At 39.8% G+C, this 288,358-nt stretch overlaps 1 protein-coding gene across 1 annotated transcript; it reads left to right on the top strand.

The window, feature by feature from the left end:
* Nucleotides 1-135,497: 135,497 nt before the first annotated feature.
* Nucleotides 135,498-284,558, top strand: DLGAP2 (DLG associated protein 2). The gene is made up of 11 exons (XM_023550382.2): nt 135,498-136,707; nt 149,314-149,525; nt 208,144-208,291; nt 219,150-219,369; nt 251,153-251,502; nt 252,856-252,897; nt 260,273-260,358; nt 262,226-262,641; nt 275,965-276,056; nt 281,706-281,858; nt 284,340-284,558. Exons 1-11 carry the CDS (start codon nt 135,706-135,708, stop codon nt 284,556-284,558), a joined length of 2,940 nt encoding a protein of 979 aa, XP_023406150.2. The 5' UTR covers nt 135,498-135,705.
* The last annotated feature ends 3,800 nt before the right edge of the window (nt 284,559-288,358 follow it).

Genomic DNA, 288,358 nt, shown 5'->3' with positions numbered 1-288,358 from the left:
TGGATAGTGATTAATAAGCCAAGCCAGTCGCCCTGGAGTCAGTTCCGACTCAGGCCAGCCCCCTATGTGTCACACTACAACTGTCCTCCAAATGGTTTTCAGTGGCTGGCTTTTTGAAAATAAATTGCCACACCTTTCTTCTGAGGCACCTCAGGGTGGACTGGAACTGCCAACCGTTCAGATAGCGGCAGAGCATGTTAACCGTTTGTACCACCCAGGGACTCCATAGCAATGAATTGTTCTCTTTATATTTTTCTAACTGAGGAATTCATCGGTGTACTCAGGATTTTTTTCTAACATACGTTTTGGTAACCATTCATTTAATTACTCGTTTTAAAGCATTACTTTTGTGCCCAGTTTAGAGGAGCCACTTTTGAAATAGCTTTTACAAAGCAAATATAATGTAAAAGTGCCTGAGTCTCTGGTAGAAATCTCCCAACACTGGGGTTATATGGAAGAATGAAATATTCAGGGGTTAGAGTTTTAATATGGAAAAGCCACAGGAAGAAAAATTTTATATCAGAAATGTAATCCAAGGGTAAAAAGCAAGCTTAAAGAAATGTAATTTTGAGGCAGTACATATGAGTGAAGAGATGTGTTAATATAATTGATATGTAATACTTATTTAGCATTAATCTCTTCTTTAAAACACATTCTCAGTTCCCATAAATTCTAGAAGATTTAATTATATGTACACTGTTTATAACTGTATTAGAAAATTACATACACTTAATCACATTACGTATGTCAATACTTGTTAAATAGTAGAAATTTCTTCAAACCCCTAGTTTTGTTTAACATGTCAGTTATTTCAGAGATTTATTAATTTATACCTTCACTTAAATTAAAACTCTTATGCAGGGTCACTCATCTTTCTAATTGAAATTTGCTTTCCAAGTTTGTAACATAGCAAAATTGGATTTTCACTAATTTGACCAGTTTTTGTGGGAAACTGTCCATGTGCCAAATAGGTACTTGCTTAAATACAGGGTGGAGTTATGATTCTCTCTCAGTCTAGCCAAAGAGATGACTTATCAATACATAGATCCAACATGCTATTGATTGGCTTGGCCATTAAGATTGTTCTAGTAACCCAAGTTACCCCATATCTAGTTATTTTTATCATATGATATACTTAAGTATTTTTCAGTGAATAAGAGCTTTGAAAGTAAGCATATACATCAATGGAAGTAGTTGTTCTAATTGTTAATTCAGTTAACTTCATCTGTCATTCATTTCATATTTGGTGCATGTCTCTTTACCAGACAACTAATTATATTATTATTTTAATACTACAAACAATGTGGGTGACACCAAAGTAAAGTTAAAGAATAAAAATTTTTATGTTGCAGAAGTAATTCATAACTGTTATTGAACATCTAGGAAATGTAAACACCAAAGATATTAACACATACTCCCACCACCCAGAGATAATTATAATTAACATTTTGTTGTTTGTATTTCCCATCTTCCTTCCCTCCCCAACGTATATTTAATCATTATATTGAACATCAGTCTTTATTTCTACTGTTATCACTTAATGGTTTATGAATATCTTTTGGTGCCACTAAGTCTTTTTCTGTAGCATAGGGGTAAAACCAAATGAAACCTATTGCCGTGGAGTCAATTCGAACTCATAACGACCCTATGGGACAGAGTAAAACTGCCCCATAGGGTTTCCAAGGAGGGGCTTGTGGATTCAAAATGCCAAACTTTTGTTTAGCAGCTGAGGGGTAAGCATGACTAAAATGTTCAGGGTCAGATTACTTGGAAATGGTACTGATAAAAAAAATAAAAAGCTGTCTTCATAAAATATATATGTGTATATATATATGCAATTTTAGCTCTGTAACAAAACAAATAGAGCTGTAACTTAAGCTTTGTAATGGACACACTTCTGACAACTCTGTTACTTTTCCAACATTTACGATTACGACCCTTTTGCCGACACTGGGAATTTGTGGGTGGAGGGAAAAAAATATATATGATTCCCTCTCTGCTCTTCCTCTATCCTGAGCCACAAGGTCATTTCCAGCATCTGTGTAATTTTCAGTTGTATGGCTGAAATACAGTTCACTGTATCAAGCCTGTGTTAATGGGCATTTGTACCCTTTGAAAGTTTTTCACTATTGACCACAGCACCATCGAATCCTCAAATGGCTGTATCAAAGGCAAATTGTGATTCTCCTATTTCCTGAGATCAATGTATCAAAAATTTCCATATTTAGTGCCTTCTTTTTTTTTTTTTTCTAGTCTTGTTTGATTTAGCAGCTGTCGTCTGACCTCATTTCTACAGTAGCACTTTTACATTATGTACTGAACTTTCTTTTCCCTTTTTTAAAGATCTCTTGAGGAACACGTTGCAAATGTCCTCCCCCATAATTAGCAGAGCCCCCCCCCCCGCCGACATTTCTCTGACATCAATGTGTTAGGGTCTTCTTCCCTCCTTTTTCAGGCTATGATCCCATAATTCTAATTAGAGTCTGACTAATTAGTTTCTTCTTTTCTGACATCCTTACTCCCAGTTATTCTTTGGTCATTTCATTATCACATCCTAAGCCAGTAGGTACTTAAATCAATGCTGTAACTCAAAAAAAAACAAAAAGACTAAATAAACTTAACGTTACTGTAATCTACCCTGAAAACTTTTATTTTTGCTATTTTTTAAAACTATTTTTTACATAAACCAAACACCAAACCCGTTGCCATCGAGTCAATTCTGATTCATAGCGACCCTATAGGACAGAGTTGAACTGCCCTATAGGGTTTCCAAGAAGCATCTGGTGGATTCGAACTGCTGATCTTTTGGTTAGCAGCTGAATGCTTAACTACTGCTCCACCAGGGCTCCGTTTTTTGCACAGAGATTTAAATTTTTCATTTAGCATACTGCATTCATTTCTGTTTTTAAAAATCAGTGCATCAGGGTGTTGATAACCCTGATATAGTAATGGAAAGAAAGTAGAAGAAAGCAGAAATCCTGGCTTTTAATCTTGACCTTGACTCTTAATAGTATATCACCATTTGTGCACTTTTTAAATATCTCCCCAGTGTCGACTAAATATCAAATGTTTTGGTAGGTTCTGGGCACATGTTGTTGTTGTTAGTTGCCCTCGAGTCATTCTGATGCTTGGCGACCCTATGTGTGCAGAGTAGAACTGTTCCGTGGGGTTTTCAAGGCTGTGGCCTTTCGGAAGCTGATCACCAGGCCTGTCTTCCAAGGTGCCTCTGGGTGGGTTCAAACCACCAACGTTTCAGCTAATAGTCGGTCACTTAACCATTTCTGCTACCCAGGGACTTTGCGGGGTATATAAGGATCACTAAAACAGTGTCTGTGCCCTTAAGCTCGTACTCTGCTTAAGAAACATACATAGACTGATAACTGTAAGATAATGCATGAGTCTTAGCATAGGTAGGCGACAGAACATCCCAGTTTTCCCAAGAAAGTTCTAGATTATCCCTCTTGTCCTGGCAGAATTATTACTTCTTCCTCGCCCATTCAAAATTACCCTGATTTGGAAAATAAATTACATGGTAACGCTAGCCCTGGAGCATAGTTCTCAGCCCAGCCTGCATGGGAGAATCACCGGGGGAGATTTTGAACACCCTCAGTGGTTCTAATTTAATTGGTCTGAGATAGGGTCAGGCCATTGAGTTTTTAAAATCTCCCCTGGTGATTCTAATGTGCAGCCAGGGTTGAAAACCACTGCTAGCAGGTAATGAGAAAAGTATGATGGAGGCACTTAGGTAGGCATGATTAGTTCAGCCTGAGCAGATCAAAGAAGTCTTCACAAAGGTGACATACAAGCCGGACTCTATAGGGTGAATAGAAGCTGACAAGCTGAGTGTATAGTTGATGGTGTCAGGAAGAGCGGGCTGGAAAGGCGGCCAGGAAGAACAGCGCACCGTGTGCGGGGAGCTGGGGACCGCAGAATGTGTTCAGAGCAGTGTTTTCAGACTTGCCTCTGCATGCAGAAAGCTGGGGAGCTTGCTAACAGGCAGACTCTGATTCAGTAGATTGGGGTGGGGCCTGAGATGCTGCGTTTCTAACAAGCTCCCAGGGGCTCTGGATGCTGCTGGCCCCTGAAGCACGCCTTGAAAGGTAAAGTTTTCACCCTAAGATGGAAGCAGGGAGTGCCCAGATGTGCAACCAGAAACCGGGCCCAGGCCTCAGTGAAACTAACTTGAAACCTAAGGTAAGAAGCACTAAGCCTCGTCTTCCTCATCTGGAGTGCACACGTGAATGCCTTCTTAAAGCGGTTGTCATGAAGATCAAATGCGGTCGCAGATTTGAAGGATGTGCTCAGACTGTAAAGGCCCGCTCATCAGGAAGGGACTGTTCGGCCATTGTTGCTATCTTTTTGTATTAACCGAGGCCATCTGGGAGTACTTCCTTCTGTCCACCTTCATCCCAGTGACTTACTTTCTGTTCCAAACTTCACCCTTACTCCTGATAGTTCTAAATGTAATTATCTGACACCGCAGTTCTAAATAATAGATGTGCCCAGTGCTCTGGGCCGAGAAGATGCTACAGAATAGAGTTGTGTGATGGCACCAGCTGTCATTGCGGCTGAATGGCAAAAAAGAATTTTCCCCGTCTCATGTTTGTGCCTCTTTGTGCTCACATGTTCACAAGTCTAGGAGACAGAAAAATGCTATTTGGGTCAATATCTAGAAGAGAAGAAGGGTGAGAGAAAGAGAACTAGAAGAGTAAAAATAATAATAATTTTTACATTAAAAGAAACACTAATAAACTCCTTTTTAAAATGCTGGAAACCTTGGTGGTGTAGTGGTTAAGAGCTATGGCTGCTAACCAAAAGGTCGGCAGTTCAGATCTGCCAGGCGCTCCTTGGAAACTGTATGGGGCAGTTCTACTCTGTCCTATAGGGTTGCTATAAGTCAGAATTTCTTTTTTTTTTTTTAATGCTTAGTAGAACATTTTCTTACAGTTTTTAAGTTAAAGCACTAACTTATTTGTATAATAACGTTCTATATTTGAAAAGCCATCATATCTTTAAAATTTAAACTTGAACTAAAGGTGCAGTTATCACGAATTCCGGAGTGTTTAGCTAGCATGCTTGTCCAGGGAACTTTTCATTGGTCTCCATGGCGTTTTTTAAAGTGAAATGAGTAACACATGTCCTATTTAGTGGAAAGAAGGAAAAAACTCGCACAGACTCCCATCACCCAGAAATAGCCACTGTTAGTATTTTGCTAAGTCTTCATCTAAATCTTTTGATACGCATCAATGTTTTATTCTATCCATCACTTATTCAGTAAATACATGTTGGTTTGCAAAAAAATAAAATTCCTGTCTTACGAGTATTGTAATACCCAACATTTTTAAAACATAATGTTTTACTTGATTATCTCACTTAATCTTTTTCATTCACCCAGTAAAATAAGTATAATGGCTATCTTCATTTTATATGCAAAGAAACTAAAGCTCAGAGAGGTCACATAGCTAGTTAATGAGTGAGCTAAAATTTGAACTCGTGTCTGACTCAGAAGTCATGCTCCTGATCATTGCATCATTTAAGCCTTTTCTACTATATTAGCTATTTTGTCCCTGACAGTTTACTAATTCATCTGGGTAGGGAACAGTGACTGAGTGTCAAATTCGCATAGGTCTGATTGTTCAGACTTGTAAAGAGTAGGAGCTGGTGTTTTGGAGATCCTGTTTGAGGTGCTGAATCCATTAGTCATAAAGAAGGCAATTTCTTCATTCTTTCCGTTGTATACATAGAGCTGGCATCATTTTCCTCTCTATCCTTCTCTCACATCTAAGCTTATTTAGGTAGGAATAGTCCACAGACATTGGTCCCTCCGTTTGGTTTTACATTTTACTTAGAACTTGGCTGACTTTAGACTTAAGAGCATATGGTAAGTACAATACAAAAGCCAAATGGGTATAGAAATTTTTCCCTGCTCCCTCCACCACTGGTAGATTACAGAAAATATTTGCAAATATGGAAATAGGCATATTTTTAAAAAAAATAAGTTCCAGTAGTGGATCTTCAGACAATAATATGCTCTTGTACTTTTCTTTCTTCGATGGCCAGATACAGGTGGGAGGAACAGAATTAGTATAAGAATTTAGTGAGCTCAGCATTATCTCTGAACCTGTTTGTGCTATATCGTGCATGGTCACAGCATGTCTGTCTTCAGGTGTTGCTCTCAGTTGGATTGGGTTCTATCACCACATTGTAAAAGTCAGCCAGTTAAAGCTAGGCACCTCAACACAAGGTCCATACAGTTGACTTCCATGGCTGGGCTCAAGAAGGTCTATGAGTCCGTGCATTTTCCCGGAGGGTCAAGAACCAGCCTGCCAAGTGAATGATACCGTGTCCTGGGTTTCTGTCTTAATTTTATTTTAGGAAGCACCTACATTGTTGGGAACAGTTGTTAGGTATTACATTTTAAGGCAGCGAAAAAAAAAAAAAAAAGAAACTGTACATTGAGAGAACAGAGGCCGTAGGTCTTCAGAGCAAAACACAAGAGAACACGTGAAAGAGAAAGCCAAGTGTCTTAGGTTAGGTTTTCTGGAGAAGCAAAACCAGTGAAACAGGTATTTGTGTGTGTGTGTGTGTATGTGTGTGTGCATGCGTGTGCAAAGAGAGAGATTTATCTCAAGGAAAGGGCTCACGCAATCGTAGAGACTGGCGAGTCCCAAGTCCATGAGTCAGGGGTCAGACTGGAGGCTTCTCCTGACTCCTGTAGCAGTAGATGCTGATAAACTCAAGATTGGCAAGTCAGATGGCAAGCCTCTGGCTCAAGTCCCAAGAACTGGAGGTCAGATGATGACAAGCCAGATGCAGGATTCAGAGCAAGCAAGCAAGCTTTGCCAGAATATCCATATATATATTGGATGCAGGGTACACCCCTGAGGAAACTCCCCTTATAAGCAATTGGCTGATCACATCAGATCGTATCATGGAGGATGACTACATCATTACAAAACCACCAAATTACATCATTACATAAGTGCCAAACCACTAAGAATTATAGCCCAGCCAAGGTGACACACAACCTTAACCATTGTACCAAGTAAAATTAAGAGAATGAAATGTGTAGAACTTGTACCTGAATAGTACAGGCTTTGTCCTTTATACAAATGCCTGAGGCCCTTTAACACCACCAAACGGGGCTGGTATAGGGGAGCGGGTTTCTAGATGGGTAGGTACCCAGAGTGCCTGGGATCTAATATTAGCAGGTACAAGGTTTTGATGTAAAACTTTGCTCCACTAAGTCAGCATGATCTAAGTCAAGTGATTAGGTGCCCTCTTCTTCATTTAGAACCCTGATCTTCAGTGGTAGCACGATTGCTTCATGTCATTTCAACTGGAAATGGGCTCTTCCTTCTCTGCACGAACGAGGACAGGCAAGAGCACAGCAAACATACACTTTTCTTCAACATCTGCACGTTGTCTTACCATTACTACCTCCCTTGGTATCCCTCCCCACCAAAACACACACACACACACATTATATGAATGAAAAGAGAGAATTTATGGCTTTTTCTTGGATGCTTTGAAATGTGGAATCATTTCAGAAGACAGAATGTTTCATTTACAAAGAGAATTGTAAGCCAGGGATTTATGGCAGTGCTAATTATTTTAAGTGTGTTGTTTACTCAAATTTAGGTAAACAAAACTGTTAGATGTCCTCTTAGTCTTAGATTAAGTGTTGTTAAATTCTTTTCTTTTTTGTAATCCATCGCAGACAAATTAGCAGGGTTTGGCTTCAACAGAATAGGAGTGATTTCTATGAAGATCTCTTGAACAAGTGGTAGATTATCCTTCTTTCAAAAATCCGGTATCAGAAATAATTGAATGACGCTGGGAAATCATTGACTTAGTAGTGAAAGGATTAGTTTGCTTCCTTGAAACATTGGCAGAAGTCTGCATACCCACACCCCAAACTCTACCGGAAGAGCCTGTTCAGATCCGGTTCTCGTAGTCCCTGCTATATCCATGTTATCCTTGACTTTCAGGTCACACTAGAGTTTTATTCGGTTCCATCACCCGCTACAGAGTGAGTGTATGAACATTTCATAAACTGTTAAGTCCTAAATTTAGAGAAATAGGAATAAAAATAAACGATAACCCGCAGGATTACTCCTAGGATTAAAAGAGATAAAGAAGTACATCCTTAGCACATTGCCTGGCACATAAAAATAAATTAAAAAAAAAAAAAAGCTCAGTATAGTCCAGTTATTGTTTGGAGGTCTGGATTATTATTATTTGGAGGTCTGAGGGAAGGATATTGAAATGAGATTTTTATTTAAAAGTTCGAGCCTGTTCTAGATTAGATGATTTCAGATTGGTAATACAGAGACTTCCTTAATCCTACCAAGGAGAAAGTCAAGATTTTAGTATTAACTCCAAAACTGTTCTACTTTTCTAGGTCAGCATGACCTAAGCCATTTAAGACCTCCAGGGACTCTTCCTGACTAGAGTCACCAAGACACATCATCTGTCTTTGGTCATCCTCCATGACAGCTGCTTAGGTCTGAGATATTAATTCCAGCCACCCTGGTATAGTGCATCCATCTGCTGTCAGATCCCTGAAATGGGTGTTGGGGGATGGGGAGAGAATTCTTCACATTTGCATGTTTTAGAAGAGTACAGACCAGCATATCCTATAATCAGTCTTATTTATGTTGCTTGATGGTAGAGACATTAAATGACAGACAGCTGAAACCCACTGCAATATTGGCGTTAATGGTGATGAAAAGGATCTGAGTTATACACTTGCCTTGGTCTAGTTGTATAAAGGCTCTTAACCTTGCAGAGTTCAAAGAAGCTACAGGTAAACCCGTACCCATATCAGTTAGACTCTCGTGGAGGCATGCAAGCTCATGCAAGCTAACCACACAAGCTCAGCCCCACTTGAGGATGAGTCAGTCTCTCAGGACCAGGAAGCATTAGCAGCTTCAGCATTACATGGACAGTAAAAGGATACACTTTGAAATCAGACAAACAGGGATTTCATCCACACTATGCCTTTAAATAGCATGTTAGTTACTTCAACACTGTCAGCCTCAGTTTCCTTAGGTGCAAAATGGGGATAATAGCATCTGTTGCATAGGGCTGCTATTAAGGCTAAAGGAAAGAAGGTAGGCAAGCATCAAGCATGTCTTCTGGGCTCACAGGAAGCCTAAGTAGGTGGCTTTATTCACATTTTCTCTATTATGAGTCAGCCAGAAGCTGCTATAGACCCTGCATCTGATGTGTCTTGAGAGAATGGGAGGCACTCGTGTGCCCACAGATTCATGGCTGGTTACGATTTGCTTTATAATTGGGTTTTTGCATCTGGCTCTGGCTCAATGCCTCTCAACATTTATTGTACATTCAAATTGCCTGGGAAACTTGGAAAATGAAGGTTCTGCTTTACATTGGCAGAGGAGCAAAATGGTTACACGTCTGCAGCGTGCAGTCTGGATACTGGGTTCACCTCTCAAGTCCATTATTCATTAGTCGTGTGATTTCTGATCTCAGTTTCTTATTTGTCAAATGTGGCTAACACTCCCTACCTCATAGAGGCTTTGTGAAGATAAATGATTAAATGAGTTGTAGAGAGGTCAGGGAAGTACCTGGAATATTGTAGTACTCAGTCAGTTTTAGCTCTTATTACTTAAAAACCTTTTGATAGCGCCTCATGTCCTATCATATAAAGACCCTCCACAGTTTGGCTAAAAACCTAACTCTCCGAACCTTCCTCTCAGGCAACTTTCTTTCATGTGTCTAAACTTTCAGCCATGTTGCCGTTTCTGAACACTGGTATTTTCATGCTTCTTTCAAGTACGACTTTATCCATGGTGTTTCCTCTTCGTAAGATAATCTTTTTCCACACCCATAGTTCCTGCCAGGCACAGGACAGCTCATTCTTCCAAGCCACCCTCCACCTTCTCCTCTCGCTCCTGGATGCTATCTAGCCCCTAGGAGATTCGACTGCTTCCTCCTGTGCTCATATGCTCAGCTCACTTTTGCAACAGAGTACCTTCCAAGCTGTGGTTAAAACAAAAAGAAAACAGTTATCGTAGAGTCAGTTCTGACTCGTGGTGATCCCATGTGTGTCAGAGTAGAACTGTGCTCGACAGGATTTTCAGGGACTGATTTTTCAGAAGTAGATCTCCAAGGTGCCTCTGGGTGGACTGGAACCTCCAACCTTTCAGTTAGCAGCCAGGCACGTTAACCGTTTACACTACCCAGGGACTTTTACTAAAAACAAAACCAACCTGTTGCAATGGAGTCAATTCCAACTCATAGCGACCCTGCAGGACAGGGTAGAACTGCCCCATAGGGTTTCCAAGGAGCACCTAGTGGATTCAAACTGCAGACCTTTTGGTTAGCAGCCGAGCTCTTAACCACTGCGCCACCAGGGCTTCATATTGCAGTTACTTGTGTGCTTCTCCCACCGCCCCCGCCACAGGTTTTCTTAGAGGGAAAAGGATTCAACTAGCTTTGTAGTGGGTGTGAGTTTAGGAGGAAATTCAGTATATGCCTTTACAAAGTCAACCATTTTCTCTTTCCGATATATTTCAAACTAATGAAAAAGACAAACATTAACAATTGAATATATAGGCTTCTGTAAAGTGAAAAATAGGCAAAGAAAATTGCCAAAAGAGGTAAGGAAGCCAAAGAAAAAGGAAGTGAGACACAGTAACACAAAGGACTGCAGAAGTAAGAAAGACAATCTCCTCTAGGTGTTACATCTGGGTGGCTTTCTAGGCTCCACAGCGTAAGGGACATGTGGTTGGCCTCACCAAGAGAGGGGCAGTGGCAGCTGTGGGGCACTTCAGTGGGGAAATGGTTTACCCCAGCTAATTTATGAAGCAGTTTATTTGTTTTTGTTTTTCTCTGTGTGGGTAGTAGCAGCCTTGGCTTGGCAATGGTCATTACTGAGTTTATAATAAATTTTGGATAGTTCTCTACAGAGCTCTTACAAGACTTAGCTCTTTAAGTCTCACAATAAGTCTTTGCATCAGGTATTCTCACGGTCATTTTACAAAGAAGGAAACTTGATGCTTATCTGGACAAAGGGATTTGTTCAGGACAGACACCCAATAAGTGAAGAACCTTGAAGCCAATGATGACTGAACTTCTAGCCCTTTCTCTCCTACCCTGCTTCCTGTCAGCATTCTGTATCCATGCAGTGGTACATTTAATACCACTACAACTATGCCATTCATTGAATTTGCTGCTGGACATAATTTTCGCAAATACAAGTTCACCAGGACCATATTTTGAAGCTGTCTTGTCAGGAAACCCTATCTTATCCTTTAGTGGATCCCGGTTGCTATGGGGGTATAGTAAGAAGACATAGGGCCACATGCCCTCTGCAGAAAGTGGGACCCATAAGACAAAGTTCATCAGAAATAGGACAAAAAGTTGGCATGGAATTTAGGCTACTGTGTGATCGATTCATTAACCTCAAATGGGAAAAGTAGATGATAGCAAGTTGTTTGCCCTTTAGGCTTTAGGCTTTAGCAGACATGAAATAAGGTATCATTCTCAGGGCCAGTTCTAGAAACACATATGAAGGCATAATGCAGACACTCGTTAGAAGGGATGGAAGCCAGGTTTCCTGTCCCGAATCATCAAAGGGGCAGAGGCAGGAAACAGAAGAGAATGATGGCAAATTCTAAAGGAAGGCAGACCAGTCTAGCATGCAGGAAATGGGTAACGTTCTGAGCAAAGGCGTTTGGCAGATCCTGAGCCTGGGGAGAGATCTGTATGCCATGATGACAGCTGGTCCAGGGGGTGTCGTAGGTCATTGGTTCTCAGAGTTAGCTCCTTGGACCTGCAACTCTGTGGAGCTTCTTAGAAATGCAAATTCACGGCCCTATTCCAACCTACTGAATCATATTCTCTGGCCATAGGGACCAGGAAAATGTTTTCACAAGCTCTCTGCATGACTCTTATGCACACTGAAGTTTGAGAACCAGTTTTAGGTAAAATAGGGATGGTGGACTATATTTATCAATGGATGCATGAATCCATATAGACAGCAGATTCTAGGGATTCAATATCTGTTAGGCATTGTGCTTACGCACTGGTTACAAAGGGGCGAATGAGGCACAGGAAATGCCTAATTTATAAAAAGAAGACAAAGTCATTGCCATAAGTCTGTAAGGTGTTAGCAGTATGTGCCAGGCGCAGAAGGACACCAGTGAGAGAAAGGAAAAAGTCCTCACATGAAAGATAACACTTGAGCTGAGTCAAGAAGGATGGATAGCTGCTCTCAGGTGTTTGAAGTGAGAACAGCCTGGGCAGGGACTGTGACACGGCCTGATAAGCTCAGGAAACTGAAGGTAGTCATTAGTTAAGTAGGGCTGGAGCTTAGAACACTGTGTAGAAGGAAAGAGCTCTAGATAAATAAGTAAGACTGGAGAGAAGAGAGAGACAACCCAAGTCATGGAGAAATTATATGAATGACTATATAATAATAATATGTATGTATAATATATACTATATGTTTATATATTTTAGCCATGTGTAAGAAAATCTTTTTCCTCCATTATACTTATCTTTGAGTATGAAAAATAATCTTTCTTGCATTTCCCACAAATATCCCAGAGAGCAACATAGACTAATAAAATTTACCTTCCTAACTAGGTTATTGGCAGGGTCAATTTAATTCCTGTAAACATGAGTGAAACAATTGAGTGTTTGCCAGTGTGTACGTGTGATTGCTTTGGAAATCATTACACATTCTGAAAGAAAGACACAGAAATTAAGTGGATTATTCTTGAGTACAGTCATTTGCAAACTGAATTTGGTGACATCTTACAAAACGTCTCCAGGGGCCTCGGAAAGAAGCAAACATAATTTAATCTGTGCCTGTTGTCACCACTGCTGTGTCTAGGCCTGAGAAGTAGCAGAGAAAGCTCCTGCAGAGCTCCAAAAGTTTTAAAACCACTACCTGACTGTGTAATCGAACCATTTGTAAAGGTCAGTGGGGGGGCACAGCAATGAAAATTAGCTGTCATCAACAATTCTCATTAGAATGTGCCGTTGCATATTAACAAGACGGGTTTGGGATAATAACAGCCTCCCAGGCATTTCAGTGTACTCCAAACTGTAAAGCATCAGGCTGGAATTTAAGAAGAAAAAAAAAAATCTCATTAGACAGCTCACTTTTATTTCAGTCTCCATAGAAACTGAATATTCAGATGTGTGAAGTTATTTTTGTCTTTGGGGTTTTTGTGTATCTTGGAATTTGGGCATGTGGATAGACAAAAAGCCAGATGCAATGTATGGTAATGCTGAGATGTGGACGAGAGCGCCATCACACCAGGCGATAAAATGCATCAGAAAAACAGAACTCAAAGCTGCCACTGTTGAGTGGCAAATTCGGAAGTTGAATCTGAGAAATGATAAAGCCATGGAAACTTCCTGAAAACAGATAGAACTACCACTTATTGTGCTGGTAGATGATAGGCTTTTTCACAAGCCAAGGGGTAACGTGTGTATAGGCGTGAAAATTTCGTCAACAAAAGTTCTCACATTGGGATGTCTTGTTGCGGCCCTCAGGCTCCCCGGGTTTGGAGAACTGGAGACCCCAGTAGCTTGGTTTCTTGCCTACTGAAGAGCATGATCTATGGCAAGTCTGACTTTAGTGGGTCTTTATTTTCCATGTAAAATTTTATTTTTGTGTTTAGAACAATAATGAAACCCACTCTTACGTACATTTGAAGGAAGGGATTTTCCTTGCCTTCAAAACACGACTTCCTGTAATTGATGACTGAAGACAGTTGCTGGTTAATTCACAAACAGGAGGGAAGGTCTTGCTATTATATCACTGCTAGTTGTAAAGCGAACAAAAAACACCACCCTGTGGAAGACAGGCAGCCCGAACGCAGTACTTTGTAGTTGGCGGATAGAGATATACTGAGATAAATATTTATTTCAAGGAAAACTGAGAATTTTTTTTTTTTCAAATAAAATGACTGTACATTGCTGAGTTACATTCCAAACGATGCAAAGCAAATCAACGAAACATTTCCAAATACGGAATGTACTACTTTTACTTCACTGTTTCTCTGTTAAGTGTGTTCTGTTGGAGAGTTGATGAGTTACCTCTTTTCTACACTCCAGAGTTATAAATAACCCCCCTAATTACAGACAGAGCCTTGATGGCACAGAGGTTAAGAGCTCAGCTGCTAACCAAAAGGTCAGCTGTTCGAATCCCCCAGCCGTGCCTTGGAAGCCCTATGGGGCAGTTTTACTCTGTCCCATAGGGTCACTGTGAGTCAGAACCAACTCGACAGCAGTGGGTTTGTTAGTGATGGAACAGGCAGGGTAGAATAACAGGAAAAGAGCCATAGATGAGCACAGAGGCAAAAAGCCTGAGTTTGTTGCTCTCTTCTACCACTGAATGCCAGCTGTGTGACCCCAGGCCTCAGCTTTCCCATCTGTAAAATGGAGAGATTGGGCCAAATGATTTCAAAGACCTTTCCCAGCCCTGGACATTCATGAACACCAGAAAGCCATAGGTTTGCCTGATTACACCAAAGCCACAACATGGCAAGGACAGCAGCATGTTCACCACCAAACAACTTCGGTGCCTTCAGGCTTCCATAGTGACCCACCCAATGCTGTTGAGTCAATTCCAACTCATAGTGACCCTATAGGACAGAGTAGAACTACCTCATAGGGTTTCCAAGGCTGTCAACCTTTACGGAAGCAAACTGCCACGTCTTTCTCCTACAGGACAGCTGGAGGAAACACCAACCTTTCAGTTAGCAGCCTAGCGCTTTAACCACTGCACCAGCAGGGCTCCTTTTCCACACTGAAGAACCTGTAATTTATCACACATTTGCCCATTCTGCAAAGCCAAGCCATGAATGAATACTTTTAAGCTGAATCTTGTGGGTGTGGGAAGAGCTGAATCTTGTGGGTGTGGGAAGAGGTATAATTCCCAGAAAATTCTAAAAGCAGCCATCAGAGAATTGAGACGCAGTTTGGATGTGTGTAATGTACACACATATCAACACCCGTAAAGACCTTGCACTTTGATTTTCCAGTCAAGGATGGGTACTGACCTGAGAAGTTCTGTGGCTGTTTTTTAAGCAGTGAGGTCCTGGGGGTTCATCTTTGTTCACACTGACTATCCTTGCTGTTCACATCCCTCCCTGGCAGCTAGCCCTGTTAGAAGCAGATGGGCCATTTTCCATCCTGGTGGGTCTGATTTTACTGCTGTGGAGGCAGAGTGGCGGTGGGTGAGTAGCTGCTCTTACAGCTAGCTGCCTAGCAACAGGGCCCAGGATTTTGAGGGCTGGTTTTCTGCAGCCTGAATGAGTAAAACCCAGGATATGACAGAGATACTGCAGACCAACCATCAAATGTATCCTGATGACCCACTGAAGTGCCCAAACCAGTCCTTGCCTGCTGGGACTCTAGATTTAGGGAACAGAGATGAAAAAAGATGTATGGAGGTGGAATGAACCAGAAATGCCTTTGTTTCCCAGTCCTATCGTAGGCCCGATTTAGGGGTGAGAAAAGGAATTAATTATGTGAATAGTACGGCTTAAGTCCTTCTCTACAGCAGACGTTTTTCCCGCTCGTTGGCTTTATTGAGTCAGCGTGAACTTGTTTGTTCTTAGATTATACCCTGCCCTTTCTTCCTCAGGGTCATCCCATAAGCTCTGTCCAGTGAGATCCCCACATCCTAGAAACATTGGTACCCATTTCTTCTTGGATCGAATGTCACTTCCATAGGGAAGCAATTCCTGACCCTCTGGCCCAGGCTAAAGTGTTCAAAATACACCATATTCTCTTGTTAGTAAAATTCATCTTACTTTTCATTTCTTATTCAGTGTAAGTGTTCCCAACTAGACCAGAAACGCCATGATGGCAGACTGTAGGTCTATCTTGTTCACTTTATGGAGCCCTAGTGGTGCAGCGGTTAAGAGTTGTAGCTGCTAACCAAACGGTTTGAATCCACCAGCTACTCCCTGGAAACCCTATAGGGCAGCTCTACTCTGTTCTATCAGGTTGTTGTGAGTCGGAATTGACTCAACAGCAATGGGTTTGGTTTTTTGTTCCTGTCATAGCCTCAGCACAGCCTGGGATCAATATGTATGTATGACTGAGAGTTTCAATCAGAGGCTGGCAGTTCAGGTTTGTATCTGTTACAGGTCACCTCACTTTAAAAAAGCACCAATTCGCTGTGTCAAATAGTAATCAAAGAGTTGCTTATTATTTTATTCAGGGGAATCTATTGGTTGCCTGACTTGTAGTGTTGTCTTTCAATGGAAGTAGAAAGTTCCTACTACCATTTGCAATTAATTCATAAGCGATATTCTTGGTGGCTTTTTAAACAACTTATTTCAGAAGAAAGCTGTATATTCTGCAGTATTGCAAACAGGAAGCTTTCTAGCTCCTGGTAGAAACACCATGTGCAGTGCGCTCTATTTACCCTGAAGAAGGTGTCTTTTAATCATAGTGTTGCAGGTTTTACTGAAGCATTTCCATATGCATGCCTCTCTAGCTGCCAAAGTGCTAATGTTCGCTTTGCCCTTTCAAATATGACGGAAAGTCTGTCAGTCTTAGTAAAGGAATAACGTAATGTTGGTGTTGCACCAGAGTGTTTTCAAGACAATCACATAACTGCTCAAAACTGACTTTGGTATATATTTTGTTTCTTGCAAATAGAGGACTCTTGGGATGGTTGCAGTGTAATTCCAGAAATGGCCAGTTTAATCTCAAAAACAGGTTTTTAAAAATTATTACCAGAAGCGTTACCTTTTTGGGTCAAACTAAGCTTTTTAATTAAAAAAAAAAAAAAAAAGTGCTGCCAAAGAAGCACAAACTGCATTTATTAAAAAACGAAAATCAGATAGATTGTTGATGAATTGTCTAGAAGGCTTCTGTGCTTAGTAATTGCCAAATATTGAATGCCTTTGTGATTGAACTTTGGCAGTCTGTGCATTAACGAAATCGGTTTTGAAAAGAAAATCTGTGTAATGCTGACGAGTCTGGTGGTCTGCAGTTAGGGTCAGGGAAGTCCAGGTGACATATTGCATTGTATTAACAAGTCCTTATGCTCAGGCCTGCAACAAGCCTTTTTGAGTTTGGTGGTTCTTGTTACTCTGAGTTGCTACAGATCATGGAGCTTTATTTAAACTGTTATCATCTTTGTTCTGTCGGAGTCTCTGATGGTTTGATAAGACTCCTATTTTATTCGCACTACAAGATTTTTTTTTAAGGCATCCTATATATTTTTTTTATATCCAAGTAGAGCCCTGGTGGTGCAGTGGTTAAGAGCTTAGCTGCTAATCAAAAGGTTGGTGGTTCAAGTCCATCAGCCACTCCTTGGAAACCCTATGGAACAGTTCAACTGTGTCCTATAGGGTTGTTATGAGTTAGAATTGACTCACCAGCAATGGGTTCGGGTTTCTTGGTATGTCCAAGCAGATTAAATATGCTAGATTAGCCAGTGAAAACCTTATGAATAGCAGCGGAACATTGTCTGATATAGTACTGGAAGATGAGCCCCCCAGGTTGGAAGGCACTCAGAAGATGACTGGGGAAGAGCTGCTTGGCAGAGTAGAGGGTTAGTGGAAAAGAGGAAGACCTTCAGCGAGGTGGATTGACACAGTGGCTGCAACGATGAGCTCAAGCATAACAACAATTTGTAAGGATGGCACAGGACCGGGCAGTGTTTTATTCTGTTGTGCGTAGGGTCGCTGTGAGTCAGAACCAACTCGACGGCACCTAACAACAACAACCACAATTTTAGATGACATGTACGTTTTTATAACTTGTAAAAATTACTTTCAACTATTAGGGAAGTTATAAAAAGTGACCACGCCTGTAAATTGCATCCCCTTCTCTGGTTTTAAGGAAGTCTTTACACACTGTCTTCTCAATAGTCTGTAACGGTGTGTTTGAAAATATACTAAAATTATTGAATTTTCAATGACCGAGTCATTTGGGTTAGTATAGTTTCCCAATAACTGAGCATTTTCCCAAGTGAGAATAAAAATGTTTACTGTATTTTATGATTCCAGGTGAAATTTATTCTAATATATATTGTGCCTTTTCTTTTATTATGTTGAACCAGTTGAAATTTCTGGTATTTCACTGTTTTTGACCTTAAAAAATGACAGTTTCCTAAGATTCAACACAATATCTTTGAGCAAGGCATTGTTATCTGGCATCTGTGAATAATGGTTGGGCTTCAGGAAGTTTATGAACCTAAAATTTCTGCAAAATTGTGTATAAATATTCATGAATTTTTACCAGTTTCAAAGCAATATCTGGCTCTACAAAAGAATATACCTGAATGACTGTATTGTATGCAGATGCTCAAGATCACAGATGTATTTCCATGGGAAGACAGTATTTACTTAGCTTTAAGTGATGGCTGTGTTTGAGTAGGTTTACAAACAGGACATGGAAAGTTATATCCAACCTTCGGAGTTGCAAAGAGGAATAGGAGAAGGGGAGCTGGGCAGGGAATCCAGGGGACAAAGAAAAGGGCCAGGGAACTTGTTCAGTTATGAAGTTCTGGAGCCCTGGTTGGTGCAGTGGTTAAGAGCTCAGCTGCTAACCAAAAGGTGGGCACTTCAAATCTACCAGCTACTCATTGGAAACACTATGGGGTGGTTCTACTCTTTCCTGTGGAGTTGTTCTGAGTTGGAATTGAGTCGTCAGCAAAGGGTTTGGGTTTATATATACATATACGTGTATATATATATAGCCTCTAGAGTCCCTGGCTGGTGCAAATTCTTGACTGCTAACCAAAAGGTTGGAGGTTTGAGTTCACCAAGAGACATCTTGGAAGAAAGGCCTGACAGCCTACTTCCAGAAGAATCAGCCACTGCAAACCTTGTGGAACACAGTTCTACTCTGACACACACGGGATTGCCATGAGTTGAAATTGACTTGACAGCAACTGGTTTTCATATAGACTCTTTGATATCCCAGAGATCTTTTCAGCGTACTTCCCAGACCGAAGTGTATTCTGGACTGGAGAAACAGCCAAATAGTTTAGGTACAAATACATGAGGGGTAATTCTATCCTTCTAAGCATTTTGATATTTTAAGTGCTGTGCTGAGAGACAGTAGCTTGTCAAGTATATCTTGTTCCTCTTTTGCAGTCATGATATCATTATCCACAATTAATATTGCAACTGAGGAATACTCTAAAGATGTTCTATTCTGGGTAGGCTTGTTTGTCACTGACAAGAAAACTTTAAATGGGCTTGGTCTCACTTCCTCCTCAAATTAAATGCAATACCAAGCATGTGTTATTTGTGGAATTGATTAATTGCATGTACATATAAAATGGAAACCCTGGTGGCATACTGGTTAAGTGCTACAGCTGCTAACCAAAGGTTCGTCAGTTTAAATCTACCAGACACTCCTTGGAAACTCTGTGGGGTAGTTCTACTCTGTCCTATAGGGTCGCTATGAGTTGGAATCAACTCGACGGCACTGGGTTTGGTTTGGTTTTGGTTTACATATAAAATACGAGCAGACCTATCACACTGATAAAATCTGTCGACTTCATTCAAGACCTCTCTTTGCATTTTAAATTCTACTGGTAATGCGGAGTAGACAGGGCTGAGAAAGGTTCTGTATCTTGAGACCTGTTTATATTTAATGGGATGAAGTTAGTAAATACTCTCATTTCCAGGTATTGATAGAAATGACTCTGACAGCAACTGAAGAATGGCAAAAATATGTGCAGTGCTAGTAACAACAATTTTAACACAGTATCTGTAATGGTTAAGATTGTGTGTCAACTTGGCTGGGCCATGATTCTCAGTGTTTACATGTGATCACTCCTATAATGGAATCTGCTGTGAGTAGCCAATCAGCTGAAGGGGAGTTTCCTTGAGGGCATGGCCTGCATCCAAATATAAGCAGACATTTTGGCTTTCTGCTCGCTCTGAATCCTGCGGCTGCCTCCTGTTAGTCTGACCTCCGGTTCTTGGGACTTAAGATATCAGCTTATCTGCCGATTTTGGGATTCGTCGATCTCCACAGCCTGTGAGCGGGAACCCTGCCCTCCGACCTGCCAATCTTGGGTTCACCAGCCCCTGCAGCTACATGAATCAGGAGAAGCCTTGTGGCCTTGCCTGCCAGTCTTGGGATTTGTAGATCTTCACAGCCAGTGAGCAAGAGCCCTGCTCGCTGACCTGCCAATCTTGGGTTCACCAGGGCCTGCGGCTATGTGAATTGAGAGAAGCCTCTATCTTGATCCACGGACTTGGGATGTTCCAGTCTCTAAAGTAGCGTGAGCCATTTCCTTGATAAAAATCTCTCTCTATATATATATTTATACACTTTCCTGGTGTTGCTTCTCTAGAGAACCCACCCTAAGACATTATGTAAATAGTTCCTTAAGTTCTGGGTTTCTGTTCTCAGTCACTTTTCCGTTGAAACATGATGTGACATAGGCTTAAGAACTGTATCAGCCAATTTAAAATTATGTTATATTTGAGATCACTTACCCAAATAGACCATAACTATTTTTCTTATATCTAAATGGTTTGTAATTGAACTTGTGTCTTATAACTAATTGTTTTGATTAGCTGTGAAGTAACCAAACTATTACCTCTGATTTTTTAAACAAATCTTTATGGAATAAATGTGACGTATCAGACACTTGCAAGGACATTTTTAATCTTGTTTCATATAATTCTCACAACGACCCATTGATGATTACGATAGTATCATTTTACTGATGAGAAAAATAAGGTCCAGAAATGTTAATTAAGTTTCCTCAACTTGAGAGCTCTAAAGAGCCTTTCAGGTACATTATGCTAGAAGCAGAGATTTCTTTGAGATTGATGAACAACCAAGACTCCAAACTGGGATGTAAATATATTTCTCTTTCCACTGCAAAATGGCTGCCTCTCTTGAAAATATTGATGAATCACATCACAACCACCAGGATTTGAAAGTCACTGTGTTTATGTTTTTCGTGATATGTTTTTAATTTGTAGGAATGTTATATTTTACTTTTTCTGTGTTTCTGTACACATTTTTCTAAACATTGGATTAGGACAACATTTTCTCTCACTTTGCAGAGATGAGATCTCATAGTTTATGTTGTGGTTCAGTCTCTTTGGAGAATTTGAAGCGGAACCAACTGTAAGGATTTATTTTTTTAATCGAGAATACAGTTTCTGGGTTAAAAAAAAAAAAAAAGTTGCCATAGAGTTGATTCTGACCCAATAGAACAGAGTAGAACTGCCCCACAGGGTTTTCAAGGAGCAGCAAGTAGATTTGAACTGCTGACCTTTTGGTTAGCAGCCATAGATCTTCACCACTCTACCACCAGGGCACCATAGTTTCTGGGTAAGGACTACAACATTGTAACATAAAAACTGGTCCTATTCTTCTGTAACACCAGTGTATTTTTTTATTCAGTATATTTTCCACACAAAGTCTTTGAGTTGATAGGAATGTAAAAAACACACTCTACAAAACATAAACAACAGAAGAAAAATTGGAAATAATTGAATTTGGAAAACCTGGTGTTATAGATTAAATTTTGTCCCCTAAAAATGTGTGTCAACTTGGCTAGGCCATGATTCCCAGTATTGTGTGGTTGTCCTCCATTTTGTGATCTGATGTAATTATCCTATGTGTTGTAAATCTGACCTCTATGATGTTAATGGGAAACCCTGGTGGTATAGTGGTTAAGAGCTACATCCGCTAAACAAGAGGTTGGCAGTTCAAATCCACTAGGCACTCCTTGGAAACTCTATGGGGCAGTTCTACTCTGTCTTATAGGGTCGTGATGAGTTGGAATCAACTCGACAACAGCGGGGTTTTATGATGTTAATGAGGCAGGATTAGATGTACTTATGTTAATGAGGCAGGACTCAATCTACAGAGTAAGGTTATATCTTGAGTCAATCTCTTTTGAGATATAAAAGAGAATTGAGCAGGGAGGAGAAGGACCTCATACCACCAAGAAAGAAGCACCGGGAGCCAAATGCGTCCTTTGTTCCCGGGGTCCCTGTGCCGAGAAGCTCCTAGACCGGGGAAGATTGATGACAAGGACCTTCCCCCAGAACCAACAGAGAAAGAAAGCCTTCCCCTGGAGCTATCACCCTCAATTCGGACTTCTAGCCTCCTAGACTGTAAGAGAATAAATTTCTGTTTGTTAAAACCATCTACTTGAGGTATTTCTGTTATAGCAGCACTAGATAACTAAGACACCTGGTCTAGGTTTTCCATCTACATATATCAAAACAAGTGAGCAACTCTGTGAACTTGGTAAAATAACTGATGCAGTTGAAGCAGGAGGAAGGAGGAAGACTGGTTGCCTTCATGTTGAAAAGAACATACTGTTTTTCACTTGATTTTGTTGTTGTATCAGACAGATATACATTAATTTTATTCTTTTTCTGATCAGTCAGTCTGTTGTAATGAGCTTTCAAGACTCAAGACTAAACAGTGTGGGTTGCTTGGCAACAAGTGCCAGTGGCAGAAAGAGTGAGCATCCCCAGGGCGAAGGAAACTCATCCAATTTTTAGAAGCTGCTGCCACTTTCTGAAGAAGCATTATCTCTGTAAAACATGCCAGACCCCCACACACGGACTGACATGTGCAATAGCAGTGTATGATTTATAGGATCAATTTTACTTTCAAAGGATTTATTCAAGAAGAAAGCACTACTTGCCAGCAGATAACTTAAAAATTGCCCCTCATTCCATTACTCAAGAAATTTTAAGCAACAATAAAAATCAAACGGGGCAATGACCGGATGAGGGGCCTCTGCTCGTCGATTTATTAATGATAAACACATAGTACTGAACTATGTTATGTAATGAGGCGTTATTGGTTCAGTGGTAGAATTCTCAGCCTCCGTGCTGGATGGTCGGATCCTGTTGTTCAAATGGTTGCCATGAGTCGGGGCTGGCTCCACAGCAGCTAACAACTCAACATCATGCTGGAGACCTGGGTTCGATTCCCAACCAGTGCACTCCATGCATTGTCATGCCTCCAATGACACATCTGTCATTGGAGGCCTGCATGTTGCTATGATGCTGAACGGGTTGCAGGAGAACTCTAGATCAAGACAGACTAGGAAGAAAGTCCTGGAAATCTACTTCTAAAAATCAGTCAGTGAAAGCTCTGTGGATCATGATGGTCCCACCACAACCAATCACGGGGATGGTGCAGGAGCAGGCAGCTGACGGCAACAACATTATGTTCCGTATTTTATAAACTACACATAAGTAGCTGATGAGATGAAAAGAGAATATATAAAGAAAAGTTTGAACATTTTTCTTCAATATTCCAATGACTCATCTCTGATCCGCCGGGGATTCCTTTTGGAGACCACTGTGCTTGTTACCATCCAAGCAATAGGGCCAAGCAGTCTCACCCATGACGTTTACTTATGAATCACGTGTCTGATTGTAAAATTTGAGAATTTCAGTTTTTGTGATTTTGTTACCTAGGCATTCTAGGTTGAACTGCTGTGACTCCTGGATCACATGGGTACTTTTAATAGTCATTGTGAGGGAATATAGGAAAAAAAAAATTTCAGACTGCAACCAGAAAATGCACAATAATTGGAAAATGAGCCAAAACCGAGAGGAAAAAGACAACACCCAAAGTGTCATATAGAAAAACAGTCAATCAACATAGATGAAATTGAGTATCTCTTCGGTCATACTTCTTAGAGCAACAATTGAACTCCCATTACATGTAAGAAACTGTCCAGAAGACTGAGGGGTAGAGAGTTAAAGGAATGATTGGTGCCAGGAAGTGCTAAATGGATGGTTTCCAGAAAGCTCTTTCCACCATTTCTTCTTCCTCTTAATATGGTCAAGCCATGACTTAAACTTTTGAACCTGAAACCGGAGCTCACCATTATAAGCCATGCTTTCTTGGCCTTTAGCAGGAGCAGAAAAGCACATTTAAAGAAATATCAAATAGCAGCAAAATGCTGATTGCAGTATCAAAATCTTATCCCTCTTAAATAAGAATTTCAGAGAAGGAAATTGAATCATTTAAAAAAAAACTTTTAGAATGCTTATGCTTTCTGGTTTAAGTAGCATTTCCAGTAATAAGTTAACTTCAGACATTTTAGAGTTTTAGGTTTAAAGTACAGTGCATTTTTTAGGCATATAAAAATAGGGGAATCAAACCAGACAGTAAAAAAAAAAAAAAATTAGAATCTTTACTAATTCACAGAATGGCCTTTGTTTCCCAGAAAAGGAGGTTTTATCATTTTGACTTGAAGAGTTTTAAATGTCATCCTGGTGCCACACAATTCAAACAAAACTAAAGTAGTGGAGGAAAAAAAAAAAAATCAGCTAGCATATCCTACGTGTGACTAGTAAGGAAACACTTTTGGCTTCCTTTTTTCCTCTTTTGGGTTGGAAATCTGCCTGTTGGAATTAAGTGTGCAGTGATAGTTTGAATGTATCAAACACAAAAACCAAACTCATTACCATTGAGTCAATTCTGATTCATAGGGACCCTACAGGACAGAGTAGAACTGCCCTGTACGGTTTCCAAGGAGAAGATAGTGGATCTGAACTGCTGACCTTTTGGTTAGCAGCCGTAGCTCACCATAGCTCTTAACTACTGTGCCACCAGGGCTAAGCTGGTGACATTGGGGGAAGTAAAAGCCAATTTTGTTTTATTTAAATAGAGACTTGAAAAAATAGTTTAAAATAAAGATAATTAGGGAATTGATTTTTAAACTTTCTTTTTATAAGTTTTCTAAAAGGGCAAACATTTTACAGCTTAAAATGATCTGGGGAAAATTTGGGCTAATCAAATACTCTGAAGAGTGATGAAAAAGAATGACTAATGGACCCACCTTTTCAAACTGAAAGAGTCATGAAATATAGTCACACTGACAGAGAAGAGGAATCTAGAAGCAAGGCACACGATATAGATCTGTCAGCTGTGGGGTGACATTTTCTGTGAAGGTCTCCCTTGCTCCCTGCTGGGGGCAAAGGCAGGAACCGAGGAGGCCTTATAATATGTAGCTGGTCTTTCTCCTTTCATTTGTGATGAAGTTAGCACCGCTGTAAGGCATATTCTCAGAGTTGTTTCCTATCTTAGCTGACCCCACCCTGGCTTTGTAGCCGCATTTCCCACTGATACCAGACATACTTTATTTGCTAGTCACTCAGAATTATTCACCATCCTCCAAGCAGTTAGTGCTCTTTCATATGTCTATATCTGGATGGGTATGTCTGTGCTTCCTGACTAGAGTGCTGTCCCACAACTCGTCTCTGCCTCAGAAACCCAGGGCAACTGTCACCTCTTTGGGGACACCTTCTCTGATGCTCCATCCGGACTTGGCGTCTTCCTCCTTTTTATTCCATTTGTTCACGAGGGCCAGTGCTCACAAGTAAGCCTCCCTCTGGTGCAGAGATGCATCTCATTTGTCGTTGGATTCCACCTCCTCACATACAGCCTGGAACAAGGCAGTGTTCTCCGATGTTTGCTGAATATATCAAAGAATGGTAGTGTTTGAAATAAACCGTCAAAAATACTAGCAGGCATCTATACTAAGTAGAAAATGCTTCTTTGGGTCCTCATTATAAAATGCCTACACATTTTAGCCCTCTAGCATCAAAATAAAAACTCCCTTCTAATAACTAAGTTATTTTTTTTTTAATAACTAAAGGTACCATAGCTGCTTGTTTGATGTAGCTCACCACTGCCAATAAAAGAGGCAGAGAAGAGGAAACCCATCCAAAAAAAAAAAAAAAAACAGTTGCCGATAATTTGGTATGAGTTGATTTTGACTCATAGGAATCTTCTAGGGCAGAGTAGAACTGCCCCAGAGGATTTCCAGGGAGCAGCTAGTGGATTGGAACTGCCAGCTTTTGGTTAGCAGCCAAGGTCTTAACCACTGTGCACCAGGGCTCCAGGAAACCCACAGTGCTTCTCAAACTGTGTTCCACAGAGCCTGAGGCTTCCATGCTGAACAGCAGGGGTAACGCTGTGGTGAGAAGTAGGCCAGGGCTCTGAGCCCCACTGCCTTCAGAGAAGCACCTCATTTATATGTCATCATACGATTCGATTTTACCAAAAAAAAAAAAAAAAAAAAATTCCTCTTCTAAAATTTGTTAAAATAATTTTCCAACTAGAGGAATGCTAGTTTTCTAAATCCCCTATTCTAAGAAAAAATATATGACCTATATGCTTCTTAACATTTCTAAAAAGTGAGGATGTTGGCCTGCATCTTGACCCCTCTATGGAGCCACCTTTGGGAATAATTTGCCTAAGACACTGAGACCCAGGGTCAGAGTAACAGATAAATCCAGGTTGGTTCCAAGTGTCTCTGGGAACCTCAGTTAGTTCTGAGAACAACTGTGTCTGTTCCAGTGATGTGGAGTTTGAAGCATTAGGCATCTGCTCACACTAGGTCAGTAACCTTAGTTTTGGCTCCATCCTGGAAAGGATCCCAAGAAGAACTGTGTTTTGGGGCCAATGCCACCGTTGCCCGCATTCATTCTATGAAAAAAATACTTCTGAGCACTTACTGCATGCCAGGCTCTGGGGTGTGAAGAATAATTAGAGTCCTGTCATCAAGAAGTTTTAGAGAATGGTCCTCCTGGGTCCAGTGCTTCCTCTCTGGCAGATGTTCTCCTCGCTCCAGCTCCTGAGTAGGAAGACTGTGGCCAGTGGGCAGCTGCCCGCTGCCACCCAGCCGCTTCCCTAGCTCCTCTAAAAAAACTTACTAGGCATTCAGTTCTGTGCTGTGCTGTGCTGTGCTGTGCTGTGCCCAGAGAGAGAGCTCTGTCCAAGAATGAGGGATGTTTTATTCTGGTGCACTACCACCATATCCACAGGAGACTCGTAGAAAGGTTGACCACCCAAATGCAGGAAAATGTTTTAAAATTTACTTTAACATTTTCTATTCAGGAGATTTTTTTTTTCCAGGAGCTATGGAAGATGGAGCCCTGGTGGCACAGTGGTTAAGAGCTTAGCAGCTAACCAAAAGTTCAGCTGTTCGAATCCGCCAGCTGCTCCTTGAAAACCTTTATAGGCCAGTTCTGTTCTTTCCTACAGAGTGACTGTGACTCAGAGTAGACTTGATGGCAATGGGTCTTTTTTGTTTAAGCCTCAGATACCTGATCTGTAAAATGGGGATAAGCATAGTACATCCATTATAGGGTAATCGCGTGAGTTAAAGGAGCCCTGGTGACACAGTGGCTAAAGCACTCAGCTGCTAGGCAACAGGTTGGAGGTTCAAACCTACCAGCAGCTTTATGGGAGAAAGATGTAGCAGTCTGCTTCTACAAAGATTTACAGCCTTGGAAACCCTGTGAGGCAGCTCTGTCCTGTCCTGTGAGATCACTATGAATGGACATTGACTCAACGGCTGTGTTTCGTTTTGGTATGGGTGAAATGAGATAATGTATATGAAGCTCTCAGTTTATTACTTAGGACATATTACAGACGCTATAAATGTTTGTTATTACACCTTCTTCTCACTTACTGACTGTCTCATTATCCAGCAGTTCATATTTACGGTAGTAAAAATCCACTATCTGACTATTTTGCACATTGACGTACATCTGACAGTAACAAATGCTGAGGTGTGAGATAAGAATAATGCTGATTTTGACGGTTAAGGTTATGTGCCAACTTGGCTGGGCCATGATTCTTAGTGGTTTGGCAGTTATGTAATGATGTAACTTGGCAGTTATGTAATGATGTAATTGGCCATTGTGTAATGATGTAGTCATCCTCCATTTTGTGATCTGGTGTGGTCATCCTCCATTTTCACATAACAACAATATCACATAATCACCTGATCTTTGAGACCTAAACATGTTGGTAAGTGATGAGAGGGTGTTTTGTTATTGCCATGTGGAGTTGACTATGGTAGGAAAAGGTGGGATATTAGAGGAAATACAGAGCTAGAATTTTAGGAATTCTCCTGGGGCCACCTTGAGCTCTTTCTTAAAGGTTGGCCACCTATGAGTCCCTTGCTAAAGGAAGCATGGAAGCTGGTTTTTTAAATCATGGGCAGAGCTAGCACTGAATTAGGTGAAATTCCTTTGTGGCCTTCTGCTACATCACCTGTCAGTGACCCTTTTTTCTTCTTCTAGTGCTTAGGTTTTTAAACCTTAATTAGCAGCCTGCCAAAGTATGTACATTTTTTTCTTGGCAGAGGATTCTTAGATTTTATCAGATTCTCAAAGGGCTCTGTGATCCCCCAAAAATATAAGAACCATTTTACTAGACCAACAGCTTTTGAACTTTTTTGACTGCAGCCCACCGTAAGAAATACGTTCTGCGTGGGGACTCAGCATACAAACACATACATATACATGTATACAACTACGCATTTAAAAACAGAAAAGAAAGTCTCACAAAACAATACTTACTTTAACTACATGGGATACATATGCTGATATTTTCTATTCTGTCCTATTCTACTCTAACATATACTTTAAAAGAAAATTTGGCCATGAACCACAAAATTGTTTGAACAATCCATTAGTAGGTCACTTAAAAAAAATCACATTAGACAATATTTTGGATTTCAAATCTGTATCTGAGGTCCCAGAGGAGGAATTTTTTGTATGGTCTTTTGACTGAGAAACCCTGGTGGCATAGTGGTTAAGAACTGTGGCTGAGTTTGGGGCTCTATCTACACAAAATCCAAAGAATCTGGTCATTTTTGTCAGTTCAGTCAAAAATCCTGTTAGTTTCACGAGGTCAGTCAAAACTATTCCTTTGGTAACAGACCCATTGCCCATGCAGTTGTTTCCTTCTTTGTAACAGTACACAATTCTCTGTATAATTCTCTTTTAGCAGTTATTGTATATTGGCTTAAATTATACTTAATAGTTTGCCAGTTTGCTCTCCTCTACTGAATTATAAACTGCTCAAATACAAGATTGGTCTGTTCATCTCCTAGTACCCACCGTCCTTGTATTCATTTACTTTTTAATAAATGTTAGTTTAATGGTGGATGGATAAATTTAAGTACGTTTGAGGTATAATAATTCTAATGCCATCTTTTGAGAAATCATGCAGAGAAGTCTAATGTCGTCCTCCGTAAGTGCCCTGTCTATCACTGGTGACCACAGGTCAAAATGAGAAGAAAACGTTCTACCCCAGCGTTTTATTTGTGAGGAGCCCCACTGATGTGTCACTGGGTAGTTTATGAGAATCAGTGAAGGACTGGGTTAATTACCTCGAGTTCTGCCTCAGGTCACCGCCTCCAAGCTCTTTGCCATCATTAATCCACATAAATCATCGGAGCGGCCCTTGTTGTCTCTGAGCCACCACTGCAAGGTCAAGAAGACGAGTCCAGGGCAGTCCCATTGCCTTATGGTAGAACAAATAAGCGTCCTTCTGATGTTAGGAAGTCAAGGAAATGTTTGTGTACTAGAATTTTTTTCATCAACAATTATCTAATGATATTTCCAGAGTGTGGTTTATAGGTGACCTTTTACTCTTTCTAACTAAACGCAAAGGTTCTCCTCCCACCTCCCGCCCGATCTCAGAAATACCTTTCCTTCACTGAAAAGAAAAATGTTTTCTATAATTATTCTTCCAAAGTTTGATGTGGCAATAGGCAGAGCTGGCCAATATTTCTTTAGGATAAGAGAATATTAGGGAACAAAGTCATTCTTCAAAAGGAGGCATCACTGCTCTGTTGGGATTATGAAAGGAGGGAAACAGTAAGTAGTAGCTGAAGAACCAGATAAAAAAGTTCATCCATTATGTGAAATCAAGATATATCATGATTTTACTAACTTTATGTTTAAAGATGCTCTTATGAAAGCATAGCTTGCCTTTGTGTGTATCTTAGCAGAAAATGTTTTTGTTCAGTTTTTGAAGAGACACTTGAATGCTTTTTATAGATCTTCCTAAAGTTTCATCTATGTATATATCTATGTGAGAAAAACAATGTAATCCTAATAATATTCCTACAAAAAAAAAAAAGCACATTTAAAGACATATTAAAAAATAAATCTATTCCTATAATGCTGAGGAAACCCTGGTGGCATAGTGGTTAAGTGCTACGGCTCCTAACCAAGAGGTCGGCAGTTTGAATCCACCAGGTGCTCCTTGGAAACTCCATGGGGCAGTTCTACTCTGTCCTATAGGGTTGCTATGAGTCGGAACCAACTCGACGGCAGTGGGTTTGGTTTGGTTTTTGTTTTTATAATGCTGATAATTTTCTTTCTTGCCTCTGTGTTCCTAGGGCTGTCATTTGATCTACCCTCCTATGTTCTTTCTAATTTTTTATAGTTCAGCTGAGCACAGCATGTGTATTTTAAGCTGAGTAAAGTGAATTTCCGCTGAGACCAGCTTGGATATTTTGATCATACGCTTCCTCTTGGTTTCTCCCCAAATGCAAATTTTAGTATTCTTACCATCTGAGTGACATTCCAAAGTAATCAGTCTCTTCCCTTTAGTGTCTTGCCTTTGAATAGGACGCTATGATGGCTGTATATTCTAGTCCAACTTATTAGCTCATTTTCCTCAGTAAAACAATGTGTTGTCATCCATTTTCTTCATGGGACACTTCAGGGACCTAAGTGTATGTAAAGACAGGCTTAGTCTTCGGTAATTCTCAGAAAGAGGATCCACTCCGTGAAGGATTTATCGTTTTACTCCAACACACACTAGGTGTATATTTTCCTGTTTCAAGAGGGTTTGATTTGTCTGTTTGGGAATATTACATGATAGATGTTTGGTGGAGTTGTGCAGTGAACTGAAGAGAAAGGGGTTACTAGATGTCCCTGTCCTCTTGGTAGGAAAAGATACATAGTTGCCCTCACAGATAGCTAAGATCTGAGACCCTACCCTATTTGCCTCGTTCATACCAATCCTCATGGTCTTTGGATAAGGGCAAAAAGGTACAAACCATAACACAGAATACCAGTTTAGGCTTAGTAGAATACCATCCAAATGATCCATATTTGTGTTGAAATACTACATAAGGTAGGTAGTCCTGGTCTATGCTGGCTGCCCTTCCCCTAAAATTTCCAGTTTCTATATCTTTGCATACACTATTCTTCCCTTTTAGAATCCTCTTTCCTCCCCATCTCTGGAAATCTCTAGTGACCCGTCCCTGATGGCCCAGTTCAAGTGAACTTCCTCCATCAAGCTGTAACAATGAGGAGTCATGCTCTTTTATTGAAATTCTGGCTCAGAAATGTGACATTAAAGCGTTAGATAAGCCTGAGACGTCAATCATCTTTAGAGTGTCTGTCTGATATGCTACCTAATTTCTCACAATTCACCTGTCTATGATAATGATAAATAGCATTCTTCTACCCATCTGCTCAGAGGAATGTGAATCCAAAACAGCTAGCTTATTTACTTCCCTGACATTTATTTTCTCATGTTTAAACATATGGATTATTATGGGTTCAGAGACTCCGAGCTGACAAGACATTAGATTATGTGGCCCAGAATAATTCAAAAGGTGGGAAACAAAAAACGATGCCAAGTGAAATTATAATCCAAACCAATCCAATATGCCATTTCAGGATGTGGACATCTGAATGACAGAGTAAGTCCTAGCTAAGTTTGCATTGGTAGCCAGGACAAATGGTGTCAGGTCAGTTTAAAAAAACAGTTATAGCGATGGAGGTTAGAGGTTGCTGTTTTGTTTTTTGGTTTTGTTTATTATCCTCCATAAGTACGGTTTAATTTTTTTTCATTTTTTCTATACCAGGGGTTAAAGTGACCTTCAGAAATCATCCACTTTCCTTTTCCCTAATTGTGATCTTTTACTATAGTCAACATGTTTTCATCCATCAATTAAAATTGCAGTGGCCATTTGAATTTGACCCAAGTTGGTAGTAACTAAGACTGTCACCATCTGACAGCTGTTGGGTAGCCTATAAGAATTGAGCTGATGGTTTCCATCCAGTTTCTAATTGAAATCTGTTTGTGTTATTATGCACATTTGACCAAATAAGCTGTTGTTGCATAAGTAATTTGGTATCAAGTTTTCAAGAAACAATTTTTGCTAACAATATCTGCGCTGTTGCTCGTAAGACCTTAAATGCTGTTAATTAAATATTCTCTTTTTTGTAGCTTCAACTATCTACTTATTTTCTTGCATTTATCTTACAGAATAGCCTGTTTATTTCTCCTTCAGGTCAGGGCATCAGGTGGCTGCCTGTGAGCTGTTTCCAGGCCACATGTTTCCCTCTGTTTATATCAGGAACTTTGTCCAGGAGGACATGAACGGGTGTTAGGGAATATGAAAACCTCCTCAACTCATGGATATCGTTTTGTGTGCCTCTGTTTTTCCAGGGAGTCTGTCCATGGTTTCCATAAGATTTCCACAAGAGTCCCCCAAAATATTAAGGACCACTAATTTAAATTCTGTCTTACCTCAATTAGCCTATGTTGTTGGTGGTCACCATGGTGTTGCAGAGTAGAATTTCTCCATGGAGTTTTTCAAGGCTATGACTTTTCAGAAGCAGATCACCAGGCCTGTCTTCTGAGGTGGGTTCCAACTGGCAACGTTTCAGCTAGTAGTCGAGCACTTACCCATTTATGCCAAACCACTCTTCCTCCTCAGGGTTTGCTTATTACATTTAGCTCTCCATTTATGCTTGTCTTCTTCAGTTAAATTAGTTATTACGAGTGGTGGGTAATTTTGTTGGTAATCCAAGCAGGCTTTGTGGAGGGGTTATTATTTGATTTTACTCTTTAATGAAGGTTAGCCATTAGCCAGGTACAAATGAGGAGAGAGTTTAAGAAAAGATATGAAATTAAGAGAGATTATAGCCCATTCAGAACACAGAAGGTTGGAATCCACTGTTTGCAACCTGCAATTCTCAGAAAATAGTCTCTGGAGAAAATATGGATTTATTAATATTGCATAAATGATAATGAAACAATTAATCTTGGCAACAACTTCAGGTCCCATTATATCAAGTGATAGCAAAAAGAACTCTGGGGGCAGCCAAACTAATGGTTTTCATGATGAGGAAGGACAACCCTAGGGGACAAAGGGTATGCATCAGAATTTTTATCCAGTGACCTTGAGAGGAGAAAGGTCACTATAGACTTCTGAGTAAATCAAGTCTAAAATGATACTCCATTTCCAAAACAGAAGTGACTGCTTAAACTTGGCTCAGCCACCAAAAATAAAAGCAGGAATTGTAAGGAGGCAAACATAAGAAGAAACTGATTGAAGTGGCAGTTAGCATCTGCTCGGAGCATGTGTCTCCTGTTTGTTTTTAAGAGGAAAATGACCTCTCTGTATTTTTGCATGAGGAAGCTTTGTCCTGGGAAGCGTTGGTAGAGTTTTACTGCTGAGGTGCTAAAACACAGAGGTATATTTAACTGCTGATTAGTGGTAAATAGCTATCTGAAAATTGGATCCATTCTTAAAGGGGTGGGAATAGAGGAGTTTACTTGACTGAGAACCTAATTAATAAAGAAAAATTAATTAAAAAAAAACAGTACATATCATTTCCTCTTGAGTGTGGACTTTTGAAAGCAATAAACAGTATAGTTATCTGTCTTATTTTGGTGAGTCATTTGATTTCTGTCTCCCATGTCACTCCTATTATTCAGAGCAGTTGGCCAACCCTAAAATGGAAAAACAGTAGTTGATTTTGAAATAGCCTTTTCGTCTTCTCTCATAAAAAGTGCCCTGTAGTCTAAGCTGGAGTTAATATTTTGAACACTATGCTTCATTGTGCTTGGCAATAAAGTAATAGAAATAACAAACTGCATTTTGGCATGGAAACCTTTGTTTGGTTGGAAAACTTGGATACTATGATACTATAATTATTTGGAAACCCTGGCAGCATAGTGGTGAAGAGCTACGGCTGCTAACCAAAAGGTCAGCGTTCAAATTCACCAGGTACTCCTCGGAAACTATGGAGCAGTTCTACTCCATCCTATATGGTCACTGTGAGTCGGTATCGACTAGACGGCAACAGGTTTGGTTTAGGTTTTATGCTTATTTACCCTGATAGGATTTATTGTGACAGAAGTTCAGTTGTGTATTTAAACTGGGTTGTGCTGGTATGACTTTTTTTCTTTTCTTTTTTTTTTTTTTTTACTAAGAGATCCAGGCCTTATTCTGAGTGTTCTGTTTCTATTAAGTCATGTAATCCTCACAAGAACCCTATAAGATGGATACAATTATTATCTCCATTTACAAGGGAAGAACTGATGCCCTGAGAGGACAAGTAATTTTCCCAAACATACTTAGTTGTGCCAACATTTGAATCCAGGAGGTGAGGCTACAGGACCACAACTTTAACCGCTACTATACTGCCTGGAGGCGAAGTGGTTAAGAATTCAGGCTTCTAACCAAAAGATCAGCAGTTTAAGTCCTCCAGCCACTCCTTGGAAACCCTATGGGGCAGTTCTGCTCTGTCCTGTAGGGTTACCATGAGTCAGAATCGACTCAACAGCAATGGGTTTGGTTTTGGTTTTTATACTGCCTCGAGTCCCTGGGTGGTGCAAATTGTTAAGCACTACACTACATAACCAAAAATTGAAGATTTGAAGCCACCCAGAGACACCTCGGAAGGTCACAGCCTTGAAAACTCCATGGAGCACAGTTCTACTCTGCACACATGGGGTTATCATGAATCGAAACAGCTCGATGGCAATGGGTATACTGCCTAAGGAGTCCCTGGCTTGGCTGCTAACTAAAAAGTTACCTCTTCGAGTCCACCCAGGGGTGCCTCAGAAGAAAGGCTTCGCAATTTACTTCAAAAAAATCAGCCATTAAAAACCCTATGGTTCGAGGAGGCGGAGCCAAGATGGCAGAATAGACAGACGCTTCCAGCGAGCCCTCTTTACAACAGAGACCTGAAGAACAAGTGAAATTAGTATATATGTGACAAGCTGGGAGCCCTGAGCTTCAAAGGCAAGCTTTGAAAACAAACTGAGGGGCAGGGGGAGGAAGAGACCGTTCAGAAGGGGAGAAGAGTTACCAGACCTGAATCCCGGGGAGCCCGCAGGCACCATTCCAGGAGCTGCGGCAGCGGGCTGGTACTAGCATTTGGCCACAGTTTCCTCAGGGAGAAGCAGCAGCCACTCAGCCCACTCACACCTCCGGAACAGCGCTCACAGCAAGAGCTGAGTACTTGCGTATATGTTAACGACGCCCCCACCTGTAAACCGGCTTCAGCAGCTGAATTCCCTGGGCCTGAGATAGCCACTGTTGAGCACCTAGAGACATCCTCCTGGCCTTGGGGAAGGAAAAAATTTGCATTTGGGGGAAAAGATAATTCGCGAGCTCCACTAACCGGGGGAGCTCAGGACAGAAGCAGCTCCTCTCCAGGCATAAACCAGCCATGGACTTTGAGCACCTGTCCCTTCTGCATGGACTTGTGTGGGCCTATTTCGGGAGAATAGGCCCTTGTTGGCAGACTCCAACCATTTCAGCTGTGTGGTGGAGAGGTGGGTGTTTGATGTTTGACATTGCTTTGCCTATTCAACAAGGTCCTCACTTACCCACATCAGTGACCTAAGGACTGGTAGCTCCACTCAGGTCACCCAGCCATCTGCGACGGGGGTCCAAAGATAACTGCTACCTCCCAGTCTTTACTACCAAAAACTTTGGGTCCCCATGGTCCGTCTGCAGAACCCACCTACCTGCACTCTCTAGGGAACAGGGACACGCTTTCCTCAGAGACACTCGGGGGTCAGTTCACAGCTCCCTGCCTTGTTCAGAGCATGACCCCTACTGCAATCAGATACCGGTATATACGCCAATCACCCCTGCCCCTCTAAGACTGTAGGACAGAGCCTGTACCACACACTTGATGATCAGCTACCTGGAAACCTGAGCTGAATTCATACAAGAAAACGGAATGGACTCCTAGACTGATATACCTGATAACAGCTCTAGCCAGCTGGAGACAGGATGTCAGAGCTCCAAAGGCAAAAATAATCAAGCTAGCTCACTCAAGCAACCCATAGGGGTATACCAAAACAAAACAAAGCAAGAAGCTTCGACAAAGTAGACAAGCATAAACTAATAAAATAACTTATAGATGGCTTGGAGACAATAGTCAATATCAAGACACATAAACAGACCGTGATCACCTCAACAGGCTCTCAAAACAAAGAATCCAGGGATCTTCTAGATGGAAGTGCATTCCTTGAATTACCAGATGCAGAATACAAAAGTTTAATATATAGAACCCTTCGAGACATCAGGAAGGAAATGAGACAATATGCAGAATAAGCCAAGGAACACACAGATAAAGCAACTGAAGATATCAGAAAGATTATTCAGGAACATAATGAAAAGCCGGAAAAATCCATAGACAGACAACAATCAGAAACTCAGAAGATTAACAATAAAATTACAGAAGTAGACAGCTCAATAGAAAGTCAGAGGAGCAGAATTGAGCAAGTAGAAGCTAGAATTTCTGAACTCGAAGATAAATCACTTGGCGCTAATATATTTGAAGAAAAATTAGATAAAAGAATTTAAAAAATGAAGAAACCTTAAGAATCATGTGGCACTCTATCAAGAGAAATAACCTATGAGTGATTGGAGTACCAGAACAGGGAGGGATAACAGAAAATACAAAGAACATTGTTGAAGATTTGTTCACAGAAAACTTCCCTGATATTGTGAAAGATGAGAAGATATCTATCCAAGATGCTCATCAAACTCCACATAAAGTAGACCTTAAAAGAAAGTCACCAAGACATATTATAATCGAACTTGGTAAAACCAAAGATAAAGAGAGAATTATAAGAGTAAAAAAGTAGTTAGGGATAAATGAAAAGTCACCTACAAAGGAGAGCCAATAGTAATAAGCTTGGACTACTCAGCAGAAACCATGCAGGCAAGAAGGCAATGGGATGACATATTTAAAAAATTGAAGGAAAAAAATTGCCTGCCAAGAATCATATATCCAACAAAACTCTCTCTTAAATATGAGGGTGAAACTAAGACATTTCCAGATAAACACAAGTTTAGGGAATTCGTAAAAACCAAACCAAAACTACAAGAAATACTAAAGGGAGTTCTTTGGCTAGAAAATCAATAATATCAGGTATCAACCCAAGACTAGAACACCGGGCAGAGCAACCAGAAGTCAACCCAGACAGGGAAATCCAGAAAAAAAAAAAAAAACAAGATTATAAAAATAAAAATAAAGAAAAGCTCAAAACTGGGTAACAGTGATGTTATTATATAAAAGAAGACAACATTAAAATAATAAAGAGGGACTAACAAATATAATTATACACCTTCCATATGGAGAGGAAGATACGGCAATAAAAAGAAATAAAAGTTAGGTTTAAATTTAGAAAAATAGGGGTAGATAATAAGGTAACCACAAAGGAGACAAACTATCCTACTCATCAAAATAAAATACAAGAAAAGAGACTCAGCAGACACAAAATCAACAACAACAAATATGAGGAAAGGACAATACATAAAGATAATCTACTCAGCACATAAAATTAAGTGGGAAGAAAAAACTCTCAACAACACACAAAAAAAGACATCAAAATGATAGCACTAAATTCATACCTATCCATAATTACCCTGAATGTAAATGGACTAAATGCACCAATACAGAGACAGAGAGTGGCAGAATGGATTAAAAACCAAGATCCGTCTATATGCTGCCTACAAGAGACACACTTAGAGACACAAACAAACTAAAACTCAAAGGATGGAAAAAAAAATACATCAAGCAAACAACAATCAAAAAAGAACAGGAGGGGCAATATTAATTTCTGACAAAATAGACTTTAAAGTTAAATCCATCGTAAAGGATAAGGAAGGACAGTATATAATGATTAAAGGGACAATACACCAAGAAGATAGAACCATATTAAATATTTATGCACCCAGTGACAGGGCTGCAAGATACATAAAACAAACTCTATCAGCATTGAAAAGTGAGATAGACAGCTCCACAACTGTAGTAGGAGACTTCAACACACCACTTTCGGTGAAGGACAGGACATCCAGAAAGAAGCTCAATAAAGACACGGAAGATCTAAATGCCACAATAAACCAAATTGACCTCATAGACATACAGAACACTCCAACCAACAGCAACCAACTATGCTTTATTTTCTAGTGCATTTTTTTTTTATGGAGCATTCTCTAGAATAGACCACGTATTAGGTCATAAAGCAAGCCTTAGCAGAATCCAAAACACTGAAATGTTACAAAGCATCTCCTCTAACAATAAGGCCATAAAAGTGGAAATCAATAACAGGAAAAGCAGAGAAAAGAAATCAAACACTTGGAAACTGAACAATGCCCTGCTCAAAAAGACTGGATTATAGAAGACATTAAGGATGGAATAAAGAAATTCCTAGAATCCAATGAAAATGAAAACACTTCCTATCAGAACCCTTGGGACACAGCAAAAGCAGTGCTCAGAGGCCTATTTATATCAATAAATGCACACATCCAAAAAGAAGAAAGGGCCAAAATCAAAGAATTATCCCTACAACTTGAACAAATAGAAAGAGAGCAACAAAAGAAACCCACAGGCGCCAGGAGAAAAAAAATAATAAGAATTAGAGCTGAACTAAATGAGATAGAAAACAGGAAAACAATTAAAGAATTAACAAGACCAAAAGCTGGCTTTTTGAAAAAAATCAACAAAATTGATAAACCACTGGCCAAACTGACAAAAGAAAAACAGGAGAGGAAGCAAATAACCGGAATAAGAAATGAGATGGGCGTTATTACAACAGACCCAACTGAAATTAAAAGAATCATATCAGATTACTATGAAAAATTGTACTCTAACAAATTTGAAAACATGGAAGAAATGAATGAATTCCTAGAAACACACTATCTACCTAAACTAACACAAACATTGGCAGAACAACTAAACAGACCCATAACAAAAGACGAGATTGAAAAGGTAATCAAAAAACTCCCAAAAAAAAAGCCCTGCTCCGCATGGCTTCACTGCAGAGTTCTACCAAACTTTCAGAGAAGAGTTAACACCACTACTACTAAAGATATTTCAGAGTATAGAAAAGGACGGAATACTACCAAACTCATTCTATGAAGCCAACATATCCCTGACACCAAAACCAGGTAAAGACTCCACAAGAAAAGAAAAATTATAGACCTATATCCCTCATGAACGTAGATGTAAAAATCTTCAACAAAATTCTAGCCAATAGAATTCAACAACATATCAAAAAAATAATTCACCATGACCAAGTGGGATTCATACCAGCTATGCAGGGATGGTTCAACATCAGAAAAACAATTAAGGTAATCCACCACATAAATAAAGAATCACATGATTTTATCAATTGATGCAGAAAAGGCATTTGACAAAGTTCAACACTCATTCGTAATAAAAACTCTCAGCAAAATAGGAATAGAAGGAAAATTCCTCAGCAGAATAAAGGGCATTTATACAAAGCCAACAGCCAACATCACCCTAAATGGAGAGAGGCTGAAAGCATTCCCACTGAGATCGGCAACCAGACAAGGATGCCCTTTATCACCAATCTTATTCAACATTGTGTTGGAGGTCTTAGCCAGAGCAATTAGGCTAGATAAAGAAATAAAGGGCATCCAGATTGGCGAGGAAGAAGTAAAAGTATCTCTATTTGCAGATGACATGATCTTATACACAGAAAACCCTAAGGAATCCTCCAGAAAACTACTGAAACTAATAGAAGAGTTCAGCGGAGTGTTGGGATACAAGATAAACATACAAAAATCACTTGGGTTCCTCTACATCAACAAAAAGAACATCAAAGAGTGAATCACCAAATCGATGCCATTTACAGTAGCCCCCAAGAAGATAAAATACTTAGGAATAAATCTTACCAGAGATGTAAAAGACTTATACAAAGAAAACTACAGTACACTTCTGCAAGAAACCAAAAGAGACTTACATAAGTGGAAAAACCTACCTTGCTCATGGATAGGAAGACTTAACATTATAAAAATGTCTATTCTACCAAAAGCGATCTATACATTTAATGCAATTCTGATCCAAATCCCAAGGACATTCTTTAATGAGATGGAGAAACAAATCACCAATTTCATATGGAAGGGAAAGAGGCCCCAGATAAATAAGACGTTACTGAAAAAGAAGAACAAAGTGGGAGGCCTTACTTTACCTGATTTTAGAACCTACTATACCGACACAGTAGTCAAAACAGCCTGGTACTGGTACAACAACAGATACATGGACCAATGGAACAGAATTGAGAATCCAGACATAAATCCATCCACATATGAGCAGCTGATATTTGACAAAGGCTCCAAAACAGTGAAATGGGGAAAAGACAGTCTTTTTAACAAATGGTGCTGGCATAACTTGATACCCATCTGCAAAAAAATGAAACAAGACCCATACCTCACTCCATGCACAAAAACTAACTCAAAACAGATCAAAGACCTAAATATAAAATCTAAAACGATAAAGATCATGGAGGAAAAAATAGGGACAACATTAGAAGCCCTAATACATGGCATAAACATTATACAAAACATAAAGAATGCAGAAAACTAGATAACTGGGAGCTCCTAAAAATAAAACACCTATGCTCATCTAAAGACTTCACCAAAAGAGTAAAAAGACTACCTACAGACTGGGAAAAAGTTTTTAGCTATGACATTTCTGATCAGCGCCTGATCCCTAAAATCTACATGATACTGCAAAAACTCAAGTACAAAAAGACAAATAACCTTACTAAAAAATGGGCAAAATATGGGAATAGACAGTTCACTAAAGAAGACATTCAGGTAGCTAACAGATACATGAGGAAATGTTCACGATCATTAGCCATTAGAGAAATGCAGATCAAAACTACAATGAGATTTCATCTCACTCCAACAAGGCTGGCATTAATCCAAAAAACACAAAATAATAAATGTTGGAGAGGCTGTGGAGAGATTGGGACACTTCTACACTGCTGGTGGGAATGTCAAATGGTACAACCACTTTGGAAATCGATTTGGCACTTCCTTAAAAAGCTGGAAATAGAACTACCATATGATCCAGCAATCCCACTCCTTGGAATATATCCTAGAGAAATAAGAGCCTTTACATGAACAGATATATGCACACCCATGTTTATTGCAGCACTGTTTACAATAGCAAAAAGATGGAAGTAACCAAGGTGCCCATTGACCGATGAATGCATAAATAAATTATGGTATATTCATACAATGGAATACTATGCATCAATAAAGAACAGTGAGGAATCTGTGAAACATTTCATAACATGGAGGAACCTGGAAGGCATTATGCTGAGTGAAATTAGTCAGTTGCAAAAGGACAAATATTGTATAAGACCACTATTATAAGATATTGAGAAATAGCTTAAACTGAGAAGAAAATATTCTTTTGTGGTTATGAGAGGAGGGAGGGAGGGAGGGTGGGAGAGGGGTATTCACTAATTACATGATAGATAAGAACTACTTTAGGTGAAGGGAAAGACAACACACAATACAGGGGAGGTCAGCTGGACTAAACCAAAAGCAAAGAATTTTCCTGAATAAACTGAATGCTTCAAAGGCCAGTGTAGCAGGGGCAAAGGTTTGGAGACCATGATTTCAGGGGACATCTAAGTCAATGGCCATAATAAAATCTATTAAGAAAACATTCTGCATCCCACTTTGAAGAGTGGCATCTGGGGTCTTAAATGCTAGCAAGCAGCCATCTAAGATGCATCAGTTGGTCTCAACCCACCTGGATCTAAGGAAAATGAAGAACACCAAGGACACAAGGTAATTACGAGCCCAAGAGACAGAGGGCCACATGAACCAGAGACTACATCATCCTGAGACCAGAAGAACTAGATGGTGCCCGGCTACAACTGATGACTGCCCTGACAGGGAACACAACAGAGAACCCCTGAGGGAACAGGAGAGCAGTGGGATGCAGACCCTAAATTCTCATAAAAAGACGAGACTTAATGGTCTGACTGAGACTAGAAGGACCCCGGTGGTCATGGCCCCCAGACCTTCGGTTGCCCCAGGACAGGAACCATTCCCAAAGCCAACTCTTCAGACATGGATTGGACTGGACAATGGGTTAGAGAGGGATGCTGGTGAGGAGTGAGTTTCTTCGTTCAGGTGGACACTTGAGACTATTTTGGCATCTCCTGCCTGGAGGGGAGATGAGAGGGTAGAGGGGTTAGAAGCTGGCAAAATGGACACAAAAAGAGAGAGAGGAGGGAGAGAGCGGGCTGTCTCATTAGGGGGAGAGTAATTGTGAGTATGTAGCCAGGTGTATATAAGTTTTTATGTGAGATACTGACTTGATTTGTAAACTTTCACTTAAAGCACAATAAAAATTTAAAAAGAAAACCCTATGGTTCTATTCTGACACACATTGGGTAGCCATGAATCAGAATTAATGGCAACTGGTCTCGTCTGGACATGCTGCCTTGAAAGAGAAGACTCTCTCTTCCTGCTCTTATTTGATAATACAATAAGCAATATGGGTCCAAAGAAGAGTTTTGGAGTCTCCAAACGTCTGTTTTTGCTTTTGTGTCGCTTTGGATCCCACAAATGGCTTAAGTGAATTTGCCTCTGTATTTCCTCGAAAGACAAAGAATGAGAGATGGGGAACCTATGAGGGCTGATTCAGTCTTTCTTCCACTGTGTTCATTGTCATGTTTTTACTAAGCAACAACTCTGTTGACAGGGTGTGCATGCACACACATGTTTTGCTTTAAAACAACAACTTCTACCAGGAAAGAAAGATAATATTTAAGCAAATACACGGAAAATTTGATCATCTCATTGGCCCATTAAATCATTTAAAGACGGTTTGCCAAATAAGCACAGTTTATCCTAACAAAAGAAAAGAACAATAAAAAAAGAAAAACCAAAGGGTCTCATTTTTGTTTGTTTCCTAATGGATGGTGTACAATTACTTTAAAACAAACAAAATAGTTTGGTAAGGGATTAATTAATGCAACAGTTCATAGACCAGTCTTAAGTAGTGATGGGAAATATTTATACTTTTCATTCCAGTGGAAAATCTTCCACAAAAAAAATCTTTGGATGAGAAAGTCAAAATTAGAATATATTTTATTTTCCTGAAGATGAATCAAAAATTTCTGACTTTTTAACTGGCTCAGAAAATTTAACTCATATTGTTAGGTGCCATGTAGTCGGTTTTCAACTCATCATGACCCCATGTGATAGAGTAGAACTGCCTCATAGGGTTTTCTAGGCTGTGGCTAAAGTGCTTAGCTGCTAACCTAAAGGTCCCTCGTTCAAACCCACTAGCCATTTCTCGGGAAAAAAGACCTAGCAATCCACTCCCTTAAAGAGCCAAGAAAACCCTGTGGGGCAGTTCTACTCTGTCCTATAGTGTAGCTATGAGTTGCAATTGACTCGAAGGCTACAGGTTTGGTTTTGGTAATCTTTATAGAGCAGATGACCAAGTTTCTCTCCTGCAGAGCAACTGGATGGGTTCAAACTGCCAACCTTTGGTTAGCAGCTGAGTGCTTAACTGTTGCACCACCAGGGCTCTTTTAACTCATGTTAAAAAAAACAAACCCATTGGCATCAAGTCGATTCCGACTCACAGTGACCCTATAGGACAGAGTAGAACTGCCTCATAGGGTTTCCAAGGGGTGGCTCGTGGATTGGAATTGCCGACCTGTTGGTTAGCAGCTGTAGCTCTTAGCCAGTGCACCACCAGGGTTCCACGTGTTAGGGTGCCACAATTGGTTGATTATTACGTGTCCTATTCATGCTTCTAATCTTAGCTGACTGATTGCTGGGCTACTTGCCGTAGTCACGTACACGTCCCTACCACAGTTCGTTAGAAATAGAAGCAGGAAGGAAACTTCACTTGCTGGTCACCTAAAACATGTATTTCCTTACCAAGACTCAACACTTGTTGGAATCAAGCCTGTCTTCATCAGGAAGAAGATGTCAGTGTCTACATGGCAGGACACTAAATAACCCTGCTTTCAGAAAACAGAGACATCTTCACGATTATGTGGATATTTTGTCTCCTTAGTTTGGCACTGGGGCTACATGACAGTTTGAGGAGAAGTTACATTAATTATATAAAATCTTATATGAGTGAAGGTATGTGGGATTTGAAGATATTTTTAAATTCAGAACAATTTCTTTTGCTCCAGAATCCAATATTTCTGATTGAAAAGGAAACTTCAATAGTGATTATTTTAAGACACTAAAAATGAGTTTTCCTAAATCCTCATTGCCCAGAGATGCTTAACAAAGGTAAAAGATAAATTCTAAACCTGGTAGGTTAGACCTACAGGTAGAAGTTTCTGCCCCAAAGAAATATTAGATGACCTCAAGAGCACTTCATGGGTCCATAAGTTTTTGACCATGAGAGATGAATCATTTGGTGAGAGTCCAAAACACTCATCCAGAACACTCCAAGGAGATTCAGATCAGTTTGGAATAATCAGAAGTTTGTCCTGCAGATCCAGCTGGGCAAAACTAATTGAGACGGGAGCGGGGAGCCTGAGTTAGGAGCTGGATGGGAATTTCTGTTTAAAATGGCAATGGCATTTGATACACATATATGCATGTTGATAGTTCATAAAGTCTTATGGGTGGTAAATGAAAAATTAAACCCACCCCAACTGACCATAATGGATGAGGAATGGGGGTGGTAATAGATCATTATATGGCTTCTGAGATCCTTTCACTTCCTCTCATACTGAGTCATCAAAATGGATCAAAATGTCTCCTGGCAACAGAAAACAGATGTGGTCTCTTAGCAATTCATCATAATATCCTCTCTGACTTCTGCTCTGTTTTCCTCACTCCTGTCTGCCCTGGTGGAACTTTATTTTGCCACAGTAGCTGCAATGTCAGTAATGAGATGTTTTCTTAAATTTTGATGAGAATGAATAAATGGAGAGTGAAAATTATACATTAACATCGGACCTTTCCGGGGTCCCTTTTACAGAACTGTAGAGAATTATGTGGACATTTTAAGAATATGCCTTGAAAGGAAGCTTCAGAAATGAGCTTGGAAATTGGGATGATTGTAATGAAGTTGCCCTGTCATTTTTCAGCAAAATTATTTTTGCCTTCCTCTTCTCTTGTCTTGCCAGATAATTTTGATAAGCTTTTTAGTATAATTTAGATTAGGTTGATTAGCCAGACCTGCTCTATGCTATAAATGCAGTTAATGAATTGCAGATTTGGGTTTTTTTTTTTTTTTTTCCTATAGTTTTTCAACCTTAGAGCACGTTCAGGACTTATTATTCAAATACAGAAAATGTTTTAAAAGGAAATCATGTATATTCAAAATTTATATAAATCAGTTTAGAGGTCTAATTGCCATGAAAACCCAAAAACAAACCCATTGCCTTCTGGTAGATTCCAGTTCATAGCAACCCTATAGGACAGAGTAGAACGGCCCTGTAGAGTTTTCAAGGAGCACCTGGTGGATTCGAACTGCCTACCTTTTGGTTAGCAGCTGTAGCACTTAACCACTACGCCACCAGGTTTCCAGTTGTCACGATATGCTCTTTATATGACAGAGAAGGATGGAAAGGATGTATTTAAGTGATATGTTCAATTAAGAAATATTTCTTAGAGTACAGACAGTTAATGAAATTTAACTGCAAGAAAAGGCTGCATGTCCCAACTTAAACATGTCTTAAAATAATTCAGCAGAGTTGTCATATCCCTGTCTCTTCTTAAATTAAAATGCTGAAAGATGGATGTGGTAAGACTATGGAGGCATTTTACAGATGAAATACAAAATAAGCATACCCTCTCGTTACCATTGGCCTGAACAGTATGATCAGAGGTAAGGCGTTATTCAAGTTCTAATGCGTTTAGCATCAAGGTGGGTCCCTTTTCAAATGTGTGATTTTCAGCAGATGGGAGCTGGAGCTTCATTGTTTTGTTGGTTGAGCATTCTGTTAGGTGATGCTTCCTGGATTTGTTAGTTTTGTAAACTTTGCCTTTTTTTCTTTATTTCTGTAAGATAAGGTTTGCAAGCATAAATTATGGCTTGCCTGTGTGATATTTAGGGAACCCTGATGAGTTTGTTTTGGTTTTTTGCTACCATATTTAGAAAACCAGAGTTTCCTCGTGTAACCTAATGGAAGGCGTCAGCAATCCTCTATCTTCCTAGTTCTTAGTGGCATAATACCATACCACAGATCGGTGTCACCGAAGTGCCACTTGCCTCATTGGCAGGTTGTATTGCCAGATCATATTTCTCAAAATATGTATTAAACCAAAAAAAAAAAAAAAAAAAACCCATTGCTGTCAAGTAGATCCCGACTCATAGCGACCCTATAGGACAGAGAAGAACTGCCCCATAGGGTTTCCAAGGAGCAGCTGGTGGATTCGAACTGCTGACCTTTTGATTAGCAGCCAACACTTATGCATTGTGCCACCAGGGGAAACACCTAATTATTAAGCATGCATTCCAATACTGAAAACACATCATCGAAAAAAAAAATTTTTTTAATTACCTTTCGGGGACAAAAGAATTAAAGGCGCTCCATAGAAAATTAAGAAAAATAAGTAGCCATTATCTTCATGATTTTTACTCCCCTTTTCATGTTCTTCTCCAGCTTTCATGCTTCTCCTGACCCTCGTTAGATACCCCATGTACTCTGGCAAACACCCTCATATCTTGCATAGCTTTCAAGTTAGAGAGAAATTAATAAAGCAGTAGCCTGTGAGAGATGCAAGATGCTGTTGTTCTTCCAAGAGCTATTTTAATGAATTTTAATGGAAAAATAAGGAAGAGGAGAAAGGAAACTCAGGTCGAATGTGTATTAAATGCCAGGTACCCTGCCAAGATATTTTATATATGTTTTTCTCACTTAATCTTTTAAAACAACCCTTTGAAATTAATGTTACTGTGCCCATTTTACAGATAGGGGAACTGAGGCTTAAGTTACTTGCCCACAATCACACAAGCTAGAAAGTGCATCCATCTAGATTTGAGCAAGATAGCCTTCGAATTATTGCAGATGGGAAGCCATGCATTTCCTGTGCTCAAATAACATTTGTAAAAGACAGCCAAGACAGGTGGAGCCAGGAAGTCTGTTTAGGAGAAAATTTAAAATGTAAGCTCCTGGAGGTTATTCAGTGATGTATAATCTTTGGATCCCTCTTATTTAGAAAGGACTAGCCTACATCTTGAAGTATATTAAATCTGTCATGTTTTAAAGGGTTCTGAAAGTGGTTTGCCTTAGAGAAAGAAAAAGATCCTCTATTAAAGCATTGCCTATTCGGCACATTCCGAGACTAGGGAAGGGAATGTGCTAGATTCCCTTAGTAACAAATCAGTATCAGTGCAGGTACAGCTTGCAAACATGTGGGGAGGGCAGCATCATTAATACAGTACTATTTATCTTGCTTTTCCAACTCTGAATAGTATCTAAGAGCTTATGCCAAATGCAGTGGAATTGCCAGGACTTTTCATTATAGAAAACATAAATTGCTGAAGGCAAATACACTGCGAGCGAGCTTGGCAATGTAAGAATCACGCGTTTGTGTCGCTAAAATTGCATTAAAATGTATGCAGTTGCTAATCTTGGGAAACATTAACAGATGGGAAAACTAGAACAGTCTCTGTTTTGAATTTTTGTCTCCCCTATCCTAATGTCGCTGAGTAACCCCCAGATCTCAGCCAGGCTGATAGCTTGAAACCATATTGGGGCAGACCAAGCTGCCACGGTCTGACACCATCATTTTTTGGTTAAGATTCAGGTCAAAGACGACATCATTTGTTGAACCAAAATCAATCTGCAATTTGAGGGCTTTAAAAATGAATTGCAATTTAGGTGCAGCCTTAAAACCTTGTACTGATTTGGTTTCCTGCAAGTAAACGTGATGTGTGTGATGTATTTAACGACGACAAGAAAAGAATGATGCCTTAGGCATGACTTGTCAATGAATAGTAGGTAACCAGGTTAATCTGTCATTTTCTAACAAATGTTACTCATTTTTATTAATATCCCAAGTGAAATAAATGAATAATGGCTAGGCCTGAGGATATATATCAAAAATTCGTTTTTATGGCTAAGTAGTGCTGATTTTTTTTAGTGCTGAAGTGAGGATTTACAGAGAGACAGGCTGTGAGACAACAAACCACAAATCAATTTTTTGAAGTTGCTTTCTTTTGGAAAACAATAATAAACATGATATTTTGACTATGAAATATTTTAATGCATATATTTAGGTAATCAATTGATTAACCTTATTCATTTATGTATAACAACTAAAACCAATAAATTTTAAATAGTGCTATTACAGTTAAAAAATGTATTTTGAAAGTAGTTTTCCCTGCACGGTCAGTGAATTCATCCATACCACAGCATGATCACCTCTCACTGATGCGCATGTCTGTGAGAGAACTTATTTCATTGCACAGAACTCATCTGTTTATATGTAAATTTCCCTGCAGGACTGCAGGCTACTTGAGGGCCTGGATCCTTTCTTATGCACCACTGTGCCTCATAGTGCCTGATAACTGTTGCCACCAAGTCAGTTCTGACTCATGGCACCCCCACGTGTGACAGACTAGAATTGCTCCACAGAGTTTTCTTGGCTCTAATCTTTTAGGAAAGTGGATTGCCAGGCCTTCCTTCTGCAGTGCTGCTGAATGAGTTTGAACTACCAACCTTTAGGTGATTGTTCTTGTTGTTGTTAGGTGCCATCGAGTCGGCTCCGACTCCTAGCGACCCTATGTGCCACAGAAGGGAACACTGCCTGGTCCTGCGCCATGCTCACAATCGTTGTTATGCTTGAGCCTGTTGTTACAGCCACTGTGTCAACCCATCTCGTTGAGGGTCTTCTGCTTTTCTGCTGATGCTGTACTTTACCAAGCATGATGTCCTTCTCCAGGGACTGACCTGTCCTGACAATATGTACAAAGTATGTAAGATGCAGTCTCACCATCCTTGCTTTTAAGGAGCATTCTGGTTGTACTTCTTTCAAGACAGATTTGTTCATTCTTTTGGCAGTCCATGGTATAGTCAATATTCTTTGCCAACACCACAATTCAAAGGCTTCAGTTCTTCTTCGAGCTTCCTTATTCATTGTCCAGCTTTCACATGAATATGATGCGATTGAAAACACCATGGCTTCAGCCAGGCGCACCTTAGTCTTCAAGGTGACGTCTTTGCTTTTCAACACTTTAAAGAGGTCCTTTGTAGCAGATTTGCCCAATGCAATGCGTCTTTTGATTTCTTGACTGCTGCTTCCATGGGTGTTGATTGTGTATCCAAGTAAAATGAAATCCTTAACAACTTCAATCTTTTCTCTGTTTATCATGATGTTGCTTATCGGTCCAGTTGCGAGGATTTTTGTTTTCTTTATATTGAGATGTAATCCCTAGTGAGGCGGTAGTCTTTGATCTTCATCAGTAAGTGCTTCAAGTCCTCCTCACTTTCAGCAAGGAAGGTTGTGTCATCTGTATAACACAGGTGATTAGTGAGTCTTACTCCAATCTTGATGCCCCGTTCTTCTTCCTACAGTCCAGTTTTAGGTTATTAGTCCAGTGTAAACTGTTTGTGCCACCCAGGGAACTGACGAATCAACCAATACTTGTTGAATTAGTGAAATTGTGTGTATTAAAGCCAGCAGGTATTCAACAATAGCATTTATACATAGATTGACCTATTTGTAAAAGGAATTTCCATAATTGCTAAGAATATTCCATGATGATGTCACAGTTATTTAGTTCCACAGGTAGTTTCAAGCTACAAAGTATTCCTCAGGACAGAAATTGGTGCACAGTACGTTTTCAGTAAAAGCTTTTTGGGATTCATTTGCCCTTTAGTATGAATAAGTTTGGTAGATCTCTTTTCTGAGCTCAGATTTTGATGCTGAAAGTTGATTAAAGAGGAGAATGAGCAGATGAAAGCCTAAGAAAGATGCTCAAAGCCAAATAAACATAGAGCCAGGTATTCATTTTATCACCTCATTATTTTTCCAAGAACTGATCCTAATCAGCTACCCAGCATAAGCCAGATTGGGTACAACAATTCAGGCAAACAGATGAGCAGCTAATGACAAAATGCAGCACTAGAGGAAAAAAAAAAGTATGTATATCCATTGAGTCCATTCCGACTCATAGCGACCCTATAGAACACTGTAGAACTGTCCCATAGGGTTTCCAAGGAGTGCCTGCTGGATTCAAACTGCTGACCTTTTGGTTAGCAGCCATAGCTCTAACCCCACCAGGGTTTCATATATATGTACACACATATGTATAGATATATGAACCCTGGACTCAGGCTTAGGACCCTGGTTCTAATCTTAGTACTTGCACTGTGTAGCTGTGGGATGTTAGGTTAATTGCTTAACATCTCTGATGTTCAGTGTTCTCATTTGTAAAACGAACATGCATATAGCGTCTTATTTTATGTATTCAGACAACGTGAGTTCCCTTCTCTGAGATTAAGTAATTGCAGTGAGTGAAGAAAATGTCCAGAGATAGCGAATGGATGACTCTTGTATTTAAGAATAACAGAAGGAGAAGGGTATGGTAAGGTTTTTTTGTTTTGTTTTGGTTTGGTTTTTTTATATATAATTTTTTTTTTTTACTTATAAAAGACATACGGGCTGATTGAATAAAATTTGAAAACACAGAAAATTTAAAGAGGAAAATAAAAACTAGCCATATTTCTCCAATCAGAGACATCCTGGTAAGCTGCCTCCAGCCTTTTTTTCAAAGCAAAACTTGGATCATGAAGTAAATACAGTTAGATCATGAAGTAAACACAGTTTGCATACTACTTTTCTCACTTGACGTTATATTAGAAATTCTAAAACATTTAAAAGCTCTCTAACATTCTATGCTATGATTATACCATAATTTACTTAACCATTCTGCTTTAATTGGATATTTGAAATCCAAGTATTGTCAATTTTTTTAAAGAAAATAATAGAACATCACTATTTATCCTAAAGCCATTGCACGAAATCTAGGAAAAGGCACGGTGATGACTGGAGCCATGGTTATTCCTGCCAAGTCAAGGCACCTTAAGCTTTGGGTTGAAGTCCTCTCTATGGAGAATGAGGAAGCAAATTAAATGGCAGTAATTCATCAAGTGTAGAATACGAAGACAATACTCCAAATAAAGAATTAAAGAGTGTTTGAAAGTGAACATATTTTTAAGTTGAAATGTCTGAGAAAAGTTTCTATCCAGAAAGCATGAGGTATAACAGAGAAATTGGGAAAGAGTGGTAAGTAGAATTTCATTCCCTGTTTTCATCTAAAGTTCGTAGTTCCGAAGAGTGTCTGCAAAATGTAGGATAACGCTTGCCTTTGCTATAGACTGAGAAATACTGGCCATGGATTGCTTGGGTGGGTTGGTTGTATGGCCATGACTGTTGTTTTTAGTTGGAGGGAGAATAGGCCAAATGGGGGGCTCTGATAAATTGCTTGTTCCTCTAAATTGTTGGCTCTCAGTCCTAGCTGCATAATATACTCACCTTACTAGCTTTACGGGTGAGTCTATTAATGCAGGTAGGGTTGAGAACCACCAATTTAGCTGTAGAGCTAGTAAGGAGCCCTGGTGGCGCAGTGGTTAAGAGCACAGCTGCTAACTGGAAGGTAGACAGTTCAAATCTACCAGCTGCACCAGGTCTGCCCTGCCCTATAGGGTTGTAATGAGTGGAAATTGAATGAATGGCAATGTTTTTTGTTTGTTTGTTTAGAGCTAGTAAATAAACTGACCCTGGGCCCCACCCTAAACCAATGGAATTGGAATCTGGGCATAGGCTATGAGCATCTCCATTCTTCTAAAAGGTCCCCAAGGGCAGGGCTGCAAGATTTAGCAAATGAAAATATTGGACACTCAGTCGAATTTGAATTTCAGATAAACAATGAATATTGCATAGGGTTTACTTATACTAAAAAAAAGTATTCATTGTTCATTTGAAATTCAGATTTAACTGGGCACCCTCTATTTTATTTGGTAAGCTTACCCAGGGGCTCCTAATAGAGTGAGGGTTAGAAGCACGCCTGACAGAACACATTCGATTTCAGCGTTGATTACTCTGATCTGTGAGCAGCAGTAACTTGAGTGATGAAGGCCAGATTTTCCTAGGCTTTGTAAAATTCCTTTCCTCTCTCTTTAAGTATTTTTAGTGTAAACATGATGAACTTATCATCAAGGAAACTTTGGTATAAAACCTAATTAAATACAGATGGGAGTGCAAAGGATTTAGCAATATATTCAGATGGAATTTAAATGTAAAAGATTATTTAAAATATAATTAATGTCACTTTTGAAGTGAATACTGTTCCAGTTTAACAGCAGACAGATACAATTTTGTCCTGAAGCTTTCAGATATAAATAAGAAATAGTCTGTTTTTTCACTTTAGCAGTTTTTAATTTTTCTTCTCAGTTCAGAGAAATTCAAAATTAAGCCTATACTGCTTTTAGTCATAACTGAATTCCTCTGAAAGATGACTTTATAATTTATTTGAATGCACCAAACCAAGAAAATCCATTGCTGTTGGTAGACTCCCACTCTTAGTGACCACATAGGGCAGAGTAGAACTGCCCCATAGCTTTTCCAAGGAGAGGCTGGTGGATTCCAACTGCTGACCTTTTGGTTAGCAGCCAAGCTCTTAACCACTGCACCACAGTTAGCTCTAAGTTGATGAGACACTCAAAGCTTGGAAACAAGACTTGTGGAAGGAACTCACACACGGTGCTGAGTTGAAAGCTGATGCTCTACTTTAATGAGTTTGTGCTCCCACCTGTGTTGAGAGAGAACCATTTATTGTCATTCTTAGTTGAGTGAGGTGGTTTCATTGGTGATTTTGAGTTTTTCTCTTAGCCCAATTTAAGTGACATTAAGTGTTAGTGAAAATTCTGCAGACTTAAGGGGCAACTTCTGCTGAGACTTTATCCTTGGTCCAAAATAAAACGATGAGCATTTCTATCGCTCTCAAAGAAAAGCCATTAGCAATCATTACAACAGTGGCTGAATGCAGGCTGGTGGCACAGCTGTGAATGAAATGGAAGCGGAAGCTAACATTAAAACCAATCAATGTCTTTGTCCTAACAGAGCAGAAATGAATCCTTAATTTAAGCAAGCTTCAAATCCTGTCATTAGGAAAACGACTAAAATTTAGACTTGAATGTGCTTTCTTTAAAAGTAAACTTTTAATGGAAAGAATCTAGAAACTGGGTAAACTGTCAGATCACCAAACTTTGTCAATTGCTCTTTCCAGTGAACTGAGTTCATTGATTGTCTATACCAAAAATAGCTTCCATTCGTCATACCTAGTGCCTGGGATTGGCACCTGGTGCCTGGGACTGTGCTAAGCAGTCTCTAGATGGTTTTTGTACCTTCGGAATGACTCAGTGAAGTGGCCGTTCCATGGTATTTCTATCGGTAAGGAAGAGACCATTGAGAGCAGCTGAGCTGCGTGATCGGGGTCACGCTGTCGGGAAACATAGGGACCGGTGTGAACCTTTGTCTCGCTGACGTCCAGTCAGGTGGTCGTCTTCCAGTTAAAACAGGGGCATTGAGACAAAGCCCAGACCCTCGGGTTCACTCTATTCTACTTGAAGACCTACCTGCTACGCAGAAAATACGATGGAAAAATACAATGGAAAATAAAGGAGAGCGAGCTGATACAGTAATACAAGAAGGTTCCAGAGGCATAAATTTTATGCATATTTCACAGATAAAAATGTTTAGCTTCATGACCACCCTCCCCCCCCATCTCCTGCAAATAGGTCATAGGTAGAGTTCCTTGAGAAACAACAAAAAGTTTTCATCCAGAAAGGGACACGCTAAGCCAGAAACCACGGCTTAGCAGAGATTCAGCCGTCAGGTAAGGTTGAACAGGATCTGAGCAGGGCCTGAGGGAACTTGAAGTGGGAAAGTAGAACTAGGTAGATTAAATAAAGCAACAACTGGTGGGTAAGAGAGGAAGTGGGAACCAGCCACGGTGACTGCCTCACATCTCGGCAGGGACATCAAGGAAACGGAGTGGAACAGATGGAATTGACTGGACAGTGACAGGTGGTGGTGGTCCCAAGGGAAGACCCAGAGATGCTGCTGAGCACAGGGTGGGAAAGCCATTGGTCATGTTAGACAAGTTTTGAAATGTTGATTGAGCAGTAAAAGCTTGAGATTCTGCTCTCATTGTGAGGAAAAACATACATCAGATGAGAAAATACTGTACCAGCAGTCAGTGATGTGAATGTCCACTTCAGAAACCAAAGGGAAGTGACCCTCCCATCTTACTCAGGTATTCCCCAGGGAAGTCTTCAGATAGTGTTTGCAAACTGTTCCATGCAGCACTGGGGTTCTGCAACGCTGCTGTGGGGGGACCAAGGGAGATGCCACCGGAGGGGATGGAAAGCTGGACACCCCCACCTCATTCGCCTTTTTATCTCAATTCTTCCAGAGCAGCTCTGCCATTATCTGTTGTTTATTTTAGTGTTCTGCATAGATTTTACTTGATAAAAAAGATTCTGCTACTTACAAATGCAGTATGGAAATCACTATTCCAGTGAGGACTGTCAACAATTCACTTAACCTCTGTGGGCCTTGGCCCTTTATGTCAAACCGGAGAAATGGTATCTGCCCTCCCGTTCCCCACAGGGAAGCAGTGGGGAGAAACTGAATCAGCACATAAATAATGCTGCACGGAGCAGGACATGCTACCAAGTCGCGAACACAGTCAAGAAAAGCCTGTCATTTCATTTTCTTGGTTTTTTATGAAGTAATGATAATATTGCATTCTCTTACACAAAGAAATCCAATGTTTTCCTATGAGCAATTTCCTGTTTCATTTATAAATACTGCTTTTTCCTTTTACCTAGTCCTTTGAAATCATAGCTGTTTATTATTACTGCTTCCAAGTTAACATGGCTTAAAAACTTCTTCCCCCTCAAAACATATAAATTATACTTGTACCTAAAAGAATTTAAAAGCCCACAGATGGAACATGTGCATAGCCTCTGCTTCCTTCCTGGGCATATTCTTAAAGATACAAAGTCACTAAATGCAGACTCCTCAAATAAATGCTGAAACCCAACGGAGTGCAGAGAGCACTGGACTTACAAGTCAGAGGCTTGGCTCTCAGCAGAATCTCTGTACTTATCAGCCATGTTTCCTGCATCGATCAAACAAGAGATGATAATTCTTTGCATAACTGCAGGGTGGTTGGGGAAATACAATGAGGTAATGGAGGCATGAATATTTGCAAATATACACAAATTATTATACACATCACTTTCCTTCGCTGATTCTCCAAAACGATGCACGTACAGGAACCATCAAACCCAAACCTGTTGTCGTCCAGTCGATTCCTACTCATAGCCACCCTGTAGGACAGAGTAGAACTGCCCCATAGGGTTTCCAAGGAGCAGCTGGTAGATTTGAACTGCCAACCTTTTGGTTAGCAGCTGAGCTCTTAACCAAAGGGCCACCAGGGCTCCCACAGTAGGAGGTAAATAAGTAGAAAATATCTTTTAGCTTTGGTGAAAAACTTCACTTTTCAAGATTAAAAAAGGAACCCAATTTGACACCAGTAAAGTTCTGTAAATTATATCCAGTAAGAGAAAGAGGAAAGCAAGATGAGTGGAGCAATATGTTGAATACCTGTGATATGCCAGAGACCGTATGAGATGGTCAGTATCTACACTTTGAAGATGAGAAAGTTGGAGCTGAGAAGTTCAGTAACTCTCCCATGTTACATGGCAGAAATACCAGACCAAGCTCTTTCTCTTTCCATTCCACAATACTGCCTCAGAATCATGGACTTGAAAAATCTCAGCCATCCTGGGTCACAGGAACTAGCCAAGGTAGTTGAAATGACTAATGATGTCACCTGTCTTATAGATACAGTTGGTTAGCAGTGGTAGCTCTTAACTACTGCGCCACCAGGGCTCCTGAGAAAGTCACTGAAGAACAATTCTAAATGAAGTTTAAAAACCTGTTTCCATGAGTTAGTAGTAAGTTGGCCATGTGAGACCAGTGTAGTAAAACCAAACCTTTTTCCAGCCACTGTGCTAACATCAAATCTTTGGCTCTGTGCACTCTTGAGGACACTCCTTTATGGAAGGCTCCACCTTTGGTCTGCAGCCACAGTGAAGTAGGTGTCTGCTGCTTCTCAGAACAACAGATCACACATCTTCTCATCTTCTAGTCCCAGCTGCTCGCTTTTGTATCCACAGGTTCTCATTTCCGTCCCAGCAGGGCTGCTTGCTTGGCATGTTAAATGTCTCTAGTGTCCTCAGATGAGTGCTGTGATTCACCAGTTATCCAAATTCAGCTCTGTTAATTCAGTTAATCTCTGATGTTAAATAGCTTACATCTACATCTGCAAAGCACATGACAGGGCCTGCAGCAACTGAAAGTCCTTGTGGGATCCTGCGAGTATGTTTGAAGCGCCCTCTAGCAGCAAAGGGGTGAGCCTGATGCTCTGTCAACACAGAAAAATGTTGCAGATTCTCACACCTAGGACCATTTACAGAATGCAGGCTCACAGCCATCTAGCAGCACCTTTCTCAGAGATATCCTGAAATGCAAGCCTTCTTTATAAATAAAAAGACAAGAAAAAAAAAAAGCTGCCGAGGAGTCAATTCTGAGTCATGGTGACCCCATGTGAGTCAAACTGTGCTCCGTACTATTTTCAGTGGCTGATTTTCTGGAAATAGATTGCCAGGACTTCCTTCCAAGGTGCCTCTGAGAAGACTCAAACTGCCAATCTTTTTCTATAGCAGCCAAGTGTGTTAACTGTTTTCACCACACAGAGGTTCCTCTTTACAAATATAAAAAGTAAAAATTCCACAGGCGTCCATGAAAATTTCATCTCTTCTTGGAAGTTAGTCTACCTGGTGGGTCATATGGCCCATCTGCCACTCACCTGCCTGAAATCATCTCTATCATCTCTTCTGCCTCTTTGATGTTGTTGTTAGGTGCCTTCGAGTCGTTTCCGACTCATAGCGACCCTATGCACAACAGAACGAAACACTGCCCCGTCCTGAGCCATCCTTACAATCATTGTTATGCTTGAGCCCATTGTTGCAGCCACTGTGTCAGTCCACCTCATTGAGGGTCTTCCTCTTTTCTGCTGACCCTGTACTTTGCCAAGAATTTTTCCAGAGACTGATCCCTCCTGACAACATGTCCAAAGTATGTACGATGCAGCCTCGCCATCCTTGCTTCTAAGGAGCATTCAGGTTGTACTTCTTCTAAGACAGATTTGTTCGTTCTTTTGGCAGTTGGTAGTATATTCAATATTCTTTGCCAACACCACAATTCAAAGGCCTCAATTCTTCAGTCTTACTCATTGTCCAGCTTTCACATGCATGTGATATGATTGAAAATACTTGGCTTGAGTCAGGCGCACCTTAGTCTTCAAGGTGATATCTTTGCTTTTCAGCACTTTAAAGAGGTCCTTTGCAGCAGATTTACCCAATGCACTGCATTGTTTGATTTCTTGACTGCTGCTTCCATGTGTGTTGATTGTGGATCCAAGTAAAATGAAATCCTTGACAATTTCAATCTCTTCTCCATTTATCATGGTGTTGCTCATTGGTCCAGCTGTGAGGATTTTTGTTTTCTTTGTGTTGAGGTATAATCCATACTGAAGGCTGTGGTCTTTGATCTTCATCAGTAAGTACTCCAAGTCCTCTTCACTTTCAGCAAGCAAGGTTGTGTCATCTGCATAACGTAGGTTGCTAATGAGTCTTTCTCCAATCCTGATGCCCTTCTTCTATATGGAGAAGAATGGGGCATCTACCTCTTTAGTCAGGGATTTTTAACGCATTTCATCATCGGTCCAAGAAAGCTCCGTGAAGGAACATCAAGGTAGAACCTTCTCTATGTTACACATTTATAGCTCCCACGGAAGCATCACAGAGACGATAAAGAATAAAGCATGGGTTTTGGAGCCAGATGGACTTGCCCTGTGACTGTGCGACCTTAGATAACACACTTAGCCTTTGTGAGCCTCATTTCCCGCATTGGAAGGTGACAAAGTAGCAACTGCTTGGGATGGTGTTTGTGAGGATTGGTTGTAAAAAAGCATCCTGTTGTTTTTCTAACCCTAGAATGCCCTGTCTTCAGTCTCCCTCCTAGGGAATTTGAGCTAACTTACAAAAGTTGAAACAATTCATAACACAGCAAGTAAAGGCAAAAAAATATATATTCCTATGGAATGGTTAATAATGCCCTATATTTTAATTAGTGGTGGCAAGGATTATCTCAGATGTCTTCATAAACTTCTGGGATCAGGGGAGTGCAGAATGATTGTTTATTTGAAGCTTTCAGGTAAATCCAGAGACATTAGAAAATCTTCCCCATATTACATGTTTTGTTATTGCCGGGCCAGTACTCTTCTGGTTACACCAAAAGGAGTTTGATGCTCCTTATACCTATGACAGTGCTACTGCTGTATCTCCGAGAAGCCCTTTGCATGCAAAGAATTAGGGATTGGCTCCTGGAAGAAGCCCCACGGCACACAACTGCAAAAAGGCCTGATTACAATTCACCCGAGAGGTGGCTTCCAGCACCGTTGGGTCACACGTTAGGAAGCAGAGCTATCATTAATCTCCAGTATATAAGAAAAATAATTCATAAAGTGAATTCAGCCGGAAAATATTAAAAGTGAGCAGTCTGAAGTAAGGAAAATCCCATCAAAAGCCGCAACAGTTAAAGACTGTGTTTCTCTAGTGGAGACAGAAACTCATTAGATGCATTCAAATGTGTAAGTGGCTGATTTCCAGAGTTTTTCAGTCTAAGGCACATTTCTATTTTTTTTTTGGCCAAGAAAACATGATGGAAATGTGAACATGATGTCAGATGTAGGTGCTATTAATTTTACAGCACTGATTGATCTCACACATACAATCTCTCCAGTCGCTATCTCTCCAGTCGCTGGCCTCTCCTGGCTGTGATGTATTTAGTTTGGAGAGTGGAAAATAAAGAGGCTAAGTAAAGGAAGCTTCTGTTCATCCAATTTTAAAATGTCTAAGAGCCTCGTTAATATAGCTATTGTTCCACTACAGCAGCCAAATTCTACTTTTTAGGTTAGGCTGCTTGTCTTTCGTAAGATTGGTGGAGCAAAATAGTTTCTTTCCTTAATATGAGTTGGGCAGAAGAGGGAACTATACGGAAATAATGAGTTTTCATGTATAAGCTTAGATAGGGACAGATTTTATTCACATTATTTCAGACCTTTATGAACAGATCATTCATAAAGCGTTTAAGTACTTTTTCTTTAATCTCTATTTCTGTTGTAGAATATGTAAAGGACGTAAAATACTGTATTAGGATATTTTTGAATTCTCTTCTTTTTCAGTTTCCTCTCTGACCCATTACATTTCAGGAGGCACCTATTGAGCTTAGAAAAGCTGATACTAATATTGGGAAATTGCAGTAGAGCTACCAAGTCTGGCCCCTGCCATCGCTGAGATAGTAATTTAACCTGTGAGATGTCAGACAAACAAGATGGGCTTATGCAGCCATTGTTTCATTCATTCAGTTCATTCCACAAAGATTTCTTAGCATTAATTGTACTAGGCACTAAGGATGCAAAGAAGATGAAGGCATACACACTGCCTGTAAGTTTGAACAGCCTGGATACATATTTTGGACTATGGGTAGGTGTATGATGGAAGTACAAAATTTAACCTAAAAATAAAAAGTCTTGTTGGGTACAGAAGGATTATAGCTATTAATTATACCAGTAAACACTCTGAATGAAGCTTTGTCTGTGAAGAGGGAAAACAAAAAATGGTATCTTTCAGTGTATTTACCCTCAACCCATTTTGTATTATTTAACTTTGAAAGGTTGTACCTAGGCTTCACCTTAACTTGATCTGATAAACTACAAGAACATGGGTAAGCTACGCAGTTAATCATGTCTACTCATAAAATTCAGCACTGACCTTCAAACCTACCTACTCATCATCCTTGGAGTATTGTTCTCAGAATAATTATATGTGTTCCTCTCTTAAAGCTGTGGGCTTATTGTACTAAGTGTATGCTATATGTGAAATGGGCAGTTTTTTTAAGCTCCATGTGTGTATTCCGTTTTCTTTGTGTCTTGGCATTTTTGTTGGCTGAGCTCTCACACCTGTAATTCTAATTCATCGTTCGAATTCACCTGTTAAAGCTGGTATTCTTTCCTGTGTATACATGTGTTTAAACCAAGGAGAACAAATGAGATCTGAGATTAAGGATGTGTTGTTTTGGTTTATCCCTTTAATGCCATTCTAACACAACTAATGTAGACTCTGCTTTCCAGTTAATAACATTGGCCATATGACTTTAGTCTCCATGGAAACTAACCAATAAGAGACTGTATTTAATTAGAACTGCCTATTATATTTCAAAACAAATGAAAACATATCCCTCTTTCATTTCCTATTATTCTTAATGTGGTCATTTGATGGACCGGCTTTAGTGGGAGATCACTGGGGAGAGAAACACATCCTAAAGGTGCTGTTACCCATGCAAAAATGGGGAGCTGTTGGATTATAGTAAATAAATAGTCTTGTAAAATACTTAATTTAGATAAATATTATATATATACTGTATTATATTTGTATTTAGTATATATATTAAAAAGCAGTGACTGGGAGACTCAGATTTACATGAGACAAGACCATCACTGCCATAGCACCCTCCACCACCAAATCTGCCATCTTCATTTCTTTACTTTTCCAAACTTACTGAAGATGGCAGCTCTTCTTTGTAAGCAATAGGATGCCAACTTGCAGAATTGAAGACGGTGATAGTAATGTTTAAGTAGGTTTGATCATAATGTGCTCAAATGAATCTTTTTGCATGGTTAATGATATTTCGTACAAGAAGTTTGTAGATGTAGGATGTTACCTCAAAGCCTATTCTTCCATATTAGAAGCCTGCATAAATGCATAAAGACATGATTAGAGTCTAAATATATAATTGGATCTAGGGGATATGTGCCAAAAGCTGAAATATGTATTAAACGTATCTCCAAAAGATTCCTTCTCTAAAACTCAGTATGTACGTATTCAGACTAGATCTCAACACCCTCTGCTATAGAGGCTGTGTGGGACAGAAACGTCCCTGTAGTGCAGAGTGTGCATAAAACGCCATCTGGAGCACGTGTGGAAATCACCAGGCCTCGAGAGTGAAGCTCTCCAAGACTGAGAGCCTGTAGACCACTCTCCAGGGGCTAGCTGGATAAAAACGCCAGTTGGGTCGTCCCTCTGGCCTCTCTTGCCCCGTTTGTACAGGGAGAGACAGTGTTTTGACAGCCACCCGTTGATGTCGCTCTAAGAAACTGGTGTCTGCTTTTGCATGATAAGCAGGTTGAACTACTGCGAATCAGTGGCAGTCGTCTGACATGTTCTCCCAATAGAAGGAAATGAAATTGGTGTTTTGGATAAAGTTGACCTAGTATGAACTAATGTTAAGCATTAAAACAGTAACTGCAGGCTTTGAATATTGCTGAATGAGGCATCGAGTAGTCTAAAATTTCTAGACAATAAAGAAAGTCTTTTTCATGGCTGCTGCAGTGCTTTTGTGGGATTCAGCTAGCTGGAAGTAGCCAGGGGAAATAGCAGTGGGACTAAATTTACAGAACGGTTCTAATGCAGACAAAGGCTAATACATCTGAAGCTGAACTAAATGTGAAACTAAGCACCGTTTGGAGGCGCTGTGTAAATCATTACCTCGGTACCCGCATGGTGAACCTGCCATTACACTGCTGTTTTCCTCTAAAACCCATAGTCATTCCAGAGGTTATCAGCACATGATGCCAGGCTCTGGGCAGGGACCTCTGAAGAACTATGGAAGTGTTCCTCCTGTTTCAGAGTTTATGGTGAAGAGTTTTGAAGATACACTTGGGATGACTGCAGCCTTCACCAGAAAGATATTAAAGAGTCGCTTTGTTTCTGTCTTTGCAGAGGAAGAGGGCGGAGATCTGGCCCAGCCGGGCATCAGTTTTCCAGGGCCGGCAGAGGAGGAACTAGGTAGAGTACAGCTACGGCACTGGTTATTGAAGAGATTAGATGTAACCAGACGCTCTCCTGGTTTGAGTGACAGTCTGCACACCCAGTAACTGGTGAACGTCCCACAAAAAAATGTTTTAAGCAAATGTTTGATTTTAGGGAATGTCCCAATAAAGACTAAATAAAATATGGTAAAGGGTTTTTTTTTTTGTTTTTTAGTAGTAGCTCATCAACACTATGGGAACGGTAGATGAGGAAAGGATTACTGCAGGTCACCCTGGTATTAGTGCGGATGATACATGTCTACAAATGTCATACCATCCCTCTGTTCTTTTCTCCTTCACATATAAACTGTACTAAGTAAATCTAAGGATGGGAAAGTCACCTTTATTTGCACTTTTTTCATAAAACTCTGTTTCTTGCCATAAAATGGCTGATTTCTCTATGCAAACCCAGCATATACTCTGGGTTGGCCGCTGAGTGCAAATTACGTGCTTCCTTCCAAGGGAGCTCCGAATTACTGTCATATTATATTTTCCCCAGTGCTAGTTAAAAATCATGTGGAAATCTTATTTTTATGCTGCCACAGACACAATATAGTGATGTCATATTTGGCCATTAGTCACTTGACATGGAGTTAAGCTTCCATAAAAAGGGGCTAGTGCTTCTTTTAGAAACGTGAAATGTTGAATAAACTCAACGTCAAATGGTTGAATAAAATCAATGTCAAACTGTAACTGGAAAAAGAAAACCTATCAGTGGTTCCAGGTTCTTTCCCTTCAGTCTAACATGGTGATTATCTAGCCTAAAATATTTTCAGCCTACTTCTCAAGTTGCTAACACTCATATGCTGTTATAGCTCTTTGAACTGTGTTATGGATCGTAAGTTTGTTTTAAATTAAATTTGAATTCTTCTTAACTTATTTCAGACCTTTAGCCTATGAACCTTTTGCTCACTTGATTAGGTAAAAGAATAATACTGAAAATTGAAGCGGTCTAGAAAGCTGTGATTTCTTTTAAAAAGAATTACAGCCAATAAGAGTTTGCTTTTCAATTTAAAAGTATGAAGACTGTTAGGAAAGAAATGACATTCTCCAATGTGGTCGAGCTCTAAATTTGTTTCTAGCTTGTCATTCTAAACATGCCTTTCTTCTCTTGGAAATACACAAATTAAATTTTTTTTTATTTATTTCTCATTAGAAAGGAGTAATGACAGTTCCATTTGAATAATGATACATTATTTTATTTTTTCTCCCTGGTAAAACTCTGCGTCACTGCAAATATTCACTACTAGGTGTGTCTAAAGAGGCTTCCACATGAATATAATGACGTATTTGACTTTGTTTCGTTGAGACGTTGGAAGTTGCTCACCTCCCTTTTGTACTGTCTCTGAAAATTCTTCGTATCACAATTGTGATTATAATGCCACTTCCTCTTTGTACCGATTTTATTCTTTTGTTTTTTTTTGTTTTTTTTTTTAGAGTTAGGTGAAAATGCCGAAATAAATAAGAAATGTTCATCTTTAAGCCATGTTTTTGTGTCAGGAATTTGGGGCTTGAAACATTCCTGCTCTTAAAGGGATATCTTAGATGCCATCTCACCTGGTGGCAATCCTCATGGGTTGATATTGCTGTGGTGCTCCAGACTATCAATAGTGTTGGAATCAGTGACCAATCACTCTACTTAGATAGGCTTTTCTATTGCAAAAGTATAGATTTGCCTTATTTAATCCCTATTATATAAATAAGGACCAGCGATAGTCACTTTATACCTCAGAATTCCTTTTTCACAGGCTGTATCGAAAATACTTGCCTAAATGAAATCAGTGGTGTTCCCAACTATCTGTTTGACCTAAGCAAAGTTATTATTCACTGGTGGTAATAACTGTTCATGTAGAAACAGACATTCTTTCAGAGGATGTGAACAATGAAGGAATGGAAAGTTGCTGGCCTTCTGCAGAGCACGTACTTTAATGGCTACCTAATATAGTCACTTTATATTTAAGTCTGGTAAGTTCTAAGAGTAGAACATTTGCCCAGTGAGCTAATGGGTAAGTGCTGTGTTTCCTATACCCTGATACTGTATGCCTGTCACTGTCCTTTACCCAAGTTTAAACGGAGAGCCACAGATTTTAAGAGCTAGAAGTCACCTTGGAAATCTCCAACTCTGAGCCCCTTCTTTACTGATGAGGAAACTAGTGGGAGGAGTCCCTTCCAAGAGGAGGAACAGGACTTCAGGCTATAATGTCAACACTATATTGAGCCAAGATGCCTATAATTCAGCATTAATTTTTTTTCTTTTAATGTGGAGGAAAGCACAGATACATATAAAAACTACTCATGTAAACAGATGAAAACTATTTAAAATTGATGGAGATAGTTTATTTTCTGAACGAATGTTTAAACTAGAACATAGCATTTAAATTAAATTTAGTGATTTCATTTGACATTAAATTGAAAACAAAAGTAAGTAAATATAAATTATGACAATCTGTATACAGCTAAAAGATTCTGTATGTTACCACTAATTTTGTGTTTGAGAGGCCAGAATGCCTGGGCATTGATTCTGACATTTCCATTACAACTTCTGTGACTTTTCACAAGTTACTTAAAGTCTCTAAGATTTTGTTTACTCATCTGTGAAAATGGAGATAATAATTGCCTCTACCTCACAAACTGATATAAGAATGAAATTAGATAATAATACTATGTTTGGCACATGATAAGTCATGTGCAAAATTAAGTCAGTTTTTGTCATATAGATGAAAAACACTGGGTTTTTTTTTTCTTCAGTGTTAAGCAACTAATGAAATATTCAATCGTTATTGAAGACATGCATTGTTCATAGTAAACAGTGCCTGGATGAAACAATGCCCCTGGTTTTGGTGAGTGTAGACAGTGTGAGTGCCTTCTTGGGAGTGTTAAGAAAGATTTCAGGAATGAGTCAGATTTTAGCCAAGTCCTGAAGAACAAGTCAAATTTCGAGAGGTGAAGGAATGAGGAGGAACCTGGGTAGCACAAGTGGTTTGTATTTGACTACTAACCTAAAGGTTGACAGTTCACAACCAGCCAGTAGCTACATGGAAGAAAGGCCTAGTGAACTATTTCCATAAAGATGACAACAGAACCCTGTGGGGCAGTTCTACTCTGTAACACACGGGGTCACATTGAGTTGGGAGCTGACTCTACATTAGCTAATGACAACAACCATAAAGTATGAGGAGAGGGCCGAGCACGTTTAGAAAAATGACAAACACAAAGCCTTGAAGGCTCAATGGGGGGCTTGTTTGGGATGGAAGCCCAAAGACGTAACTGAAATAAGATAATGGGAGTACCTTTGGAATGGTAGGTTTATCCCAAGTTCTTGGATTCCAAGATTAGGAGCTTAAACTTGTCCGATTCTCACATAAACCAAGTGTCGAGGGGCGAGGAGAGGGAATTGAAGAAGTGACAGCATCGCCCTGGTAGCATTATGCAGACTAAATCTTGGGAAGGAAACTATTGACCAAGCTGTCTCCACAGTATGCCCATGAGGTGATAACAGCTTGACCTGGATTTCTGGTTCTGAGAATGAGAAAGAACAGCTAGATTTTAGAGGCATTGGAAAGAAGGGAACAAGAGGACTTGGTGACTGTTACCTAGTTTTCCCATTTGAACTGGTGATGAATTGGGATGGTGAGGAGGAGGATGGTACGGAAGAGAGAACTCCATGTTACCTAGCATATGATTCAGGAGACAGTGAAATACTCAACTGCAAATATTCAGCAAATTCTTTTTGTAGGACTGGAGTTCAAAAGGGAACCCCGTCAAGAAAATGAACATTCTGGTTCTGGTGATATTTTTTAGCCCACTCGTTGAAACTTTGTGTGTCAACCCTGGGTCTGCATTAGTTAGTATCACTTGGAGGGTGTTTTTAAAAAAACACTGATGCCTGGTCCCCGTGCCTAGACACTCTGATTTTGTCCAGCTGAGGTGGAGCTTGGGCACTGTTATCTTTCAAAGGCTCCCAGTGTGATTCTAATGAGCACCTAGTGGTAAGAACACTGATATAGAGTATGAAAGGGTAATTAATTGAAAAGGTAACAGATAAATAAAAAGGAAAGGAAAGGAAGTCTTGAAGAAAAAAAGGAAGAAAGGAGAAAAGTATGAGTTATAGTCCTAATGTTATATTAATGTTAATATAATAACTAAGCAGGAGCAAATACTGTAATTATAGACATTTTATTTTTCCAAATTGAGCTTTCTAGTTGCCCCATCTCTAAGTTGAGGGGATTGAACTCGATGGCTTTTAAAGACTCAACCAAGTCTCAAATTTATGGTTCTGTAGTTCTACTGGGCCAAATTAAAAACATTTTATAGTGATCTTACTGGTGTTGTAGTGGAATAAGTAATTATCATTTCCAAACTACTGTGGGACATTTTGCAGCATAGTGTAGGTTAAACTTATAAAGCAATGAAGGAACATTTGCTTCTGGGCCCAAGCAAAATATCAGTCTATTTTTATTTTCAACTGTTCTCAGTCTCTAAAAGCCCAAATGAAGGATGAATGACATTCGTTGGAAACAAATCATGATTCTCTTTAGTGAGAGGCAAGTTAGTGAAGTCATCTTTTTAGAAATGAGAGTATCACATCTCATGCCCATACGATTATCCATTGTATTTTAATAAGGGCATGTGAATTCTCTGAAGAGTACATAATATAATGTATGAAAAGTAATTTTATAATGAGGAAAATGGCTGTGGAATATAGGAAGATAAAGAAGCTTTCTGTGAAATGACTCCGAAGTCAGTGATATAAGCAGATTAGTGTGTGTGTGTGTAGCACACTCAAAATGACTACAATGGGAGAAAACCCCACTTTCTCTAGAAGAAATGTTTTGAGGGAAGACCTTCAGACACACTAAAATTAAACTGCCCGATCAGTAATTTTTGCAATATTCACTCACTATACCCAGAACCCAGTGCCGTCGAGTCGATTCCGACTCATACCTGGGTTCTGGGTATAATGAGTGAATATCACTATTTCTAAAAATGGCATTTCCTAGTTCTCTTGAATTTTATATTTAAATGGGTTATAAAGACATAGTGATTTATTAACTTGTATGAAACCTATTATATAAACCCAAATTTTATACTTTAAGTTAATCACAAAATGATTTAAAAAAAAAAAAGGCAAGTTAAATAATCAAAGAATACTAAGCATGTACTATAAGTGAGCATAACACTGAGAAAATGGGCACGTTATGTAATTCTAAAATGTGTGAATATTGAGACTCAAAGAACTAGGTGGTGCCCGGCTACCATTACCTATGCAATAGAAGGTCCCAGGGAGAATGGGAAAAAAATATAGAACAAAATTCAAATTCCTATGAAAGGCCAGACTTACTGGACACATAGAGAGTAGAGTAACGCCCAAGGTTAGTTAGCACCCTAAGATACCCTTTGAACTTGGAATTGAGGATACTTGTGGGAGTAACCTTTCAGCCAAATAGTAGATTGGCTCATAAAATACACAATGTCACCCATGAGTAATTTGCTCTCTTAAACCATCAGCTATGGAAGAGGGAAGCTAGATCATGGAAACAGAACAAACAGAATGGAAGTAACGAGAATGCTGACACATGGAACGATTTGTATAAAATTTGTTAAAGGGGACCCTAATTTTCTGAGTAAACTTTCACCTAAAAGACAATAATATATTTAAAAAAATAAATACCTGAATATTAAAATATCTACCAATATTAGGAAACCCTGGTGGCGTAGTGGTTAAGTGCTACGGCTGTGCCTTCTATGCTGAAGGCATATATATTGTGAAAGTATTTCTAAATATTAAAACACTCACCAAACCCAGTGCCGTCGAGTCGATTCTGACTCATAGCGACCCTATAGGACAGAGTAGAACTGCCCCATAGAGTTTCCAAGGAGCGCCTGGCGGATTTGAACTGCTGACCCTTTGGTTAGCAGCTGTAGCACTTAACCACTATGCCACCAGGGTTTCCATCATTAAAACACTAGATAGCGTCATTTTATTATCTGCGTAGAACTTAACTGCATGAATGTCTCAGTAATTATGATGTATAACTTATTTGGCAAGAAGTTTCCTTTTAGATACTATTTTTTTACATCCCTTTATAAACCCTAGGTATACATATACTTGTAACATTGTAACTTTATGGATATCCATAATTATTTCCTTAAGGTAAATTTTTAGAAATTTCTGGAATAGTTAAACAGTGCTTTGTGAAATTTCTGTCTTATAAAGATAGTGACAGTTTATACTCATATTATGTTTTTCCCTTACATTTCTCCTGCGTCCTTTACCTTTTCCTCCTTTGCCTCAAAATTCTTAGGACATTTAGTGATCTCTTTATTGAATTTCCAGATGGGGATTCAGCTATCATTACACAAACCATGTTAGAGAACATTGCTTCACCATGTGTGGCATCAAAAAACTTATACATCAGAGAAAAGAAGGGAAGAGCTGATGTATAGGAAGGTTAAATGGCAATTAACCAAGAGAATATTCTAAAGAATATATTTTATTATTGTTGTTGTTGTTGTTAGGTACCATCAAGTTGGTTTCAACTCATAGCGACCCTCGTAAACAGAATGAAACACTGCCCAGTCCTGCGCCATCCTCACAATCTTTGCTATATTTGAGCCTGTTGTTGCAGCCACAGTGTCAATCCAATTTATTGAGGGTTTCCCTCTTTTTTCACTGACCCTCTACTTCACCAAGCACGATGTCCTTCTCCAGGGACTGGACCCTCCTGATAACATGTCCAAAGTACACAATGCAAGCCTCACCATCCTCACTTCTAAGAAACATTCTGGCTATACTTCTTCCAAGACAGAATTGTTCATTCTTTGGGCAACCCATGGTATATTCAGTATTCTTTGGCAACGCCATAATTCAAAGGCGTCAACTCTTCTTCGGTCTTCCTTGTTCATTGTCCAGCTTTCACATGCATATGAGGTGATTGAAAACACCATGGCTTAGATCAGGAGCACCTTAGTCTTCAAGGTGACATCTTTGCTTTTCGACACTTTAAAGAAGTCCTTTGCAGCCGATTTGCCCAATGCAATGCGTCATTTGATTTCTTGACTGCTGCTTCCATGGGCATTGATTGTGGATCCAAGTAAAGTGAAATCTTTTACAATTTCAATATTTTCTCCATTACTTTATTATAGCAATTTTTATCTCTATACAAATTAAAATCAGTTTTAAAGCTACTAATATTTAATATTTATAAAAATTAGGATATTGGATATTTTTTACATCTAAATTTTAGAATACATACCCTAACTCCTCTCCCTAACATCCAATTTTTAACTTGTACAATTTTGAAATGTGGTCACTGCCAAATGAATTATAGCCCCTTTTCCCTGGATTGATTCCCTTTCTAGAAGACTTAACCTTTCCTGACTGATTCGTGCCTCCATACTTGCATACCTTCATTCACTCAAACAACAATTATAGAATACTTTCGCTTTGCAGGATCTAGCGGTGTGAATGATACACAAGCTTCCTAACTTGGAACCTCAGTGTAGTGGAACAGCTATAAAAGAAAACAAAACAAACAAACAAAAACTACTTTATGTATAAGAGAAAATGAATTTACTGCAGTCAGAGAAGCACTGGCAATATTTTCTGAAAATTTAGCTAAGAGTAAAACTAGCGCTAAGGAACCAGGGAAAGAAGGTAGCATAAACAAGGGCCATAAGCATGGATTCACAAGGAAGTGTGGGACTTCCAGAGGTGGGGGATAAAAAGCGAGGACATTCGTGGCTGCGCAAACAACCTGGGCTCGAGTAGGGAGACCTGTGGGTGCCTGGCACACTTCAGGATGGGGTGGGCTGGGAAGTGATGGCAATGGGAGCCAGCAGGACAAACTATGAGCAAGAGAGGATAATTTGGAAAAGGGTTACATGAACATTGCTTTGCCCTTGAGCTCCACTTAGAAATCTTGACAGCAGCTCTCAGTGCATAAATCATTACAGTGTTTAAATTTGGAACATTAAAGAACGAATTTAGAAAAAAAAATGCACTCATTATCAGAACAAATTCTGACTCACCATAGTTTCTGGAAGTTAAGAGTTGATAAAACAGCTGTATGTAGTTCATGGACTCACCTCCGGAAGTTTGTTATGAGAGTGTTATGGATTGAATTGTGTCCACCAAAAATATGTGTTGTAAATCCTAACTAACCTCTGTGCTGGTGGTTATAATCCCATTCGGGAATGGTTGTCTTTGTTCTGTTAATTAGGCAGGAGTATTGTAGGGCATGTTTTGAGTCAGTCCCTTTTGAAATATAAAAGAGGTTAAACAAGCAAGCAAGAGAAGCAAAGGTGAGGGGAGAGGGATACCAAGCCACATGAAGATCTCCCAGAAACAGAAGCTCAAAAGAGACAAGGACCTTTCTCCAAAGCTGAGAGAGAGAGAAAGCCTTCTCTTAGAGCTGGCACCCTGGATTTGGACTTCTAGCCTCCTAAACTATGAGAAAATGAATTTGTGTTTCTTAAAGTGATGTATCTTTTATAGCAGCACTAGATAACTAACAGAGGTTGTGTGTATGTGGAGCAGGGTTGCTGATGTTCTCCTTTTGCCCTACAAGAGACAGATTAGACTGGACTAGGTTCAGGATTTACATAACACATCATACATATGAGTTAAACATTGTTCCCTGCCCTCAAGGCTCTTAAAAAACTAATAGGGAAAAACAAATTTGTATATAAAAATCACACAAGCCTTTCAGAAGATACGGAAATAAAGCATATCAACAGGGTTAGAAGCTAAGTGCTCTGTGAGTGCAGGAGGAGGAATTAATAGATTTAATTATCTGAATTCAGAAGGCTTCAAAGAAGACACAACATCTAATTTAGATCCTAAAGGGAAAATAAGAGCCAAGGAGAATATTGGAGAAGTTCTGTTAGTTCTAGTTCTGGGTTTCTCATCTTTAGCGCTATTGACATTTAGGGCAGGATAATTTTTTGTTTGGCGGAGGGAGGGTTGTTCTGTGTTCAGCAGCTTCCCAAGATTCCACCCACTAGGTGCAAGAAGCATAGCCTCTGCTCCCCGCCATGGCAACCAGAAATGTCTCCAGATGTTAACACTAACGACTGTCCCCTGGGAAGTACAACTGCCCTCAGCTGAGAACCAGCGCCCTAGACTCTACCCCAGAACTGCACTAGAACTTCGGGGTTTCAATGTACATAAAGGAGCCCCTGATGGCATAAATGGTTAAGCACTGGACTGCTAACCAAAAGGTTAGAAGTTCAAACCCACTCAGAGGCACTTTGAAAGTAAGGCCTGTCAATCGGCTTCCAAAAGACCAAACCTTTGAAAACCCTGTGGAGTGCTGTTCTACTCCGCACACCTGGGGCCATCACAAGTTGGAGCCAACAACAATAACAATTTATGTAAACCAAAAAGAGACAAATTATCCCGCAAGATTCTATTCCAGCCTTGAAATCATAAAATTAAAAAAAAAAGCATAACAGAGCTCCAAGCAGTAGACAAAAAGAAACTGTAAGAACTCCTTCTTAACAAGATTTTAAAAATGGCACTGCATGGGCCGGGGGGATGATAATAATAACAGTAACGTTGTTAGGGAGCACTGAGTTACGTGAATGGTGGCGGGATAATTTGGAAAAGGATGGTGGTGGTGGTTGCCCAACTTCATGAGCGTAATCAGTGTCATTGAATTGTACATGTAAGAAATTGTCGAACTGGCAAATGTCTTGTTATATATATTTGTACCACAATAAAAAAATGTTGGAATGGCAAAACAAAATAAAAATAAAAAATGAATGAAAATGTCACTGTAAATGGGACACATGGCAAAATAAGATTCGTTTTGGCTTTGGGGCTTGTTTGAGAGCTCATTGAAGTTAGGCTTAGGATCTAAAGGAAGATGTGTGGTTGTCACAGGGGAACAGTGACATGAGTGATGGAAAGATGCCGAATGACACAGTTTAAGGATGTCGAGTTGGTCTAATGGCAGATGATAAAGTTACTGTCATACTAGTGGAAGAAAACACAGCTGATTCCCAGAGGCTGTGTAGCCTCCCCAGGCCCCCCACGTTCCCTGCAGCGACTGTTGCTGCTGGGGACACAGCCAGACAGAACGAGGGTCCCATCGGCCTCTACATGAGGAGTAAAGCTTCCTGCTTTGCCACCCACCACCAGCTATCCCTGCATCTCTGGTAAAGCCTGTCTGCATTCCAGGTGCAAGGGTGAACGCAGAACAAGCAAGTACATTCTTGAGTGTTTAGCCCAAGGCTGGATGTACTGAAGTCAGCTTCCCCTACACGGCACGCCTTAGCAGCCCCAGCTTCTGCTCAGCCTAAGATCAGTTCCTGCAGAAAATGCCTCTGTCTTAAATGAAACAAGATATGGAAAGGTCTAATATGTATATAAAGAGCCCTGGTGATGCAACATTTAAGCTGTCCCTGCTGCTAACTGAAAGGTCAGCGGTTTGCACTCACCCAGTGGCTCTGGGAGAGAATGACCTGGTAGTCTCCTCCTGTAGAAATTTCATCCTAGAAAACCCTATGCGGCAGTTCTACTTGGCCACATGGTGTCGCAAATTGACTCGATGGCACCCAAGAACAACCAATACATACATGTATATGTATACATATGCGTGTAGAAATTTGAATAACAACGCGTAAAGCTTTTCATTTCACTACATTTCAAAAACTATTCCTCCTTAAATGATACTTCTACTGTATATTGAAGGAGCCCTGGTGGCGCAGTGGTTAAGAGCTCAGCTGCTAACCGAAAAGTCAGCAGTTTGAACCCACCAGCTGCTCCCCAGGAAAATGGTGCTTCTGTAAAATTTACAGCCTTGAAAACCCTGTGAGGCAGTTCTACTATGTCCTGCAAGTTTGCTAAGAGTCAAAATCAACTGAACGGCACACAACAACAACAGCACCTGTATATTGATTCAAACCAGCAACTTCTAAGTTAAGTTCGTGGTTTTTAACTAGGTAAAATGGTCTTGGATGGGAGTAAATAAGGAAGGAAGGAAACAAAGTGATAGACATTTTGACCTTTTCCTAATTCATTAAGTGATTTTAATTTTAAGTATTTTATATCTAATAGTAGGTCATGATTCGAGTTACTGGGTCACTGCTAGCAATTTGTTAAGTAAAAAAAAAAAAAAATAGACCAGGACTGTATAGAATAGAGAATATCAAAGTGTATCACATATAATAATGTCAGCTATTGTTTAATGAAACTCTTTTTACTTGTGTGTATGTATTTGATTCCAGTGTAAAATGTATATAACATCGTGGAACATAATCATAATCGAAAGCCACTGACAGCAATCCATGCAGAAATCAGGACAGCACAGTGAGAGGAAATTAATTTTGTGTTGTTCACAGCATTTGGGAACGGGAAAGTGTGTCTAGGGGGTACCGAGGCAGGCGATAAAGTCAGATGCCGATGCATGCTTTGTGAACTTGGACAATTCGCCTAACTTCCCTGTTTATTCACTTATTATTGCCTTGTCTTCCTTGTTTATTTAAACACAAGAGGGGTTGAAATATATATATATATATATATATATATATATATAGCCATCGAGTCAATTCCAAATTGTAGGAGTACTAATAAGACTATTTCCTTCCATGTGATATTGTTAAGATAATTAAGTCTAATAATATTAGTAAAGGCTTTTGTACAGTATGTGGCCATAGTAAGTGTTCAGTAATGTTAGCTTCTGTTATTGGCATTGTCATCATCACCATTACTTTCACACCGTCCGCTGATAACTTGGCATTCACTAATCCAAGTGTAAAAGAGTGTGTTTCAGGGCTTGTAGGGGTGTGAACATGGAGAAAGCAGCTATAGGAGGAAGATGGGCGTAATGTCCCCCGACAGACAGCTAGCTTTAGTTAGTGTCATTCTAGAACATGATTTCCATTACTACTAAAGTTATTTGCAAATTGGAATAGCTGAAAACACGGACTTCCGCGGTTAGATTAGATTCTGAGGCTGTTTTTTGTGTAAGGGTTTGCCTCTGCCATTGCATATGAGTTATAACATGCTCATGTGCACAGGAGCCTTCAAAAATGGATCAAAATTAATTCACAGGGGATATTTGTCATATAGCTGGAGAATTAAGTAGCAACAGGGCTGGCTTGCTCTGGAGAACAATGAAATACTGGCAGATTTATTTGGATTTTAGGCTGTGGCTGGTGAAGCATGGCTTACGGGTACATAGTAAAATGAAAGGTCAGCTGTCCGGGGATGAAGCAAGGATTATCAGACCAGATGTTAGAAGAACTCTGGAGTTTGTGAAAAATGAAAAGTAGCACAGTGTATCTGGTACTTTCTCTAAAGTTTTGAGAGTTACCATTTTTCAGCAGTTTTCTTTGGGTGGTATCAAGTATGAGAATGCGCCAGTGCCTTGGTGATAAAATGTGCCGAATAAAATTAAGGCAGAATAGGAAAAGGAATTAACTGTCGCTGAGCACCTACTTTGTGATTCCTGTACTCTTCTGGGGACCTTAGTCCAGTATGCGAAATCCCACAACAAACCCATGAGGTAGATGTTATCATCATTCTCACCTCACAGGTGAGGACACTGAAGCTCAAAGAGGTGAAATGATTTGCCCCAGGTCACATGATGAATTAGCAGCCCCCGAGGTCTAAACTGCAGCCCTGATGGCACAGTGGTTAAGAGCTATGTCTGCTAACCAAAAGGTCGGCAGTTCAAATCCACCAGCTGCTTCTTGGAAACCCTGTTGGGCAGTTCTACTCTGTCCTGTAGGGTCACTATGAGTCGGAATCAATTCAAGGGCAACAGGTTTTGCAGAGGTCTAAACTAAAGCAAAGCCCAGTTGTCATCTTTCTACTACTCATGCTGCTTCTCAAGAAAACCAAAATATCATATATCTGGGACCAGTATTTCTAATGTATACAAGAAGAACACAGAAAAAAAAGAAAAGAAAACCATCGTATTTGAAACATGAAAGTGAAGTGTTAAGGGATTGATAAGCAGTTTTATTTAGAATATAAAACTACCATGCATATATGCATTAAATATGCTTTTTGCTTAATAAATTTGGCACGCCTTTCTCATGTGATGAATTAGAGTTCTCTGTATAAATCTGTCAGAATATATTTGCATATCTGTCTCGTTTTCTCAAGCAGCAATCGTTTTCACCAGGGCCATTAGTTAGCTCAGCTGAAAGCCTTTTTTTATAATTACAAGCATCCCCATTTTCACTGTAATATGTAGCTAAAACGTAAGTTTCTACAGTGAGTGAAGGTCTTACACAGGAATGATGACTGTGTATTCTGTGACCTTCAATATGTCCAGTGAGAAAAAAATAAAGCCAAAAATCTGCTTAGCAATCTAAGAGAAAAATTATGCTCCAAGTATTATCAAAGTATGATAAAAGCATGCATATTTTATGTATATTTCAACTCTACCAAATCATAAATTTGATATAAATGAATACTAGCTGTAAAAAGCATCAAACATTTAGCAAATAATATTTTAATAGGTTTCCTTAGATCAGTGCCTCTCAAGCTTTTTAAACATCAGCCCACGTAAGCAGGGCAAAAGGCCTGAAGGCCCGCTTACCCTGTTTCCAGGTTTCAGTAGGAAAACACTGGGTAAGAAAGAAGTGGTGTAGAACTCAGGTGAACATGTTACAAAAAGCTTGTAGTTACTAGTAAACATACTTCAAGCTCTTAGTTACATTAGAGGAGAAGAACGGGCTTATACACATTTAAATAAAATAATGCTGTGTCATTTTAAAAAAACCCAGGAATTTCACCTTCCTTTACAATATGATAAAAACTATTTATTTAACACAGCATCATAAATGGATTAAAAAAAAATGGATACCACTCCTTAAATATCACTGTTCGCTCAAATTGTGTATAAATTACCATATGCATAAAGGGTGGGAGTTGAAGCATACGTGCATGTCTGAATGCTTCCTGCTTCAACCTTGATGCAGCTGTACTTTCAAATCTAGTATTGAAAATCGATAGTCCGAGGAATCTCAGAGTCGCATGTATGGATCTCTTGAGTGAACCCAACAACTCGCAGCAACCTAGCAGCGCAGTGAAAACTCTGCACTAACAGTCATTAATACTTAAAAACAAATCACGTAGCAATTGACCCAGTCAAGGAACTCCTTCTGCTGAGAATTCTGGAAATTCCAATTAACTGCAAACTCTTGTGGATCCTAGCTCGCTCCTGTACACATTGGGTAGAATACCTGTTTAGAGACTGCAACAAGCTCTAATGTCTTTTACTTGTTAATCTGAAGATTAATTAGACAAACCGCTTAAACATTATGAAAAATTTCTAAAGAAAAATCACAACCCAAGTTACAATATGGCTCCCCAGTTACCCTGATTCTGGAAAGTACATTCAGTCATACTGTAGTCTCTAAATGTATATATTGACATTCTTAGGGACACAGTAAAGAGGGACAGAATGGTCCATATTCCCCAGGCTCTGATCTACAGTCCTTGATCTATGAAAGCATCACAAAGATACAGGTCTGTGCATTTTCCAGTGTAACAGTGATAGTACAAGAGAGATACAAACATTACATTGTCACGGGTGCCATGTGCCCTCACCCACACCCAGGCACTCTGTCTATACACTGTTGTTGTCATGTGCCGTAGGGTTCGGACTCAAAGTGACTCTGCAGGATAGGTTTCCTAGGCTGTCCCATAGGGTTTCCTAGGCTGTAATCTTTATGGAAGCAGATCATCAGGTCTTTTGTCCCAGGAGAAGCCGGTGGGTTCAAACCACTGACCTTTTGGTTAGCAGCCAACTGCTTTAATAATTGGACCACCAGGGTTCCTTGTCTATGCACTAAAAAAAATATAAAGCAAACCCGTTGCTATTGAGTCGAGTCTGACTCATAGGGATCCTACAGGACAAAGTGAATTGCCCCATACGGTTTCCAAGGAGCGGCTGGTGGATTCGAACTGTCAGGCTTTTGATTAGCAGCTGAACACTTAACCACTGTGCCCCAGGGCTCTAGTCTCTCATTTAGGATATGCTAGTTTCCAAGAGATGGACTTTTGCTGGTAACTGACAAGATGAATTTCTGAACCTAGAAATTGAAGTAAGACTTCACTAAGCTCTTCTTGCCATATAAGCCCTCTTGGAACTACAGGCTTCCTCCGTAGAAACTCCCTAATTATACTCCAATTCCCCAAAACCAAAAGGAGCACCTTAAATGGAGATAGATTCATGATAACTTGCAAAAACATTATAGAGAATTCTTGTGTACCCTTCACCCAGTTTCCCCCAAGGTTACACCTTACCTAAGTGTAGTACAATATGTAACACTACAAAAATTCTTCTGTACCTGTAGTATTCAAAGATCCATCTATTTGTTCATTCCTTCAGTCAAGTATTCATGGAAACTCTACTATGTACAAACAGACTTCCTGTGTGGTGCAAACTGTTAACATACTTGGCTGCTAACCTAAAGGTTGGTTAAGTCCACCCAGAGCTTTCTCAGAAGAGAGGCCTGATGATCTGCTTCTGAAAATTCAGCCACTGAAAACCCTGTGGAGTCCAGCTCTACTTTGACACACGGGGTTGCCACCACTCAGGTTTCACAGCAACAGGTTAATATGTACAAAACGCTATTTACCACATTTTTATGTAAATAACGCGTGCCTTCTACATGTCTTTGCCAAGCACGCCCTCCCATCCGGAGGTATTTTCGTAAATGCTGTTACGCCAATTTTTTTAAATGCCAATATTTTTACAGCAATATGTAAAAAAGAATTGCCGTAGCTGCGCTTACAAAAATACTTCCCACGGGGAGGGAGCTGCTGGCAAAGAAACGAACAAGAGGCACAGTATTTGCATAAAAATATGGTAGATGTTGAACTGAAAGATACAAATAACTCACATGTCCTTTCAAGATTCCTAGTTCTTTCAGGATACGCTGGGCATTTGGGTTTACCAAATACGCTTTAGAACATTTCCCGCTGGAGAGAAGACCTACGACAGGCGTGAGACAGCATCCTACTGCACACACTGTTCCCTGTGCCTGTGTGGACGCTGCTAAATGAACAGTCAGGGAGAAGTGAAGCCTGGCTCTCAATTGGACAGCACTGAGAGATGGTGAAATTGGAAGTGACGAAAGGTGGAGACTGGCAGTAATTAGTCAGAAATGGGATTCTCTATCCAGCACAAAATGTTCTCCCAGCCTGATTTGAAATTCAACTGTCTGCTTATGCCAATCTCCCCAGAAAGCCTCCTACATCCTACAAACTGAAGATTAATTCTAAACGTCCTAGATATTTTTAATTATCATAAGCAAATTTTTCACTTTCTATTATACATAGTACAGCCTGACAGTGCATATTAAACTTTATTCTTAAAATGCAATGAAATTTTATAAAGTTCAGTTTTGTTACAACTCTAGAGAAAACAGCATAAAAATTATTCTGGCTAGGAGAATAAAAAAAGGAAATAGTATTAGCAACATTAATATTTAACTAAATACTAGAAGCATGGGTCAGATGAGAGTACGTATGAACTTGTATCTAACCTTTATGGAGCATTTTCTATGTTCCAGACGCTATTCAAAGCACTTTACTGTATTAAGTGATTTAATTTATCCTGTCAACAACAATGTGAGGTAACTGCTATTGTTATCAACTTCATTTTAAAGGAGAGGAAGTTGAAGCGTAAAGAAATTAAGGTTATTGACCTGAGTTCACATGGCTAGCAAATATAAGAACAAGGATTTGTAGTTAGCCTGTCCACCTGCAGGGCCCAAGCTCTTAAGCTTTACAGGCTCCTAGATTACTGAACAGGATAATAAGGGTGACCAGACCCAAGGTATGTATGCTAGTGCTGAGAATGATGTAGCCTAGAAATAATCTGATAAAGGAGAGTAACAGAGTAGAGTCATAAAGTCGGAACGATAAAGAATGGAGATCACATACGCATGACACAGCCAGTGGTCTGGAATCAGGTAGGAAAAATGATGTGTAGAAATTGCAAACATGGTCTTGAATGCAATGAATGAAACCAGCAAAAGAGAAAAGTAGGAAAGAATTAGGCATTAAAAGCATAAGAAATAATGTATATATTTTTTTAATATATGATTTAACTCACCTGAGGCACTTAAGTCTTTGTGATTGAGGGTGTTTTCTTTCATTTAATGTAAAAAATAAAAACAAAAAAAATAAACATCTGTGCAAGAGTAACACCACAGATGGCTTCCTAAGAGAAGTAGGAAGAAAGAAGATTAATGTCCACTCGTGGGAACGCAGGCCTGTCAATCAAAACACAGACACACCTACACAGACAGGCACACACACCCCCGCATGTCCCACAACAGAAGGTTTATATTCATGTAGATATGCCAAATGTTTTTCCTGGAAGCAACACATACACTGAAGGACTGTCAGCTTTTCCTTCTTTACCCCGGGTTGAAGTTCTGTGCTGTCTTCATGATAGTGGTTTCTCTCTATGCCTACTACCCTGACCTTAGGGAAAACAATTTTTTTTTCACTTGAGTTTTAGCAAAGTGCCTCCTAAATGTCCTGACACCAGACTCACCGCTTCCAATCCATTCCTGCAGCCAGAATCACTCCTCTCAAATGTCAATCAGATCAAGTCCTACTAGGAACATCACGATGGCAGTCTCCTGTTCCACCTACAGCCATAGAAGCTTCTTTCAGTTCCACAATTGTGTCTAAGCCTTCTTGTCCACGTTTCCTGTTCATGGAACACTCTCCTCCTTGTTTTTGCCCAGCTAACTCTTACTCCCCAGATCTCAATTTGAGGGATGCTGCCACTGGGAAGCCTGCTGTGACACCCCAAGTTTCAGTTACTGGGCTCAGCACTGATCCTTTTCATTCCTCTGCTGCTAGCACTCACCACCTATCAGCCCTATTGCCGTGGAGTCACTTCAAACTCACAGCAACCGTGTAGGACAGAGTAGAACTGCCCCATAGAGTTTCCAAGGCTGTGATCATTACAGAAGCAGACTACCATTACCATACCTTTCTTCGATGGAGCAGCTGGTGGGTTTGAACAGCCGACCTCTCAATTAGCAGCCGAGCACTTAAGCACTCACCACACTGCACTGTACTCGCTTCTGTCCATGTCTGCCTTTCCCCATAGACCCTGAGCTCAGAGAGTGCAGAGATGCCTGACTTCCTTACTCCTTTATCCCCAGCACCTAGCGCTGACCTGTAAGAGGCAGTCACTGAGTATTGGCTGAACTGATCTGACTAAAACGATTTGAAGTAAGTGATAAAATTTTATTAGAAATTGTGTAAAAGGAATTGAATGAACGTGTGAATACACTACTTAACTTTTCATCCCACAAGTTAAAATAACCCCTCCTTAGTAACCATTTATCTTCGAGTTTGTGAGGCAACCCACTATAATGTAACTTTATTGGTTGCTAGGATCTTAATTTATTACATTACAGTTAAATATTTATTTTATGACTATCATATTTTAACATAAATAAATTCATTATTTTGAAAATGCTGTGTGAAATCAGGGAAACCCTGGTGGCATAGTGGCTAAGTGCTACAGCTGCTAACCAAGAGGTCGGCAGTTCGAATCCGCCAGATGCTTCTTGGAAACTCTATCAGGCTGTTCTACTCTGTCCTATAGGGTCGCTATGAGTCAGAATCGACTCAACAGCAGTGGGTGTGATTTGGTTTTTGGTACGTGAAATCAGATTCTTAAGTTTTTTATTTAAAAATTATTACTGTGCCCACCGGACTCCATAAATTCTTTAGAACACCAGGAAGTGATAGCATTAACTCCATCATTATTGTTTTCATTCATGTCCCCCAGACACTTGTACCTGGCTCAAAAAGTTTTCTTCCTGGTTAGATATTAGCTGGAGAAAGGTGTTGACCCAATGACTATGAGTGAGAAAGTCTGAGTAGAAAAGTTGCCAAGAGGTCCTTCTGAGAGAAAAGCTCCCACAATGACCCAGATTGACGTGTTCTCTGTGAATTGTGAAGTTACGTCAAGAACTGCTGAAACGGGAGCAAGGAGAAGTAATTTAGGGCTATAAGACAATCTCAGAGCTGAGCGTCCTCTAAGGCTGTTTAACGAATCCCTCCCAATGACCAACTCCACCCCATCATCTTCCTCTCCTCTCCCACCAAGTGCCTCTCTTTGAGATTCTCTAGCTCACTTTACTTTTCTCCCTATGTTTCTTTTCCCTTTGTGCACCTTGGACCCATCAGCAGATCAAGGCCTCCATGCCTCAGCTGAAATTGCTGGAAACCCTATGGGGCAGTTCTACTCTGTCCTATACGGTCGCTGTCAGTTGGAATCAAGTCGACAGCAATTTTTTTTGGAGGGTGGTACTAGGTATTTTATTTTACTAGGTATTTTATTTTATTATCATTAAAAACGCATAAGGTAGGCATTAGTATTATCTCTATTTTACTCAGGAGAAAACTGAGGCTCAGTTCTGACTCCTAAACTCTTGTTTCTAACTATTTGTCACTGTCTTTTTAATCTGGCTGCTTTTTTTAAGATTTAGCTCATGCATCAGCTTACTCAAGAGAATTTTGCCTGACTACGCTCCAGCTGCTAGTATCTACTGTCATTTACTTCTACTAAGTATTGGACTTTTAGGTTTATCTCCTCTTGTCCCCAGTATCTACCAGAGGACAGGAAAGGCACAGAGGAGGAATAGAGATGGAAAGATGCCATTACCACATGGTATGGTAAGTGCTAGGTTAGGGGCAAACAGGTGGTATATGAGTGAGAGGAAGAAAAAGCAAGGACAGGAATACGGCAAAGACTAAGCTGAGTACTGAAGGATGATGAAGAGTTACTCAAGAAGAGAAGGCACACCAGAGAATAAAAATACCTATAGAAGGATTTTTTGAGGGCCTGTATTAGGGGGCTATAAAATATGAGTTGTGCACCAGTAGTCACATTACTAAAAGGAAGAGCCATTTCAGACATACAGGAGTGAAGGGGTACAGGGTATTTGAGGCCGATCCTTTGTGGCTGGAGCAGTGCTTCCAAACTGTCTCAGAGAGTGAGAATCTGGACATGTATGTAGTTGACCTGTGAGAAAAAAGGATCCATGATAAAAATGTTTAAGAATTATTTGTCTAGAAGAGAGCTACAAAGTGGCAGCTTGATGGCTGTATTGGATCTCTGGTACAATTTTCTTTTTCTGGCCTACAATATTGCTGTTGTTAGGTGCCATCAAGTCGGTTCCAACTCACAGTGTCCCTACATACAACAGAACGAGACACTGCCTGGTTCTACACGATCCTCACAATCTTTGCTTATGCTTGAGCCCATCATTGCAGCTACTATGTCAATCCATCTTGTTGAGGGTCTTCCTCCTTTTCATTGACCCTCTACTTTACCAAGCATGGTTCCCTTCTCCAGGGACTGGTCCCTCCTGATAACATGTCCAAAGTCTCACCATCCTTGCTTCTAATAAGCATTCTGGCTATACTTCTTCCAAGATAGATTTGTTCATTCTTCTGGCAGTCCCTAATATGTTCAATATTCTTCGCAACACCATAATTCAAAGGCAAAGACTCTTCAGTCTTCTTTATTGATTGTTCAGCTTTCACGTGCATATGAAGCAATTGAAAACACCATGGCTTGGATCAGGTGCACCTTAGTCCTTAAAGTGACATCTTTGCTTTTTAACACTTTGAAGAGATCTTTTGCAGCAGATTTGCCCAATGCAATGCATCGTTTGATTTCTTGACTGCTGCTTCCATGGGGGTTTTTTGTGGTTCCAAGTAAAATGAAATACTTTGCAACTTTAATCTTTTCTCTGTTTATCATGATGTTGCTTTTTGGTCCATTTGTGAGGGTTTTTGTTTTCTTTATGTCAAGGTATAATTCATACTGAAGGCTGTGCTCTTTGATCTTCATCAGTAAGTGCTTCAAGTCCTCTTCACTTTCAGCAAGCAAGATGGTGTCATCTGCATAATGCAGGTTGTTAATGAGTCTTCCTCCAATCCTGATGCCACATTCTTCTTCATATAGTCCAGCTTCTGGGATTATTTGCTCAGCATACAGATTGAATAAGTACAGTGAAAGGACACAACCCTGATGCACACCTTTATTAACTTTAAACCACGCAGTATCTTCTTGCTCTGTTTGAATGACTGCCTCTTGGTCTAAGTACAGGTTCATCATGAGCACAATTAAGTGTTCTGGAATACCCATTCTTCCACACAGTTGAATGCCTTTGCATAGTCAATAAAACACAGGTAAACATCTTTCTGATATTCTCTGCTTTCAGCCAGGATCCATCTGACATCAGCAATGATGTCCCTTGTTCCATGTCCTCTTCTGAATCCACCTTGAATTTCTGGCAGTTCCCTGGCAATGTACTGCTGCAATCACTTTTGAATGATCTTCAGCAAAAATTTACTTGCATGTGATATTAATGATTTGTTCAATAATTTTCACATTCTGTTGGATCTCCTCTCTTTGGAATGTGTACGAGTATGGATCTCTTCCAGTTGGTTGGCCAGGTAGCTGTCTTCCAAATTTCTTGGCATAGACCAGTGAGCACTTCTAGCACTGTATCTGTTTGATGAAACATCTCAATTGGTATTTCATCAATTCCTGGAGCCTTGTTTTTTGACAGTGCTTTCATTGTAGCTTGGATCTCTTCCTTCACTCTCATCAGCTCTTCGTCATATGCTACCTCTTAAAATGGTTGAAGGTTGACCAATTCTTTTTGGTACAGTGAGTCTTTGTATTCCTTCCATCTTCCTTTTGATGCTTTCTGAATTGTTTAATATTTTCCTTGTAGAATCCATCAGTATTGCAACTCAAAGCTTGAGTTTTTTCTTCAGTTCTTTCAGCTTGAGAAATGCCAAGTGTGTTCTTCCTTTTTGATTTTCTGTCTCCAGGTCTTTTCACATTTCATTATAATACTTTGTGTTCTCAAGCCGCCCTTTGAAGTCTTCTGTTCAGCTCTTTTACTTCATCATTTCTTCCTTTTGCTTTAGCTACTTGAAATTAAGAGCAAGTTTCAGAGTCTCTTCTGACATCCATTTTGGTATTTTTTTTCTCCCCTGTCTTTTTAATGACCTTTTGCTTTCGTCGTGTATGATGTCCTTGATGTTATTCCAGAACTCATCTCATCTTTGGTCATTAGCGTTCAGTGCATCAAGTCTATTTTTGAGATGGTCTCTAAATTCAGGTGGGATATACTCACGTGTTCATACTTTGGTTCTCATGGACTTGTTCTGATTTTCTTCAACTTCACCTTGAATTTGCATATGAGCAATTGATGGTCTGTTCCGCAGTCGACCCTGGTGTTTTTCTGACTGATGATATTGAGTTTTTCCATCGCCTCTTTGCACAGATGTAGTCGATTTGATTCCTGTGTATTCCATCTGGTGAGGTCCACATGTATAGTCACTGTTTATGTTGGTGAAAAAGTTATTTGCAATGAAGTCTTTGGTCGTAAACAAAATTCTATCATGCAATCTCCAGCGTCATTTCTAACACCAAGGCCTATTTTCCAACTACCATTCCTTCTTCTTTGTTTCCAGTTTTCACATTCCAGTCACCGGTAATTATCAGTGTATCTTGATGGCATGTTTGATCAATTTCAGAGTGCAGAAGTTAGTAAAAATCTTCAATTTCTTCATCTTTGGCCTCAGTGGTTGGTGGATAAATTTTCATAATAGCTATATTAACTGGTTTTCCTTGTAGGTTATCACTGACTGCATTGTACTTCAGGACAGATCTTGAAATGTTCTTTTTGACGATGAACAAGATGCCATTCTTCAGTTTGTCATTCTTGGCATAACAGACCATCTAATTGTCTATTCAAAATGGCCAGCTCAGCTCACTAATGCCTAGGATATTGATGTTTATGCATTCCATTTCATTTTTGATGACTTTCAGTTTTCCCAGTTTCATACTTTGTACATTCCATATTCTGATAATTAATGGATGTTTATAGCTGTTTCTTCTCATTTTGAGTCGTGCCACATCATTGTATGAAGATCCTGAAAGCTTGACTCCATCCATGTCATTAAGGTCAACTCTACTTTGAGGAGGCAGCTGTTCCGCATCCGTCTTTTGAGTGCCTTCCAGCCTGAGGGACTCATCATCTGGCACTATATCAGACAATGTTCCACTGCCATTCATAAGGCTTTCACTGGTCATTTTTTTCAGAAGTAGAATGCCAGGTCCTTCTTCCTAGTCTGTCTTAGTTTGGAAACTGCTTCTCTTGAAAGATGAGAAAATATGCAACCACTAGAATGCATTTCCACATACCAACATCCACTTCCCAGGAGACACCACCAAACTTAGGATAGATGGAATCAACACTCTTCACTTATAAACATTCCTTGTCTAGAGTACAGGATGTGTGAGGAAAAGAGTGAGGTGTGAAAGTTGCCTGGGGACAGGTTGTGAAAGAAACCATAACACAGTGAAAATTCTGGCAGTAGTGAAGAGGAAGGAAGAATGGTAGTAGGCAAAGCAGAATTTGAGGCATCTGTGGAACCTGGAGCTTGGAAAAGGAAGCAGGAATGGGTAGATTTGGGGTGGTTAGCATCTAAGTAGTAATTAAAGAGAGAGGATGAAAATACTCAGAGCAAGCGTGGAGGAAATTGTGATGGGGAAAGGAGCCCCAAAGAAGAGAATGTATCCTATCCTTGTTCCCAATGCACAGGTCACCCAAGGTAAATTTACGCAATATGGTTTTTGTTACCATGCACCTAGTGTTTCAAAATATTTCCACAACCCACTCTCCACTAATGTCTTCACTGCATTCAGCACTGCCAGCATTCTCCTTCTTTCACTGACCCTGTGTAATCTCAAGAAAATAGAAAATGAAAGAGTAGCTTCCATATGGAAAAATATTAAGGAGCTCTTCTATAAGTACCCAGTCCACTCACAAAGGACGTTCCTAGATCCAAATGCAAATACACACCTGTCAAAATGAGCCATGTACTAAAATAGGTAATTGTGTGTTTCTGAATATCGTTTTGTGGTAGAAGGCAGCATTTACAATAATCTCTATAATTATACTTGCATTTTTGATACTGTTAAGGTATACGGCAAGTCAATATCTAGTAACTTGTTGGGTTAAGAGTCACAACTATGTTTTTATTTAAAAAAAAAAAAAAAAGATCAGCATTGACATGGAGCCCTTGGGAGAACTTGGGGCCAAGATGGCAGAATAGACAGACACTTCCGGCGAACCCTCTTACAACAAAGACCCGGAAAAACACATGAAACGAGTATATTTATGACAAACTAGGAGTCCTGAACATCAAAGGCAAAGTTAGAAAATGAACTGAGGGGCAGGGGGAGGAAGAGATGGTTCAGAAGCAGAGAGGAGTTACCGGGCCAGAATCACTGGGAGCCCTCAGGCACCATTCCCAGGAGCAGCTGTGGTGGGCTGGTACTAGCATTCTGCAGCAGTTTCCTCAGGGAGAAGCAGCCAGCCACACAGCCTACTCACACTTCCGGAACCAGAGAAGAATGGCACTCTTGGCAAAAGCTAAGTACTTGCGTATATTTTACCACACCCCCGACGCCCAAGCCAGCTTCCAAGGCTGTTGATTTCCCTGGGCCTGAGATAGGCCCTGTTGAGCACCTAGAGCCATCCTCCCAGCCTTGGAGAAGGAATAAATTCACAATTGGAGGAAAAGATAATTTGCCAGCTCCACTAACCGGGGCAGCTCAGAACAGAAGTGGCTTCTGTCCAGGCATAAATGGTCCGTGGACTTTGAGTACCTTTTCCCCCTCCATGGACCTGTGTGGGCCTATTTCAGGAGAACAGGCCCTTGTTGGCAGACTACAACTGTTTCAGTTGTGTGATGGAGAGGTGGGTGTTTGATGTTTCACACCACTTTGCTTATTAAACAGGGTCCTCACCTACCCACATCAGGGGCCTAAGGACTAGTGGCTCCACTCAGGTCACCCAGCCACCTGTGACAGGGGTCCAAGGACAACTGGTACCTCCCAGTCCCTACAAGCAAAAGCAGTGGGCGCCCGTGGTCCATCTGCAGGACCCACCCACCTGTATGTTCTAGGGAACAGGGACATGCTTTCCTCAGAGACACTTGGGGGACGATTCTCAGCCCCCTGCCTTGTTCAGGGCATGACCCCCTGCTGCAAGCAGATACCGGTACCTACACCAATCACCCCTGCCCCTCTAAGACTGTAGGACAGAGCCTGTACCACATACTTGATGATCAGCTACCTGGACACCTGAGCTGAATTCATACAAGAAAACTGATTGGACTCCTAGACTGATATACCTAATAACAGCTCTAACCATGTGGGGACAGGACATCAGAGCTCCAAAGGTGAAAATAATCAAGCTAGCTCACTCAAGCAACCCATTTGGGCATATCAAAATAAAACAAAGCAAGAAGCTAAGATACAGTAAGTAAACATAAAATTAACTAATACAATAACCTATTGATGGCTTGGAGACAACAGTCAATATCAAGTCACATAAAGAAACAGACCATGATCACCTCAACAAGCTCTCAAAACAAAGACTCAAGGGATCTTCTAGATGAAAGTGCCTTCCTGGAATTACCAGATGCAGAATACCAAAGATTAATATACAGAACCCATCAAGACATCAGGAAGGACATCAGGCAATATGTAGAACAAGCCAAGGAACACACAGATAAAGTAGCTGAAGAAATTAAAAAGGTTATTCAGGAACATAATGAAAACTTTAATAAGCTGAAAAAATCCATGGACAGACAGCAATTAGAAATACAGAAGATTAACAATAAAATTACAGAATTAGACAACTCAATAGAAAGTCAGAGGAGCAGAATTGAGCAAGTGGAAGGCAGAATTTGTGAACTTGAAGGTAAAGCACTTGCCACCAATATGTTTGAAGAAAAATCAGATAAAAGAATTTTAAAAAATGAAGAAACCTTAAGAATCATGTGACACTCTATCAAGAGAAGTAACCTACAAGTGATTGGAGTACCAGAACAGGGAGGGATAGCAGAAGATACAGAGAAAATTGTAGAAGATTTGTTTGCAGAAAACTTCCCTGATATCCTGAAAGATGAGAAGATATCTATCCAAGATACCCATCGAACTCCACATAAGGTAGATCTTAAAAGAAAGTCACCAAGACATAATCAAACTTGCAAAAACCAAAGATAAAGAGAGAATTTTAACAGCAGCTAGGGATAAACGAAAAGTCACCTACAAAGGAGAGCTGATAAGAATAAACTCAGACTACTCGGCAGAAACCATGCAGGCAAGAAGGCAATGGAATGACTTATACAAAACATTGATAGAAAAAAATTGCCCTCCAAGGATCATACATCCAGCAAAACTGTCTCTCAAATATGAAGGTGAAATTAAGACATTGCCAGATAAACAGAAGTTTAGGGAATTCATAAAAACCAAACCAAAACTACAAGAAATACTAAAGGGAGTTATTTGGTTAGAAAATCAGTGATATCAGGTATCAACCCAAGACTAGAACACTGGACAGAGCAATCAGATGTCAACCTAGACAGGGAAATCACAAAAATAAATCAAGATAAAAAAACGGTCAAAACTGGGAAACAGTGATGTTATTGTGTAAAAGAAGACAACATGGAAATGTGGCCTTTGGGTAGTAATGGAATATAGATGAAGAATTAGCACTGCATAAAAGGACAGTTTCATGGCATGTCGTTTTGCACCTGGGAAGTTGCCTGAGAGAGTGCCCATCGTGAGTAACAATACACTAACTGAAGTTCACTCTAGGCAGATTTGTAGACCATTTTGTGGAAATGACATCTGTAGAAAAATTTTAAGGTGATTAAAACTGATAGCCATTGCGAGAATATTGAGTCTGGTATATCTCAAACAGTGCTTGTTTGGAGTAATACCATGGATATGTCTAGGTTATTGAGTGTTACATTCTTGTGTGATGTGACTTGCCCATACCACTTAGTTTTCAAATTGGGCACAAAATCGAGTTTGCTAATGTTCAGCCCTAGCTGGAATGGCCACTGTTTCCAAATTGCATTTTGGTCATAATGAGATCTCTCTGCTTCATCCTCATTTACAAGGACATAGTGTATGAGCTCTTGTATTTTGTTTGTTTTTGTCTTCAAATTGTCTATTCTCTGTGCCTGTGGCAAACCGAGCATAAGCTGAAAATGGACTTTCGAATACAAGTTATGAGGGAAAAAAGCCAGTTACACAATACATGTTGTGATGGTCTATATAAGGTGCATAGAATACAACTATCGTTTATATAACATGTGAGCTTTACAACACTAGTGGTTATTATCCTGCTTTTAGATAAAGAACCTGAATCTCGGAAGGTCAAACCACTCGCCAGAGATTGACAGGTTAATAAACAACTGAGCTGTGATCTGGACCCAGGTCTTCTGGCACCTTTAGTGTTGCCAGTGGATTTTGGGGTCAAATAATGTAACCTTGATTTCTCTCTGCCATTTACCATGGATATTAATGAGATGTTGAATCTTCGAACCTTACGTTCTACATATTATCATAATAAGACATAAATTATATAGTGGTTCTGAAAATTAAAAGGTCAGTGTTAGACGTTTCTATTCCAGTCACCTTTTTTCAAAGTTGAAAAATAATTTTCTACTAAAATATTAATATACATTTAATTACAAGTAATTAATGATTAATATATGTATAATCATGTATAAACATACATGCACACGAATGCTTGTGTGTGCGGTGGGTGGATATGTGTATGTGTGTGTATACATATGCCTAGCTGTACTAATCACTAAATATTTATTAAAATGAGTTCCCACTTCAATACCCATGGTCTTCCCACTGCACCACTAAGACAAAACTAAAAGTGACAGAAAGGTTTGTGATAAATTAGTAATGGCTTCCCATAAATTAAGAAATACAGAAATTACCTCAGCTTTACACTCTGCTATGTTCCATCCTACACCTAAAAACCAAAAAATTTATAAATGGAGTCCTTGTATGTATTAAAATCTTTAAAAAATCAAAGCATATTCTTTGTAAACCAAACAGTAGTCCCAGGTTTACCTACAGCCTAAATTTAAATATTTCTGCATAACAAGGTTTATTAACCTAATTTCTGGAGCAGGCTAGGTGGGCCTGAAATTTTGGAATGAAGAAAGCATTCCTGAAATTTGAGATAGAACCATTAGAAAATTTGTTGACGCCTGTCTTTCCAGTCTTCATTCTTAGTAGGTTTAGCTCATCGTCAATACTAGCCTTTGTTTAGAAAGACACAACCTAAATCCCCTGATGTCAAAGAATAAGAGACCCTACAGTTTCCTCATTTACCCTTTTTTATGTCTCTGAATCTTTGTTTCTCTCCTCAGTTATTCTTTTCTTCACACCTTCCTGCTCCTCCATACCCCACCTCTAGCCTAATTTAATGTTTCAGGCCCCCCAAAAGAAAAATCAAGAAGTTCCATGTGGGTTTGTGTTCTAAAATGCATTTGGTTACCTATGTAACAGCACAGACAAATAGGGTTGTGGGGGCCATATGGGTTATTAGCATTTCACATTCCACAGTCTTCCTTGTCAGGCTGCATTAGTTTGTTTTATGAGTTTTATATTTGTTTTTTGGTGAAGCTAATATTGTTCATTTGGGAATCACTTAAGCTTCGTACAACTACTGCTATGAGCAACTATCTTAAAAAATGGAGGAAAAGTGTTCAATACATTTGAGTGAATTATTACCATTTTTTTCATTTGATGAGCTTGTTATACTCAAAGTATACCAGAAACAGGAGCAAAAATATTCTGTAAAAGAATTCATTTTTGTTGGCCATGAGTCTCAAAGGGTTATGTAATCAAAGTTAAAGCCGAAAGGTATGACAAAGCATTTGAAAATAACTGGTCCCCAGGTGGTACTTAAACACATGTGCAGGTGGGTCTCCAGAAAAGGCTAGTGAGGTTATTTCATGTATTTAAACCGGAGGCTAAGTTGATAAAACAGCTGTAGAGATCTGCTTAGATCGCTTGTATCTTCTATCTTTGCTTCTGGAGATACTGCAGGAGGCATTAGGAGAGGTATAAGGAGGCTGAGTTACTTACACCCTTAGTGAGCAGGATTGTATGCATAGGGATTAACATCCCAGCTTCTGGGATTCAAGTGCTTGGGTTTGAATCTGTCCCCACCACTTCATGCCTGTATGGCCTTGGACAAGTGGCATCAATATTCTAAGCCTTAGTTTTCCAATCTTTTAAAAGAAGATAAAATGCTCTCTACCTCAGGAAGCAACGGTGAGGTGTCAACGGTGGACACATAACCCTCAATAACTACTAGTTATTTTCAAAGGAAAAGGCCCTTCTTCAGAGTGAGCCCTCTTCTGTCCCTGGAGCTGTGGAATACACTTATCCTTGTTGTCTCTGCTTTCTGCCAGTATTACTTCTGCTATTCATTTGTTCATCCATCATGATATACAGGAAAATGTACCTGATTTCCTCAGACACCAGTGGAGCCTGGCTATGACATTTTTACAACATGTGTAATAATTATAAAAGGAAATCCATTGGCCAAGGCTGTATACATTAATTATTCATCATATATTGACTAGACATCTAATATGGCCAGGCTGCAAAAGACTTCTTTAAAGTGTTAAAAAAAAAAAAGTCACTTTGAAGACTAAGTTGTACCTGACCCAAGCCATGATGTTTTCAGTCACCTCATATGCGTGCAAAAGCTGGACAGTGAATAAGGAAGACCAAAGAAGAATTGATGCCTTTGAATTGTGATGTTGGCGAAGAATACTGAATATACCATGGACTGCCAACAGAACAAACAAATCTGTCTTAGAAGAAGTACAATCAGAACGCTCCCTAGAAACAAGGATGGCGAGACTACGTCTCACATACTTTGGACATGTAATCAGGAGGGATCAGTCCCTGGAGAAGGACCTCATGCTTCGTAAAGTAGAGGGTGAACAAAAAGAAGAAGAACCTCAACGAGATGGACTGACAAGTGGCTGCAACAACAGGCTTAAGCATAACAGTAATTGTGAAGATCGTGCAGGACCAGGCAGGATTTTGTTCTGTTGTACATAGGGTCGCTATGAGTTGGAACTGACTTGACAGCATCTAATAACAACAACATGACTAAGCACAGTAAATAAATTGCAGACCCTGACCTTCAAGCTTACAATTTAGGGAGGGAAATAAACATGTAAACAGATGAATCATAATACAAGGTGGTGGGTTCTATGATGAAGGAATGCAGAAAGAGTTTAGGGAACAAGAAGAGGAAGTTAATAGCATGAAGAGTGGTGTGGTAGGCAGAATAGTAACCCTCCAAAAAGTCTATGTCCTAATCCCCCAAACCTGTGAGTACGTTAGGTTACATGGTAAGGGGAATCAAGGTAGCAGTTGGAATTCAGGTTGCTAATCAGCTGACCCTACAATAAGGAGATTATCAGTGAGTCCGATGTGTTCCCAACGGTTCTTTAGGACGACAGAAGAATAAGAGTGACACAGTGTGAAAAAGACTCTACCAGCCGTTTCTGGCTTTGAGATGAAGGGGGCCGTGATGCAAGGAATGTGATCACCCTTTATAATCTGGAAAAGGCAAGGAAACAGATTCTCCCCTAGAGCCTCCAGGAAGGAGGCTCTTGATTTAAAGACACCTTGATTTAAGCCGAGTGAGATGCATTTCAGACTTCTGATTTCCAGAACTGTAAGATAATAATAAATTTATGCTGTTTTAAGTGACCAAGTTGGTGGCAATTTGTTACAGCAGCAATTAGGAAGCTAATACAGATGGGAAAGACCTGGACATAGAGATTTGGTGGAATCAGAAGGAAGAGTGCAGGCAAAACCAGAGATAGGACATGGTGGGTCAAGTCTGCAGAAGAGCTGACGGGTTAAACTGAAGCGGATGTATGGGCGATAGCATACAAGGGGAAGACCGGGGAAACAGAATGTTTCTTTTGAGGACCTATTATGCAGGACCTTGACTGTTGGGAGAGATTAGATTTTATACTGAAGCAAATTCAGAGATCTTGAGGTAAGTTTGTTTTTTTTAAAGGAATAACAAAATTTGAGCTCTACTTAGGAAGAAAAAACTGGCAGTGACGTACACACTGAATTAGAGGGAACATAGGCGAGGCTGAGAGTGGAAACATCCCCTAGGAACTACTGGGGGGAGGGAGGACCATTGTGAGGGGAATGAGGGCCTGCGCTGAGACAGAGCAGTGGTGATTGGGAGAAGATGCAGATGAGGACACAGGAGAAGACCACAGAGAGAATCCACAAGGCTTCTGGATCCATCCATATGCTTTAGAATTCACAGTGGTAGTTCAGGTAGCATTTACCAAATGTATGTGAACACCCAACATTTTTTAAGGGAACGTTGTTAATAGCTTGTGAAATGCCATTTTTCACAAGCTAGAATTAAGAGCCCTTTGCGTCCCTTTGTTTCTTCTTTCATATCATAAAGAATCATGCTAGCTTGGATTCTTCAGGGATGGCTATCCTTCCTCTTTTCCATGAGACTGTGTGTTCTGAAATCGCAATCCTTTAATGTTTTCACATCTCACCAGAGTGACTTAGATCAACTAACCATGTGAGAACACTGGCCACATTTTGTCAGTGGGCTCTGAGGTAGATCAGAAGGCAATTGACATAATGGAAATAATGGCTTTAGAACCTTCAGTTGGTTCCATTAATAAATATTTATTAAGCTTGTGTTGTATATCAAGTGCATATACCAAAACAGTAAATATAACAAAGTCCCACCTCACTGGTCCTCAGTTCAGATATGATCTCTCTCTGATCTGCCAGCCATGTGGCCTTCACCAAATTGCCGTTCCCCTTTATGCCTTAGTTTTTGCATCAATAAAGTGAGGCTATGAATGCCTTCCTGGCGTGGTTGTTGTACGGATTAAAGGTAATGTTTGTAAAGTAGCTGGCAAAATATAGGGACTTAATACAGAAGCTCCTATTTGGGCAGAAAGAAGAAAAATGAGTATGCAGGACTAGATGAGGTACAGTACTTGTTATACATGATAGTTTGAAAATTTTTCAAGTTAAATGACACGAAATGCTTCCTAAACAAATAAATCAGGTTAATTAAAAAACAATGGGTATTCTTTTTATTAGTCATGTGTAAAAAAAAAAAGCCACGAATTTTGAAATGAAAATTAGAAAATAGAGCTACAGTAAGAAAGGATAAGACTTTATGATTAGATAGAAAATTCAAAGTTTTAAAAGTACTTTAAATACATTTTCTCTCTTTTTCTTCACAACAACCCTATAACCCAAAGATGGGGTGGGGCGGGGGCTGGCAGGAAGACCAGTGATCTAGGCATGATCAGCATCGCTGTCCTTTGTCGGCTAGGCCAGAACTGGTAGGGTGTCCTTTCAGACTTGACTAAACCTTGCTGGACCTTAGCGGTTTCATGTATAAGGTAAGTTGGGGAGGGCGCAGTGAGTAAGATGGCATCTGGTCCCTCCCTTTAGCACTCAGATTCTATGCTTCTATCAGGGAGCCTCAGAACATCAAGCCATAACGATTTAATAAAAAATTTAAAGTTGAATTTACTTCTCCTTTTGCCTTACACATAAGGAGAAAGCAATGAACCAGTGTAGTGATGAACTCAGGAGTCCCTGGGTGGTGCAAACAGTTAAGCACTCAACTGCTAGCTGAAGGATTGGGAGTTCAAACCCACCCAGCAGCGCCTTGGAAGACAGGCCTGAAGATCTTACTAAGGTCATAGCCTTGAAAACCATGTTGTTGTTGTTGTTGTTGTGTGAAATAGACCCAAAAGTCTGATATATATTGGCAAGTCTTTGGGGAAATATGCACTCTCTTATATTCCTGCCTATCAAGAGGGAACTGGTTAAATAAACTGAGTTAAAAATCACCCAATGATACAATATGTACTGTAAAAAGGAAAGAGATATTTACTCATTTATATGGAAACAGCTCCAAGATCTATTGTTAGGTTAAAAAAAAAAAAAAAGCAAATGGCAGGGAAGTGTATGTAGTGTTTCCATAAAGAAACACTGGAAAGATAAGCAGGAAGGAAATTAAGGTCGTAACTTACAGGGGGCCGGTGGCATTGGAAAGGAGTTTTTAGGGCTAGAGTTGGAGGGAGACGTCTCAATGTAAATCTTTTAGTACATTTTGGATTATTTAAACACACTACCTATTGAAAATAAGTAAAAATAAAATGAGTTTGCTTTCTATTCTACAGCATGAGCCTTTTATGATCAGGGGTTCCATCCCCTGCAAAAACAGGGGCCTTGCTTTTCTCCTGTGACCTCCCAGAATCCCAGGCCAGTGAACCCCTGTCAGGCCTGCCTGTTAGATCTCTGCAACCCGTGGACAAATCTGCACGGTCGTGCTAGCAGAGAACAGACAAGGGCTGTGTCTGCTGTCGGGGTTGGGACTCAGGACAGGACTCTAGGACAAAGAGAAGGAGGAGCCCCAGCCAGAGCAGAGGCTCATTCAGGGCACCCCGCATTTCAGAATTTGGACAACTGGCTAATTATAAGGTTATGTATCTCCTACCAGGCCTGGTTTGCAGAAGCTCAGGGTCTGGCAGAACAGGCCCTGTGGCTGAACATTTGTACCTCAGTAGCTGGGCCAGGCCACACCTGCAAACCTGCAGTCATCATACTATGACATCCTTGTGTTCAATATTCTGTACTTAACAAAGGAAGGCAAAGGAAGTCGTAGGATTTTAAGAAAGAATTCAATAACCAGAGCCAAGAGGATAGTGTTTTGTGTTCGGCCCTTTCTTAAGTAATGTGAGTTCTCCTATTCTGCAGCATGAGCAATTCAGTTGGGCAAATAACAAAACCTGTCTCCTAACAATTGAAAGTATAACTTTGGGACAAGCTGGCCTCCTTCCTCCTTGTATGCAACAGCATGAATCAAGCAACACATTCTTGCTCGACTCCGCTGGTCGTACTGCCTTGTAAAGAGACTAGTCAACAGCAAACATTGATTGATTATTCACTGCATGGCAGGCTTTGTGATCGGCTTTGGGAATATGAGGTTGAATAAGACCCCACAGATGTTCTTTAAAGCTCACGCTCATCTCTTTGCTTCTCTTTACTTGAAAGAGAATGGTCAGCACAATTGTTGGTAAAGTTTTATTGTCCAGAATATAAACACTACCTAAATATTAAATTGAGTGAACATTCCTAGAGATTACAAATCATTTTCTAAAGCATACACAGCTCACCTTCTGTTATTTTAAAGCTTGAACATTTGGCAGTCTTTCAAACCACAGTGTCCTATGGGAGGCAAAATTCTTATGCTCGTGCATTTATTTACTTATTCTTTCAACCACATAATGGCTAAAGATGTTCATCGCTCCCAAATGAAGATGTGAATGGGGGACAAGGGTAAATATAAGAGGCCTTCTGAACCCTAACCAAACTTGTGGAAATGGAAGGAAGCAGAGAGAGAGGATTCTGTCTGATTCACCAATAAAATTCAATTCAGTTACCGAATTTGTTAACCTGAATTACTCAGTTGAATTAATTCATTCGGTAACTTTCTTTTAAATAACCTATTCTGTGCAAGACACTGCTGAGGGATACTACGATGAATGTGTCTTCGAGGCGCTTACATTTTAAATGACATAACACAGGAAAGAGGAAGTATACACTAGGCCTCCATTAAGAGCACATTATTAGTGTCATAATTGATAAGAATACAATAAATAGCAATTGTTCCAGGATGTATTTATTGACTACCTAAGTCAATTTAAGCCCTGTGCTTGAAGATCTGGTCACCCCCAAAATTTGGAGTCACTGTAGTCTGAACAAAGTTGGACCTTCCTTGGGTTTTCTACCAAGGGATTATGTAGCACTAGTGTGGTGTTCAGGAGTGCTTCCCCATTTTCTGAACTATGGACTCCACAACCCTACCTCAACTCTGAGGTGGAATCATGAGGATGGCCCCAGACCCCAGAACCACCCGAGGATCACGTGTGCATGGAGGGCAGAATTATGGCCAGGTGAGGGGCAGGGGGTCAGTAAACCTCCATGCTTCTGTACTGTGAAACAAGGAGCGCTGAGGCAGGAGGCTGGAAACTTGGATTCCAATCCCAGTGATGCCATTAATAATCTGGATAACCTAGAGTTCGTCGTTGTGGTTGTTCTTAGTTGCCACCTAGTCGATTCCAATTCTTGGCAATACCACGTCTGCAGAATATAACTGCTCCCTCTTGATAGATATGTAAGGGCGTGCACATTTCTCCCGTGGTCTTGCCAATACATATCAGAGTTTTGGGTCTCTTTCAAAATCTCATTGTCATTTAATTTGCATTTCTCTGATTATTCATGAAGTTTAACGTATTTCCATATGTTTAAGAGACATTCATATTTCATTTTCTGTGAAATCTCTGCCAAATCCTTTTCTTATTTTTTTCCGTTTTAGTTGTAGATCTTTTTCTTCTTGATTTTTAAGAGATTTTTACATATGTATTTGGGAAGTTGGCACTTTGTGAGTGATTTAAGTAGCAAACACTTTCCCTAGTTTGTCATTTTTCCTTTACTTTGTTATATGTTATTTTTTTCCATGCAGAAGAGTTTTTAATGTAATCAAATTTATCAATCTTTTATATGTGGCTTTTGGATTTTGAGCCATTTTTTAAAAAGCCTTCCCTACTTGACAATTTTAAAGAAATTTGCCAATGTTTTCTTCTAATACTCTTATGCTTTCCTTTTTTTACATTAAATCTTTGAGCCTTATTTTAAAGTTATATGCTCAGAATTCAAACCTAAGTTCTGACAATTTACTGTGTCTCTTATGTAATGCTTAGTGGTTGGTTAATTGCTTTTTATTTTAATCGAACTTTTCAGAATTGCTTTTCTAGATTGCTATTAGCTGAGAGAATTATAAGAATTTTAAGAGGCAAATAATGATTAATATGTAGTAGAATGTTTCTTTTAAAACGGGAAAATTATTGCATTTCCATTTCACTCCCTCCAAGGGACTTGTGTATCTCAACAAACTGAGATTTACATAGAATAGCTTCATATTTTTTGTTCAGCAGTGCAATTAGTAGTGATTACAATCACTGTTCTGCTCACTGTTAAATGTGACAGACCTGGGAAGCCAGGTGGACATCAAAGCCATGGTTATGGGGAGAAGGAAGAACTTGTAGTACTTATAAATAAAGTAGAAGCTTCACTTTTCTGTGAATCTCCAAACACAACCATGTGCTTATTCCAGAAAGAATAGCAGATTTTAAGTCACATTGGGATGTTGATGCTGGAAGATTTTTTGTTTTGTTTTTTAATTTAATCACTACTTAAGCAACTCTTTTCCAACCAACCTCTTTGCAAGATATTCAATTACCTAGGTGGCTTTGGACAAGTTATTTAACCTCTTTATGCCTTGCTCTCTTCATCTCTAAAATGAAGTTTATAATAGCATATCTTTCTTTTTCCTTTTTTTTTTTTAATAATCGCTAATCCTTGTCTTCCCTTTTTCCAAATGCTGACAAGTGTCTGTTGTATTGTTGTTAGGTGCCATCAAGTCATTTTCAACTCATAGCGACCCCATGTGACAGAACAGAACTGTTCCATAGGGTTTTCTAGGCAGTAATCTTTACAGAAACAGATTGCCAGGTCTTTCTCCCATGGAGCTGCTAGGTGAGTTCGAACCAACAGCCTTTTGGTTAGCAGCCGAGTGTTTAACCACCGTGCCCAAGCCTCTTGACCAGCATCCAAATATAATATGGCACCAGTGCTCAATACTTGCATATTCCTCAGAAGAGGATCAGAGCTCTGCTTTAAAATGAAAAGCATGTTAAATTATATTGGGACTCCCAGTACCAGTTGCCATCGAGTTGATTCTGACTCATGGTGACCTCATGTGTGTCAGAGTAGGACTCTTCTTCATAGGAATTTCAGTGACTGATTATTCAACATGTTTTTACCGTGCAGGGACTCCATATTGGCACTAAATATGGAGAAAAGGGGATCAGAGGCTAATAATCCTTGATTCCTGTGCCAAAGATCAAGAAGCATGACCAAAAGAATATAAGCTCCATGGGCCCCCACCCCAGTGGGAGCAGGGCAATTTGTCTGTTTTGCTTGCGATCATATCTCCATTGGCTGTAACAGTGCCTAGTACGTAGGAAATGCTCAGTACTACTTACTGAAAGAATCAGGAGTATAAACCAGTCCCTCCCCAGCATGGTGCTATAAAAGAAAGCAAGCCTAAACAAACCCATGAACTGGAAACTAAGGGGAAAACTTCACTGAGTATTACCATTTAGCAGAGCTTATCTGACTTTTTTATAAATATTTAAATAATTTTAATGCCTCAAAGATTTACCCTCACATAAGTATGCAATTTTTACATTTATCTCATTTGCAAACATGAAAAGAAAAATACCACACTGGAAAGCTGAAAGACAGATAAGGGTTTTGCTCAATTAAAATATTCAATAAGATTCCAACACCAGCCTCTCTCAATATTATCACAATGGGTATTTACTCTTGAAAATACTATAAACATATTTTTTTTAATTCCCTGACATTTTCAATAATAGTTATTGAAGTTTTTTTTATTACTATGTTGGAATCGCTTCTATTTATTCTCTTCAGGTCAATGTTTCAATGATGATTGCATTCTTAAACTACACACATGTAGCCTTACTCTATGACAGGCATTGTTCTAAGCATCTTACCTACATTAACATACTAGTTTCTTACATCCACATCTGTTCCATGTAAGTGCTATAATTATCCCCATTTTATAGATGAGAAAATGGAGACACACACAGGGTCAGTTAACTTGCCCAGGGACATAGGACTAATTAGTGGCAGTGGCTGAGTTTGGGCTCACATGTATCTGGTTCCCGTGCCCATGATTCTACCCAGTGGACAGTACTGCCTCTCTATTTTGGATGCAAATAATACAATACCTGTATTAGAATAGTTTAAACAATTAAGCGTTTGTTTTATTCTCCTAACAAGAATTCCAGAGGTAGATGTTGCCGTAATTGGTTCAACTGCTCAATCACGGCATCCGGGACCCAAGCTCTATGTTTTCACCCTGCTGTCTTTATTGGGTTGGCTCTGGTTTCATGATTGCAAGGTGGTTGCCAGATACTCGGCATCAAATCCACGTGAAGGAAGGAAGAATAGGCCAACAATGATATGAGCTAAAACTAGCCACATTATCAGAAAAACAAAAAATTTCCCAGAGGCCCTCATGAGACTTCCATTTACATTTCATTGTCCAGTATCATATCTCATATCCAATCCTATGTGCAGGAGAGTCTGGAGAAATGAGCCATTATGGAGGAAGAGAGCAAGGACTAGGAGAAAGAGGCAGAGTGTAGGCCTTGAGTTAATCAATGAACAGTGAGTGCTGCCATGAGCCCATCTATTCCTATGACTTCAAATATCATCTATGCTGAAGGCTCATATTTATATATCCTATCCGATCCTTTACTCTGCATTCATAAATCCAGTTACTTATATGATATGTCCATTAGGCTATCTTTCAGGTTTCTCATAAAATGTCTGAAAAAAAAAAACTTTTGATATTCTTCTCACCGTAACCTTTACTATTTTGTTACTAGATGAGTTTCCTCAGACCAGAGGCTCTATTCCTTTTCCCAGTATCTATTCCTTTCCCCCATATCTACTCTGCTAGCCCACCCTGAGGTTTCTACCCCAGATATATCACCAAACCATCCCCTTCTCTCTTCCATCACTCACTGTTCCAGGCCATTGCCATCTCTAGCCTGAGCTAGTACTCTTTTTCCAGTCTTGCTCCTCTCCATGAGTAACTGTCAAAAAAAAAAGCTAGTAAAGTAATAGCATGAGCATTTATCACAGAGATCAGACACTAATCAGTCAGAACAAACAGAAGGCCATAGCCAGCTGACCAGGCCGACCTGGCACGATTGAGTTGAATATGGACCACTCCTCCCTAACCTACTGTCCACCATCTGGCAGAATCATCTTTCTACAAAGGAAAAGTGATTTCCTATTGCACTTGAATGAAGTCCAACAAAGGCCTGATGTGGCCCCTGCCACGTTCTCTGGCCACACGAGCCTCCTCTCATTTCCTAAATACTCCTGTGTCTGAGCCTGACCCGGTGTTCTTTTCTCTGTGTGGAATATTCTTGCATCACCTCTATATGACTTGTGCTTTGTGTTAAGACGCTTCTTTTTTATAACACAGTCCTTTTCTGATCACTGAATGGAAGTGGTCTCTCTCCTCTGTTGTTTTCTATCAACACACCCAATTTATTCCCTTCATAGAATTTGTCACAGTTCTAACTATATGTTCATTTATTTGCTTTCTTGTTTATTGTCTGTATCTCCGAGCAGGTCACATGTCCCCTGAGCAGGCAGCATGTCTGATATAGTCACTTGTGTATCCCCTGTGCCAAGCACAGTGTCCAGTCCTTGTTGGATGAGTGAATAGGTCAACCTGATAGTTTAACGATCTTATCGTCATATCAGAGGAACCTTGATGGTGCAGTGGTTAAAGTTCTTGGTTACTAATCCAAAGTCAGCGGTTAGAACCCACCAGCTGCTCTGTAGGAGAAAGATGTGGCAGTCTGCTTCCGTAAAGATTTGCAGCCTTGGAAACCCTATGGGGCAGTTCTACTCTGTCCTACAGGGTCACTATGAGTTGGAATCGACTTAACTGCAACGGGTTTGGTTTGAGTTTATTGTCAGGTCCTTTTTCTATTTAATTTGCCTGTGTGGTGTCTCAAACTTAGACCTGGAATGGATAAATAGCTTTCTAAAGCATTTTATAAAATGAAGCTCGCTCAAGCTTATGCTAATACAGTAGCTAATGCTAACACACCGTATTTTTTTGTGCTTCCATCAAAATATGTGTTCTCCTGTATCTATTCCTATGCACCAGTGAAAGTTATATTAATATCATCCAGCCCATTTTGTGAATTAATAAAAGGCTGTTGTCACCCTGGCATGCCCTCGGCTTGGGGATAAGAAGGTACATCTGGCCCTGCTGCTGTGTGGGGTGCCTTGTCCAGCTCAGAGAATCTTCCTTGAAACACACTTGTGGGAGAAGAAAGCAGAAGGTGCCCAAGAAGAAGAAGTCAGTAGAAAGGAATGATAAATTCAAACATAAAATTACTTTCTTGCAGTAGCTCTGGTATCAATCAAAATTTAATTGGGATCAGAGCAGATTTATGAGCCTGGTAAAGGTAGTAAAACGGGCAAATTATAGGGCATTCCTAAGAATGAGATAGGCTCTGTTTTACTAAGGAAAGAAGAGAAATAAGTTTGTTATCATAACACACCCATGCAGGAGTGGAAGAAATACGTTCAGAATTAAAACACACTCCTGACTGTGATATCGAGCATCCACAGCATGAATGCCTTTGTGGGGTTATTTTGTGTGAAGTTTCGGGGAGGACATAAGATAGCAAGACAGGACTCATTTTGTCATGAAGCGTTTGGCTTAGAATCTACTGGCCAAAACTATAACTTACTGTTTAAATACTTTGTGTGTCTGTGTGTGTGTGTGTGTGTACGTGTGTGTATACATATACATATTTATGTTAGGTGCCCTCAGGTCAGTTCTGACTCACAGTGACCCTCTGTACAACAGAATGAAACACTGCCTGGTCCTGCACCTTTCTCACAATCATTGTTATGTTTCAGCCCACTGTTGTGGCCCTTGTGTCAGTCCATCTTGTTAAGGGTCCTCCTCTTTTTCCCTGACCCTCTACTTTACCAAGCAGGATGTTCTTCTCCAGGGATTGGTTCCTCCCGATAACATGTCCAAAGTACATTATACGAAGTCTCACCATCCTCGCTCCTAAGGAACATTCTGGCTATACTTCTTCCTACACAGATTTGTTCATTCTTCCAGAAGTCCATGGTATATTCAATATTCTTCACCAACACCATAATTCAAATGCATCAATTCTTCATTGCCCAACTTTTGCATGCGTGCACGGTAGTTGAAAATACTATGGCTTGGGTCAGGTATGCCTTAGTCCTCAAAGTGACATCTTTGCTTTTCAACACTTGAAAGAGTTGTTTTGCAGCAGATTTTCCCAATGCAATAAGGTCTTTGATTTTTTTACTGCTGGTTCTGTATTATACAGGTAACTGTACTATAGTTTAAAAACATTGCAAGTAAGATAATTACTGTATTAACAAGTTAACTCCTTAGGCTTATGCGTTTCCAGATATGAAATGGTTGGTTCTAACTGGTCTACGGGGGAGGGGGAGGAGTGATTGGATTGAAGCACATGGGGAATAATTGTTTGCTTTGTTTTGTTTTTCATATGCCACCCCTCTCCCACCCACCCCAAGCCTTATCCTAGGGATCTTAAGTCTGTAGAACTTGGGCAGAGCCTAGGAATGTGTGTTTTTAACAACATCCTATTGGGTTTCTCATAGACAGCATTGATAGACAGCACTAGACATTCCTGTGGCAGCCTCCTGGTGTATAGCTTTTCTTCTCTTTCTTTTGCCAGGTAACAGGGTATGAGGAGAGGAGGAAACAGAACAGGAGGGAGATGAGCTGAGAGGGTGATGCCAGTTGACCAGTTGCCATAGCGTCAGTTCTGACTCATGACCACCCCACGTGTCAGAGTAGAACTGTGCTCCATAGGGTTTTCAGGATTTCCCAGAAGTAGATCGCCAGCCTTTCTTCTGAGGGGACTTGAACCACCAGTCTCTTGGTTAGCAGCAAAGCACATCAACCGTTTGTACCACCCAGGGACTCCAGAAAGTGATAGAATCTGAGAAAATAGAAGCCACCGGCACCCTAGGGAGATGGGCAAGGAAAGTAGTTCTGCCAGGTTGGCTACAAATAGGGAACTAGCACATTCTAGGTCTTCACCTGGGTTAGGTAAGCAGGGGGCCTTGGGAGAGGACTGCCAGAGACCAGAGATTGCCTCTAGAACAACCTCTACCATGGCAGGATAGTTGGGAAACTCCCTGAAGAAGATCCGTGAGTCACTGTGGCCTGACTGTCGGCTAGAAGGAAGTTGGCTAACAGACTGTCTTCCTAGATTCTCTCCACCAACTGTTACCTCAGTGGTTGCTGACTCAGAAGCTTATCCATAAACTTGGATGTTTGCCCACCTTAACCCTGGGTGTATATATGATCCTGAATTTGCCAATTGGTTTCAGATCTGCCCAGGATTTTGCCTTGGCTTTCTCTGTAAGATTTTAAAATTGCCCCTTCTCTGATACTGACTCTAATTTTAACCCTAACTCTGTGGCCAGTTTATGGCAAAACTATTCTAACTAAGGCCTATATATGAGATTATATTGAAATAAGTGAATTGGGTAATAATTTAGGGTTATTGCCAGTGTATCTTGGACTTTATTCGTGATACAAATTGTTCTTAGTCATCATCTTTTGTATTTGTTTACTGGGACGTTCATTACATTGACTGAGCTACATGCTCATGAAATAAACTTATGGCTTTCATTCCATTGCCTGGTCCGTCATTCAGAATCAGGATATCACTGCCATTAGTAATCACACACAACACCTCCAGCCTGCAATCTTTAGAAAGGTCTGCACACTGCTTCTAGAAGCGAAAGCTAAAAGCATAAATAATTATCAATTGAACCCAGAGTGTTTGTGCCTCGAGGGCTTGCGCTAGATGGAATGTAAGGACTTCTCAGATATGTCCACAGGTACTGAGATTGAAGAGCCCCTAATTAGGGCAAACCAGATGGAGTGGATGTCCTGACTGAGCTAACTTTAATGTTTCTTCTGAGCTGCAGCCCAGCAGACAAAGTAAGGATCTAAGAGCCTAACCAGAAAAAGAGTGAACCCAAGTGAGCTAACGTACTAATGCAGTGATTTATGAATTGCTTTGATCTTAAGCTCCTATCACTAGAAAGATATCTACACACAAACCATTGATATACCTGTACTGATTCATTTACAAATTACATTATACATATCGCTTTACTAATATTATTTGAATGACTAGTCAAATAGAACTGACCAGACAGCACTTAACAACAAAAACAGACAAATAGAATGTTGTAAAAGGTGTGGTAAAGCTAAGATTAATTTTTAAGTAATTTACATTATTTTAAAATTTTCATTTGTTGGTGATACAGACATAATTGCTTTCATTATAAAATATTATTGTATATTTTAAAATGAGAATAATGTAATTATGTGGTTCTAGTTATGTTTGACTATCATGATTTTAACTCTTTGACATAGCAAGCCAAAGGTCTATTCTTAATTTATTTACATAGTTTCTTTTAAATGGCTGTAATAACTCAAAAAGGTACATCACAAAGGTACATGAATTCAAAACAAAAGAAGTGGATCATACTAAACCTTAATTCATATTTTTTCATCCATATACCAAAGGATGTTATAATTTGGTTCATACCTTACGCGCTCCTTGGAAACTCTATGGGGCAGTTCTACTCTCTCCTATAGGGTTGCTGTGAGTCGGAATAGACTCGATGGCAATGGTTTTTTTTTTTTTTTTTTTTTTAATATAAATCAGAGCCCTGGTACAGTGGTTTAGAGCTTGGCTGCTAACCAAAAGGTCAGCAGTCCAAATCTACCAGCCACTTCTTGGAAACCCTAGGTGGTAGTTCTACTCTGTCCTATAGGATCGCTGTGAGTCGGAATAGACTCGATGGCACTAGGGTTTTTTTTTTAATATAAATCAGAGCCCTGGTACAGTGGTTTAGAGCTTGGCTGCTAACCAAAAGGTCAGCAGTCCAAATCTACCAGCCACTTCTTGGAAACCCTAGGGGGTAGTTCTACTCTGTCCTATAGGATCGCTGTGAGTCGGAATAGACTCGATGGCACTAGGGTTTTTTTTTTTAATATAAATCAGAGCCCTGGTACAGTGTTTTAGAGCTTGGCTGCTAACCAAAAGGTCAGCAGTCCAAATCTACCAGCCACTTCTTGGAAACCCTAGGGGGTAGTTCTACTCTGTCCTATAGGATTGCTGTGAGTCAGCATTGACTCAGCCACAGGTATGGATAGGTTCGATAATATAAATCAGTAATTCTTACAAACAAATGTGTAGGCTTTTCATTTTGATATTTGATATTTTTTATTTGCTGAAACTCTTCCTTTGGAAGACTTTTAAACAGATTAGAAAATTACATTTACAATTGTGTAGATATAATAATTTTTTGTTTTTTACTTTTTTAAGTAAAACAAGTATATTTTTTGGTAACAGTATCACATAACAATGGCAACATTTGGAAATTTCCCTTTTGAAAGTGCTCTTTACAATGCATGAGTATGTTTTTGTTTTTGAATGGCAATTACTCGTTAATAAGTTGTCCTTTTACATTTGATGGTATAGGATGAATGTGTGTGTGTGTTTAATATCTGCTAGAATGCATACTTCTGGTAGCCCTAGAAAAATTCAGCAAATTATTAATGCTTGCCATTTATAAAAGAAAAATGCATGACTCATCTTTAAAGGTTTAACAATGCTTGTAAGTATTTGCTATAAAATAGTCAGTAAACTGCTTATATTCCAGAAGTTTCGCATGGGCTTTTTCTGTATAGTGATGACTCTTCAGCTGAAAAAAAATTTTTTCCTTACTAAAAGAGGCTTACAATATAAAGTGTATTGTCTCACACGAAAAGAGTCCAGAGAGAGTGCAGATCCAGATAGCATTAGGGACCTAGTCCTTGCCCACTTACCTCTCCAGTATCCTCTGCGTGTCAGTGATATCTTCCATCGTGAGCCCAGCAGAAGTTCCAGGTTGTCACATTCAGACAGATCCCCAATAATGCAGGGGCATTTCCCCCCATGTTCCATTTTATCAACAGGACAGTCGTTTGAAGAGACATTCCAACTGACCCCTGGCAATCTCCTCCTCAGGTCTAATGGTCAGGTTTGGGTCTCAGGCCTAAGCCCATCACTGCTGAGGGAATGAGACCAACCTAGATTTGCTTCCTGAGACACTGGGCATGGGTGTGGGTTGTGTTGTCTGAGCACATTGGAAGAATGCTCTGAGCAAAAGGAAGAAAGTGGCTGTTCACCTCCACCAGATGAGTCCAGCACAGCTAGATGATGCCCTGCTACTACTACCGACTGCTCTGACAGGGATCACGATAGAGGGTCCCAGACAGAGCCGGAGAAAAACGCAGAACAAAATTCTAACTCAAAAAAAAAAACCCAAACTTACTGGTCTGACAGACAGAGACTGAAGAAACTCTGAGAGTATGAACCCAGGACACCCTTATAGCTCAGTAATGAAGTCACTCCTGAGGTTCACCCTTCAGCCAAAGATTCAACAGGCCCCAAAACAAAATGACACTAAGCAGGCACACCAGCCTAGCGGCAAGGACTAGAAGGCAGGAGGGGACAGGAAAGCTGGTAATGGCGAACCCAAGGTCAAGAAGGGGAGATTGCTGACTTGTCATGGGGTTGGCAACCAATGTCACAAAACAACATGTGTATTGTTGAATGAGAAACTAGTTTGTTTTGTTAACCTTCATCTAAAATATAATTTAAAGAAAGTGACTGTTCATAGGCAATAAATGGCATCTGTACACTCCCAAAGGGAACCCTGGAGGCAAAGTGGTCAAAACACTGGGCTACTAACCAAAGGTTGGCGGTTCAAACACACCAGCTGTTCTGCAAGAGAAAGATATGGCAGTCTGCTTCCTTAAAGATTTACAGCCTCACATACGCTATGGGGCATTTCTACTCTGTCCTATAGGGTCGGTATGAGTCGGAACCGACTGCGTAGCAATGGGTTTGGTTTGGTTTTTTGGGCGCACTCCCAATACCATTACAAAGGATTGTAAAGATTCTATCCAGCCAACCCAACACATAGAACTGCCCCATGGGATTTTCAAGGCTGTAATCTTTATGTTTTATGGATGAGACAAGAGACTCTGAAACTTGCTCTTGAACAATGAGTAGCTAAAGCTAACAGAAGAAATGATGAAGTAAAAGAGCTGAACAGAAGATTTAAAAGGGCAGCACGAGAAGACAAAGTAAAATATTATAATGACATGTACAAAGACCCAGAGTTAGAAAACCAAGGTAAGAACATTACCATTTCTCAAGCTGAAAGAACTGAAGAAAAAATTCAGGCCTTGAGTTGCAATAGTGAAGGATTCTATGGGGAAAATACTGAACGACGCAGGAAGCATCAAAAGAAGATGGAAGGAATGCACAGAGTCTCTATACCAAAAAGAATTGGTCAGTGTTCATTCATTTCAGGAGGCAGCAAATGATCAAGAACCTATGGTATTGAAGGAAGAAATCCAAGCTGCATTGAAGACATTGGTGAAAAACAAGGCTCCAGGAATCGACAGAATACCAATTGAGATGTTTCAACAAACAGATGCCACACTGGAAGTGGTCACTCGTCTATGTCAGGAAATTTGGAAGACAGCTACGTGGCCAACCAACTGGAGGAGATCCATATTTATGCGTATTCCAAAGAAAGATAATCCAACTGAATGCAGAAACTGCCAAACAATCTCATTAATATCATGTACAAGTAAAATTTTCTTGAAGATCATTTAAAAGCAGCTGCTGCAGTACATTGACAGGGAACTGGCAGAAATTTAAGCCATATTCAGAAAAGGACATGAAAGCAGGGATATTATTGCTGATGTCAGATGGATCCTGGCTGAAAGCAGAGAATACCAGAAGGATGTTTACCTGTTTTATTGACTGTGCAAAAGCATTCAACTGTGTGGATCATAACAAATTATGGATAACATTGTGAAGAATGGGAATCCCAGAACACTTACTTGTGCTCATGAGGAACCTGTATGTAGATCAAAAGGCAGTCATTCAAACAGAACAAGGGGATACTGCATGGTTTAAAGTGGGAAAGGTATGCATCAGCGTTGTATCCTTTCACCATACTTATTCAGCCTCTGTGCTGAGCAAATAATCTGAGAAACTGACTCTATGGAAATGAACGGGGCATCAGGATTGGAGGAAGACTCATTAACAACCTGTGTTACGCAGATGACACAACCTTGCTTGCTGTATTGTATTATGTCAACCATTTTTATCATAGCAGGAAGAAAGATTTATCGCTTTTTGTCTCCTGATACCAGGTAAGAAAGCTTAACAAAGGTTACTATTCACTTCTCACTGAGATTAGTGAAAATACATATCCCATGATTTTAAACACTACTTTAAAAAATTATAGACACTTGCGTTTGCATTCGGAATCCCTGGCTTTTAGAAGGTTTTATTAACCCTAGTTACTGCATGTTATAATTTGCCAATCTATCAAAGCACAATATATACTTAGGGTGAGATTTACTCACTCCCCTTGCTGGTGTGGGCACTGGGTATATAGCATTGAGCAAAACAAGGTCCCTGCCTCACTCAGCTTGCATTCTAGTTGGGTAGGTTGATAATTAACCAAATGTGAAATATTTGCTGCTGCTGCTGCTGCTGCTGTTACTGTTGTTGTTGAGTCAGCCCCAATTCATGGCAACCCGATGTGTGCAGAGTAGAACTGCTCCACAGTGTTTTCAAGGCTATGACCTTTCAGAAGCAGATAGCTAGGCCTTACTTCTGAGATGCCTCTGGGTGGAATTGACCCACCAAACTTTGAGTTAGTAGTCCAGTGCTTAGCCAGTTGTGTTGCCCAGGGACCCCTCAAGTAAAACATGCAGCATATAATGTGTATACATTTTACAGAGAAAAATACACCAGTTAAAGGGAACAGGGAGGGTGAGGAGTCACTGTTTTATGTAGGGTGGTCAGGGAAGATTTCTCCGATGTGTGATATTCGAGCGGAGGACTGAAAGAAGAGAGGAAGTGAGTGCCCCAGTGCAGGGAGCTACAAGGGCATAGGAGAAACCCTAGTGAGTTTGGGGGCCAGTGTGGTCACAGCAGAATTTGTAAGTGGTACAAGTGAAGTCAAACCAAGAGACCAGTCAACTAGGGACCTAAAGAATAATTGTGAGACTCTGGCTTTTACTCTGAATGACACGGGCAGCCACTGGAGGATTTTGAGCAGGAGAGTGGCACGGTCTTATTTATGTTTTAAAAATATCGCTCTGGCTGTAGTGCTCGGAAGAGTGGAACAAAAGTAGGAATGGAAACCTCTTGAGAAGCTCTTGTATGAGTCTAGATGAGAGATGATGGCAGCTAGGCCCAGTAGGGAAGGTGGTGGTAAGTGGTCAGACTGTGGATATATTTGAAGGCAGAACCAATAGCATTTACTAACAGATCGAATATGGGGGCAAGCGGGTAAGTGAAAGAGAGGTACATGCTGCACATAGACTGAGCAATGCAAAGGCTCTCCTGACCTTTTACTAAATTGGGGGAGACTACAGAAATGCTTTTTTCATCAGGCTCTGAACAAGTTCTTTGACAGAATGAGTTTTCATAACAAAAATTAGACTGCTGGATTGAGCAGAACAAAATTATAAGTGAATGAGCTTTGGGAGAAGACTAAAATTTGAGTCTGGCTTTTATCACATTAAGAGATGCTTATTAGACATCCAAGTGGAGAATTCAAGACAGCAGTCAAATATACATGTGTGGGAGCCTTAGGCATAAAGAAGGGTGTTAAAGCTACAAGACCGAATGAAATCAACAAGGGAGTGTGTGCAGATAGAGAAAGGCGAAGACTGAGAGCTTTGTCTTGGACCACTCCACCATTCAGTTGAAAAGGAACTATCAAAGGAGGCTAAGAAGTAGCCATGAGTGTGTTAGGAGGATAATCAAGATGGACCAGCATCTAGAAAGCCAAGTAGATCCTGAGCTTCAAGAGGGAAGGTGGGATCAGCTCATTTAGATGTTACTGAGGGATTAAGTAAGATCTGAGAAAGGATCAGTGGATTTGGCAATATGAAGGTCATTGTTACTCTGCAGGTAGAGTTTCAAAGAAGTGGAGATCAAAGTCTGATTATTGTAAGATAAAGAGAGAATAGAAAGAGATGAAGTGGAGGTGGAAAAAATAAGCAACCTTTGAGAAGTTTTGCTATAAAATGGAGAGGAGAAGCAGATTGAGCCAAGGGAATGTTTTTTTCTTAATCGAATAAAATGGTAAACACATGACAAAAGAGAGAGAAGTAACTGGAGGATGCAGGTCATGGAGAAGGTGATGGGATTCGCGGCACAGTGGAGGAAGAACAGCTCATTCACTGTAATGAGGGCAGGTGGAGTAAATAGCAAGTTCCACACCAGTGGTTCAGATGACCAGTCTCCATGGATTTATAAGAAGATGCATTTTAAAGACCATGTCATATGGGGATCTATAGATATAATAAAAATAAAAAAAATAGAGGGTTGTTAATGACTCCCTCTATATCTCTCTATTATATGGTCAGCATGGTTGATGGTGAAAAGATTAGGGAAAATAATAAAAGCTGAAGGGAGTTATAATGAGAGAGACTAATGCATTGTGTAGCCCATTTCCCCTGCATTTTCCCTCTAGGTATAGATTTCTAGAAGGCTGATTTTTACATGCAGTGTAGCCCAGATAATTGATGCCATCAACTCCATCTATGTCTTGGATCAGGAATCCACACAGCTGTAGCCTCTGGGCAGCTCCTCCTCCCCGTTACCTTTCTTTCTTCCTGATGTAGTCCTTCTTGAAGGGGAAGAAGAAAAAGGCAGTGAAGGAGCCACAATGGCATGACTTGTCTCCTTATTATTCCAGTCTTAATCATAGATCACTTCTCTGTGAATGGAGAGGATTTCCTTGATTTGGCATTCAGTTCCCTTTCAGCTTTTTCTAGCTCCCCCTTCTCTGTAATTCTGTAATACCTTCTGTCTCGTATGTCATTTTTATAAAGTTTTGCTTCTCAATCCAGCAGTCCAGGCTTTTGTTATGAAAACTCATTCTGTCAAAGCAGAGCCTGTTCAAAGACAAAAAACGCGTCATCACCATCCTCAAATTAATTTAAGAGGTGGCAAGGTGGAGGGAACACAGAAGTGGGCACAAAAATGCAAGTAAAAAAGAGCAAGTGTAGGATGGACTGAGGGTAAGTGCAAATACTGCCTGTTGCCATCAAGTTGATTTCAACTCATAGTGGCCCTTTAGGACACAGTAGAACTGCCCCATTGGATTTCCAAGGAGCAGCTGGTAGATTTGAACTGCTGACCTTTGGGTTAGCACACAAGCTCTTAACCTCTGTCCCACCGAAGGACCACCAGTACTGCCTGCCACACTAGACTAAGATGTCACTGTGGCAGAACCACTCTTGCAGCGATCTCAAGTACATGTGCTTGGGCTGAAGCCTGACACGTTTGCAATTTGATTTTATGAATGATTTATTTTCTCTCTACTTCTAAAAGGCTGGAGGGGCCAGGAAACATAAATATAAATTTATTTCACGAAATAAAGTAGAAGCTGTAATTCATATTGAGTGTCAGAGGGTACTGTTTGCCAAGGCCTGGTGTAGAAGATACAGAGGAGATGCAGCTCCCACCCTCGTGAAGCCTAGAGTCTTATTAGGGAGACTGGTATTAATTCAATAATCACCTAAATAAATGAGAAATTACTGGTGCTGGGTGGTACTGGTAGTGATAGACAGGGTACCTGCCTTCTTAATGTTTTGTTTCAGAAAGTTTGAAATAAATATGGCAAACTTCAAACAAACAAAATCGGAAATGGTACATGCTAAGAAGAGATGTGTAGAGATCTGAGTGCTTTACAGTCAAGTCAGAGAGAGGTGACATAGGGGGGTCAGGAAAGGCTATCCTGAGGGAGTGACATATTTTATGAGAGATTAGAGGATGATAGGAGTTGATTGATCAGCAAGGGCAATAAACATCTTCTGGACAACAGGGAAGCCTGTGCAAAGATTTGTTTGTGGAAGGAAGGAAGCATGGCAAGGACAAGGTCCTGAAAGAAGGCCCATGAGGCTGAAGCAGAGAATACTGTGTGTGAGGGGAGAGAAAGTTAGACAGGGAGGAAGGGCTAGACCACGGAGGCCCTCCGCCATGTTTTGCTTTTATCCTCAGAGCAATGGGAAACATGATAAGATTTTAAGCAGGCGAACAAGATGGTCAGATTAGCATTCTGGAAAGATTGCCCTGGCAGTGATGAACTCTGACATGAGGGTTCAGATGTGGGAGGGTGAGCCAGCCAACGAGACACTGAAATGAGACAAAATTAAAGTGGAATACCCAGCGATATTAAGAGTGTTTCAAGAAGGCCGGAGAGATCATTTAAGAAAGCCGTTAAGCAAACAGAAATTTGAAGTTCCTAGGTGACTCCCAGGCAAATACTGATGTTAGGGAAAACAGCACCTTTACAATTTTTTTAATTAAATTCTGTTTATTTTATTGTTCAGGATATACACAGCAAAACATACATTCAACGGTCTCTACATGCACCATTTAGTGAATCTGATTACATTCTTCAAGTTACACAACTGTTCTCACCCTCCTTTTCTGAGTTGTTCCTCCCTCATTAACATAAATTCACTGCCCCCTAAGGGCAGTTCCTATCTGAGCTTTCCAGTTTCTCTTGTCAATTTGATCTCATATAGATAATTCTTAGAAGAACATAATGCTCAAGGCAGACATTTTTACTAGTGAAGCTAAACTATTGTCTGCTTTTAAGAAGACTTCAGGGGGTATTTTCAGTTTAAGGTTTAAAGATTATCTCAGGGCAATAGGGTTCATCCAACCTTCATGGCTCCAGGAAGTCTGGAGTCCATGGAATTTTGAAATTCTGTTCCACATTTTTCCCCTTTCTGTTAGGATTCTTCTATAGAATCTTTTATCAAAATGTTAATTAACGGTAACCTGGCACCATCCAGTTCTGGTCCCATGGCACAGGAGGCAGTTGTTCATGGAGACAATTAGCCACACATCCCATATCCTCCTCATATTCCTGACTCTCCTGCTCCCTCTGTTGTTCCAGGTGAATGTTGTTATGTTGTTAGGTGCCATCGAGTTGCTTCCAACTCATAGCGACCCTATGCGCAATAAAACGAAATACTGCCCAGTCCTTCGCCATCCTCACAATCTTATGCTTGAGCCCATTGTTGCAGCCATTGTTGCAGCCACTTCGTCAATCCATCTTGTTGAGAGTCTTCCTCTTTATTTTTGTTTACTCTCTACCCTCCAGGTGAATAGAGACTAATTGTTGTGCCTTGGGTGGCCACTTGCAAGCTTTTAAGACTCCAGGTAGCAAACTAGGAGAAACAACGGAAGCACTAAATATGTTGTTAGGCCAATTAACCAGGATATCCCATGAAACCATGACTCCTATACCTCCAAACCAAGGAACCAAATCCCATGATATTTTTGGTTGTATATGAGCAGCCTCAGGAGCTACTCTTTTTTACAGATTTTTTTTTTAAAACCTCGCTTTCTCCATATATTGATTCCCAATATTTCTTAAGATGTTCATGTGATATTTAACTTTTTTTTTCTGATCTTTGTAAAATCATAATGGCAGAAAATGAGCTTTGTTATTTCTTCCACTGAATGAGTTTTCTCAGCGCTCAGTAAAGTGGATCACAGGCTTTGGAAGAAATGGCTTAGAGGTCAGAGTGCTGGTCATCAAGTACTGAGATAAATTTGCATTTATAAATAGCACCGAATCAAAAAATATATCATTACCAAAAAAAACACTTGTTTCCGTCGAGTCGATTCTGACTTATAGCAACCCTGTAAGACAGAGAAGAGCTGCCCCCATAGGGTTTCCAAGGAATAGCTGTTAGATTCGAACCTTTTGGTTAACAGCCATAGCTCTTAACCACTATTACTAAAGAGTACTACTGTTCAACAAGTGTCTTCAAATAGACAGCAGTGGACTCGTGTTGCTATAAATTCTAGAGAAGTGCTGGTGTGGCAAACATTTAAAAATAACAAAAGATGGGCTCGTACAACAGGAAAAAAAATACCTAATAATAAATGCACTTGAACAGACACTAAACACTTCCAATGATCGCTTTTCTAGCATAAAAACTGTTTTGTCTTTTGTAACAATTATCTCTTCAATGTGCACATCTGTCTGCCTAGAATAAAAGCGTGTGAATATTCAGGGTAGGAAGAGAGTTGCCTCTTATGTGTGAATATCATCCAATAGTGTGATCTGGTCAATTAGGAATTCAGTAGAAACAGTCCAAGATTGAACTTTTTTGGATTCTAAATATAATTGTTTAGGTACAAAAATTCTATGTTTTTCTAATACCCTTCAACTTGAAAGTTTATTCCAATTTTTGTGTGTGTGTATTTACTGAATGTCGAGAAACCCCAAAGTCCCAAAGTTTATTTTGTAACTTTGCCCCCAGAAATGTTTTTTTTAGTAGCTGTTTTAAAGTTTATTTTGGGGAATAAATGTTTTTCTCCAAAAAAGTAGGGGATTGGTTAAGTACAGAGTATCCACTAAATACTATGTGATCATTAGAGAGACTGGTGTGTGTGTGTGTGCACGCACGTGTGAGTGCACCCACATATGCACACATGCACACACGCACACACACACGCTTCTTCACATTCTTAACCTGGGACACATTTCACAAAAGATGATGCAATAAGAACATCCTTCTTTGTTCATTCAATTATTTTTCTAGGAAAAATTTCCAGGTGAAAACGCTTGATAAATGACTCTATACTTTTGAGAGAGATTTTATCCATGTAGTTTGGCGGTCTTTGATTATTAGTGAGGTTATTTTTTTCACATAATTTTTGGTATTATGGACGGAATTGTGTCTCCCAAAATGTGTGTCTACTTGGCTAGGCCATGACTCCCAGTAATGATTGATTGTCCACCATTTGGTCATCTGATGTGGTTTTCCTCTGTGTTGTAAATCCCACCTCTATGTTAATGAGATGGGATATTAATGAGGCAGGACTCAGTCTACAAAGTTAGGTTGTATCTAAAGTCAATCTCTTTTGAGATATAAAAGAGAAAACTCTTAGACCTGGGAAGATTGATGACAAGGACCTTCCCCCGGAGATGACAGAGAGAACGCCTTCCCCTGGAGCTGGCACTCTGAATTTGGACTTAGCCTCCTAGACTGTGAGAGAATAAATTTCTCTTTGTTAAAGCCACCCACTTGTGGTATTTCTGTTACAGCAGCACTAGATAACGAAGACAGTTGGCAATTTGTATTTATATTTCTACAAAATTATTTCCATTTTATTAGCTAATTTTTTCAAGGAAATATTTTTTTTATTTCCATGAATTCTTTAAATGTTAAATATATTAGTATTTAGGATGCGTCTTTTTTTTATATTTTAAAAGAGGGCTCAGAGGAGAAAATTCTATTTGATTTCAGTATTTTGAACCTGTATTTTTCTGAATAACTCTGTTTTTGATATAAAAACCAAAACCAAACCCGTTGCCCTCCAGTTGATTCTGACTCATAGCGACCCTACAGGACAGAGTAGAACTGTCCCACAGGTTTTCCTAGGAGCACCTGTTGGATTCAAGCTGCCAGCCTTTTGATTAGCAGCTGAGCTCTTAACGACTGCACCATCAGGGTTTTTATGCTGCTGTCCTTGGCTTGGGTTGCAGAAAGACTAGAGCCACTTGTGACTCAAACCTGTAGCATGAAGTTCTTGGTATGCATGCTGTACAAAAATGACTTCTGGCTCCATTGTCAGTCCCATTCTTATTTCTCTAGCTTCATATTTTATTTATTTATTTATTTTTCTAATTTTACCTTACTTTCTGGTTTGTATTTGCAAAATCAAATTAAATCCTTTTTGGATCAGTGTATAAATAAATAAGCAAATGCTATGTTGGTCTTCTAATACTACCAGAAACATCTTTGTGCAAAAGTGTTTTCTTCATTTAAAATTATTCCTCATATAGAGCAGCAGAACCATGACTGCTTGGCCAAAGGGTATAAACATTTTTATGGCCTCTCAGATTTTTTCCAATTTATTTTCCAGACAGTCGCACTAATTTACAAATGCCTTCAAGTAGTAAGGAATTCATGCTTTACAACATCTTAAGCATAACAGCATATTTTAATTTTTAATATGCCTATTTGAGTCTCGAAAATGTGCAGAAATACTTTTACTTCTATTGACAGCAGATTTTTTTTAAGAGTGGAAAAGAGAGACTGATTTGGGGAAACACCCTGTTTCCCTGGTTTGTACTAAATTGGTTAAAGGAAGATGCAGTTTTGAAACATTTTCAAGGAATCTTACTCCAAAACAGGATCTTTTAATGAGAAAACACAAGTCACACTTAAAAAATGTAACTTTTTATGAGTGTTGACTGTAATTGCTTTTCTACCCATCCAATATCATTGATACCCTACAGTAAGAAATATCTTCATTGAGATACTCCTGCATATTCAGATGTGTCTCTCTCTACCGTTCTTGTACATAAATTATTAAGGATGAGTCATTCAAATTCACAGGCCCAATTTATAGACTCCCAAATGAGACATTCTCCCCCAAACAAATTTTCCTTATTAAAAGTTTTCAGTGATTAGTCATTGATACCAATAAAAAATTAGATTAATGGTATAAATCCACATAGATATTGCCCTGTTTATCATTTGCTATAGTGAAAGAGCAGGTTGCTCCTAGAATTTTGCCATACACCAATTGGCAGTGAACGAATGAGTGCTGGCTGACTACGTTCTGGTGGAGAGCATGAATTTAAATTACAGTGTTTATACCAGGGGTTGTAATATGAGTTTCCATCATCTTAAACTTAATTTTTATAAAGCTTCAAGTCTATAAAATGAGAATATATCATCAACGCTACCTTAAAAAAATTACTATGCATTCCTGTTTTAAAATTATATCTTATGAAATAATTCTCAAAACGGGAAGTTTTCTGAACAAGCCTTCTCCTTTTTCTGGATTCTGTTATATATTCTTGAGAATTATCAGCAGACATTTCTGACCACTTATACATTTTTTGTCAAAACACAAGTATAAGATAATCACCAAAAAGAACATAAACAGTAAGGGGAAAAGTTTTATTTATTCATTTACTTTAATTAAGGAACCTCTCTGGATTTATCAAAGGGAATTCATGAAGAAAGATTTGGAAAACAATTAAAATTGAGAAGCTGAACGTGTATTTCACAAGGCAAAGATTCTCATATAGAAAGTCAGTTGTGACCTTTTGGCCCTAAGAATAATGGGATTAGGTTTATACTCATAGCAGTTTTCCTCTGGGCCTTGGTAGCCATTGTTTTTAAATGATAGAATAAAGATCTGTTTAAAAGCTATTTAGCCCATCAATAAGATGTCATTTGGTAATTAAGTGCAATTAAATTACAAATATGCTCACCGTAATGCTTACAGTATTTTTACACAAATAAGGCATGTTTCATAACAAAATACCTCTTTGGGGGGAGAGCATGTTTGGCAGACAAATCTAGAAGGGGGCCTTATCTGCCTAAAAATAAAAATACAGTAATGGAAAAATAATGAAACTCTGAAAAATAGTTGGAGAGTTAAACACCTGAGTTTAGATTCTCAAAACTTCTTATGTTCACGTTATAGTATCAAGAGACATCTATGTGCAATTTTTCTTTTAAATTATAACTTTGGTGAAATACGTGGATTCAACAGAGGTTAAAAATCTACTTGTATATCTTTTGCATTATCTATCATGGTGGCTGAACCTGGTGGTCAGGAACCAACAGAAAACACTCACTATCTTTTGTGTAAAATCCGACAGTATGCACAACACACTATGGAAAAAAGTTATAAGAATTAACGAAATGCTAAATATTAGCTGAGATTGTGGTTTGAATGCATGAAATGGTCCTTTTGGTCAATTCGATTTCCATGTTGGCCATTGGATTCCCCATGTGTTCACTGTATTAAACTCTTTCTGGTACAAGAAGCAGAGACCTTGAGTTATCTTCATTAAGTTAGTTTATTGTAGAGCAATACGAGGAATTAAGGGAGACAGGATGGTGTCTCAGCATTTGCACAGCTTCTCCTTATACCCAAAACCAAAAACCAAACCCAATGCCATCAAGTCAATTCTGACTCATAGCGACCCTGCAGGACAGAATAGAACTGCCCCGTAGAGTTTCCAAGGAGCTCCCAGTGGATTTGAACTGCTGACCTTTGGGTTAGCAGCCATAGCACTTAACCACTACACCACTAGGGTTTCCGTTCTCTTTATAGGGAACCATAATATGCTTGCAGGTATTGTGGTGGCCTCAATAATGATAAAAGCAGGTCTCCTGGTTGCACTGGAGCTCTAGTTCTCACCCTCTCAGAAATGGGCATCCTACATGGCAATGGAGCTGTTCCCTGCATTGCTGCTATTGCACTAGTTCTTTCTCTGAATGCCTGGATTTCAGATTTTCTGAGAAAGAGGATTTAATTTGTTCTCTGTGCCACCAATGAAAATAGAGTATGCTTGCTTGGCACAGCTTAGTGCCAGATCACCCCAGGATGGATCAGGAACTTTTCCCTCATCCACTGAACTGTGGCCAGGATAGCAGAGTTTCATGGTAGAGGACATGGTGGCATATGCATAGGTCATCATTCTGTTGTGTTGTGCCTGGCACTCGAGTGTCTTGGACTCTTGTCAAAAATATGGAAGGATATGTGATGGATTTGGGTTTAGTAAAAATAGGGAGTTTGGGATTTATTTCGAAGGCATGTTTCATACAGTGTTCCTTGATACATGATTTTAAGAAAGAGAGTTGTTTTCATCCACCTCAACCAGACAGTCATAGTGTTCTAGGAAAAAATGAAATCCGAGTAGAATTCTCCTGCAGTTCTACTTAGTCCACAGTGTTTGAGCACTGACACTTGCAAAGGCACCCACAAAGTACTAGAGATAGAAAAATGACTGACCGAGTCCCTAACTTCAGGGTACTCACAGGATGGAGCTTGGTTGAGAAATGAGAAATTTCACCTAAAACCAAAAAAACTCACTGCCATCCAGTCCATTACACTCAGAGTGACCCTCCCTGTAGGACAGAGTAGAACTGTCCTATAGGATTTCCAAGGCTGTAATCTTCATGGAAACAGAGCCTGTGGAGCAGCTGGTGGGTTCGAACCACCAACCTTTCGGTTAGAAGCCAAGTGCTTAAACACTGCACCACAAGGGCTCCTTGGAAGTTCATCTAGGAAATGAAAGAGAACAAAAACTTGACTGTAGAAGAAAAAAATCGTTGTAATTGTTTCCCTTTTGTTCTGGACATGTAGCATCACCCATATTCTAAACCCGAGAAGACAGTTGTCTGCTAGAATATGAAGATATCATTGACACATGGATGATCTCAGCCCCAGTTTATCCATTAAATGAATGACACCTTTTGTGAGCATCAATTCAGTGTAGTAGGAAGAAGCACTTCTTTGTCCCTAGCACCTAGACCATATTAAAACTGTAGCCATCGAGTCAATTCCTATTCATAGCTACTCTCAAGGGTGGAGTAGAACTGCCCCATACGGCTTCCAAAGAGGGTCTGGTGGATTTGAACTGCTGACCTTTTGGTTAGCAGCCGTAACTCTTAACCACTAAGCCACCAGGGGGACCTAATAATTTTTCAATAAACATATTGATCGATTGAATTAGAAATTCATTCCTCTGGCTTTGGATTCTAGTACAAATTCAGACTCTTCTGAGCTCTTTAATCTTGGGAAAGTCACCTTCTCGAAGCAATAATTCTGCCATCTATAAATGTGGATGATAACTCTGATTACTTCATGAGATTGTCAGAATCAAATGAAATAAGAGCTACGTGGATGGGAAGGAAAAGGACACTGTGTCATCCAAAACCACATCTCATTTTGTAACTAAGAACCAATGTCTTATTCTTAAAAATATTCTTTACCATCCTTGGGGTCATATTAGCCCTACAGAGGTAAATGTATGAAGCAATCTGAATATTTAAGGGAATCAAGGGACCTCTTCATTTTTAATGATGTGAATTCCCAGTGCTACCTTTCTAATGGAACATTGTAAGCCTAACATAATGACCATTGAATTTCTAGCAACCATTGAAATTCTAGTATGAATTCCTGAGTTCGTCAGTCCTAGCTTTCTGACCGTCTTCTGGGAGTGCTCTCCAGAGAAATTGTGCCAAGAACAACACTATGCTTCGTTGCACTTAGTAGTTTTCAATGTGACTATGATTTAGGTTTGTATTTATTCACTGTTCTCTTTTGCCCAAATCTTCTCATTCTTTCTCTACAACTTCTTCCTTTTCCAAGTTTTTCCTACCTCTTTCCTTTCATCTCAGTTTGGATATGAAATACCAATTCAAGACATTGGACTACTTTCTCCCTGTCAGTGAGGCACTGGCTAGTGGGAGTGGGATATAGAAGGACAAGTTAATCATAATGATGGCTAACATTTGCTACACTCTTCCTGTGAGCCCATACTAGCTTATTTAATGCTCACGATGATTCTGTAAGACAGTCACATTGGTTATCTACATTTTGCTGGTAGAATTCTGAGGCACAGCAAAGTTCAGTAACTTGCCTAAGGTGGCATAGTTAGTGGTGAAGCCTGGGTCCCAACTCTGCAGTCTGGCCCCTGAGGTGCCTCCTGTCTTAACCAAGAGTCTAGGGCTTCTGATGGAGCTGACAAGCTAATATGTGTGCGTGTGTGTGACTGTGTGTGGTGTATGTGCACGCGTGTGTGCACGTGCTTGCTTGCATTGGAGCGGAAGTGGACAAAGCAGGAGGAAGAGAAGGAGGAGGCTAAAACGTTTTTAATATAATTAAAATGATTGCTCATCCCTTCAAGTTTACATCAATTATTACTGAAAACTTCCCTGATTCTTCCTGCCTGCCACTGGCCCCTCTCGGCCCACTCCCAATAGGGCCTCTTCCCAGGACTGACTTACGCTACACCAAAAAATGGTAAACCCATTGCTGTTGAGTTGATTCCGACTCATAGCAACCCTATAGGACAGAGTAGAACTGTCCTGCAGGGTTTCTGAGGAGCGGCTGATGAATTCGAACTGCTTACCTTTTGGTTAGCAGCCCAGCTCTTAACCACTGCTTCACCATGTAATGCACTACATTGCAATGATATGCGTACATGCCCGTTTCTACTGTTAGACTGTGAGCTCCATAGGTAGTCTCTTCAGAATAGGGACGATCTTATTCATCTTTCCATCTCCAACACCTTTCAGAAACCATGGCACACTGTTACAGCTGAATATGTGGGTTTTTGAATGCAAGGCAAATGAATGAACGTGATAAATGTCATAGGAAAGGTACAGCTAAAAAAATACACTCAGAGAAATGTTTAGAAAACATTCAGAGAAGGGAGAGGTTGGCTTTAGGCGGAAGAGTTTAGGGAATATCCATGAGAGAAGAAAGCACTTACAAAGGGGTGTTAACGAAGGGCTAGGTTTTCAGTGAGCGAGGAGGTCATTACAGAGGAAAAATGTGCGAAGACAGTTTGGTGGGGCACAGGGAGATTTGTTTGGGGAGCAGAGAGAGGTTTGCCTTGGTTAGAGCACAGGGGGACAATGAATTCAGATAATCGTATCTTATTGTGGAGCGCCTCAAATTCAAGGTCGAGGAATGGACTCATGGTGGTGGGCCGTGCGTGGAGCCAAGTTAAGGCTCCTGAGGACAGTAATGACACCACTGGAGCTGAAAGATTCATTTGATTGCCTCTCAATTGGCCTTGCAAGTATGCCTCTCCCCACCTTACTCTTCCACTCAATTCCCCATCCCTTTCATCCTTTTTCTTCTCTTTTTCCTTGCCTTTTACCTTCAATTCTGTCTTCTTTTTATCACCTATATGTAAATGCAACCAAAATATACTTCTTAGCTAACGAAAACCTCTGTAGTGCTTTCAAAAGTTATTTTATATCTGCAATATTTTCTTGACCTCCAGTCTTTTCTTTTCCCTGTCCAGCTCTGCCTCAAAAAGATTGAATCCTCATTTCCACAACCAAATATGCTGTCTCCACAAACACAAAATTCCCTGAAAACCTAACCAGAATTGAATAGAGAGGAAATGAAAAGCATATTAAATTCCTTTTAGATTCCCTGGTTGATTTCTTTAAGGCTCAGAGCACTGGCTGTATTATAAGATAAAACATTTTGTAAAAAGATGAAAGGTTTTCCTGGGCAGTCACTCTTACTTTGCAGGTACAGTATAAGCTATAGAGATGATTTGATTTCCTTTCCTCTTCCTGAATGATGAGAGATGGTTCATAGCTCATTTTCTGTTGATACTGTCCAGAATTCTGTGAACCTTTTCTGGGAATTGGATATTACCATCATAATTTAAACCTCTGTCATCTGAGACAGATTCCCACAATATATTCCCCTTGGGAGTATGATTGACAACCACTCAGAACTTTTTAAAGGACCAAACTTTATGATAAGGGTGGACAGCTCTGTATACTGTATTTTTACGCAAATAATGCGCATCTTCTACATTTGTTTGCCAATCACTCCCTCTCCTACAAGGCATTTTTGTAAGTGCGCTATGCTAATTTTTTTACAGCAACATGTAAAAATAAATTGACATAGCCGTGCTTCTGAAAATAAGCATGTGTAGAACACACACGTTATTTGTGTAAGAATATGGTGAATATATTCAGTAGGACAATGATCCTAGATTTCCCATCTCTGCAGCACAATTCCTAATATTATGGGAGGGATTACTTTTCTTTTTAAGTACCCTAAAATGTGGTCTGAACCTCGAGTATTTTTTATTTCAGTACCAAACAGCGTATTTGTCCAATTAGACCCCCAAGAAAGCTAAAACAATACAGGTTCCCTAGAGCACTTCACTAATATAAGGCAAATAAACGTGGGTTGCATAAAATGGATTTCTAGACTGTATTGATGAGTATTCATATCTCCAGACAAGTTTTCAAGTTCACCTAGGGGATGACTCATGAGAGACAAGAAACATACTAGATAGTGACATGATTAACCATACAATTAAAGCACTGGCAATTACCCAGTATTATGAAGAGCATTAATTTTGGTGGGCTTGAACATAATCAATCCATCAACAAGGGTTGAGCGAGAATTTAATATGTGCCTAGAACCAAAGTAAACATTGACTAGTGGCCGGAGCATAATATGAGTCCTGCTGGAGTCTAGCTCTATTATTAGGAGCTGTTTGACCTTGGGCATATCATTTACCCTCTCTGAACCCCATTTTCTTTATTTATAAAATATTGATAATGAGAACTACACAGATAGGATTGTTTTTAAGGGTCAAATTATGTATAATATATAAGACACTTTGAATTATATGATGTGCCATGTAAGAAGTGGTCACTATTGTCTTTCAGAACTTTATAGCATTGTGGTTTGAATGTTGGACAAGGGCTGTATATATTGACTTGAGGTTATTCGACTTCAAAAACATGTTACTCACTGGGTTTTACATTGCCCCTGCTTTTACCTAATAATTTTCCTTTCTTTCTGGTCTAGATATTAGAGATTGATAGGGAAAAATAGATGCTACCCCTGGCTCTATGAGTTAGAATTGACTCAGTGGCAAAGGGTTTAGGTTTTTAATCCCTGGCTCACATATTTCTCAGCTGGAGAGCAAAGCCAGTTCCATTATTTTTGCCATTAATTCTTATTTAGCTCTGAATCCAGAAATGTAAAGCCAGAAAGTCATAGGGACTTCATTTATGTGGCTACTAAGGAGTGATGGAACCTTGTTGGTGCAGTGGTTAAGAGCTTGGCTGCTAACCAGAAGGTCAGCAGTTCAAATCCACCAGCAGCTCATTGGAAACCCTATGGGGCAGTTCTACTCTGTTCTATAGGGGCACTATGAGTTGGAATCAACTCGACGGCAATGAGTTTGGTGTTTCTTTCTTTTGGTTAAGAGATAGTAACCCACCCCAGAGGTCTCCTCAGGCCCATGGGAAGTAGAGGAAGCAAAATAATCAGGATGTGGAAATCAGAACTCCAGAGTTCCCATCTCAACTCCCCTAATTTACTTAAATGGTCTGGAAAAATCTACTAACCTCACTGGGCCTCAGTTTCATCTTTAAAATTAAAGAGCAGTACTAGAATGATGGTTTTCAACCATGATCGCTGGAGCCTAGCGGTTCTGTAAATATCTTAGAGTCTACCGCAGGAAAGGGGAGAGAGAGACATGTGAATAACAGCTGTCTTTTTAACGTTTTTGCCTATTAAGTTCTAGTAAATTTTTTGAAGAAGAAGGCAATACCATTCTCCCAAATGCGCCAACCAAAAACCATGGGCTTATCCTTGAATCTCTGCCCCCACTCCCAGCATTCCAACATTTCCACCAACAATCCCGCTGGATATATTGTCAAAATACATCCAGAATCTGCTCATCCACATGGCCTCAGTTAAGACGTGGTCAGTGCCTGGGCACCCATCGCCTGGATCCTTGTGATGACCTCTTACTAGTTTCCCTGCTTCTTGCTTTCACACCCCACTCCCCGTAGCCCTCAGTCTGTACTCAACAGCTAGAGAGATCTCTTTAGATGTTCATCTCTTCCAGTCCCTTCTCTGCTCCAGTGGGCTCCCGTCCTACTCAAACCAAAGTCCTTACAATTGACTACAGTTCTCTACATGATCCTGCTTCCTCTCTTCTCATCTCCTCCAGTGCTCCCCCACTTGCTCAGCCCCAGCTCCTGGCTTTTTTCCAGGTCTTTGAACAATCAAAGCATGACTCTAACTCAGAGCCTTTGTACTTGCTCTGCCTGGAACAATCTTCACCCAGATAGATCATTCCTACCTCATTCAGGTCTCTGCCCAAATGTCACCTTCTTAGTAAGACCTTCCCTGACAATCCTGTATAAAAAGGTAAAACCTCAAACACACATTATTAGCCCCCTCACCCTGATTTGTTTTTCTTCATTGTATGTATCACCATCTGACATGTACTTGGTCTATTTGTTTGTTTATTGTCAGTCTCTCCCAACTCGTTCGAAGTAAAGATTTAGTTTTGTTTACCATGATATCCCCATTGCTTGTAGCAGTGCCTAGTTCAGAGCAGGTGCTGCATAGATTTTGTTTGAATGACTGAAAATCAAAAACTCATTTCCATCAAGTGGGTTCCAACTCATAGCAACCCTATAGGAGAAAGTAGAACTGCCCCATAGGAGCTGCTGGTGCGTTCGAACTGCCGACCTTTTAGGTTAGCTGCGAACTCTAAACCACTGTGCCGCCAGGGCTCCTGAATGACTGAACTGATTAATAAAAGAGAGAGGAAGGAAAGAAGGAAGGGAGGGTGGGGGGAGGAAGGGAGGAAGGGAGGCATTTTAAAAAACTGTTTGGATATCCCTGGACTAGAAGCTCTGTCTAAAACCTTTTTTGGTTCTCTGATTCTATGACCTTATGAGGGAAAAAAAAAAAACGAAGCCAAAAACACTTAATATCATAATCCAAGTGCATTTTCTTCCAGGCTGGGTTCGAAAGTCAAAAGAACAGCCTTTTATTGCTTTTATAGACAGCTCTAGGGAGCAACCAAGGGAGTTGGACGCACATTAGTGTATAAAACTACAGAGAGGAGTCTCTGAGCAGCACTTCTATAGGCGAAGAGCCACAGCAGGGCTTGGGAGACTCTCTGAACTGCTGCTCTTTCTCTCAGAAGCTTCTGTGGAGTTTTCAGAGATAGGAAATACAACAGCTTTAGAACCATTTGTAGATAATACAGTTCTACCTTTGAAAATTGTTTGAAATGACACAAATTCCGGGGTCTTGTCCATTTGGAGCTGCGATTTTATAACAGCAGGAAAAAAAAAAAAAACTTTTAAAGAAGTACAGAGTAGTGATCGAAAACATACTAGCAGAGTCGTTTCAAATGAATTTATCTTAGTGGTTCACAGTTCGGAAACTGATGGTGGGTTTTATTGAGAACCTTTTACTTCTAAAAGGTTCAGAATACTTGAAGATATTAACTATTTATTATCCTGAGAAATTCCAGCTTAGACTTAGGTTGTTGTTGTTACGTGCTGTCGAGTCAGTTCCAAGTCATACCGCCCTTATGTACAACAGAACAGACTTTGACAGAGGACATAATTTTTTACTAATAGCCTTAAACACATCTTCAAGTGGGTCTTTACCCCTAGTAAACCTTAATGCATACATCTTTGTATTGTTTTATTTGCTTATTTATTCATTCATTCACCAAACATTAATTGAGACCTATCATGGCAGTTCAAGAAATTCTGCTAAATGTAGAGGGTGACTCAAAGAGATTATGGAGAGGTTAGTCGGGAGATACAATATCACATTTTTAAAAAATCGATATAAGACAATAATGCAGGGGATGAAACTGAACGTAGCCCCTGATACAGACTCCTGAGCTCCATCTCCAGAGATCTAGTCTCACTAGATCCTGCTGCGGATAATGTCAAAAATTTACCCTTTAAAAGCTTCCCGGGTAATTCCGATGGATAGCCTAGGTTTAAAGACCCTTGAATCAAAGAATAAGTAAAAGAAAAATCTAAAATAGATGAAGAAATGGAGGATAGTAGTGAGCTGTCATAGAAGCAAATCTTGGGTACCATCAGTGAGAAATGCTGCCTAGCTCATGGGATTCAGTTTAACATTCTTAAAGCTGTCCTCGACGATTACCTCTGTGACTGATTAAACAGCTATCAGCCATTAACTACATAGCTTGAATTGGTATTATCTGATCAGTTACAGTTAATTCATTTACATATTTATACCTCGCCTCATTTCATGTGGATGTGAAGCAGTGAATTAAAAAAAAAGTGTAAAATATAATGATGAAATATAAATCAGAATACAAAATCATGATCAAGGAACTTTAACAATAAAGGTCAAAGACAAGGAAAAAAGGGAAGACACATAAAAGACAAGAAAAAAAGAAAGGCAGATGAATGACCTAAAGACCATTATTATGTTGAGCCTCAAATTTGCCTCTGAACCATACAGCAATCAAAGCAAAACCTAGAACAGCTCCAACCACACATGTGCTAGTAAGAGAGGGCAGGGTGGGGGAAAGACTTAAAAGCAAATTGCCTTCCTAAATTTTACTAAGCAATGCCTTTACTGAGTTCTAAAGGAAATGAGGAATCCTTTGTGTAAATGAAATTTGTATTTCATTTTTGTTTATGTCTTCTTCCATCGCACATTCGCATGTTGCTATAAAAAATTAGCACACTTACGAAAATACCTAGAGGGGAGACCCGATTGGCAAATAAAAAAGGGGAATATGTGTGTTCTTGTGGAAAAATATGGTGTATTTATTTATTTTATAACAGCTTCATAGAGATATAATTCACATACGATACAACTTACATACTTGAAGTATACAATTCCATTTTTTTACTATATTCACAGCTATGTGCCATCATCACAAATTTAGAACATTTTCATCACCCCACAATGATACCCAGTACCCACTAGCAGTCACTCCCCATTTCCCCCAAATACTCCCCACCAGCACTAGGCAAACAACAATCTACATTCCCTTTCCACGAATTTGCTGATTCTAGACATTTCATATAAATAGACCCATACCGTATGGGATCCTTTGCAACTGCCTTTTTCACATAGCATCATGTGATGAAGGTCCATTCACGTGGCATGTTTCATTAATTCGTTTTTATTGTCAAATAATATTCCATTGTATGAATATAACATCCTGTAGTTCCATGTATATGTTGATGAGCGTTTGGATTATTTCCACTTTTTGGCTATTGTGAACAGTGCTGCTATGAACATTCATGTTCAAGTTTTTGTATGGATATATGCTATCATTTCTCCTGAGTATATACGTAGGAGTTGAAATGCTGGGTCATATGGCAGCTCGGTGTTTAACCATCTGAAGAAATGCCAGACTCTTTTCTAAAGCAGCTGTACCATTTTACACTCTTACTCTAAGTGTATGAGGGTTCTAAGTTCTCCATATTCTCTCTGATTCTCGTTGTTATCTGTTCTTTTTATTACAGCCATCCTAGTGAGTATGACGCAGTATCTCATTATGGTTTGGTTTGCATTTCCCTGATTCCTAATGATGTTGAGCATCTTTTCTTATGCTTGTAGCTCATTTACATACCTTCTTTGGAGAATTGTCTTTTCAGCTCCTTTGTCCATTTTTAATTGGATTTTTTTTTTTAATAATTGAGTTGTAAGAGTTCTTTGTATAGTCTAGATACAGATTCCTTATGTATAATTAGCAAAAATTTGCTCGCATTCTGGGTGCTGTATTTTCAATATAATGATATTTTCTTTGCAGCACCCAAGTTTTTCATTTTGAGGAGATCCATTTTGTCTTTTTGTGGCTGTTTTTTTGGGTGTAGATCACCAGATCTCTCTTCCAAGGTGCCCCTGGGTGGACTAGAACAGCCAACCTTTCAGTGAGCAGCCAAGCTCATCGACCACTCACACCACCCAGGGACTCCTATGCTAACATTACCAAAACCAACACCAAACCTGTTGCCATGGAGTCAGTTCTGCCCACGGAGACCTCTTCTGTTACAGAGCAGAACTGCCCCATAGGGTTTTCTTGGCTTTAATCTTTACAGAAGCAGATCTGTGTGTGTGTTTGGTGTCATATCTTAGAAACCATTGCCTAATCCATGGTCACAAAGAAATATGCCTTTGTTTTCTCCTAAGAGCTTTATAGTGTTAGACCTTACTTTTAGATCTGTGATCTATTTTGAGTTAACCTTTGCATATGGTGTGAGGTATGTAGCTGCATGTGGCTAGATCCGGTTGTCCCAACATCATTTGTTGAAAAGACTGTTCTTTCGCCATTGAATGGTCTTGGCACCCCCTTTGAAAATCGACTGGGTATAAATGTGAGGGCTTATTTCTGAACATTCAGTCCTATTCCACTTATCTAAATGTTTATCGTGATACGAGTATTACACTATCTTTATTACTATCATTATGCTGCAAGTTTTGAAACTGGAAAGTATGGCTGTTCCTCCATTGTTCCTCTTTTTCAAGATTGTTCTTGCTATTCTGGGTCCCTTGAATTTCAATATGAATTTTAATATCAGCTTTTCAGTTTCTACAAAGAAACCAGGTGGAATTTTGATAAGGATTGCATTGAGTTGGTAAATCAATTTGGGGAGTTTTGCCATCTTAAAAATGTTAACTCTTCTGACTCATGAATGTGGGCTCATGAATGTGGGCTATCTTTCCATCTATATAGATCTTCGCTAATTTCTTGCACCAATGTTTTGCAGTTGTCAGCACACAAATCTTGCATGTCTTTTGTTAAATTTTTGAGGAACCTTTTTTATGGGGCTTCAAATAGAGTTCTTCGTACCTTCAAACAATAAATACAGGAATAGGTTCACAAGGCTATTTCTTCTTGTGTTCTCTGACCTGCATGTGTAGAGCAGGGTCCTGATAAAATGGCAGGTGGGCTAGAGAGCATGGGGAGTTATAAGAAAAGGCAAGCAGAGCAGGTGCTACCCTGGGGAAGAGTGTGAAGGGAAAGGAGCGTAGGTGGAAGGAAGGAGTTGATCAGAGAAGGGAGTCAGAGTGATCCCAGTGACCCAGCCAGGACTGGCGTACAATGTTGCACAAGGCTGAACTAAAATTTCAAAAAAAAAAAAAAGATTGTTGAGTTTAATTATTTTGTAAAAAGTACATTAAGACACATCATTTTTTATTTAGTAAAAGATTCCATGAACTACTTTATAAATTTGTTGTTGTTTTGTTAGTTCAAGGGGTTATTCTTTCCAGGAAGAAAACAGCAATAATAAATTACAGAGGATGAGGGCATGTCCCTCCCCTGCATCAACAGATAAAATCAAATTGAAATGCATGTAGATAGGAAATCAGATTAAATGAAATTCAAGCAAAGGGAGAAAAAGCCAATTTTCTCAACAGGGAAGTGAATGCCAAGTTGCCCTACAGCCAAGGAGGAGGGCTAGGGCAGGTGCATAGCTGAGGTCAGTTGGCTTCCCATAGTTCTGAAATCCAGGCTTCCCGGACTTCATGTCTCCCTAAGCCCTGGGTCCTGGGACCATCAGTGTAGTATCAGCCAGCCTGGCTGACTCAAGTTAGTGCTTCCTGTCGAACAATTAGCTTGGTTTAACCAGAAATGGAAAATGGAGCCCCCAAGCTCTACCCTTCTCCCACCATCGGCTACGGTGTAGAAATAAAATTACTCCTTTTTTTTTTTTTTAAGTAGACCTGGTGTTAGCAGAAGGTCCCTATGGCACAAACGGTTTGTGTTTGACTACACTTTTACACACCAAAGGTTGGTGGTTTAAACCCACCCAGTGGTGCCCCGAGAAAACCCTATGGGGCAGTTCTGCTCTGTAACAGAAGGGGTCTCCGTGGGCGGAACTGACTCCATGGCAACAGGTTTGGTGTTGGTTTTGGTAATGTTAGCATAGGAGTCCCTGGGCGGTGCAAGTGGTTGATGAGCTTGGCTGCTCACTGAAAGGTTGGCTGTTCTAGTCCACCCAGGGGCACCTTGGAAGAAAGACCTGGGATCTACTCCCAAAAAACAGCCGTTAGAAACACTTCGAGCAGTTCTACTCTGACACACCTAAACCAAAAAACCAAACCCGTCACCAGCAAGTAGATTCCAACTCCGAGCAACCCTATAGGACCGAGTAGAACTGCCCCACAGAGTTTCCACGGAGCAACTGGTGGATTTGAACTGCTGGCCTTTTGGTAAGCAGCCATAGCTCTTAACCACTTCACCACCAGGGCTCCTTGACACACACAGGATCCCCATAATAGGAATTGACTTGACGGCAACTAGTGTTAGGAACAGGCAACCTGTGACTGGACTTCTGGGTTTAAATCCAGCTCTGCTACTAACGGTGTGTGTGTCTGTGTGTCTGTGTGTCTGTGTGTCTGTGTGTGTGTGTGTGTGTGTGTGTGTGTAAGAAGAGAGAGAGGGTTTGGGAACATGTCCTACATGCTCCTTCTACCCTCACTGTCCCTCAGCCAGAATTGATTAAAGGAGACCACCCAGGTATAGCATCTGGTAGTGCCCAGCATGCAGTAAGCACTCCATAAATGATAGCTCTTTTTCTTAAGTTTTTGTTTCTACCCTTAAAATTTACTTTTTAAAAGGAGTAGACCAAGAATATCACGAAATCCTACAGTAAAATGTGCATTTACGTTCTAGTTTGAATTTGGGGAGACAGTTGTTTATTAATAAATAGTGCCTGTAATTGTTGTTTTCTCTTGCTTAATAACAAAAATAGTATAGTGAATAGCTAGAAATTAGAAAGCTAAGATGCTTCCCACACTTCTTGTTGTTACTTCATTTTGCACAAACAGAAATTACCAGCCTTTAAGTATTTATCAGAGCCCTAGTGGTGCAGCGGTTAAGAGCTCGGCCGCTAACCAAATGCCCGTCAGCAGTTTGAATCCACCAGCTGCTTCTTGGAAATCCTATGGGGCAATTCTACTGTGTCCTGTGGGGTTGCCATGAGTCTGCAGTGGGTTTGGGCTTTTTCAGTATTTATTACATATTATGTAGACTTACAAAAAAACTATAGTACAAGATCTTACTAGACTGTTTAGTAGCGTTATTTACAGTATGTTGTTACCTTGTTACCTTGTTTGTTGTGATTGTAACATTATTTTTAAGAGGTGATGTATAAGCTTCAAGTGCGCAGCACATCGGGGAATGCAATCCTGTATAATGAAAATGAGAATGTGTTATCATATTGCATAATCAAATTTAATTCATTTCAGTTGAATTTTTATCTCTTATACTGTTCTTTTATGCAGCCATATTCATAATGTAGCTCCTAGGCTAAACATTAGACAGAAATAGAATACATGAGTGGAACAATAATGGGCTTGCTTTTTAATATTAAGGAAGATTAGAATTGTATTAAATTACATATTAATGGAAAAATAAAGCAAAAGATAATAGGATGACAACTTTATGCTGCTGTGAAGTCTAGATTACAGAACATAGTTTTGCCACTTATCAGCCTAATATTGAATTTCCTTTGAAAACTTGCTTTTAATTACATTAAAATATAATAGAATCTTAATATTCCCTCCTAATAAAGTGCTCTAGGTATAATTTGGCTGTTGAGAAAGAAGGGCACTGAGTAGCTATTATAGTATAGACACTCCCATGAGAGAGTGTAAGCACCTTAAAATATAATAAACTAAAGCCCTCTTTGGAAATAAAGGATCTATTTATCCTTGACCTGGACACTGTTTATTGTGAGAAGAAGCAGGAGAGATGCGCTTGCTGCCCATAGCACAAGAAACAACCCAAAACCTTTCTCTGAGTTTGCTGAAATTCCTCAAAAAATATTTACATTCTCTTCTATATCAGTGACTCCTAGGTGTGATAAGTCTTGCCTCTAACTTCTCAGGGATCAGTGAAACTATGTCCTTTTCCATATAATGCATTTGGATATCTGATGTGACCTGGACAAGTGAGCCTGAAAAACAGGGCATTTAAAGCTTCATAAGCTCCTTGGTGGTGCAGTGGTTAAGAGCTTGGCTGCTAAGCAAAAGGTCAGCAGTTCGAATCCACCAGCCGCTCCTTGGAAACACTATGGGGCAGTTCTACTCCATCCTATAGGGTCGCTGTGAGTTGGAATTGACTCAGTGGCCATGGGTTTTGTTTTTGGTTTTAAGCTCCAAGTACCTTGGACTAGACATCTGGTGAATGTTCCTAGCAGGTGATGAGGTTTTCCTTACATTAATTACCTAGACAGTTGGGGTTGGAAATAATAGGGGGAAACCCTAGTACCTCTTAGCTTTCTTTCCCATTCACGGTTGCCCTAGGTGTTCATTTGTATGCGCCTTTGAGGGGTCATGGGTGGCTCTATGCGTTCTAAGTGTGATCAACCCCAGGGTTGGTTGTGCTATACCTAGGTAAAGACACACACTTCATTTTTCAGTTGTCATAAAAAAGGATACTATGTCAATAACAAGGAGCCCTGGTGGCACAGTGGTTAAAGCGCTCAGCCGCCCACCAAAAGGTTGGTGGTTCAAACCCAGCAGCTGGTCCGAGGGAGAAAGATGTGGCAGCCTGCTTCTGTAAAGATTACAGCCTTGGAATCCCTATGGGGCAGTTCTACTCTGTCCTGTAGGGTTGCTATGAGTCAGAAGCAATTGGATGGCAGTGGGTTAGGTTTGGTTCGGCATGTCAACAACCACAGCCTTAGCCTCCCACTGCAAGTCATAGAAAGTTGGTCATTCAGCTAACAGCAGGAGCTTCTTAAGGAAAGTGGGTGATGAGGGAGGGAGGGAGGGAGGGAGAGAGGCAGGAGTGGAGGAAATACAGGGAACAGAAGAGACCAAGAGGGGACCCTGGTCAGGGGACCAAACTTGTCTCTGCTTTCCCCAAGCAGAGGTGTTTTTCAGGGTTAGAATGTCACACCTCGTGAAGCTCGAGTGAGAATGAAGTAAGGGGTGAGGACCATAGAACCCTCCCTAGTGTCAACCCCATGGGCTATTGCCTTGGTATTCTGCTGTGCAGGTTTCTTTTCCGCCTGTTCCCTTACTGGAATCAGCTTCGCGAGTTGATGTTTCCTGCACCTGCTTGGCCACTAGGCAGAAGCAAGATCTAACTTGGGACTGAAACTGAAACGCTTGAACGGCAGGAATCAGAGGTGAAGCCAGGGGCTTCTCGAGTGAATCCTGGAATCCAATCACGTAAATTTAATAAACCCAAACTTTATAAATACAGAGCCAAGAGAATTTAAAACAACTATAATAACCCAGCTAGTGAATATTGAGAGTTTTACTTGTACTTGGAACTGTTGATTTACCCCGGTGTCTCGTATCCTTGTCACACGGTTGAGGAAATGGAAGCTTAGTGGGGCTGAGTAACTTGCCTAGACTCACACGCTTAGTCACGGCAGAGCTGAGACCCCAACACAAGCCAGTCTCTTTCCAGAGGCCACCGTTTTAATGTTATACTCAACTGTCTCTCTCACAAGAAATCCAGGAAGGGATTCAGCAGCCAGAAACAGCAAGCACCACATCTCCTGAAAGGTCGATTCTTAACTATGTGATTATCTGTGTATAATATAGCGTAGCATCTAAGGAGCCCTGGTGGTGCAACAGTTACGTGCTTGGCTGCTAACCAAAAGGTTTGCAGTTCGAACCCACCCAGCAGCTCCATGGGATAAAGACCTGGCAACCTGCTCCCCATAAAGATTACAACCTAGAAAAGCCTAAGCGGCAGTTCTACTCTGTCACATGAGGTCACCGTGAGTCAAAATTGACTTGATGGCACCCAACAACAACAACAATGTAGCAGCTACCATAATCAAAGGCTTTTTTCTTTTTTTTACTGAATAAAATTGTGTACTTGAGAAAAAAACGTGAAATAGAAAGTCAGGATACCTGGGTTTAGTCCTCATTTTGACACAGAAACATGGCCTTGAGAAAGCCACTTCAATTCCTTTACCTGCACACTGAGAATGTGGAGTTAAACAGACTACTGTATTTTTTTTTTTTACAAATAATGTGCGTGCGTACATAACACACCCACACACATGTAATGATGTAACACACAGAGCACGCAGAGGAAAATATTGAACAAGGGGGTTGCGTGGTTGGCAAAAAGCATATAGCATGTGTTTTATTTGCATAAAATATGGTATCTCGTGATTAATACGTTAGTGAGTAAAGTATTAGCTTGCCAGACAATATTACTAATTAAATATCAGATGTCATTCTTCAGACTTGCTAAACTGAACCACAGTACTCAAATCTAATTGAAATAAAACCAGTATTTTTTTAATCAAATTGCTTGTTTTTTTTTAATATCGCAAAATTGCTGCCAAAAGACCTGATGAATTTACTGGACATTAAATATTATTAGTTGGAGAATATCATTTGGAAATTTCAAACTTTACCCTTGTTAATATTATCATTCTTTAGAGCTATCAAAGAATGTGGTATAAAAATGATTTGTCTATTTGAATGCCCCAGACAAAAATGAACACTGACTATTGGACAAAAAGTTTATGTATTGGGTGTCAAGTAGTTTACTTTTCTAACACAGAAGGGTTTGTATCACTATTTCTACAAAGTATTAAATGACATTTCTGTGTTTTATCCACAGACCAGAGGTACTCATGGTCGCCAACTCAGCACTTCAATGAAGAAAGATACTCTCCTGCTCCTAGGAATATGAAAGGATTATCCGGGAGTCGAAATCAACCACAGTTATGTTCTGGTCATACTTGTGGCTTAACACCCCCTGAAGACTGTGAGCATACTCATGATCACATTCATCATGGGCAGGAAACGAGGCAATCCTACTTGCTCAGCCCAACTGACAGCTGCCCCATGGACCACCATCGTTGTTCACCCAGAAGTTCCATCCATTCCGAATGTATGATGATGCCCGTGATGATGGGTGACCATATGTCTAGTAGCACTTTTCCCAGAATGCACTATAGCTCGCATTACGATACAAGAGACGATTGTGCCATGTCTCACGCTAGTACTAAAATTAATCGAATTCCAGCCAATCTTTTGGACCAGTTTGAGAAACAACTCCCTCTCCATAGAGATGGATTCCATACTTTACAATACCAGAGGACTTCAACTGCCGCGGAACAACGCAGTGAGAGTCCAGGGAGAATACGACACCTTGTCCATTCTGTCCAGAAGCTCTTCACTAAGTCTCATTCTTTAGAAGGCTCTTCCAAAAGTAATGTGAATGGGACCAAAGGTGACAGTAGAGTGGATGATCACCACCACGGCCACCATTCGAAACATAGTAAAAGGAGTAAAAGCAAGGAGCGGAAACCTGAAAGCAAGCATAAATCTGGCATGAGCAGTTGGTGGAGCTCTGATGACAATCTGGACAGTGATAGCACCTACCGAACGCCCAGTGTGATTAATCGGCACCATGTAGATCACATCTCCCACTGCTACCCGGAAACGCTCCAGGGCCCCTTTGGGGATCTTTCACTGAAAACTTCCAAAAGTAACAATGACGTCAAGTGTTCTGCCTGTGAAGGCTTATCTATGACCCCCGATACAAAGTACATGAAAAGGAGTTCCTGGTCCACCCTTACAGTAAGCCAGGCAAAAGAAGCTTATCGCAAGAGTTCCCTTAACTTAGATAAGCCTCTGGTCCATCAGGAAATCAAGCCTTCCTTGAGGCCATGCCATTACCTGCAGGTAAGGAGTCTCAGTATTACAACTGCAATTTCATATAACAATGTTAATAGGAAAATATCACAGGTGATATTAACAGGCCTGATCTGGGAGAGCCTTTGAGATATTCTTAATTCTTCTTTTGAACCATAACCCTACACCCGATGGGCCCATTCCTTTAAAGCTTCAAATGCTGAAGGATTTAGCAGCACATATAAAATATATTAGCCCACATTAATGTGTTTTCATTTGAAATTTGATCATTGGGCCTAATGTAAATTGGCCTTCAACTTCCGTGAGTTCATTTGCCACACCTGACAATAGCATCGTGTCAGTCTTCACAGCACCAGGGAGTCTGACTATGGAGAGTGCATCAGATTCTCTGGGATGTAGACTAACTGAACGTGCCAAAGGCAGCTGATCTCTTAACCACTGCACCACCAGGGCTCCAATAAATAATGTAGCAAAGACAGTGAATTGCTAGAGGCATCATATTGTGGAATTCTCTATTTTATATCATTTCCTTCTCATCTCTGTCTTCTAAATCACGCTATCACTGAATTGCCGGGGGAGGGGGAGAATGTCAGACCCCCTGGGGCCCATCCACCTCTTTCAGGGATGCCTCTACAGTTACTGCTAACAGCAAACAGTGCTAATAACAAAATTTGAAAGTCTGAGATCTTTTCTTCTGTATATATTTTTTGTTGTAGTTGTTCCAATTCACAAATCACTTCTACTTCCCTGAGAGCAGTTGCTATAAGCTGTGCATTGATTTAGAGAAATCTTCATAGAATAATGACTAATAGCGCTAAATGCTAGCTGAGTCATCAGGCAGTCAATTAATGGAACGAATAAACAACTGTGAATCTTTGCATGAGTCAGAGAATGCCAAATCATTTCAGCAACATCTATTGCCATCCTGGTACACCATCCAAAACTCAGTGGTTGTGTTTTAAAAGGAAATGCTAACCAAATTACTTTCAGAAATTTATTCAAAGACACAAATTGGTAGTTAGGCAAAATAGTATTTTTATAGCAGTGGCAAAGGATTAGATTTTGCTTGCGATTAGCAAACTCTAATAAATATCAAAATATAAAAATGTATCTGTACGTATATAAAGGAACAAGACAAGTAGAGCCAGATTTTACTCTTTGATATATTATCATTAAAGAAGCAAAACTCTCTTGTTTTTCTCTGTGTTTGTACCTGGAAAATCTCTAGTTCAAAGTCTCCTAAACAGTTTAGGATTAGGCTACAGTTGTGATGTTTTCTCCCCTAGGTCATCCTGATTCCAAAGCTACTTCTTTTTTTTCTTTTTTTTTAACACCTATCCTGGCCTGGAGCCCTGGTGGCACAGTGGTTAAGAATTTGGCTGCTAACTAAAAGGTTGGCAGCCTAAATCCACCAGCCGCTCCTAGAAAGTCCTCTGGAAAAGTTCTACTTTGTCCTAAAGGGTCACTATAAGTTGGAATCAGCTCAACGGCACTGAGTTTGGTTTGGTTTTTATCCTGGCGTATCCTCCACCCACACCTCAACTCTGCAATATCTCAGATCCCTCAGATCCTATTTTTGCTCATAAAATTTTTTTTTTAGTTCAGAAACTTCTCCTTTTACTGAACATTCTTTTCTCTGCCTTCTAGTAGCTCTTTTAACAAAAAATTATTATGAAAAATATGAATTACATGGAGAGGTAAACATGTAATAAAGTGAACCTCAATAAACCCATAGCCCAGCTTTAAAAACTCTCAATTAATGGCTGATCTTGTTTTATTTATACCCCGCCTACTCACACAGGAAAACCCTGGTGGCGTAGTGGTTAAGAGCTACGGCTGCTAACCAAAGGGTCGGCAGTTCAAATCCACCAGGCACTCCTTGGAAACTCTGTGGGGCAGCTGTACTGTGTCCTATAGGGTCGCTATGAGTTAGAATCGACTCGACGGCACTGCGTTTGGTTTATTTTCTTTTTAGTCACCCAGATTATATTGACACATGCATCAAATAATTTCAACTGTAAGTATTTCTGCATTTATCTCGAAAAGATACCAACTGAAAGACAAGGACTCTTTCTTTTGAAGCATACCCACAATATCATTCTGAAAAAAATACAATAATTCTGCATCATTTTCAAAGAACTACTCAATATTCAAATTTCCTAGACGTCACACACCTTTTTTTAAACAGTTTCTTTGACTCAGGATCCAAAGAAGGGGCTTACAGAGCAGTTGGTTGATTTGTCTTGTAAATGTTTTACTCTATAGATTTTTCCTCTCCTCTTTTCTCTCTTCTTCTTCCTCCTTGAAATTTTTTGTTTGTTTGCTTTAGGAACGAGTTCATTGGTCTCATGGGTTCCCGCAATCTAGATTTTGTGGTCACCTTCCTTCTGTGTCATTTAAAATGTTTCTCTGGTTCCCATGTTCCTGTAAGTTGGTAGTTAGGCTTACCAGTTCGTGAACTTATCTGTCCTGTGATGTCTCACTGTAAGCTAGTGTTGTTCACTGGGCATTTTAAGGTCATTAATCGTATTTCTCAGTTATTCTGTAAGCAGGATATCCGTTTTTGCTTCTTCCTGAGGCTCCACACTGTTCCGCGTACAGCAAGTAGGTGCCTGGGTAAAACCATCCAGGTGACTAACTGATGGAAGTGAGAGTGGGTCAAGTGGGAGCGGTTGCCCTAGCAAAATACATTTTCCAGGCTTTAAAACAGTATTTCATCAAACAGTAATGTGCAAAAAATGACAAATTGTGATTTGATCCTGTGGAAAAAATGTGATTCAGTGGAACACAACATGAAAGTAAAATCCCCCTGGGATTAAATAACGCTGTTTCAGACAGAGATGAGAAAGAGGGAAGGAAAACAATTAGTATGCCTTCCCTCCTCTAAAACCAAAACCCATGGTCGTTGAGTCGATTCCGACTCATAGCTCAGACTCACAGCGACCCTGTAAGACAGAGTAGAGCTGACCCCGTAGGGTTTCCAAGGAGCGCCTGGTAGAACTGAACTGCCAACCTTTTGGCTAACAGCCGTAACTCTTAACCACTATGCTACCAGGGTTTCCTCCCTCCTCCAAGACCCCCCCCCCCCCAGTTGTCTCATTTCCTATGAAGAGATTCACACGTTTCTCAGGGAAGTTATAGCTTCAGAGTTCTCATTAAGTATCACAACTGTCTTGAACATCAGCCCAGCCTTCTTCGTGTTCACGTAAATAGCATATCCTCAGAAATTCAGCCTGGAACATGACTGTCCAAAGGCCAGGAAAACATTTCTAGCAGCATGCAAAGCAGTGCTGGATCCCCAGTAAGTCGCCGTGGCTTTTGTTTGACCCCTGCTCCGCATCCAATGCACTGTGCTCCTTCAAAACTGCACTGTCGTCCAGGAGCAAATTCCTCCTGTTCTTCTATTCTACCTCTAAATGAAACCCAGCACTTTGTGAGGTGCAATTCAGTGCTGTTTTATTTTTCTTCCTCATTGTCCTTTAGTAGCCATGGCTGGATCCACTCATAAGATTTATGAAGACAAGCATCACAAATTATAGCTCTTCAGGCCGTTTCTGTCATAGGACTCAGTGGAATTGATGTCCTGCATTTTCAAAGGGGTTCTTTCACATTTGTTCCCTGGTTTTGATTGGATTAAATTTTCTGGAGGGTGGAAAAGATAAACATTTCTGTATCCCCACAAGCCCAGATTTTATTTCACAACCAGAATTTAGAAGGATTAAAGGAATTTACCTGCAGAGGCTACTATGAGAATAAAATTTAAAAGCCAAAAGAGAGAAAAAAAAAAAAAGTTCATAAGCTCTTTATTCATTCTTCACTAAAAACTAGGAGATTTTGAGCTGAAAAAAAAGATTGCTTTTTATTTTCACCTTTGGTTTTTACAGAGTATAGTTAACATTAGAAGAAAATGTCATTGTGTTTTTTAAGTAGATCAAAACAGACAACAAAGAGAATTGAAAGAAAATCCCGATACCATTTTTTTCTTTCAAGTAGCTCTTGTTTTTGTATTTTCTACATCACCAAGACAAAGCATTTAAATTCAAACTTTTAATGAATGTCAGATTAATTTGGCTAAGTGATTCACCTCAGGGAACAAGAGGCACACCGTGTCATGTTCTATGCTAAGTGCTGGGAGTACAAAGATCAACAAAGATGTTTGCCCCTGGTCCATTCAGAGAGCAGACAGTAGCAGCCTGCGCCATGTGAGACAGACTGTGGGATTTGTAGGGAGCCCAGCAGAGGGATCATCCCCGCCACACGGAAGCAGCCCTCTACTGCAAATGGCGTTTGAACCATCGTGCTCCACCACTCGCTCCTTTATCTTTCTTCTTTTCCCTTACTTTTCTTTCCACTTCTTTCTCTCTTCACTCTGCCTATTCCTTTTTGCCTTTCTCTTCTTCTGTTCCCCTTCATATTCTCTTAGTCTGATCCTCTCTTACTTTGTCAGTAACCTGGCCTTGATTTCCACTTGGGAGTGGTCCTAGCTGTTCCTTAGTCCCAGTGGGACCTCTCCTGGTGAACAGGTGACTGATTTGAGGCTGAGTGGCGACTTGAGAAACTTAATTCTTTTTTTTATCCCTCTCTTTTCCATGTTCTTATATGTACAATCAGAATGCTCCTTAGAAGCAAGGATGGCAAGACTATGTCTCACATGCTTTGGACATGTTAGGAGGGATCATTCCCTGGAGAACATTATCCTTGGTAAAATAGACAGCCAGTGAGAAAGAAGACCCTCAACAAAATGGATTGACACAGTGGCTGCAACAATGAGCTCAAGCATAGCAACAATTGTGAGGATGGCACAGAACTGGGCAGTGTTTCGTTCTGTTGTGTGCAGGGTCCCTATGAGTCGGAACTCACTCCATGGCACCTAACAACTACAGCACATGTTCAAGGACAGGAGATCCTGGTGGTGTAGTAGTTAAGCTATGTCTGCTAACCAAAAGGTCGGCAGTCCGGATCTACCAGGCATTCCCTGGAAACTTTGTGGAGCAATTCTCTGTCCTATAGAGTCGCTCTGAGTCAGAATTCGACTCAACAGCACCGGGTTTGGTTTTTTGGTTTTTGGTTCTAGGACAGTATTTTGCTTTGCTTTTAACATGTGATGCCCTTCCGTTTTGATGTGCTGGGAAGGAAAGGAACAGAGGAGGGGGGAATGGAATAAACAGTTTTGAGCATTAAAAATGTTTCCAAGATTTTAAAAAATATTTCTACTCCCCTTCCTTCACTTTCTCTTTCCTGCAGAGGCTTAAAAGCTGCCCTGTGTGCTGATCAATAACCCAATCCTTGCAGCCACTCATTGGAAAGAATTTTCAACTCTCTATTGTGTAAACTGTGAAGGTTTCTGTCTTCAAGGTGCCAGAGTGAACGTTTAATTAGGAATTTAATGAAGTTTCTGGGGTGCGAACAAAAATAAATCCTAAAGATTACATCATGTTTCCCGATTATATTTCCTCAACAGGTCATGTTAGTCTAAAAAAAAAACCAAACCAAACCCGGTGCCGTCAAGTCGATTCCAATAGTTTAGATAGTTTAGAAAACTCATCCATCTTTTACCAAAGGGAGCCAGTCTCTGCTGTTGTTTCTACAGCAAGCATTTAAAAGTGCTTTTAAGAAATACATAGCGCTGGTCATTTATTTCCACAGAATTCAAAAGTGAAATATAAATTTTAACTAAGTAAGAGTTGAGGGGCGTGAGTAATCTGTGAAGCTGTGTGAAATATGGATATTGTGGTATTTTTGAAAATGAAACGTTCATCCCTAATTGCTCACACACCTTCCCCAACCCCTGATGATTCCATTGAAATTTTTTATCACTCACTTTCTATCAACATTCAAGATTTCAGAGTCATTGTTTTCATGTTATTTGACCACTGCATTCCATTCAAAACATTCTCTCTCCTGTGATCTCCCCACCTTGTTGGTTGCTCCTTCCTGACTCTTCCTCCACTGACCTCAGACCTGGTTCCTCTACTTGGCTTTGTCTATCCTTTGCTTCTGTGTGATTTCATCTGCATTAGGATTTAAATTCAGCCTATATGCTGATGACTTCCAACTATCTGTAGCTCACCTTGATGTCTCCTCCTGAGTTCCAGGATCGTATATGCTCCTGCCTTCATTGTGTCCCCTCTTATATCTTACAGGCATCTGAAACTGAATCGATGTAAACCTCTGATGCTCACCTGCATCCATTCTTCACACAGCAGCAGAGCAACCATTTAAGACATAACTCAGTATTAGTACAGGCTACGATATGGGTGGAGCCTGAATGTGTTACACTGAGTGAAATAAGTCAATGAACAAAAGGACAAATATTGTATGACCTCACGTATATAAAAAAGACAAGAACTGGCAAATGTATAAAGACCAAAGTTTATTAGTGGTTGCTAGGGGCAGGGAGGAGGAAAGAGGGAGGTGTTATTGCTTATGGAGTACTGAATTTCAGTTTACAGTGATGGAGAAATTGTATTGATTAAGGGTAGCATTGCAAAGCCAATTAATGTAATTGCTGTCAGTAAGTTGTATACCTGTAAAAAGCTGAATTGGCAAAGTTGTGTGATAGATATATTTATGACAATGACGAAAAGGGAGTCGCTGCTGAGGCTACTTATGTGCAGCCAAACATTTCATGGGCTTTGATTCCTCGGTTCAGAGGTTTACGGTCGTGGTTTCATGGGACATCCCAGTTAATTGGCCTAATAATATGTTTAGTCATCCCGTTTACCTCCTAGTTTGTTGCATAGTAACTGGAGTCTTAAAAGCTTGTAAGCGGCCATCCCAAAGCACAATAATTGATCTCTATTCACCTGGAGCAACAGAGGAAGGAGAGTCAGGAATAGGATATGTAATGTGTGGCTAATTGCCTCCAAAAACAACTGCCTCCTTTGCCATGAGACCAGAAGAAATGGATAGTGCCCATTTACCAGTAATGAACATTTTGATCAAAGTTTCTGTAGAAAAGTTCTGATTAAAAAAAAAGGGGGGGGGGAAGGGAAGGCAGAATAGAATTTCAATATCTCATGGAATCCAGACTTTCTGGAGCCATGGAGGCTGAATGAACCCTGAAATTATTGCTCTAAGATAATCTTTAAACCTTAAACCAAAAATATCCCCTGAAGTCTTCTTAAAACCAAACGGTAGTTCAGCTTAGCTAGTAAAGAGTGTGTTGCGTCACGCTCTTCAAGAACCGTCTATATGAGATCAGATTAATAACAACAGCTCCAAAGATTAGATAGGAGCCTTAGGGGGCAGAGAGTTTATGTTAATGGGGAAGAAACTACTCAGAAAAGGAGGGTGAGAATGGTTGCACAGCTCAAAGAATGTAATCAATGTCACTGAATTGTACATGTAGAAACTTGAATTGGTGTATGTTTTTCCTGTGTACAGCCACGTAACATTCCTTCGGGCACTGTCTGACCACGTATATGTCCGTGGTCCCATGAGGTTATAAGGTTCCAGGAAAAGGAGAAGCCTGTGGCCCCGCCTCCTGCAAGAACAGGGGAAGGAGAAAGGCTTGCAGTCATGCATCACCTAATGTCCATGACACGTACTCAGGAGTAGGACATTATGTGATTTGGACATTGTGAGAACACCATGTTATATACACACTTGCCTCCTTCTGGGCCCCTTCCCCCTCGGCTCAGGCTGCCCCTCTCCATACTCCCCTCCTCCGTCCTCCCCTGTGAGCCTTTCTCTTTCCCTCACCCCTGCAGGAGGTGGGGCCACAGGCTTCTTTTCCTCCTGGCGCCCTGTAACCTTATGGAACCTTAGGCGTATATGCTGTCAGACATTGCCTGAGTGGACGTTACTCCACAAATAACTGTATGGTGTTCACACGACGCCCAAATCACATAGTGTCCTGTTTCACAGAACATATCATGGACATGAAGCAACGCATGACTGTATATTCTCAACAACAACAAAATACTTTTAAAAAACTCTGGTTCCAAAATGACCTCCAGGGGACGCACCCACTTAAAACCATTGCCATTTACAGTGAAAACCTGGAATGCGATGAGCATGAGAGTCTTGCTCTCAGTTATATTCCCAATGGCTAATGTGCATTGTATGTATAAAATAATAATAATAATAATTAAATGAGCAAAGAAGACATTTCCCTAAGGGGAAACACTGCTTTTCATGGTATTTTTCTTCCTTGGTTTCAACACATGAAAGAGTATTAGTATAAAACCCTGGTCCTTTCACCTGTCCCTTGTGCTTAAAAGAAAGGAATAATATTTTAATATGCAATATTAAACTATCCTTAAAGCAAGCAACAAGAATATCAAAGTGCACAGTTATGTCAATTTAGGAAAATGCCTTTTTATAAATTATAAATGTCACTCTTCACTGTATACAACTAGATAATTAGGGTAATTAATTACAATTAAATGCAGCAAAGACTGCAAATTGCATATGCAGTAGCTGGTAGCTCTTATGAAGAGAAATTTATTCCTTCTTTCATTCATTCACTCACTGGGGGCTATAAAGCTACTTAATGTTTTGGAATGTGTACTTGGTCATGCTTATGCGTTGGTCTGCCAATTTTTAAGACTGTAAAATACTAGACAAAGGGTTATTTACTGAGATATAGTGACGTTTTAGCATTGCCCTTCTGTTCTTTTGATAGTCTTGAAACATATGCCTTGGAAATTGGTATATAGTACTTGAATTCATAGTCTGAGATCGACTCTGGTTTACATTCTTCCTTTATTGAAACTTCTTCTGTCAAAGACTGGGTAATTGGCTTCTTAAATAAGAAACTAAGAAAAATACAAGCTGGTTTCATTTGTTAATTAATTCACAGACTGCTGAGAGAATCTTTACTTTTTTCTTATGAAAACATGTTTTAACCCACAAAAGTTTCATAAACCTGCCAACATGAATCTATCTTTTACATGGCATATGGGCGGGCCCCTTCTTGGTCTATCGCCAGCTAATCTCACAGCCGCCTTTCCTGTGACTTCTTCTTCAAGTGCTCAGCAAGACAAAGCTGAACTCTGCATCCTTTCCTAAATACAGGGAGTTGTGAGGTTATGTCCTTGTCCTGTTTCTTCTACCTGTAGTGCTCACCATGCCACCTTCTCTTACCTTTCTGCTGGACCAATTATCCTTTAAAACAGTAAGCCTCACCTCCATGAAGCCTTCCCAGGTCATTCATCTCCCCCTCTGCAGATAGCTTCCATTGATTCTTTCTCTATTTTACTTCTCTACTGGCTTCTTTTGCCCTTTTTATACTATAATTCATTCCATTTTATGTCCAGCTCCTCTACTGAAATGCAATGTCCTTGAGGACTATGGCTTTTATTAAATTAAGAATAAGGGTATTTTTTATTACAAAAAGCAATATATGGCTTAAGTAGAAAATACAAGAAAAAATATTCAAAAAACTCCTAATCCCCACTTCCCAGTGATAATTCCTTTTACACATCAGTCCAGATATTTAGCTACGTATAATGCGGGCCTATATACTTTAATTTTTTTTTTTAATGGGGTGTATGCTGTACATTAAAAATTACTTTTCCCCCTTCTTGAACATCTTTCTATGGCAAAATACATATTCTTCTGAAGTATTATTTTTGATGGCTGATTAGTACCCACTGTGTGATTATAATAAATAGTTGGAGCAATCCCGTAAAATAAGATAGTAACATTGTTTCCTCCTTTTACTTTAATGAATAATTCACCAGTCCCTGGCACTGAATCTTATTTACTAGGAACCCATCTGTAGAAGTTAAGTTGCTGGGTCAATCACCCAGCCTGTGACAGAAGAAATTTCAGTAAAGAAAGTGTAAACCAGAGTCAATCTCAGACTATGAATTCAAGTACTATATACCAATTTTCAAAGCATATGTTTCAAGACTATCAAAAGAACAGAAGAGCAATGCTGAAATGCCACTGTATCTCAATAAATAAACATTTGTAAGTCTTTTTTGATAATATTGCCATAAAGATTATACTAGATTTAAATCCCACCAGCACTGTACAAAAAAAGTCTGTTTTACTACATCTTTCCCCATCTTCATAATTGTCCTTTTCTTTTTTTAATTGTTGAAAACTGACTTCTGGTAAAAAAAAAAAAAAAGACACATAGATAAGAATTGTTAAATGACCAGAGAAGTTCATTCTTCGTTAATCACTCTTTTGAGTTCTCCGAAACCCTCACCATCAGGAATAACGTCTTCTGTGCAGCTGAAATGGCACCTGGGTGAATCTGTGCCTGTTTTCTCAATTGCTGATTTCTTGCTGAAGGAGCTCTCTCTGTGTTACTAGGCATTTATTTTTTTATACCTGCAACTTCAACAGCTCTGCAATGTAATCTTTATGACTTTTGCCTTTTCCAGGTCTTTAATATTTCACAGTGCCCTTTCAACGTGGTTCACATTCTTCTTTAAATGTGGACAGCAGCACAGATCATAAAGATGTTAGAAATATCAGCTGAAAAGGATCATAACCCATCTCCATCGAGTCGACTCCAGCTCATAGTGACACTATAGGACAGAGTAGAACTGCCTCATAGGGTTTCCAAGGAGCGGGTGGTAGATTCAAACTGCTGACCTTTTCGTTAGCAGCCAAGCTCTTAACCACTGTGCCACCGGGGCTCCCTGAAAAGGATCATAGGTACCACCTATTCCAATCTTGCTATTTTATAGTTAAGGAGATTGGGCTTTGTGACTCCTCTGAAGTCACATAGCCTCTTGGATTCAAAGCTGGGATTAGAACTGGAAATTTCCCCTTGCCTTACGCCTTCTCCTCAGAGCAGCGCCTGGATCAGCGCTGCATGTTGCTGAGGTGCTGCGTTGTGATTCTAGGGCACATAGGCGGACCCGAGGGAGTGCTGTGTATAAATAAAATCTACAGCTATAATCCATCTAAGTTATTATTCATAGGGTTCTGGGGAGGTTTTATTTTGTCTAGATGCTTCCATTTTGCCACACTGGGTAAGTTGTTGGTAGAATTCCTCCTGGACTAGGCTGGAAGTGCAAAAATGTTTAAGTAACACAAATAAGCAGTAGTTGAATCTTTCTCACTTGGTGTTCTCCCCTCAGCTGTAGCATGAAAGGTTTCTGATATCCCAAAGCAGTGTTACAGTCAAATGTTGAAGGGAATGAATAAAAGGTGCTGTCAACTGAAAGCCCTGCCTTTGCAAGCAAGGTGCTTGGCTCTCTTTTGGAAGTGCTTGATAACTGGCTCACTAGCAGTATCAACACTGGAAAGATGGTTGAATTCATGTTAGGATCACATAAAGAGTATACATAAATGTATCTAAGTATTTTACAACAGGCAAAACACCTATTCTGAAGGTTTCTTAAATAACAAATTCTGTCATTTTCTTTCTACATAAATGGCCAGTTAAGTGAAGTGATTTTGAGGGATTTCTCTTTTCCAATAATCAGAACACAGCGCGTTAGGTCCTTTTCCTCCAGAATTGATTGGAGAGGTATGCTACATAAAGTTCTGGAGTTCTCTACCCTTAGCTGTCGCATGGTGGTGTTTGTTTTGTTTTGTTTTGCTTTTGTAAGTGTGAATTTGACCTATGGGGTCAACTTTATCCAGAGCCTCCATGTGGCTGGTCAGGCTAATGAGAACCTGTGAAAGGAAAGCTATATCCTGACCTGAATAGAAAAGTTGCAAACATCTTGTTAAATATGTTTCCATGATTTTTTGTTTGTTGTAAAGCAGGGATCTCAAGTTTATGTATGGTTGATAAATACAAAAATATTTACCTGCTTTATCATCTTTATGGGTTAGCCTGCACTTAAAATTATTGAGTAGGCGTTCTGTGTGGAGCCTTTGCTGGCAATATATAACAAGCATTTATAGTTCTGTACCAAGCCTGGTAGCATAGTGGTTAAGTGCTACAGCTGCTAACCAGAAGGTCAACAGTTCGAATCCACCAGGCGCTCCTTGGAAACCCTGTGGGGCAGTTCTACTCTGTCCTGTAGGATCGCTATGAGTCAGAATTGACTCAATGGCAGTGGGTTTGATTTTGGTTTTTTTTAACCAAGCTACTTTTTTTACATAGGATGCGACTAGTTACCATATCCTTTTTCTCCTACGGGTGTAGGCATTTTGCGTGTATGATCGAGTTCAACTTCTAGAGTTAAACCTCTACTCCTTTTTCAACTTGAAATTAAGGGGTGAATTTCCAGTAATGTGGGTATTTTCTTCTTCTCTTTTTCCTTCTTTGTTCTTTTCCTTTTCCTCTTGTTCTCATGTTCTCTTCTGTTTCTTTTATTTCATTATTGTCCACACCGGATGACTCTGTTTTCAGTTTTCTCAAGTTTCAGTTTGCTTTTGTACTAAATGGAAATAAATCTAAATGTTATAAATGTTGTGATGGTGTTTTCTCCCTGTTGAGTTTGTGAATATTTGTTCTGCTTCTCCTTTCCTAACATTTTCCATAATGTTGATTACTTTTATAATGAGAAAAAGCAATAATTTTATTTTAATGCCCTTTTAGGATTTGAATGACAGAATGCTAGGAAGTATCTTTGTGCATCTAACTTTCAGTGATAATTGACCTTAAAGAGCTGCGACTTCAAGAAATTGTAGACAATTTGTTCTCCCAAAAGAGCTACTTACAAGATTCTAAATGACAAGATTGACGCATATTGTGTATCTGTTCTATCCTAGGTGCCTCAAGATGAATGGGGAGGGTACCCCACTGGTGGTAAAGATGAGGAAATACCCTGCAGGAGAATGAGAAGTGGGAGTTACATTAAAGCCATGGGAGATGAGGAGAGTGGAGAATCAGACTCTAGCCCCAAAACGTCACCCAAGGTAGCCATCCGACCAGAGCCCTTGTTAAAGTCCATTGGACAGAGACCACTTGGAGATCACCAAACGTAAGAACTGCTGACTTGTCTTCCCTCCTCTAGGACACAGCTTGTTTCAGAACTCTTCTGTCATCATAACTAGTTATCTGCAGGCTACATGTCATCAACTTAAAAAGAAAATTCCTGAGTTTGAAACATTAGACCCAGTGGCCATCAATTTTAAAATCCTTTAAAAAAAAAAAAAAAAAACTGACCTTTGGTTATTTCTTTATTACATAGTAATTAAGAAAATATGCTTAGGCATATTAGCAACCATTAGCTAGTGTTACCTATCAAATTATTTTCTCTAGAGGATGTAATTCTATTTGTGTGAATTTGTTTGTAGGAGGTTAAAAATTGTAATAGGGAGTTTTTTGTTGACAATGACTTTATGAATGCATTTTTCTAGGCAATAGTTGTGTGTGTGCATGTGTCTATGTGTGTAGGAGGCAGGATATGGGTTAGCTTAAACATGTAATATATGCTTTATATATTTATTTGTCTGAAAACATTGATAAATTTAACTATTTGCCAAAATATAAACAGATAAAACTGTTTGAGAAACAGGCTACTAAAAGGAACTAGGAAAGCATGGCTGTTACTTTCGGTGGGCATATTGTTGTGCGTGTCAGATCCTACAAGCTAAATTGGGATGTAAAAGGTAAGAATGGCCTTGTATGTTGCCACTGCTTTCTGTTGTCAGTTGTCCCAGGTGAATGGAAAACAAAAGGGTGAAATAGCTTCTTAATACTTTGCCAGTGTTGCTTGAAGAGTTATTCATTGTAATGCATAAAGTCAAACAGTGACGCTCCAGGCCAATATGTTGTCTTTGTATCATTCTTTCCTCGTGTGTGGTGCACACAGTTTTAAGCAAAATGACTCCGTAATTCCTCCCAATAAATCAAATAATTCATTATCATTAGCTTGAACAATTAAAATTTGAATTGCAACAGAATGTTCTGTTTAACAAATTTGAACCATATCTTTATTATCTAATTCCGTTAAATTCAACAGCTGTTGTATTGGGAATATCAGACAGAAAACATCATGAGACCAGGGACCATGGTCTGTCTCATTCAGTGCCGCTGTCCACTACATGGTCAGGGAAAGTTTGTTGAAAGAATAACTGGGAACAAAAGCCTTGCTCTGAAGAAACTTACAGCAGAGGGGAGGTAGGAAAGGAAGGTGTATGTAAGCAAAAAAACAATGAGGAAACAATTTTTATTGCAAAGTTTTATTGGAGAACTGTGAGAAGCACTATGTAAGCACAAAGGTGTGAGTACTTTACTCCCAAAAGTGAAGTAAATGGATTGGTTCTTATCAACCTTGTATTTGAAGATGGTGAAGGACACATTTCCGTCACCCGTCTGTCAGTTTGTTGTACTACGATGGGTTTTATGCTGCTAGGATGCTGGAAGATGGTGCCATCGGTATTTCAAACACCAGCAGGGTCACCAATGATGGACGGGTTTCAGTGGAGCTTCCAGACTAAGAAGAAAAAAAAAAAAAATTTTTTTTTTTTTTGTGCTGGAAATCTACTTCCAAAAATTAGGCAATGAAAATATGATAGCCCAGAAGAGAACATTGTCCAACTTGCTTGCTTTAGACATGTCATCAGGAGGAATGAATGTCTAGAGGAGGACATCAGGTTTGGTGAAGTAGGGGGCCAATGAGGGCATGGGAGACCCTCAGTGAGATGGATTGGCACAGTAGCTGCAATGATGGACTCAAACATGCTGGCTAACAACAATGACAAAGACACACTTGGGAGTTACAAATTATGGCCAACCTCCATGCAGGAAAAACAATGCATACATGCAACAAGGTTGCTTAGTAGGTCTAGGAGCTCAGAAGCCCCCTGATACTCACACGTGGTCTCCGGATCTGAACTACTAGAGAGATGACCACTGGTATAACTTTTCATTTTAAATCTTTGATTCACTTTGTATATATGTACGTTAAAAAGCAAACTATACAAAGAGGGAGAGCCAACCATGCTTTAACAGTGAGCAGGTTTCAGGTAATTTTAAGAGCTATTAGCATTATTTTCATGTCAACAAGGTCTGCCCCTTCTTCCCCAACTAGTCCTCTAGTGGTTTTATTCTCTTGTGGTACCTTGCTTTGTCTTTACATTTGAATGTTCCTCATTGTATTATAATTTCTTTTTATGTGTCAGTGTCCCGTGTCAGGTCAACCACTTAAAGGTTTTTATCTTAGGGAGTAACCAAAAAAAACAAGCTTGTTGCCCTCAAGTCGATTCTCACTCATAGTGATCCTACAGGAGAGAGTAGAACTGCCCACAGAGTTTCCAAGGAGCAGCTGGTGGATTTGAACTGCCAACCGTTTTGATTAGCAGCCGTAGCTTTTAACCACTGTGCTTTCAGGGCTCCATCTTAGGGACTAGGTACCAGTATTAACAGTGTTTGGGAAAAAATTAAGTATTTTACATTTATAAAACTCAATCATTACCCAACAGAGTTAAAATTACTTCAAAAAGCCAACACAGTAATGAAGTGGCCAAGGCCATTTGATGGTATACTCTAATTATTGATAAAACTCTTCACTGTCCAAGTGTGAGAATCAGTCTGGGAGTTCATCTACAAATGGTTAATACCTGAACTGAACACATTCATCCCTGCAAACCAGATAAAATTTGGGGGAGAAAATGCTGCCCAACAGTTGCTAATATTATAAATACAAACTTACTCCTGCTTTTGGCTGTCCACACCACTGATCACTCTATCTGCAGAGAAAATCTGGGAGTTGGGTTCATTCTTCCATTTATTCAGTTATTTATCAATCCATTCATTCATCCAACAAATATTTAGGCCTTATGCTAGATTTTATTTGTAAGCGCTCGTTATTCTTTTCTCTTAACTCTGACACTGCAATATACGTAGAATGAAATGGAAAAGACAACTCCCTATAGAGCGTCAGGACAGCACTATACCTAACAATAATTCTCTATTAATTTGCAAAGTCCATGAAACTTCCATATTTTTTTTAATTTTTTTTTTTTTGTGCTTTAAGTGAAAGTTTACAAACCAAGTCAGTCTCTCATCAAAAATTTACATACACCTTGCTAAATACTCCTAGTTGCTCTCCCTCTAATGAGACAGCACACTCCTTCCCTCTGCTCTCTCTTTTCATGTTCATTTGGCCAGCTTCTGACACCCTCTGCCCTCTCATCTCCTCTCCAGACAGGAACTGCCCACATAGTCTCATGTGTCTACTTGATCGAAGAAGCTTACTCTTCACCAGTATCATTTTCTGTTCCATAGTCCAGTCCAATCCCTGTGCTTTGGGAATGGTTCCTGTCCTGGGCTAACAGAAGGTCTGGGGACCATGGCCTCTGGGGTCCTTCCAGTCTCAGTCAGACCATTAAGTCTGGTCTTTTTATGAGAATTTGGGGTCTGCATTCCACTGCTCTCCTCCTCCCTCAGGGGTTCTTCTTTGTGTTCCCTGTCAGGGCAGTCATCAGTTGTAGCCAGGTACCATATATTTTTCTGGTCTCAGGCTCATGTAGTCTCTGGTTTATGTGGCCCTTTCTGTCTCTTGGGCTTAAAATTACCTTGTGTCTTTGGTGTTCTTCATTCTCCTTTGCGCCAGGTGGGTTGAGACCAATTGATGTATCTTAGATGGCCGCTTGCTAGCGTTTAAGATCCCAGACACCACTCTCCAAAGTGGGATGCAGAATGTTTTCTTAATAGATTTTATTATGCCAATTAATTTAGATGTCTCCTAAAACCATGGTCTCCAAACCCCAGCCCCTGCTACGCTGGCCTTCGAAGCATTCAGTTTATGTAGGAAACTTCTTTGCTTTTGGTTTAGTCTAGTTGTGCTGACCTCTCCTGTATTGTGTGTTGTCTTTCCCTTCACCTAAAATAGTTCTTATCTACTATCTAATTAGTGAAAACCCCTCTCCCCTGCTCCCTCCCTACTCTTGTAACCATCAAAGAATATTTTCTCCTCTGTTTAAACTATTTTTCAAGTTCATATAACAGTGGTCTTATACAATATTCTTCCTTTTGCAATTGACTAATTTCACTCAGCATAATGCCTTCCAGATTCCTCCATCTTATGAAATGTTTCACAGATTCATCATCCATCGTTCTTTATCGATGGGTGGGAGTATTCCACTGTGTGAATATACCATAATTTATTTATCCATATTTCTGTTGATGGGCACCTTGGTTGCTTCCATCTTTTTGCTATTGTAAACAATGCTGCAATGAACATGGGTGTGCATATATCTGTTTGTGTGAAGGCTGTTATTTCTCTAGGATATATTCCAAGGAGCGGGATTGCTAGATCGTATGGCAGTTCTATTTCTGGCTTTTTAAGGAAGCACCAATTCAATTTCCAAAGTGGTTATACCATTTTACATTCCCACCAGCAGTGTATAAGTGTTCCAGCCTCTCCACAACCTCTTCAACATTTATTATTTTGTGTTCTTTGGATTAATGCCAACCTTGTTGGAGTGAGATTGGAATCTCGTTGTACTTTTGATTTGCATTTCTCTCTTTTTTTTTTTTTAATGGCTAATGATCGTGAGCATTTCCCCATGTATCTGTTAGCTACCTGAATGTCTTCTTTAGTGAAGTGCATGTTCATATCCTTTGCCCATTTTTTAAATTGGGTTATTTGTCTTTTTGTAGTTCAGTTTTTGCAGCATCATTTAGATTTTAGAGATCAGATGCTGATCAGAAATGTCATAGTTACAAACTTCTTCCCAGTCTGTAGGTAATCTTTTTACTTTCGGTGAAGTCTTTGGATGAGCATAGGTGTTTTATTTTTAGGAGCTCCCAGCTACCTAGTTTCTCTTCTGCATTGTTAGTAATGTTTTGTATACTGTTTATGCCATCTTTAGGGCTTCTAACGTTGTCTCTATTTTTTCTTTGGTGATCTTTATCGTTTTAGATTTTATGCTTCGGTCTTTGATCCATTTTGAGTTAGTTTTTGTGCATGGTGTAAGGTATGGGTCTTGTTTCATTTTTTTTGCAAACGGATATCCAGTTATGCCAGCACCATTTGTTAAAGAGACTGTCTTTTCCCCATTTATCTGTTTTGGGCCTTTGTCAAATACCAACTGCTCATATGTGGATGGATTTATGTCTGGATTCTCAATTCTGTTCCATTGGCCTATGTATCTGTTGTTGTATCAGTACCAGGCTGTTTTGACTACTGGGGCAGTATAAAAGGTTCTAAAATGAGGTAGAGTGAGGCCTCCCACTTTGTTCTTTTTCAGTAATGCTTTACTTATCCAGGGCCTCTTTCCCTTCCATAGGAAGCTGGTGATTTCCCCCTCCATCTCATTAAAAGATGTCGTTGGAATTTGGATCGGAATTGCATTTTATCTACAGATGACCTTTGGTAGAATAGACATTTTTACAATGTTAAGTCTTCATATCCATGAGCAAGGTATGTCTTTCCACTTAGGCAGGTCCCTTGCAGTAATGTCTTGTAGTTTTCTTTCCATAGGTCTGTTACGTCTCTGGTGAGGTTTGTTGCTGAGTATTTTATCTTCTAGGGGCTACTGTAAATGGTGCTGATTTAGTGATTTCCTCTTCAGTGTTCTTTTTGTTGGTGTAGAGGAATCCAACTGATTTTTGTATGTTATCTTGTATCCTAATACTCTGCTGAACTCTTCTATTAGTTTCAGTAGTTTTCTTGAGGATTCTTTGGGGTTTTCTTTGTATAAGATCATGTCATCTACAAATAGAGATACTTTTACTTCTTCCTTACTGATCTTGACGCACTTTATTTCTTTATCTAGCCTAATTGCTCTGGCTGAGATCTCTAGCACAATGTAGAGTAACAGTAGTGATAAAGGGCATCCTTGTCTGGTTCCTGATCTCAAGGGGAATGTTTTCAGACTCTCTCCATTTAGGATGATGTTGGCTGTTGGCTTTGTATAAATGGCCTTTATCGTGTTGAGGAATTTTCCTTCTATTCCTATTTTGCTGAGAGTGTTTTTCATGATTGAGTGTTGAACTTTGTCAAATGCCTTTTCTTTATCAATGTATAAGATCATGTGGTTCTTGTCTTTTGTTTTATTTACATGATGGATTACATTGATTGTTTTTCTAATGTCGAACCATCCCTGCATACCTGGTATGAATCCCACTTGGTCATGGTGAATTATTTTTTTGATATGTTGTTGAATTCTACTGGCTAGAATTTTGTTGAGGATTTTTGTATCTAAGTTCAGGAGGGATATAGGTCTGTAATTTTCTTTTTTTGTGGTGTCTTTACCTGGTTTTGGTATCAGTGATATGCTGGCTTTGTAGAATTAGTATTCTGTCCTTTTCTATGCTCTGAAATACCTTTGGTAGTAGTGGTATTAACTCTTCTCTGAAAGTTTGGTACAACTCTGCAGTGAAGCTGTCCGGGCCAGGGCTTTTTTTTATTGGGAATTTTTTGATTACCTTTTCAATCTCTTCTTTTGTTATGAGTTTATTTAGTTGTCCTACCTCTGTTTGTGTTAGTTTAGGTAGATAGTGTGTTTCTAGGAATTCATCCATTTCTGCTAGGTTTTCAAATTTGTTAGAGTATAGTTTTTTGTAGTAATCTGATATGATTCTTTTAATTTCACTTGGCTCTGTTGTAATATCACCCATCTCATTTCTTATTCAGGTTATTTGCTTCCTCTCCTGTTTTTTTGTTTGTTTGGCCAATGGTTTATCAATTTTATTAATTTTTTCAAATAACCAGCTTTTGGTCTTGTTAACTCTTTCAATTGTTAACAATTTTCTATTTCATTTAATTCTGCTCTAATTTTTATTATTTGCTTTCTTCTGGCATCTGAGGGTTTCTTTTGTTGCTCTCTTTCTATTTGTTCAAGCTGTAGGGATAATTCTTTGATTTTGACCTTTTCTTCTTTTTGTATGCATACATTTATTGATGTAAATTGACCTCTGAGCACTGCTTTCGTCATGTCCCAGAGGTTCTGATAGGAAGTGTTTTCATTCTCATTGGATTCTATGAATTTCTTTATTCCATCCTTAATGTCTTCTATAATCCAGTCATTTTTGAGCAGAGTATTGTTCAGTTTCCAAGTGTTTGATTTCTTTCCCTGCTTTTTCTGTTATTGATTTCTACTTTTATGGCCTTATGGTCAGAGAAGATGCTTTGTAATATTTCAATGTTTTGGATTCTGCAAAGGCTTGCTTTATGACCTAATGTGTGGTCTCTTCTAGAGAATGTCCCATGTGCACTAGAAAAGAAAGTATACTTGGCTTCTGTTGGTTGGAGTGTTCTGTATATGTCTATAAAGTCAACTTGGTTGATTGTGTTATTTAGATCTTCTGTGTCTTTATTGAGCTTCTTTCTGGATGTCCTGTCCTTCACTGAAAGTGGTATACTGAAGTCCCCAACTGTAATTGTGGCACTATCTCACTTTTCAATGCTGTTAGAGTTTGTTTTATGTATCTTGCAGCCCTGTCATTGGGTGCATGAATATTTAATGTGGTCATATCCTCCTGGTGTATTGTCCCTTTAATCATTATATAGTGTCCTTCCTTATCCTTTGTGGTGGATTTAACTTGAAAGTCTGTTTTGTCAGAAATTAATATTGCCACTCCTGCTATTTTTTGATTGTTGTGTTGTTTGCTTCATATATTTTTTTCCATCCTTTGGGTTTTAGTTTGTTTGTGTCTCTAAGTCTAAGGTGTGTCTCTCGTAGGCAGCATGTAGACGGATCGTGTTGTTTTAATCCATTCTGCCACTCTGTGTCTCTTTATTGGTGCGTTTAGTGAATTTACCTTCAGCGTAATTATAGACAGGTATGAGCTTAGTGCTGTCATTTTGATGTCTTTTTTGTGTGTGTTGTTGACAGTTTCTTTTTCACACTTAATTTTTTTTGGTTGAGTAGTTTATTTGTTGTTGTGTTTTCCTCTTATTTGTTGTTGTTGATTTTGTTTCCGTTGAGTCTCTATTTTTTTCTTGTATTATTTTGATGAGCAAGAGAGTTAGCCTCCTTTGTGCTTACCTTAATATCTACCCCTATTTTTCTATGTTTAAACCTGACTTTTATTTCTTTATATCGCCTTGTCTTCCTCTTCATATGAAAGATCTATGACTGCATTTCTTAGTCCCTCTTTATTTATTTAATGTTGTCTTCTTTTACATAATGACATCGCTGTTTTCCTGTTTTTTTATCTCGATTTATTTTTGTGATTTCCCTATCTGGGTTGACATCTGATTGTTCTGTCCAGTGTTCTAGTCTTGAGTTGAAACCTGATATTATTGATTTTCTAACCAGAGAACTCCGTTTAGTATTTCTTGTAGTTTTGGTTTGGTTTTTACGAATTCCCTAAACTTTGTCCGGAAATGTCCTAATTTCACCTTCATATTTGAGAGAGAGTTTTGCTGGATATATGATTCTTGGCTGGCAATTTTTTCCTTCAATGCTTTATGTATGTCATCCCATTGCCTTCTTGCCTGCATGGTTTCTGCTGAGTAGTCCGAGCTTATTCTTATTGACTCTCCTTTGTAGGTGACTTTTCGTTTATCCCTAGCTGCTCTTAAAATTCTCTCTTTATCTTTGGTTTTGGCACATTTGATTATAGTATGTCTTCATGAATTTCTTTTAAGATCTACCTTATGTGGAGTTTGATGAGCATCTTGGATAGATATCTTCTCATCTTTCAGGATATCAGGGAAGTTTTCTGCTAACAAATCTTTAACGATTCTCTCTGTATTTTCGGTTATCCCTCTTTGTTCTGGTACTTCAATCACTCGTAGGTTGTTTCTCTTGATAGAGTCTGAAGTGATTCTTAGGGTTTCTTTATTTTTTTTTAATTCTTTTATCTGTTTTTTCTTCAACTATATTGGTGCCAAGTGCTTTATCTTCAGTCTCACCAATTCTGCCTTCCACTTGCTCAATTCTGCTCCTCTGACCTTCTGTTGTCTAATTCTGTAATTTTATTGTTAATCTTCTGAATTACTGATTCCTGTTTCTCTATGGATTCTTGTAGCTTTTTAAATTTTTCATTATTTTCTTGAATAACCTTTTTATTTCAACTGCTTTATCTGTGTGTTCCTTGGCTTGTTCTGCATATTGCCTGCTCTCCTTCCTGATCTCCTTCCTGATGTCTTGATGGGTTCTGTATATTAATCTTTTGTATTCCACATCTGGTAATTCCAGGAAGGCACCTTCATCCAGAAGATCCCTTGATTCTTTGTTTTGAGAGCTTGTTGAAGTGATCATGGTCTGCTTCTTTATGTGATTTGATACTGACTGTTGTCTCTGAGCCATCTATAAGTTATTGTATTAGTTTATTTTATGTTTGCTTACGGTATCCTAGCTTCCGTTTTGTTTTGTTTTGATATGTCCAAATAGGTTGCTTGAGTGAGCTAGCTTAATTATTTTTGCCTTTGAAGCTCTAACATCCTGTCACCAGATGGCTGGAGCTGTTATCTAGGTATATGAGCCTAGGAGTCCATTCACTTTTCTTGTATGGATTCAGTTCAGGTATCCAGGTAGTTGGTCATCAAGTGTGTGGTACAGGCCCTGTCCTACAGACTTAGAGGGGCAGAGGTGATTGGTGTAGGTACCGGTATCTGCTTGCAGCAGGGGGTCACGCTCTCAACAAGGCAGGGGACTGACAACTGTCCCCCAAGTGTCTGTGAGGAAAGCACATCCCTGTTCCCTAGAGTGCCCAGGTGGGCAGGTTCTACATATGGACCATGGGCACCCAGTGCTTTTACTTGCAAGGACTGGGAGGTACACATTATCCTTGGACCCCTTCGCGGGTGGCTGGGTGACCTGAGTGGAGCCACCAGTCCTTAGGCCCTTGATGTGTGTAGGTGAGGACCCTTTTTAATAGGCAAAGCAGTGTCAAACGTCAAACACCCATCTCTCCATCACACAGCTGAAACAGTTGTAGTCTGCAACGAGGGCCTATTCTTCTGAAATAGGCCCACACAGGTCCATGCGGGGGGGGGGAGGGGGGAGAAGGTATTCAAAGTCCACGGACTATTTATGCCTGGACAGGAGAAACTTCTGTCCTGAGCTCCCCAGGCTGGTGGAGGTGGCAGATTATCTTTTTCCCGGTTGTGAATTTATTCCTTTTCCAAGGCCAGGAGAATGGCTCTGGGTGTGCTGCAGGACCTGTCTCAGGCCCAGGGAAATCGACAGCCACTAAAGCCAGCTAGGAGGCTACAGGTGTGGGAAAATATACTCAAGTACTTAGCTTTTGCCAAAAGCACTGTTCTTCTCTGGTTTCAGAGGTGTGAGTAGCCTGTTGGCTGGCTGTTTCTCCCTGAGCAAACTGCAGCCGAACACTACTACCAGCCTGCTGCATTCACTCCCAGGAATGGTGCCTGAGGGTTCCCGGTGATTCAGGCCTAGCAACTCCTCTCCACTTCTGAGCTGTCTGTCCCTTCCCCTGCCACTCAGTCTGTTTTCTAATTTTGCCTTTGATGTTCAGGGCTCCTAGCTTGTCATAAATATAATCATTTCATTTGTTTTGGTGGGTCTTTCTTTGTTGTAAGAGGGTTCACCGGGAGCATCTGACTACTCTGCCATCTTGGCCCTGCCTTTCCCATAAAAAATTTTTGATAAAAAATTAAATTATGTTACAGGTATCATGTTAAGATATCAATTAAGTTATTGTCATTGCCTATTACTATCTTAGTATATCTTATATTTATTTAGCACTTTATAAATATCTGTATAATTACGTATATTTTCATCTTAAATGGTATTTCCCAAGCTCAGTAATTTACCCTGGGAAGTTATAATCGTGCCCATTTTATGGAGCAGAAACCTGAGTCACACACATCCATGTTCATTGCAATATTATCCACAATAGCAAAAAACCGGAAACAACGTAAGTGCCCCTCAACGAGTGAACGGATAAACTATGGTAGATACACACAATGACTACGCAATGATAAAGAACAATGATGAATCTTCGAAACATCTTACAACATGGATGAATCTGGAAGGCATTATGTTGAGCGAAATAAGTTAATCACAAAAGGACAAGTACTATAAAAAGACCACTATTATAGAAACTGATAAAAATGTTTACACACAGAAAGAAACAATCTTTGATGGTTACGAAGGTTGGGAGGGGTGGAGAAGGAAAGACACTAAATAGACATAGGTAAGTTGTAACTCTGGTGAAGGGTAAGTCAGTATGCAATTCTGGGAAAGTCAACACGACTTGTCCGATACAAAGTCATAGAAGCTTCTCAGATACATTTAGTCTCTCTAAGGGACCGAGTTACTGGGCTGAGAGCGGGGGACCATGGTCTCAGGGTACACCTAGCTCAATCGGCGTAATGTAGTTTATAAAGAAAATGTTTTGCATCCAACTGTGGTGAGTAGTGTCTGTGGTCTTGAAAGCCTGCAAGCAGCCATCTAAGATACATCCACAGTCCCATCCTGGCTGGAGCAAAGGAGAATGAAGAAAACCAAAGATACAAAGGAAAGATTTGTCCAAAGGACTAATTGACCACATAAACCACAGCCTCCACCAGACTATGCCCAGAACACCTAGATGATGCCTGGCTGCCACTGCCGACTGCTCTGACAAGGATCACAATAGAGGGTCAGGGACAGAGTAGCCGGGGGAGGATGTAGAACAAAATTCAAACTCACAGAAAAAAAAAAAAAGACCAGACTTGCTGGCCTTACAGAGCCTGGAGAAACCCCAAGAGTATGGCCCACATACACCCTTTTAACTCAGTAATGAGGTCACTCCTGGAAACCCTGGTGGTGTAGTAGTTAAGAGCTATGGCTCCTAACCAAAAGGGCAGCAGTTTGAATCCACCAGGCACTCCTTGGAAACTCTATGGGGCTGTTCTACTCTGTCCTGTAGGGTCGCTGTGAGTTGCAATGAGATTGGCTAATAAGCTAGTCATAGTAGCAATAAAAATTATGAAGATTTTAACAACAGTGATCATACTTGTCATTAATTGATTGCCTACTTTGTGTGACTCCTTATAAGCATAATCATCAGCATAACAGCCCTACAGGTAGATACTATCACCTGGGTTTGAAAGATGAAGAAACGATCTCAGCAAGTCTTAGAGCCATGTGTAAGACCAGCCAACTAGAAGTCAAATCCAGGTCTATCTATTTTACTTCACTAAACCGCAGTGCCCCTCCCTGAAGATGGCAGAGTCTTCCAATAGTGAGGAATCACATACTTAATCTTAAACCAAAATAGAGATGGACTTGGCCCCATCACCACATACTGACTTTCCTCTGCAACTCCCTCCAGATTTTTTCACGATCTGCAACCTCTTTCTTCAATAACTCTAACCAAAAAAAAAAACAAACAAACCTGTTGCCATCGAATCGATTCCAACTCATAGTGACTGCAGAGAACAGAGTAGAGGTCCCCCATAGGGTCTCCAAGGCTGTAATGTTTTACAGAAGCAAACTGCCACATCTTTCGCCTGTGGAAGGGCTGGTGCGTTTGACCCACCGACTTCAATTGGTAGCCAAGTGCTTAACGACTGTGCCACCAGGGCTCCTTAGCAGTGACTCTATATCTATCACATAAACTGTATTTATTAAACAACAATTAATTTGCGTTTACATTTTGTTATGATCAAAAGCACATGTAACTGCCAATAAAAGCTTCTATTTGGCTTGAGCTGACCAACATTACCATGCTGAGTTGGCCTACTAGGTTAACCCGCATGAAAGTGTCAGTATTCTACCATTTTTTAACCTATAAAAACAGAAATCTTATATGGTTTGGCCTGATAATTCCAGCTCAAAAACTAAAAGTTGCCAGTGTAAATGGTGAGAATGATCTTACCAGGCATAAATATGCAATTTATATTAGATTTTGTATTTAAAAAATAGCTAAAGGAGTCTCTTTTGAAGATACTTATTCGTATAAGAATTGTATTTAGAATTCACTGTTTTATTTCCTGCTACTGAGTAGCTTCTGCACACACACACACACCCAGATGTAATGTTAAGTAATAAAAGCACAACAAGAGACTAATAAACAATATAAAAAATAAGTGCTCTGGGACATCAGATGAAGGGATTGTCATTAGAAATTAGAGGTATTGGGAAAGACAGCTACGCCTGAGGCTGTGACCCAAAGGCAGGAATAAACTTGGAGTTTGAAGGAACTAATCAGTCGGTTAGGCAGCCAGAGATGAGTTTTAGAAAATAAAATAAGGGAAGTAGTTTGGAAAGTCAGTTGTGAAGAGTGTAGAGACAATTTCTTAGTTGGAAAGGGAGAAAAACTAAGTCCAAGGTTTGTTTTTTTCTTTTTAGAAGGAATAGGCTGGAGCCTTGGTGACGCACTGGTTAAGAGCTCAGCTGCTAAACAAAAGGTCGGCACTTGGAATCCACCAGCCACTGCTTGGAAACCTGATGGGGCAGTTCTGCTCTGTCCTATAGGTTGCTCTGAGTCTGAATCCACCTGAAGGCATAGAGTTTGAGTTTTTTGTTTTTTGGTTTTCTGTAAAGGATAACTAGGAGCATATGTTACTGCAGGAAACCCTGGTAGTGTAGTGGTTAAGTGCTACGGCTGCTAACCAAAGGGTCGGCAGTTCAAATCTGCCAGGTGCTGCTTGGAAACTCTATGGTGCAGTTCTACTCTGTCCTATAGGGTCACTATGAGTCGGAATCGACTGGAGGGCACGGGGTTTTTTTTTTTTTTTTTTTGGTTACGTTACTGCAGCCAGAGGGCGCAAGGGGCCAACAGTAGGGTGAGGTAATGGAAATAATAGGAGTTCCTCAGGACCAAAGAAGGAGGCTATCTGGGGATTTTTAGATTAGCATACACATGCCTTGGAGAACAGGCAAGTAATTGATGCAATCAAAATTAACCTTCTTAGTCAACTTCCAAGGCGTCCCTATTGGTTCCCATAGATTACTGCACACATTTCCTCTCAGGAGCTGCCATTAGCACCAATGGGAGTTTACACAGCTGCTGCGGGGCAAGAAGGTGTGGAAATGATTCAAATTAACTTAATCTGATAATTTGCCAGTAAATTAAGTAAATAGGCCATCTTCATTTAGAGTTTTAGGGTTTATTTTGTACCCAAACACTGCTTTAAAGAAAATTGATAGTTCTGAAGTGTATTTAAAATATAATTGAAAATAATCCAATTTAACAGTGCACTGAATATTTCTCTCCCCATTGCACCACAGAACTTCACCAGCAGGAGCTGATTTACAAAATTTTTTAAGTTGCAGAGTGATTCAAATGACAAAAATAAGAATTAATGTTGGTTAATCCCCTCAAGGTTTTTATTCCCCTTTTGGTATGCACAAACAACTTCTAATTACATTCACAGTATTTAAGAATGCAAATAAAATGGCAAGGTGAATCTAGTAATTACACTTTACTTTTAATTTGATAGGTATGGATTTATGTTCTTATCATTGCATTTTCATACCGGCACACTAAACCTTTGGGAGTTTTTATACACTTTCCAGTTTGCTATATACTAATACAAAATGGACTGTATCTGCAGTTCTTTTGAACTGGAAGAAGATTGGATCTTTAATTGGCTGTTATCAGTCCTTTCTTTTGAAGCCATATAATAGAAAAGCCTTCTGTGAAGGCTGAAGATATTCTACTTCAAAAAGCTTGACCTCTTGGAAGAATGCTAGTATGAGTTTGTTGAAAACAGTCTTGTCTTCCTGCTGTTAAACTGAGGAAAATAAAGTCAGTCCTCTCATTAATAATGTAATATGTACCCTAATTATACTTATAAGGACTTTCACTCTCACCTTGCAGCGTTCTCTGGAATAGTGCAAGGTAGTAGATAGTCTTTCATTCTCAAAAGAAAAATAAAGCAAAGACAAGCAAACGGAAACCTGGCCCCACGTTGTCTTAGTGCCATAATGCACAAAGTTATAAAGAGGTGTGTTGACTGATCAGGGAAGTTAGCTCCTTAGGCTTTAAAACTCTGGTGTCAACTCAGGTGTAGGACTCTGTAGATTAGGAAGGCAGAGAGATGCTGCCCACATGCAGAGTGCCATTTAGAATTATTATAAATTAATTGAAATGTAAATTTCAAGTGACTACTGAATTAAATATTCTGGATTTTTCAATTAGCTGGTATATTATTAGTATTTGAGATATTATTAAATTACATTAAATATAAACTGTTTTGAAAGGTAGACCAAAAAGAAACAATAGAAAAAACTAATAAAAAAAATGTTTACCTCCAAGGGGTGAGCAGGAGGAGGCTGATGATAATGGAGACCAGAGCAAACATCTCAGTATAGGTTTGGTACCTTCCAGCTTTGCAAATGTATCATCTATACAAAAGAAAACATAATGAAATAAATTTAGATAAAAAATAGAAAATGTGTTAAATAAGTTATGATTCATCTGAATGGTAGAATATGAGATAGCTGTTAAATATGATAAAGTGTCTTAACAAATTGACATAGAACAACGTCCACTAAATTTTTAAATTTAAAAAAAGCAGTTTAAAAATAGTAGGTAAATGGAATTCCACTTCCACTTAGGAGGTAGAAAGCTGAAAGGACCATTGTTCCCACCCAAACAATGAGAAAAAGCTAGACAAACTGCAAAATCCCAACTGCCTTATAAAGTCATCAGAGAGGGAGCCTGAATGCCAAGGAAGGACAGACGCCTTCAAGGATAAATGGGGTGAAAGGACTGCCTTTCCTAAATCAGAGCACAGAAGAGGTACCAGCTGCCATATAAGTAGATACGAAGAAATCAGCTAAAATTGTTAAAAATGCTAAAGATCAAGTATTTGGAATCCTTAGTGCGCGCACAGTCTCTCTGCCATGGACTTCTGCTGTGTGCTCACAAGAAAGACTGAGGCCAAGGCTAGAGACTGGAGAGGGCCGCCCTTGGTGGAATAGGTTTGTAGGAGGGGAATAGCCACCACTTGGAAAGGCATAAAACCACATGCCACCTGCCTGGACCTTTTTTTTTTTTTCTAATGGCTCAAAAGCCTCAAGCTGCTGGGGAGAAAAAACAGGTAAAGACCTGTTACTGCTGAGAGAAGAAGAGAAGAAAAATGAAAACCTTCTAACCCTGGTCCTGCACCCAGGATCTTAACCTAATACCAATACAGTTTTCTTTCAAGCAAGAAAAGGGCAGGGCAAGTCTCCCACACAGGATCTGGCATGAATACAAGGCAGAATCTGACCAGCATGAGGAGAAGAGGCAGAGATGCTGACAAAGCTTCTCCTCCCTAAGGTTAAGTACACAGGGCCTGCTGAAGGTTCTGGCTATTCCAGGACAGCAGAGATTATCTATGATTATCTATGCAGAAAATTCAAATTATCTACAAAAAGGTAATAGTACTCATAAATAAGTTTAGAAAGTTCACAGGATACAAGGTCATACCTAAATCAATTGTATTTCTAATATTCACAATGAACACTTGAATAATTAAAATATAGGAACACTACACACATGAAATACTTAAGTATAAATCCAGCAAAATATGGGGAAGATTTCGTGCTGAAAACTACAAAGCTTTGCTGAGAGAAATTAAATAAAATGAAAAAGATGCTCATGGGTTGGAAGATTCCATACTGGTAAGGTGACAATTTCTGAAGCTTGATTTATAGATTTTGCCCAAGTCCATTCAAAATTCCAGAAGGCATTTCTATAGAAATCAACAAACTTATTCTAAAATTTATATGAGAATTTTAAAGAATCTAAAATATTCAAAACAATTTTGGAAAAAAAAGAATAAAGTTGGAAGACTCACACCACCTGTGTTCAAGACTTACTCAAAAGCAAACGTAATGAAGACAGTGTGACAATGGCAAAGGGGTAGACATGTAGGTATACGTAGCCAAAACAGTTAACCTGGACTCATTCCACACACATTAAACAAGAATTAACTGGAAATGGATAATATACCTAAGTGTAACACTTAGATTTTAAAAGTTCTAGACAAATAACGTTGTAGAAAATCTGTATACTCAATTTAGACACAGTTTTTTGTTTTTGTTTTTTAAACAGAACACAGAAAGCATGAGTCATGAAAGAAAATTTTGATAAGTTCAATGTCATAAAAATTTAAAATGTCACCTCTTCAAAAGATATCATTACAAACAATGGGAATGCAAGCCACAGACTGGGAGAAAACATTGGAAAAACACAAATCTGAAAAATGCAGAACATATAAAGAACTTAGAAATGGACAGACGGTTACCAGGGGCTAGGGGTGGAGGTGGAGACACGAGGGACTGACTCCGGAGTGAAAGAAATGTTCTGTATGTTGATTCTGGCAGTGGCTCCGTGGCTGTATGCATTGTCAGAATTCACACAGCCGTACAGAAGTAAGAGACACTGACAGATACAGCAAGTGAACCAGAACTGGCAGAACCTGTCGAACCAAAGGATAGATGAGGACAAATAGAATCATGTACGAGCGGTTCTTCAGTGGGGATAAATAAACTGTATCCTGGCACAGGAATAGGAGGAACGTACCTCAGCCTCCTGATACTCCCCTTGTTTTATATATTCAGTTCTAGGTAATGTAGGACGTGACATGGCTTCATCTACTTTCACCCCCTGCCCTCTGGCATTGGTTCTGTGAGGTTATCTAAGGAGTAACAAAAGAGAATGCTGGCTATCAGTAGACAGTTATGAGAACAGCTCCAGAAAATGGGCTCAGGTATGCCTTCTGGCCCATCTACCTGTCCTAGGAAAAGTGAGCTACCTTTTCATAAAACACAGAATAACAATCATTTTGATAACCTGGATAATTGTCTGCAAGAGCTCCTGGGATTCACCCGTCTATGGCAGACAGTTACGCTACCGTCAGGCAGGAGTCAGGGTTAGTCTTCAGACATTGCAGAGTTAACCTGGCATCTGTGTAAGAAGCCTTTTAAAGAGTCACCCAAAACCCAGTGCCATTGAGTCAATTCCAACTCATAGCGACCCTACAGGACAGAATAGAACTGCCCCAGAGAGTTTCCAAGGAGCCCCTGGCGGATTCGAACTGCCGACCCTTTGGTTAGCAGCCGTAGCACTAAACCACTATGCCTCCAGGGTCCAGTTATTCAAAACCCATCTAAAAAGGTTAGTGGGAGATAACCTCAAAGCCACTTTTCATACTTCTAGCTCCATCAATATTGAACTTTGTGGTGTTCCCTAATGTTGGGACTCAGTGTTGAATTTGGACTATCAACACCTTCAGACCACTTAGCATCTAGCATCTCACAGATACCATGTGAGGTACTGACACCCTGCTTATTATAACATAGGCTAACCTCCCTTCACAGTCTCAACTTCTGACCATCCATACTCCCTGTTAAACATAACTAAGTCCCATGGCACATGCTTCATGGTCTGATATCTGACAACCTGTCAAGCATTATTTTTCATTATTCTGCCAACCTGAAATTTATGTTACAGTCCTACTGAACTACTTTCATTTTCCTAAATGCACCGTATTCTCTAACATGTCTGTGCCCTTGCTCATCCTTCTATACCCAGCTCAGGGTCATCTCCACCTGGAAGTCTCCCTTGAGTTAGGTACCTGTACAACATATTTTCTTAGCACACTGTGCTTACCTCCACCATAGCAAGTATCACAATTATTTGTCATTTTCTCTGTGCTTGTCTGCTTTCCCCAAAAGTCTATATACTCTTTGAAGGCAAGAGATGTCTTGCTTATTACTGTCATTGTATCTTCACTGCATAGCATATCGTATGTGCTCCATACACATTCACTGAACGAATAAAACTTAACTTCTTGTAAATCAGTTGTCAGGGATCATTGCTAACCAGTTTAATAAATGAACTGCTATTGAAGACATCAGGAAAATAATAATAATGTTTAAAGACTAAAAATAAAAATCGATGTAAAAGATATGTGTAAAGCTCATTGTCATTCACCTAATCTCTTAAACTCTTTTATATTAGTCAAAACAGGACCAGATGCTAGCCTCCTTGAAACTATCACACACCTTGAATGTGCAGTTCTTCAATTAATAGGAAACCATATGCTCCCATGGAGAAGGTTTCCACTTTCACAGTTCCAACTACCACCTACAGGCTGTTGGCTTCTAAACCTTTAATTTTAGTTGGAGGAAACCAGGAGAAATATTTTCTGTGCCGAGTTATGTAGGAGCTATTGCCAGTGTTAGGAGCGTGTATTTGCAGTTCTAACGAGTCCAACCTCCTGAATTCCCAGGTAGCTGAAAATGTCTTCTCCCCAGAGTCATAGCCACCTGAACGGGAGATAAAAGACGAGGGGATAAAAACTGGCACCTGGCATTCTGCCGCTCAGTTCTTTGCCCATTAGGGAAGCAATTCATTGCAAACTCTGCGTACTTAATAAGAGTCAATCAATGAAGGAAGTTGGATCTGCTTAAATTTTGTTGCTTTAATCTATTTATTTTGTGGATTTTTCAAATATCTCATTGTTATAGGTTGAATTATGTCCCCAAAAAAGATGTTAAAGTCCTCACCCCCGATACCTGTGAACATAACCTTGTTTGGAAATAGGGTTTTTGAAGATGCTATCAGTTAGGTTAACATGAAGTCATAATGGAGTAGCTTTGTTCCTAATGGTGTCCTTATATAAAAGAGCAGCTACGCAGAGATTGGGAGATGGAAGAGAAAGAGACATGTGAACGTGCATCTAAAAACCAAAAAACCAAACCCATTGCCATTGAGTCGATTCCAACTCATAGCAGCCCTAGAGGACAGAGTAGAACTGCCCCATAGAGTTTCCAAGGAGCACCTGGTGAATTTGAACTGCTGACCTTTTGGTTTAGCAGCCGTAGTATTTAAGCACTATGCCACCAGGGTTTCCAAGCATGCATGAGGAAGTCAAAAAATGTCAAGGATTTCCGGAAGCCACCAAAAGCTAGGAGAGAGGCACGCAAGACTTTCACCCTCAAAGGCCTCAGAAGGAATCAACACTGCCAATACCCTGATTCATACCTCTAGCCTCCACATCTGTAAGACAATAAATTTCTGTTCTTATAAGCCACCAGTTTATGGTATTTTGTGGTGGTGGTCCTAGGAAACCAATACACTTACCCTCACATCTATCATATGAAGCCCTGGAACGCTCGGCTGCTTTAATCCACCAGCGGATCCACAGACGGGAGAAAGATATGGCAGTCTGCTTCCAGTAAAGATTTACAGCCATGGAAATCCGATGGGGCAGTTCTACTCTGTTCTATAGGGTCCCTTTGAGTTGGAATCGACCCCAGGCAGTGGGAGTAGGTTCTGAACGTTTTATCTGATTTTGTTCTTGCTTTATTTTTTTAAAATGAGTGCTAACTCTAGTCTTTTTCCAATTTTTTTTCCTGTTGTTTTGATGTTTCAATAGCTCCCATTTGTAACTTCACGTTTTGTTTATTCTTTTCTACTTTGTTTTTACATTTCTAGAATTCTACTTTACTATTTAGTCCTTAAGCCAGCTGCCACTGATACTGTTTCTTATGAAGATTAATTAAAAAGGAGCATCTGAAGACCCTGGCCCTTTGTTAATTAATAATATCCATTAAGGCCATCAGCCCACTCGGCTGCAGCAGGGTCACTAACCAGCCAATCCTTTTACGGGAACTGCACACTTAAAAATGCATAATCCACAGATCATATAGCCATTTTTTTTCTTTTTTCAATCAATTATGCCATGGCAGAGGCAAATCAGTAATGAAGCTTAGCGAGTTCCTACCTAGTAAAAAATTCTCCTAGTAATATATCTAGCCTGGCCCTGTTGGGATACCTGGTGGCCATGAACCTATCACAATCCAACCATGAGATGTGGCTATTGGACATAGTGTAGCCATGTTGTTGGCATACCAGTAATTAAATAGGTAGCTTGATTATTAATTTTTGGATTAGCAAAATCACTTACACTCATTGTAAAAAGTTATCACAATGCGTAATTGTGTAAAATAGAACATCGCTTCCTTTCCCACATTCTCATACCCCAGGAGTATTCACTGCCACACCGTTTTGTACGCATATGAAAAGGTGTTATGTGTACATAATTTTTAAATGGAAATGGGATAAGACTGTATGTTACTGTGTGATTTTCCTTTTTCCTCTCAACTATTTCATTGATTTTCTATTGCTGACATACAAATTACCACAAACTCAGTGACTTAAAACAAGACAGATTTATTAATTCACAGTTCTGTAGGTCTGAAGTCCAGTCTGGGTCTCACTGCGCCAAAATCAAGGTGTCAGCAGGTCTATATTCACTTCTGGGGCACTAGAGTAGAATCTGTTTGCTTGCTGTCAGCCAAGGGCAGTTCCCAGTTTCTGGAAACCACTCCCATGCTTTGGTCTCTGGCCCCCTTCCTGCATCTTTAAGGCTAGCAACAGTGTTTTGTAGTTCCTCTCACATTTCAAGTCTTCCCTGCCTCATCTTCAGTCATTGCATCTCTGAGTAACACTTGCACCTTTTTCATCTGCTTCAAGGGCCTGTGTGATCACATTGGCTCCACCTGTATAATTCAGGATAGCCTCCTATTTTAAAGTCAGTCAATTGGCAACCTTAGTTCTATCTGTAACCTTAATTCCCTTTTGCTGCATAACATAACATATTCCCAGGTGTAACACAGGTACGAAAATGATGTGGACCAGAACTCTGCCTACCACAACTATCTATCATGTATATCCTTCTAGGACAGTACCTATAGACCTATCTCATCCTTTTTAGCGACTGCCTAGTATTTCAGTGTGGCTATAGTGTTTTCTTTATCCATTGATTTATTGTTGGGGAATTGCCTCTAATTTTTCATTATTGCAAATTGTGTTGCAAATCAGATATTTCTTTGTGAATGTGCAACCACCAATATACTTACTGCCAGTGTGTTTTTTCTCTTCTTGGCAGCCCCATAGGAAAAATTTCTTGGGGTATGGCTCCACAGAATCTTTTATGCTCATCAAACGCTAAGAAGAATTTGACTAGAATGGAGGTTATTACAAATTGGGGTTCCTAAATGGGTTAATCCATGAATGGTTTAACCCTCCACCTATATATAGTCCTAGAGAGTCAGGTACTCTGCTGACTAGCTTTCCATTTCCCTAAATGGGATACCATCTTAGAAAAATCATATTCTGAAGAATAGCTTGTTAAAACTTTAAGGCTTAGGTCATCTAGAAAATCTCCTAATTTTATACAATATAGCATTACCCCAAATCTCTGTCCCTTTGCAGAAATCTATTGCCAATCCATTCATCTCTATAAATCATTTGATTTCAGGAAATAAAGATATTATGATATTCTTATGGGTTTGATTGTCAGGATAAATAATTTTGGCCACAGCATTCTGTCAACTTCAGGGGAATGCTTTTGTTGTGAGAGAAGGAGATGGTGATCTAAGATACGGCTATCCAGCATGATAAGGACCAGACTGCAGAACCAGCTTTGGGGTTTAGTCATCAATTTTCTGTTGTTTCTCTTTTATTCTTCATTTTAATTCTTATTTAGTAATAAAGTATTTAAGACTATGAATTTTCCTAAGAGTATATCTTTAGCTCCACTCCATCTTTAGCTACATCTCATATATATTGAGATGCGATGCTTTTGTTATCACTATTTTCTAGATATTCTGCAATTTGGTTTTAACTTCCACTTTGACTCAAGGATTGAATTAATTAAATGAAGGAGAGATAGGGTTATCAAGATGTAACATAGCCACTATTAATTTTCTTCTATGTAATCACTTTGTAAATTATTTGGATGTATAAAATTCTTCTTTTCAGCTCTTACTTTTGGTAGGAAGCTAGGTTTAACATTACAGATAAAATATTATTCATTTTTCCAATTTTCCCATTTCAGATTATATGACTTCTCAATTCTCCAAAATGTCAAGTCATTCCTGATAACATGCACAGCTATAAAAGGTAGTTGCTAACTTTTCAGCCTACCAGTGAGCTGTTTTTATGCATTTTTGCTATTGTTCATCTAGCCCTGGTACATGCTTTTCTGCATAGTAAGCTAAGGTCTTATATAAGTTCATCTCATAACTTCTGGCAGAGTGCTGATATCATAATGAACAAAGACTTTTTCACATTTTACTGTGAGGAGTGTTGAAAGCAATCATCCTTTTAACATGAGTCATTCCTTCTGTACACTTCAAAATTTCTCAACAGCAGCAGCACAGATATATCTGTTAAACACTTCTATTTAAAAAAAAAATCATTTGTGAGTTTCTGTTAATGAATCAGAATCAAGTGGCTGTCAAAGTACCGATTTTTTAAGCTTCCAGAGAATGCACTGAATAAAAAATATAGAGCAAGAGAGACAAATATGTAATGTATGAGGGCACAATTCAGTAAAATTAAAGCTAATCCTACACATGAAGCAGCAGTGAGTTTCACTGTACCAGTCACAGATGTAATTATCCTAAATCCGGTAAGAGTAAAGGGGATTCATTCCACTGAATTCGTTGTCTTCTTTGGTGTATGATACCCAATATATGAATTTATTTATTTATTCATCTAATAAATAAGAATGTATTAAGGACTGGATATATAAATAGGATAATATGTATATAAATGAATAAATAAATGTGCAAAAGGTCAGGGCATTGACTATGCACCTAAAACTCAGTACAGTTCAATAAAAATTACTAAAATCATTTTCACACTTAAAAAAAAAGATTTTTATTACCAAATTTGTTTTTGAAGTAACCTTTTTTTATTTTAGGAAAATGCTTTCAAAGTCTCTTTCATTGAACGATTTGGCAATATGTATCAAAAACACAGGTACCTTGAGTGGCACAAACAGTTAAATGTTCAACTAATAGCTGAAAGGTTGGCGGTTCGAACTCACCCAGAGGCACTTCAGAAGACAGGCCTGGCAATCTGTTTCCAAAAGGTCACAGCCTTGAAAACCCTATGGAGCAGTTCTACCCTGCACATATGGGTCTCCATGAGTTGGAATTGACTTGATAGCAACTAACAACAACAATCAGAAACACGTATTAATTCCACTTGTGGGAGCCTAAGGAAATAGTCAGATATCAATAAAAAATTTAAGTAAAAATAGTTAAGTCCTAGAAGAATTTGTAATTCTTCACTAGTGTCTATAGTAAAGAATTAGAAACATTAAGTATCTATTAATATGAGGATTCATATATTCATATATTTATCATCAACAAATATGTTTACAAAGAATTTTTATAACAAAAAATTTTTTACATTTACAAAATAATGTTTATAGACCATGATATTTCAATAACAAAAAACTAGAAAGGTACTTGAGAAAATGCTAAAATGACCCCAAATGACCACCTCCCTTATGTAATCTCTTTCCCTTTGAGTTTGGGTAAAACCTGTGAATGTGATCAGATATCACTCCCATGATTTTGTGACATTGTTGTTAGGTAGGTGCCGTCAAGTCGGTTCCAACTCATAGCTATCCTTTGTACAACAGAATGAAACGCTGCCGTGTCCTGCGCCATCCTCACACTTGTTATTATGTGTGAGCCCATTGTTGCAGCCACTGTGTCAATCCATCTCATTGAGGCTCTTCCTCTTTTTCATTGACCCTCTACTTTACCAAGCATGATGTCCTTCTCCAGGGATTGATCCCTCCTGATAACATCCAAAGTATGTGAGATGTGGTCTCGCCATCCTTGCTTCTAAGGAGCATCCTGGTTGTACTTCTTCCAAGAAAGATTTTATTCGTTTTTTGCAGTCCATGGTATGTGAGATATTCTTAGCCAACACCACAATTTCAAGGCATCAGTTCTTCTTTGGTCTTCCCTATTCGTCCTCCAGCTTTTGCATGCATATAAGGTGATTGAAAACACCATGGCTTGGGTCAGGTGCACCTTCGTCTTCAAGGCGACACCTTTGCTTTTCAACACTTTAAAGAGGTCTTTTGAGCTGATTTGCCCAATGCAATGCATCTTTTGATTTCTTGACTGCTCCTTCCATGTGTGTTGATTGTGGATCCAAGTAAAATGAAATCCTTGACAATCTGAAACTTTTCTCCATTTATCGTGATGTCGCTTATTGGTCCAGTTGTGAAGATTTTTGTTTTCTTTATGCTGAGGTGTAATCCGTACTGAAGGCTGTGGTTTTGATCTTCATCAGTAAGCGCTTTCAGTCCTCTTCACTCTCAGCAAGCAAGGTTGTGTCATCTGCTTAATGCAGGTTGCTAATGAGTCTTCCTCCAATCGTGATGCCCCATTCTCCTTTACAGAGTCCAGCTTCTTGGATTATTTGCACAGCATACAGATTGAATAGGTATGGTGAAAGGATACAACCCTAACACACTCCTTTCCTGACTTTAAACCACACAATATCCCCTTATTACGTTCAAACAACTGCCTCTTTTTCTATGTACAGATGCCTCATGAGCACAATAAAGTGTTCTGAAATTCCCAGGCTTCACAATGTTATCCATAATTTGTTATGATCCACACAGTTGAATGCCTTTGCATAGTCAATAAAACACAGGTAAACATCTTTCTGGTGTTCTCTGCTTTCAGCCAGGATCTATCTGGCTTCAGAAATGATATCCCTGGCTCTACGTCCTCTTCGGAATCCAGCCTGAATTTCTGGCAGTTCCCTGTCGATGTACTGCTGCAGCTGCTTTTGAAGGATCTTCAGCAAAATTTTGCTTGTGTCTGATTTAGTGATACTGTTCTATAATTTCCGCATTTGGTTGGATTGCCTTTCTTGGAAATAGGCATAAATATGAATCTCTTCCATTGGTTGGCCAGATAGTGGTCTTCCGATTTTCTTGGCATAGACAAGTGAGCAATTCCAGCACTGCATCCATTTGTTGAAACATCTCAATTGATATTCTGTCAATTCCTAGGGCCTCGTTTTTTACCAATGCCTTCAGTGCAGCTTAGACTTCTTCCTCCAGTACCATGGTTCATGATCATATGCTACCTTCTGAAATGGTTGAACATCAACCAATTCTTTTTGGTGTAATGACTCTGTGTATTCCTTCCGTCTTCTTTTGATGCTTCCTGCATCGCTTAATATTTTCCCCATAGAATCCTTCACTCTTGCAACTAGAGGCTTGGAATTTTTCTTCAGTTTCTTCAGCTTGAGAAATGCAGAGTGTGTTCCTCCCTTTTGGTTTTCTATCTCCAGCTCTTTGCACATGTTTTTATAATACTTTGCTTTATCTTCTCGAGCCGGCCTTACAGATTTTCTGCTCAGTTCTTTTACTTCATCTTTTCTTCTTTTTGCTTTAGCTGCTCGACATTGAAAAGCAAGTTTCAGAGTCTCTTCTGATATCCATTTTGGTCTTGTCTTTGTTACATATAGTTATAACTGCAACATACACATGGCATTATTTTCTAAAGAGAATACTGCTTAGAAGCAAGAATGTGAGACTTCGGCTTGCTTACCTTAGATACATCATCAGGAAAGACCAGTCACCGGCGAAGAATGTCATGGTTCGTAGAGGGTCATTGAAGGCAAGGGAGGTCCTCAGTGAGATGAGCTGACACAGTGGCTGCAAAGATGGACTCAAACATTGCAAACATCATGAATATGGCACAGGACAGGACAGTGTTTTGTTTTGTTATACATAAGGTCACCATAAGTCAGAAATGACTCAATGGCAACTAACAACAATCTGTTGCAAAATTGACTTTATCTTGGATGGGTGTAACCTAATGACATGATTTTAAAAAGAATGTTTTCTCTGGTGGCAAAAAAGGAAGTCTGAGATTTAAAGCACAACAAAAATTTGACTTGCCCTTTCTGAATTGAAGATGTAGGGGGCCATGTGGAAAGAACCTGAGAGTGGCCTCTGGAGCTAAGAACAGCTCTACCTTGAAAGCCAGGAAGAAAATGGGGACTTGAGTCATACAGCCACAGGAAATGGGTTCTGCCAACAACCCAAATGAAGTTGGAACCGTATTTTCCCACAGAGTCTCCAGATGAGAACTGAGTTTGGCTGATGTCACTTGTGCTCCCATGAGCAGAAAAACCCCAGTTACACCATGCTGGACTCTGACATATAGAACTGTGAGCTAATAAATGGGTGTTGTTTTAAGCTACTAAGTTTGTGGTAATGTGTTATACAGCAGTAAAAATCTGATATAGGTAGGCATCAAAATAACGATGGTTACCTCTGGATGGCGGGTTTATGGGTGATTTGTATTTTCTTTTAAATATTTTCTAAATGTTCTATGAAAAGCAGGGATAGTGTTAAAAACAAAAAAAAAGATACTGAAAATCAGTTTCATTGTCTTCTAAGCCCCCTAGTAACTTATAAGTACTGTTTTTCCAGTAATAGCAATGCATTTAAAAACAAATTATCTCTATGTTATAAAGTTACCATAGTAATAAATTTATGCTCAGCAGCTTTATTGAACTTTTCAGCTATAAATGGAATTATAATTTTTTGTGTGCTTTAAAGTCACAGAAGTGAAATTTATTCTTAAGAAATATTACCATATTTTGTGCTTCCAAGGCTTATTTTAAAAGAGACATACCATAATAGAATGCTTATAAATAGGTACACATCCTTGGGAGTAGTTGGGTTTTTGTTGTTATCGCCAGGGAACCCAGCTTACTTTGTGGACTGTAAGGAATAAGCATGTGGGCAGTACTACACTCAAAGCTCTCTGAGATCATTTCCAGCTCCAAGATAATTATTTCGATTTTGTAAGATAGAGACATTCATCACTTCATCAAGATAATGAAGTGTGTATAAAATAGCACGGATATACATTAAAATTATTAAATCACGTTTCTGAAAGTTATTTCAAGCTCTGTGGCGCTTTTTTCTCTGCTGGAATCTTTGGCCAAACATATAGTAATTTTTCTCTAACTGCTATTTGTCAACTAGTGAGAAATATAAATTACTCAGTTGAAATCTAATTTCCCTTCATCAATTATTTGTCTTTGTATCATCTTATTTAGGTTATTGGTTGAGATTCATTATGAAAATAGGTTACTTTCGGTTTCCAAAACAAAGAGAAATTTCTCTTCTACACTGAAGTTATTCTTTAATTTCGAAATTAACCAAGTTTATAATTGTTCTTCTAAGAAATTTAGTTGCTTAAACTCTTGTTCTACCATCTTCACTTAAAATCAATATCCCATCTCTTCTGCTCCTGGGTCTTGGTGATGGACAATCCTTCTTCTCCATTCCACTTCTATTCCTTTTTCTGCTCCAGTCCAAATAGCCACATACATTCTTGAGTCTCCATTCTTGGTGGTAGACCACCCAGTAGCCATTTAAATGGTATTAAAGGATCAAGCAAAAGATACAAGTTTCTAGTCTTAGGATTATTAAGGAAAATGAAAATGTGTTACATGGTTTTGCCCTGCTGTGCTTGGGAAACACGCCCACTGCCACAGCTGCAGTAGTGTGCGTGACTAAGAGTATCTTAGGCTGATTCCATAACATTACGGGCGCTTAACACTATCCAGACAGCTTTCTTTTAAAACTTCAATCTCTTATCCTAGTCAAAGCTCTTTTCTTTACCTCCACCTTTAAAGGCTAAGGAAAGCCTGGTGGCGTAGTGGTTAAGTGCTATGGTTGCTGACCAAGAGGTTGGCAGTTCAAATCTGCCAGGCACTCCCCGGAAACTCTATGGGGCAGTTCTACTCTGTACTATAGTGTCGCTATGAGTCAGAATTGACTCAACGGCAGTAGGTTTGGTTTGGCTTTGGTTATAAAGGCTAAACATGTAGCTCTAGAGGCTTATGGGAAAAGAAATGTTAGGGCATGGGGGTTGTTAGGCTGGGTTCTTTAGAAAAGCAAAAGTAGGGAGGCATATAAATATATACAGAGAGAGATTTATATCAAGAAAGAGCTCATGCGGTCGTAGAGGCTGGAACATCCCAAGTCCGTGGATCAGGCTGGAGGCTTCTCCTGACTCATGTAGCTGCAGGGGCTGGTGAACCAAAGATTAGCAAGTCAGACAGCAGGCCTCTGGCTCATAGGCTAGGGAGGCTAACAAATCCCAAGATCTGCAGGTAAGCTGCTAGCTCAGGTTCCAATAACCAGAGGTCAGATGAACAGGAGGCAGCTACAGAATGCAGAATCACAAAAGCCTATGAGCTTTGCCAGAAAGTCCACCTGTATTGGATGTAGGCCATGCCCCCAAGAAAACTCCTTTTCAACTGATTGGCTACTCATAACTGATCTCATTGTGGAGATTAGTACATCATTACATAGCTAGCAAACTACATCATAACTTCCAGACCACTGAGAATCATGGCCCAGCCAAGTTGACTCAACCTTAACCATCACATGGGTCTACTCACACATAACTTCCTCTTGCACTCTACCCAGTGTTGGGGTGGAAAGAAAGGAGAGAAAATAGAAAGAAGGCTCCTTACTTGACTGAATAAGAATGAAGTACTCTTTTGATTTGTTGTCACTACTTTTTTTATGGCTGGCTCTTTGGCTAGTACATTTTTTAGTTTCTTTGAGCATCCTGAGTGGGTCTTCTCCGTCCATCATTCCCTAGCATGGGAGAGATGGCCTTCACTCTTCCCACCCAGCACCCTTTCTATTATTACCGCCATGTTATAGCTTAAATTGTGTCCCCACAAAATATGTGTTGGGATCCTAAACCTTATACCTGTGGATCTAATCTAATGTAATCATCTTCCGTAATGCAATCTACTGTAACGTAATCAGTAACCAGTTGAGGTCATACCACTGTAGGGTGGATCTTCAATCTAATCACTTCTGAGATATATAAAGGGCAGCACAGCATAGACACAGAGGCATGCACAAATGGGGGACAGAAGATGCCATGTGAGGATCATCTACAAGCCAAGGAACCAAGGAACGCCTGGGACTACCTACAGGGAGGGAGTAGATACGGCTGAGACCCTGATTTGGACTTTTAGCCTCCAGAACTGTGAGAAAATAAATTTCTGTTTATTAAAGCCACCCATTTTTAGTATTTGTGTTATGGCAGCAATAGGTAACTAAGACACACTCCCTCAGGTGGTTCATTTCCACAGCTCCTTTTCAGATCCCTGTAACCCATTGTGAAGCTCTTTTTCGGGAGCAGTACAGGAATGTGATTCAAACCAAGACACGTTCTGAGTGTCAACTTGTCCTTTGGGAAACAGCGATATGATTGCTGTACCAAACATAGATGTGTAAACTAGCTCATGCATAACCCTTCTCTCAGGCCAGCTATCTCTCTCTGGCCCTACTTTATGCCCAAGCAGCATTCTAGCTCATGAGGACAAGAGATACTTACCAGTTCCCAACAGAAGGGAAACCATTTATTTAGGCATCCCTGGTCTTTAGAAATAATATCCTGTGGCCTTCTCCTTTGTGGCTTCACTGGAGGGGAAACATTCCTTTCCCCTTTCCCAATACGAGGGTTATCTTCTTCGGGTATAATACACTTCCTTAAAAGGCAGTCTCTGCTGGTCTCTCCTGCCTGCCTTTTATATTGACTGGAGGGTGGAGCTTAGGATGAGATGGCCATAGCAGTGTAGGGCTTTTTTTTGTTGGGATGCTTCACAGCTTTTCCTTGGAGGAGCTGTCAGTTCTCTGACCTAGAATGTGGTGCTCTTAAAGGCTTGTGTCTTCAGCTTCAAACCTGACTCTCATTCCAGGGCTACAGGGAGAAATTCACACAGCATCCAGTGTCTCAACTGCAAATACAAGCACACAGGCACAAATACATACATAATGAATGCTGACTGTTGAATATAACTATGTTCTGGGCTATGCTAAGTGCTTTACGTGCATCATCTCGTTTAATGCTCACAAAAGTCCTTCAGAATAGATATCATCTCCATATTTTGTATGAGAGAATTAAGGCTAGAGAGAGGCTAAATCACTTGCCTACTTCAAACATGAGTGAGTATGTGCGTGGGAGTCACGGGTAGAGGATTAGAATTTCACATGGTCTGTTTAGAGCCTGCCCACCTCTCCTACCTAATTTTTTTCCACACCCCTCACATCTCTACATTCTGACAATGCTATACTTTTTTTTTTTTTCTTGAGTATGCTAAGCTTTTCTTTGCCCACCCAAAAGCCTCCTGACTGGTGGTTGACTCCTTCATACTATTCAGGTCTCAGCTCAAGTGTTACCCCCTCAGCAAGATCGTTTCTCACTGCTCAACTAAAACTAGCCCACACTTCCTGCTGCACTTCCCAGTTCCACTCGAAAAAAATTTTTTTCATAGCCCATACCACTACATAAGGAGCCCTGGTTGCACAGTGGTTAAGTGCTCAGCTGCTAACCAAAAGGACTACAGTTCCAACCCACCAGTCACTCTGCAGAAGCAAGATGTGGCAGTCGACTTCCATAAAGATTACAGCCTTGGAAAGCCCATGGGGCAGTTCTACAATGTCTTATAGGGTTGCTGTGGGTTGGAATCGACTCAATGGCAATGGGTTCACCGATACATGAAGCTATCCTGTTCATACAGTTGTTTACTTTCTTATTGTCTATTTCTATTTCTTCGTCTTTACCCTACTCTCTAACCCCTCCACCCAAAAGAATTCTTAGCTCTATAAAGTCAGGAATTTGGTCTTTTTGTCACTTTTTCCCTGTGTCTAGATCAGGACCAAAACAGAGTAAACACATTGCAAATATTTTTGTTGATTAGAAGCTCGTGCTTGTGCCTCTACATAAATAATTTTAATACAAACTAGAAAGTTGTAATATAAGGTAACAGTGTCCAGAGAAGGAGCTATAGACTTCCACAGAGATTCCTCCCACCTGATCAGGTGGACAGAGGATAAGAAGAAGGGTGAGTCAAGAGGTGGCATTTAAACTGGACCTCGGAAACCTAAGAACTTTTCTGCCCGGGATAATCCTCTGGCTTTACCCCAGTGGAAACCTGATTTCACTGTGAACCAGAGAACTGTCTACCCCATTGTATTCATTCAGATCAGCCATCCTTCTTGCCTGTGCCCAGCTAATTACTTGCCTCTTCCATACTCCAAGCCATCTTCACATAACAGCAATTGTTTGCTCACCATAACTCTCAATTGCTCTTGTTTGTTGCCTTTGAGTAGATTCCGGCTCATGTCGACCCCACGTGTGTCAGAGTAGAACTGTGCTCCACAACGTTTTCAAGGTTGTGACCAGGGATTCCCAAAGCTCTCTACTTGCTCCTGATTGTCAGTTGAGACTCATTCACGTTCATGGCTCCCCACAAAATATCTCCTCATCTTCTTATTGCCTTAAAGTTGACTACGTTCAGTAAAAATCTTTAGTCATGAAAACTCTCTGAAAATCATTACGATATTTTTCTCACCACCTTCTCAAATCTTTATTTATCAAAGATTGGTGAGAAATACCCTTCACTTCCCTGTCTGAGATCATGTGTCTCCTCTGATTTCACTCCTGTTTTCTCTATGCAGGAAGAAGCATGAATGTGATTACATTGTACTTTCATTTCACGAAGGTCTGTACAGTAGCCTCAAGGTCCCATCAGGATTTGAGTTCAAAGGAACCTTCAACATGGTTCTAGTCCAGCCAGTGAAGGGCTTTTCAATTCTAAGATTTCGTTGCCATTATAAGGAATAGAAATATTTACAAAAATGTAAATATTTCATTATTTCTAACTCTTGGAAGTTTTCACTGTGAGAACTTTCTGTTTGTCATTTTCTTGCACATTTAGTGTTCTTATTTTTTATCTTCTATGTTTTTTTTTTTTTTTTCTAGTTCCTGATTAAATTATGGCCTCCTTAAATGGTAGGACAATATGCATTCATCTCTTTTTATTAACCCACAGAAATTGTCACTGTTCACACAATGTCACAGAAATGTTACTGTTCAGTAAACATTGCTAACTGACTAGGCTGCCATTTATGATTTTCTACATGGTGCAGTTACACTAAGGAGCCCTGGTAGTGCAACGGTTAATCACTTGGCTGCTAACCAAGAGTTTGGTTCAAACCCACCAGCCACTCTTCAGGAGAAAGATGTGGCAGTTGGCTTCCGTAAAGATTTACAGCCTTGCTAATCCTATTGGGAAGTTCTACTCTGTCCTGCAGGGTCACTATGAGTCAGAATTGACTTGACAGCAACAGGTTTGGTTGGTTTTTCTGACAGTTACGCTATTACTTTAACTTCAAATGGGTGAACATTTAGTGAACAGTCTAATTATCCGGAGCCCTGGTATCTGGAGCCCTGGTGGTGCAGTGGTTAAGAGCTTGGCTGTTAACCAAAAAGTCGGCAGTTCAAATCCACCAGCCACTCCTTGGAAACCCTATGGGGCAGTCCTACTCTGTCCTATATGGTCACTATGAGTTGGAATTGACTCAGTGGCAACGGGCTTGTTTTTTTTTTAATTACCTACAATAACAATAGGATGATTGATTTTATTATCTGTTGATTCATATGTTTATGTCATGAAGTACTCAAATTATTTATTAAATTCAGCATTTATTATTAAATATTGAAATAATAAATTATTCTTTCTTTTTTATTAAGTATTATGTGCCTCTTATAGAAACCAAACCAAAACCAAACCCGTTGTCATCAAGTCGATTCCGACTCATAGCAACCCTATGGAGTGGTAGGTAATCAAATATTTAATCTACAAAATCAATAGTCACGAATATGAGTGCTGTGAAAAAGATGAAAGCATATTTAACTGCCTCAGTGATATTTAATTTCAAATGCCAACTGAGAACATAGCTGTAGCAAAGGTAGCTATTATACGATGGAATAAAATGTATTCACCACCACGTGCCTCTTTCTTAGTACATCTTGTGTTGTTATTAGGTGCTGTCGAGCTGATTTCTTACTTATGGTGATCCCGTGTGAAAGAGTAGAACTGCCCCTAAGGGTTTTTTAGGCTGTAATCTTTACAGACAGAGTCCTGGTGGCACAGTGGATAAGAGCTCAAGCTGATAGCCAAAAGGTTGGCATTTTGAATCTACCAGCTGCTCCTTGTAAACCCTGTGGGGCAGTTCTACTCTGTCCTTTATAGGGTCGCTATTAGTTGGAATCAACTCGATGACCGTGGGTTTGGTAACAGGTTTAATCTCTATGGGAGCAAATCTCCAGGTCTTTCTCCCACAGAGCCACTGGGTAGTTTCGAACTGCCAACCTGTCAGTTAGCAACTAAGCCCAAGTACTTAACATCTACGCCATCGGGTCTGCTTTCCCTAGTACATACCGTGTTCTATTAAACTTATCTGTGTTTACGTCTTTCTTACCCAAAAGACTTCACTATAAATTCCCTGAGAGCAGAGAACATGTCTTAGCTATCCTGGCACAGAGTAGGTGTTTACAAATAATTTGATGGACTGAACTTCATATGAAAAAAAAAAAATTTGAGGCAGTTTTAATTAGGGGCAATTATATGGGATTACTACTGGCAGCACTAGGAAGCCTTTGTTAAAGTTCTATTTTTACTTTTACTTCATGTTCCAGTAATCTTGTTTGTTAGGCTGGTAATTTAAAAAAAAAAAAAAAAATTCCTGAAGGTCATATAGAGACACCAAGGAATTACGAGCAGAGTAGCAGATTTCTATTTTAGAAAGATCAATTTGGCTGTATTTTAGATGATAGAATGGATGAGACAAGGCTAGGTGGACACAATTAAGTGTCTATAGAGCAATCTGGGTGAGATATAAAAGACTGGATTGGCAGTGGCAGTGGGAACGGAGAATATGGGTCAAATGCTAGAGATGTTAAAGGGATAGAGTTGAACGAGAGAGTAAGTGAATGTGAGAGGTGTCCAAACGGACCAGGTACAGGATGACACCCAAGATCCTGACTTGTGTAAGACTGTTGGCACCATTCAATGAGACAAGAAATACAGAAGAGCAGACACAGGGAAAATACGCTGAGTTCAGCTTTGGACATACTGAGTTTTCAATGGTGGAGAGGGATGGCTTCTACAAGTCTGATGATTGGGTAAGACAGCTACAACAGTGCAGTAAGTCTAGGCCTCTCATGTGATCGAGATTTTCCACATCTGGTACTACTCACTGAGCCTGCACCGTCCTCTGCCTTCTGGGCCTGTGAGGGCTTACACTTTCTGACCACTGTGTGGTTAAGTGGGGCCGTGTGCTTTAGTTATGGCCAACGAGTTTTGAGTGGGAGTGATGTATACAGTAATTTCTGGGCTGAGACCCTGCAGAGCTCTCCTCCTCTGTTATGGTGACCGGTAATTTCTGGTAGTGGCAGTTCCATTAGCCTCAGTTCAAAAATGAGGGCAAAACAAACCAGAGTCCCCAGATGGTTTACAGTGGACATGTAGCACGAATGAAAATAAACGTTTTGAATTTGGAGTCTCTATTTTGGGTGGAGGAAGAAGATGTGGCGATATGCTTCTGTAAAGACTGCAGCCTTGGAAGTCCTGTGGGGCAGTTCTATTCTGCCCAGTAGGGTTGCTATGCGTTGGAGTCATCTTGACAGCAGTGGACTTTTTATTAATTTTTGGATTTGGGGAGTTGTGTTGCTGCAGCATAGTGTAGTCTATACTGATAGATACAACCACAGAAGGTAACTGATGCCATGTGAAAGGATGTACTGGCCACGTGTGAGGAGCAGAGGGCTGAGAAGCAGAGAGAAAACTGCCTGCCAACGAGTGTCCTGAAAGAAGAAAGAGAAAACACATGAGGTGTATCACTGAAGTGTGCAAAGGAGTGTCAAAAAAGAGGAGAGGAAGGTGTCATTGAAGCCAAAGGAAGAGGAATTTTCACTGAGGAGAGAGCAGTCAAAATTCTTAACATAGCAAGGAGGTAAATACAGTTTAAAAAAAAAAAACTGTATTTCACCAAAAGAAATTCATTGATGTTGCTACTGATGGCAGTGGTGTCACCAGGAGTTAAGTCAGCAGAAGCTAGATTTCAGTGGGTTGTGGAATGGGTGTGAAGACATGTTGAGGCTACAAGTTTAGTCAGTTCTTTCAAGATGCTCATAAGGGAAGGATATAAATTTAAGTGATTGGCTGAAGGAAAACAGAGACAAGGACACGTATTCACCTTCTTGTATTTTGTCAGGTAAAGAATATTTCTACTTTCTATTTTGTATTCATTTGTAAAAGAACCTGATATGTGGTTTAAAATGTTTTATACTACCTGTATTGTGTATCATATGCTTATCTTCCTGAAATTCTGTTTTCTCTTGGTCTCTACTGTGCCGCTTTTTCCTGGTTTCCCTGGCCTCCCTCCACTCCTCCTCAGCCTCTTTGACGATCTTTTGATGCTGGTCTTCTTCTAGGCCTTGCTGTGTAGTGTTCTATTTTTTTTTTTTTCTCTGCATATATACGTTAACTGGGAAATTTCATTGGTGCCTCGCTTTTTCGTTACTATCTTTATTCTACACAAATGAAATCTCTAGCCTGAATGATGCCAGTGTACATTTCTAATTGCCTGGTATATTTTCCACCTATTTATTTTGCTTGCCCTCTAAATATTGGAGTACTCAGGGCACTGTTTAGCACCTCTTTTTCTTCTCTCTCTCTAATCTTCCTGGGTGACCTAACTCATTTGCATGGCTCTAAACACCATCTTTGGGCTGATGACTACCAAGTTTACATATTGACCTCTGACTCCTACCTAGAATTCTAGACTTGTATATGACATTGCCTATTGATGGTTCCATAAAGATGTCTAATAAGCATCTCATTCCACTCGGCTAAAAGTAATTCGTAGTTCCCTTCCACCATCACTAATCTGCTGCTTCCCTAGTCTTTCATATCACAATGAAGTACACAGTCACGCCCCCTACTCCTCCAGCAAGAACCAGGAAGAAATCTGGGAATGGTGGTTATCTGTTGAAGGTGGGTGAGAACCTGGTGAAAAGAATGAGAAACAGAAACTAGACAGTAGAAACGAAGGGGGTTGACACTTCAGAGTGTGCATTTTTGCATAGTTCTGACTCCGGGAACCATGGTAATGACATACCCCAAGCAATAAACAGTTAATTAAAATAAACCAGGACCCAAAGTGGAATACAGATAGAAACAAATTAACCTAATGATATTACAAATGAAAAACATGATGACTTTGAAGGGAGTGGAGGAAAAAAGAACTAACCAAAGTAACTTTGGGCAACAGTGTTTTGACTATCTACTGCAAAGGTAAAGACAAAAGTGGTTATATGCAAACACTGTACTCAGGACATTTGTTTCTCACCAGTGTATGGATTAGCAGTTCTTACTACATTTTATCAATACTAAGATTAAACAAATAACTAAACGTATAATAGATAATAATGTTCAGATGTCTCCATGTCACAGAAAGAAGTTACAAGTAAGAGAAGGTGGAAAGCTAAAATGAATGCTATAATGTTTGATTGGAATTGGAGGTGTCAATGTGAATCATGGCTTTGTGTATATACACACACACACACACACTTATGGAGCCCTGGTGGGACAGTGGTTAAGCATTCTGTGGAAACCCTATGGAGCAGTTCTACTCTGTCCTATAGGGTTGCTATGAGTCGGAATCAACTCCACAGCAATGGGTTTTATATCTATACATATACGCACAAATAGATACAGAAATAAAAATTGATCTGTATGTTCTTAGTTATCTACTGCTGCAGTAACAGAAATACTCAAGTGGGTCGCTTCAAAGAACAGAAATTTATTTTCTCACAGTTTAGGAGGCTAGAAGTCTGACTTCACAGTACCGCTAAAGGGGAAGCCTCCCTCTCCGTGGGTTCTGGGGGAAGATGCTTGCTCCTGTGTCTATCATGCTCTTTTTATAATTCAGACATGATTAGGTTTAGGATACACCCTACATTGATATAGACTCATTAACATAACAAACCCATATTTCCAAGTGGAATTACATCTACAAATATAGGGGTCAGGATTCAACACGTATTTTGAAGGGACACAATTTAATCTATAACATTATGTAGGTATGGTTTAGTATGTTGTTAAATGCCATTGAGTCAGCTTCAACTCATGGCAATCCCATGTGTTACAGAGTAGAACTACTCTATAGGGTTTTCTTGGCTATAATCTTAACAGAAGCAGATTGCCAGGCCTTTTCTTCTATGGTGAGTTTGAACCGCCAAACCTTAGGTTAACAGTCAAGTGCAAATTGTTTGCACCACCTAGGGACCTATATATCCAAGCTCTGTCTACTGAGAGGACCTAGAAACACCTGTGGAATTACGCACACTTAGAACCCAAATCTTGGTTTCTAAATACCATTCCCCAATAAAAGGAACCAGTGTTCTTTGGAGAGATGGTTCCATAAAGATTACAGCCTTGGAAACCGTATGGGATCTTTTCCAATAGTGACAGCAAAAATCCTAGGAATCACCCTCAAGCTATTAATTCAACAATATATCTGGAGCTTCTGTTATGTATCAGGCACTATTATAGCTGCTTTAAATATAGCATGAACAAAACAGACAGAAATCCGAGCCCTCATGGTTCTTACTTTCAAACATAGGAAAACAGACAATAAACATAATAACTAATCAATAGTAAGTAATTAAATTACATAATACATTAAAAGATGCTAAGCGCCATGGAGAAGTAAGGGAGGTCTGAAGTGTCTGTGCGTGTATATACGTGTGGGTGTGAGGGTGAGAAGTTGCAATTTAAAATGGGGTGGTCCAGGTGGGCTTCACTGATAACGTGATATTTGAGCACAGGGATTTAAACCTGTTGCCATTGAGCAACCCTTTAGAACAGAATAGAACTGTGCCATAGGGTTTCCAAGGAGCAGCTGGTGGATTCAAAGCACTGACCTTTTGATTAGCAGCTGAGCTCTTAACCACTTCACCCCAGGGACTTAGCCATGTGGATATCAGAGAGGAGAGAGTTCCCGGCAGAGAGAACAGAAAACAAATGACTAAGGCAAGAACATGCCTCAGTATGAGAAAAGAGCCAGAGTGCAATGTGGTTAGACTGGTGTAAACCAGCAGGAAAAGGCAAGCAAGTTAAGTCAGAGAGGTTGAAGGTGGGAGGGGCAGATGATGTGAGGTCTTGTAGTCTACAGTATTATAAAGTCATTGCCTTATGACTTTGAAGGACATAGGGAGACAAATAGGTTTGAACAGAGGAATGATATAAATTTTTTTAATAAAAATATATCTAATACAACATTTGCCAATTCAACATTTTTCACTAGTATAATTTAATGAATCCAATTATATCAGTCATGTTGTGCAGCCATTGCCAACATCCACTGCCATATTTTCCCTTCCCGTAAGCAGAAACTCAATGCTAACTAAACAAAGACTCCCCTCTTTTCCCTTCACTCCCACCCCTGGTAACCCTGTTAAACTCTGATCTCCATACTTTTGCCTCTTCTAAGTGTTTCATATTAGTGAGATCATACAGTATATGTCTTTTTCTGATTGACTTATTTCACTTTGCATAATATTTCCAAGGTTCAGCCATGTTGTGGCATGTATCAGAACTGCATTTCTTCTTATGGCAGAGTAATATTCCATTATGTGAATATACTACATTTTGTTTATCCATTCATCTGTTGATGGGCATTTAGGTTTCTTCCACATTTTGGCCATTGTGAATTGTGCTACAGAGAACATGAATGTACATGTATTTTTTAGTATAGCTGCTTTCAGGTGTCTTGGGTATATACCTGTTATGGATTGAATTGTGTCCCCCAAAAATATGTCAACCTGGCTAGGCCATGATTCCTGGTATTGTGTGGTTGTCCTCCATTTTGTGATCTGATGTAATTATCCTATGTGTTGTAAATCCTAACCTCTTTGATGTTAACGAGGCAGGATTAGAGGCAGTTATGATAATGAGGCAGGACTCAATCTACAGAATTAGGTCATATGTGGAGTCGGTCTCTTTTGAGATACAAGAGAATCCAGCAGAGAGGAGAAGGACCTCACTATCATCAAGAAAGAAGAGACAGGAGCAGAGCGCATCCTTTGGACCTGGGGTCCCTGTGCTGAGAAGATCCTAGACCAGGGAAAGACCGATGACCAGGACCTTCTCCCAGAGCCAACAGAGAGAAAAAGCCTTTCCCTGGAGCTGGTGCCCTGAATTCAGACTTCTAGCCTCCTAAACTGTGAAAGGATAAATTTCTGTTTGTTACAGCCATCCACTTGTGGTATTTCTATTATAGCAGCACTAGGTAACTAAGTGCTAACCAAAGGGTCAGCAGTTCAAATCCACCAGGCGCTCCTTGGAAACTCCATGGGGCAGTTCTACTCTGTCCTATAGGGTCGCTATGAGTCGAAATCGACTCGACAGCACTGGGTGGGTTTAGGTAACTAAGACAATACCTAAGAATGGGATTCCTGGGTCATATGTCAGCTCTATTTTTAACCTTCTGAGAACCCACCAAACCATTTTCCACAGTGGCTGTACCATTTTGCATTCCCACCAGCAATGGATAAGGGTTCCAATTTCTCCACATCCTTGCCAACGTTTGTTATTTTCTATTTCTAGCTTATTTTTTAACAGGACCACTGGCTCCTGTGTTGAAACTAGCATGATAAGGGGACACAAGGGCAGAAGCAGAGAGACCAGTTATGAAGCTGCTGCAGTGATCCTGTCTCACTGAATTAGATGATGGCACCTCTGAACAGTGTTGCAGAATAGATACGGTCACCAGTGGTCAGACTCTGTATATATTTTAAACATAAGGACAAAATAATTTCCTGACTGATTGGATTGGAGTGTGAGAAAAAGAGAGAAGTCAATGATGACTCCAAGACTGAGGGCCTGAGAAACTGAAGAGAAGTAACTGGCATTAAGTGAAATGGAGAAGACTGCAAGTGGAATGGTTTTCAGTGATGGTGGAGAAAGATCAGAAGTTCAGTCCTACACAAATTAGTTAGGGTAGAAGGCTGAATCTGAGTCTGGGGTTCATGAGAGGTTTAGATCAGAAGAACAACTTTGATAGTCATCAAATACAAATGGAGTTTCAACTGAATAAAGGAGTAAAAGATAAACATATATAGGTATAAAAGATGCCCAAGATCTGAGCCCTGAGGCACTCCCTCCAACATTTAAAGATCGCGGATAAGAGAAAGCACCAGCAAAGGAGCCCGAGACAGCAGCCCCTGAGGTAGGACAAGTCCCAGGAAGTGTAGTATGCTGCAATCCCAGGGAAGAAGTGTTTCAAGGAGGAGCAAATAAATCAAATGCTATTGGGAGATCAAGTGAGACAAGGGCTGAGAATTGGCTGTTGAATTTGGCGATACGGTTGAGGGGCTTCTGTGGGGCGGTGAGTGCAAGAGCCCCAGTGGGTTCACAGAGAATGGGAGGAGGGTACTCTGAAGCAGCAGAGACAGCAGTTTCTTCAAGCTCTTCTGTGAAGGCGAATAATGAAACGGTGCAGGTATGAAATGTCAGCATAAGTAGGTTCAGTAGAGGATGTGTTTTTAAGATGAATGTTTTCATGATGAAAATGATCCGGGAGAGAGAGAAATATTGGTGATGCTGAGAAAGGGGAGTTACTGGAGCAGGAGGTGTGGGATCTCATGTGCAGTGCGGGGTTGGCTTTAGATGTTGTTGTCAGTTGCCAAGGAGTCGGTTCTGACTCATGGTGATGCCACGAGTGCGGGGTAGAGCTGCTCCTTTGGATTTTCAAGGCTGTGACCTTTTAAAGCAGATTTCCAGGCCTGTCTTCCAAGGCGCCTCTGGGTGGGTTCAAAGTGCCGATCTTTTGGTTAGTAGGTAAGTGCCACTCGGGGCCTCGTTGGCTTTAGATAGGAGCCTGACATAGTACACCTGTAACAGGTGGAAAGGTAAATGTTCAGGCTCTAGTACTGATAGGTGGGTAGAAGAGGAGATGGGTATTGTGGTAGGTCCTCTCTGATTACCTTAGTTTCTTTTCAGTGAGGTAGGAAGGAAGGTTTTTAGGTGAGAATGGAGCTGAGGGAAGAGTTGGAAGTTAAAAGAGAAAGGAGAAGTCATGAAATAGGACTTATATAGGAGAACAGGGGAGTAAATGAACTATGGAATAATATGATTGCCAGGTAACACTAAGAGGACATTGAACTTTATGGTCATGAATTTAGGGGGAGACCATTGAGCTTGACAGTCTGTTTCTCTCCAGCCATACTTAACTACAAGGGTACAGGCATTGAGTAGGTAGAGAACTGACTTGAGCCAGAATTGAATTTTACCAAGTCGATTGGCCCAGATTGGGTCATATGACTACCCTGGATGTAATGATTCATAGGACTCATGTGGGGGGGAGGGAAGGGGTACGTTTCAATGGCCAGGGCTTCATCCCATGTCCACCCCTGCAGCCAGAGAGTGGGGAGCCCTCACCAAAACTGCAGATACCAAAAGAAAGGCGAATCAGAGTTCTGTAGCTAGAAGAAGGGGGAAGGATGCTGAACACGTAAAACAATGCTGCTCCGAGCAATCGATTATTTCTAAGGCTGCCTAATCTTACCCATCACATAAGAATATGAGAATTCTCTGGGTTTTCCACTATATTCAAAGTTTGCATTATCTTACTCTTTGTCAGCACCTATATTATGGAGTAATTAAATATGGACTCTAAGGACTTTTCCTTTCATCACTATCAGAAGTTATTTGTTACAAGATGATGATAATGGTGATTATCTCTCTCCCTTGAGAATGTAAGCTGTGTGCAGACTTGGAATTTTTCTGGGTCTCACTCAAGGGTGTCAGTGACAGTGCCTGACACATAGTTGCTGCTCAGTAAATATTAGTTGAATAAATGAATTAATTAATCAATAATGTAGTTGTTATATATGTTAATTAACATATTAATGTAATTAATTCACTCATGTATTTTTTATAACTTATAAGTCACATAAGTTGGTGAGACTGGCCAGCAATAGTCGTCTTGTCCTATTTGTCAACCTTCTTCCAAACGTCTGAGTCGTCTTGTGAGAACTCAGAAAGTTGTTCCTGGGAACATATAGCCTTTCAGGTGTTCTCTGACTGTTTGATGTTGGCGGTGGTGTTAGCTGCAGTCACATAGATTCCAATTCACAGAGTAGAACTGCTCCACAGGGTTTTCAAGGTTGTATGACCTTTTGGAAGCAGATCTTCAGGCTGTTTCTGAGGTGCTTCTGGATGGGTTCGAACCATCAACCTTTCAGTTAATAGTCCAGCACTTAACCTTTTGTGCCATCCAGGGACTTCCTCTGAATGTTTAGCCCTTTCTAAGTCACCACACCTTGAGGTTCTGGCCTGTTTGTAAAGATGAAGATTGCTATCTGATTTGGGCAAGGCAATAAAATCACTATAAGAATTATGCTATTTTGTTTTGTTGTGTTGTGTTTTCATGTTTCCTCACACAAGAGCGAGAGCAGAGACTTTGTCTTGTTTGCTGTTGTCTCCCCTACACTGTCCTGAGGCACCGTGCCTGGCTCATAGCAGTCGAACAATAAATATTTTTTCGTCTTGGTGATTATTTGACTAAGGGACCAAGCCTATAAAGGGATTAGGATGCTTCTAAACCAGACTGCGTATTCCCTATGTGTTCTCCTGGCAGGAAAATACTGTTAAATATTTGACTATTTAATATTTGATGAGCTTCAGTGCAAACTATGAGCTCAAGTTGCCTGAGTGTGAAGTGTTTCCTAACTGCTGCCACTCTTCTGCTGAAACACCTCAGAGCTCCCTTCTCTGCATTTCCACTTCCCCTCTCGTCAGGGATTATGTAGTTACACATTTCCATTCCCAATACCTAAGACAGAGTTGGTACCAAATAAGTGCTTAAAAAATTGTAACCTAGCATCAGAAGCTGCCTAACTTCAGGGCAGATAAGAATCAGGATCAGCACAAACCTGGCTCCTATGAGGTAGAGGTCAGACGTACCTCCACTCTCCAACTTCTTCACCATTCCTGACACCAGCCGTCCCCTTCATGGCACTCTCCTTCTCTGCTGGGTTTGATAATTCATTGAACTGGCCACGCAGAACTCACAGACCATACTTCTGATTATGTGGTTTATTCAGGAAGTAACAGGCTACAGCTCGGGAACAAGATCAACTTGGAAGTAACAGGATACAACTCAGGAGATAGGATCGACTTCATCAATCAGGACACCTTCCCTATGTATAATAGAACGAAACACTTCCCGGTCCTGTGCCATCCTCACAGTCATTGCTCTGTTTGAGCTCATTGTTGCAGCCACTGTGTCAGTCCATCTCTTCGAGGGTCTTCCTCTTTTTCACTGACCCTCTATGAAACATGGTATCCTTTTCCGGGGACTAGTCCCTCCTGATAACACGTCCAAAGTACGTGAGACAAAGTCTCCCCATCTTCCCTTCTAAGGAGTATTCTGGCTATACCTCTTCTAAGACAAACCTGTTCATTCTTCTGGCAATCCATGGTGTATTCAGTATTCTTTGCCAACATCGCATAGGCACAGGAAGGCGTAGGAAGAAATATTGGGTCAAGAAAATTAATGACTTGCCCAGGTTCATACAGAAAGTATTGGCAGGACAGAAATTCAAACCCAGTTCTTCTGATTTTAATTCCTTTGCTCTTCCAGTGCACCAGCCTGCCCTCTTTAGGTAAGGATGAACAATTTAAGTAGAAGATAGCTGAAATACTACCTTTGCATTTCTATCACTATCTGTGTGGCTACCATTGTAGTTCTATTCAGAGGATAAGGCTTATAAAAAGATCCTTAAGAAACAAGGCAATTTCCATATTCCTGAGTTTTTTGTTCACAACTTAAAGTGGATGATAATAAGAGTCTCTCCTAAATGCACAAATCTGATGATCTATTATGGCTAGTCTCAACCGTATGCATATAGAAACTTGGTGCATCCCAGTTAGCCTAAAATGCTTCTTCATGATGACATTTTTTCATTTGGCAGTGTAAGACTTTTTTGCCCTGCTCATTTCAGTAGCCCTTCTTTCTTGCAAACTCGTGAATCTAGCTGACGTTATGTTCTTGTTCTGTATTTTAAAGGAGAAAATGAATCATGAGGCACTTTAATAACTCTTTAAGGTTACCGTGTCTGTGGTGGTTCTAGAACCAAAGCTTGCAGTTTTCTGTTCTGAAAACAATTTGAACTAATCTTTATGTTTGCCTGAGTTATTGATTGGCTATATAGTTATAATAATCCATTGCAAATTTTAAACAATGTAATATTCAAGGAACATATGCCAAATTTGAAGTCAGAAAATTTTTATGCTTGAACCTCAACTCTATCAGATGCTCTGAGACCTTTGGCTAATCTTTTGCCCTTCGGTCACAATTTTCTTTTCTTTATAAAACAAGATTAATTATAATGCCTTCCTCAGAGAACTGTAACCAGAACCATAATTTTGTGGAAGATTAATTATTATTGTTGACTATGCTGCATCAGAATTCCTTCACTGTTCTGCTAGTGGGACCCAAGAGAGAGTATGCAGTACCAGTTGGACCATAGATTGTTTTTGAATATTCCTTCCAAAGCTACGTTGTGAACATGCATTTCACTTAAATTCATAAAACATGAGCATCAGAATTCCTTCACTGTTCTGCTAGTGGGACCCAAGAGAGAGTATGCAGTACCAGTTGGACCATAGATTGTTTTTGAATGTTCCTTCCAAAGCTACGTTGTGAACATGCATTTCACTTAAATTCATAAAACATAAAGCTAAATATAGTACTTCTGTATCATAGTTTAACCGTTTTATCGAGATATAATTCACATACCATATAATTTGCCCATTTTAATGTATACAGTCAACAGTTTTTAGTATATCCACAAAGTTGTACAACAATCACCACAATCAATTTTGGAACATTTTCATTACACCGAAAAGAAAGCCCATACCCATTAGCTGTCACTCCTCGTTTCCCCCCAACTCCTGAAGCCCTGGCAACCGCTAATCTACCTTCTGTCTCTATGGATTGCTGATTCTGGGTATTTCATATCAATGAAATCGTACAAATATGTGATCTTTGTGACCAGCTTCTTTCACTTAGCGTAATGTTTTCAGAGTCATTCATGTTGTGCCATTTATCGGTACTTCATTACTTTGTGTTGCAAATAATATTTCATTGTTTAGATATGCCACATTTTATCGATCCATTCATTACGTGATGAACATTTAGGTTGTTTCCATTTTGGGGCTATTATGAATAGTGTGGCTACAAAATTATTGTTCAAGCTTTTGTGTGGACATGTCTTTTCATTTCTCTTGGGTATATACCTAGCAGTACAATTTCTGGGTCATTTGGTAACTCTATGTTTAACCTTTTAAGAAAGTGCCAAACTATTTTCCAAAGTGGTTGTGCCACACGTATCATATTTAATAATACAAATTTTCAATGTACTTTATATTATAATGTATGTATAAATTTCATATATATGTCCCTTATTTTAAGAATTCTCTATTTCTTATTCGTGTTCATTTCTTCAATCTCTGAAGGACCATATAGACATAATTTTGTAAAAAGAGCATATTTTTTATCTGTCTTGATATATTGACATCCACAATGTGGAAAGACAAATAATTGAAGGTTTTTCTTAATAGTCATAGTTTCTGGCTTTTTAATCTCTCTCCTCTCCTTAAAGTGGAACCTCTTCATCATAATATTGCCATTTTTCCTTAAAAATCTATTTTATAAGTTGAACTATAAATCAATTTTAATGAGAGGAAAAAAACAGATTTTGACAAAGACATTGGGGCTTTTGAAACATATCCTCCAAAAAAATGAATTATATTAAGATTTATATACTGCAGAGCAAACTTCTTGAAGACGAAAGCAACATCTTAATCATCTTTATGTCTATCATGGATGCCCAATAAATGTTTGTTGTATGAAAGCCTTATTTTTCTGAATACAGGCAGTCCCCAGACTACAACAAGTTCCGTTCCTAAACCTGTCTTTAAGTCAAATTTGTTCATAAGTCAGAACAGTTAAGTACAACTTGTATCTAATATAAGTTAGTGAAATGTTTGTCTTAGTTAACAGATAAGCAAACTCAGCAGAGAAACAAAAGTTGTAAGAAAGAGCCAAATGAAATTTCAGGAATAAAAAAGTAAACTATCTGAAATGAAAAATTCATTGGATGGGCTTACAAGCAGATTGAGATAGCAGAAAAGGTTTAGTAATTTGAAACATAAATCAAGAGATATTTTCAAATCTGAAGAAAAGAGGGGTAAAAAAATTTCTCTAAGTCTCAGTAATATGTGGAAGGATAAAAAGTAGACTGACATACATGTGACTAGAGTACAAGAAGGAGAGAGGTGAGAGAATACAGCAGGAGATGTCTTTGAAGAAACAAAGGCCAAATTTTTTCACAAATCTTATAAGAAAGAAAGAAAGAAAAAAGCTTGCAGATACCAAATGCTCAATTGACTCTAAGCAGAATAAATAGAAAGAAAACCACACCATAGCTTAAGTGATGAAACCAAAGATAAAATGAAAATCTATTTAGCAGTGTGGAGGAGGGGAAACAGTACATATAGGGAAACAAGCACAAAAATATCGACTGACTTATTATTAGAAACAATGGAAGTCAGATGATAATGGTACAATATCTTTAAAGTGATAAAAGGGGGAAAAAAACTATCAATCCAAAATTTTATATCTATCAAATATTTTTAAAACACGAGGGCAAAATAAAGACTTTTTCATATAAACGAAAGCTAGGAGAATTTAATTATTTTAGATTTAAATATCAGGTGGCTATTTTTTAATGTCTATCATAATGGTGCAGCTGTAGAGCAACCACTAAAACACTGATATTATGAAATATAACCAATGTATGAGTTAAAATACAACACTAAAATATTTTATTCCTTCCCCCAAAAAAACACACCAGTTGCCGTCGAGTCATTTCCGAATCGTGGTGACCCATGTGTTGCAGAGTGGAACTGTGCTCCATAGAGTTTTCGAGGCTGTGACCTTTCAAAAGTAGATCACCAGGCCTTTCGTCCAAGGTGCTTCTGGGTACATTCAAACTGCCAACCTTCCAGTACAGGAAGAACAGATTAACCAAAAGTGGATAGGGTATATAAAGAAAACAAACAACCAAACAGTAGACCTAAACCTAACCACAATAATAATAACACTAAATGTAAATTTAATATATAAGTAAAAGACAGAGATTCTAACCCTAGGAAAATAATCAAAACCCAAATATATGCTGATTTAAGACTTTTGGGGTGATTTGATGGGGTGAAAATATTTTACATGTGACAAGGATATAGAATTTTTCGGGGCCAAAGAGTGGAATGTCATGGACTGAATTGTGTCCTCCAAAAAATATGTGTCAACTTGGCTAGGCCATGATTCCTAGTATTGTGTGGTTGTCCTCCCTTTTATGATCTGATGTAATTACCCTGTGCATTGTAAATCTTAATCTCTGTGATGTCAATGAGGCAAGACACAATCTACAGGATTAGGTTGTATCTTGAGTCAATCTCTTTTGAGATATAAAAGAGAGAAGTGAACAAAGAGAGAGAATGACCTCATTACCACCAAGCGAGAAGAGCAGGGAGCAGAGTGCATCGTTTGGACCCAAGGTCCCTGTGCTGAGAAGTTCCTAGGCCCAGGGGAAAATTGATGTCAAGGCACTGGAGATCTCCAAGGAACTCTAGGCCCACAGATGTGGAAAGGAGACAAGGGCCTTTCCCCAGAGGCAACAGAGAGAGAATGCGTTCCCCTAGAGCTGTTGCCCTGAATTCAGATTTCCAGCCTCCTAAACTGTGAGAGAATAAATTTCTCTTTGTTAAAGCCATCCACTTGTGGCATTTCTATTATAGTCCATTTAAAAAAAAAAAAAAACCATTGCTGTCAAGTCAATTTCGATTGATAGCAATCCTATAGGATGGAGTGGAACTATGCTGTAGGGTTTCCAAGGAGCAGCTAGTGGATTCGAACTGCTGAACTTTTGGTTAGCAGCCATAGGTTTCAACCACTGCACCATCTATTACAACATCATTAGATAACTAAGACAGAAGTTGTTTACCAAAAATATTACAAGAAAAGGAAATCACTGACCAATATTTTTTCAATTGTTAACAAGATATTAACAACCTAAATCTAGTAATACATGAAAAGGATCATGAATAAAATATACTTGAGTTTATTTTTTTATTCCAGGAATATATGGTTGACTTACCATTAGACAGTCAATCAATCAAGCGATCTACCACATTAGTAGATCAAGTAGAGAAGGAAGGAAGGCAGGAAGGGAGGAAGGGGGAAAAGAAAGAAGGAAGAGAGGAAAGAAGGAGGGAAAGACGAGGGAAAGCAGGAAGAAAGGGTGGAAGGATGGCTGGAAGGCAGGTAGGCAGGATCAAAGATAGAGGAAAAATTACATGAATCATCACAAGACATGCAGAAAAAGTTTTTGCCAGTCACTCATCTGTGATAAAAACTCTTAGCAAACTAGGAATAAAAGGGAACTTCTCACTGAATAAAAAGCATTTATGTAAAACCTAGAGCTAATATCAGTATTAATGACAAAATATTTAACACAACCTCTCTATACGCTTAAGTGTATATTAATATTGAGCGCTTGCTGTGGGCCAGGCACTAGCACTACTCTAAATGTATTCTTACATAATATTATTATCTAATATTCACAACACTTTATGAGTTAAGTCCTATTACTAGCATCCTTATTTTGCAGATGCTCACAGAGATTCAGTAACTTGTCCAAAATGACACAATTAGCAAGTGGTTGGGCCAGGATTTGAACAAAGTCTGTCTGACTTCAAACACATGCACTCACCCCTTAGTACAAACTGCCTTCTGTAGGCTGCGATTCCTCCTAGATTTGAAGTAAATCTGATGGCCAGTGCAGTGTTGACCGCTGGTAAAGCATTTTCTTTAGACTGGCAAAGTAATCTTACGGCATCGTTTTTAAGTCTCTTTCCAACAGTGTTTTGTTACCACTTTCTAAAAAGAAATGCTCACATTTACCCATCCTCCCAGAAAAAAACCCTCGCTTTTCTCAAATTATCCTTCTTCCCTTCACTCTCAAATTTGACAAATTGTTCAAAATTGTCACTTACACTACCATTTTCTCACCTTTACTTACTTCACTCTCTCTTGTTTGTGCCCCCAAATCCACTAAAACTCTTTCTTCAGAAAAAGCTAAGGACTCCCAGATTGTTAGATGTGATGGCCTTCAGGTCTCGTCCTACTTGATTTTTTAGCAGCATTTGATGCATCGCCCAGCTCATCCTCTTTACACCCTTTTCCTGCACTGGCTCCCACGACCACTACGGTCTCTTGCTGTTCTTCTTCCCCGTCACGTTCCTTCTTAAACTCCTTTGGTGACTGGCGAATTGCCTTTCTCTGCCTCACTCTTAAACACAAGCATTCACCAAACCTTTAGCCTCGTGATTCTTCTATGCCATTTTGTTGGGTGACATTAGCGACCTTGCCACTTCTACATTTTTACGTCTGTACCGGTTACTCACAAATCTTCGACGCTGAGCAACAGATTTTCTCCATTTCCTCACATGAATTTCTCAACAGCACCTAAAATTGGTGTGTCCAAATGAAATTTATGTTCAGCCTCCAAAAGGTGTCTACTTCCTAGGGTGTCAAACCCGCTGCCGTGGAGTTGGTTCCAACTCAGCCCTGTAGAACAGACTAGAACTGCCTCATAGAGTTTCCAAGGCCGTAATCTTTACAAACGCAGACCACCACATCTATCTCCTGCAGATTGGCTGGTGGGTTCCAACCGCTGACCTTTGGATTAGCAGCGCAGTGCTGTAACCACGGCACCACCAGGACTCCTTCCTGGAGCGTACCCTAGGAAAAAGTCGAGAAGTTGTGGAATCATTACAGTTATTTATTTCTCCCTTATAACCATATCTAATCAATGACTAATTCCTATTAATTCTGTAGGGTCACTATGAGTCGGAACTGAGTCGAAGGCAACAGGTTTGGTTTTTTGGTTTATTCTTTTACTCCAGTGTCACTGGAACCTGTATCCTTCCATCTCCAATGTGAAACTGACTTAGGTCAAGTCCTCATTGCTTCTCAAAGCCACGCTCTCAACAGTGGTGCCTCCTGCCTTTGGTCTTGCAAATTCATTACACAAAACCCAATCCTGAGTTCTGACTTCATGATTCTTCTGATCAAAAAGTCTTAGTGCTCTTCTTTTATCTACAGCATAAATTTCAAGTATGTCCCACGTGGGGCACATTTTGTAACAATATTTGGGACAGGTTTCTACTACAGAATTATTCGTCTGAAATTAAAATTTAGCTGGATGTCCTGTATTTTATCTGACAACCCTAATCGTTCATCTTTTTGTCTTCCAGCACCTAGCACCATGCCTCGCATACCACTAAAAAGAAAAAAAAAAAAAATTTTTTTTTTTTCAGAATTTAACTAAATGATATAAATGCCTTTCCATTAAGTAGCTGCAGTATAGTAAAATCATAAATATGGCGGGAGAAGAGGAAGATAAAAGAACAGTAGATTCAAGTTGTTAAAGGAGGTACAGACTTTTGTGAGGAGAAACTTCATCTGTTGGTAGAAAAACACTGAATCAAGCTTCAGCGGACTTGGACCCTGGGCTCCAGGAAGTTCATCTACTAATTTATTATTGACGCTTGCAAAGTCTCTTCCCTGGGATTTATTTCCAGATATTTTAAATGAGGTGATTCATCTATGATCTCTCCTAGCTTTAAAGGAAGATATTCTAAGGAATTTAACTTTGATCCTTGGATATTTTATCCTATTTAAAATATTCTCTGTAAGTTGGGAACGATTCAGACTGTACCAGGCAAGAAGGCATATACTAGATTCTTGATATGTCAAGCCCATTTATATTACTTTTAGGATTTATATAGCATATTTTTACAAATCAATTGCCTCACTTCAGAGGCATCTGCACAGAAAACCCAGAATATGTTAGATCTCACTGTCACACTGCCCTTGAGAAGGCTCAGAGGACCACCAACATCGGAATGTCTGGGTTGAAATTCTTGCCCTACTACTTAAAATGATGAGACTTTGAGGAAATTACCTAAGCTTCAGTGATTAGTTTTCTTATCTGGGCAAAATATATGTGCATGTCAAAGTGCTTGGAAGAAAATGACAAAGTACTTGGAACATATTATCAACTACATTAGTGTTACTATTATTAGATTTTAAAGAGGTCTTCCTAGCGCTTGATAACCCAACTTACTGAGGCAGTTGCCGGTTATTCAAATGCCATCTCACTGTGATTCACTCGGGAAGCTTTCTGCAGCATGTAATTAAAAACCTGACTAGCCCTGGATGAAAGCATAAGGCCATATAGCACTTAACTGGGAAGAAATCAGAGGGCAGATCAGCTATGTTAGGACCTAGATCAGCAACTTGGCACCTCTCTCATTGTCCTGCGAGCATCCTGGCTTTACTTCTCCAGCTGGCTGCAAGACAGCTGCTGCAGCTCCACATTCCACATTCTCGGAGAACCAGGGGTTCGAACCAGGTTCCTTCTGGTTAACCCCTGCTGAGACTTTGCAGTTCCAGCAAGTTCCCAGGTGATATATTACTCCTGCTGGTTAGGCACCAATTCTGAGAACCATTAGCAGAGCATTGGTTCTCAAAATTTGTTATACATAAGAAAAAAAAAAATTTCGTCACCTGAAAATCTTGTTAAAATGTAGATTCTGCTTCAGTATAACTGGGATGGAAATGCAAATGCTCAGCAGGGGCTCAAATGGGAAAGAACCGGTTAGAAGCCCTGTAGAGAACAGCTGTCAAAGGCAATAAAGAGTAGCTTTCTCCTTTTTTATCAGGAAGGGAAAGTCCTTCTCACAGCCACCCAGCAGATTTCTCCACATATTCATTAGCTGCAGCTGGGTCACAGGTCAGCATGAGAGAGAGGTGCCCAAAGCAATTCTGACTTTCTGAGGCTCTGAGGTAGAAGACAGTGGGGAAAGGGGTTGGGAATAACTGTAGGGGCAACCCGTAAAGTTTGCCATGAACAATTAGGTGTTAATGTTTCCTTCCAAAGCATGTCATTATGCAAATAGCAAGTGTTCATCTCCAAATGGTAATGAGAGTCTTCCCCACCTTGATACTATATAGCACATTTACTCAAAATATAGAAAATAATCTAAAAAAAAATTTTTTCTGAAAATCAGGTAATTAATTGCAAGATTATATGAAATGTGTACTGCAAGAACAATTTCCATTTTGTAGGAAAAATACTGTTCGTGTGTATGTATATATACACACACTAAGATAAAACAAAAACAAAAAAAAAAAAACTCACTACCATCGAGTGGATTCTGACTCATGGCAACCCTATAGGGCAGAATAGAACTGACCTGTAGGGTTTCCAAGTCTATAAATCTTTACAGAAGCAGACTGCCACATCTTTCTGCCACGGAATGTCTAGTAGGTTTGAACTGCCAACCTCTTAGTTAGCAGCCCAGCGCTTTAACCACTGCGCCACCAGGGCGCCTTCACTAAGATGTATCTATCCCTAATGTTATTTAGGAAACCCTGGTGGCGTAGTGGTGAAGAGCTACAGCTGCTAACCAGGTTAGCAGTTTGAATCCACCAGGTGCTTCTTGGAAACTCTACGGGACAGTTCTACTCTGCCCTATGGGATCGCTATGAATCGACTTGACAGCAATAGGTTTGGGTTTTTTAATATTTTTTTTAATGTTACATAAGATGTTCCATTTAATGCAGAGGACAAAAGATCATTTTTTGTATATATGTGTCATTCTTGTCAGAGTCCATTTATAAGAATGAAAAATTGCCCTCTGTATTTGGAATGAACACATTTAGTAGGAAAAAAATTATTTTCATATATTCTCCTTGATGCAACGTACATATAATCTGTACTGCTTTTCTAACAAGACAAAGATAAAGGAGACAGTTTATTTTGTTTATGTGTTTAAGTATATTTGTTGTTGCCGTTAGGTGCCGTCGAGGTGGTTCCGACTCATAGTGACCCTGTGTACAACAGAACTTAATCACTGGCCACTCCTGCACCATCCTCACAATCACAGCTGTGTTTGAGCCTGTTCTTCACAATCACAGCTGTATTTGAGCCCGTTGTTGCAGCCACTGCGTCAATCCATCTCACTGAGGGTCTTCGCCTTTTTCACTGACCCTCCACTTTACCAAGCATGATGTCCTTCTCCAAGGACTGGTCCCTCCTGATAACATGTCCAAGTACATAAGATAAAGTCTCAGCATCCTTGCTTCTAAGGAGCATTCTGCCTAGACTTTTTCCAAGACAGCTTTGTTCATTCTTCGAGTGCTCCATGGTATATTCAATATTCTTCACCAATACCATAATTAAAAGACATCAATTATTCTTCAGTCTTCTTTATTCATTGTCTAGCTTTCACATGCATATGAGACAATTTAAAATACCATGGCTTGGGGTCAGGTGCACCTTAGTCCTCAAGGTGACATCCTTGCTTTTCAACACCAAAAGAGGTCTTTTGAAGCAGATGTGCCCAATTCAATACATCGTTTGATTTCTTGACTGCTGCTTCTATGGGTGTTGATTGTGAATCCAAGTAAAATGAAATCCTTGACAACTTCAGTCTCTTCTCCATTTATCGTGATATTCCTTATTGGCCCAGTTGTGAGGATTTTTGTTTTCTGTATGTTGAGGTGTAATCCATACTGAAGGCTGTAGTCTTTGATCTTCATTAGTAAGTGCTTCAAGTCCTCCTCATTTTCAGCAAGCAAGGGTCATCTGCATAACGCTGGTTGTTAATGAGTCTTCTTGCAATCCTGATGCCCCGTTCTTCTTCATATAGTCTAGCTTCTTGGTTTATTTACTCAGCGTACAGACTGAATAAGCATGGTAAAAGAATACAGCCCAGATTACATCTTTCGTGACTTTGAGCCACGCAGTATGCCCTTCTTCTGTTCAGATGACTGACTCTTGGTCTATGCACACAGGTCCCTCATGAGCACAATTATATGTTCTGGAATTCCCATTCTTCACAGTGTTATCCATAATTCGTTATGATGCACAGAGTCGAATGCCTTTGCATAGCCAGTAAAACACAGGTAAACATCTTTCTGGTATTCTCTGCTTTCAGCCAGGATCCATCGGACATCAGCAGTGATATCTCTGGTTCCACGTTCTCTTCTGAAGCGGGCCTGAGTTTCTGGCAGAGGAACATAAATTTGCATAACAAAAACCTACCTCTGTAAATGTACGTGAATCTAAATAGCTGAACACAGAAGCTTGGTTAGGTGTATGCTTTTGCTATGCAAATTTGTTTTACTAATGATCTAAAGTTTCAGAAGAGATTTATAAGCCCACTATTTAGCAAAGAACTCTGAATAACTTGCAAATAGAAAGAAATAAGTAGAATACTAGGAAACCTATTTATATGGTTACTTTTTTCATTCTTATAGCTTTCCAAAATAGGTCTCCACTCTCCTTTATGACTATCTAATGCCAGTATCATTTGAAGGGCAAATATAAGAAAAGAAATATTTTCATGTTATTCTTGAAAACTTTTTATGGTTTTCCTTTATAATTTCTAAACTACCATCAAGTCTATGTATAAAAATATTTTTCAGGCCCTGAAGGCTGAGATATCAAAGTAGGAATTATAATTTTGAGGGAATAACTATAGGGGATTAAAGGCAATTTCGAATGGAATGGGATTTCCAAAGCAGGATTTCCAAGCGAAGAGCAAGGAGGATGTTGTGGAGCGAGAGGCACCTGGGTGTATCCTCGAGCCTTGTCTGTTATGTGGCGGAGGACAATTTGGAGCCCTGGTGGCGCAGTGGCTAAGAGCTCAGCTGCTAGCCAAAAGGTTGGCAGTTCTAACCCACCAACCTCTCCTTGGAAACCCTATGAGGCATTTCTGCTCTGTCCTGTAGAGTCACTGTGAGTTAGAATCGACTTGATGGCAGTGGGCTTGGTTTGGAGGACAACTTTGACTTCTGCTGCCTCTAATCCTGATTGCAGTTCCCAATCTTAGTTCGGAGATGTATAGAGATAGCTGGCTTTCTTGGACAACTGTGTTAGAAAACGCTAAACCGTTGCAATTGAAGAACAATCTTTCTGTTAAGCCTAATGAAGCTGAGTTGTTGTTGTTGTTGTTGTTGTTGTTGTTGTTTGGTAACTATTCTAAAAACATATGGTAAGACAGAATTGAATCTTTTGGGTTCTCTGCTTCTATAACACCGCAGCTGTGACCTTGGGGTTAAAAGCATGAATTCTGAAGTCAGTCTGCCTGGGTTCAGACTCCAGCTCTGCCATTTCCTCGGCCTGAACCTGGCCAGGTGATTTAATATCCGTGTTTTGGTTTCCAGCTGTACAATGAGGGTTATTAATAGACCTACTTTATAGGATTCATATGAGATTAAATGGGTTAGTCCCGTGACAAAAAAGCTTAGAACTAATGGTATTTTGCAGTGTTAACTATCATGATTCAATGTTTGAAAAAAAAAAAAAAAAATCACATTAGATTCCTATAATTGTGACTTTTAGTGGCATGCCCAATCTTGGAATAAAGAGAATCACTGAAAGCTATAAGATGTATTGGAAATAGATTCAGAAAATGCATTACATTGTCTCAATGTCATCCAACAGTAACCAAAAAAGTTGTTAGCTCTAGTTTTTGAGGATACGCCTTTCATTCACAGTGACAGGCAATGGATTTGAAATTGTGGATATAAAAATAAAGACAAAATCAGTCATAGTATTTTTAGGGATTCAGCCTAGAAGGCAACTTTAATTTGAAAATGTTAAAATGAAAGAAAAGGGGGGAGGGGCACTATTAATCAGAAGGGCAAGTGATTGTATTGAGAAAGAATAAGGAAGGTATCAGCACTGGTTGGTAGAAATGCAAAGTCTGAAATCGGTGATTTCGAGAAACTTAGGAGAGAAGAAAAGCAGAAATTTTACATTTTTTACAAAGACAAAAGTGAAAGAAGCCAAGAACAGACTTGGATACAAGGATCCACCTGAGAGGCCATGGTGTGGGGCTCCTCCCCCTCGCATTTGACACTATATTAAAGACACAGCAAGTAAGCCTTACATGAAGCAAACTGTAATTACGTGAAGGGTGTGGGTAAGCCCCAACACTCCTCAGATTCTCTGGATACTATTGATATTTTGCTACTCGCATTGCATCTGGTCAGTGCAGTGGGGGAATAACCAGAGAGCTGCCTGTCCAGGATATTCGCTTGTCTTCCTCACTGGGGACTCCAGGTCTGAGGAAAGGAGAGAGCGCCCTCTGCTGGCATCTTTGCGGATTCCCCCCTCCTGCTGGGGGAAGAGCGACCTGCCCACTGCTCCTTGTTCAGGTGCAGTGGGAGGGAACAAGGAGTCAGTATAAACATATTAACATACTTCCTTAGATAACAAATTTAGAATGTGCTTAAAACTAATTTCCTTCCCATACGCTTTTCATTTGTTGGAGATGGAGTGTGTTATACATGTTGTTTTAAAACAAAAATTATTTGTAGCAGAAATAAAACCAAACCCAGAGCCGTGGAGTTGGTTGCAACTCATAGCGACCCTATAGGACAGAGTAGAACTGCCCCACAGGGTTTCTAAGGCTGTAAATCTTTATAGAAGCTGACTGCCACGTCTTTCTCTGCGAGTTGGCTGGTGGGTTTGAACCGCCAACCTTTTGGTTAGCAGCGAAAGCAGAATGCTTAACCACTGCACCACCAGGGCTCCTTGTAGCAGACATAATGACTTTAAATACATAATTAATGGAGTTTACTTAATCAGAACTCATAACGTTGAGTCCAGGTTTTTTTTCCCCCCCTCTCTCTCCACTGCCCCATTTTTAAAGGACGAAATCACAAAGAAAACAAATTGCATCATAAGTTTGCTTTGAAAAGTAGGGAACACTTAATGGAGAACTATGGAGTCAGAATTATCAATCTAATATTTACATACATTTTTATATACAGGCCTATGCAATGATATTTAAGGTTCCTAATTATTAGCCAAGGAGTGCTGGTGGTACAGCTCTTAAGTACATGGCCTCTAACTGGAAGGTTGATGGTTCGAACCCACCAGCCGCATCTTGGGAGGAAAATGTGGCAGTCAGCTTCTGTAAAGATGACAGCCTTGGAAACCCTATGGGACAGTTCTACTCTGTCCTATATGGTTGCTATGAGTTGGAATCAACTCCACGGCAATGGGTTTTCAATTATTAGCCACAATAGGAAAGAAAAATAATAATTTCTGACTATATCACTCCAGTTTTTAATTTAAAAAATAATTTTTACTACATTGTAGAAAGATTGTCAACAAAAATTGAAATGAAAGAAATTCAATTAGCCAGAAATTTAAACATCCTCAAGGTTTTTTCATACTTTTAACATCTTAAAAATTAGCGAGAAGGGAGACTTTAAAGGAATTTGAAAGAAAATGAGCATTATGATGAAAATGGAACTGATTTCTTGGTTTATCCTTTTTATTTGCTTGTATTGCATAATCTGAATAACTTCACAAGTTAAAACTGAAAGTGATACTTTTGCTTTTATTTTTCTGAGTATGTAATGTTGCAAAAAAGCTAATATGATTTTTATGAGACTTTTATAGTTTTTTGTTTTTTTTTTTTTTGGCTTAGATTAAGGTGCCAAGTTTGCTATCATATATGAGTTACTGGTGCTGTCAACACTTTTTTTTCTTTTCCTTTTTTTTAATGTGAAATGAGCCTCATTTCACTACCCAGCCATAAAAAGTCAGGCTTGGAAGCAGTTTTGTAAATAGCCTCCGCTATTACTTTTGACGAAGCTCACATTGGTGAATGTGAACCTGAAGAGTATTTACGGAAGGCACGGTTTGCCATTAAAACACAGACATGGAGCTGAAGGTTTTTACAGCAGCCTCTCAGTGCGGGTTCCAATATTCATTCTCTTCTGTGCCCCTTCAGCGGACGTTTGTGAACTGCCTTTTCTCTTCACGTCTTTCTTTCTTTCTTTTTTCATATAGCCAAAGCTACCTGCAAGCTGCGAGTGACGTGCCTGGTGGTCACAACCTGGATCCCTCTGCCAACTACACCTCCCCGAAATTCCGCTCCAGGAACCAGAGCTACATGAGAGCCGTCAGCACTCTGAGTCAGGCCAGCTGTGTGAGCCAGGTTGGACATTGCTTTTAATTCATTCTCTGTTGGGGTCTAAACTGTAAAGCCATGTTGTAACGGAAGTCTTCCCTGCTGATGGCACAAGCATCTCCAGGGAACATTTCTTATGTGAACAACATGAGTACACATAAATTTGCTGCCAGGAATTCCTTTCGACTAATAAAAAAGGCATGCACTTTGTAAGACTGATTTTTTTTTCAACCTTTATTACTCTATATCATTTTTATATTGACTTCATCTTAGCAAGGGATGCTTTATAAGCTATTCATCTCAACCTCTTTTGTTTATTTGGTGCAGAATGTCTTCTTTTGCCCCCAGGACAGTTTTCTAATAGAATGGGATCGTCGTGGAAAGGCCCTGGTGGCGCAGTAGTTAAGCATTTGGCTGCTAACCCAAAGGTGGGCAGTTCAAATCCACCAGCTACTCCTTAGAAACCCTGCAGAACAGTTCTACTCTGTCATATAGGGTTGCTATGAGTCGGAATCGACTCGATGGCAATGAGTTTTTTTTTATGGGTAGTGGTTTTCAGCCGTGTCTTTCAAATTGAACCTCTGAAGGTCTAGTAGAAGCGTTGGAAATAGGCTGTGATGTTTGGTGTCATTCTTATAAAATTGCATTTGTAAGGCTAGTTATCAGTACAGTATGTATTTCTTGCTAGGTACTTTGGCTACAAAGGCCCCTAGGTGACGCAGACAGTTTGCACTCGGCTGCTAACCTAAACGTTGTCAGTTCAAACCCACCCAGTGGTACCAGAGAAGAATGGCCTGGCAATCTACTTGTGTTAAGATTATAACCAAGAATATCCTGTGGAGCAGTTCTACTCTGTAACACGTGGGGTCGTCATAAGTCGGAGTCACCTCGACCACAAGAAACAGTGATTTCGGCTACACATAATATACGTTGTCACTACCATGAACGAAGGTGTTTTAATTAGGCCTGATCTCAACAATGCAGTGCCCCAAAGATGTGATTCTGTTTTGAAGCATTCAAAGAATATACAAGAATAAAATCAACATTTCCTGTTGATTCTAACCATCATCTATTATAGGATCAATAATTTAAGTAATAAATGAATTTTAAAAAATTAGATACTTACTGATTTTAACTGCTTTAAAAAAAGAAAAAAGTACTTAAGCTGACCTTGTATTTTGCGTTACACATAATGTTTTCTTCGATTTGCTATAGTGACTAGGAGCGTGGGTTTTTGAGTCCAGAGACCTAAGTTTCAATTCCCCTCTGCTTCTAGTGACCTATTTGGCCTTGGGGAAATTCCTAAACTTTTTTTTTCCGTTAACATATTTATTTTGCAATAGCAAAAGTTTATACAGGCAAGTTATAAACCAACAGAGTATTGTTTGGCCAACAGACAAATACTATGGCATTTAACCCTCAACCTTTCAGTTCTCTGAGACTCTTTTCTTTTTTTATTGTTGTTGAAAATGTACACAACAAAACATACACCAATTCAACAATTTCAGCATGGACAATTCAGTGGCATTGATTACGTTCTCCAAGTTGTGCAGCCATTCTCTCCCTTCTTTTCCGAGTTGTTCCTCCCCGATCGACCTAAATTCACTGCCCCTAAGCTTTCCTTCTAACCTCTGCTTTTCTCCTCAGTGATTTATCATATTATAAGCATAAATGATATAATACAGGCGATGCAATTAGCAGAGTAACAAAATAAGCATTCAGTGGATTTGGGATACTATTATGTAAAGAGCCCAAAATATAGTAAGTAGCCAATAAATGATAGCCAGGATTATTATTCAACAACAATAGTAATAACTAGTGAAAAAAAAAAAAATTGACTCATAGCGACCCTATAGGACAGAACAGAACTGCCCCATAAGGTTTCCAAGGAGTACGTGGTAGATTCAAGCTGCCAACCTTTTGGTTAACAGCTGAGCTCTTAACCACTGCACCACCAGGACTCCGTTCAGTCGCTAGAGGGGTTATTTATAACTTTGGAATGCAAAAAAGATAACTAGTAGCAGTGTATGATTCTGACTACTAAAAGTCCTTCTGTTTGTAGATAATACCATGAGCTTCGGGTAGCTTGCCTGGGGCTAAGTATCTTTTGCCACAGACTTTAAATTCGTTATGAGAGTCTTCATTTTATGAGTTTTTTTTCCTATTGGAAAATTGTAATCTGGACTCCTTCTACTGAACTGCTTAGAATTTTCCTGTTCCACAACACAGGCAAGATACCTTTTCGATCTACTCAGATTAAAAACAGGATTAAGTCTCCGACTGCTGTAAAGAGAATCCCACTGACTCTTTTTTTCTGATGATAAGGAAAGAACCAGTCCTAGCTTTGCAGACAAGAACTCTCCCAGTTTTAGCCCTGAAAGTCCTGCATCTTAGGAAACCCCTGAGTCCTGGGCATACGGGCACATTTGGTCACCTTACCATCTGCCCCCAACTACATCCCTGCAAAATATAACAATACTAATAAAAACAGAGTGCCAGCAATTTAGAGTATTATAATGATTTAATTAATTGAGTAAATTCTCTGTTTTAGCATTGAGAAAGTCCAAGATGCTTTGAGAAAGATTAACTAAACAGATTAACTGAAAGACAATGGTAGATTTTTACAACTTTCTCCCAACACATGGATAACTACTGTCAAAACAAACTTTCTCCTTTTAAAGATGCCAGTGTTCCTTTCCCATTAATAGAGCCTACTTTGCCAAAATATAATTTTTTAAATCAACAAAGTTTATAAGCAGAGGTTTAAAGTGATTTCCCCACAGGCGTTAACAGCTCCTTACTTTTTTTTATTTGCTTTTAAAAAACAGCTTCCAATTAAGTAGATATCATACCTCTCCACATGTTCTTCCCGAACCTTCAGAGGTGTTCTGGATTTCATGGACATTATTGTGACAAAATGTAAACTGTATATTAATACTCTCAACAGTATGCTTTTGGTGAACCCAAATGGGATCTACAAAAATAATTCAGCGGAAATAACATTTTCTCATATGTCTCTTTCTATCTGGAAATGTTCACCGTTGTAAATAGTGGTAAAGCAGACAAGTTGGGTGTTTGGGGTTTTATTTATTCTGATGACTTTGAAGTTTAGAATTCTAAATCATTCCTATTGCAGAGTTCTATGAAATAAACTTTAAATTGAACTCAATTTTTAAACTGTCCCATATGGTTTCCAAGGAGGGACTGGTGGATTTTGGGGTAGCAGCCGAGTTCTTAACCACTGTACCACCCAAACTCCTTGTACCTGGTTACTTAAAATAACCCTGGAGCACTGGCAGTGTGTGGGGTTGTATCAAATCTACAAACAACCTGCTAGTAACTCAGTATCGACCCTGGCAAATACGACTTCAGAACACAGGAAGGAAGAGGGCAGTTCTTAGTGATGACACAGTGATACAGGAATCAGCAATACGTCTGTGTTCTTGAGACGCTTGAATTTAGTGGCTAAAACTGTCAGAGCTTTGCCCTTTATCTTTCATACTCCATTTTTTTTCCTCACGTGCAAAAATGAAATTAAAGACCTGAGAGAGCGGAAAGGGGAATTATTGCCTAATGGGTACAGGGTTTTTGCTTGCGGTGATGAAAAAGTTAGAAATAGTGGTGATGGTTGTACAACATTGTGACATAGTAACTAATGCCACTGAGTTGTATGCCTAAAAATGGTTAAAATGGAAATTTTTATGTTGTATACATTTTACCACAATAATTAAAAAAAAAGGTAGCCAAGAGGATCGATGAAATTAAGGATAGAAGCAAGTAGCTTATGAGACCTGCTAGACCTTGATAAGTAGAGCAGACACATGCTTATGTAGGAAGGCCTGGACAGAGGAAATAGGCACTCATCAGTCACAAGGTATGTGAGACACTAAATATTTGCGGGGCACCCATTACTCATAAAATCTTAAATCAGACATCCGTTCGCGACACCCATTCTAGTCCTATGTGTCCCCTTCCTGAGAGGACAAACCCATAGCTGTCAGGGTAATTGGCCAGCTACAGCTCTAGCCAGGAGTTCTTGCCTTCGAGTTTTGACAGCAGAACAAGAGTGTTTGGGCTCCAGCCGACTTCAATCCACTGAGCCCCGTTGCAGCTCCACAGCTGGTTCTCGTAACTGTCAGTGGAGCAGGCTGATGCAGAGAGAAAGAATGGACCTGGGAACGTTAGATAACACAAGACCCACGTAGTATGAGTCTTCCACTGGTTCACTCTCTGTCCGTGGTTGACCTTCTCCATCTCTTCTCTCTTGCTTTTCGCTGAATATTTCTTATCAATTTAATAAACCAAGTGATTCAAGAGTCTTAAAAAAGAGAGAAAGAAAGAAAGCCTAACTAAAATCTTATGAGATTTTTTCATCTCTAAGCCATTTCTTGATTTGAACTTCATTAGCTAAATTCAACTTTGGTTCCTTTTAGCTCATGGGCCTGGAAAGAAAGCTTTTAGTGTTCTGGCTGACATTATGGAATTGTTGGGTAAACAGTGAACGTTCAGAATTGCACGTGAAACTAGCACCTAGAGTTTGAAATGTATACATGAGAACACAAGTCCTTATTGACCAGCTTATGGAATCAGACTTGTTCATTTACCCATAAAATTTCTTAACTGGAGGAATCGCATTGAAAATGCTAGAAATTCACATCAAACCTATTGGTATTCCAGAACCCTGAAGAGATGGCTCAATGCTGCTGACAGCATCCTGGATGCAGTGGGTCTTTTTGTCCGGTGTTCTTTTGACTGCTTACTCACAGTTGACCTTTCCCAGAGGGCCCTGAGATGTAACGGTTTGTCAGTACATTGAACAGGCCTTCTAAGCTCTGTTTTTATTCTCAGAATGATGTCCGCTAAAGTTTTAGAGAACATGGTTGGATTTTTCTTGTCCCATTTTGCTCCTAATTTTCTGTGTTAAAATGTTTATACATTTTGCACATAATGTTCACTGTTTAAACCCTCTATTTTGCTAGATCTACACATAAAATGGAGTAATACCCAAGTTTTTTATATCCCCTAAATGTACATAGGATTTTAAGATCCTTTCATCTTCTCTCTTATGATAAATAATAATATAATAATGATTACAATTTTCAGAGGCCTACCACATTCCTGGAACTGGGCTAGATGATCAGTGATAGTTACCGTAATCCTTGAACAGCCCAGCGAGGTATGGCTATTATCCTCACTTAGAGATGTGCACTCAACAAGTATTTTGTTAGAGCTCCTACCTTATGCTTTGCTGGGAATGTAGGAAATGCAGTGGAGTAAAATACATAGTTACTGATCTGAAGAAGTTTATCCATAAAGCAACTCAGTCTGAAAGAAGCTGCCTTTTTAACAGCTGCTGGGACTCTGGGGATTCAGGCCCATGTCCGGCAGATCCCAAAGCCAACCACGTAGATGAGCAGACTGCACCCGGGAGCCCTCTGTTCTGCTCTGGCCCTCCAGCCCCTCTTGGCACTGAACAATTTCTTTTATGATATCTCGTGCTCATTCCCACCATGAAAGGCCTGAAAACCAGGCCAGAGGAGGCACGGAGTTAGCCAGTCACACAAGGCCAGCTTCCCAAACTTGCTGGAGCTTCTGTGGGCAGAGACTTCTTCTTGGCTCTTATCTTCTCCAAGCAAGCCAAAAAGAGCCCATCATTTTTATTCTTTTATGATACGAGGTGGCGGGGTGAGTCCAAAAGCTGATTTTGCTCAGTTCTCCAATCTACTACTCAACCTCTTGGCTTCTCATTGTCTGCAAGAAGTAGGGGCCCACAGGGAAGGAAAAGAAGGTGGGAGATAGGTGGCAATGAAGCTGGACCCATTCAAGATGTCTAGGTCTTAGCTTTGACTTTTTCCCTTTTTCTCCATTGCAGATGTATTTCATGTCACCTGCTCCAATTCTGATTCTCATCCCACACACTTCTGTAGGTGATTCCCAGTGTGTCTAGGACCTAGCACCTCCCAGTCTAGAATGAAGAAGTGCTACCTGGATAAAAGCTAATTCGGTTTTGTTTTAGCTTATTTAAATTTTGGAGTCCTAGTGGTGCGGTGATTACGAGCTCAGCTGCTAACCAAAAGGTCGGCAGTTCAAATCCACCAGCCACTCATTGGAAACCTTATGGGGCGGTGATTACGAGCTCAGCTGCTAACCAAAAGGTCGGCAGTTCAAATCCACCAGCCACTCATTGGAAACCTTATGGGGCAGTTCTACTCTGTCCTGTAGAGCCGCTATGAGTTGGAATTGACTTGACGGCAATGGTTTTGGTTTGGTTTATTTAAATCTTACCTTATTAGGATTCACACTGTGACAATTTTAACTACGATGTGTAAACATGTGGATTGGATTGGTCTGACAGTTCATGAATGAAAAATGAAAATTGTCCTTGAGGCCAAATACAACATTCGAAGCTCTGGAAGGGGCCAAGAGGTTTCTTGATCCCCGTTCTTGTCTTTCCCGTGACAGCGTCTTTTCATCTTTCCTGTGGCTCAGCCCAACCAAATCTTCCTGAGCTCACCGTGTCTATGAGCAGAGAAGGTTTTGTTTTGTTTTGTCTCTAATAATTCACAATTCTGAAAATCCCACCAGCTTTGCACTCCTTTCCCCCGGGGGTTGGTGGAAGATTCAGGGGCTGACAGCCGTCTTAGCGTAGCATGAAGGAGGCGGTACTGGGAGTCGGAAGAGCAGCACTTAACAGGAACACGTCCCTCACCCTCATTATAGAAAAGATACTTGCCTTCCTCACAGTTTTAGATCATGCCCGTATTTTCCCGTTATCTCTTTTCTTCTCATTGTCTTGTAAAAAGCTCTTTTCCTGTGGTTGTAGCCTCTCATATTTGTCTTTTAAATGTCATCTGTCATGACCTTCAAGAAGCCCCAAAACCAAAAAACCAAACCAGTTGCCGTCATGTCAATTCCAAGTCATGACGACCCCATGTGTTTCATGGTAGAACTGTGCTCCCTAGGATTTGCAATGGCTGTGATCTTTCAGAAGCAGATCCCCAGGCCTTCCTTCCTGGGCTCCCTTGTGTGGATTTAGACCGCCACACTTTTGGTTGGTAGCTGAGCATGTTAACCACAGGGACTCCCCAAAAAGCCCACCCTTGGCCTTAGTTAGAGCATTGTGCTGCAACAAGACAGTTATCTTCATTACCCAGCAGCCTCCACCCTCACCACCTAGAACCCTCTCACTGTACTTCCTCACAGTGCCCTTACTCTCTGGAAGCAGTTCAAGTAATCTTCCTAATTACTTCCAGGTCACAAGGCAAAGTAAGATCCCCGCTCTCACTGCAACGTCAAAACCATGCTGGTCATTTCTACATTTACCCTATTGCCTTAATATCCTCATGGGATATGTATCCTGAGTGAATTTCGCCATGGTTCTAGTTACAGTGTAAAATTATATCCACTTTTCCAAATCCCCTGCAAACTAGGTGAAAAAATCAGCCTTCAGATAACAGATCGTTTCAATATTTCAATCCCCCTCTAGGCCACTATGAGCTCCTTCTCTACCACTTTTTATTTGTTTAGTGGAGGAGTGACCTTCATCTCTAGAACCTCAGTAGGAAGTTTATGTAGCTGGAAGCATAACCACGTGGCCCTTCCTGATATTTCAGGCTTTTGTTTATACAACACACGGAGAAGTTTAGCAGCATCTCTTCTTCAAGAAGGGAGAACAGATGGGCCCGCAGTGAACTTGCAGAAGAGTTTCTACTGACAACTTCTGTCAGGGCTGCTGGCAAAGGCTGGTGACATCACTCATTAATTGGCCTTTTCAAGCTGTCTAACCTGCAGTGTTGACATAAATGACATAAAATGATCTAAGACTTTTGGTAAAATTCTGCACAAGTGAAAGCTTAGATTGAAAGAAACCCGTAGTCCCAAAGATGTTGTCCTATTTTCACACCAGTGTCAATGTTTCTGATGCATTTTACTCACTAGGTACCTGAGGCTGCTATGATGGCAGTGTCTTGGTTCTGTCTGTGCCCTGAGTTTGTCTGTACCTATCCAAGATCAGAAATTCTCAAACTGTTCAGTTGACTGCAGTCCCCCATTAATTTTTCTCTGGCCTTTTATGCTGGCACAACCTAAAGCCTTTCTCTGTCTTACTCTTTGGCTTGGCAAGTAGTCCTGTCCTTTCCTTCCCCTCAGCGCCCTCCTCCAGGATCTCTAGAATCAGTGACTGAGTTATCCTCACTCAGCACCTTAGAGTGAAAGCAGCCATTTTTCTAGCATGTCAGTAATATTTCGGTAAAATCAGAGAAGTCCATATACAGGTCTTCAAATTATAGCTGGTCACAGATAATAGTATTCTGTTGTCTCTTTTCAGAGAAGAGTCTGATTCTTTTGCCCTGCTTTTACTCTGTGAGCAATTATAGGAAAAAAAAACAACTCTGGCTTTAAGAACAACACATTTTTTATTTATCTGCAAGCATAATTCATGGGCTTCAGAAAATTGTTGGTGCTTTGGACCCTCGTGCAGGCTGTTCAGATATTGCTAAGGTGAATGCAAAAAGAACAAGAAGAGAAATAATCATTTCTTCATTCTCAAATTTTTAAGACGAAGGAAGAGAGGAAAGAAGGAAGAGAGGTTGTGGGGAGAGAGAGTGGAGGGAGGGAGGGAAAGAGAGAGAGAAGGGAAAGAACTGGCATAAAGATTTTGAAGTAGGGACAAACATAGAGAAGTAAACATATGCTTACGGAACTTGGAGATAGTCTTTGGATAAAGACATGTACAGGTTTTTGTGGAACCCGGGGTCGGGGGGGCTACGTCTCACCCAGCTGGGGCACTAGGGAGGGTCACCACCTGGAGAAGATTACATCCCAACTAGGTCTGAAGGGTGTTGAAGAGGGAACCAGGTAAAAAACGGGGAAAGAACATCCCAGCAGAGGGAGCAGCCTGTTCAAATTCAGAGGCCTGGGAGAAAAGATTGTAGTTCGGGAGCCGCATTATTTTCATATGACTTGAGCGTATGGTCCAATTAAGAAATGTGCGGAGGAATAAGCCTGGAGAGGTGGGCAGGGGCAGGATCGTGAAGGGCCTTGCTGAGGAATTGGCCGTGCTAAGGCGTTTGTACTTAGCTTAAAGGCTGGGTGCCAGTGAAAAATTGTAAGCGATGGGATGACACCATTAGATTTGGTAGACCAAGAGACAGAGACTGCTGAAATAGACAAGAGGCAGCTGTAATAATGTGGCAGAGAAGTGGACATGGCCAGAGCAGAGAAGGTCAACTGGAATGGTTGGTGGTAGCAGAATAGATGTGAAGTAGAGAATCAAAAAGACCCATGACCAGCTGGATACAGAGGATGGGGTAAAAGGGGCATCAAGAATGATTCCTGGGTTTCTAGCTTAGGCTTCTCTGCAAGCCCATGGCAAGAGGGAAGAGGCGAGGAGAAAACCTGGAGGGGGAAAATGAAACTGCATAGTAGGCCCACTGTAGGCAAGATTATAGGTATTATTACAGGTACTATTCCCTGTGGCTTCTTTCCTTAGCCCTGCTTCTACTCTTTTTACTTCGTGTGTCCTTTCCTCCAGAGCCCCAGCCTTATCTTATCAGTTTCATAAACACTTATCCACCTGTGTATATACATCTGAACATTAAAATACACACGAGTGATATATCCATAGTAAGTGAGTAATTGGAAGCAAATCATTTATCAAAATTCCATTCAACCAAACTGAGTAAATCATTCGCTTAGAGCAACTGGTTTCTGTCTGTGCTGAACCAGGGGGCGCCTTGCCCTTACGTCTGTGAGCAACTACCTGTCACCAGCCCAGCTTCAGTTTTTCATTCCTAAAATTCTCGTCCCTTTTCCTGCTCCGTTCTCTTCATCCTTGTCTGTACAATATGTCGCTCTATTGGATTTCCATTCAAAATTTCTAGATTTGACTCATGAGAAATACATAAGTATTACCATCTGGAACGCTCCAGGAAAGTATGTCCTCCACAGTCATGCACCCTCAGCAAAGGCCCTTCAACTAGCCTGATGGTCACACCCATGCATACATATAAACCGGAGATCCCTTCACTGTCCAAAGGCAGGATGATTTTTTTTTAATACAGTTGGAACTTTTAGGTTCCAAGGGTGACTCTACTGATGAGGATTAAATCGCAGCCTTGCAAAGAATTACTTTATCTGCTAAACTTTCAAAGTGTGTATGCTAATCTCTTATGCTAAAGGAGGGGGAAAAATGTGAAATTTAGGTAGATGCGACTTACTGTGTACAGACAGATTTGGTCCTGGATTTATGGTCCTGTCACACATGGAGTCGCTATGAGTTGCAATCAACTCGATGCCAACGGATTTAGTTTAGTTATTTGTTTCTTTAATGGTGAGAAGTATGTTAGTTTATATGCCAAGTTATGTATTAGTTTGAATGACAAGTGGATGCAGACTCTCATATCTTTTAAAAGAACTGAAGATAGCTTATGGCACTTAAGTGTTTATTTACATACTCTCAATACCTGGAGTTGTCTGTGCTGTAAATAGCTTGGGAAGGTGAAGGAGTCACTTGGGGAAAAGGGAGGAGGGAAGGACTAATATTTTGAACACTTCGTTTGCACCAGATTCTTTGCTAAACTTTTAAACGCACTCTCTCTCTCAGCAATAACTCTGCCTGCCATACTTTAAAGCTTTGCCCTGCGGTTCCATAGGTTTTCATCGACATTTTGGAATTCACTACTTACTTTACTGTTTAATAAGAAATAACCCAATAAACTATTCCCCGAGCTCAACACATTCCTCAGTCTGATTTCAGATTAATTATGCTGAAGATATAAGACTGTAAATGACTATGGCGGCATGAATTTTAACCTCCACTTGTCCTTTTATAACGTGGTTGACACTGTCTGGACCTCGGTTTTAAGTGTACTGTTGATTATTCTAGATGAGTGAAGCTGAGATCAATGGGCAGTTTGAATCGGTGTGTGAATCCGTCTTTAGTGAAGTTGAATCTCAGGCCATGGATGCCCTTGACCTTCCTGGATGTTTCCGAACAAGGAGTCACAGTTACCTTCGGGCCATTCAAGCTGGTTACTCCCAAGACGATGAATGTATTCCTGCCATGACATCCTCTGACATCGCCTCAACCATCAGGTCAACAGCAGGTAAAAGAATGCCCTTTCTGTCCTTGGTTGTGGAAAACTTACAGGTGTATTTGAGGCTTTATCCTAGGGGAAGCAGAGTGCACCTGTACCACAGGTAGAGTTTACTACCCAAACATCGGATAACTTCTGCAAATTGCATTGGTTCTATCGTCACATTTTCAATGGTGTTTGAAAACATTTGTTTCATAGATTACCTTTTTGTCTCCTAGAGTGTAATCTGTTAATTATTAAGGTTCTTCAAAATGATCAAGTGTATCCAGACTTACCAGTCTGACAGAGACTGGAGGAACACCCAAGACAGTGGCCCCCGGACGCCCTGCTAAGGCAGAACTGAAGCCCTAGCCTCAAAGGACTTTTCCACCTTTGAGCCGAAGATTAGACAGGGCTATAAAGCAAACAATAACACACATAAAGAACGTGCTTCTTAGTTTAATCAAGTATACGAGACCAAATGGGCAACATCTGCCCAAAAGCAAAGATGAGAAGGCAGGAAGGGACAGGAAACCTGGACACAGGCAATCTGAGGTGTAAATGGAAATGGGGAGAGTGCTGACACATTGAGGGAATTGAAACCAATGTCACAAAACAATTTGTGTATAAATCTTTGAATGAGAAACATATTTGCATAGTAGGCTTTCACCTAAAACCCAATAAAAAATTATTAAAAAAAAATAATCAACTGTAGCTTTTGTAAAGTTTTGTATGGGAGAACATTTTTAAACTGCTGCCGTTTGGAAGGTGATCCTGTTTTAAATGTTAACGTTTAGGAGGTTGAAGTGAAATTCCAGGTTGTCAGGTAATGACTCCTAGGCCCCTCCTAGTGGTGTCCAGCTGGACCTCTGTGCATGGTAAGCAGATCTATAAACATGACTGATGGCTGCGCAGCAAACCAATCGTTAATGTAAATTCACTAATAGTCATGTAGGGCCCCAAGGAATCTATGTCACCATTTCCTCAATTCTTATGGAAAACCAAACCCACTCTTTGAAAATTTACCACCTAAGCTAAATATCACTGCCTGATATTTTATGGCACTATTATTATTTATATAATGCAATAAATATGCATGGCCTCAAGAAACCCATAAAATATAGCAAGCAATAAAAATTTTCCATGCTACATATAAAAGCTAAGAAGCTAAGCTATGAAATGGGGTTGGTTGAAGAGTGAGGTGATCTGAATATCTTAAGACCTGGAATACTGCAGAAGCATCAAAGGAATGTCAGGGGGTAGTTTTGAGAAGAAATAGAATGCACTTTGTTTATGGTAACCAGGCTTAGGAAGCAGAAGACACGTAATTGGGAGGGGGCGAAAGCAACGAAGGAAAGCTCCGGAAGGGATGTGTCATTATCCCCATAAATAGATCCTGGTTTTTTGAGTGCTGAAGTTAATAAGAGTTTTAAGCAACTGCCCATTACAAGTTGCAGCCACTGTGTAAAATATACGCTATCATTGAACTTGAAAGGACACCGTTTGTTGGGACGGTCCATAGATAGGCGAGCAGATACGGATTTAACCCTTATTCCACAATGGCGCGACTGTGAGATCTTGGGCATGTTAACTTTTCTGAGGTGTTCAAAACAGAAAGGAATAACTATTGATACTGTCTTCAAATATTTTTTTTCAAGTACATTTAAACATTTTTTTTTTCAAAGACCCCTGTGAATGTGCAATCTTCTTTTTTATGTTGCTCTGTGGCACCTGAGTGGAGGTTATCGCACTCCTCTGACCACTAAGCCTTGGGATCTCTGTGAAGATGAGCATTGGATCCTGGCATAGGCTGTTTTCAAAATGCAGCCTGTGGTGATGGAGACAGGGGGTGCTAAGGATGTGTGTCCTGTGAACTGGCCAGGGCTGCAAATATTATCCAGGTGCGACCTGGGGGCAGTGTGTGTGTGATCTGGGCCTTAGCCTCGGATTCTCTCCCTAGATGGCTCCTTCCCCTGGGTGAAGGCATGGGTCACCTCTCACGCACTGCCCCTCTGTGAAAAAAAAAAAAAGAGAGAGATGTGATAATAGAGCAAATTAGAAACTTGGGGAAGTAATAAGCTTTACAGTCATTGCATTTTTAAAAAAATGGTGTAAGAGATCATTAGTGATCTATGCAGCCAATATTTGTTGAGTATCTATTCTGAGCAGGTGCCAATTAAGTGTTTTATGGCCTTCGGAAGTGCTCTGAAGCAACAATTACCTAGTAGAAAATGACTTTATTGTTTTTAGAGCTGTCATAATAAAGTATAAAAATAAAACAGAGATTACATGGAGAGAACCTAAGAGCCAGTACTGAACTCAACCCAAAATTCTGATTTATGTGTAACTCATTTTTACCTAATACATTTTTGTACTCCCGAAGCGTACGCATCAAATTAATACAAAAAAAAATGCTTATTTTTCAAAGTTTCTATTGTAGCCTGGCTTAGTTATTAATTAAAATGTCCTCTAGATTCTATGGGAAGCATCAGAGTTAGAGAAAGATTGAGAATCAAATAGGGGAAGAAATGTAGGCACTGTGACAAACGGAGTGCAGCTGAATTAGAAATTGCCACCTTGAAGAATGTAAGGGCAGATTAATCATGCATTCGTCCCTCTCCCTGTTTTTTTGACAAGGTATTTCCATGTATTTGAAAGTTATAACTTTCTTTTCTTAGAATTAAGATGCTGTACAACAATAGTATATTTAATAAAATGATGAAAATTTTTCTGAAAAATCCCTATCTGGAAAAACATACAAAAATAAAATTATGCAGTAAAACTATGAAAATATACAGGATGCAAATGCTCACATAGTTGTTGTTATTGAACTTCAGCTTCGATTTGGACTTTCTTGACTGTGAGTCAAAATGGGTGTCCACTACTTTGGATTTAAATACTTCTTACATTTGTATTTAAATACTTGGAAAATCACATACTAACACTAACACTTAATAGCTATCCTTTCTTGACATGTGTGTACGTGTGTGTGTGTGTGTGTGTATGGAGAGAGAAAGAGAGAGAGAAATTATTTTAACAAATTGATTTCTCTTATGGGTCTAAAACTAGCTCTTGAAAATAATTTGAAAAAAGTTACTTTCAAAAGCATTCCAAAGTGATTATTTTGAAGAATAACATTCATTTAAATGTTTTCTTTTTGAATGTTTGAAAAACAAAAAAAGTTGGTATTGTCTCACCTTATATAAATGCAAATGTATAGTTTTAATATTCATATATTAATTAAATCTCGAATGTTTGCATGAAAAGTTTATTAAGAATTTTAAAATATGTGTTAGACATTTTGTTTTAAACATTAACGGGTCAATGCTGCCAGTGAGTGTTTTCCTTGCTCTGCAGGGGCTCAAGTTCATCCAAGTTTTTTTGCTCAGCCCTTAAAGGCGTGTGGTGATCCAGCTAAGACAGACACTTAATCTAATCTCCTGGGAACCCAAACAGGAATCGGATACAACGTGAGGCGATATGACCCACAATCATAAATGCGTCTCCATCCTACTGTTTCTTCCCTTATGAAAAATGCTGCCTGTTGATTAGTGTCCTCTCCTTAAATGAGGTGGTTTTGAAAACATCCAACTTCCATTTCACACATGGTTTCTTTCTCATCTGTGAAATGATTTATCAGGAAGATTTACTTGTCTAAATATGCATTTCACCCGATTTTTCTAGGGAGGGGGTATTATTGATACTGTGGAGGAAAATGCTATGGAATTAGATTATAATGATTTTTCTCTGGGTCAGAATGTTTCTCAGCGTATGTCACAACTGACTCCAGAAGCCATTAAAACAAACGGAAAATCTGTGCAACGCGTGACAGAGGAAACAGCTGTAAACTTATTTTTATTTTATAGTTTACATTTCCATAGACACTTGTCTCTCAAGGACAAACAATAATACCCAATTTCCAAAACAGACATTTGCTAGACGCATATGCGAAAAAGTATTGCTATATTTCCGTACCTTAAATTATTAGAGGTAGGCTAAACATTTTTCTTTACTTCGATTTTTTTCATACTGTGATTTGTTTCTATTTTTTTAAAGTTTACTTCTTGACCTGTCTCAATTTGAAGAACTAGGACTGTGTATTTAATCCTCTCATTTAAGGATCTAAACCTAGAAATGAAAAAGAGCGTTTTCCCTAATTTCATCTTTAAATGATGCGTGGTGTTTCACATGTGAGTGCCTGGTAAAATTGTTCTCGTGCATTGAATGTGTTGCCTCAACCTTTTTTGTTTAGGTGAGGAATTGGCTTGGTCAACTTACTGTGTAATTACTGTGCAAGCATACATGAAGAGATAATGACCTTTTTTTTAGTTTGAATTTGAAAAGTTGAGAATTTAAATTTACAAGTTGGAAATGGAAATCAGCTGTCTGTTAATAAAATATTTTGGTCAATAGATTAAAGATAATTTGAAATCATAAAATACCTAAGAACATATTAAGGTGTGTTGGACTACCAGGACCAAACTCATTGCCGTTGAGTAAATCCCAACTCATAGTGACCCCATAGGACAGGGTAGAACTGCCCCATAGGGTTTCCAAGGAGCAGCTGGTAAATTCAAATTGCTGACCTTTTGGTTAGCAGCCGAGCTCTTAACCACTGTGTCACCAGGGCTCCTGGACTACCAGGACACCATTGATAAATTAAGCTGATGGTTCTGGTGCTCTCCTTACCACCCCAGGACAAAGACAAGATGTCTTTACCCCTACTGGTTGGTATGGCTGACAGTGCATCTTTGCGATCAGCTCTTACTCAGGGACCAATTGTCTGGCTTGTAGATTTTTCCAAACCTTTTGGTTTCTCTCTTCCGTGTGCCTTTTACTGAGCATTTAATCATCCTTTCACCCCTGCCCCAGATGGCTGGGGAAGGAGAGAATAAAAGAAGAAGGACTTCAAATCAATATAGGAAAATACTTTTGGAAAAAAAAAAAAATCATATCTTTCCTAGAAAATGACCAACTTGAAGTTTTATAAGCCATAAACTCTGGGAAACAGAAGACTCCACTAAAAAATGCCTTCTCCTCAGTCTGTCATTCAAATGTTAGACCTCTACAAATATCCCAAGTTTCTGATGTTAGAAATTGTTGCTTAGTGTGTTAATGAACCAAAGCATTTGATCAGTTTTCCACAGTGTGATGGTTAAGGTTGCGTGTCAACTTGGCTGGGCCATGATTCTCAGTGGTTTGGCAGTTATGATGTAATTTGGCAGCTGTGTAATGATGTAATCACCTCCATGATAAGATCTGATCTAATGTAATCACTTCCATGACGAGATCCGCTATGAGCAGCCAATCAGTTGAAAGGGAGTTTCCTTGGGGATGTGGCCTGCATCCAACGTATATATGGACTTTCTGACAAAGCTTATTGGCTTTTGCTCTGCTCTGGATCCTGCATTTGGCTTGTCATCATCTGATCTCCGTTCTTGGGACTTGAGCCAACAGCCTGCCATCTAACCTGCTGATCTTGGATTGGTCGGCCTCTGCAGCCTGTGAGTCAGCAGCCTGCTGTCTGACTTGCCGATGCTGGGTTTGTCAGCCCCAGCAGCTACGTGAGTCTGCTACATGAAGCCTCCAGCCTGACAGCTGACCCACGGACTTGGGACTCGCCAGCCTCTACAACTGTGTGAGCCATTTCCTTGATATAAATATCTCTTTCTCTTGCTCTCTTTCCATATATGTGTGTGTGTGTGTGTGTGTCAGCACTTTGATTCCACCAGCCGCTCTTTGGAAACCCTACGGGGCAGTTATACTCTGTCCTTTAGGTTTGCTTTGAGTTGGAATCAACTTGATGACAACAAGTTTGGTTGTTTTTTTAGAGGTTGCCTCACTTCTTTGGCTACTGGCTGTATCACTCTGACCTCTTCTTCCATTCTCTCATCTTCTCTGACTCTGACCCTCCTGCCTCACTTTTATAAGGAACCTTGGGCCCAGTCAGATAATGCAGAATAATGTCCTCATCTCAAGAACCTTAACTTAATCATGTCTGCAAATCCTATTTGCCACGTAAGGTAACATATTCACAGGCTACACGGATTAGGATGTGGAATCTTGTGTGCGTGTAAGGGGCATTATTCTATCTACTATAGTGGGGTTTCAATAAATACTGGCTGAGTGAACGAATGAATGAGATCTTCTCTAAAACTGGGCTAACTGTAAACGCTGATACCCTCAGACAGAGCTGTTAGGATCATATGTCTCTTCAAGGCACATTAATCTAATCCTTGTAATAAATCCAAGCTCGCTCTGATGATGTAAAATCAAATCCAGTCAAAGCTGCCAGACAGCAGTCTTATGAGAAGGATGTCACCTTGTGGCAAGGTCAAAGACCACACTGATGAAGTCAAGATGTTTTTCTCCACGCTTGTTCAATATCAGACTTTTCTCCTGGACTGTATTGCAGCATAAATCTACATTGTGATTTGAGAAACCTGAAAATAATGACATCATGCAGCAGTCAGTCCGAAAACCTTCTAACTCATGCCTTCCGGGCAGTCCAGGATGTCTCAGTGCTCGTTGTGGTCACCTTTATCTCTTTTTCCTCAGGAACTGCTAGTAATGGTTTCCACGCACCCTGAGAAACCACCCCTAAAGGTCTTTACTCTGATAGAAAGCCCAGATCATGTCTGTAAAATATCCCCATTTTCTGAGTCTGAAGTTTAGCAGGAAAGAATTCAAGACAAGGGTACTTTGTCTCTTTTATGATTGTGGCTACAGTGCTAAGATCTTTAAAACTTAGAAAAATGTCTTTGCAGAAGTCTTACTCGGGGCCTCTCCTTTACATCTGCATCTACATTTTAGAAGAAGTTAAGATATGCAACCTAAATGTTAAAAGGTGAAAACTATGAGTGATTTTAATTGCCCTTGGTTTCTTTAAACTAAAGTCAGAGGATTATTTATTACTTTACCTACTTATGCTCTAGATCTGCAGGATAAATCGATGAAAGACAGTCTGTGCCCTCAGGACCAGTGAGAGAGAAAGCAATCTGAGCGTAGGGGTGGGAGGCAGGGACCTAAATTTACCTGGCGGGAGAGTGAAGGAGAAGCTCTGAGAAGAATGAAGAATCAAAAGGGGGCAAGGTGGTGGGAAGTGGGACCAGAGACAGTTGGAATGAGTTGTAAAGGAAGAATAGGAATTTATCAGCTCCATTGGTGGTTTTCAAAGGTAAAATATATAACATACATCTCTAGAACAAATATGGTGGGAGTAAATACTATTTTCTTCCCAATTTTCAGAAACAAAGTATTATACACATAAATAGTACATTTATATAAGGAACCTCCTATGTAAATTGGAATTACCCAGGTAAGAAGAAATGTATTCATAAAGTTTTTCTCCAAAGATACAGCCTGCTCTTTCCTTCAAAACTACCTGTTTTCGGGTAATTCATCTCCCTCTCTTATAAATACTAGGAAAATAGTATAAATGCCCATATAATCTCCCAAAGTCATAAAGAGTTATTACACAGATGAACTTCTCAAGGTCAATTAGTTGTAATAGGATTGAAATGAGAACCACAGTTTCCCAACTCATAGTTCAGGGTCTGGACTTTTTTGGTACTTCACAACCGACTGTAACTCACCCTGTAACACCTCCTAACTAAAGTAGTTCAGTTAGAGAGACACGCACGTGGAGGTTTAGTCAGAGACCCAGACAGGAAATTCTCTATTTGTCATCAGGATAGTAATAGTGATCGTTTACTGTAAGACAGAATAGTTTAACTTATCGATAATTAAATGAAACTGATCATTTAGTGGTTAAGTGCTCAGCTGCAAACTGACAGGTCGACAGTTCAAACCCACCAGCCACTCCACAGGAGACGGTTGTGGCAGTCTGCTTCATAAAGATTACAGCCTTGGAAACCCTATGGGGGAGTTCTGTTCTGTCCTATATGGTCGCTGAATCGACTGGATGGCAATGGGTATGGGATATTTTGGGATCTAAATAACCAATGGATTGAATGAATGAATGATTTTTAACCAGATTTTAAGATATTAGGGCGAGACGAGCGCTGTCAATGCTGCACCTGGCGCTCCCTCCATTGTCCCCTCCTCCGCTGCAGGACAGATGTTGTCGCTGAGTCCTCAGCACTTCCTGCTCTCAGATCACTGCACGGCTTTCCAACTGGTCCGCTCATTGGATTCTCATCCACTCGCCATCCCATCCTCCACACTGCCTCCAGAATTTTCTTTCTAAAAATACAAACCTGATCCAGACTCTACCCCACATAAAGCCCTTTGTTAGTTTCCTATTACCTAACAAACAAAAACTGTAACCAACCCTTGGCAGGAGTCACAATCTCTGGTCAATGGCCCTGGCCCACCCCTCCAGCCTCCCTCTCACGGCTGCTCCTCTGCCACTTGCTTCCTCTTCCTGAAATTCCCTCGGTCTGTGCCTTTGCAGATGCCATTCACTCAGCCCAACATTTGATCCTTTTTTGTTTTGTTTTTGCCTAATTCTTGGGTATATTTTAAAATGCAGGAATCATTTCTTCTAGAAAGCTGCCACTGATTCGCCCTTTATCTAGTTAGTTGAGGTGCCGAGCATAAATTCCTTCCTCCTTACTCCCTGATCAGATGCGTTCCAAAAAAGAGCATATTTATTGAAACAAACAAAAATGCTAATTTTCATTTATTTTTTAAATGCACATCTCCTTCCAAGATAGAGATACTAGATGCCAAAAAGTTTTAGACCAAGGTAGAGAATTGTATTTACTATTTATGTATGCTTAAATTGTCCCATAAATATGTTTGAAATACACAGATACGTGGATTGGTTTTTCTGACTTAAAAAAAAAAAATTTTTTTTACGGTGTTAATTTTAAAAACACATAATGCTTAATTTTAAAAAGCATTAAACTAAAAACAAATTATTGAAATTCATAAAATTATAAAATATTCTGAGAACATTGAAAGGGAAATACCTTTGCTTTCTCAGAAGGAAAAACAGAACTGTAGCAATGTTTTTAAATCGAATCACTCAGTGGCAGTGTAGTTTTCCTGCATTGCAGTGGAGTGAGGAATATGGATTACATTGGAAATGAGAGGATGTGATCATAAATTTACATCTGAAGTTATTGATTATCCAGATTTAAAATAATTTCACATATGCTATCTTTAAAATGCACTAAAAAAATTATATTTCACTTGTTACTTTTTTAACTTGAAGCTGTCTTTGCTTCATGGGTTCCAAGAAAAACTGAGATGATTAATGTGACATTTTTTGGACTTATGCAAAATGGTTTCTTGTCAGGTATTTCCAGATTCTGGAGAATTAGCTTTTAGGACTTTTCCTTTGAAGCATCATACATTCCTCGGGCAAGCTCAGAGGACACGGAAGAGAAGCAGACTTCTTGCTACCTGTGTGTCACTGCCATTACATCTTTCCCATTCTGTACGGAGGGGGTGCTGCCATTACATCTTTCCCATTCTGTAGGGTAGGGTTAGCTGCCGTTACGTCTTTCCCATTCTGTATGGTAGGGTTGGCTGCCATTACATCTTTCCCATTCTGTACGGTAGGGTTGGCTGCTATTACATCTTTCCCATTCTGTAGGGTAGGGTTAGCTGCCGTTATGTCTTTCCCATTCTGTAGGGTAGGGTTGGCTGCCATTACATCTTTCCCATTCTGTAGGGTAGGGTTAGCTGCCATTACGTCTTTCCCATTCTGTATGGTAGGGTTGGCTGCCATTACATCTTTCCCATTCTGTACAGTAGGGTTGGCTTCCGTTATGTCCTTCCTATTCTGTACGATAGGGTTGGCTGCCATTACATCTTTCCCATTCTGTAGGGTAGGGTTAGCTGCCATTACGTCTTTCCCATTCTGTATGGTAGGGTTGGCTGCCATTACGTCTTTCCCATTCTGTAGGGTAGGGTTGGCTGCTATTACATCTTTCCCATTCTGTAGGGTAGGGTTAGCTGCCATTACATCTTTCCCATTCTGTAGGGTAGGGTTGGCTGCCATTACATCTTTCCCATTCTGTAGGGTAGGGTTGGCTGCCATTACATCTCTCCCATTCTGTAGGGTAGGATTAGCTGCCGTTACGTCTTTCCCATTCTGTATGGTAGGGTTGGCTGCCATTACATCTTTCCCATTCTGTAGGGTAGGGTTAGCTGCCGTTACGTCTTTCCCATTCTGTATAGTAGGGTTGGCTGCCATTACATCTTTCCCATTCTGTAGGGTAGGATTAGCTGCCGTTACGTCTTTCCCATTCTGTATGGTAGGGTTGGCTGCCATTACATCTTTCCCATTCTGTAGGGTAGGGTTAGCTGCCATTACGTCTTTCCCATTCTGTAGGGTAGGGTTGGCTGCCATTACATCTCTCCCATTCTGTAGGGTAGGATTAGCTGCCGTTACGTCTTTCCCATTCTGTATGGTAGGGTTGGCTGCCATTACATCTTTCCCATTCTGTAGGGTAGGGTTAGCTGCCGTTACGTCTTTCCCATTCTGTATAGTAGGGTTGGCTGCCATTACATCTTTCCCATTCTGTAGGGTAGGATTAGCTGCCGTTACGTCTTTCCCATTCTGTATGGTAGGGTTGGCTGCCATTACGTCTTTCCCATTCTGTAGGGTAGGGTTAGCTGCCGTTACGTCTTTCCCGTTCTGTATGGTAGGGTTGGCTGCCATTACATCTGTCCCATTCTGTAGGGTAGGGTTAGCTGCCGTTACGTCTTTCCCATTCTGTATGGTAGGGTTGGCTGCCATTACATCTTTCCCATTCTGTAGGGTAGGGTTGGCTGCCGTTACATCTTTCCCATTCTGTAGGGTAGGGTTAGCTGCCATTACGTCTTTCCCATTCTGTAGGGTAGGGTTGGCTGCCATTACATCTTTCCCATTCTGTAGGGTAGGGTTAGCTGCCATTACATCTTTCCCATTCTGTTCAGTAGGGTTGGCTGCCATTGCATTTCCCATTCTGCATGGTAGGGTTGGCTGCCATTGTGTCTTTCCCATTCTGTGTGGTAGGGTTGGCTGACTTTAGCTTTGCACTTTTGGTTAAGGACTAAGGTATTGCTATTCTGAGTAGTGTTGGGAAATTATATGTATGATTCTCTTAAAGGCTATTTCTTTAGGTTCTACTTGGAATAAAAAAGTCAGATTTTATTACGTATATACTTAGCACATTTGTAAAAGAAAAGACAGGTCAGAAACTTTAGTCCTTGTGACTGGAGTTGAAAGGCATGGAAGAGTCACTAAAATGAAATCTGCTATCACAAGTGCCAATAAGCTCTGTTTTGTAAAACAGTGAATTAGATATTTAAAAGTATTAAAAAAAAAAAAAAAGAAGAAGAAGAAAAGAAAGGAAAAAAACTATAGTTTCAGAATGCCTACCCCTTGGAAACCCTGGTGTTGTAGTGATTAAGTGCTGTGGCTGCTAAACAGAAAGTTGGCAGTTTGAATCCACCAGGCAGTCCTTGAAAACTCTATGGACTATAGGGCCGCTGTGAGTCAGAATCAACTCTCAACTTCACAGCCATGGGTTGGTTGGTTTGTTTTGGGTGGTGCAGTTTGCACTCGACTACTAACCTAAAGGTTAGCAGCTTAGACCCGCCCAGTGGCACTGCAGAAGAAAGACCTGGAGATCTGTGTCAGTAAAGACAGCCAAGAAAACCCTGTGGAGCAGTTCTTTTCTGTAACACATGGGGTTGCCATGAATTGGAATCAACTGAGTGGCAGTGGGTTTGGTTGTTTGTTTTTTCAGCTTATAGTTGCTGAATATACAAGTTACAGATTTTATGCCTCTCTGAGGATCTGGCCCACCTGGATCACAGGGCTGCCTATGGAGAAAAGTTGGCAGAGGTTTAGAGCTGAGGTCAGCAAATGCCACTTACCATACTCTGTCTGGGTCATGGGCATCAGAGTGTTCAAGCCCAACCTGCCTGATCAGATCAGTCACTGAGATAGAGTCCCAACTGAAAGCACTGGATGGGACAGAGTTATGAGCTACCCACGTTTGTCAGAAGTAAATGAAGCCAGAGAACAAATGAAATCCCAGTCTGGAGAGGAGCACCAAGGTGAAAGTTGAAAAAGCTAATACCTGTCATCTTGGAGAAGAACGTGAGAGGCCAAGAATTAGAAGCAAAGCAAGAGGTAAGCAGCTAGCTGAATATAGGAGCAGGATAAGAGAGGATCCAGGATTCTAGAGAAAACTGAGTTTCAGAGCTTGGAGCTCATTCTGATTGCCGGCCTTTCAGAGCACAAAGTTCTGCTGGAATTAAAGGAGTGTAGTTTCAGGGATAGTAGGTCCCACCATCAACTGGATCAGTCCTCACCAAGCACCCTGCAAGAAGTTGTACTGAGGAAGTGGAGACATTCTCTCAGAAGAGATCAGCAACTCTAGAACAGAGGTCCTCAACATGTAGTCCATGGACCCCCTAAGGGATTTCTAATGTATTCATGAATTCAGGGGTAGGTGAATTTAAATAAGATGAAAAGTATGTCATTATTTTCACAGTACTAACTTCCAACTTTGATTTGAAGTTTTCTTCAATTATGAACGTAGGCAACAAAACACTCATCTTAGCAGTATCTGCGACTTCATCAGCAATAGGTATCTAGACAGTTTATTACCACTCTGCAGTCCTTACAGCTATCTCAAAACAGTTCTGCTCACAACTACTTTGAAATTATAGTAGTCAGTAGTCCCACTGGTAAATCTCCTTATTTACTCTATTAGTAAGCATTTGCATAGATATCATATATATATATGCAAATGCTTACCAATACAGTAAATAATAAAATGTATATATCATATACATTTCAATATTTAATATTTTGATAACTGTATTTCAGTGTAACTGATTTCCTTTGAGATCTTCTGTATTTTATTCTTTGCATTGAAAACGCTATCTTGAGACAGAGTTTTTAGGCTTCTTTAAGCTGCTGAAGGGGTCATAGCACACAAAAAAGGTTAAGAAGGGCTAACACTTTCAAATGACAGGCGTCACGGTAGGATTCTTCTAAAGAGCAGGCTTTCTGCTGTCCTGTTGTCAAGTATTTGCATTATTAGGTTTCTTCATAGATAGTTAATATTATCAGAAATTTTTTTAATCTGTACTTGCTTGTCTATTGTCTTTCTCTACTAGAATGTAAGTTCCATGAGAACAGACACAGAGGTCTGAGTTGCTCAGCATTCTGTCAGAAGCATCTAGAACGGTGCACACACAGAGTAAGGGATTGCACTAATTACTCGTTAATTACCTTAAGTGCTCTAGGGCTGAAGGACTCACAGGACTTATACAGCTTATACTGGTGAATATCTTTGTTAGTGTCCAAGGGTACGATACACAGCAACAAGGCAAGGTTATCTATTGAAAGGGATCCAGAGATTTCAGGTGCAGGGCTTTTTGTCCTCCTATGATGGATTGCATGGAGAAAGATGTGGCAGCCTGCTTCTGTAAAGATTATAGCCCTGGAAACCCTTCGGGGCAGTTCTACTCTGTCCTATAGGGTTGCTCTGAGTTGGAATTGACGTGATGGCAATGGGTGTTTGGCTTCGGGCCACTGGTTGCACAGAGGGTGCTTTATCTCCAGATCCTGGGTCACCACCAGGATGTGTGCAAAGCATCCCAGTACCAGGAAGCTCAAAGCTTTCTTGTGGTGAGGGTCTCTTATGTGAGCTGATCATGCCAGGCTCTCTCCAGCTCTGTGACCAATCTTACCCGTGAGAGTCCCCCAAAACCAGTTGGAAATCATAAATCGAATTATTATTACTAAACAGTGCTGATACTCAGGCTGATACATCGAGCCCCATTACAGGAGATCATTTATTTTTAATTAATATATTTCATAGCATTAACCAAGGGTCACTACTGTGCTTGAGGCAGGTTTGAAGATAATCCAGACGAGCTTAGATCCACCCATGCCATAAAACAAACCAAACCAAACCTGTTGCTGTGAGTTGATTCCAACTCATAGTGACCCTATAGGACAGCCGAGCTCTTAACCAGGGTGCCACCAGGACTCCACTCATGCTATACAGGGCTCAATAAGTACTTACTGAATGTGTGAATGATTGATTTGAGAATGTACAGTTTATAAAACAGTAAATCCATTTACATTAACAGTTTGCCTAACTTAGGGGACTTCAATATTTAACCTATCATTTCAGACATTTAGCTGAGCTTTTTTCTTTGAGTTTTTTTTTTTTTTTAATCATTTCAGACATTTAGCTGAGCTTTTTTCTTTGAGTTTCTATCTTTGGACAGCACCCACTGCATTCTTTATCAGATGTTTGATATGGCATATGAGTTGATCATCCACAACTTAGATGTGCAAGAAATAACACATGAATTTATTTAAACCAACTTAATTCCAGTTCTGAGTCAGCCACCCCTCCTGCCCAATATACTGGGAAATTCAGCCTCAGTCATTTTGGGTGATGCCATGCCAGGACTCCCACATGGCATCAAGGGAACAGGGAAACCTGGTCAGGGGTCATTGGTCCACACTTGTTGCCTCTGGGATGCCTGTGTTCCTCTTCTTTGTGGGCCCCTTTAGTCCTCCTTGGGGCATTGTGTTTCAGCTGCTCAGAGACCCACAGATTCCCCTTTCTAGGCTGCCACTATTCTCTACAAGCTTTCCTTCCCTTTCCTCTCCACCCTGACTCCAGACAATCTCTCTGTTGAGTTTAGGCCTTCACAAATGTCGGGATAAATCTTTGCCAATAGAAGTACTATTGCTGAGTTTGCTTTCCCCAATGACATCTCCAAGGAGTGGAACCTCAGAGCCCACTTGAAATGGGAAGGATTGTGAAAAAGACACAGTTAGTGTCCCAAAGATCCGTTCCTTATTGTAGGTCAAAGGCAGAGATTTCTGCCAGAATGCCAGCAACCACACCTATGAGTTAGTCCTCAGATAAGCCTGAATGCACTTCTGATAAAAAGTTTTTTGTGGCCTACTAATCATTGCTGTGCTTCTTCAAAATTTAAGTTTGATTTTCTGAAGCGATTGATTACTTTGAGATTTCTTTCAAGCTTTTTCAAACACCAAAAATGTGGACACATACATGGTGAGCTTGCTTTATGACTTTGGAGACTCAGGTTGTGAAATCTGAACCACTATCAATAATTTTCAAGTGAAACAGAAAGTGCCAGTAAAATGTGGTAAGGAAACATAAATGTGTGTATAAAGCACTCCTTTCTAAAATATCTAATTACGCTGGGTTTGTTTCATCCTAACATAGCCATTAAGATGTAGGATCAGGCTGTACTTTTTAAACACATTTTTTTTTTTTTTAATGGGAAAGCTTTAAAAATTCCAGTGGATAGGTTTTTTTTTCCATTCATGAGCTTCAAATAAAAAACTTTAAATCATTCATCTTGTGGAATAGTTATTACTCTGTTTATTCATTTATTTATTTACTTATTTAGGAAATGAAAGAGGAAAGAGATCCGGAAGAATAAAACGATTAATCATATGAAATGTTACCATGAGTATAATTGTTCTGTGATTTCATAAAATGATCAAAATTCTTTTCTCTTCTGAACATTTTATAGCATGAACTTATATCCTAGATCTTAACTGTAATGACACCGGAGTTGTCTTCCACATTTTTGGGGGGGAGGCGGGGGGGGGCGGTGGTACACAGAGGTTTAGTTGTCTTTGTGATACTTATATATTATGGCAAATGGTGCTTTAAAGAAGTGAATTGCTTTGGCATTTGGGTATTTGAAGGACACAAAAGATACTCAGAGAATCTACATCTGCGTTTTTTGGGTTTCAGAGACAAAGGCATGGGTGCAAAATCTCTGAAGCAGAGATATTGGTGAAGGTATAGATATTCGACTCATTACTTCAGTGGGTCAAATGTGTGTCTTCAAATGTATGTATGTCTTCAATATCCGTGACCAAGAAAATCCCCACTCGGTATAATTTTAGGATCACGTGGGAAGTACGTTGGCGCAGCTAGCAGAGGAATACATTCACTTTCTCAAACAGCCTAGGGTCTTCTGCCTTTCAGCAGAGGGCCAGAATGGAAGCAAGAGGAGCCCAGGATACAAGTGTGTGAAACCGTCAGATTCTTTGTGACGTATCTTCATTAGGTAGACTTCAGGCCAGCATAAAAGAGGTCACTGACTGTGTCAGCATTAGCAGTCGTACACACTCAGAAGTCCGTAGTCCTCAGGTTCACGCACAGAGCACTTCCAGCTATGGTCCAGGCTCTTGATAAAGAAATCCATCTCTGGTTATCAGTCAGGCCTCAGCTTTATCACCAGAGACGCTGTGAAGTCCTTGGGGGCACGAGGACTAGGTAGTCCCAACCTGGGCTGCTTCTCCAGAAAATGCCCAGAGCTCTTGGCAGGAGAGATGTCCATGGACATGTCCATCCCCATTCCTACCTTGGAATTCTTCTCTGGCCTCCAGCTCTATAAATGTTCAACTCTGCTCTCTCCGCTCACTTTATAAAGCTACAGAACTGTCAAGGGCCTTCTACAAGTTAAATAGTATGGCAACAGATCTGATTTGCAAGACAACTACCAGGCTACAGAAAAGGTTTATTATTATGATTATTCTGAAGTTGTGCTCACCAGAAGTAAATTTGGAAGGTTAAAAAAGAAAAAAAGACGGGATACTGTCTTATGTCTGTGAACACACCAAGGTAAACTGTTATTTACACTTCTGGCCAGACATTTATCGGCATCTATAGACAATACTAACACCAGAGCTGTCCCTGGGTGGTGCAAACAGGTAGAACGCCTGGCTGCAAACCAAAATATTGGAGGTTTCAGTCCACACAGAGCCACCTCAGAAGTAAGGCCTGGTGGTCTTTTTCTGAAAAATCAGCCATCGAAAATCCAAAGGAGCACAGTTCTACGCTGACACACATGGGGTTGCCGTGGGTCATAATCAACTCGATGACAACTGGTTTAACAGAAAAGCTGCATCTAAACCCAGCCCAAACGTTTATAGGCCCCCACCTTGTAGGCCCAAAATGCCAAAGTAATTCATTTTTTAAGCCACATTTACATGATAATTCCCTCTCATTTCTCTTGTGATTTAAGTTTGCTTTTTTTTTTTTTTTTCCTAGCCGTATATTCACTAATGTGCAGTTGTGGAATTCAGAAATGTTTGCATTTCTTTCTAAATAATTCCATCAACCTGGTGCTAACTATTACAGAGCATTGGTGGTCCAATGGTTAAGCACTCAGCTGCTAACCAAATGGATTTGCACCATTTGTTTCTCTACATCCTAAAGATAGGGTCAGATTATTATTATTATTATTTAATAAAGAATAACTTGTGAAATGGAACACAGTTTCAGGAGCCAGCTGGCAAACCAAAATGCTATGAACAATTTCTGAAAAGCACAGTAAATTGCCGCTTTGGTCTGTGTATCGTCTATTCAGTGTCCTCATCTCAAGGCTTTGCTAAGGGGTGATTCATTGTTCAGTTTTCATGCCAACCTTTTCTATCAGTATGGCCTTTGCCTTGGACCAATGAGGCACACAGTTTCCTGGAGACTACAGGGCACTATAGTGGGCCTTTTTCCATTTTGTTATAAACCTTTAATTTTCAGGAGTACCATTATAAATGAGGAATTTGAAGCATGTATTTTAATTATTAGGATAAATCAGGAGTTTACAGATAGTGCCAGTAATGATAATGCTTCTTATATTTGAATAGGATTTGTTCTTTCCACTAGACCTGTGAGTTTTGTGAGAAAGCAATTATCCATTTCCCGTTTTGCAGAAAAGTTGAAAAAGAGTTTCCTAAGGTCATATAGTAGGATAACCCTGGTGGCGTAGTGGTTAAATGCTGTGGCTGCTAACCAAAACGTTGGCAGTTCGAATCCACCAAGTGCTCCTTAGAAACTCTGTGGGGCTGTTCTACTCTGTCCTATAGGGTCACTATGAGTCAGAATCGACTCAGTGGCAATGGGTTTGGTTTTGGAAACCCTGATAGTGTAGTGGTTAAGTGCTATGGCTGCTAACTCAAAGGTGGGCAGTTTGAATCCACCAGGTGCTCCTTGGAAACTATGGGGCAGTTCTACTCTGTCCTATAGGGTCTCTATGAGTTGGAATTGACTCCACAGAAATGGGTTTTTTAATGGGTTTTAAGGTCATATGAGCCATAATGGTGCCAGAATTCGAGTCTGGGTCTTCTAAATCTCAAGTCCAGAGCACTCTGCCACATCAGATTCTCACTTCTCTCCAGTGGCTGACATCTTTCTGGCAACACGTGTTGTTCATGCTCAGCTAGCTTAAATTGATGGTGTTTATTGATTCAAGTAGGCTCTGAAAGTTCACAGAACATACTCTGATCTGAGAAGCACTGATTTATTGGCACAACTGACATTAGATATCTGACCGCATACTCTCAGCTACACATGGACAGAAGGCAATTCAAAATGCTTGGCATATGTTCTGGAGATCGATAACTGTATTTTTCTTTCTATTATAGTCACCTTGAGATTAGGACTATGTAGTTCATATTATAGGTTTGGGGGCCTCCCGACTTTCTTGTCAAAGTTTATGGAACAAGTAGACAATATTTAGGATATATTCATTTGACTCTGAAGCATCAGTAAATGTAAGTAAGCCAGAGTATGTATTGTGTTTCCCTTTACAGGTAGCATTTACTTTATCATTGTATTAATTTCATGATGCAAAGTCACTTCTTTCCTTAAATAAATAGACATTAGCAACTCTAGATGTATTCACTTATCTATATGAACAGCTACGCACTCATTGCTTGCCATACATACACATAAAAATCAATTATTCCATCATCAAACAAAACACTACCTATAGAATTATCCTCCCCCAATTTTGATAGTAAAAATATAATTCTAATATCACTGTTGGAAACCCTAGTGATGTAGTGTTTAAGTGCTACAGCTGCTAGCCAAAGGGTGGGCAGTTCGAATCCACCAGGTGCTCCTTGGAAACTCTATGGGGCAGTTCTACTCTGTCCTATAGGGTCACTTTGAGTCAGAATCGACTCAGTGGCAATGGGTTTGGTTTTGGAAACCCTGATAGTGTAGTGGTTAAGTGCTATGGCTGCTAACTCAAAGGTGGGCAGTTTGAATCCACCAGGTGCTCCTTGGAAACCATGGGGCAGTTCTACTCTGTCCTGTAGGGTCACTGTGAGTCGGAATCGACTCAGCAGCAACAGGGTTGGTTTTTGGTTTGATTTAATATCACTGTAATACAGACTTCATTTACAATTAAATGTCCACAGTAAAGTATACATATACACACACATTGATGGTGAAGCGATATGACAAGTGCCATCTGCTCTACAATTTGCAACTTCTCAAAGAACAGACTAATCAAAGTCACCCAGTTGCCACTCAATTGCATCACAGTTATTAGTCTGTCAACATTTCAAAAAAAAATCATTCTTTTAGAAAATGTTTTCATCTAAGTTTAAAGCTTAATATTTTAAAAGAATCGGTACATAATTATGTTCTGCTGAGCAATTACTTTGGAAAGAAAACAAACTACATTGCTAAGAATTTTTTTTTTTTATTTCGTCATCTAATCATCGTAAAGTTAAATGTGTACCGTTGTTTTTAATGAATTGCCTTTTGGGGTTACAGTTTTGCTTTGTTGCCTGGCCCTTTGAACATTTAAATTCCTGTACTTAGAAACTTATAAGACTCTTCACATCATTAAAAGTTTAAAAGTTGGTTCATTCTCAGTTTCTCTCCAGAAAATCCAAGTTCTTATTGCATAATGTGATTTTTAAATATATAAAATGAAAATAGGAAGTCTCGAACGGTGAAACAGCTGTCATCGCTTTATTTTACTGTCTACAAGATGTTAAATGCTGGTTAGACTATAATTTCTTGCTAATTAACACATTTGAAATAGATGTCTTTGCAGCTAACCCATCAATGTTTCCCCAGAACTTGCGTGGCCCACATAATTTTTTGTAACTTTAGGGAGACCACTATGTACACGTCTGTGGGATGCAATTTATGTGTCCTGTTTGATTTACACTTATGTTGAAGACTAATATTAATTAAGGTGTCAAAACAGCTTTAATCTTTTATGTGGAATCTTTTGCCTTCGAAGTTTCGTTTCTCCAATACACAGACTCTCATTTAGACATTCATGCGTTTGATTACTGTAATTCCTTTTGTGCTGCTATCCTTGAAGTTCTCATTGAGAGAGTGCAATGCGTTTAAGTGTGCCTGTTAAATTCAAAAAGAATGGTGATGCTTGCCATTCAACATATATTTTGTCTTTATTATGTATTTGTGCTTCGTAGGATAGGATGCTAATTTTTAAATTTCCTTTTTGGATTGCAAATGGCTTCAAGGATTGAATTCAGAAATGGCGTCCAGCATTCCAGGTATAGCTTGATAATTAGGCATGTATTTAAAGTAACTATGTATTATCATTTGACGTTACTCAAAGTAATATACAAGTGTGAAGTGAGAAGCTGTTTATTTCATCTCATTAAAATTAGTTCCCTTCAAAGAAAATATGGTGCTTCAAATCCTCCTTCAATAATTTTGCCAGCCCAACACTTTGGAAACCTCAAGGAAAAATCCTCTTGATTAATTTCATTTGCTTTATCCCGTATATGGAATGGATGTGTGTCTGGGTTTTTTGTTGTTTTGTTTGTCATGTGTTGAATCGATATGTACATATGTAATGATACTGATTTTTTTGTGCCAAAAATGTTCTAGACCAGCACTGTCCAACAGAACTCTCTACAATGATGGAAATGTTCTATATCTGTGCCATCCAATGCTGTAGCCATTAGCCACACGCGGCTATTGGGTAGTTGAAAAGTGGCTAGTGCTACAGGGGAACTGAATTTTTAATTGAATTTAATTTTAGTTAATTTAAATTTGGCAAGCAGTTTTGCTATTGGACAGTGCAGTTGTAGAATGTAGCCTTCCTGATACAGTCAAGATAAATGTGTTAATTTTTAGACATGGTCTTAGTGGGATAACCTTCCACCTATCCCTTTTATTCTGCCAACAGTGTCAGCAGCTACAGCCACCCCCTCCATACGTGTCAACTCCCATCGTCCCATCAATCAGTCCTTTTTACTCCAGGGCTTTGAGCACTTTCTTCAGAATCTGTGCCCAAATGAGATGAACTCAATCCCAAATATATCTGGGAAAGTTCAATTTTTATGTGCCCTTTAAGCAATGCCTCATTTGTTCAGCTTTAACAGGGAAGAATCAATCCACATGAGTAAAATTTTCTTTAAGCATCAACACTTTTAGTTTAGTATAATTATTATATACATGGTTCATTCAATCTTAAATAGCGTAATGAACTTTTTCTTGATGACTCAAGTCATGTATTGACCTGAAGGTGCTCTAGAGCTTTTAAAACCAAAAGCATGTCAATACCAGACTCATTTTTTTTTTTTTCTAAAGAAGATAGTCAAGTTTTCAGGTACTTTAAGATACTAAGTAATCATTTCATTCTTTTTATTTCAAAATACGTATTTTATTCTCTATATTTAAATCTATCTTATGTGTTTTTTTAGAAATCTCTGTCTTTGATTCATCTGCTTTTTGAAGATGTACATTATCCAATAGAATTACATTGCTAAATTAAATTTAAAATTTTCAATTGTATTTGTTTGCCTGACATACATATAAAAAATGATAGATAACACAACCTGTAATTAATAATTATTAGCTTTGATAAGTATGTTCTAATTGTGTATTCACATACACAAAATTAAGACAGTTATTATCACACAAACTATTCAATTGAATAATAGAATACTTTTCTTCAAAGTGTAAATTCCTTTATTGTTGATTTTAATCTAAGGCAGTGAATTAACATGATCAAATGATCATTTTTAATTCATTCTTTGCTCTTATTGCGCATCGTCTAAGTTTAAATGTAATCAGCCATGTGGGACTATGCAGTGTTATTCGCCATGATTATAGGTACTTGTGATGGTTAAGGCTGTGTTTCTACTTGGCTGGGCCATGAGTCTCAGTGATTTGGCAGTTATGTAATGATTTGATTTGGCAGTTGTGTAATGATGTAGTCATCCTCCATGATGTGATCTGATGTGATCAGCCTATCAATTGTAAGGGGAGTTTCCTCAGGTGTGTGGCCTGCATTCAATATATATATGGACGTTCTGGCAGAGCTTCCCCTGGATCCTGCATCTGGCTTGTCATCATCTGACCTCTGGTTCTTGGAACATGAGCTAGTGGCCTGCCCTGTTACCTGCTGATCTTGGGTTCATCAGCCTCTGCAGCTACATGAGTCAGGAGAAGCCTCCCCGCCACCCTTCTCTCTCTATGTATGTTTAACTGTGTGTGTGTGTGTGTGTATATGTATATGTATATGGAAACCCTGGTGGCGTAGTGGTTAAGTGCTATGGCTGCTAACCAAGAGGTTGGCAGTTCAAATCCGCCAGGCTCTCCTTGGAAACTATGAGGTAGTTCTACTCTGTCCTATAGGGTCACTATGAGTCGGAATCGACTCGACGGCAGCGGGTTGTATACATATATATGCTTCACTGATTTTGCTTCTCTAGAGAACCCAGCCTAAAAAAAAAACAATGCTAAATAAATGTTTATCCAAAGAATGTATTAATGAATGCATGACAACATTGATTTACTTTAGATTTTCAAAAATGATGCCTCAAAGTTATTTTCTATACCTAAAGTATTTTATGTGCTTCAATTTATATTTACCCAGGTCTGACAACTGATACTTAATTTTTTTAGTTATAAAATTCAAAAATAATCGATATACCAGGAATATAAAAGTGATTTATTGTTCTTCTATAAACAGTTCTATTTAAAAACCACATGAGGGATTATAAGCCCGTGGGTCAGTCCACTGTAAGTGAGAATAACAAGAGGTACGTTCAGAATGTATATTAAATACCTGCTCCACATCTTCAATTTCTAATACCCCTTTGACTTCTATACTAGCACATAAGAATAAGTCTGGTATATGGGGGCCTGGAAGTTTCTATGTGTGTTTTTAAACCGGTTCCTTTCTTTAACTTGTATAAAGTTATTAGTCTCCAATCACTAGGTATCAGTATTCATTTCTATTAAATCCATGTGTTGGATTTTCCATGAGATGATTAATGAAGGAAATCACAGGGACAAGTGATAAATATTTTCAGGGGCTTAAAAATGTCTCATTGCCATGGTTTGGAGCCAACTCGATGGCAGTTAAGAAAAACAAACAAACAAAAAATGTCCAATAGAACCCTCTACAATGCACATGTTTCCCAACATTGAGACTTTGGTGGCCTTAATCCTGTGGCTGGGAATTCCTTATATTTCAACCAGAACTTTCTCTAAGCTCCTTAGCTAACTTCCCCAAATGTCTCCTAGAGAATCTGAAGTTCTGAGGTGACGTCACAGTGGGTATTTCCCCTTGAGTGGGTGTCATGGCTTTTTCTCAGTGTTACAAAAGCATGGAAGACCCTATAATACTGTATTTGGTAGTGCAAACTTCAGCAACAAGACTGCTCTGATTCAAATCCTTCCAGTTACTGTCTATAAGAAAGTGAGAAAATTACTTAACCTGTTTCTACTTCATAGGACTGTGGAAAAGTTAAATGAAATGACCCATGTCGAAAATAACACAGTGGTTGGCACTTACGAAGTGTTCGCTTAATGTTATCTGCTTCCAAGAAAACTGTACAAATAGACAGCCTTTTCACATTCATTTGAGAAATTTTTGTCCTCTTCACATTCTATCATCAACAAAGATGTGTAGTCTCCGATTGCTGGTCCCAGTTCTTTCTCAGTTCACCATAACATAGTCCTCTTCACAGCTGTATATGCTACAGATCAATTGTACACCCAGTGACAGAGTGTTGTTCCCGGCCTTTTCTGTATCCAGGTAGTTATCAGTGTGCTGGAAAGGGGTAGTGATTAAACATCCCCATTATTCAGTTAAAACAGAAAATAAAAAACTTCACAACGTAGTAGCATTACGTGTTCTGCCAGAATGCTAGTGGGTTGGAGAAAGGAAATATGTCATGTTATGGTACTTCTGAAAATGACCTGTGGTACACTGTATTACACTGTACTATAAAGGAGAAATGTCGATACTGTGAAAATCATTGGGTCCCATGTGAACTTTTCTACAAACCAGGGAAGTATATCATTGTGTACGTGAGCAAATGTTAGAAGGTCTTCTTCCCAAAAATAATTTTCACCAGTTTTCATTGTTCAAGGAATTGAGAGATAACTATAATTAAATTCCTTTTGCTCTATCTTAAGCCCATTATTTAATAGTTTATTTAAATAAACTGGATCCTGGAATAATGGAGCGTAATCCTCAAAATTTCTTCTGCTACCAAACGTATTTTGATTTTTTTTTTTAAGGAAACACAGAATTTATCTAATTAGGAAAATCTTAGTAGAGCTATAAGTGGTTCTCACGTTTGACTTTGCAGTGGACAAAGATTCCAGTATGCTGCTGTGCTCTCTTGAGGAATCTGTCTCTTAAAATGAGATAAATTGGATCACGCCATGAGAAATAGGACGAGCTATGTAAATGGCCAGAGAAACAGCAAAGGAATCATTATAATCTACAGTTAAGGAGGCACCTGGCTCCCCGTTCTCTCACTTTTGCTTGCTGACTGCAGGAAAATGTTTAAACCCACCTGAACCACAATTTTCTCATCTGTGAATTGGAAGTGGAGCCCTGGTGACACCATAGTTAAGAGCTCGCCTGCTAATCGAAAGGTCAGCAGTTCAAATCCACAACTGCTCCTTGGAAATCCTATGAGACAGTTCTACTCTGTTCTATAGGGTCACTATGAATTGGAATTAACTCAAAGGCAATGGGTGTTTTGTTTTTTGTTTTTTTTGGTTTTTATATGCTGAGCACTTTATGTATTTTATAACTCATGTAAGCTTCAGAGCAACATTGTGAGGTAGGTATTATTTTTATTTCCATTTCAAACCAACTTATAGCGACCCTATAGGACAGAGAAGAACTGCCCCATCGGGTCCCCAAGGGGCAGCTAGTAGATTCAAACTGCCAACATTTTGGTTAGCAGCCAAGCTCTTAAACCACTGTGCCAGGGCTCCCCACCTGGTGTATTAGATACTAAATGAATTATAGTCGTATTTTTATGTGTGTGTTCCCATGTGGATATGTATACAGCAATTTTTCTTTTTCATAATTATATGTAAATAAATATGGTAACCTAATAACAACGTGCAAAGAAAGATGGTGCCACATTTGTGGTTGCTGATAGTATTTATTCTTCCAAGGTGTTCAGGATGGAGAAAATGAATAATTTTAAATAACCATCATTGTAACGCCCACCTTTACTGAGCACTTGTGACAGCCGGCTCCCTCCTATGCATTGTTTCTAACCCTCACAGTGATTTAAAAAAAAAAGTCGATATTATGAGTGTTTCTCTTTTATAGCTGAGGAGACTGATGCTGAGAAGTTACCTTCTTCAACATCATGCCATTACGTCATTTTGTGTCTGAAGCAAAGATTTAGTTTAGACCAAATGGAAGAAAAATAGAAATGTGTAAGATTTCGCTTTCTAAAGCTTTTTTATCATAAAACCAGGCTTTTATGATAGCTTATATATATATATTTTTATATTTAGTCCGACAGGCTTGAATTCTCTGAATCCTATGATTCTGTAATTGCAACTCAATGGCACTGAGTTTAACACAGCAAATATATATCATTGTTCAAGGAGTTGAGCAATTGCAGTAAGAGACCCAAGATATAAAAATACTTAAACATATCAAAACAAGAGTTCAAACATTAAAGCATTTTTCCCCCATTTTGGGGAAGAGAGAACAGTAGAATGGTCATTTGATATGTCCCCCAAAAACCCACTGCCATTGAGTCAATTCCAACTCATAGCAACCCTAGGGTAGATCTAACTGCCGACCTTTTTGGTTAGCAGCTTAGACCTTCACCACCACACCACCAGGGCTCTGATGTGTCCCCCAGAAGGTGAATAATTTGAAGACCACACTTGTAAAGAAAAGAGACATCATCAGGCAACTAACATAACCAGTCGACCCAGCCTCTCAAATGAGAACCTCCAGACCAATAGAAAAAATCAAATTGAATTTTGGAGTATCTTTTAAATCAAAGAATAATTTTTTTGTTGATAACTACTCACCTACTGATACCAAATACCTATTTCATTCACTACTGTATTTTTCTGATAGTGTTGATTTTTCCAGTGCATTAAGGATGGAGAAAATAAATGGTTCTAAATAACTATCATGGTAGCAGCCACCTTGACTGAGCACTTGTCACAGCCTCCTCATTCCTATGTGTTATTCCAGCCAGGTGAATCTATATGTAGCTGCCTTAACATACCTTATAGACAAGCTGTGTCATCTGCTCATACTTTCCCACTCATCCATACCACACTCCAGCCACCGCTCAGCCTTCAAGGCTCACTCAGCTCAACCTTCTTCCTCTCCTTCCATGAAGCCTTTCTTTAACTTCTGGGTCATTCTCTTCTCAGGCTTTTGTAGACCCTTATGCATGCATTGGTTTTTATGCCCATCTCTTGCATTTGGTTAGGAGCACGTTGGGGTCAGGATTTTAGGCTCTAGATAAATGTTTATTGAGATCAGTGAGTCTTACAAAATTGCAGCAACAAATGATGCTTGAAAGGCAGTTTACATTTGTGCCCAGCATGGAAGAAACTCCAAACTTCCTTCAGTCTCATTTAGCTCTAGTCTTAGAATATTCATAGTAGCAGCCTTAACACTGACACTTCAAGTCTCGCTGTGTATCTGTATAAAATATCCATATATGGTTTTACAGTGAAAATTAATGATTATATGGGTTTCAATATAGGTTTTAAAAAGGTCTGCTGTGAAAGACTTCTTTAAAGCAAAGATGTCACTTTGAGGACTAAGGTGCACCTGACCCAAATCTGGTATTCTCAATCACCTCATATGCATGCTATAGCTGGACAATGAACAAGAAAGACCAAAGAATTGATTCCTTTGAATTATGGTGTTGGTGAAGAATATTGAATATATCATGGTCTGACAGAAGAACGAACAAATCCGTCTTGGAAGAGGTACAGCCAGAATGCTCCTCAGAAGTGAGGATGGTGAGACTTCGTCTCACATAATCTGGGCATGTTATCAGGGGTACCAGTCCCTGAAGAAGGACATCATGCTGGGTAAAGTAGATGGTCAGCGGAAAAGAGGAAGACCCTCAACTAGACAAATTGTCACAATGGCTGCAATAATGGGCTGAAACATAACAATGACTATGAGGATGGCACAGGACCACCAGTGTTTTGTTCTGTTGTACCATAAGGTCGCTATGAGTTGGAACCAACTGGATGGCACCTAACAACAACGTGACTTTCAGTGCCAGTAAACACTTGGTTTTTTAAGTAATAAGAAAACAGATATTTGTATTTACTTTCTAAAATTTTTATTTGGAGAATATAGTAGCCTAACTAAAGAATTCAACATTTGAGCTTTGCTGACAGGATGAAGAACTCTACTGAGTATAACTTTTACCAAAGTCAGTCAATAATAATCTCTCTGTGCCCCTGAAAAACTGTTTCCACCAATATTGTTCAGCCGCTGCTGCTCTGTACATGGCTAATTGCATCAAGCCACATTTCCGTTTTAATGGTTCTAAGAACAGGTTTGCTGGCATGTGGACATCAAATTCGGAATAGCATTAACGATTTCTGTAGTCATCCAGGAGCAGTTACTCTGTCTCTGACCTCCCCAGCTTCAGTAGACTCTTCTTTATGTATGCTAGAGGTGAACGACCTTTTTAAAATTAATTTGTTAACAAAATAAAGTACACTGTTCAACTATGTTTTTAAAAGGGAATCAATTTAAAAATTCAAATTGTCGCCCTGTAACAAATGCATATTAAGGTGACAAGATGCGATACTAGATTTTCCTGTGATCACTGAGATAAATCACAATATCCCCTGTATTTTTTTTACAAGACATTTCAAACAAGAAGTTCTATTTATTTTGTCAAATATTCAGACCCTTTGTATTGTACTAAATACCTTTGATAAGAGTTACAATGTTGAACTCTTATGAAAAGAAAACCTTTGAGAATAATAATGAATAGTTAATGAGTCAAATGGGGAATGATTTTTTTTTTTTTTTTAAGTACATATGCTTAAATTTTCCGGGAAAATCTTTTTAATTGATGATCTGCCATTTCAATTGTGCTCACCTGTGACATGCCATTCATTGTACTGCTTGTGTATGTTTCTTTGTTCACCAGTGAAATGAACATCCCTGGGAAAATCCAATAAATTTGTCATTACCCTTATCCTCACCTGAACATTGTAAAGATAAATGTAACTATATTAAGATAGGTATAACTTTTAAGTCTATTTTCTCTTTTGCTGTTCACTGTTGCTAGCACTATTGTTGTAATATGAAATTTCTTCAGAACTGTCTTAGGCTGGGTTCTCTAGAGAAGCAAAACAGTAAAGCATATAAATGTATTTCGAGAGAGATTTATATCAAGGAAATGGCTCACAAGGTTGTAGAGGCTGGAATATTCCAAGTCTGTGGGTCAGGATAGAGGCTTCTCCAGATTCATGTAGCCACAGGGGCTGACAAACCCAAGATCGGCAGGTCAGAGAGCAGGTAAGCTGCTAGCTCAAGTCCAAAGAACTAGAGGTCAGAAAAAGAGGAGCCAGCTGCGGGAGCCAGCCCAAGCAAAAAGCCCCTGAGCCTTGCCAGAATGTCCACTCGTATTTGACTCAGGCCACATGCCCAAGGAAACTCCCTTTCAACTGATTGGTTACTCACAGCAGATCCCAACATGGTGATCACATACCAAGTCTCAACTTCGAAGTGATCACAACATTATACAACTGCCAAACTATATCATAACTGCCAAACCACTGAGAATCATGAGCCAGCGAAGTTGACACACAACCTTAACCATCACAAGAACCAATATTTCTGCTTAAGAGAACCAAAACAGTATTAGCTTTGCAATCTGAGCTGTTATCAAGAGCACGTATTCATGGTTACAGTCCCACGCACAGTGGATGGCTGTGTTTACCTTCTGCTAGATCAGTAGAACTTTGAAGGCATGTTATTAAAGGACAGAGACTCTCTTTTCAGTAAATGAACTGTGCCAAATAGATTGACATGGAAACAACTACCTAATTTCCAGTGTTGCCATATGAAAAAACTTCATCAAATTGCTTTCTCTGCATTTTTACCCTGCCGCTTCTCATATTTATGTGTATATGTGGCACTTAATATCCTTGATGTACCAATCCTATGAAATACTACTAAGAAAAGCATAATGAAAGATGAATTTTTTAATGCACACTGCTGTCATGAAAAGATCAAAGCACTCTAGTCCAGTCATTCTTATACCAATTAGAAAGAAGAGGGACTTGTCAAAGTTGATAACCAAACAAAATGAGATGGCCATGTCATTTCACAAAATGATCTAATCACACACACAAGACCTTCATCTCACAGAGGAACAAATGATTCCCGCTCAGAAACATGAAATGATTTGGCTAACTTAGGTTTGTGAACCTCAGCACTGCTGACATTTGGGGCTGGATATTTCTTTGTTGTGGGGGCTTTCCTATGCATTATAGGACTTTCAGCAACATGGAAATACAGGCCTGAAGATCTGCTTCTAAAAGGTCACAGTCTTGAAAACCCTATGGAGCAATTCTACTCTGACACACATGGGGTCGCCGTGAGTTGGAATCTGATCAACGGCAACTAATAACAATTGGCTTCTGCCCCCTGGATGCCAGTAGCAACCGTCCCCTAAGTTGTAACAAACAAAATTGTCTCCAGACATTGACAAAAGTCCCCTTGGGGAAGGAGGAGGTGACAAAATCACCCCAGTTAAGAACAAGTGGCTTCATACTACAGAATTATTTAATGAGAGAATGTGAAGTTCACCAAATTGAGATCTTTAAGACAGGGACTTCACCTTGCTGACCCTGTATCTGCTATCCACACAAACTGCCACTTAATGCATGTATGATGGAACTACAGACCCAGGGCTAGATCCATTCTCTCTGCATTGTCTACCTTGCCTCAATTCCACTTAGATTGAGACACGAAAGATAAGGATCAAAGTTTTTTTATTTGTGATTGTTTATATTTGGGATAACATTTGAAAATGCATTTATAGAAAAATCCGTTCATATACAGATTTTAAAATAGTTGGAGAAGAGGGTGAGGGGTAGGAGAACCAAAACCCACTGCTGTCGAGTCGATTCCAGCTCATTGCAACCCTATCGGACAGAGTAGAACTGCCCCCATAGGGTTTCCAGGGCTGTAAATCTCTATGGAAGCAGACTGCCACATCTTTCTCCCACGGAGCCACTGGTGGCTTCAAACCACTGACCTTTTAGCGGTCAATTGCTTAACCACTGTGCCACCAGGACTCCTGGAGAGGTAGGAAAGTACCCTGAAATCTACACAAATAAAACCCTGAAAAATGATATATTTCTAGATGCGGAAGCAGCATGTATTTCTCAGTGCACAGTTTCTGAAAGTTCTTAAAGAACGTTTTTGTTCAATCTGTCTTCACAGACGACGCTAAAGACCCTCCAGAAGGTATTTGTGTGCCTGTCTTGTCACTGAATGTAACAAACAGCCTGACTTTCCTACAGACTGTGTATGAGAATGTATGGGCGTGGGATCATAATGAAGGGGGTCTGGATGCAGCTTAAAGAAGCACTTCATTAGTTCTTTCAAGATACAGAAGAATAATCCATTGTAAAAGAAGACCAATTCTTATCAGAAGAGAGTATTAACAATAGCTCATCTTTGCTGTAAGAACAAGTAATACCTTCAGTCCTGGCAAATATACCTAATGTATTTTGGTGGCTTCTAAAAGATAGTTAATATAATTTTCATCTCCAAATGTATTTATTTTTCTTTGGTTGATTTACTGTAAAGCTAATGTGTAAAACTCATATGTGCCATGTAGGCTTGGCCAGACCAGATCAAACCCATGACCATCAAGTCGACTCCAACTCCTAGTGACCCTATAGGGCAGAGTAGAACTACCCCATAGGGTTTCGAAGGGTGTAAATCTTTACAGAAGCAGACTGCCACATCTTTGTCCCTCTGAGCAGCTGGTGGATTCGAACCGCCGACCTTTCAGTTAGCAGCTGAGCACTTGGCCACTGTGCCATCAGGGCTCCACAGGCTTGGCAAGAGGGTGAAAATGGCTGGTAATGGACCACAGAGTGAAGGTGATCTGGGTCCAGGATAGATTTATAATCCCGATACCATTTTTCAGTTGACTTCCTACAACTTATACCTAGTAGTCTGTACTATGGGAAGCAAATAATTTTCTGGTATTGTTTTTTTTTTTTCCAATATAAAAATAATACTCATTATAAACATTTTTAGAAAATACAGCCAAGTAGAAGAAAAAATAATCACCCGTATTGCCGCTGAAGGATAACCATGACTAACCTTTTTATGTACTTCTAATCTTTCTTATATGCGCAGGCTTTCTTTACAAAAGTGTTCTTAGTCTACTTATAATTTAGTATCCTGCCTGTTTTTAACTTAGCATTATAAAATGAGCATTGACCCTGATACTACAGGTTTCGTAGAAATTACAGTAGAGCTTCACTCTGTCCTGCTGAATCCTAAGTTACTTAGTCATTTCTCTGTGCTGGAATTTTAGGTGTTTTTATAACGTTTTGCTCTTACAGATACCTCCGTGTAAAACATCTTTGCGCATAAGGCATCTTCTCCCATATTTTGCATTGTTTTCTTAGGCTCGGTATCCAGAAATATGATCACAGGTTATGAGCAGGTTTAAGCTGCAGACCAGATTCTGGCGGGGGGAAAACATGCTTACTGACTTGGGGCTGTTATTTTTTTCTTACAGCTATATCATATACAAACTACAAAAAAACACCCCCACCAGTACCTCCTCGGACCACCTCTAAGCCGCTGATTTCGGTGACAGCCCAGAGCAGCACCGAATCCACCCAGGACGCCTATCACGACAGCCGGACTCAGAGGATTTCCCCGTGGCCGCAGGATGGCCGAGGCCTCTACAACTCCACTGACAGCCTGGACAGCAACAAGGCCATGAATCTTGCCCTAGAAAGTGCCGCTGCCCAGCGCCAGGCCTCAGAGAGCCAGGGCGGCTCGGCGCGGACCAGTGACAAGGCAATTCTAGTGTCCAAAGCCGAAGAGTTCCTCAAAAGCCGGCGCTCATCTATAGGGATCCAGGTAGCCTATCATTAACACGCGTCTGTGGTGAGCTGCTCCACGCACTTCTGTAAATAGCATAGACTGGGATGCTCCGCTTCACTAGCTCTAAAAATTGGGTCCTTAGCATTCGTTGTCACCCTCGACAGGGCAGTGAAACAGGAGAGAAAGTTCGTCAGTTCGTGTTGCAAAGCCACCAGTGAGACAGGTCGGGTGACTCAATGCCAGCATAAATCCAGTCCCTTGCATAGCAAAGGAGAGCCACGCGCTCATGTTCCTTCCCCCCCCCCGCCCCACCCCCACCTGGAGGAATAGCCCCACTTCTGCATCTCCTAGGGGCAGATGGCTATTTGGGGAACATGGAGATGAGGTTTATTCTGATGCTTAAGACAGGTGGTTTTTTTGTTGAAGTCCGATGTTCCCAAAGCTTTTCGGTCTTACCACCAAACAGTGGAGGGGAAGGAAGGCGCTGGGAATCAAATGGGAGAAGGAAAAGAAAAGCCCCCTTTGTGTAAAGCTGAGGCCTTGCTCACAGTTCCTTCCAACGTGGGCCACTAAAAGGCACCTCTGTCCAGATGGCACGGTGTTCCTTAGACAGCCCCTTGAGGCCACAAAGACTGCATCCTCTGTTTTCAGACAAAGTGTTGACCCCAAACCACTTTAAGTCCCAAAACATTGAGCCAAGATATGGATTTGGTGGTATCTTCTCTCTGCCTTTGAGTAGATAACTTTGACTATCTTTTCATAAAAACCCAAACCAAACCCATTAGCAGCTGGTGGATTCGAACTACTGACCTTTTGGTTAGCAGCTGAGCTCTTAACCACTGCACCACCAGGGCTCCATCTTTTGTGAAGCAAAGTATCTTTCATGAATCAAGTGCAGAGGAGGTATAAGGTACTGTGCTAAGAAACAAGAGCAGTATTTCAGGTCACGTCACCCATGTTCAGTTAGGTCCAATCAAGGGGCATTGCCAGAAGTTTTCCTTACACCCACCAACTCTTTTAATTCATCTCAGGTGAATCTTTCCTTGGAATTCCTAGTGACAGAATTCACCAGGGTTGTTAATAAAGTCCTTTGCTGATATGGTTCACCTCTTGCTTCCTTTCACTCCTTCATTCAGCCTGTGCCCGGCCAGAAGTTTTTAAAATCAGGATGCTTAATTACCACCGCGCCTCACCCAGGGAAGAGGTCAGGTGGAACTCTAACAGAGCCATGTCTGGTTCTTGGCTTTATTGTGAGAGGTGATGCTATGTCCTGGATGCAATGGGGATACGGAGCAAAGTGCTGTCCGGAGGAGCAGGGTGGGGAGACTGCCCGCTTTTATAGGTCCTCTGAACCAGGTCTCCACAGTGTGGCTTCATTGTTTTGTTTAGGATTCTGAATTCCCAGAGCATCAGCCATACCCAAGGTCAGATGTAAGTACCAAAATATACTCCAAAGCCAAATACGCATGAATTTTATTTTATCTACCTTTTTGGATTATTCATAAAATTGCTCTTGTCACTTCTCTCTGTCCTGATTCTATATGCCAGGCACTATGCTAGGTGCTTTCGTATTATTGCATTGTACCCAATGATGTATAATTGCTGTTGTTGTTGTTGGTGTTGTTGTTAGGTACCCTCAAGTTGGTTCCAACTCATAGAGACCCTATGTATAACAGAACGAAACACGGCCCAGTCCCACGCCATCCTCTCAATTGTTGCTATGTTTCAGCCCATTGTTGCAGCCGCTGTGTTAATCCATCTCGTTGAGGGTCTTCCACTCTTTCGCTGACCCTCTACTTTACCTAGCATGATGTCGTTCTCCAGGGACTGGTCCCTCCTGATAATATGTCCAAAGTACGTGAGACAAAATCTCACCATCCTCACTTCTAAGGAGCATTCTGGCTGTGCTTCCTCCAAGACAGAGACATATGATTAGTCCCACTTAAATGATGAGAAAAATGAGGCTCCATAAAGTTAAGTAGCTTGCCTGTGACCAAGGGGCTCACTGAAGTTATGGAGATAGTAAGTGGGAAAGCCAGGGCTTCTATGCTGATCCCTCTAGCTCCAAAGTCATGTTTGTGATAGAAGACTTGGGAGATCCTCAAAATTCACCAGGTCTATTTTAGATCCCTAAGGCAATCATGCCACTATCTGGTTTTCTCTCCTGCCATCTTCCACGTGCGTCCTCTCTCTAGACTGCCCAACCCAGCAACGAACAAGCAAATAAGTGTGTAGACATCTGAACACATGAAGTTACTGACTTTTTCTGAAAGCAGTGGGAACATGACTTCAGAAACCTGGTAAATTATATTATCATGCTGGTAAATGGTGTCACCACTTCCCACCTCTACTTCACACTCCAGCAACCACTCACAGCTTATGTTTCTCCGTTACCCCATTCTGTTTCTAGCTCCCATGTCTTTGCTCATGTTCCTTCTGCCCAGGATATAATTTCCACTCCATACCCATCCCCCATTTCATCCCCTGAAGCTCAGATCATGTGTTAACCCCTCCAAGAAGACTTCCTTGATACCATCCTCCCAAATTGTGTGTTTTGTGAAGACCAGGATGATACTTTATGCATCTTGATACCCCAGCACCTAGCACAGTGCCTGACACATAGAGAGTGCTCGATAAATGTTGGACAAGTGAGTGAATGAATGAATGAGTGGATGGATGAGTGGCTGGCTAGAGATAAATGTGAATACAAGTATACAAGTGTGAGCTAATTCAACTGTTCCATGGCAGTAAAAAATGCACAATATTATGCAAGCTTTTAACCTAGTATTTGTCAAAACAAAGTTAATTGACAAGCCAAAAGAAAAACATAATCAAAGAAACTCAAGTATCAAGATAAAGAAACTAGCCAAAGAAATTAAAGATAGATGTGTTTAGCAAGCCAACCCAAAGAGTAAAGAACAAGGAAACAGAACGAAATGGGTATTTAAGCAGATGCAAAGACTATCCATAGACACCTAAAGGCACTGGAGGAATGGCTGGAGACAACTCCAGTGTTGGCAACGCACAAAGTAAAATAATAATAATATTTTTTTTTTTAAGCTATGGGCATTGTGCTGTGCCCCTGGCTTTCCACTACATGCTTGCTTAATGCTCCTAATAGCCTTATGTGCTAGTTGTTATTATGCCTAATTTATGGAAGCCAAGGCCCAGAGAGGGTAAATTACTTGCCTAAGGGTACATAGCCATTAGGTGGCAAAACCAGGATTGAAACCCAGGTAAATCTAATCCCAAAGCCCAAGCTCTGGCCTGCTTCCCAAAGAAGAGAAATAAAATGGCAGAACGATTCAGCACCTTCAGTGAGCCAGGTCTGATTCTTATTCCAAGAACCTTCCAGAACGAAAACTCCATCTCTCCCCATTCTGGGACACTGGATATGTGTTACTCTGTCCTACAGCTTTTTAAAGGGGAAGATGGCTAGCATTTTACATATCCAGCTAGGATTTAAAGGGATTTATTTTCGCCTGACGACTCAGTCATGTCCCACAACCATAGGTGACTAAGGCAGCTCGGAGGGAGTTTTGTCTGAGGACAGACAACAGAAGAATTTGAATTTTACCAATATTGTTCTTACTACTGAACAGAGTTCATGCTGCTGAATGAAAGCTCCGTGGTGCCTGCACCAAAATGAACCACTGATTTGTGAAGCAGCAACCCCCTAAGTTTGCAGTACGTCTAAGGACGCGATACAATCAGCTTCTTCAGGAGGTGGTCTGCAAATGCTGGGCTCTATCTAATATGATAGCCCAGTGACTGGATCCAACTGCAACGCACTTCCTACTGGATCCAGTCCTTGCTCCCTGTGCTGCTTAAACCAGAAGCAAGCTAGACCTTGCCCAGAGCCCTGGACAGCAGGACATGAGGACAGATCCCATCAGTCTCCAGACTAGCAGGCAGGGAAGAGACACACACAGTGAAGAGACACAGAACCTGGGGGCACACAGCCCCGTGCTGGGGTAGCCAGTCCAGCAGCTGTTGAGTCGATTTCAACTCGTGTCAACCTCACGTGTGTCACAGTAGAACTGTGCTTCGTAGGCTCCGAAGGCTGATTTTTCGGAAGTAGACTACCGGGCCGTTCTTCCCAGGTGCCTCTGGGTGGACTCAAACCTCCAACCTTCCAGTTAACCGCTGAGTGCATTAACCATGCGCACTACCTAAGGACTCCAATCGTAGGATAAGGAGCCCAAAAGAACTTGCTGATGTCACTCTGGGCGTCCTTAATAGGTCATCAGGCCTGGAATCGATAATATTTCTTTCATGTTCATTTGTTTGTTTTTATCTGTTTGTTGCTTGTCTGTTATTGCAGAGTTTTTCATTTTCTTTCGTCTGTGTGTGTGTTTGTGCAACTCTACTGGAAACGTTTACCGCTCCCAGCTACTACGGTTTAGTAGAAGGAAGCCCGGTTTCATAGTCAGGAACCCTTCAATCCTATCTCCCTCAATAACCTCATCTCTAGAATGAGGACAATTACCACTCTATTACCTCGCTAGATGATTGTGAGGATAAAGGGGCGAAACACAGGAAAGTAATGTTCTCCATTTTACCTGCCCTAATGGAGATGTAAGTGTTGGTTTACCGCTAACCCATGAATTCTGTCTCACTAGCCCTAAGCCATTTCATGTGTGAACCCGAGCCTTCCACCATTCTGCTCTTCATAGCTCCTTATGCTTTAGCTTTATAAGCATTTGATGGCAGCAGGATTTACAAATCACACTTAAATCTTAGACTTATAATAGGTCCCTGAGGGAAATACAATGGCTTTTTATCAAAGACAATATGCCTGCCTTGCAACGTGTAAGGTTTTGAATGCAAAGCATAAAATGAGCTCGATTTCAGGTATGAGCTCTAACAGGATACTACTGCTCAACAGCTCCCACCCATCGTTGCAGTGCTGTCTCAGTCCATCTCCTTGAGGGTCTTCCTCTTTCTCGCCGACCCTCTACTTTACCAAGCATGATGTTTTCTCCAGGGACTGGTCCCTCCTAATAACATGTCCAAAGTATGTGAGACAAAGTCTTGCCATCTTTACTTCTAAGGAGCGTTCTAGCTGTACTTCTTCCAAGACAGCACCAGATTCATTCTTTTATGGTCGGTGCAAAGGCTGGGGCTTAGTCAGAGGCTGAATTGTGGTTGTCTTTCACTGAAAACCTAGGCCCATCCACTAGGTGTGGAACCAGAGCCTGCTTACCTCTTCTGCCTCATCTCCCATCAATACCACACACCACACACACACACACACACAGACCAGCCACACCCAACTCTCTGCTTGTTAAACAGACTGTGTTTAAGAATGTCCCTCTGCCCACTTCTCATTATGGCATATGGCTCAGCTTAACTCACTCGTCACTTTGCCTGCCCCAGGGACAGCTAAGCTTCTCTGAGAAGGTGTATAACTAGCAGTGCAGTAATTATTTGTCTATGTGTCTGTCTTCCTCATTAATCAATGAGCCCCTCAATTCTAAAATATAAAACCCCATTGCCGTTGAATCCATTCCAACTGATAGTGACCCTACAGGACAGAGTACAGCTGCCCCATAGGATTTCCAAGGGTGTAAATTGTTATGGAAGCAGAATGCCACATCTTTCTCCCGTGGAGTGGCTGGTAGTTCACTTGAAATACAGTGATTCTGCTCATTCATCTTTTTTCTCCTCAATGCCTAGAACCATTAACTGGTACATATTAGATCTTTTCAAATAAATGTATACATATATTTTCAAAGTTTTTATTTTTATTTTTTTAATTTGAAGTTCAGGATTTCCTCTTGGGAAAAGAATTCTTAGAGTTTCCTTTCTACTGTGGAAAATAGTGGTTCCTTTTTTTTTTCCCTAAACTTACTTTTTTCTGTCTCTACTTCCAGTATTTCTGAAGTTGATAAATATTCAATTCATTCTGGCCATATATGATTTTATTATAGCCCCCATCAGACCCTAACCTTCCAACATTACCACTGCCACAGAGTAGATTCCAATTCACAGAGACCCCGTAGGGTTTCCAAGGCCGTAAATCTCTACGGAAGCAGACTGCCATAGCTTTCTCCTGCGGAGATGCTGGTAGTTTCGAACCAACAACCTTTCAGTTAGCAGTCAAGCACTTTAACCTCTGCGCCACCAGGGTTCCTAAAACTAGGGAACTTAAAAAGGTTTCATTTGGCAACCACTGTAAAATCTATAAAATTGATCAAATATATAGTTTTAATTTATATATATAAATAAATTATATTTATTTATAATTTATAGCCCAGGGGGCACAGTGGTTAAGAGCTCGGCTGCTCCCCAAAAGGCTGACAGTTCAAATCCATCATCTGCTCCTTGAAAACCCTATGGGGCAGTTCTACTCTGTCCTATATGGTTGCTGTGGGTCAGAATTGACTTGATGGCAACAGGTTTGGTATATACATAGATGTATATATTTATAATTAAGTTTGTGGTGAAAGAACACATAGAATTAATATTTGCTATAGACAAACTTGGAGCCCTGGCGGTGTAGTGGTTGAGAGCTCAGCTGCTAACCAAAAGGTCCATAGTTCAAATCCATCAGCCGCTCTTTGGAAACCCTATGGGGCAGTTCTACCCTGTCCTATACTGTCGCTAAGAGTCGAAATCGACTCAGTGGCAATGGGTTGGTTTTGGGTAGACACATTTATATGAATGGGCCTTGTAATGAGAGTTTTACATGAATCAAATAAGGTGTTTGATGTCACCTTCATTTTTGAGGTAAGCAAGCTAAGACTCAACAAAATTTAAGAAACTTACCTAAGAGTCACACAGTCAGTGAAAGTGGCAAAATCCGACTGACTGCGAAAGCTCTATTTTTCTAATTCGCTATAAGAATAATGCAGTTTTTTTTTTTTTCAATAAAGTTTGGAGACTAGAGAAAGGAAAAAAAATATTTTGTTATTTTTTTTGTGTGTTTTTAGTCACATGTATGTATACATAGGTACTTGTGATCATACTTTTTTTTTATTATGATCATTTTGTGTAAATAATTATAATAATAATCTCCATGTCCAGCAAGGGAAAATTTAAGAAAACCATCACCCATTTAAAACTAGAAAGAAGAATGGTGATTAACAGCAGTTCGGATTCTTCACTCAAAAATTTTCTTCCTCCGGTAGTCAATCTATTTCTCGCTCTGTCTACCAAAACATGCAACGTAAATTAGGTACAACTTCTGTGTATATCTTCAGAATTATACCATCGTTTTCCACAGCTAGTAACTGACCAGGAGCTCTGGGGTCTTCAAATGACCACCTTTATTCTGGCCATAGAAGGTTAACGAAGAGCGCAGGCTCTGTTATTGGAAGATCTAGGTTTGAATCCTGTCTCTGCCAAGAACAAGCTGTGTGCCCCTGGGCAAGTTACTTAACTTCCCTGGTTCCCCAGCTGTTATGTGTGACCAGTGACAACAGGATTGTTGTGAGGATTACATGAGAAAATTAGTAGGATGTTCTTAGCACAATGCCCGCTCCATGGAAAGCATAAAATAAGTATTAGTTAAGTTACTATTGTCATTTTTATTATACTTCTGTCAGTCACAACTTCAGTTCATCCCTCATTTTCAAAAATTTAGCCTTAGGTCACTCACGAAGCATATATAATTAAATTTTTAAAGTACAGCTTTTCCCTCGTAACTCACAGAATTTGGTGTCATAATTGTTTAATGGTTTGTACCTTATCCTTCCAGCGATTGCTAATATTGTTAAGAAAAAAAAAAAGTGTTTTACAACTAGGTTATGACATTTGGGATAAACGCAAACCACTGCCGTTGAGTCGATCCCGACTCACAGAGTAGAATTGTCCCGTAGGGTTTCTGAGGCTGTAAATCTTTAAGAAAGAAGCAGGCTGCCACCTCTTTCTCCCACGGAGCAGCTGGTGGGTTTGAACCGCCGACCTTTCAGTTAGCAGCCAAAGCGCTTTACCTGCTGCGCTACCACGGCTCATACATTATAGACAGAAGTCAAAGACTCTTCTAATACAATAGGTAATATTTTTGCAAAAAAGGAAAAGGCAGTTGAGTACTATGGAATGTTTATGACCTAACTAACTTTTGGTTTCACAGACTTTTCATACTGAGACTTTTTTTAAGAAACTTTACCGTACCAGAATTCCCTCACCTGCAAAGTTGACACTGCCGATGATCATTAAAATGCCTCATGGCTGTGGGGGAGTGTCCTAGCAGATAAGCTACACCAAAGACCCTCCGTAGAATACAGGACTTCTGCTCTGATGTGACATCACCCTGCTGACACAGTACCGCAGTGTATTAGCCACGTAACAGCCAACGTGAGACAGCTGACCGTAGATGGAGAGATTGCCTTACTGTTTGGATACAAGCTTAAATTCCTTTCTGTCTTTTTGTGTGTGGATGCAGCCATCAGTATAATCCTACTGAATTGCTTATTTGTTTTTGTTAGCCGTGTTTGGTTCATGCTGCACTTTTCTTCACCATAGGATGTGATAAGAGCTTCTAAGTCCTATAAAAATGCAGCCCAACAAAGTCTACTTTCTGCCTGAGCTGAACTAAGCCATTTTATTTGCATACATTTAAAAGACAGAAGTGCCATGCTGAGTTCAAGTGGTTATGTAAAATTTGATGAAGCACAGTAACAACATAATTACACAAATATGAATTGCATTTCCCTTTCTTTGTGATTTTACTGGGTCAAGTGCATCTCTGCATTAATTAAACAAATGCATAATTAATGACAGCAAATAGACAACGAAACAATAACCCCTTGTCCCGGCCCCACGTTTCAGTTCTAAAATAAGATGTTTTGTGTTGAATTAGGTGGAAACAGCTGCAGATTCGGACACGGAGAGCCGAGGCCTGCGGGAATATCACTCCGTTGGCGTGCAAGTCGAGGATGAAAAGCGGTAACTCAACCCCCTTCAAAGTAGATGATGTTTCCCAAGTGAGAGCTGTTTGTTCACAACCTTGTTACAAGCCTCTAGAGCACACTGACCATCAATTATTCATGTCATTTGTGGAAACAGGGTCATATATTTAGACCTTTAAATTTATATCATTCAAATATGAATTAACATTCCCCTCTTTTTTTTTTTTTTTTTCCAAGAGGCAAGGCAATAATTCTTTCTAAAGTAATTTCCCACTTCTGACAACAGAGTGGCTCACAGCTCTGAAAGTCAGAGTTTTTTATCCAAAGGAAAAGAACGGGCTGAGGGTAATACATGTTTTCTCACCTGATAATGTTAAAAGTAAAAAGACAGAAAGTGAGAGAGAGAAAATGAAAGAAGTTCAAGGCCTTAGTTATACCACAAAATTGTTTCACTTATAAAAGGACTAGCTAAAATAAAAAAAGATGTCCGTTACGGTAGTGTTATTTTTGCAATAAGGGGAGGATAATCACTTTATATTTTAAATACTATACAGTATATTGTAAATTTTATAAAAACAAGTTATAATGAGAGTGTTACATCTTGAACTTCAATTAGCATCTCCTAGATAAAGTGCTGAGTTGTAGCCCTCATAGTGGAAGGCTTTAGAACAAAACCTATGAAGATTTTGATTGCAAAGAAATTCAGTTATGTAATTAATGGCTTCCACAAATTTTCCAAGCAGCTTCTTAGAAACTGGACATATTTGCACCTGGGAAACTGGGCCTGCTGCCCTCCATCCTGATCAGTGGTCCATTGTCATCCCCTTTGCCTCTAAAAAAAAAAAAAAAAAAAAAAGGAAATAAGTGGCAAATTCATTAACCAGCTGCCTTCACAGCTGTTGGCCATGTGTGGATTCAACTTGGTGAGGAGCCAAAACTTTGAGCTACAATAAACTTGGGATGTGCAGACACACACTCACACACACACTCACTCACACACACACTCTCACACACTCTCTCTCACACACACACACACACACACACACACACTCCACCCTCTCAGGCCATACCCCCTCAGAGTCCTCAACCCACAATATCTGGTCTCCAATTATAGACCGATTTTCTGCCAGTCATTTCAGTAGTTGGCTGTGTGGAAATAGAGACATACAATGAGATGTTTTTTTTTTTAAACACCTGCTGAAGACAGAATTTGGGTTTATTATTTTGACCCTCAATGAGGTAGACTGACACAGTGGCTGCCAATAATGGGCTCATGCGTAGCAACAACTGCGAGGATGGTGCAGGAAGGACCAGGCAGTGTTTCGCTCTGTTGTACATAGGGTCACTATGAGTTGGAACCTACTTGATGGCACCTAACAACAACAATGACGTTTTGCATAAAAGTTAATGGGGGTGATATTCAGTTATTAAGCTAGGAGAGGAAGCTTATGTGATATGGATAGTCACTAAAACTCATCATGACACATATTATTTAAAAGAAGTAACACAGGGTATCGTTTTACATATATACAACTTAAAGGAAGTTGAATAAACTTGTAGCACATTTCTGAAAGGAAGGTTACCGTTTGAAGATAGTGGTTTAATGGAATGCATTAACTCTCATTGTATCATCCTGGGTGTTATTCAGTAAACTTAAATCTTAAGTGGACATCATTTAGACACTAAGACTTAGGTAGATGTTAAAATGCAGTTATTTACAAAACCAAACATTCCTTCACGGATGAGATACCAAAAATATCATATGGGTAAAAACTTTAATTTTTTTTTTTTCTTCAGTTGTTAAATTGTTGTGGTTCAGGCTTTCTCTTCATATGGCATGTTTAGGACTTTGTTGCACATTTAAAGTCACCTCAGAAAGTCTACCATTTTGTCTCCTTTTCCAGACATGGACGTTTTAAACGTTCCAATAGCGTAACTGCCGGTGTTCAAGCAGACCTGGAACTGGAGGGCTTCCCGGGACACATCACCATGGAGGACAAAGGTCTCCAGTTTGGTTCATCCTTCCAGCGACACTCAGAACCTAGCACTCCTACTCAGTATGGAGCCGTGAGAACTGTACGGACACAGGGACTCTTCAGTTACAGAGAAGACTATAGGACCCAAGTCGATACTTCAAACCTTCCCCCTCCGGACCCTTGGTTGGAGCCATCCATTGAGACAGTGGAAACTGGGAGAATGTCTCCATGTCGCAGAGATGGGTCATGGTTTCTGAAACTGCTACACACAGAGACAAAGAGAATGGAATGCTGGTGTAAAGAGATGGAAAGAGAAGCAGAGGAAAATGATCTCTCGGAAGAAAGTAAGAACACATTTTTTTTTCCTTTTTTTTAGACACGGTAATGAAAAAAAAAGTGAATGTGAATATTAATGGGGAAAAGTTCCTTAGATATTTGAGTAAATAAATATAAATGTGCTTTCAGACATCCTACTCAAAGCTAAGAAAATAGATAAATGAACAGAAAAGCAATCACTACAACATTGAAAGGGGCCTTTATTTATTTATTTGTTTATTTGTTTGTTTGTTTGTTTATAGGTAAATTGAATATGAGATCAATTGCCCTAACAGTTTTCTTGGTAATGTAATTTATCTCATATTCCACATGCCAGTTCTCTTGAATTCTGGCAATGGCTTAATGTGGAGCATTTTGATTGTTTTCAAAAATTTCTACTGTCCCATATTCATAAAAAGTTGCTTATGCCAAAGAAAAAAACCCCATTGCGGTTAAGTTGAATTCTAACTCATAGCGACCCTATAGGACAGAGTAGAACTGCCCCTTAAGGCTTCCAAGTCTGTAATCTTAATGGAAACAGACTGCCGCCTGTTTCTCCCTTGGAGGAGCCAACCATTGACTTTTTGGTTACCAGGCAAACATGTAACCATTGTGCTACCAGGGCTCCTTGCCAAAGAAAAATTGATGATAAATAAAAGATTCAACCACTACGGTATACAATACTGAGCTACCAGTTTTCTGGTCATTGAATTAAATGGAAATATATATGATTGCCCCGGCCAAGGTCAGCAAAGCGGATCTGCTGTACACATTTTGTGGTTCAGATAGGTCTCTGAGGCTCCGTGTGGAAAGGGACAGCATCCCTTATCCTCCAGTTCCTGTCTGTTTACCTGAAGAAACTTATTCTCAGCATTTCTCAGAAACAGCATTCTTTACACATTGCTGTACATGATTTATAAATAAATAGAACTTTATTTATTTTTATTTCTAAAATAAAAATTTTTTTAAATAAATTCTCTTTATTAGTCAACTGAGGATACCAAGAATATAATCACAAAATATTTAGGACTAGAACTTGTTTTTACCAAAATAGAATTTTACAGAGATATTTCAGAACATCTTGGCAAATCATACTCCCCTTAAGATATTTTTCTTTTTCCATGATTTCCTTTATACATTTACTGTTGTTGTTAGGTGTTGTCAAGTCATCTCTGATTCATAGCGACCCCATGTACGTCAGAACGAAACACTGCCCAGTCCTATGTCACCCTCATGATCGTTGTTTTGCTGGAGCCCATTGTTGCAGCCACTGTGTCAAAAAAGAGGGTCTTCTTCTTTTTTGCTGACCCTCCACTTTACCAAGCATGATGTCCTTCTCCGGGGACTGATCCCTCCTGATAACATGTCCAAAATACATCTATTAGATCACTATAAATTCTGCAGTTTGGAAGGATAGCCAGTGTCCTTGGGAATTGGGCCCTACCTTTGTATTTCTAGATGACTGCTGTAATGGAGTGCGTCAATAACCCTAGAAATGGAAGTATGATGATGAAATTATATTGAGTGTAACTTACAGAGCATAATGGCCTTGGAAGCCAAGAAATCAGAGAAAATAATTTTCGTGTTAAAATTTTTAGCTGTTCTGACTTATGTCATTAACCTATGAAGAAAGGGGAATAGTGCCTTCAAATGACTCATTCTATTCTTACACATTGCTGTCTTAATCTTCAAGCTCCACAATCATTTATACAAGTTGTTATTAGATGTTCAGTATTTCAGAGAAAGTGTTGGCACGGTAGCTTGCCCTCTCAGCTCTGCTGTGTCTGCATTTCTGCACAGGGCTGATAAATAAATGTCTGAGGAACAGTATTCAAATTGCTCACATAACGTTTGTTTAAATTTATCATCTGTTTAGGGTACATTTAATGCGGTGGTTGTTCATAATTCTGATATTTAACAATTACTCGTTTTCTGCAGCATTTTTCTACTTGTCAGTATACATTTGAGCCTGGCACCCTCATTTTAATTGTAATATGGATTTATGATCTCTTTCACAAAGATAAAACAAAAAAGGTAAATTGCCTAAGTCTGTGCTCAACCACCCACCATGTGTCTGTCAGTCTGCCATACTGTGGTAACTTGCGCGTTGCTGTGATGCTGGAAGCTATGACAGTGGTATTTCAAATACTAGCAGGGTCACCCATGGTGGAAGGTTTCAGCAGAACTTCCAGACTAAGACAGACTAGGAAGAAGGATTTGGCAGTCTACTTCTGAAGGAATTGGCCAGTGAAAACCTTATGAATAGCAGCGGAACGTTGTCTGATCAGCGGCTGCCAACACTGGGCTCAAACATAGCAACGACCGGGAGGATGGCGCAGGACCAGGCAGCGTTCCTTCTGTTGCTATGAGTCGGAACTGACTCGACGGCACCTAACAACAACATGCCCAATCGGAGTTTAAATTGTCAGCTACGTTTTCATGGACGGCCACCAGCACAGGCTAGGCTTGGTTGTGTATTCTTTTCAGGCTTAGAAAATGTTCTAAGACTCACGTGTTGAACATTCAGGATGCATTTTCTATCAGTGATTCCTCAGTAAAACACCTTTGAAGAAGACGAGAGAGAGAAAAAAAATTTCAGGAAGTAACATTTGTCAGTTCTTAACCCCCCTGCCAGCGATGGCGAGGATGATGCAGGACCAGGCAACGTTTCGTTCTACTGTACATAAGGTCACTATGAATCAAGTCAACTCAAGGGCAGCTGTCTACCTATCTAACCCCATTAAATGCCCATAACATGCATTTCTATTTCATTGGAACCTACACTATTAATTTTACACATTGTAAAAGTTCTGGTCTCCCTTTGTGCATGTAGGAAATAAAGACATTAGTTGTTCCTGTGTTTATAACACAGGGCAATACTTATCATAATTTCCTTTATTTCATTTGGACTTTTAATTTAGTCAATATTTTATCAAAAAGAGATAATTTTTGAAGAAGAATGAAACCTTTAAGTCACCACTTATTGAATTGTCTTCTATGCCAGGGGCTTTACATACCTCATTTAATGCTCACCACAATGTAACAGGTAGATTCTGTCACAATTTAAAAAACAAGGAAAACGAGAGGTTACTATCTTGCCGAAAATCTCATAAAGTATAATGGTAGAATCAGGACTCAAAATCAGAGCTGTCTGTCTGACATGATTGTGCTTTTCCATTATATGCTCTTAAGTTAAAAAACCCATTGCCATCAAGTCGATTCCAACTCACAACAACCCTGTAGAAGGGGATAGAACTGCCCCATAGAGTTTCCAAGGAGTGCCTGGTGGATTCGAACTGCCGACCTTTTGGTTAGCAGCTGTAGCACTTAACCACTATGCCACCAGGATTTCCTCTCTTAAATTAGTAAATCAAAATGTTATTTTACTAGACAACTTTCTTCTTTCTATGTTTCCTGTCTTTGTTCTTATTTACTACTTTCTTCCGCTGTTTTAGAAAATGTTGAGTCCTTATCCCCGGCTGTCTACTTCAACCTGATCCCATCACAGCTGTGACACCCATTTGGGTTCTACAGATAAGCCCTGAGCCAATAACACATACATAGGTTATCAAGCTTTAGCCATTGGAAAATAATAGGTGAGAGTTAGAAGGAGGCAAATTCCTTCCCAAACTGAGAATGAATGATCTAGCAATTTAAGGGCTTTGGTGCTGAAACATGGCCATGATAGGTACTGATCTTCTTGTCACTGGTGGCACTCAAAGAAATTCTGTGCTTAATACTATAAAAGTACTATATGGACGATTGAAATTAGTAACATATAAGGGATCGATCAACAATAAGATTCCCTCATTTTAGAATATATATTCTTTACATTTCAGCTGCCTTATTATTATTGGGCATTTGGAAAATGTGTCTTTCTTTAGCAAGATATAGTGGAAAGTGAGTTTCTGCTGCCTACGGGTTGTATTTCCTAAAACAAGTTCTTTTTTTAACCTTCTTGAACCTTTACAATTTTCTTCTGGACTCTTTCATTGATGTGTACGTTCAACAAATATTTACTGAATACTAAACTATAAGTCCCCCACATGTCTGTCACTTTGTCCTACTTTGGGGACTTGCATGTTGCTGTGATGCTGGAAGCTATGCCACCGGTATTCAGAAACCAGCAGGGTCACCCATGGAGGACAGGTTTCAGCTGAGCTTCCAGACTAAGACAGACTAGGAAGAAGGACTCGGCAGTCTACTTCTGAAAAGCATTAGCCAGTGAAAACCTTATGAATAGCAGCGGAACATTGTCTGATATAGTGCTGGAAGATGAGCCCCCAGGTTGGAAGGCACTCAAAAGATGACTGGGGAAGGGCTGCCTCCGCAAAGTAGAGCTGACCTTAATGATGTGGATGGAGTAAAGCTTTTGGGACCTTCATTTGCTGATGTGGCACGACTCAAAATGAGAAGAAACAGCTGCAAGCATCCATTAATAATTGGAACCTGGAATGTACGAAGTATGAATCTAGGAAAATTGAAAATCATCAAAAATGAAATGGTGTTGCATTCACTGTCAAAAAGAACATTTCAAGGTCTATCCTGAAGTACAACGCTATCAATGATAGGATAATATCCATACGCCTAAAGGAAGATCAGTTAATACGACTGTTATTCAAATTTACGCACCAACTACTAGGGCCAAAGATGAAGAAATAGAAGATTTTTATTATCCGCTGCTGCAGTCTGAAATTGATGGAACATGCAATCAAGATGCATTAATAATTACTGGTAATTGCAATGCGAAAGCTGGAAACAAAGAAGGATGAGTAGCTGGGAAATATGGCGTTGGTGATAGAAACAATGCCGGCGATCGAATGATAGGATTTTGCAAGACGAACGACTTCTTCATTGCAAATACCTTCTTTCAGCAATATAAACAGTGACTATACACATGGACCTCGCCAGATAGAACACACAGAAATCAAATTGACTACATCTGTGGAAAGAAATGATGGAAAAGCTCAATATCATCAGTCAGAACAAGGCCAGGGGCTGATTGTGGAACAGACCATCAATTGGTCATAAGCAAGTTCAAGCTGAAATTGAAGAAAATCAGAGCAAGTCCACAAGAGCCCAAATATGACCTTGAGTATGTCCCACCTGAATTTAGAGACCATCTGAAGAATAGATTTGACACATTAAACACTAGTGACCAAAGACCAGACGAGTTGTGGAATGACATCAAGGACATCATCCATGAAGAAAGCAAGAGGTCATTGAAAAAAGAGGAAAGAAAAGACTGAGATGGATATCAGAGGAGACGCTGAAACTTGCTCTCAAACATCGAGCAGCTAAAGCAAAAGGAAGAATTGATGAAGTAAAAGAACTGAACAGAAGATTTCAAAGGGCAGCTTGAGAAGACAAAGTATTGTAATGACATGTGCAAAGAGCTGGAGATGGAAAACCAAAAGGGAAGAACATGCTCGGCGTTTCTCAAGCTGAAAGAACTGAAAAAAAAATCCAAGCCTCGGGTTGCAATAGTGAAGGATTCTATGGGGAAAATATTAAATGACGCAGGAAGCATCAAAAGAAATTGGAAGGAATACACAGAGTCATTATACCAAAAAGAATTAGTCAATGTTCAATCATTTCAAAAGAGGTAGCATATGATCAGAAACCAATGGTACTGAAGGAAGAAGTCCAAGCTGTTCTGAAGGCGTTGGCAAAAAACAAGGCTCCAGGAATTGATGGAATATCAATCGAGGTGTTTCAACAAATAGATGCAGTGCTGGAGGTGATCACTTGTCTATGTCAAGAAATATGGAAGACAGCTTCCTGGCCTACTGACTGGAAGAAATCCATATTTATGCCTATTCCCAAGAAAGGTGATCCAACCGAATGTGGAAGTTATAGAACAATATCATTAATATCACACGCAAGCAAAATTTTACTGAAGATCATTAAAAAACGGCTGTAGCAGTGTATCAACAGGGAACTGCCAGAAATTCAGGCTGATTTCTGAAGAGGGCATGGAACCAGGCATATCATTGCTGATGTCAGATGGATCCTGGCTGAAAGCAGAGAATACCAAAAGGATGTTTACCTGTGTTTCATTGACTATGCAAAGGCATTTGACTGTGTGGATTGTAACAAACTATGGGTAACACTGCGAAGAATGGGAATTCCAGAAAACTTAATTGTGCTCATGAGGAACCTTTACATAGATCAAGAGGCAGTTGTTTGGACAGAACAAGGGAATACTGATTGGCTTAAAATCAGGAAAGGTGTGTGTTAGGGTTGTATTCTTTTACCATACCTATTCAATCTGTATGCTGAGCAAATAATACTAGAAGCTAGACTATATGAAGAAGAATGGGGCATCAGGATTGGAGGAAAACTCATTAACAACCTGCGTTGTGCAGATGACAACCTTGCTTGCTAAAAGTGAAAAGGACTTGAAGCACTTACTAATGAAGATCGAAGACCACAGCCTTCAGTATGGATTACACCTCAACATAAAGAAAACAAAAATTCTCACAGCTGGACCAATGAGCAGCATCATGATAATGGAGAAGAGATTGAAGTCATCAAGGATTTCATATTACTTGGATCCACAATCAACAGCCATGGAAGCAGCAGTTACGAAATCAAAACCATTGCATTGGGTAAATCTGCTGCCAAGGACCTCTTTAAAGTGTTGAAGAGCAAAGATGTCACCTTGAAGACTAAGGTGCGCCTGACCCAAGCCATGGTATTTTCAATAGCATCATATGTATGTGAAAGCTGGACAGTGAATAGGGAGGACTGAAGAAGAATTGACACCTTTGAATTGCGGTGTTGGCGAAGAATATTGACCATACCATGGTCTGCCAAAAGAACGAACAAATCTGTCTTGGAAGAAGGACAACCAAAAAGCTCCTTAGAAGCAAGGATGGCGAGACTGCATCTTACATACTTTGGACATGTTGTCAGGAGGGATCAGTCCCTGGAGAAGGACATCATGCTTGGCAGAGTACAGGGTCAGCAGAAAAGAGAAAGACCCTCAACGAGGTGGATTGACACAGTGGCTGTGGCAATGAGCTCAAGCATTACAACACTGTTTCATTCTGTTGTGCATAGGGTCACTATGAGTCAGAACAGACTTGACGGCGCCTAACAACAACAACATAGGGTCACTTATGAGTTGGAATCAACTCGATGGCAACGGGTTTTTCGATTGCATGTAATAATTTTTGCAAAAACTCTAACTCTACAATCACAGTTCACCAAACTGATTGAACAAATCTAAATTCATTCAATCCTCTGTGGTTAATGAAAACTATTTGGGGACCAAATAAACCCTCGTTTAAGTTAAGTCATATTAACACATGCATCAATAAGAAAAAAAAAAGTTGCTGTGGAGTTGATTCCAACTCATGGGGGCCCCATGTTTTGCAAAGTAAAACTTCGCTCCATAGGGTTTTCAAGCCTGTGACCTTTTGGAAGTTTCAGAATGTCAGCCTTTCGGTTAGTAATTGCTAGTCGTGCACTGCACCATTTGCACAACTAGTAGGACTTCCCCATAGAGTTCCAAGGAGGTGGATTGGAACTGCTGACCCTTTAGTTAGCAGCCGAACGCTGTGCCACCGGGTCTCCCAGGAACTACTAGAGTATGTAAATTGTCATGTGTATTGTTAATACACAAATACAAATTTTCTAGAGAGATTGCAAAACATCACTAGACTACTGTTTTAGGGTTTTTGTATTAATTGTATTCAGCCAAGTAGGTAAGTGGCATAAAGTGAAAGAAATAATGTATTTTCTAAAAATGAAAAGAAATGGCTTCAAAGCTACAATAAGTTAGCTTATTGAATAATCCCGTTGAGATATGAAACTGATAAGGAACTGAAAAGGGGAACAAATATATAGATAGTGTCTTATGAAAGGTGTTGGCAAGTCGTATTGCCCCAAAATAGCTAATAATCTAAATTTTCACCTGATCAAATTCCTACAACCATAGGCTAGCAAAACTGAGAGTGGTTTTAGTGATTTCCTCACCTAATGTTCTTATTTGATAGACAGGATGAGTGAGGGACCACACAGGGTCACAAATTTTAATTATTCGAGAGTTGGGATTAGATCTATGGTGCTGGGTGTCCCAGACCAGGGTTGGAAACCCTGCAGTGTAGTGATTAAGAGCTGCAGCTATTAACCAACAGGCCTGCAGTTCGAATCCACCAGGCTCTCCTTGGACACTCTATGGGGCAGTTCCACTCTGTCCTGTAGGGCTGCTGCTATGAGTTGGAATCGACTCGATGGCAATAGGTTTTGTTTTTGGTTTTTTGAACCACGCCAAAAAGGAGCCCTGGTGGCACGGTGGTTATGCACTCTGCTGCTAACTGAAAGGTTGCTGGTTCAAGGCTATCAGTGGCTCCTGGGGAGAAAGGTGTGGCCATCTGCTTCTGTAAAGATTACAGCCTTGGAAACCCTATGGGGCAATTCTGCTCTTTCCTGTAGGGTCACTGTGAGTCAGAATCGACTCAGTAGCACAAACAGTAACAACCATGCTGGAATGCCTGATTTCTGGGGTGAGGGGCATGTTTTCAGCTGTTAGCGTTCATAGAAGGAGGAGACGATACCAAATATCTCAGGTGATCCGGAGAATATATGCGGAAAAAACCGGTAAACCATTTGCGGTAGAGTTGACTCCCACTCGTGGTGACCGCATGTGTGTGTCAGAGTAGAACTCTGCTCCATAGGCTTTTCAGTGGCTGGTTTTTTGGAAGTAGATGACCAGGCCTTTCTTCCAAGGCTCCCCTAGGTAGACTCAAACCTCCAACCTTTCTGTTAGAAGCCATGCTACTGTAGCGGAGGGATGGAGGACATGGACCAGAAAGAAACTATACCTCTGTCTGAATTTTACCCAGGATGTCTTGGTTCAACATAGAAGATTAGAAATTTAAGAATCAGACAGAATGATGGTGATCAGCAGAACAGATTGTTACCAGCCTTAGGTATGTGACACGTTTGTGCAGTTTGATGAAATATCCAACGCATCAAGACTTCTCTGGTAAGACACAAGCCAGGGATGGTAGCCAGGTGCTCTGGATCACACTGATACAATGCCACCAGTCAGCCAGGTTTCTTGCTTAGTCCTTATGGAGATGTCTTCACACTTCCCAAAATCTAAACAGGAAATTGGAGTTTGATGATAAATGCATGCTCGGTAAACATGAAAATGATTAGACTTGAGATCCTGAAAGGAGGAGATTTGTGGAAGCAGTGATTTTCCCTGCCTACTTTACAGAATTAAAAAAATTAGTCACGGAGAAATCCCAAGAGATCAGAGAGGAAATAAATATTCAAATGATAATTTCAAACCACCTGCAAATTGTACAAAAACCCACTTCAGGTTTCTAAACAAAAGAATAGTGTAAATGTTGTCCTGGTACTTCATGGCAAATTTAGATAGAATTGGAAATTATAGAAGATGCATGAAAAATAAATTAAAGGAGCCAAGTAAGCTAATCAAATTTCTTTGTGCGTTGAAAGCAAGGGTTATGTCAGTTCTTTGTAAATTTGCATTCTGACGAGCAGAGTCTTTATCTGCAGCTCTTGAAAGAAAACATGTCTAAACTGTGACAAAATTAGGGAAGTATAGTGGAAGGGAATAAATTGAATTTTCACTTCAAATTCTTTGCAATTATAGGAAGCTATTTAGATTGTAGGTATCAGATAGGATCATTCCCATTGACTAAAACAGCACAAGTCTCCTGCTATTAGCAATCACGTCATTAGCTGCCCCCTTTGACATTCATTATCTTTTCATAGCAATATTCAATTTATGTTCTTTATAGTAATTCTCTACCACATTAAATCAATACCAAGATATTGCCCATTTATTAATGTTGTGCTAAAGATAAAAAATTGAAGCATTTTTATATTAATACTTCAATTGAATTACATTTTAAGAGGGTTATGAAGATTAGGGGTTAAAACTTCCAATTTTATAAAACTGATTGAGTTTTTAATTACAGTTTGAAGAAGGATAGCGTCAGTAAAAAGTAACTGTATTTATTCATCTTTTCTATATATTCCTGCAATGACAACTTGATTAAAACAAGCCTCTAAATGTTTTCATCAATCATGCAGGTTTACAGGGCTTTACAAATAGAAATTCAAGATTTCAGAACCAAAGATACTTCCTCTACTCGACATCAGTGAACCGTGACTGCAGAAATGTGTTCGGTGTAGGATTATCAAAATGTTAATGAAGTAGGAAGTACGTTGGCCCCTTTCAAGATTCTGCTCAAATCCTACTCTCTACATCTTGCCTTCGCTACTATGCCTGCCCGGCCCCAGCCATCTCTCCTCTCTGTACACACTTAAAAACCTGACCTTGAACCCTGTCTTTACCAATCCATCCTGTGGCATCCTCACTCATTTCCTGCTTCCTTCTGTGTCCCTTGTGCCTCATTCCCCGGCTGGCTGGCTGTTCAGCTCAAAGCCAGTGGGCAGAATGGAGGGAGGGAGGTGTGCAGGAAAAAGCAAACAACTCTTGAAAAGGCTTTGTAAGAGACACAATGGCCTACTGTTCTTTTTCTTTTTTAAGTCTGAAAAAATGCTAAAGTTTTATCCTTTATTGACTATTATTAACAATTCCTTTTTTTTTTTTAAGCTCTTTTACTCTTTAATATCTTAAAAGCGATCTCGAATTAGATACTAGGGAATGATTGTTCATGTCTTAGGGATGATAATGACATTGTGGTGATGCAGGGTGATGTCCTTGTTCTAGGGAGAGGCAGGTGAAGTGTCATGCTGGCTGCTGCTTACTTTCAAATGGGTGGGGGGGTGGAAATTATAGGCATGTGACAAAATGTTAACAATTGTTGAATCTAAGTTATGGGGATAGAGGTGTTTATTATCTTTTTTTTTTCCCAAATTTTCAGTGTGTTTGCGGTTTTTCCATAATAAAAGATCGGGAACAACAATCTAGGTTAATTTCAGAAGGAAAAAAAAAAAATACAGACACATGGAAAGAAGACTTTTTTAAGCCCATTAGCCTACCCAGGAGAAAATCACTCTTAAAAATGCCCTATGTACATGGCCACATGTATATATATATATATATATTTTTTTTTTTTAATGAATGAATGATATGCTGTACATAACTGATTGCCGTCAAGTCAATTCCAACTCCTAGCGACCCTATAGGACAGAGTAGAACTGCCCCATATACATACCTGTTTTTAATTGACTTCTTTCATGTCGCGACATGTCTTAAATACCTATTAATATTAATAGATTTATTTCTGTAATTTCATTTTCCATGGCCTCGTGGCATTTCATCATAAGGATATTAAGGTCCTTTCTGACTAATAGCTATGATTCTTCTTTCCCTGAAGTAATGCCTGGAAGAAGAAATAAAGCAGCAGCCATAGCTGGGGTCATTAGGGTATTAAGATCTTTGATGCCAGTTTCTAACACATGTTGAATGAGACTCACAAAAAACTGGTTTTAAGACTGGCTGTTAAATTTACTATTGTTTGGGGAAATGGCTATTGTGAAAGAAAGCTAAAGGAATTGATTTCACCTCTCTGTAGCTCAGTTTCCACCTCTGTGAATAATCTCTAGGACTTTGATTCTCAAGCCTAGGAAAATGGGTTCAACTAATAACATAAACTAGCAATGTTTTGAGTTCTGTAGTAGTTGGTGTAGGGCAGTTATCTGTGCTCTGCAAAGAGTCTTTGAGAGTGAGCCAAAAAAGAAGAAATTGAGCACATGGAAATAATCCATTTCTGGCTATTTGAAGTAGATGGTGTTATACAAACACCAAGGAAAGATGACATGGACCTTTAAAGTTTCCAGGCAAAAGGAGATCCTGGTGTAAACTGAGACATGGTGAATATTGAATCAGCTATATACTACCATGGTGCCCTGGGTGTTGCAAATAGTTAGTGTACTTGGTTGCTAACCAAAAGGTTGGCAATTTGAGTCCACCCAGAGGTGCCTCGGAAGAAAGGCCGAAAGATCTACTTCTGAAAAAATTCAGTCACTGAAATCTCTGTGGAGTACAGTTCTATTCTGGCACACATGAGATTGTCATGAGTCAGGATCAGCTCGACGACCAGTGGTTAAAAAAAAAGACCTACCATACAGGCACGACAGGTGGATGTCAGGGTTGTATCCTTTCACCATATTTACTCAATCTGTATGCTAAGCAAATAATCTGAAAAGCTGAACTCTACAAGAAGAACACAGGCAGCATCAGGTTTGGAGGAAGACTCATTAACAACCTGCAACATGCAGATGACACAACCTTACCTGCTGAAGGAGGACTTGAAGCAGTTACTGATGAAAATCAGTAAGTGCAGCCTTCAGTACAGATTACACCTCAACATAAAGGAAACAAAAATCTTTACCACTGGACCAATAAGCAACATCAGAATCAAGAGAAAAGATTGAAGTTGTCAAGGATTTCATTTTACTTGGATCCACAATCAATGCCCATGGAAGCAGCAGTCAAGAAATCAAGGGGTATTGCACTGGGCAAATCTGCTGCTAAAGAGTTAAAAAGCAGAGATGTCACTTTGAGGCCTAAGGTGCACCTGATACCCAAGCCATGGTGTTTTCAATCACCTCACATGTATGCGAAAGCTGGACAATGAATAAGGAAGACCACAGAAGAACTGATGCCTTTGAATTACGGTGTTGGCAAAGAATATTGAATGTACCATGGACTGACAGAAGAACAAACAAATCTGTCTTGGAAGAAGTACAGCCAGAACGCTGCTTTGAATCAAATGGGCGGCACCTGCCCAAAAGCGAAGATGAGAAGTCAGGAAGGGACAGGAAACCTGGACAAATGGACAGAAGAACCCAGGGTAGAAATGGAAAGGGAGAGAATGCTGACACATGGTAGGATTGCAACCAACGTCACAAACCAATTTGTGTATAAACTTTTCAGTGAAAAACTAATTTGGACTGTAAACTTTCACCTAAAACACAATAAAAAAAATTTTAAAGAATTAAAAAAACAAGTATTTAATTTCTTTTTTATTCACGAATGCTTTCTTATTCTCTAGCTCATCGTAATATCAATGCTATTACTCATGATGGAAATAAAGACAACTTCCTGCAGTATATACCATATTTCTAAACTAAATTTTTTACCAGTACCCAAGAATAATATCTTTATAAATGACATTTAGCCCTGCTTAAATGTCTCCAGTGAATTTGGAATGGAAACAGAGTGAAAAAAATCCAGCCAGTGGAACACGTTTCTCGCAATAAATTCAAAGTTTTAATTACCAGTAAAGAGGAATAATAGCAATGCTGTCTGTAATTTATTTCCTTTGTGTGACGCTTTTGCTTTTGTTTTCTAATTGATCCAGTTTTCTTTTTATTTATTTATTTATTTTTTGCAGTTCTTGGTAAAATCAGGAGTGCTGTTGGGAGTGCCCAGCTTCTTATGTCCCAGAAATTCCAGCAGTTTTATTGGCTTTGCCAACAGAATATGGTAAGTGATTCCTCAGATAACCTTAGTTCCTTGTAACCAAGATGATGTATGTCCATTCTATATAGTCTCACCATTTTTTTTTTTTTATTGCAGGTTAAAGAGTGCCTATAAGTTTGCAGAGTATTGAGCAAATTTACCATAAAGGATACTTTCCAGCTTGGGGGATGAACAGGTTATAGGGCCCAAGTTTAGAAGGGCAACCAAGGCAGCGAGGCTGCAAGAGGGGGTACCATGTCAATGAGAAGGGGGCAGAAACTGGGCAGGAAGATAGTAATGTCCAGTGGTGTGATGTAAGATCGTACCAATAGAGCTTCTACCAGAGACTAATGGAAAGGGGATGAAAAATGACTTGATATTATGGCTAATGTCACAAATCGAGAAAATGACCTGAGGTGGCTTCAAATTAAAAACATATAACAACTGTATTGAAAGAGATTAAGTAGAGGTTTTAGAAATAATTTAGGCATAAAATTTTATAACCAGGAGTGAAATAAATATACCATGAATCTGGGATTAGTTAATACAAGTCGATATTAAGCTTGGTTCTGATCTTCTGGGCAATCAAAGGAAAAGAAAAACCCGATGTATATAAATGGCTGCAGCAGTATATTGATAGGGAACTTCCTGAAATTCAAACTGGATTCAGAAGGGAACATGGAATGAGGGATCTCATTGCTGATGTCAGATGGATCTTGGCTGAAAGCAGAGAATACCAGAAAGATATTTACCTATGTTTTATTGACTATGCAAAGGCATTCAACCGTGTGGGTCATAAAAAATTATGGATGACATTGCGAAGAATGGAAATTCCAGAACGTTTCATTGTGCTCGTAAAGAACCTGTACCTAGACCAAGAGGCAGTCATTCAAACAGAACATGGGGATACTGGGTGGTTTAAAATCAGAAAAGGTGTGTGTCAGGGTTGTATCCTTTCACCATACTTATTCAGTCTGTGTGCTGAGCAAATAATCAGAGAAGCCAGACTATATGAAGAGGAACGGGGCATCAGGATTGGAGCAAGACTCATTAACAACCTGCAATATGCAGATGACACAACCTTGCTTGCTGAAAGTGAAGAAGATTTGAAGCACTTACTGATGAAGATCAAAGGCTACAGCCTTCAGTGTGGATTACACCTCAACATAAAGAAAACAAAAACCCTTACGACTGGACCAATAAGCAACATCATGATAACAATAACAACAAAAAAACCAAACCCACTGCCATTGAGTCAGCAGGGAAAAGATTGAAAAGATTGAAGTTGTCAAGGATTTTATTTTACTTGGATCCACAATCAACACCCTTGGAAGCAGCAGTCAAGAAATCGCATCAGGGAAGTCTGCTGCAAAAGACCTCTTTAAATTGTTAAAAAAGCAAAAATGTCACTTTGAAGATTAAAGTGCACTTGACCCAAGCCATGGTATTTTCAATCACCTCATATGCATATGAAAGCTGGACAATGAATAAGGAAGACCGAAGAAGAGTTGACGCCTTTGAGGTGATGAAAAATATTGAATATACCAGGGACTGCCAGAAGAATGAACCAATCTGTTTTGGAGGAAGTACAGGCAGAATGCTCCTTGGAAGTGAGGATGTCTCACGTACTTTGGACATGTTATCAAGAAGGACCAGTCCCTGGAGAAGGACATCATGCCTGGTAAAGTACAGGGTTAAGAAAAAAGAGGAAGAATCTCAACAAGATGGATTAACACATTGCCTGCAACAATGGGCTCAAACAAAGCCAGGATCGTGAGGAGGGCGCAGAACGAGGCAGTGTTCATTCTGTTGTACATAGGATCTCTGTGTGTCAGAACCAACTCAACGGCACCTAAAAACAACTATATACATATAGTTTTCTGTATCTGACTAAGGAAGTATTCTCTCAGTTATATTTCGAGAAATGACTAAATAATATTCAAATTGTTTGTAGGTTATTTTACAATCCATACACTGGTCATTTTTTCAGACCAAACATTTTTAGTAAAATGCAAAATAGACCTCTTCTAGGCCTCTTATGAGGAGTTCTTGGGTGGCACAAATGATTAAGTGCTCGACTAGTAGCCAAAAGATTTGACGGGTTCAAGCCCACCTAGAGGTGCCTTGGAACAGAGCCTGGAGATCTGCTTCCAAATGGTCACGACCTTGAAAACCCTATGGAGCAGTTCTAGTCTGCTAACATAGGGTGACCATGAATTGGAATCACTAGATGGCAACTAACAACAACAGGTCTCTAACAGCAATGGTGCTCAATGATTTGGCTTTGCTTTCTTTTTTAATTTGCAAGAAGACATGAGACTATATAGAACGTTCTTACACATCAAAGAAAGTACAGACACATCTGAGCTGCCAGTTCATCTATTTTAATTAGGATCATTAAAAGTGTGTTTTCTCCTAACGTTTTCCAACAGACCGCATGAAAGTTCATCTTGAAATTTGAAGTTACCAACAACGTACCATTTATGAAATAATCAACATTTAAAGATGGGGAACAGAAAGGTTTTGAGTTCCTTGAAAGAAACATAACATATAGGTGCATAAGCAATTATCATGTTTACTGTGAATGTTCTTGCCTCCTCCATACTATCTATTATTATCTTTAAAGGAATTGATTTAGGCTGCTAAGGAGCTTTCTGTTATAATATAGAGTCTGGTAAACATAGGTAGTCACTGTCTTTAGAAACTCCTAAAGTATGATACATATAAGCAAAGATACATTATTCGAGCCTATAAAATGGTCCTTTCCCCTCTGAACAACAGCTAATATTAGATTTAAAATTATCTACTCTAATATTTTTATCCTTCTTAGAGATGTCATATTTCATTTTGTTGTTAACCTTAAAAAGAATCCTTTTGAGTTTTGAAATATTCAGGTTGGCTACTTACTTTTTTTGGTTTCTACCCAATATTGAGGAAACACTGGTGGCTTTGTGGTTAAGTGCTACGGACATTAATACAAAAAAAAATGGAAGCATTTTTTGGGGAGAAGTGGCAGTGTGCAGGTGACTCGACACGCCTGGCAGGAGAGGAACACTGAAAATACAAGCAAATGTCTTGCTCCTCACAGCCAAATTGCCCACAATTTAAAGTAACATTGGTAGTTGCTGGGAATTTTAAGTAGGTACGTAGTTTTAAGTGGCATCCCGGGCCATGCAATCAGTAATTAATGCACTTGGCTACTAACTGAAAGGTTGGAGGTTCAAGTTCACCCAGAGGTACCTTGAAAGAAAGGCTTGGTGATCTACAGCTGAAGAAGCTCACCCTTTGAAAACCCTGTGGAGCACAGTTCTACTCTAACACACAGGGGGTCACCTTGAGTCAGAGTTGACCACACAGCACCTGGTTGGTTAAGTTTTAAGTCAAAGGAATAATTCTAGAAAATAAGTCAGAAGCCCAACCAGATATTTAGAATGAACAAACATAAACTATATAGGTGATTTGTTACATAATCACTTTGCAGACAATACTAAGAAGATAGCCTCTGAAGCTTAGAGCTTGCACCTTGTTATTAAACATACGATTCTCGGACTAGCAGCCAGAGATCAAATGAAAGCTTACTAGGAGTGCAAACCCTCATGCAGACCTCCTGAGGCTGAATCTCCACTTTAAGGAGATACCCAGGTAATCAGCATGTAAACACTGGCTTCTGCAGGCTTGTAGGGCACCACGGGCTGGGAGAAGTGCTGTGCACCAAAACACGTGAATGTCAGCTTTCAGATCAAGTTGAATCCAGATACTCGCCCAGGATGTCTATGGATGGTAAATGACTGCTAGTTAACAAAGGGATATAGTAAGTACAGTGAATAAGGACTGAAGAAGAATCGATGCCTTTGAGTTAAGGTGTTGGCAAAGAGGGGGACTGCTAGAAGTACGAACAAGTCTCTCTTGGAAAAAGTACAGCCAGAGTGCTCCTTAGGAGTGAGGATGGTGAGACTTTATCTCACGTACTTTGGACATGATATCAGGAGGGACCAGTCCCTGAAGAAGGGCATTGTGCTTGGTAAAGTAGAGGGTCAGTGAAAGGGAGGAAGACCCTCAACAAAAAATTAAATTCAGACCACCCACCATCTCTCTCTCTCTCTCTCAAATTCAGACCAGATACAAGTAAATGCAAAAACTCAAAGCCCAGTGGTCTTTCTTCACTCTGGGTTAGAATTACTCCAAAGTTCAACATGCGCCACACTAAATAAAACATTTCCCGTACTGTGAGATAGTGCGCCTCGTAAGTATTTGAGCAGCCAGAGGCTGCCCTCTTGTGGTTCCAGAGAAGGAAGACAGGTTTCACAGGGAACAGAAGCAGCTCTGTCATTGCAGGTCTCAGAAGCTCACTCTGCATGAGGAAATAGAGGAAATTTTGTGGAACTCAGAAGTGTAGTAGGCAACCTTCACCATTAACGTAGGTTGTCATCCAGTTATATAAGATAGAATGAGATCGTAACCTCGTTAGTCTTGTTCTTTACAGCTCCTTGCCATTCCATTCTCACGCCTTCCTACTTCCGAAGCCCCTCAGCGCCCATGCACGGTGCTGGACATGTAGTAAGCACAGAGTTCTTTTGCAGAATTGAATACTCCGTAAAAATATAATAATAATTTTGATATGGATGATGACAGACCAGATTCAAAGAGTTTTAAACTAAACACATACAAGTTTATGCTATCCTTAATGTGAACTATTTATTAGTGAATTAAAATTGCACATTTAAAGCAATTTCAGACAAATCTTTACTCGCCAGAAACTTCTCTGACTGTTCAAGAGTTACTAACCTGAGAGAGCCTCCCACTGAATTATAGGAACCACAAAGATCTGTACACTTAACCCAGGGTCTGCAAACTCAATGCCTCAAGTGGTGAAAATGGTTTGCCGCTAACCTAAAGGTTGGTGTTTTGAACTCAGCCAGTGCACTGCAGAAGAAAGGCCTGGGGATGTGCTCTGGTAAAGCATAGTCATTGAAAACCCTGTGGAGCACAGCTCTACCCTCTAACACATGGGGTCACCCTTAATCAGAATCAGCTTGAGGACAACAGCTTTTTTTTTTTTTTTAAGACCACTACAAAAAAAAGGAAATTCCTGTCCCAGGAACGTGTCTTCCAATATGTGACCGCAAAGATCGAGGCCCTCCTGCTTTTACAAACTACCACGTGTTTAAAAACTTTAACATTTGTCAGCTTTCATAGATTCTGAGAATGTATTTTCCAACTGAAACAATGAACAAATGTATTATGTATTTTTAAACTGTGAGCAAATACTTGTACTAACAACAAGACGAAGCCCATTGCCGTCAAGTTGATTCCAACTCAAAGTGACCGTATGGGACAGAGTAGAACTGCCCCATAGGGTTTCCAGGACCATAGCATCTTTACAGAAGCAGACAGCCACATCTTTCTCCCACAGAGCGGCTGATGGTTCAAACCACTGACCTTTTGCTTAGCAGCCAAGTGCTTTAACCACTGCACAACCGGGGTCCTTACATGGACTAAAGTAAGCTGTTATTGAATTATCGTGGGCTTTCTCGAATATTTCCATGATTATTTTAGTCATGCTTGTTCCCAATACTAGGTCTTGGAAGGCCTACGTGGGAAAGAACAGCCTCTCCCAAGCTCTCTGTCCTCTGGGAGATTTTCCTGCTGCTAAATTCTGAATGTGTATTCCAGGATCCCAGCGCCATGCCAAGGCCTACTTCCCAGGACCTCGCAGGGTACTGGGACATGTTGCAGCTTTCCATTGAGGATGTCAGCATGAAGTTCGATGAACTGCACCACTTGAAGCTCAATGACTGGAAGATAATAGAGTCACCTGAAAGAAAGGTAATTATGCCCACACAACGTGATTTCCATGCAGACTGCTATTCACTGGCATCCTAGTATCTACTAATCCAGTTGCAGAGATGGCGTGCTTCAAGTACTAAATCATAATGTAGCTTCCTGTCTTTGGTTAGCAACACAGGATCAAATTTTCATTTGTGTGTGTGTGTGTTTATATATAAATATTGTGCGTATAAATTGGGGCAGAATTGAAGTCATCTGGCATGTGTAGTAAATGCCAGTTTCTCTTGCTGTATTTCTTGCATATAGACAATTCAGAGAGACAGCAGCCAAAAACTACATGTAAATTTGTAGCTCTAATCTCATTCCTTATAGGGGCCTATCCTTTGAATTATTTTCATCAAACCTTTGTTTTGATTGTATTTAAATGATTTTTCACAAGAAAAGCTTTAAGCCTGGTTACAAGGACAATGTCTTACTCAAAACCCTGTAGTTGTACGGTTGGAGTTAGAGGTAAGACATTTTCAACCTTACTCTGTGGTTTGATAATGTAATTTCCTGTAGATCTGGCAGTCTTGTCTCATAAATTACGCTGAAAATGTCTGTTAACTTTTAAGCTTATGCTTTAATTTCTTCCCTTGAGATATTATCTTCATCAGAGCTAATATATAGGTCTGAATCAGCAGTAAGTACATTGATTTCCTGATACATTTTAGAGAAATTCTGAGTAATCATGAATCTGATTTCTCTAGACAAATATAGTAAATTAAAATAAAATTATAAAGGAAATTAATCCCACCTACTTTGGGGAAGTGATGTTTAAAATACAGCTGAGGGTGTGCTTTTGGGGAATCAGAATGAAAGCCACACAGGTGACTGTCACCATCTGCTCTTCTCCCTAAAGGCTCCGTTGACGGTCCAGGTGGACTTCCTTCCAGGCTAGATGCTAGCGTGGTAACTGACAAATTCCCTTACTTTTACTGTAGAGAATGGGGGCAGGCAAACATAGAAGTGTATATGTTGTACTTAGCCACAATTCTAAGTAATCTTCCATTGGGTTTTTAATTAAAGGAAATAAGAAGTAATGATTCCAAATGGAAATTTTATACTAAAATACAGTTTACTAAGTTAATCTAAATATATGCAATAATCCTTTTTTCATTCTTCAGTAATTGACAGCTAATAGAAACCTTTTTACCTAAGCTGTATACAGGTAGTCCCCAGCTTATGACAGGGTTACGTTCCCATGACTCTGCGATAAGTGGGTTCTGATGTAAGTCGAACACCTCTTCTTTTTTTTTTTTTCAGTTTTCATTATTATTGCCTTTTATTATCAGTATCTTTATAAATTGATCTTTATTTGTCTTTGGGGATTGGAAACATTACATATAAACTTGCAGCATCAACATCAGAGCTTCCTGCTTCTCCAGTTACATGCTACCTAAGCCAAAAAAAAAAAAGGTTGTAAATGTGGTTTGTCGTAACTCAAGTATGTCATAATTGGCGACTACCTGTAGTTCTCGACGGCATTGGGTTTTTTTTACCTGTAGTTCACTCTATGTTTGGCTTTCCTTGTTTATTTTCTACCTAAAACAGCAGCCTTGGGAATAGAAAGGTACCACATTTGTTCACCCTTTACTTCCACAGCTGCTTTTGTCCCCCAGCGTCCAAGCAAATCTGGCCCCCTTTGGATTTGTCATGGAGGCTAAAGGGAGAAAGATACAGAGGTACTTTTTTCCAACCACCAAACATCTGTCTAGAAGAGGAAAAGGGTTCTGGCCCCTATTGTAACCTCTTGTGGGAAGGAACTCATTGACTATGCAGCACTCCAGTCATAACTCCATTATGAAGTAGATCCAGTTGGTAGCGCCAACGTGGTTATTTAGTAATGGCACTTGAACAACACAACGCAGTTTTGGACACAGACCTCTCACCAGAACCTTACAAGCATTATATATTGCATTTGTTGCAGAACTGTGAAATCTGTCTTTCTGGAAAAAAAAAAAAAAAAGGCATACACATATTTTGGTGTTATTTATTTCAGAATATTAGTGGTCAAAAATAATCATTTGCATCTTTTTACCAACCAAGTCAAAAATCATCACACGTTGTTAATGTCAAGGGATGCTACACCTACAACAGAGAATTTGGCCAAAGGTTCCCTGGTACACTTACATAAATGGTTTCCATGGATGTAATTGGCATTGTTTGCGTTCTGGAGTTTGTGGATAAGAGCATAGCATATGGCAGCAATGTCAAGTGGCAACATCTTCCCCAGGACCTGTGATGCTCCAAAGCTGGCATCACGGGTGCTTGTGAACTCTCAGAGATGACTGGAACTTTAAGAAATGGAGGAATAAGGGTTAAGTACTAATCTAGCAACATATAAAATAATTGTCGTTATTCTTTCTATCCACCAATTTGTGTGGGTGCGTGTGTGTATGTGTGTGAGGCATTAATTATATTCACACTGTGTGCAACCATCACCACCGTTTATCAATAATTACTTTTGATACTTTTCAGGAAGAAAGAAAGGTCCCCCCTCCAATACCAAAGAAGCCCCCAAAAGGGAAATTTCCTATCACAAGAGAAAAGTCCCTTGACCTGCCCGACAGACAACGTCAAGAAGCTCGAAGACGCCTCATGGCTGCTAAGAGAGCAGCGTCCTTCCGACAGAATTCTGCCACCGAGCGTGCTGACAGCATTGAGATCTACATCCCGGAGGCCCAGACCCGACTTTAAGGACAGAATGCTGCAACTTTTACCTTTTTTTTTTTCTTTTTAACAAGATGCTTGTACAGTTTGTCACCTACCTGGTAATTTTTGTCTCATTTTCTCCACTGACTACGCCCTCGCTGTTGTGTTCCTTGTACCATAAACACAGTGGAATGCTTTTGATTTCCTCTGAGTTTGCTGAGCTCATTGCAAGAATGACTTCTCTCTTTTTTCTTTTTTTAAATTGATGGTCTGACTTACAATCAGCTATGTTGGATAGGCTTGGTGAGACCTAACTTATCCACCTTGTTCTCAGAGGACAACAAGAAACACCTCTTGAGATGGAACCCAACTTACATTTTGTTATTTATATTTTTATAAATTGTGTGAAACTTAGAGATAAGAATAACAAATAACTATAAATGGGTGCATCTCACCATTCACTAGAGGCATTAGATAACCCAAGTGGAAGGTGCTACAACTTGAAGTGCAGGAAAGAAAGGAACCCGTTTCTCCCTTTAACCTCCGGCTACTTTTCCCCCGAATCTAGTTGATTCATCTGCCTACATGTCTGGTATTTGTCACTAATAGAAAACATTAGGCTTATATTGTCAAGCTTATGGTGATGAAAAGTGATCTCTCCAGCCACCAAAATTCCCTACTATATGCTTCTCCAAAAGCCAGGCGATTATACATCTGAACTCATTAAAAATGTCTAGCACAGAATCAGAACATTCAAAACATAAGCTGAATTCTCATACAAGGGAGTGATGGGTGAAAAGAAATTGGAGACTTAAAAAGGCTAGCTCTTTTGTAGCAGGAGTACAAAGGGGGAAAAAAATGTCCTTACTTCTATGAAATAGTCATTGCATTTTTTAGTTCCTTTATAACTTAAAAAAACTACATACATTTTGTTCTTTAAGTTCGCCATTTATGTTACATGTGATTTTTATATGTATATATATATATTCTCGAACTGCTCTATCAGTTGACTTTCCAGGGTATCCTTAAAAAAACAAAAAACAAAAAGTTTGCTTGTTTAAATTGACAGTTGTGCTGTTGTAAAAAGTTTAAGAAATATGAATGTGAGTGGTAAGTATATTTTAGTTTAAATGGTAAAGATGAAATGTAGTTTACATTTGCATTTTTCCAGAATTCTTTTGTCCTATGCAGTATTGATAAGCCAAGAATCTATTTCTTGCTTGTTTTAGATGTGAAGAAAAAAAGGTCACATATTGTGATTTCCAGCTGTAGAATTTAATAAAAGTAATTCGTTTTCATGGCTCTGATTGGCACTGGAGAAAAAAAGGAACCACTTAATTGAAAGGCTTTACATTTTTTTTATAATTAAATTCTGATGCAGTAATCATTATCTCAACACCACTTCTGGAAAGTTAGAATTGCTATTCAGACATGTCTGCAAAAGAAGAGCCTATCAAATTTATCCATTTGATCCCAATTTCAGAATTCTCACTTTTACCCATGGTAAAAGCAGGATGGCAGCTTAAGACAGATGGTTCTACCAAGCTCCCATGTCTTCTGTGTCCCTGCTTTAAGGAATACCATGTGCTTAGCCGTAAGCGGAACAGTTTTCGGTTACCCTGCAGCACTTTGTTCTCTCACCTTGATTCGCACTTTAAAATGTACCCAGCTCACTCTGCAGCCTGGGGCATCAGCAAGAGCATTCAGGGAGGTTCTGACACAGTTGGGGCATTCTTTAAGGACACCGTTTTTCCTGTCCCTCACATTCCTCATTCCATCCAGCATGGGGCTCATTGGGCGCACAGTTGATGCTAAAGCATGTTTAGCTTCAAAGTTTTACTTTTTTAAAGCTGAGTAGTTAAGAATTCCCTATAAGAACAAAACCCTGTACATCGAACCTCGTATCTGGTATATATTTTACCAAACAGCCTTAAAATATATTTGGAAGCAAAAATCAGTAAGAATGTATATCCTTGAAAAATGCAAAAAAAAAATCCCTGAAGTATTCTTCTATAAATGAATTCTACTTCCCCAGAGTGTTCAAGGCATTTTTCTACCTGAAAAGTTAGACCCTGAGTAGTGTACAAGAATGATGCTTCTTCCTGTGTTCACTATACTATGTTAAAAACAAATATATTGGCAAGTTTTGGCACTTTAGACTGTAAGGTGAACTGCTATTTAGAAATAACCACAGAAAAGCAAAGTGTCTAGTCTCTCATTAAAGGAAATGTCAGATGCTAACATGCACACCAACCTACTCATATATGTGTATCTACTGGCAGCTGATGTGTGTTTTATCTAATGTCCTTGAACCTGTAGAAAGGATGTAAAAACAGATTATAAAAATTAGACAATAGTTATTTATCTTAGATCCCAGATTCTATAAACCTGACTTGAATGAGAGTATTCCCGGATTTGGATTAATTTTTGATGTTTTATATATTCATTTTTATCTCATAATCCCCAAAAGTCTTGGCCTAAACCATCCCTAAATGAGCAAATACACCTACGACTAAATTTTACAGTGGCTACTGATGTGAAGTGGGTGAGTGTTTACTGATGTGAAGTGGGTGACTGTATAAACCCCTGCTCGGGCCACTGTGTTTCGAAGATCATTTAATGGTTGAACAGATGGCTCCTGTAGAGCCAATGGAATGTTACCTGTTCATTTTACATAAATAAGTGCAATATATTCAGTTCTCATACAGGTGACATTCTATTATGAAACGCAGAAGATAAGCTATGTTTCTGTATTGCAGAGAAAAATAAAACTGTTTATAATACTTGTGTTAGTCAATCAAGCTAACTTAGTCCTTTGTAGCAGATGTATAATACAGAGCAATGGTGTGATCGTTTCACCTTATTTAAGATACAATTTTGTAAAAGATTATACGTAAGTTTGAGTTTCTAGAATATGGTTGAAAATAACAATGCACAGTGTTCTGAGAACGTTATTGTGAAGCAAAGTACACGCTCTCCATAACCACATACCTATATTCCCTAAAGATAGAGCTAATACCTATTGAAGCTCAAGATTACTTTAGAAATCGTTTTCCTCATAGCCAACAACTCGAGATTGCCATGTTGAACTTTAGTTAACTTTCAAAAGCAAAACACAAGTATAATAAACAGGATTCTAAAGTTTAAGAAAGCCCAGAAAAGGAAAATGTCACTTGCTAACTAGAGTGCTTTCAATGTAATTCATCTCATATGTCTTCATTGGTTATCATTGTGCTTAATGTAAAAACGATGATCGGTGACAACTGTTATCATTTTTTTCTCAGCAAATTTCTAAAACCATTCTAGAATGGTATACAAAGAATGGAACTGTTGTATGATACTAGAACAGTACATTTTTGCTTAAAAAGTAAATGTTGTCTACAGTTTCAACTTGAGATAATTCTAAAGACTTCAAGTATTAACTAGAAAAGTGTATTATTAGAAATAAACTACATTTAAGGTTCTCTGTTAAAAAAAAAAAAAAATCACCACTAAATCAGTGACTTACCAAGTGGAGAGAATCCCTCCTTGCTGGCTCCTATGGAAGTGGCCAAATTTCCTGTTGGAAGAGAACACGATTCCGGAGCACATGAATGCATGGGTTTGATCATTTCTTTTGGACTGAGTGTTCCATTTGCCCTGTCTTGATATTTGCCTTTCTAAATATTGTTAAGCAGCTACTGTTTCCATCACTTTGATTAAAAGAATCAGTATTATATATTCAGGCATCTCTACAGTTTTTGTTAGGTCCCTATAGCAACCTCCCCAGTCCAGAATGGAATTGTATTGAAAAGTTAAGTAATATTGCAGACATTTGGTCAAAGAGACCGTAGTGACTATCGGAT

This window comes from Loxodonta africana, chromosome 12, assembly GCF_030014295.1.
Source record: "Loxodonta africana isolate mLoxAfr1 chromosome 12, mLoxAfr1.hap2, whole genome shotgun sequence".
Lineage (NCBI taxonomy): Eukaryota > Metazoa > Chordata > Mammalia > Proboscidea > Elephantidae > Loxodonta > Loxodonta africana.
This window is presented reverse-complemented; position numbering and strand designations above follow the sequence as displayed.

Bases quoted from the DNA above. Each gene is read 5' to 3' on its own strand.
- DLGAP2 (XM_023550382.2), top strand. From the start codon at position 135,706: ATGAAAGGATTATCCGGGAGTCGAAATCAACCACAGTTATGTTCTGGT. The intron at 208,292-219,149 runs GTTGGACATTGC...TGATTATTCTAG, and splicing joins AGGCCAGCTGTGTGAGCCAG to ATGAGTGAAGCTGAGATCAA. The intron at 251,503-252,855 runs GTAGCCTATCAT...TGTTTTGTTTAG, and splicing joins GCTCATCTATAGGGATCCAG to GATTCTGAATTCCCAGAGCA.